The 287,053-nt window shown below is 47.3% G+C and overlaps 3 protein-coding genes, 4 long non-coding RNA genes, 29 other non-coding genes and 4 pseudogenes across 75 annotated transcripts; 1 reads left to right on the top strand and 39 right to left on the bottom strand.

The window, feature by feature from the left end:
- Positions 1 to 34,512: 34,512 nt before the first annotated feature.
- On the bottom strand, positions 34,513 to 41,089 carry LOC122419715. 3 transcript variants are annotated; one of them, XR_006262965.1, is made up of 3 exons: positions 39,891 to 41,089; positions 38,755 to 38,848; positions 34,513 to 34,885 (listed from the first exon to the last, which is right to left on the bottom strand). XR_006262965.1 is itself a non-coding variant. In XM_043434504.1 (3 exons), the coding sequence occupies exons 1-3, from the start codon at positions 39,901 to 39,903 to the stop codon at positions 34,618 to 34,620; spliced, it is 504 nt and encodes a 167-aa protein (XP_043290439.1). In that variant the 5' UTR covers positions 39,904 to 41,041; the 3' UTR covers positions 34,513 to 34,617. The 3 variants fall into 3 exon arrangements, 2 of the variants coding, with proteins under 2 accessions (XP_043290439.1, XP_043290438.1); XM_043434504.1 differs by having other exon boundaries at positions 39,762 to 41,041; XM_043434503.1 differs by lacking the exons at positions 38,755 to 38,848; positions 39,891 to 41,089 and adding an exon at positions 37,484 to 38,745.
- Positions 41,090 to 46,764: 5,675 nt separating this feature from the next.
- LOC122419740 lies at positions 46,765 to 51,778 on the bottom strand. Of its 3 annotated transcripts, none has more exons than XR_006262975.1 (6): positions 50,931 to 51,778; positions 50,670 to 50,717; positions 50,012 to 50,115; positions 47,367 to 47,416; positions 47,233 to 47,285; positions 46,765 to 46,829 (listed from the first exon to the last, which is right to left on the bottom strand). It is a non-coding gene; the product is annotated as an uncharacterized LOC122419740 (long non-coding RNA). The 3 variants fall into 3 exon arrangements; XR_006262974.1 differs by having other exon boundaries at positions 46,771 to 47,285; positions 50,931 to 51,082; positions 51,167 to 51,778; XR_006262976.1 differs by lacking the exons at positions 46,765 to 46,829; positions 47,233 to 47,285; positions 47,367 to 47,416; positions 50,012 to 50,115; positions 50,670 to 50,717 and adding an exon at positions 50,811 to 50,843.
- Positions 51,779 to 76,534: 24,756 nt separating this feature from the next.
- LOC122419677 lies at positions 76,535 to 78,824 on the bottom strand. Its single transcript, XR_006262958.1, has 3 exons — positions 77,819 to 78,824; positions 77,192 to 77,726; positions 76,535 to 76,748 (listed from the first exon to the last, which is right to left on the bottom strand). It is a non-coding gene; the product is annotated as an uncharacterized LOC122419677 (long non-coding RNA).
- An 8,699-nt stretch (positions 78,825 to 87,523) lies between these two features.
- On the bottom strand, positions 87,524 to 99,180 carry LOC122419818. The gene is made up of 2 exons (XR_006263041.1): positions 98,421 to 99,180; positions 87,524 to 95,758 (listed from the first exon to the last, which is right to left on the bottom strand). It is a non-coding gene; the product is annotated as an uncharacterized LOC122419818 (long non-coding RNA).
- Positions 99,181 to 102,732: 3,552 nt separating this feature from the next.
- Positions 102,733 to 198,344, bottom strand: LOC122419816. 32 transcript variants are annotated; one of them, XR_006263022.1, is made up of 40 exons: positions 198,152 to 198,344; positions 197,513 to 197,675; positions 194,407 to 194,520; positions 183,354 to 183,424; positions 180,539 to 180,636; positions 179,785 to 179,870; positions 173,891 to 173,976; positions 153,941 to 154,017; positions 146,455 to 146,514; positions 144,650 to 144,690; positions 141,665 to 141,723; positions 139,669 to 139,752; positions 138,786 to 138,845; positions 137,808 to 137,878; positions 137,352 to 137,410; positions 136,336 to 136,419; positions 135,371 to 135,446; positions 133,177 to 133,247; positions 132,276 to 132,340; positions 131,259 to 131,340; positions 130,437 to 130,512; positions 129,177 to 129,266; positions 126,575 to 128,511; positions 125,842 to 125,933; positions 125,240 to 125,317; positions 122,621 to 124,171; positions 121,737 to 121,820; positions 121,065 to 121,149; positions 120,459 to 120,521; positions 118,364 to 118,448; positions 116,948 to 117,021; positions 114,787 to 114,851; positions 113,344 to 113,428; positions 112,086 to 112,173; positions 111,130 to 111,216; positions 110,250 to 110,299; positions 109,110 to 109,177; positions 104,328 to 104,372; positions 103,609 to 103,694; positions 102,736 to 103,348 (listed from the first exon to the last, which is right to left on the bottom strand). It is a non-coding gene; the product is annotated as an uncharacterized LOC122419816 (long non-coding RNA). The 32 variants fall into 32 exon arrangements; XR_006263027.1 differs by lacking the exons at positions 153,941 to 154,017; positions 173,891 to 173,976; positions 179,785 to 179,870; ... (3 more) ...; positions 197,513 to 197,675; positions 198,152 to 198,344 and adding exons at positions 147,776 to 147,888; positions 148,637 to 149,669 and having other exon boundaries at positions 102,741 to 103,348; XR_006263014.1 differs by lacking the exons at positions 153,941 to 154,017; positions 173,891 to 173,976; positions 179,785 to 179,870; ... (3 more) ...; positions 197,513 to 197,675; positions 198,152 to 198,344 and adding an exon at positions 148,637 to 149,669 and having other exon boundaries at positions 102,735 to 103,348; positions 146,455 to 147,888.
- On the bottom strand, positions 103,162 to 103,235 carry LOC122419901. The gene has a single exon (XR_006263108.1). It is a non-coding gene; the product is annotated as a small nucleolar RNA SNORD113/SNORD114 family (small nucleolar RNA).
- On the bottom strand, positions 104,100 to 104,244 carry LOC122419913. Its single transcript, XR_006263119.1, has one exon. It is a non-coding gene; the product is annotated as a small nucleolar RNA SNORA79 (small nucleolar RNA).
- On the bottom strand, positions 106,189 to 106,263 carry LOC122419881. Its single transcript, XR_006263092.1, has one exon. It is a non-coding gene; the product is annotated as a small nucleolar RNA SNORD113/SNORD114 family (small nucleolar RNA).
- Positions 107,025 to 107,096, bottom strand: LOC122419874. The gene has a single exon (XR_006263086.1). It is a non-coding gene; the product is annotated as a small nucleolar RNA SNORD113/SNORD114 family (small nucleolar RNA).
- LOC122419894 lies at positions 108,384 to 108,455 on the bottom strand. Its single transcript, XR_006263103.1, has one exon. It is a non-coding gene; the product is annotated as a small nucleolar RNA SNORD113/SNORD114 family (small nucleolar RNA).
- On the bottom strand, positions 109,814 to 109,889 carry LOC122419884 (annotated as a pseudogene).
- LOC122419875 lies at positions 111,701 to 111,774 on the bottom strand. The gene has a single exon (XR_006263087.1). It is a non-coding gene; the product is annotated as a small nucleolar RNA SNORD113/SNORD114 family (small nucleolar RNA).
- LOC122419896 lies at positions 114,089 to 114,160 on the bottom strand. Its single transcript, XR_006263105.1, has one exon. It is a non-coding gene; the product is annotated as a small nucleolar RNA SNORD113/SNORD114 family (small nucleolar RNA).
- On the bottom strand, positions 114,361 to 114,432 carry LOC122419898. Its single transcript, XR_006263106.1, has one exon. It is a non-coding gene; the product is annotated as a small nucleolar RNA SNORD113/SNORD114 family (small nucleolar RNA).
- LOC122419895 lies at positions 118,003 to 118,074 on the bottom strand. The gene has a single exon (XR_006263104.1). It is a non-coding gene; the product is annotated as a small nucleolar RNA SNORD113/SNORD114 family (small nucleolar RNA).
- Positions 118,923 to 118,991, bottom strand: LOC122419899. Its single transcript, XR_006263107.1, has one exon. It is a non-coding gene; the product is annotated as a small nucleolar RNA SNORD113/SNORD114 family (small nucleolar RNA).
- Positions 120,664 to 120,738, bottom strand: LOC122419870. Its single transcript, XR_006263082.1, has one exon. It is a non-coding gene; the product is annotated as a small nucleolar RNA SNORD113/SNORD114 family (small nucleolar RNA).
- Positions 122,214 to 122,285, bottom strand: LOC122419887. The gene has a single exon (XR_006263096.1). It is a non-coding gene; the product is annotated as a small nucleolar RNA SNORD113/SNORD114 family (small nucleolar RNA).
- LOC122419868 lies at positions 123,202 to 123,273 on the bottom strand. The gene has a single exon (XR_006263080.1). It is a non-coding gene; the product is annotated as a small nucleolar RNA SNORD113/SNORD114 family (small nucleolar RNA).
- LOC122419878 lies at positions 125,463 to 125,537 on the bottom strand. Its single transcript, XR_006263089.1, has one exon. It is a non-coding gene; the product is annotated as a small nucleolar RNA SNORD113/SNORD114 family (small nucleolar RNA).
- Positions 126,405 to 126,476, bottom strand: LOC122419872. Its single transcript, XR_006263084.1, has one exon. It is a non-coding gene; the product is annotated as a small nucleolar RNA SNORD113/SNORD114 family (small nucleolar RNA).
- On the bottom strand, positions 128,993 to 129,065 carry LOC122419880. Its single transcript, XR_006263091.1, has one exon. It is a non-coding gene; the product is annotated as a small nucleolar RNA SNORD113/SNORD114 family (small nucleolar RNA).
- LOC122419892 lies at positions 129,734 to 129,807 on the bottom strand. The gene has a single exon (XR_006263101.1). It is a non-coding gene; the product is annotated as a small nucleolar RNA SNORD113/SNORD114 family (small nucleolar RNA).
- On the bottom strand, positions 130,790 to 130,863 carry LOC122419877. The gene has a single exon (XR_006263088.1). It is a non-coding gene; the product is annotated as a small nucleolar RNA SNORD113/SNORD114 family (small nucleolar RNA).
- LOC122419900 lies at positions 135,072 to 135,131 on the bottom strand (annotated as a pseudogene).
- Positions 135,921 to 135,998, bottom strand: LOC122419876 (annotated as a pseudogene).
- On the bottom strand, positions 137,103 to 137,177 carry LOC122419871. Its single transcript, XR_006263083.1, has one exon. It is a non-coding gene; the product is annotated as a small nucleolar RNA SNORD113/SNORD114 family (small nucleolar RNA).
- LOC122419873 lies at positions 137,628 to 137,702 on the bottom strand. The gene has a single exon (XR_006263085.1). It is a non-coding gene; the product is annotated as a small nucleolar RNA SNORD113/SNORD114 family (small nucleolar RNA).
- On the bottom strand, positions 139,307 to 139,379 carry LOC122419883. The gene has a single exon (XR_006263094.1). It is a non-coding gene; the product is annotated as a small nucleolar RNA SNORD113/SNORD114 family (small nucleolar RNA).
- LOC122419886 lies at positions 140,272 to 140,348 on the bottom strand (annotated as a pseudogene).
- Positions 141,241 to 141,315, bottom strand: LOC122419869. The gene has a single exon (XR_006263081.1). It is a non-coding gene; the product is annotated as a small nucleolar RNA SNORD113/SNORD114 family (small nucleolar RNA).
- On the bottom strand, positions 142,162 to 142,236 carry LOC122419882. The gene has a single exon (XR_006263093.1). It is a non-coding gene; the product is annotated as a small nucleolar RNA SNORD113/SNORD114 family (small nucleolar RNA).
- Positions 146,144 to 146,216, bottom strand: LOC122419889. The gene has a single exon (XR_006263098.1). It is a non-coding gene; the product is annotated as a small nucleolar RNA SNORD113/SNORD114 family (small nucleolar RNA).
- On the bottom strand, positions 147,940 to 148,013 carry LOC122419888. Its single transcript, XR_006263097.1, has one exon. It is a non-coding gene; the product is annotated as a small nucleolar RNA SNORD113/SNORD114 family (small nucleolar RNA).
- LOC122419885 lies at positions 150,766 to 150,840 on the bottom strand. Its single transcript, XR_006263095.1, has one exon. It is a non-coding gene; the product is annotated as a small nucleolar RNA SNORD113/SNORD114 family (small nucleolar RNA).
- Positions 157,063 to 157,137, bottom strand: LOC122419891. The gene has a single exon (XR_006263100.1). It is a non-coding gene; the product is annotated as a small nucleolar RNA SNORD113/SNORD114 family (small nucleolar RNA).
- On the bottom strand, positions 173,096 to 173,165 carry LOC122419893. The gene has a single exon (XR_006263102.1). It is a non-coding gene; the product is annotated as a small nucleolar RNA SNORD113/SNORD114 family (small nucleolar RNA).
- On the bottom strand, positions 195,556 to 195,632 carry LOC122419916. Its single transcript, XR_006263122.1, has one exon. It is a non-coding gene; the product is annotated as a small nucleolar RNA SNORD112 (small nucleolar RNA).
- Positions 198,345 to 208,187: 9,843 nt separating the features above from the next.
- RTL1 (retrotransposon Gag like 1) lies at positions 208,188 to 212,539 on the top strand. The gene has a single exon (XM_043434661.1). It carries the CDS (start codon positions 208,188 to 208,190, stop codon positions 212,208 to 212,210), a length of 4,023 nt encoding a protein of 1,340 aa, XP_043290596.1. The 3' UTR covers positions 212,211 to 212,539.
- A 15,797-nt stretch (positions 212,540 to 228,336) lies between these two features.
- On the bottom strand, positions 228,337 to 263,297 carry LOC122455316. 5 transcript variants are annotated; one of them, XM_043490350.1, is made up of 8 exons: positions 263,182 to 263,297; positions 260,344 to 260,422; positions 259,397 to 260,117; positions 257,628 to 257,743; positions 253,236 to 253,411; positions 252,978 to 253,111; positions 243,369 to 243,444; positions 228,337 to 243,047 (listed from the first exon to the last, which is right to left on the bottom strand). In XM_043490350.1, exon 8 carries the CDS (start codon positions 238,537 to 238,539, stop codon positions 237,589 to 237,591), a length of 951 nt encoding a protein of 316 aa, XP_043346285.1. In that variant the 5' UTR covers positions 238,540 to 243,047; positions 243,369 to 243,444; positions 252,978 to 253,111; positions 253,236 to 253,411; positions 257,628 to 257,743; positions 259,397 to 260,117; positions 260,344 to 260,422; positions 263,182 to 263,297; the 3' UTR covers positions 228,337 to 237,588. The 5 variants fall into 5 exon arrangements, with proteins under 5 accessions (XP_043346285.1, XP_043346288.1, XP_043346287.1 ...); XM_043490353.1 differs by having other exon boundaries at positions 253,236 to 257,743; positions 260,317 to 260,422; XM_043490352.1 differs by lacking the exon at positions 253,236 to 253,411.
- Positions 263,298 to 287,053: the final 23,756 nt, after the last annotated feature.

Genomic DNA, 287,053 nt, shown 5'->3' with positions numbered 1-287,053 from the left:
TGGGTGTGGAGTAAGCAGAGTGGGGATATCAGAACTTGGCATGGCCTGAGATCCTTCAAGGTCAGGCTAGGGACCCTATCCCACTTCCCAAACTCAAGGTAGGTGATGCTGGTCCCATCTCAGACTGGCTGCATGACCCCAGCAACTCCCTTCCTGTCTTTGAAACTCATTTTCTCCATCTGTAAAATGGGCCTCCAGGTCCACCTTCCTTCCCTGGCAGCTCAGATGGTAAAGAATCTACCTGCAAATGCTGGAGACCCCATGTTTGATCCCTGGGTCACGAAGATCCCCTGGAGAAGGGAATGGCACCCCACTCCAGTATTCTCGCCTGGCAAACCCCATGGACAGAGGAGTCTAGCGGGCAACAGTCCATGGGGTCGCAGAGAACACGACCGAGCAACCAACACTCACTTCACTTTCATCTACCTTCCTCCTCGTTTGCAAGGATGAGTGAAATGAGGTGCTTGAGCTGCTCGGTGCAAGCAGGCACCTGGCGTGTGGTCTTCCCTCATCCCCTTTCTGGGACCTTCACATCATTCATGAGGGTCTCGGCCACGTGGGAGGCCAGCGTGGGCAGGGCCAGCCCTTCTGAGCTCACACCTCAGCCCCAGGAACACGAGCCCACGTCTCCGGATCTCTGGTTTCCAGAGTCCCTTTCCTCCTGGAAGATGGTTGCCTTTGGGGCCCCTGGCCCTCATCCCCACTGGACAAACATGACCCTGCCCCTGGTGGGTCAGCCAGGCGGCCCCTGAGAGGGCGGTGCTCCTCCAGGCCGACCCTTCTGGGCTCCAGGAGAAGCGCTGGGTCACAGCAGCCCGGGGCCTGGGGGAGGGGGTGGTGAGCAGGGCAGCGAGAGGCCACTTGAGGGGCAGCAGATTCCCAGGTGCAAGGAAGAGCCCTGTCCTCTTTCTCAGCCCAGGGGGTGCCTGGACGGACATGCAGCCATGAGCAGGAAATCAGCCACGCCACAAACAAACTCAAAGAGAAGAAAACCCGGAAACTGTGTGAGAATCCTGGCCCAGAGGACAAGAATACTCCGGAGGCTTGGCCACCTGGGCCGGGTGGTGGGACCAGGCCTGGCCATACGGGGCCCAGTGCTCGGTGGACGCCCTGCCCTGCCCTGCCAGTGACCTTCAGGAGCCAGTCCAGCTGGAGCTCGTATTCAGCACTCATGGAATCCCAGTGTCAGCCCATTTTGCAGATGGGTAAACTAATGGGGCAGGTGGGAGTGGAGTTCCTTGTGGAGCAAAGAGTCCATTCCCAGAGTCTGGCCACCCCACCCACCGCTGGGCAGTTCCCGGAGGTCAGAACAGTCTCTGGATTCACTGACAGCGCCGTCCATGGACTGAGGCCAAAGGGCGGTCTTGAGGCAAGGCTCTGCCTCGTCCAGGGGCTTCTTACCACTTTCTTCCAGCCATGACCATGGCCATCATCCGGTCACGCAGCGGTGACTCACCCGTGGGTGGGTGGGTAGACTGAGGCCAGAAGCCTGCTCGAGCTGAGTCACCTGCCCTCCTGGACCGCGGGCTGGCAGCCCCGCCAGGATGTAACTCACATCAACTGGCAAGACTGGCCAAAGAGGACAAACATGCGACCAAACACTCCCAGAGGCTCGGTGGTAAAGCCTGTAAGGCCGGGGTCCTCTGCGTTCAGGCTCCCATCGTCTCAGGAGACCAGGCTAAGCCCCACCCCGGGGGCCCTGGTCCCTACGGTGCTGGGGTCCCCATTGCATCTGTGCAGCACTGCCTGTGTCCCCCACCGGCCCCCAGGCTCTGTCTGGCTCTGCGGGTGAGGGGACATTGGACCAGCTCATCTCTGGACGGTCCCCACACCCCCATCCCTGAAGGCACCCGTCTGCCTCATGGCCTGACTCCGAGCCGGGTCTCCCCACCTGGGGGGCGAGAGGCCGCACTGGTCTCTGAGGGTCTGTCCGGCTGTGGGCGGCTGAACGTCGTCCTCCACCCTCTGCTTCCCTCCTCCACAGCTCGGAAGCTTCTGGCCTGCAGAGCTTTGCACTCAGGGCCCCAGACCCCCAGGGCGGTGCCCCAGCCTCCTGGCTGGCTGGCTCTGAAGCGCTCAGTGAATCTCTCCATCCAAAGAGTGACCTTCCCCTACTCTGGGCTCTTGAGCTCCCCGATTAGAGCTCTCACACAGCCCTGCACCCCAAATTCCATTCTGAGGTCCTTGGCCGCCATAAGGCCCTGCCCCTTGGGGCTTTCACCCTCCAACCAGCCTGTGTCCTGCCATCAGACGGACCAGGGGGCCACCCGGGGCTGCGGTCCTGCCTCTGGGCCTGGCCCTCGGCCCTCAGAAGAGGATGAGACGGGGGCGGGGTCTCGGGCCGGGACATGAACCTCTAGCGAGCCCGTCCTTTCTCCCCGCAGGCCCCTGCAGGCACCCTCTAGCGCTGCCCTTGTGAGTCTGAGCCCCGTTCTCCCTGCTTACGGAGAAGCCCCGGGCCCAGAGGCCTGCCAGAGATGGCGTGGACTGCAAGGGGAGCAGGTCGGACCACAGCCAGGCCACTGGCCCTCCCCAGGCGGTCCGGCTCCCCCAGGGGAGATGGCAGGGGGTCCTGGGTGATGGGACTTCCAGGGGCCAAAGGCTCTTCTGGGTGTGGGGCCGGCAGCCTGGGCGGTCTCAAGCTGGAGACCGGGAGGTGGGTGATGATGCCAGAACCAGTGACCTCCAGGTGCCCACAGGCAGCCTGCACAGGGTCAGGGGCTGGGGGGCCACTCTGCCAGGCTGGGCAGGCTCTGCCAAGTGGGCAGAGCTGAGCGGGCTGCAGAGTTGGGGCGCCCCGGGTTATGGGGGGGACATGGCAGGGGTGAGGACGCCCAGGTGTGGGTGAGCCTGGGTGTCTGGGGGCTCCCCTGCCTGGCTCAGAAAGTGGCCGCATGTCCAAAGTCCTGTGCAATGGGCCCCCTCAGCCTTGATGACAGTGAGGGGACCACCGTGTTCCTCCCTGGCCCCGGGATCGCCAGGGGCTCTCAGAGCTCACAAGCCCTCCTTCCCCTCTCCTGCATTCCACATCCTTCTGTCCAGATGAAGTGGCCCCGAATGACCCCCCGTAGGTCCCCCTGGCAGCTGGAAGAGTCACCGGGCAGGACGGAGCCATCCGGGGGTGGTGGGCCGGAGGCCCGGGACACTGTGGGTGGGCAGCAGTGACTAGGACTCCAGGGAGCCGTGAGGGGCCCCACCCGAGGCCATTCACGGCACCTGGCCATGGCCCAAGGCGCCCACCACCCACCTTCCAATGTGTCTGTATCGCAGGGGAGACATGCCGCTTGCTCACTGCCCAAGGCCATCTGGCTGCCTCGAACCCCTCACCCAGCCGGCACTCGGTATTCCTTAGGCCGTGGCCGAAGCTGCCCGGCCAGCTTCCGGCCCTGCCCAGGGCCCTCTCACACCCTGCTCCCCTCTGGAGCCTCCCTGATCTCCCCCGGGGATCCTGAAACCCCCACCGTGTGGAAAGGGCCTGGGGCTCAGAGTCCGGAAGAAGCAGGGTGCAGGCCGCAGCTGTCTCCTCCTTCCAGGGCCTTGTCTGGTCTGTCTGTTTTTCCGTCCATGAGATGGGCTGCGTTGACTGCACTGATGTTGGCAGGTGATGGAGGGAGAGCAGGCAGCATCCGCCCGCCTCGTGGGAGGCACACGCCTGCGATCGGCCTTTCCTCGGGGCCGTCCGTCTCTACTTGTCTCCGGGTCCTGGGCAGCCAACAGGAGCCAATGCTCAAATGCCCTTAAAAAATCGTTCATACTCACTCCCTAACATCTATAAACCCATTTACATTTCAGGGAAAATTGAATCCTCGTGTTTCTGATTCACTTGCAGCTAATTGGTGAGCGAATGGTTGTTCATCAAGGGGCAGCTTGGTTCAAACCCTCTGAGGTCTCAAAAGCTCCAAGGCGTAGTCTCATCTTCCTGCAGGGATGCCCCCAGGTCGAGGGAAAACTCCCCTGCCCTGGGGTGGTGGTGGGGGGTTGTGGAGACGCTTCATGAACGCTATGGATCCCCAGGGGGTCAGACTCCTGGTCCACTCGGAGCCTCCTGTCCCAGGTCAGGGCTGCCGTCCCTCACAGCAGCCGTTCTCCATCCCTGGAGGAGGCTGTGGTCCCCTCACAGATAAAGAGGCTGGCATCCGAGGGGGGCACTCTCTGGGCAAAAGCTGGGACAGGAGGCGGCCCCGGGGTGTGTTGGCATGTGTCCCTGCAACCAGTGGCTCAGCCTGCCATAACAGTGGGGCTTGAACATCAGACAAGGATCGTTTCCCAGTTCTGGAGGCCGAGAGTTCAAGGTCAAGGAAGGTGTCAGCAGGGGTATTTCCTTCTGAGGCTGGGGGGGCAAGTGTGTTCCAGGCCTCTCCCCCAGTGTCTGCTGGTTTGCTGGCGATCTCTGGGCTGTGGACCAGTACCTCCTGTCAGATCAGCAGCTGCGTTAGATTAGAAATAAAGTGCGTAACGGGGCTTCCCAGGTGGGCTCAGGCCGGCCAACGCAGGGGACATGGGCTCGATCCCTGGGTCTGGAAGATCCCCTGGAGAAGGAAATGGCAACCCACCCCAGTATTCTTGCCTGGGAAGTCCCACAGACAGAGAAGCCTGGCAGGCTACAGTCCATGGGGTCGCAAAGTCAAACATGACTTAGTGACTAAACAACAACAAAAATGCACAATAAATCCAATGCACTTGAATCATCCCAAACCATGCCTCCTACCCCTTGTCCATGGAAAAATTGTCTTCTATGAAATCAGTTCCTGGTGCCAAAAAGATTGGGGACCACTGGCTTAGAGATGCCTCATCTTGATCTCTGTCTTCATCTTTGGGCAGGGTTCTCCCTCTGCCCATCTCCCTCTGTGTCCGAATTCCCTCTTCTTATAAGGATGTCAGACCTGTTAGATCAGGGCCTACCTTCCTGTCCTGAACTTGATGGTGGTGGTTTAGTCACTAAGTCACATCTGACTCTTTTGACCCCATGGACTATAGCCTGCCAGACTCCTCTGTCCATGGGATTCTCCAGGCCAGAATACTGGAGTGGGTTGCCATTTCCTCCTCCAGGGGATCTTCCTGACCCAAGGATTGATCGAACCTGGGTCCCCTGCATTGCAGGTGGTCTCCTGCATTTCAGGTGGATTCTTTATTGACTGAGCCACCAGGAACTTTATGACCTCAGTAAAAATGCTGTCTCCAAATAAAGTCTCATTCTGAGTTACTAGAGGTTTAGGATTCCAAAGTATCCTTTTTGAAAGTGTGAAAGTGTCAGTTGATCAATCGTGTCCGACTCTGCAACCCTATGGACTATAACCTGTCAGACTCCTCTATCCATGGAATTCTCCAGGCAAGAATCCTGGAGTGGATGGTCATTCCATTCTCCAAAGTATCTTTCCCACCTAGGGATCAAACCCAGGTCTCCCACATTGCAGGCAGACTTTTCACCATCTGAGCCACCAGAGAAACCTTTGTGGTGGTGCGGTGGGGGGCATACTCAGCCGATAAAGCTCCCCAATGGATGGGATGACCCAGAGCCTGAGTCTGGGTCTGGGTCTGGGTCTGGGTCTGGTATGGTGCAGCCCAGGTGGGTGCCCAGGTCAGACCTGCCCACAGGTGTCTGAAGAGGTGGGTACAGTGAGCTCCTGGTGGCTGGGACAGAAGGGGCAGAAGGCAGAGCGAATGAGCCAGAAATGGCCCTGAAATAAAGGTCCTTCAGAGGAGCCGGGTGGGGGGCCTGTGAACACGGTGAAGACCCGAGTGGGGTCACCATGCTGGGTGGTCAGCCCAGGTTGTGGATCAGAATCCTGGGATGGAACCCCAGCTCCACACTTGCCCCCTGAGATCTCAGGTTGCTTAATAGCTGGAGCCTCAGTTTGCCAATCAGAGAAGTAGAGTGGTAACCACTGTTAACGGTGCAGGCCCAGTACCTGGGGCCCCAGGAAAAAGCCTGGGCGGGAGGGCGCGTCTGGGGTTTTCTGTGCAGCCTCCGGCCCTGGGCAGCCCTTTAAGCTGCCCGGTCAGACACAAGGCTGCCAACAGGAAAGTCACCCTACGTGCACTGGAGATATTGCAGGAACGGGTGGAGGACAAGGGGCAGATTTCAAAACCATAAAATTCTTAAGTTTCTCCTATTTTCCTACGCGTGTTCCCTAATTTCCCCAAAAGACCACTTAGCACTTGGGCCTGTTTTAATGGTGGAGAATTACTGTCGGGACCTACTTGCCAGGAACTATCCACCCCACCGCCACCACCCCCGTCACAGTCACACCCTCAAAGTGCATGCCTGGACTCAGGGGTAGGAGAAATTGATTTAGATGAGCCGAGGTGGATAAGACCTCTCTCCTCCGAAAGCCCCTGGGGACACGGAAGGGGTGAGGTCCACCCCCTGCCAGCCCCTCCAAGCCCCTCCAAGTCCCTCCAAGCTCCTCCAAGCCCTCCAAGCCCCTCCAAGCCCCTCCAGGCCCCTCCAGGCCCCTCCAAGCCCCTCCAAGTCCCTCCAAGCCCCTCCAAGCCCTCCAAGCCCCTCCAAGCCCTCCAAGCCCCTCCAAGCCCCTCCAGGCCCCTCCAGGCCCCTCCAAGCCCCTCCAGGCCCCTCCAAGCCCCTCCAGGCCCCTCCAGGACCCTCCAGGCCCTCCAGCGGCGCCAGACCCAGGGCCGTCCCAGCCCTGCTGATGGAGCAGAGTCTGGAAACGGCTTCCAGCCGAAGGCCTTGGCCTGTTGGCCACAGAGGCCAGGGGGCTGCCAGGCCGAGCCGACTCGGGCTGTAAACACTTCCTACCAGCGGGAGTGAAAAGAGGCTCCTGTCCCCAGAGCCACTGTCTCCGTTTCCAAGTGGCTGTTGAGGAATCTGGCGGCGAGCTGGAGGATGCTCCCAGCTTGGCGGGACACGCCGTCCAAGCCCCGGCGCCTGGCTCCGCGGCTCCACACGTGGGCCCTGCTGCGCTATTGGGTAAGGCCGCCTCGGTTATTTCCAGTATTTTGCAAGAAACAATGTTTATGTGATGTTTTACCACTGGCAATTTGCTCGTGGTTTTCGATGGGTGCCAAACAAGTCTCGGAAGGCCGTTGTTCTGGAAACGCACACGGGGTGCCAGGCCTGGGCCTCCCGCCTTCAACGGCTGAGCCTGAGAGCGGGACTTGATGTCCACACGGCCTCTGGGGCATCGCTTGAGGGCTGGAGTCATGTGCTGCCGAGCCAGGCCCTATCTCTGTCCTCAGCCCAGGCCTCACAAGGGGCCTCTGATCCCAGGAGTGGGACTAGCTGTATAGAGGCCAACTCAGGAGTCTGGGGGCAGTCGGGGGGTAGTGGTGGTGGGGTGCCCTGCACTTGGGGCTCACTGACACCTCCCAGTTGGACGAGAATGACCTATGGGCCCCCCGGGCAAATTGTCACCTTTCTTCTACTAGCCTGTGCTTCGTCCAATGGTCCCTTCTCCTGGAGCCTCTTTTTTTTTTTTTTTTTTTAATTTATTTGGCTGCACAGGTCTCAGTTGTGGCACGCAGGATATTTGCTGCCACAGGCAGGACCTTCAGTTATGGCGTGTGAACTCCAGCTCCCAGACCAAGGCTCGAACCTCTGCTCCCCTGCATTGGAAGCATGCAGTCTTAACCACTGGACCACCAGGGAAGTCCCTGGCCCCCTCTTCTTACCAGCAGCTTCAGAGACCACTTAGGGCTTGAGTCAGGAGCCCCAAGGTTCCTCCCTTCACGCCCCCAGCCCCCACAGTCCTAACCATCGCAGCATCCCATGGACCCAGCAGCTTCTCTCCATCCCCCGGACCAGGTCACCTACATCTCCTCCTAAAGGGCAGGAGCCTCTGCTGACCCTCCCCTTTAGAGCCCCCAACAGCATCTAGGGTGGACTCCTGAGTGGGAAAACCAGAGCCTGTCATGGCCCACAAGGTGCCCATTGTGTCTCTGGACACTGCCTGCCTCTCTAGCCCCAGCTGCCATGAGCAAGATTCTTCTGTCCTGAAACACCCCGGGGTCATGGACCGAGGGGTCTTACTGATGCAGCCAACATGGCTTCTTAGCACAGTCCCCAGGGTGGGCAGGGCCCCTGAAATCCCCCTCAGCTCCTGCTATGAGTTCAGCAGGCCAGGGACTGACTGTGCCCACCTCCTGCTCACCCACTGGCCCGGCTGGTCTTCCCGAGAGCAGGACATCCCCAGCCTACACAGGGGACGGGGCTGCCTGAGACCCATAGCAAGTGTCTGTCCACTGTGGGCTGGCAGGTGAGACCCTGAGAAAGGGGGCCCTCACCCCTCATGCCCGCATCTGGGACAGAGAGGCTCCAGGGAGGGGCAGGCCTGGAGGAGTCTCCTGGACAGAACGAGGAGTCGGGTCCCCTTTTTGGGCCTCAGTCTGGCTCGTGGTAAAGAACCCGCCTGCCATTTCAGGAGACACAGGAGTCATGGGTTTGATCCCTGGGTCGGGAAGATCCCCTGGAGGAGAGCATGGCAACCCACTCCAGTATTCTTCCCTGGAGAATCCCACGGACACAGGAACCTGACGGGCTACAGTCCACGGGGCCACAAAGAGTCGGACAGGACTGAGCGGCTGACACATAGACACACTGCACCTAATGGGGTTTCCAGGTGAGTCCCGTGGTCTGTAGGCTCTGCACATCGTCCTCGCAAGCCTTGGGCCCAGCATCAACCCGCAAACGCCTGTGAGAAATGGCGCTGGACTTGGCTTCCAGCCTCAGGGCACTCGTTCCCCGAAACCTGAGTCCCTGTCCTTGGAGACACATCCAGGTTCCTCACCAGGCCCAGCACCTTCATAGCTCTGCCCCTTCACACGATTTCCTCCTTCTGTCTGGGACCTTCCGGCTCCTCTCTGGCAGGTGGGGAAGCTTCCAAGATTGGGGCTTCCCCTCCTCTGGCACCTCTCCCGGGGGCCCTTTCCCTCTTCCTGGAACCCCCACACTTGCCAAGATTATCTGTTCCTTCCCGCCCCAAACTTCCTGTGCCCAGGCTGGCTTCGAGCTGGACGCAGAGGGGCAGCGGCAGGTTCCTGGGGTCAGGCGGGGACAGTAACCCTTTACCGAACAAAGAGATGTCATCAGTTCAGTTGCTCAGTCGTGTCTGACTCTTTGCGACCCCATGGACTACAGCACGCCAGGCTTCCCTGTCCGTCACCAACTCCCAGAGCTTGCTCAAGCTCATGTCCATTGAGTCGGTAATGTCATCTAACCATCTCATCCTCTGTTGTCCCCTTCTCTTCCTGCCTTCAATCTTGACCAGCATCAGCATCTTTTATAGTGAGGAGTCTTTTATAGCATCAGCATCTTTTATAGCATCTTTTATCAATTCTTTGCATCAGGTGGCCAAAGTATTGGAGTTTCAGCTTCAGCATCAGTCCTTCCAATGAATATTCAGGACTGATTTCCTTTAAGATGGACTGGTTGGATCTCCTTGCAGTTCAAGGGACTCTCAAGAGTCTTCTCCAACACCACAGTTCAAAAACATCAATTCTTCAGCGCTCAGCTTTTTTTACGGTCCAACTCTCACATCCATATATGACTACTGGAAAAACCATAGCTTTGACTAGACAGACCTTTGTCGGCAAAGTAATGTCTCTCCTTTTTAATATGCTGTCTAGGTTAGTCATAGCTTTTCTTCCAAGGAGCAAGCATCTTTTAATTTCATGGCTGCAGTCACCATCTGCAGTGATTTTGGAGCCCAAGAAAATAAAGTCTCTCACTGTTTCCATTGTTTCCCCATCTATTTGCCACGAAGTGATGGGACTGGATGCCATGAAATTAGTTTTTTTAAATGTTGAGTTTTAAGACAGTTTTTCACTCTCCTCTTTCACCTTCATCAAGAGGCTCTTTAGTTCTTCTTCACTTTCTGCCGTAACAGTGGTATCTTCTGCGTATCTGAGGTTATTGATATTTTCCCCAGCAATCTTAATTCCAGCTTGTGCTTCATCCAGCCCAGCATTTGGCATGATGTACTTTCCATATAAGTTAAATAAACAGGGTGACAATATACAGCCCTGATGTACTCCTTTCCCAATTTGGAACCAGTCTGTTGTTTCATATCCAGTTCTAACTGTTGCTTTTTGGCCTGCATACAGATTTCTCAGGAGGCAGGTAAGGTGGTCTGGTATTCCCATATCTTGAAGAATTTTTCATAGTTTGTCATGATCCACACAGTCAAAGGCTTTGGCATAGTCAATAAAGCAGAAATAGATGTTTTTCTGGAACTCTCTTGCTTTTTCGATGATCCAACATATGTTGGCAATTTGATCTCTGGTTCCTCTGCCTTTTCTAAATCCAGCTTAAACATCAGGTAGATGTTTTTTAAATTATATTTGCTGTCAGGGTTTTGAAAAATGTTTAAATTAATTAATTATCTACTTATTTTTGGCTGTGCGGGTCTTTGTTGCTACCCGCGGCTTTCTCTAGTTGCAGCGACTGGAGAATGCTCTCCAGTTGCGGTGTGTGGGCTTCTTATTGCGGCGCCTTCTCTTGTTACAGAGCACGGGCTCTAGGGCGAGTGGGCTTCAGCAGTCATGGCGCATAGGTGGGCTTCATGGCTCCATGGCACGTGGAATCTTCCCAGACCAGGGATTGAACCCATGTCCCCTGCATTGGCAGGCAGAGTCTCAACCACTGGACCACCAGGGAATTCCCATCAGGCAGATATTGTACATGAGAGCCCTTCCCCACAAGCGCGAGCAAAACCTAGCTCGAGTGGGGAGCGGTCACTAGGAGCATAGGCTCAGACACATCTCACAACTCTGGGGCTGGGTCCAGCCTCCACTAGTTGCCAGCCGGGCCACCTTGGAAATGCCCAGAGAAGCTCTCTGCCCCCGCAGGGTGGGGATCATGTGAAGACAGGCCCTGGCATCTGTATGTGTCAGCTGCCATCAGCATCGCAGCTGTGCCTGTCACTGCGCCTCAGGGATGCAACGAAAGAATGTACGTGCAGCCCTGACCTGGAATCCTGGCAGCCCCGGCAGAGAAGGGGGCGGGAGGAGCTTCCAGTCCTGCCTTCTGTTCAGGAACAAGGAGGCCTGGGGGACTCCCAGCCCCAGGGACGTAAACCCAGGTATCTTATTTTCTTGTTGCTGCTGCAATAAATTACTGTGAACTTAGCATCTTAAATAATACAAAGTTATTATCTAATAATAATACTTTTGGAGGTCAGAGCCTCAAAATGGTTCTCACTGGATTAGAATCAAGGTGTTTGCAGGACTGCGTTCCTTCTGGAGGCTCCAGGATAGAATTTGGGTTTTTGCCTTTTCCAGCTTCCAGAGGCACTTGCACTCCTTGGCTGACAGCCCCTTTCTCCATCTTCAAAGCCAGGAGCACGGCATCTTCCAATCTCTCTCTCTTTGGCTTCTGCTTCCATCGTCTCCTCTCCCTCCCATTTTCCGTCTCTGACTCTCCTGCCTTGCTGTTGTAGGGACACTTATGCTTATATTGGGCCCATGCAGATAAGCCAGGCTCATCTCCCCATCTCAGGGTCCTTAACTCAGTCACACCTGCGAAAGTGACATATTCACAGGTGCATATATGACATATTCACAGATACAGATACGGGGACTTGAACATTTTGGGGGGAATTATTTGGCCAACCACAGCTTGGTTGTTGGGTCCCAGCTGTGTTCTGATCTTCACAGCCTCTGGCCCTCTACTCCACCAACCCTAGGGCTAGACTGGGTCAGGACCCTTGGTGCCCCTGTTACTCACCCAGCTTTTTCTCACTCTCTCAGTGGGCTGGAAAGCTATAGCCCCAGAGAGGAGCTCAGACTCTAGAGCCTAAGCACCTAAGTTCAAATTCCAGCTGGTCACTTAGCAGCTCTGGGACCTGGGCAAGTTGCTTAAGCTCTCTGGCCTCAGTTTGATTATCAGTAAAGAGGGGCTAACAGTAATATCCACCACCTGGAGGTAAGGTCAGGACTTAATGAGGCAGTAGTTATAAAATGCTTGAAATATCAGTGCCATGTTCTTAGCTCATCCATGTTGTCCAAATGGCAGTATTCTCTTCTCTTTGTTGTTAAGTTGCTCAGTCATGTGCGACTCTTTGCAAACTCATAGACTGTAGCCTGCCAGGCTCCTCTGTCCATGGGATTTCCCAGGCAAGAATACTGGAATGGGTTGCCATTAATTTCTCCAGGGGATCTTTCCCACCCAGGGGTTAAACCCATGTCTCCTGCTTGGCAGGTATTCTTTACCACTGAACCACCTGGGAAGCCAGAGATTAGAACATAACAAACCTCAAAAATTAGGGCCTTTATATTTGATTGAACAGATAAAGACTTATATATAAGTCAATAGTCCTCTGTCTACCATTTCCATAGATTTGGTTGATAACTGCAGTCTGAATATCTAGATGTATTCTCAATGAGCATTTGGGTTCTAAAGGTCAGGTACTAAGGATCCAGACAAAATATATTCCCCTGCTTTCAAGACAGTTTACTATTTTTTTTCTTACTTATGAAAGTGAAAGTGAAAGTCACTTGGTCATGTCTGACTCTTTGCAACCTCATGGACTGACCCCATGGACTATACAGTCCATGGAATTCTCCAGGCCAGAATACTGGAGTGGGTAGCACATTCCCTTCTCCAGGGCATCTTCCCAACTCAGGGACCAAACCCAGGTCTCCCACATCGCAGGCGGCTTCTTTACCATCTGAGACACCAGGCAAGCCCAAGAATACTGGAGTGGGTAGCCTATCTCTTCTCCAGCAGATCTTCCCGACCCAGGAATTAAACTGGGGTCTCCTGGTTTTGCAGGCAGATTCTTTACCAGCTGAGCTACCTACTCATTATACTTCTATAGAAATACAAAAGCAAAATTATATAATAAAAATTAGAATCTGTGCAGAATCTTTGTTAAGAACTTTGTCTTCACATACTTTCCCTGCAGTAGCTCATAGAAAGGTATCAGGTAGAGTCTCAGTGAAGCTCCATGGTTTAAGTGAGGGTTGCCCCCCGGGCTTGAATCCCAACTCTAACACATCACAGCTAACTGACTTGAAGGTACACTCTTTGTACCTTGGATTCGTTATCTGTAGAACAAGGTTACAGACAGTACCTACCCCACAGGTTGTTGAGGGAATATAAATGGGTTGACTCATGTAATGGGCTTAAGTGCTGGGCACCTAAGAAGGGTTCAGAGGGTATTAACTAACACTCCCTTCTTTTTATGGCTGAATGATATTCCAAGGTACATACATACCACAGTTCCTGACCCATTTCTCCATTGAGGTTGTTTCCATATCTTGGCTGTTGTGAATGAAATTGCGCTGAACATGGGATACAGACACATTTTCATTTATGCTTTTGACTTTCTTTGGATAAATAGCAACAACTAGAATTACTGGATCATAAGGTCATTCTGTTTTTAATTTTTGAGGAACACATACTGTTTCCATAGTGGTTGTATGAATTTATATTCCCACCAACAGTGCACATGGGTTCCCTTCCCCCCCCCCCCCATTCTCACCAACACGTGTTATTTCTTGTCTTTTTATTACTAGCCATTCTGACAGGTGAAACATGTGATCTCATAGTGGTTTCAATTTGCATTTCCCTGATGATTAGTGAGGTTGAATATCTTCCTTCTCGTGTACATGTTGGGCCATCTGTATGTCTTCTGTGGGAAAATATCTATTCATATCCTCTGCCCATTTTTTGATCAGGTTATTTGTATTTTGTCTATTGTTACATGTGTTCCTTATATATTTTGGATACTAACCCTTTATCAGATATGTGATTCGCAAAGGTTTTCTCCCATGCAGTTGATGGCTCCTATATTTTGTTGATGGCTTCCTTTGCTGTGCAGAGGCTTTTTAAATTGATATAGTCTTGCCTATTTATTTTTGTTTTTATTGCCCATGCTTTTGGGGTCATCTCCAAGAAGGAACTGTTAAGACCAATGTCAAGGAGCTTTCCCACTGTCTTTTCTCTAGGACTTTTGGTTTCAGGTTCTACATTTAAATCTTCAGTTCATTTTGAATTAACTTTGGTGAATGGTGTAAGAGTACAGTTTCAGTCTTTTCCATGTGGATATTCCATTTGTCCAACACGATTTATTGAAGACTCTATCCTCTCCCATTTGGATACTTTGGGTGTTCTTGTCAAAGATGAACTGACTGTATATGCATGGGTTTATGTCTGAGCTCTCTGTTCCAGGGGCCAATATATCTTATTTTATGCCAATGTCATACTGTTTTGATGACTACAGCTTTGTAATACAGCCTGGAATCAGGAAACATGATGCCTCCAGCTTTGTTTTTCTTTCTCAAGATTTCCTGGATTTGAGCTTTTTTGTGGTTTCATATGAATATTAGGTAGCTGAGAAAAGAAGAGAAGCTTTTTGTAGCTTTTTACTTTTGTAAAGGAGAAAAGGAAAGATATACTCATCTGAATTCAGAGTTCCAAAGAATAGCAAGGAGAGCTAAAAAAGACTTTCTAAGTGAGCAATGCAAAGAAAGAGGAAAACAATAAAATGGGAAAGACTAGAGATCACTTCAAGAAAATTAGAGACACCAAGGATACATTTCATGCGAAGATGGGTACGATAAAGGATAGAAACAGTATGGATCCAACAGAAGTATAAGATATTAAGAAGAGGTAGCAAGAATACACAGAAGAAATATACAAAAAAATCTTAATGATCCAGATAACCATGGATGGTCTGATCACTCACCTAGAGCCAGACATCTTGGAGTGCTAAGGCAAGTGGGCTTTAGGAAGCATCACTATGAACAAAGCTAGTGGAGGTGATGGAATGCCTGCTGAGCTATTTCAGATCCTAAAAGATGATGCTGTGAAAGTGCTACACTCAATATGCCAACAAATTTGGAAAACTCAGCAGTGGTCACAGGACTGGAAAACATCAGTTTTCATTCCAATCCCAAAGAAGAGCAATGCCAAAGAATGTTCAAACTATCATACAATTTCACTCATTTCACATGCCAGCAAAGTAATGCTCAAAATTATCCAAGCTAGGCTTCAACAGTACGTGAACTGAGAAATTTCAGATGTTCAAACTGGATTTAGAAAAGGCAGAGGAACCAGAAATCAAATTGTCAACACCCATTGAATCATAGAAAAAGCAAGAGAATTCCAGAAAAACATCAACTTCTACTTCATTGACTATGTGAAGCCTTTTACTGTGTGAATCACAAAAAACTAGGAAAATTCTTAAAGAGATGTGAATACCAGACCACCTTACCTGCCTCCTGAGAAACCTGTATGCAGGTTTAGAAGCAACAGCTAGAACTGAACATGGAACAACTGACTGATTCAAAATTGGGAAAGGATTACGTGAAGGCTATATATCATCACCCTGCTTATTTAACTTACATGCAGAGTACATCATGCAAAATGCCGGACTGGATGAAGCGTATGTTAAAATCAAGATTGCCAAGAGAAATATCAGCAACCTCAGATATGCGGATGATACCACCTTAATGACAGAAAGGGAAAAGGAACTAAAGAGCCTCTTAATGAAGGTGAAAGAGGAGAGTGAAAAAGCTGGCTTAAAGCTCAACATTGAAAAAAATTAAGATCATGGCATTCAGTCCCATCACTTAAAGGCAAATAAAAAGGGAAAAAGTGGAAGAAGTGACAGATTTTATTTTCTTGGGCTCCAAAATCACTGCAGACTGTGACTGCTGCCATGAAATTAAAAGACGGTTGCTCCTTGGAAGGAAAGCTATTTCAAACCTAGTCAGTGAATTAAAAGGCAGAGACATCGATTTGCGAACAAATATCCATAGTGTGGAAGCTATGGTTTTTCCAGTAGTCATGTATGGATGTGAAAGTTGGACCATAAAGAAGGCTGAGCAGCGAAGAACTGATGCTTTCAAACTGTGGTGCTGGAGAAGATTCTTGAGAGTCCCTTGGACTGCAAGGAGATCAAACCAGTCCTAAAGGAAATCAACCCTGAATATTCATTGGAATATTTGAATATTCCAATATATTATATATTGGATATATTCCAATATATTATATATATATATATATATATTCCAATATAATATATTGGAATATTCCATCAGAATATTCCAACTGATGCCGAAGCTGAAGCTCCAAAACTTTCAACACTTGATGCAAACAGCCGACACATTATAAAAGACCCTGATGCTGGGAAAGATTGAAGGCAGAAAAGTGGGCAACAATGGATGAGCTTATTCGATAGAATCACTGAATCAATTAACATGAATTTGAGCAAACTCCAGGAGATAGTGGAGGTCAGAGAAGCCTGGCATGCTACAGTCCATGGGGTCACAAAGAGTTGGATATGACTTAGTGACTGAACAGAAACAACAAATACAATATGAAAAGATGTCAATTGTGACATCAAAAAAGAAGGAAATGGCAACCCACTCCAGTGTTCTGGCCTGAAGAATTCCATGGACAGAGGAGCCTAGCAGGCTACAGTCCATGGGGTTGCAAAGAGTCAGACACAGCGGAGAGACTATCACTCACTCATGACATCAAAGACATAAAATACAGGGGATAAATCAAAGTCTAGGCTTTCTGTACACAATCAAAACTAAGCTGTTATCACCTTAAAATAGACTGTTATAACTATAATATGTATTGCGTAAGCTCACAGTTAAAAAGCAGAGACATTACTTTGCCAACAAAGGTCCATCTAGTCAAAGTTGTGGTTTTCCCAGTAGTCAGGTATGGATGTGAGAACTGGACCATAAAGAAGGCTGAGCACCGAGGAATTGATGCTTTTGAACTGTAGTGCTGGAGAAGACTCTTGAGAGCCCCTTGGACTGCGAGGAGATCAAACCAGTCCATCCTAAAGGAAATCAATCAGTCCTGAATATTCACTGAAAGGACTGATGCTGAAGCTGAAGCTCCAATACTTTGGCCACCTGATGTGAAGAGCCAACTCATTAGAAAAGACCCTGATGCTGGGAAAGATTGAGGGCAGGAGGAGAAGGGGATGACAGAGGGTGAGATGGTTGGATGGCATCACCGACTCAATGGACATGAGTTTGGGCAAGCTCTGGGAGATGGTGAAGGACAGGGAAGCCTGGTGTGCTGCAGTCCATGGGGTGGCAAAGAGCCGGATATGACTGAGCGGCTGAACAACAATCTCACAGTAATCACAAAGGAAAAATCTATAGATACACAAATGATAAAGTGAAAAGGAGTCAGAGAATACACTATGGAATGTCATCAAATCACAAAGGAAGAGAGGAAAAGGAAAAAAGGAGAGGAGTAAAGGAACTACAAAATAGTCATAAAACAACAACCTCCCAATACCTAGGTCTTCAGTTCAGTTCAGTCACTCAATCATGTCCGACTCTTTGCCACCCCATGGACTGTAGCACACCAGGCTTCCCTGTTCATTACCATCTCCTGGAGTTTGCTGAAACTCATGTCCATCGAGTCAGTGATGCCATCCAACCATTTCATCCTCCGTCATCCCCTTCTCCTCCCACCCTCAGTCTTTCCCAGCATTAGGGTTCTTTCTAATGACTCAGTTCGTCACATCAGGTGGCCAAAGGATTGGAGCTTCAGCTTCATCAGTCCTTCCAATGAATATTCAGGACTGATTTCCTAGGTCTTACTTATCAGTAATTAAAGGGTAAGTGGATTAAATTTTAAAATCAAAATTCACAGAGGGGCTGAATCAGCAAAAAATCAAGACCACTATGTGCTACCTACAGGATACTTACTTCGGCCTTAAAGACACACATAGGCTTAAAGTAAAGAACTAGGAGAGTTTACATGCAGATCGGAAAAAAAAGAGAGAGTAGGAGTAGCTATACTTACATCAGGCAAAACAGATCTTAAGTCAAAAACTGTAACAAGAGACAAAGAAGGTCACTATATAATGACAAAGGGATGGATTCATCAAAAGTATGTAACAGTTATAAACATATGTGTACCTAACACTACAGTACCTAAATATTAGGCAAATATTTGCAGACCTGATGGCAAAAATAGAGAGCAATGCAAAAGTAGTAGAAGACTTCAATATTACACTTTCAACAATGAATAAATCATCCAGATGGAAAATCAATAAGGATATACTGGACTTGAGATATACTTCAGAGAAAAGGATCTAACACATACAGGCAATTCCACACATGCTTCTCAAAGCACACAAAGTTCTTCTCCAGGATAGATCAATATGTCAGGTCACTAAACAAGTCTTAACAAAGGTAAAAAGACTGAAATTTTGTAAAGTATCTTTTCTGACCACAAATGGTATGAGACTAGAAATCAATAATAGGAAGAAAATTGTAAAATTCACAAATAATGTGGAAATGAAACAACACACTCCTGAACAAGCAATGAGTCAAAGAAAGTATAAAAAGGTAAATTTTTTAAATTTTAAGAAAATGAAAATGGAAATGCAGAATACCAAAACGTACACAATGCAGGAAAACCAGTTCTAAGAGGGGAAGTTTGTAGGAATAAAAGTCTACATTAAGAAAAAAGATGCATGTCAAATAAACAACCTACTTTTACACCTCAAGTAACTAGAAAAAGCAAAGAAACTAAGGCCAAAGGTAGTTAAAAGAAGGAAATAATACAGATCAGGGAAGAAATAAAAAGAAGAAAAGCAACAGAAAACACAAAATGAAGAGCTGATTTTTAAAGATAATAAAATCAACAAACTTTTAGCTAGACTCAGAGAAAAATAGAGACTCAAATAAGTAAAATCAGAAATTAAAGACAAGATGTCACAATTGATAACAGAAAAATACAAAGGATCGTAAGAGACTTACATGTCATCGATTCGCAGATGGCGTTATATCCTAAAGACTCCATTAAAAAACTTTTGAAACAAATAAATTAATTCAGTTGTTGTTCAGTCGCTAAGTCGTGTCCAACTCTGTGACCCCATGGACTGCAGCACACCAGGTTTCCCTATCCTTCACTATCTCCCAGAATTTGCTCAAACTCATGACCATCGAGTTGATGATGCCACCCAACCATCTCATCCTCTGTTGCCCCTTCTCCTCCTGCCCTCAATCTTTCCCAGAATCAGAGTCTTTTCCAGTGAGTCAGCTCATCACAACATGTGACCAAAGTACTGGAGCTTCAGCATCAGTCCTTCCAAGAAACAGTCAGGGTTGATTTTTTTTAGGACGGACTGGTTTGATCTCCCTGCAGTCCAAGCAACCCTCAAGAGTCTTTTCCAGCACCACAGTTTGAAAGTATCAGTTCTTCAGCACTCAGACTTCTTTAAGGTCCAACTCTCACATCCATACCTGACTACTGAAAAAAAACCCATAGCTTTGACTAGATGGACCTTTATCAGCAATGTGATGTCTCTGGTTTTGAAAATGCTGTCCAAGTTTGTCATAACTTTCCTTCCAAGCAGCAAGCAGCTTTTAATTTCATGGCTGCAGTGATCTTGGAGCCCAAGAAAATAAAGTCTGTCACTGCTTCCACTTTTCCCCCATCTATTTGCCATGAAGTGATGGGATCAGATGCCATGATCTTCATTTTTCTAATGTTGGGTTTTAAGCCAGCTTTTTCACTCTCCTCTTTCACATTCATCAAGAGGCTCTTTAGTTCCTCTTCACTTTCTGCCATTAGGGTGGTGTCCTCTGCATATCTGAGGTTGTTGGTATTTCTCCTGGCAATCCTGATTCCAGCTTGTGAATCATTTAGCCCAGCATTTCACATGATGTGCTCTGAATAAAAGTTGGATAACCAGAGTGACACCATACAGCCTTGACGTGCTGTTTTCTTAATTTCGAACCAGTCCGTTACTTCATATCAGCTTCTAACTGTTGCTACACAACCTGCATACAGGTTTCTCAGGAGGTAGGTAAAGTGGTCTGGTATTCCCATCTCTTTAAGAATTTTCCACAGTTTGTTGTGTTGTAACCTACACAGTCAAAGGCTTGAGTGTAGTCAATGAAGTGGGAAAGGTGTAGAATACAAAATCAATATATAAAAATATGTTGCATTTCTATACATTAATAACAAATTATCAGAAAGAGAAAGTAAGAAAGTAATTCCATTTACAATTGCATCGAAAAGAAAAAATACTCTGGAATGAATTTAACTGAGGAGATAAAAAGTTCTGTATAGTGAAAGCTGTGATATCAATTGAAAGAATCTGAAGAAGAGACAAATAAATGGAAAGATATCTGATGGTGTTGAACTGCAAGAATTAATATTGTCAAATATCCGTACTATCCAAAGCCATCTATAGAGTCAATGCAATCCCTATCTAGATACAAATGAAATTTTTTACAGAAATATAACAAACAATCCTAATATTCAAATGGAACCACACACACACACACACACACACACACACACACAAACTGAATAGCCAAAGCAATCTTGAGAAAGAAAGACAAATCTGGAGATATCATGTTTCTTGATTTCAAACTATTTTATAAAACTATAGTCATCGAATAGTATGGTACTGGCATAAAACTAGAGACATGGAAAAAGAGACTGTCTTTTCTCCTTTGTGTATTCTTGCTTCCTTTGTTGTGGATTAACTGATCATAAGTGCATGGGTTTACTTCTGGGCTCTGTAATCTATTCCATTGATTTACATGGCTGCTTTTGTGTCAGTATCAGACAGTTTTGATTACTGTAGATTTGTTATACAGTCTTAAGTCAGAGAGTGTGATTCCTCCAGCTCTTTTTTCTTCCTCAAGATTATTTGGCTAGTTGGAGTTTTTGTGTTTTCCATGCAAATGTTAAAATTATTTGTTCTAGTTCTACGAATAATGTGATTGGTGTTTTGAGAGGGATTGCACTGAGTCTGTAGATTGCCTTGGGGTAGTATGGTAATTTTAACAAAATGGGTTTTTCCAGTTCAGGAACATGGTACATCTTGCCATCTTTCTCTGTTGTCTTCAATTTCTTTCATCAGTGTCTTATAGTTTTTGGAGCACAGGTCTTTTGACTTCTTAGGCAGGTTTATTCCTTCTTATTCTTTTTGATGTGATGATAAATGGGATTATTTCCTTAATTTATCTTTTTGTTACTTTGTTCTTAGTGTATAGAAATGCAGCAGGTTTCTGTGTATTAATCCTGTATCCTGTGACTTTACCAAATTCATTGATGAGCTCTAGTAGTTTTCCAGTGGTGTCTGTAGGATTTTCTATATATTGTATCACATCATCTGCAAACAGTGACTTATTACATCTTCCAATTTATATTCCTTTTATTTCTTTTCTTTCTCTGCTGTGGCTTGAACTTCCAATATTGCGTTGAATAAAAGTGGTGAGAGTCATCACCCCTGTCTTATTCCTGACCTTGTTGTTCAGTCATTCAGTCATGTCCGAGTCTCAACTCTTTGCAACCCCATGGACTGTAGCACACCAGGCTTCCCTGTCCTTTACCGTCTCCCAGAGCTTTCTCAAACTCATTTCCATTGGGTGTTCTGACAGCCAACCATCTCATCTGCTGTCATCCCCTTCTCCTCTTGCCCTCAATTTTCCCCAGCATCAGGGTCTTTTCTAACGAGTCGGTTCTTCGCATCAGGTGGTCAAAATATTGGAGCTTCAGCTTCAGCATCAGTCCTTCCAATGAATATTCAGGACTGATCTTCTTTAGGATGCACTGGTTGGATCTCCTTGCTGTCCAAGGGACTCTCAAGAGTCTCCTCCAGCACCACAGTTCAAAAGCATCAATTTTTCAGTTCTCAGCCTTCTTTATGATCCAGTTCTCACATTCCTATCATTTTATTTCTGATCTTAGAGGAAATGTTTTCAGCTTTTCAACACTGAATATGATGTTAACTGTGGGATTGTCATATATGACCTTTATTATGTTGAGGTGTGTTCCCTCTATGCCTGCTTTCTGAAGAGTTTTTATCATTAATAAATGTTTAACTTTATAGAATGCTTTTTCTGCATCTATTGAGAGGATCATGTAATTTTTATCCTTTAATTTGTTAATGTGGCATGTAACATTGATTAATTTGTGGATATTGAAAAATCCTGGCATACCCTGGAATAAATCTCACTTGATCATGGCATATTATCCGTTTAATGTATTGTTGGAACCAGTTTGCTAAAATTTTGTTAAGAATTTTGTCTCTGTTTTCATCAGTGACACTGGTCTGTAGTTTTCTCTTTTGTGTGGTAACTTTGTGTAGTTTTGGTATCAGGGCAATGTTAGTCTCATAGAATGAGTTTGAAAGTGCTCCTTCCTTTGCAATTTTTGGGAATAGTTTAAAAGGATAGGTGTTAACTCTTCCCTAAATGTTTGGTATAATTCACCTGCGAAGCTGTCTGACTGTGAACTTCTGTTTGTTGAGAGGTTTCAAATTACTGATCCAATTTCATTACTGGTGTCAGTCCATATTTTATATCTCTTCCTGGTTCCCTTTCTTCTAGGTTGTCCATTTTATTGGTGTACAGTTGTTAATAATAGTATTTTATGATCCTTTGTATTTCTGTGGTGTTGATTGTAACTCACCTTTCTCATTTCTGATTTTATTGATTTGAATCCTTGCCTTTTTTCCTGATGAACCTGGCTAAAGGTTTATCAATTTTATTTATTTTTTCAAAGAACCAACTTTTAGTTTCATTGTTCTTTTCATTGTTTTCTTTGTCTCTATTTCATTTCTGCTCTTATCTTTAAGATTTGTTTCCTTCTACTAACTTTGAGTTTTATTTGTTTTCCTTTCTCTGGCTCCTTTAAGTGCTATGTTAGGTTGTTTAAGACTTTTCTCATTTCCTGAGACAAGTGTGTATTGCTTTAAACATCCCTACTAGAACTGCTTTTGCAATGTCCCATAGGTTTTGGGTCATAGTGTTTTGGTTTTCATTTATATATAGGCATTTTCCAATTTCCCTTTTATTTCTTCAGTGATCCATTGGTTATTGAGCAGTATATTGTTTAGCCTCCAAGTGTTTGTGTTCCTTTTGCAATTTTTTCTTATAGTAGATTTCTAGTCTCGTAATACTGTGGTCAGAAAAGATGATTAATATGATTGAAGTTTTCTTAAATTTACCAAGGCTTGTTTTGTGGCTTAGCATGTGATCTATCCTGAAGAACGTTCCATGTGTACTTGAAAATAATGTGTATTCTGCTGCTTTCAGATATACAAGAATATACAATGGGGAAAGACAGTCTATTCAATAAGTGCTGCTGGTAAAACTGGACTCCTACATGTAAAATAATGTAATTAGAATATTCTCCAACATCATATATAAAAATAAACTCAAAGTGGGTTAAATACCTAAATATAAGACTGGATTCTATAAAACTTCTAGAGGAAAATGTAGGTAGAGAACTCTTTGACATAAATTGTAGCAATTTTTTTTTGATCCATCTCCTAAAGGAAATCAAAACAAAAATAAATAAATTGGACCTAATTAGTCTAAAAAGGTTTTTCACAGCAAAGGAAACAATCAAAAAAATGAAAACACAACCTCCAGAGTGGGAGGAAATATTTGCAAATGATACCACCAGAAGGGGATTGATAGCCAACATATATAAACAACTCATACAACTCAACATCAAAAAGAAACAACCCAATTAAAAATGGGCAGAAGACCTGAATAGATAGTTTTTCAAAGAGGAAATGCAGATGGCCAACAGGCACATGAAAGGATGACCAACATTGCTATCATCAGGGAAACGCAAGTCAAAACCACGATGAGGTATCACCTCACCATGTCAGAATGGTTGCCATCAAAAAGAACACAAATAACCAATGTTGTCAAGAATGTGAAGAAGCATGAACCCTTGGACACTGTTGGTGGGAATGTAAATTGGTATGGCCATGGTGCAAAACAATACAGAGGTTTCTCAAAAACCTAAAAGTAAAACGACCATATGTCCCAGCAATTCCACTCCTGGTATATGTATAAAAACAACCCCCTAATTTGAAAACATACATGCACACCAATGTTCACAGCAGCATTATTTACAATAGCCAAGATATGGAAGCAACTTGTGTTTATAAACAGATGAGTAGATTAAAAAGACGTGATTTAAACACACACATCCACACACTGTAGAAAACAGCTCTGCGATCAGTTGCTTGGCCACTTCCAGCTTTGTGACCCCATGGACAGTAGTCCACCAGGCTCCTCTGCCCGTGGGATTCTCCAGGCAAGAATACTGGAAAGGGGTGCCGTGCCCTCCTCCAGGGCATCTTCCCAACCCAGGGATCGAACCCAGGTCTCCCCCATTGCAGACAGATTCTTTACCATCTGAGCCACTGGGGAAGCCCAAGAATACTGGAGTGGGTAGCCTATTCCTTCTCCAGGGCATCTTCCCGACCCAGGAATCAAACTGGGCTCTCCTGCATTGCAGGCAGATTCTATACCAGCTGAGCTACCAGGGAAGCCCTGTAGAAAACCACTCAGCCATAGGGAAAAAAAAATCAATATTTTGCCATTTGCAGCAACATGGATACAGGTTGAGGGCTTTGTGCTCAGTGAAATAAGTCGCAAAATGAAGGACAAATTACTGTATGATATATTCACTGGAAGGACTGATGCTGAAGCTGAAGCTCCAATCCTTTGGCCACCTGATGCGAAGAGCTGACTCATTGGAAAAGACCCTGATGCTGGGAAAGATTGAAGGCAGGAGGAGAAAGGGACGACAGAAGATGAGATGGTTGGATGGCATCACCGACTCAATGGACATGGGTTTGAGCAAATTCCAGGAGACGGTAAAGGACAGAGAAGCCTGGTACGCTGCTGTCCATGGGGTCAAAAAGAGTCAGACATGACTGAGCAACTAAACACCACCAACCATCACCAACAGGTATGTGAAAATACAGCTGTTCAATATCACTAACCATTACTGACATGCAAATCAAAACCACCATGAGGTAATATGCTTTACCTATTAGAATGGCTATTATCAAAAAGACAAGTATTATTTAGAACGTGGGGAAAGAGGGAACCTGTGTGCATTGTTGGTGGGAAAGTAAATCGGTGCAGTCAGTATGGAAGACACTAGGGGTGTTCCTGAAAAATTAAAAACAGAACGACCACACGATCCAGCAATTTCATTTGTGGATATTTATCCAAAGAAATAAAAACACTAACTTGAGAAGGTGTGTTGTATCCCATGTTCATTGCAGCATCATTCACAATAGAAAAGATACGGAAAAAACTTAGGAAGAATGGGTAAAGAAATTGTGGTTCATATGCAGAATGGAATATTACTCAACCATTAAAAGGAAGGGAATACTGCCAGATGAGACATGGATGATGCTAGCAGACATGTGAAATAAGTTGCACAAAGAAAGACAGTTACTCTCACTTGTTGTCACTTGTATGTAGGATATCTTAAAAGGTGGTGGAGGCGGGACTTCCCTGGTGGTCCAGTGGCTAAGACTTTATGCTCCCAGGGCAGGGAGCCTGGGTTCCATCCCTGGTCAGGGACGCCACAACTAAAGATCCCACATGCCACAACTAAGACCCGGCACAGCCAAATAAATACATTTTTTAAAGGTTACCTTTGGAACCAATTTTTGTTTTTCTTTTCCTTTCTCTTGCTTCAGATGTTCATCAAGTACATAAAGGTTAGCAACCTTCTTTCTCGCAATATTGAATAATAGGGCATGGCATATGACTGCACTGTGAAAAGCAAAACTAACATGCTTTAAGCAACTTTTCATATTTGTAAATTATATTGTATAATTAAAGAAGAGAAAGCAATGTACTGTGATGGAGAACATTGTAGTATTCTTATTTCTTTGCAGAAACCAAAGCAGTGATTTACATTTATATTTTTACCAGCACAACTAGAAAGTATAGTGTAACTGTAATGAAATAAATTAACCTTAAAAAAATGTTATGCCCATAGAAACTGAGAGTAGAAGAGCAGCTGCCAGGACCCTGCAAGTGAAGAGGTTGACTAAAGGTACAAATTTCCAGTTTTCACATAAGTTATGGGGATCTGATGTACAGTGTGGTGACTATAAGTAAGTGTGAGTTGCTCAGTCATGTCTGACTCTTTCCGACCCCATGGGCTGTAGCCTGCCAGGCTCCTCTGTCCATGGGATTCTCCAGGCAAGAATACTGAGTAGGTTGCCAGACCCTCTTCCAGAGGATCTTTCCGACCCGGAGATCGAACCTGGGTCTCCAGCATTACAGGCAGATTCTTTACCATCTGAGCAGTAACTATAGTTAACCATAATATTCTGTATGCTTGAAAGCTGCTAAGAGAGTAGGTCTTCTGCAGCCTCATCACACAGGAAAAAGGTAACTCTGTCAGATGATGGATGTATTAATTAACTTGATTATGGTAATTATTTCATAACGTACAGGTACACCAAAACCATCACACTGTACACTTAAAATGTATAGCCTTGTCAGTTACACCTCAATAGAGCTGGGGGGTGGGGGCAGGAAGAAGAAAAAAAATCGTAACCTAATAAAAATGCTCAGAATCATGCTGCAGGTAAGTGTGCTCTGACAGTTACCAATACCTGGTTGAGCTTGACTTTGCTCTTTACTGGGGAAGGAGGAGCCCTGCCCCCCAAGAAGCTGGCCTGGTGCTCCCAGCCAGGGGGTTGGGGTGGGGAGGTGTTCTCCTCCTGGACATAAACCATCTCACAGACACGAAGCTCGGGCAAGGCCCCTGGAGCAGCGGTGGGAGGAGGCAAAGCAAGGCCACTTCACAGCTCTGTCTCAGCACAGAGAGAAGCAAGGTCGCTGAGCCGCCCGCAGAATACCAAGCAGCCCCTCTCTTGGCTACCATGAGGGTCAGCTGCTCCTTTCCCGGGTGCAGCTTCGTCTTCACTCTCCTCTGCAGAAAAGGTTCACTGAGATGATGCATCATAGAAACTCACGCTCTGAGACAGAATCCAGTCCATCTACAGAGAGCCCTGCCTCCTTAGACACACTCCCTAGCCTCCCACCCAAGCCCTCATCAGGTCACACTGAGACGCCTCCAGGCTCCCTAAGGCACATGTGATACTCTTGACTTGTTAACTACGGGTTGGATCCCTCTGGCCGAGGGCACTGACAGGCCAGCGGTGTGGCTCTGGACTCGCCCGGAAGTTAGAGGACCAAAGAGGGGCACTCAGTGATGGGAGGGTGAGCATCCTGGGCAGAGGGCCCGCCCACCGGGGAGGTGGACGCGCAGGCATCTCAGCCGCGTCGTATTCTGCTATCCGGCAACACCTTCCCGGGGACCTCCGGAGTTTGGCGGTGCTGGGAGTCCCCCAGAGATATTTGGGACCTGAGGGCAAGTAGGTGGGCTCCGTGGCTCGTGGGGACAGCTGTCCATCCCAGGGCACTCTGTGCCAAGCTGCCCCTGTCCTTCCACAGTTCAGACCCCTGGAGCCGGAGGTCTGCATCATGAAACCACTCTTCTCCTTTCTACTGGTCTAGGCTCACAACTGACCCTGTCCACCTGCAGGCTTCCGAGGGTGGGGGGTGGGGGGTTTTGCTGGTGGCTTAGGAAGGAGGAAGGGTTTGCTGGAAGGAGGATCTGTGGGGTGACATGGGTGAGAAAGAGGGGGACTGGGGAGAGGAAGAGGAGGCCTCCCCTGCAAAAGCTTAGCTGGACAGGGTGGGGTCTCTCTGTGGGAAGCACCTGTCCCCTCCTGCTTCTGACTGTGTGTTCTAGAAAGTGTGAGAGGAATCCAGCAGCTCAGAGTTGGGGTCCAAACAGTTGGGGCCCTGTGGATTTCGGCAATCACGGGCCGGCGGGGCAGATTGGCACTAACATGCCTACAAAGTAGGGATTCCCACTGTTGGCAGTTTTTCATTTTACCGCCTGGAAACTGAAGGCTCAGAGAGGCCCGAGCCCGCCCAGGGTCACACCGCAGATTCTCAGAGGAGCCAGGGGTCCCTTCTTCCGCCTCCTTCCAGGGGCTTCCTACAGGTGTGGGAGCTCCTCACCCCCACCCCAACCTCCATCGCCCCCCCAGACCTGGGCTGATCCCTGGTGGGGACACACCAGAGGACCCCAGGCTGGGTTCTACTATTTCTACAGCTGAGCAAGGGCAGCCCCCAGCGCTGCTGTCTTCAGGATAAACCCAGCACCATGGCGGGGGTCCTAAGCCGGAGATGCCAAAGGCGCAGACAGATTGATCTCCCCCCTCCCGCAAGCAGTTCCTGTCTGCTTGCTGCCCACGTTTCCGTAAGTCCCCAGGCCTGGGGGAGACCCCTAATTGTGAGTGACAATTGTGAGTGACGGTTCCCCAGGGGCGGCCCCCTCTCTGGGGCAAGGTCAAGATCTCTTGCAAGCCCCTCACTGCCCACCGCCCTCTTCCCTCTCAGTCGCCTCTCTCCCGCGCCCCCATCCTGCCGGTGATCCCCGGTGCCAGACGAAGTCTGCTCTGCGTCCCGGCCCACCTCCCCTAACCCCTCCCCTCAGCTCCCCGCCCCACCCCGCACCCCCGCGCCGGCAGGATGGAGCTGTGCAGCCCCCCACCCCGTCACCGAGCCTCGCCATCCCCCCCAGCCCAGGCCCCCGGGCCCCCGCAGCGCCCCGCTCTCCGCCCCCGCTCCCGCCCCCGCCGGTCCTGACGCTAGGAGCGGGGCGGTGCGTCAGCCGGTGACTCAAACCTAGCGCACTTCATTTATTCAGTAGCTCTGGGCCTGAAAAACACCGGCTAAATTGCATCCCATTTTCCCCAGGCCCATTAGCAAGCAGCAGCCTCATTCTCAGTAATTCCGCTGAACCATCCTGGGCGGGCGGCGAGGGGGCTTTGTTCCGCTGCCGCCCCCGCCCCTGGAGAAAAGCACAAACTTTGCGAAGCCGGGTACAATGGGCTGCCTGAGTCACTGGTCAGAGGGTGGGACACCCGGGGCCCCAGACCCCCCCCCCCCGCCAGCGCCCCCACCCCTGCCCACTCAGTCCCGTTCTGGCCTTTTCTCTGCCTTTAATGGCATTACCTCTGGATTTTCCCACCGCATCCCCTCAAAACCCACCTCCCTGGGGCCCCAAGTTGGGTTTTTCCCCGGGGTCCCCACAGCCTCGTGGCCCTGACCACCGGCTGCCAGGGGTCCGGGTGTCTGTTGGAACAGTGACGGCCAGCACCGTCGTTTCTGGAGGGTTTGCCATCCCGTCAGGGGCTCTGCCTGGCTCCCCTGCACCAGCTCCACCACCGTTGCCTCCCCAGGGGACCCTGACTTGGAGTAGCACCCCCTCTTCCTCCTGCTGGTTCCAGGCCCTCAGGCAGATGGGTTCCCACCCCAAAGCTGACATCCTTCCAGCTGAAAATGGGAGACATGGTATTAGAAACTATCGGACAGGAGGCAGGAGCATTCCTGGAAATAAAAGATGGAAACGCACTTGTAATCAGGCAACTTCCTGGGCCCTGGTGGGGGCAATCTGGGGTCTCGGGCTCATCCCGCTGTGCTGAGGGGATTGGCCAGTGGCCACTTCTCCTGGACCCTGAGAGTGGATCCCCAGTCCCATTAACTGCCCCAGGCCTCTTGGGGTCTCACTCTTTTTGTCTCCAGGCCTTGTACTTGGCTAAGGAGAGACTGGGCACCGCTGGCTGTCCAAAGCCTGGGGTGTTTGGAAACCGCTGGTTCAGTGGAAACTGCATGAAAAATGAACATACACTGATTACTGTTGTCCTGTTACAGGTTACTAAGTGCCAGGTGGCTAGGAAAGGCCACCGAGGCCCCAGGGAGACTCCTTTTGCGGCAGACGCAGGCATGCGGAGTCCCAGGCGTGGAAGGTGTAGGAGGGAGCCATACAGCCAGCACATTTCGGCCTGGGAGAGCTCCCCAGGGACCCGCTCTGCTGTGCACACACCAGGCGGGAAAGCTGGACCCCCACGGCTGTTGGGGCCTGAGGGGGACCGTTGGAGTGAGCCGCCATGGCAGAGGGGTCTGCACCATCTCTGTACCCCAAGCCAGGGAAAAGGAAGCCTTAGTAAAGTCCAGACCCATGACCCCTTCTCCCTCCTTGCGTGTATGGAGCAGCCACCAGCCCCCTTCCTCCTGGACCGGTCTCAGGAAAATATCAGCAGCAGGAGGATGATGTCAAATGGAAGATGAACACAGACAAACAACAGCCCCACCGACCCAGCCAAGACTCAGCAGGAAGGGACCCTGGGCCCCCGCGCACTGGGAACCCCTGCGCCGGTAATCACCCGGCCTTTCTGGGGGCTCCGTCTGCATCTTCCTCTTCTGTGGGGGAGAGGCTATGCACAGTGGCCATGCCCCAAGCTCAAGGTGGTCTGTTCCATGCACCCAGCATCCCCCGTGTCTGCACCAGGCGTGGCGGGGGGTGGTCGGGAAGCGGAGGAGGCTGGCAGAGAGACCTTGGGGTGAGGGGGTGCCAGCTATCCACGTGACGCTGCGCCAGGCATGGCGTCAGGTCTCTCTCCAGAAGACCCAGGTCGTCCAGTAAGGAAATGGGAGCTCAGAGGGTTTGAGTGGCTTCCCTAAGGTCACACAGCACTTTCAGGCAGAGCTGGGCTGATGGCTTAGGTGCTGGAGGGTGTGATGCTTGCATCATGAATGACGCTTTCATTCCTCTCCATGTTTTCAGGAATGAAGGGTTAGAGCCCGGGTGGGGAGTGAAGCACCTTTAAGCCATCAGCCCCCTGCCTTCCCAACCCCCAGCCTCCTACCCCTGTCCTGGGGGCTGGAAATATAATTGTATTCTGGAAAACAAGCTTTCTTCCTGTAACAAAACTTGCTTGTCTTCTTGGGTAGCGAGTCACCCCAGCCGGGCTTCATCAGCTGTTCAGCCAAAGGAGGGGCGTGTCTGCTGAGCGGTCCTCGGAGGGTGAACTTGCCCCCTGGGACCCTGGGAAGCAAATGAGCGTGGCCATTAGGGGAACTGGGTGTGAGTGGAAGTGACCACCCGCCTCGGAGAAGAGAGGGCTTGTCACCAGGAGGCCAGAGTGGGGTCAGCTTCATTAGCGACCAACAGGGATGAGAGTCCTGGGACTCAGCGGCATCAGGGAGACCCACGGCAGCTGCACAGGGGGTCAGTTGCTTTAGGCTCAGAAAGAACTAGCAAGGAGCCATACTTCAGAGAGGATGGGGTCCACTCTGACCCCAGATCTTGCTTCTAGCCCACCTCCTCATCCAGTGTGCTCACTTGCCGCTAATGCCCGTCACTCATCCCTATCTCTGGCAGCAGACGTTTCTGCTTCCTGACTCCCTTGACCCCTTTGCCCCCGTCCAGATTTCCTGACCTTGGCAGACACACGGAAAGCCCCCTCTTCCTTAAGCGCACATCTGCGAGTGTGTGCACTGGCGGAATCCGCCATCACTCACTCACGTCCACACACATTCCTCAGCCCCCTGACCGTCCGCGGTGGGGGTGTGGGATGAAGGGACAGAGTGCCGTGTCACGGGGCGCCTTGCTGAGGTTTGGGGGCCGCCAGATCAGGGGTTCCCTCGGTAGCCAGGACCAGCCCAGCCTGAGTCACAGCACTGACCTCTGGGAAGCGTTGCCTGGACCTGTCTGTCTTGTCCTCTGACCCCGGGCTCTTTGACATGAGGTCCATGTGAGGGTTCCCAAGCCAGGGGCTCTCATCCTGTCCCTGATTCTCTGGCTTCTCACCAGGGCCAAGCCGTGTGCTGAGTTCTGGTCGTACCCCCAGCATCTGACTCTATGCCCCTGGCTTGAATTCCATCTCTGGTCCCTCCTGTCCAAGCCTCCAGCCACCCCTCCCCATCTCCAGGCTCCACGGTTCAGAAGCCAGGCCAGGAGGGTCCCTGGGGGGAGTCAGGTCTAGAGCCTGCTGAGAAGTTGACCTCCATGAGAATCAAATTATGACCTCTCACGTCTTGGGCCCAAGATGTCAGTGATCATGGCAAGGGGATAAATAGTGGAGGACACCTCCATCTGAACCACAAAAATAAAGGGAGGAGCCTTACCTCATGGGGTCTCAGAAACAGTGTGCAGTGAATCGTCTGACAGCTAATATTCACCCACTTGCTCGGATTAATTCATCTAATCCTCTCAACAGCTCCATTTGACAGATAGGAAGACTGAGCCCCGCAGAGATGAAGGAGCACCACGGTGTTAAACTGGGATGAGAACTCAGGCAGTTGGGGTGCAGAGCCTGGGCCCCAGGGCTCTTGCCACACTGCCTTGAGGAAATGGCTGTGCTCTGCATGCCAGGGAACCAGCAGAGCTGCTCTGAGGCCCCAGCATCCACGACAGGACCAGAGTCCCATGAAGGGCTACAGAAAGGGATCAGGGGAGGCCCAGCCCCAAGGCCACAGGGCCTGGACTCAGACCACAGGCCCTCTCCCCATCTTCTGCCAGGACCGAAGCTTCATGAACAGTGATGCTCAGCTTCCAGCTGTTCCCTCTAGGGAGCTGCAGTTCCCCTAGGTAACTTCTAGAAATTTCCATGGACAGTTCTGGCTTCATGGTGCATTGGGAAGAAAAGAACAAAGGGGCAGAGAGCAGAGGTGGGGGGCCTGGAGCAGAAGCAGGGAGGAGGTGAGGCATCCCAGGGAGGAGTGGGCGGTGAGCCCTGCCCTGTCCCACCTCCTGCCAGTGCTGAGGCTGGGCTTCCCTGGGTGACAGAAGGGTAGAGATCATGGCTGTGTAGTTTGGTGGTCAAGGGGATGGTGACCCCCAGAGCTTGCAGGGCTGGTCATGTGGGGTGATGGCACAGGAAGGGACTCTTGGGACTTTGATGTCACAGTCTGATTCAGTAACACCCATTTTATAGATGAGAAGACTGAGGCCAGTGCAGGCGAGTGACTTCCCATTGTTAACTTGGAACCAGGATCCTGACAAGATGTGCATCCAGATTTCTGCCATTTGTTTGCTTGGACCTTCTCCTGTGGGTTTGGATGTGGCATCAGCTCTTGCCTGGCATACAGTAGGTAAGGGTGGTTGTGGTATCACTCTTGGAATGGTGGGACAGCCCCATGGGAATCATGATGAGGAAGGCAGGGCAGGCTGGGGCCATAGGAGCCCGAATACCCACCCCAAGCTTTTCCCCAGGAAGCCAGTCCTTGGCACATCTGTCTGGGAGCCCTCAGCACCCTTGTGACCTGCTGTGGCAGACCTGGACGTGTCTCTGAACCTAATGGGCCCTGTTGCTCAAGGTTCTGTTTGCAGGTGCCCTCCAGAGCTGGGGAATGGATGGAGAGTGCCCAGAACCTGGGTGCTGTGGCTGGTACCCATGGGGTCCTGGACCATCAGGAGTGGGTGGTCTCCAGGTCTGGGTGAGTAAGGCTGCAGGCTTGCTGTGACTTCAGGATCCCTGGGGACCCTATCCAGTCAGAGGGAGCCCCCAACTCTAATGAGAACCGGATCTGGTCAGCACCTCATATATATTTGAAACCCGTTTCCCTCTCACCCCATCTGCAAGATGGGTGCCCATTTTGTAGATGAGGAAACTGAGGCTCAGTGACAGTAAGTGACAAAGGCTGGATTTGAACCTAAGTCCTCATCTGGGGCCCACACCCACCAGACCCCACTCGACCGGGCTTTCTGTTTGAAAGAACTGCACCTCTGCAGCATCCCCTGGGCTTTCCCTGGTGGCTCAGTTGGTGAAGAACCCACTTACAGTGCAGGAGATCGCCTCCAGCACAAGAGACACAGGTTCGATCCCTGGGTCAGGAAGATCCCCTGGAGAAGGAAATGGCAACCCACTCCAGCATTCTTGCCTGGAGGATTCCATGGACAGAGGAACCTGGTGGGCTACAGTCCATGGGGTCCCAAGAGTCGGAGACGACTTTAGCGACTAAACCACAACATCCCCTACCAGGTGTATACGCCCAGTTCACCTTGAGAAGGCAACCTTATGCCTGTTTCCCAAAGCCACAGTCACTTTCCAGAGTGGAAGTATTTTTCCAAAGGTAGAGTCTGCCCCCATCAAGGGGCTCTGGAGAAGCGGAAGATTCCCAGGGGAAGGGGCTGGCGGTTTGAGGGTCTACCCCATGGTTGTGCTCACCAAAGGTCTAAGCTGGGGGTGGGGGTGGGGTCCCTAACACTAGTAGAGCAACCTCTCTGGACCTCCGTTTCCCCTCTGTCAGATGGGGACTGTCCGTCTGGATGGCTGTGGGGGGGCTACAGAATGGGGGACTGGAGATGGTGCCCCCCCCAAAACCCTGGCAAGAGGGTGGCTGTCTGCCTCTCCTTTGCTGCAGAGCTGGGGAGAAAATCAAGCTGCCCCCCTCGCCCCCACAGTCCCCCCAGCCCAGACCCAGGTGGTGGGCAGAGCGCAGGCGAGAGGCTCTGGGGAAAACAGCGTGAGTCACCCGCCGGCCGGAGCGTGTCCTTCCCGGCTGAGAACCAGCGGTGGCAGGTTTCATAGGTAATTATGTAATTTATGAGGCTCCCGCTCGCGCCTGCTTCTGAGTCAGCCCGGCTGTGTCGTGACCAGGCGGAGGCTGGCAGAGCGAGACGTGGGCACCAGCTCTGCCCCTGGGCCCTGGCCTCTCTGCTCGCGGGGGCTGAGGAGGGGCGGGTGCTGTCTCAGACCTGCAGCATGTCCTCCTGTGGCCCCGGTTCACATCAGGACGTGAGCTCGCAGGTGTGGAGTGGACGGCAGGAAGATGCTCTGTGGTCAGGGTGTGGGTGGGGGACGGCTCTAGGGGAGAAAGCCCTCCCAGAGGCAGAGGGTCTTTGTTTTGAAACCCTCCACTTAAATGCTATCTCCGAACATACAGACACACACACGAGCATTTAGATTTTGATAACATGTATTTATTACTTAAATGGTCTGTATTTGAAGAGTGTTTGAAGAGGAAGAACAGGAATTCTTACATCCTTCTAGCCAGCACAAAGAAGCCCCGCTATTTGGTGGGACAGGGCATGGTCACTGGCCTCAAGTTTATCTCCCCTGGGCCCACATGGTCCTCCCCAGGGTCCATGTGAAGGCCAGTCCGTATGCGGCAGGACTGGCCCCCTGGAGAGCAGTCTGGGTCCTTCAAATGGTGGTGGGGCGGGGGGGTGCAGGGGCCTCCCCCAGCTTCCTGAGTGAGGCAGGCAGGGTGTGTGCGTCGGCCTGCTGGGGCCTGGGTGCCCTCTGCGTGGTTCATCAGCGGGGACTGTGGAGCAGCCCTGTGAAGCAGGAGACAGAGGAAAGGGTTGAGACTCCAAGATGGGGTCAGAGAAACTAGGTGGGAACCAGCGCCCCCACCACCAGCCCAGTGTCATCCTGGGGTCCTGGACAGGGCCCAGGGGTCTGCCGCCCACCCCGCTCCCGACTCGGTTTCCCTTCCTGGGCCCCTACCGCCCTGGACAGAAAGCAGAGGGAGACAGCAGGCCAGAGGGCCCTGGGGTGTCAGACCGACCTCCCCTTCCTTCTTTCCACCGCTTCTTCTCCCAACCAGGCCCCCTCCCCACTCAAGCCCTTCTTCGATTTTTCCTGGCTGAAACCTGCCACAGACACCACCACACCCGTAAAGAGATAAATAAATAAAAGAAAAACAACGTCAACTGTGAAAGGCAGTCCAAAGCTGAATGTTTTCCGGCCTGAGTTAATTACACTTTAAATTGGCATGTTTACTGATGGGGGATTTCAAGTTAGCAGAGACACCCCCTCCCCAACTGTCTGTACAGTAAAACTCCGCAGGCTGGCGGGCTCCCCCAGGCCTTGGCAGGCCCTGCCGCTCCCCTGCCAACGAGAGAGCATAACAGAAACATCTACTATTTTTGAGTGTTAGAGAAAATGAAGATATCACAGATGGTGGAAAGCAGTATCCTGGACGCTTTTCTGACACCCCGGACTCTGCTGCACCTTTTCGGTGGCATCCTGCCCCAGGGGGACCAGGGACCCCAGGCTGGGGGCTCAGGGCACCCAAGTCAAGGCTCAGCCTGATCAGGGCCCCTCACGCTCACTGCAGCGCTGCCCTGGGGGGCTTCCCTCCCTTCTCCACAGCCAGAGGCTGCGTGAACTGGGGCGGTGCGCTCTGGGGAGGACTTAGGAGGCTCCATTCCATTCAGTCACTTCAAACACTGTTTGAAGCCCAGAGGAGCTGCTCTGGGTAAGGTGGCCCTGACCCTCCTAACAGTGTGGGCTCCCTGGACCCTGTGTGTCCCGGGCAGACCCCACCTCTGCTCCAGGCCCAAATGGAAGTCCACTCGTGCTCCTTCTGATGGGCACTTAATCAGACCCAAAGAACGCCTCCAGGGTCAGGTCAGCTCCCCAGCTCACGGTCAGACTTCTGCTCAAGGCAGAAGCCCTCCTTGTGGCCACCTCTGGCTCCGCCCTTGGCTCTGGGATGGGGTCCACCCAATGCTCAGCCCATGGGATGTCTACACACCAGGCACCTGCCGGGTGCCAGGTCCAGAGTGCCTGCAAAGGGGAGATCTGGCCAACAGCATCACATGGTGCCTTCCCAGGGCTGAGTTCCCAACCAGGCACAGGGGCCCCAGAGCAACCACACCAGACACAGCCCCTGCTCCCATGGAGCTTGCAGGCTTTGCAAGGAGATACCTGTTGATCAAAGACTCAGAAGACTGATATCTGACTGCAAATTGAGGTTCTGTATGGATCAGGTGTGGTAGATCCAGGAGGGCTTCCTGTAGGAAGTGGTATTGGCGCAGAGCCCAGGGGACTCATAGGGTGTGAAAACAATACTGCAGCACTAAGGGTATGAGGTGGGCATTGAGATGTCTGCCTGCTCCCCCAGCCCGGCCTGAACTTCCTCGGGTCCTTCCCCACCCCCAGCCTGGCACTCTTTCTGTCAGGTGGGGGGCAGCGTGGCTGTGCACTGTGGGCTCCTTTCCATTGCCACCAGGATAATGTGAAAATGATGAACAAGCCTCCATCACACCCTTGCTTCTTGGCCCTCGAGCCCGTCCCCGCTGTGACAAATGGCCCCTCGGCCTCTGCAGGGTCTTTTCAGCGGCCTCGACTACAGAGCCTTGGCGGCACTCAAGGGAGATTTATGTTCGTCTTCCCTAGATTCTTCTCAGGTTCTCTGCTTCCTTATTCCCTCAAAGAGCACACTTTTATTTATTCATTCCACAAACGTCCTCCCCACGCGTGCTTCCTGCTGGTAATAAAGACCTGATTCAATACACTCCCTGGTTGAATACCTACTTTGCACTGGTGTCTGAGACCAGCTTCAGTCCAGCTATTCACTGAGGACCGCCTGTGAGCTGAGCTGACACTGCGGAGTGAGGGCCCTGGCTTCTAGAAGCTCTGTGCCAAGGCAGCAAAGTCACCCCCCCTCCCCCACCCCTTGAGAACCCAGGTACTGAGTCCCACCTGGGATTCCCTCCCACAGCCTTGGGGTGTTGGGTCACCCCCTGTCATTGCCAAGAGGGAAACTGCTTATTTGCCAGAGATGGGTCTTGATCCCAAAGTCTGAGAGCACCCTCAGGAAAAACAGCCAGGACAAAAGCACTTTGTCCCCGTGGACCTCAGTTTTCCTATCTGTGTGAGGCTGTGAGTGGAGGGACAGAAGAGAAGGGGAATAAACTTAGGGGTCCTACGCAGCCCTGGGATTTGGGGCTGGGGGGCTTTGCATCCTCAAAGGCCCATGAGGACTGAGACCTCTGTGGGTCCCCAGGGCTGCACCAGGCACCGACTCTGGTGACTCGGGGTGGTACAAGCGAGGGTGGGGGAGAGCACGGACGAGGGGAGCCAAGCCCACCCTGCAGAGCCCGCAGACCGGTCTGAGTGCTCATTCCGACGAGATCTGTACTCACCCGGGGGGCAAACAGCCATCAAATGCGCCCAAAGCAGCCCAACACGGGCCCTGGGTATTCAGATCCCCCACCGTGCCCTGGGCCTTCCGATGGGGCGAGCGGCCCACCCTCTGGGCCAGGGGACACCCCATTCCGGGAGGAACTAAATGCAGGTACCACGTGGGTGCAGAGGACAACCAGGAAAAGCCCGGCAAACTGAACGCTGGGAAAAGCGCGCCTACGTCATCAGGCAAAGAGCGTCTGCCGCCGCGGGGGCCCTTGCCCACGCAGGCACCAGAAAGCCGTGAGCGGGCCTGGGGTTGGGCCCACAGCGGGCTCACTGACACAGTGCCTGGGCGGCGGGCCCAAGTCACTGACCCTCTGGCTCCGAGGTCCACTGTGCCTTTCTTCCTGGCCTCTGTGCGGACAGACATTTTCACTGGGTTTGCCGGATGAAAACAGGCCCTTTGTTTATTTTCTCGTCTCCTCAAACAATAGATAAACCCGTAATTTGGCTTTTAATGAAATTCTGTAGCGAGTAGCGCAGGGTCACCCGTCTGTGGGTCTAAAGTGAGGTTGAAAGCTGCACGCTGCCCAGCGCCTGGTACCCTGGGCTGACATTTTGTCTCATGCATAATTCTCGAGTGGCGGCAATGTACCCAGTGCTTCTCCGCACAGCGGCCTGGGCGGTGAGGGGGCTCGGGCGGCCGTGCTCATTACTGCTGGGTTGCGGTGTGGGGATGGTTACATCGGAGCTATTAAATAAAGGCTAATGTTGCTTCCCATCCACCTACATACATTTAATGTATTCCAAAGATGTGTGGATGCATTAACAACAATTTTCATCTCCAAATGTCCCCATTCTCTCAGTTCCATGCATAAAATATTAGCCCCAACACTACGCTCCAGCCTGTTGCAGATGTAGTTCCTATAACCCCTGGCTCTGGGTGCTGGAGAGTTGGCTAGAAAGTGGGGAGGGGGCTCAACTGGGGTGTGTGGGGTTATACTGGGGCTTATCACTCCTTTTGGGGTGTTATACTGGGGGCACTAGGAAGTGGAAAGAAGGGCCCAGACCCAACAGCAAACCCCCGACTCTCAAATGACATCCTGCAAGGGGCAGAAAAAGACGGAAAATCAAACAGCTTTTAACAAATGTGAAGAAATTCTAAAAACCGATTACCATATTCATATGCTTATCACCACATCTTGAGTGCCTTGGCACTTTCCTAGAGATTTCACTTGATAAGGTCCCAGCCCTCAGGGAGTCCGTTAGTCAACCAACACTCACTCACCTTTCCTGTACTCTGGTCCTGGCCTGGAACCCAGGACTGTGGGCACAGCAGGGGACATGACAGAAAAAACTCCTGCCCTGAGAAATTTTACAATCTAAGGGGGAGAGAGAAAGAAAATATTAACATCCATTTAGTTTAATTTCATGTAATTTCAGATAAGCTAGTAAGACAGTGTTAACAGGATGATAAAAGAGGTGGCTAGGAAGAGGTAGGGGCTAGACTGGGTGATCAGAGACAGCTTTGCCAAGCAAGCGACATTTCATCACCTCCGGAGTCCCAAACCCCTGCTCTAGAAAGGGGGCAACAATTGGTGGGGGGAAGGGGAAGCAAGAGACTCTGCTGAGGGTCCCCAAAAAGGAGCATGAAGGGCATGCTTAGGACTCAACTCTGTCAGAAAGATGGATGGACCTAAAAGGGGGATAAACCATAAAGTGTGGCAGGCAGAGAAGGAGGTGGGCCAGTCTGGGGGCCCTGAGACACTAGTTACTGTTTTGGAGCCCAGCATGAGGGCGGGGCGGGGCGGGGGTTTGCACAGAGGCACTCTGGTTAGGACAGAGAGAGCGTGACTGCACTCTCGAAGGTTCTCCCTGGCAAAAGGCGAAGAAGGAAGCCTGGAAGGAGAGCCAGGTGGGGGGTCTGTGCAGTGGTCCAGGCCAGAAAGGGTGGTCCCTCCGGCAGGGCTGGGGCTCAGGGCCTGGAGAGGGAGTGTGAGGATCCCATGAGAAGGAGGAATGTCCGTAGAACTTAGAGGCCGGACGCTCCACTGGTGTGGTCACTGCTGGTCTTCCTGGAGCTGGGGCAACCCCTCTGTGCCCTGGGCACAGAGAGGCCATGGGCCGGAAGAGGAACCAATGGGGGGAAAAGCATGCCCGGAGAGGAGATGTCAGAGGTAAGGATGTTGCTTCATGGGGGTTGGAATGATGCCCGTGTCAGAAGGGGCTTCCAGTAGCCCAGGAGGCAAATAACAAATACCAAACAGCCCGAGGTCATCCTTTGGAGGCGCTCACCTTTCCAGGGGCCCTGGACCCTTCCCACGCCCTGGGTGATGCTGCCGTGCGGGGTCTGGGCAGGGTCGGGGTGGCGGATGGGGGTTGCCAACGTGAAGGAAGAATCAGCAGGTAAGCCTAGCCCAGCACCTCGGTAGTGCATCAGTTAGGGACCGCGGGAGCCGGGGTGGGCTCTGCTCCGTGCTGCTCCCAGGAACCCTCCAGAATGGATGCAGCTGGAAAATGAACAAGCCAGTGGCTTGTCCTACATCAAGTCCCCGGGTCAACCTGTATGGAGGCTTCAGAATCAGCACCAGAGCCGGAGGCGTCCAAGGTGGGATTGGATATCGGAAAGAGGTTGACTGTATAATATTCATCGTTTAGAAAAGTGAACACCTCACAGGCAACCTATTTCAGGTACCACTGAACAGGGTTGACAGCAGACTAGAGGCTGCTTCCCCAGACGTTCCCACCCCGACCTCACGGCCCCGCCCACAACCCCACCCCCACAACATAGCCCCGCCCCAGCCCCACCCACAACCCCGCCCCTCCGCCCTCGGATGAGTCAGCACGTGCTTGGCCCTCGAAGACACCGGACACTGGCGAGCGTGCAGGACGCATGCAAGGTGGGATTTGATGCCGAAGAGAGGCCGACCCGTGTATTGTGCGTCATAAAGAATGCGAACCGGCCACGGGCAGCCTCTCCTCGAGCACCAAGTGGAGCAGCACGCACGGCAGGCAGGCAGGCAGGCAGGCAGGCAGGCAGGCCGGCCGGCCCTGGGGCTCTTCTCCGAAGGGCGTCGTCCCTCTGGGTCTCAGGGCGCCGGGACACATGCTCAGGCCATGCACAGGGTCTGCCCTAGGCGGGAGGCCTTGGGGACTGACAGGTGCGGGCCAGTTGGGGGGCCCCTCCCGGGACCCCCTGTGATTCAGTGGCATTGGGCCGTGGACAAGAGACTGAATCCGAGCTGTTCATCTCACACACCCAGCAAATGCTTCATGATCAGCCTCCCAGAGTCAGCGTGCCCTCCAGGAAGCTCTTGCAGGACGGATGTGGAGCCCATGCATTCACATACCCTGGACGGGGCGGGCTTCAGGCCCACGAGGGGTGGGTGGTACTGAAAACAGGCCATCTGTGTTATATTCGTCATTAATAAAGCGAACTCATCACAGACAACCTCTCCTCAAGTACCCAGAGTGGCGCCTGCTCCACAGACGGCAGGCGTGCACCAAGGATGCTGGCCTCCCGGGAGCCGTCCTGAGGGTGGACCAGACGCCACAGGTGAGAGGAGGCAGCGCCCCCTTCCCCTTGAGAACCTGGCCTCCATGTGGGCACCCTGCCCGGGCAGTGACACAGGAAGCCCCCACCCCGTTCTCACCCCACCAAGGGCTTTGTCAACAAGCGTTCCTCCAAGGTGAGATTTGATACTGAGAAAAGATCAACCATGTATTATTCGAAGTCAATAAAGCGAATATAACACGGTCGATCTCCCTTCAGGTACCAGGAGAGGTGCTGAGCTGAGGAACGAGTGACTCGCCCGGGCCCGCGGGCCCTGCAGGCTGCAGTGGGTACGGACGGCTAGTGGACCAGGTGAAGTACATTAGAAACAATTACTTTCCAACTGGTCGACCATCTGTCCTGTACCCCAGAGTGGTTGCCGGTACTGACGTTCTTCCCCGAGGTGCCACGGCCTCCGAGACGGCCTCTCTGGTGGATTTTGATACCGGAAAGGGGTTCACCGAGCAACATTCGTCGTCCAGATGCAAAGTTGCTCGGGTAACCTCTCCCCGCGTACCATGGAGAGGCTCGGATGCTTGGACTAAGGCGGATGCTTCAAGGTGGCTGAGCTTCCAGAAGACCCTCCCCACTCCAGGGCAGCTTGAATGCTGGGGACATCACCCTCGGCGGGAACCCGCCCATGTCTAAGGCCAGCCCTCCCATCACCTCCCTGGAAGGTAAGCGAGAGACCCAGGTGGGATCTTGTCCTGCAGAGAGGTGCCCACGCTTGGGCACGGCGCTCTGGGGGCTGCCCACGAGCGTCCATGGACATCTGAGAATGCCCCTTTCCCCCAGTCATCCCATCCATGGGCGGTCTGCAGGTGGAGCGGACCCTGACAGAGTTAAAAGAGATGAAACCCTGTGGGGCCAACTCCGCAGCCCCAGAACCCAGAGAGGGTGACTCCGGGTACACCCCACCCCCAGCACAGGGGCTCCCCTGGAAGACGTTGCCTTTGGAGGGAGCTCAGTGAGGCGCTGTGCGTGTGCCTGACCTGACACCCACAGCTGCACTCTCCGAGCTCCCACCAACACTGCCTCTGGCCCACGTGGGGGGGGGGGGTGCCACCCGAGCATCCTGCAGTGGGTGACTTAACATGGAGAAACCGGTTGACCCTTTGATTAGCCTCATACACAAATCAAGCAAAACGCCAAACACAAAGGGGAGAGAGAGTACGGAAACAAGCAAATGAACCACAGACGACTGCTCTTCAAAACAAAGCAAGGCAACTCTGTCATCAGAACCCCAGCCTTTCCCAGAGTTGAATATGCTCGGAATCCACCCCCCAGTAATGGGCTGGCCCGTGAGGGTTGGGGAGCAGACGACGTATGCCACAAGCAGAGGCCGGATTCTGTGCCCACCACCCATTTTTCGAACTTTGGAGTGGGACCGACAGCAGAATCCTTTCCCTGACGTTGGCACGAGTTCAGAAAACCCCGTGGGTCTTGCTATGGTTGGAGCAAGAGGCCAGCCACCCAAGGTCTGTCCTAAAGAGAGAAAACAACATTACGGGCAAGTGCCCTTTCGGAATCATGCATACTGACCTGCGCTCCTGAAACTTTCCCAGGGCTGGCACCACCTCCCGGAAGGGCTCATGGGGACCATCTGGACACTGATGGCTAGCAGGCCAGATGACATACGTCATCAGTACCTCCGGGGCATGTCCTGGGGCCGCACCCCTGCACCTACCCGGGAGAGGTCTCCGGCTGCTGGCCACCTCCTGTGGGTAGCATAGCTTCTGCAAATACTCCGAGCTGGGGGTTGTTCTGGAAAGAGACCCACCATGCCATATTGGTCATCCGGGAGGCCGGCCCGCAAAAGACAATCATTTTTTCATGTCCCAGGCAATGGTTTTGCCCCAGAAGCATCAACTCCAGAACCTCCTCCCAAATAAGGCTCAGCCTTTGTGACCATGTGGCATTCATTCAGCACCAGTGCGAAGCATGTCTGTGGGCCAGCGTGGAGCCCCGAGAGGTGCCAACACTGGGCTCCTAGGAAGGACCACACCTAGGAATGCCGCAGCCTTCCTCTGTATTCAGTAGTACTGGCTACAGTGGTCCTGAAGGACCAGACCCCACTGACCAGGGAACTTCCTTCTAGAGTCAGCCTGTCACCCAGAACCCCACAAGGGGGTGGAAGGAGAGCACAGGGAGCAGACCCTTTACCAGCTTGTCACCCCCAAGTCAGCACGTCGATCTGGAAAGCTTTCTGGGCAGATGTGAGAAAGAAAGAAAGAAAAGGTGCATAAAGGATGCTGAGATTTGACCCCATCTTCCTACTGACCCCATTGATTCCCATCCAAATACATGTGAATTAAACCATCTTAATGAGAATTGTACCAACATTGATTTCCATAAAAACTTGTTTTTCAGACTGAATTCCATTAAACTAATCCAATTCCCAGTTTAGCTTTCCTGGCTTCGCTGTTGAACTGTTTTCATTTCTTTTATTTCCCTTGTTACGTTCTCCAAGTCATTTTCATTAGGATCAATTCTTTTCCATTTAAAAATTTGAATGAAGGTTTGATTTCCTCAACTTGCTTCTGTCTACATCAAATCTCACTGTCGAGAGCGGCTGCCACTGTCAATTTCATCGTGCGGCCGCCATATCTGCAATGTTCTATTTCCCCAGGTCAAATGTGGCAGCTGACACGCTGTCAAGAAAATTGGATTCTTCTGCCAATTTGTAGTCTGTTGAACACGCTCTGCTTTGCTGTGTGCCATTTCGGTGGTTTTTAATTTTATTTTGTGTTGATTATTTTTATTACTCTTGTTTAATGCAAATGGGATGAAACACTGATAGCCTCTATTCATTTCATAACCCAGGAGAAAATTGGGAACAGTGGTGGGGAGATGGAAAGAGACAGAGGGAGAAACAGAGACAGGATGAGAAGTGATGGCCTCTAAAGTGTCCAAGGGCAAACTCTGTGCCTATTCACAAGGTCAGAGTTCTTGCAGAGAGGCAGAACGTCCCTGGGATGTAAAGGTGATTACAGAGGGTCCGAGGTAAGAACTGAAACGGATTCGCCACTGACACCCTCCTTTGGGGGCCTGAGTGACCTACATTGCCAGTCAAGCTGGCGTTCCCCGATCAGTATCCATCCTCATCCACTTGACAGGTGTAGACACCCACAGCCACACTGTTCTTGATCAAGGGAGAGGTGTAGACCCTGAGCTCGCCACTGGGTCCCAGAAGCCATCCCAAGCAGGATTTGATACTCAAACAAAAGTTGCCTTTGTGTGATTCAACATAAATACAGCGAATTCACCAAGGGCAACCTCTGCTCAAGGATCAAACGTCAGCAGGGCCAGAGCACCGATATACCTCTTCAGGAGAGGCGGCACTGTCTCCGGGGTCTAGCTCTGCATGTCTGCCCAGGCGGGGGTCTAGTGGGGTGCTGATCCCAACTCCTCTATCTCTGGAGGCCGGCCCTACATCCAGGGGACCCCTTGCATGTGACTGAAAAATACTTGTTTTTGTTTTTTTCCCACAGGGGAGGGTACCATGCACCAGCTCTAATGGCACTGGGCGAGGGATGGTCCCCTGAGCTGACTTAGGCCAGGCCTGAGTGGTGGATGAGCTCGCAAGCTCACAGGTCATGAGTTTGGCCCAGGCTTGGGCAGCATGCAGTCCCTTACCCTGGAGAGGCGCAAACAGCAAGGTCCTCCCAAGGCCGGCATCTCCTCCGAGGGGTCCCTGAGCTGGGACTGAACAGAGAAGGGAGCAGCTGTTTAACATTCTCTGTAAGTCTTGTGACCATGGCAGGGTCCATCTAGCGCCAAGCTCGCAGGATCCCTGACCTGAAGACCAGTGACTTTCCTTCAAGGTGGGCAGGACTGCAAGGGCAAGGAGGCCTTGTCACCAGGAAGATACAGACTCACCACTGTCCTTCTGTCACTCTTCCGCCCAGGAGGCCTCCAGGAAGACATTTCATGGAGAAAATATGTCACCTGCCATTTATCCACTCACCCAACACCACCTTCACTGTGTGTAGCTGGGGACACAGCAGTAGGCTAAGCAAAGACTCTGCCTCCAGGAAGCTCGCAGTCTAGTGGGTAAGGGGACAAGAAAGGAAGATCTAAGGTGTAATAACAATATCATAATGTCAGTGATCGTCATAAGAACCAGTGCTTTTTCGGCTTGACTATGTGGCCAGACACTGTCTACACCCTTTGCACATGACTGAGTTTTTATACCTATCTTATGAGTGGACATGAACCCCATTTTACAGGTGAATAAATTGAGGCACAGAGCAGTGACACATCAAGTAACCTCAAGGTCACATCGCTAGCAAACATAAGGTATCAATACATGTGTTACTGAGTCTTATCTTGCACTAGGAATACATGAATCAAGCCATGGAAACTTATCTTCAGATTCCATTGATTCTCACTGTGGAGGAAACCCATCCAACCCCGACAAACACACCACCATCTCCCCATTGCTGGCTTTGATTCCCAGAGGTCACCCTGAGGATAAGGATATGTTATGGGTAGTAGCACATTGCATAAATAAAGTATGCGCTTTCTACTCATTCAGCCTCTTGGGATAATGCGGAAGGCCCTCTCCTTACAACATGTGTCATATCCAAGGTGACCTCATACCTAAAAAGAGGCTTACCAATTATGTTTTATTTACCAGGGAGTCTTCAAGGAAGGGAGGAAAACCAAGGTCTCACCTAGAAAGTCAGCATCATTCCTGGGAATTCTGGGCAGAGTGGCATGGGTCACACATGAAGCAATCATCATGGGTAAATGGTTGGCTTCCTTACCCTGGAGAAGCATCTGCTGAAACTTCCTCTTGTGATGTCTTCCCAAGAAGAATTTAGTACTGAAAGGAGATTGGCCATGTAATACTCATCATAAATAAAATGAACACACCATGGACAACCTCCATTCGAGTACCTGACTCGGATGCTGGCTTCCGGCGTGTCCCAGACATCAGGCCTAAGGACGGATGGGATACCAAGAGTGAAGATGCTGGCAACGCATTGTCAGTGAAACAGGCATGGACCCTACTGTCCCTTCTTTGGAATTAGCACCCCTTCTGGGAGCCATTCAGGAAGGACACGCTGCAACCAAGAGGAGCAAAGCATCATGTTATACACAGAGAGAGCGGCATGGGGATGACTTCCTGTCAGGCAGGAAGTGGATCTACAATGAAAGTACTGCTTCTTTGGGGAAGTCGGCATTGCGGACCAGCAGTACCCCTAGAGATGGATGACACACGGAAGGGAGCAAACACAGGACACATACGTGGGGTGACATGCACACATTCAGCTCAACCATCCATCCAGGTGTGCGGACACTGGTGCTAGTTCCTGGGTGCTTTAGGGCCAGATTTGATACCTAAAAAAAGGTCAACCATGTATGATTCGTCAAAAATATAAAGCGAATGCACCATGGAAGACCTCTCTTCAAGTACCACCAAGCAGCTCTGGTAAGGAACGCCCCACTTCTTGCTTCATGTTGGCACCACTTCCAGGCATCTTCCTGTGGATAGTCTCACACACACAGGATGAGGACCAGGACACGGAGCATCAGGAGACCGCATGCTCTGCCATCCAGCTGTGATCAACAGCCCCTGCACTTACCCTGGAGAGGAGCTGACTCCAAGGTCCTGCCCTGAAGGGGGGGCTCCGCCCCCAGGAAGCTCTCCAAGGCGGGATTTGGTACTAAAAAATAGGTGAACCGTGTATGATTCGTCACAAGTAAAGCGAAGGCTACACGGATAACCTATCTTCAAGTCCCGCAGATTAGCACTAACCAGGTGCCAGGGCCTCATCTTCAAAGCTGGCCTCCTCCAGAATGTCCTAAGGACAGAGGGAATACTGAGTGTTAACAAACTGGTAGAAAGGGTCGTGAGTGAAACATACCTCCAAGTTCATTCAACTGTCCCATCCTAGACCCCGAAGTAGCCCAGACATCAACACCTTTGCCTGTTTGGCAAGGTATCTAAGAAGCACTTTCAAGACTATTGCATTGTGGAGAGATCAAGGAATAAGAATTCATTATTTATCATAGCAGGGAACACAGCCTCATTTCATATTTGCATCCAAGCTGACAGCAGTGATCCCTTTCTCACATACACCTTGTGTCCAGAAAGCCCTCTGAAGCCGGAGTTCATTCCAAAGAAGCTGAGTTTGCGATACTGCTCATAAAGAAAATGATAGCATGCAACACAAACTTTATTACATACCAAGGTATGGCACTGACCTCAGAGTTGCGACCTCATCCCTAAAAGTGGGTATTACTTCCAAGAAGTCTCCCTATGGATAAAATGCATACTTAGGGTTAATAGACCAGCAGAAATATGATGAAAAAAATCTTCCATTGTTAAATTCACATACCTAGCAAATGGTACTGACTCCATGTACATCCCAGAAGGTGGTGGAGCATCCTGCCAAGGTGGAACAGGATACTGAGAAGGGGGAATCTCGGTGTGATTCATGTTAAACAGACAAGTGCAGAGCAAATGACAATAATGAGTCTTCCAAATAAAAGTGGCAGCCTGGGGCCAGATCATAGGTTTTTCCCTTCTCCAGCCACCAATGAAATAATAAATGACCATTTAACCTAAGACAAGACCAACACATAGAAAAGTACTTGTAGAAATACTACAAGACATCCTTGAAATGAAAAAGTAGCTAACTTGACTCATCAAGAAGGGATATGATTCAGAAAAACTGATGAAGAAAATAGTGACTGAGTCACATCCTCCGAAAGAGCTAATAGAGAACCCTCTCCTCCACACACAAAGAAATGATGGATAAAATGAAATCAAGGCCAAAATCAATTGATAAATACACAGCTGTAAAGAATAAAATGAACACACCAATGAAGAGAAAAATCTGGACCAAAGGATCTAAAGGATGCTGCACTAGAGGCTTAGAGGGTCTTTGTAGTCTTAATGTCCAAGCAAGAACAGGACATGTGACATAGGGACCAAAAGAAGTGGGGGACTGGGATGGGAAAAAGAGCCGGAAAACGCTATCCTGGCTTAGAGAGATGACAAGAGAGTTTATTTCCATGCAAGCTGTGGGTAGAATGAGTTCCCCTGTGAGAAAACAAGCTCCTGGACCAAGAAGTGGTGAGGATTTATACTAGACATAAGGTATGGGACTCCTTAGGCCAACAAATGAGTCCTGACTGTTGAAAGCCCGATGCCATACAAAGTCAAATGCAGAGCCATAGTGTTGTGAGGGGAACAAAAAAACACACAAACATTGATCTCCCTGATGATAACCTCACAGAGAAAAGTTACAAAACCGGTGAAAGTATTATTATGAGTCAACCAACTCACCAAAGAATAGCACTGATACCCTTACACGTGAGAGAAATGAACAGTAAGTATTGTCAAAATGTCTCAGTGTAAAAAGAACGGGAAATCATAGGGCCAAATAGAAGAGAAAGAGAAAAAACAAGCAGAAGAGTAAAAGTGCAACAGTCATGGTTAGACATTCTCAGAGATGAGAGAGCTCACGCAAGACAGTGACCCAAAGCCTCTCTAACAAAGTACATGAAGGTCCACAAGATATACATCCAGCTAAGCAAGAGGTATGTAGAGAATTCATATTTTAAAAGCTAGTATGATACTAAGTGCAGAAGACAATGGCACAGCATCTACAAGGTTCTGAGGGGAAGAAGGTAGGCTAAGAATTTTATGCCTGGATAAGTTGTCCCTTGTGTATATAAATAAGAGGCAGGTATCCCCAGATGCGCAAGGGCTGAGCAGTGTTAATGAGCCATTCTTGAAGAAACAATTATTCTGATATGAATTAAAATTGAAAGCAATTATTCTGAGATATGAATTAAAATTCAGGAAGAAAGAAGGTTTAGTTTAAGGGGAAAAAAAAACACTAATTATCAGCAATGAATCCATTTAAATATAGAACTATGATTTAACATCTATAAGAATTGTGATTATAGAACACAATGCAAATATTTATAATGAGAAAATTATATTGTACAGTATAGCTTTTAAAAAAGCAGGAGGTGGAGCTGATTTCCTTATCTTTCAGAACCTCGAGTGAAATTAAAACAGTTAAAAAATATATATAACGATCTCAACTATTTCATGTTTTACACAATGATTTTTCTTAATCTTATAGGGATCTTTTAGGAATTAGTACTTCTTTCAGAAGAGCAAGAAATATTTATTAATTCTTCTAATTTTCTTAAGCATATTCTTTATGTTAAAGTAAAATGATGGTTAACATTTTTAACAAAAAAGTTAGTAAAATTACAGTTAACATTTTAACAAAAACCACATATTCGTAAAATATTTGTGTCTCACTCTGTCTACCTTTCTATTTGGATACATGCTTGGGCAAGTGTTTAGAAATTTCTAAAGCCCTGATGGTTACTTCTGGGTTGCAGAGATTGGGTAATTGTCTCCCTTTTTTACTTACATTTTCCCACATTGCTTGAATTTTTATTGTTAAGTATGTGTCATTTTTATGTCCAATTTTTTGCAACCCTTTTTTTATATGTATGGTAACAATGTAAAATAATTAGTCATTTTTAAATGAAAAATGAGAAATTGGAACTAGCACTGCCCTCTGTACTCAAATTTGGTAGGACTTACAGGTCAACAGATACAATGTCTTAGCCCAGAAAATATACTAATACTGGTTCCCCGCCGTGACTTTGCCAACATGGCTCAGAGGTCCTCCTCTCCAGGACAAGACATAATACTAAAACAGAAGGGAACTATCCACTGGGTTTTTGGTTTGTTTTTCTTTTAGAAAACCCCGAATCCCCAGAAGCATCGTGGACATCCCTATTGCCCCAGTCACTTGGGTCTTAAACCTAAATCATATGCTTCTCCCCACACGGTCATCCATGAATCGCCTGAATGATAGGGACGCTAGCAACACCAACATGAGTGTGTCTTCACTGCAGTCCCCGTCAGCTCCGAGTAGACGCCCGGTGCAATGTGATACCGAAAAGAGATCGACCGTGTATTGGGCATCATTAAATAATGCTAACTCACCACGGACAACCTCCCTCCGAGTACCACGGGGCAGCACTGCTGGTGGCTTCCCACATCCACACGGCCTGGGCAGCTTGGGAGTGGCCACGAGGGCGGACAGGATGCTGAGGATAAGGATGCGTGGGCCAACGGGGTCAGTCCTCAAGTCAAATCCATGCCCCTGGTTTACCAACCCAGGATCCCAGTGGACAGCAATGCCATGCAAGCAACACTCAGCAACGCAAAAAAGTCAGCCCCATGTGAGGAGTCACCAGTGAAGCCAAGAGCTCTCCGAAGACCACGTGTTTGCAAGAACAGGGAAACCACTGCCTCCTTGGTGAACCTGGCCTCACCCTAGAGGAGGTCCCTGGAGGGTGTGAGGTTACAGAGCGTTAGTAAACCAGGGGTCACACAATCTCCTGTCCTCAACTCTGTCCTGAGAGCTGACTATTGAAAGATGCTTCTAGCTGCCCCTTCTAGGTTGGCTGTGTGTATTGTTATATATATATATATATATATATATATAATATTTTTAATTAGGGCATTCCCGCAGCCTGGCTTGCTTGTCCTAAAGTTAACAGCACCCCCAGAAAGTTGCCTCAGCGTCAGCAGGGGTTAGCGTCAGTGAAGCAGGCATCCTCAGGGAAGCAAACACGGGCTCAGCCATCCAGGCACCTACCTTGGAAGCAGCACTGGCCTGGGGAGCCCTCCGAGGCAGAATCTGACACTAAAAGAGAGGAGAGCCGTGTATGACTCGCTTTGATGAATCGAATTCATCACGGCCAGCCTCTCTTCAAGTACCATAAGTGAGCACTTGTGAGAAATCCACTGCCCGTCTTGCCAAGGTGGCTGCCTGTAAGGAAGGGGCGGAACAATCTTGGGCAGTGGGCCGAGTGACATGCGAGCACATTCATTGCATGCTCACCCGAGACACACTTACCCTAAGCAGGGGTGACTCCCGCTCGTCCTCCTGGACCAGGAGGGCTGCCATCTCACTGCCATCATCACGTCAGCACGTCATGGTAGCCCCTTGAATCCTGTGCTGGTTGAACCGTGGCTACTTCCCCGTGGGCATCACCTCTGTGGACCCTTCTGTGGAGAGATGGGAGGCCAGGAGTTAGAGGACCAGGTGTCAGATCTAATCAGTAAGCGTGTATTCAGGGAACAGTCACACACCCCCAATGTGGCTGGCCACTGGCTTCCGGTCCCTCAGTGGAAAGCAACGCGTTGTCCCAGGAGCACGTCAAGGAGGCTGTAGCAGTGACACGGATGCCACCACCATGACGCATCACTTTTTGAGTCCACACGCCCTCCCTGCCACGGTTGTCCGAATCCACAGAGCAGCCGCCAGCGCACATCCACTGCTGTCCCCAAAGTCGGCAGGACCTCCTCCACGTCTCCCAGGCAGCTGGGGTTGGTGCTGAGGGTTGGCGACTAGGTGGCCCAGAGGGTGAACAGAGTGCTTGCCCCTCTGGTCAACCAGTCACACACCCTGAACGGTGCTGACACCAGGTTCTCCTCGGGAAGGTGGCCTGGGGCCCAGGAAGCCTCTCTTCGACGTCTCATGAGGTGACACTGGTGACAAAACCACAGCTGTTTCCCCCGAGGTGGAGTGGCCCTTGGGAAGGCCTCCTGCAGGAGGAGGACGCCCAGGTGAGTGGCCCAGATGACTTACAGCTAGGACAAGCCCATGGCCCTGGCCGGCCGGCCAGCCAGTCTCATCTTCCACGAAGAACACGGAGTCTGCTCTTCCAGAGTGGCCGTCCCATCTGGGGCATCCTTAGAGGTAGTATTTGGTACTGAAAAAAGTGTTGTCCGTGAATGATTCGTCATAAGTAAAGCGAATCCACCACGAACAACTTCTCTTCAAGTACCACAGAAAGGCAGAGGCAAGACAGAGCAGGGTCCCCTTCCACTTCTCCAAGGGGCGCAACCTCCGACTGCGGACCTGCGGGCAGATGGGACAGCGGGTGTTAGTGAGACGGATGACGCATGTCCTGAAAACACTCCAGGGCCCAGGCAGCTGGCCACTTACCTCCCAGGAGCGGGGCTGATGCCCTGTCTGCCCCTTCCCTGGAGCGGTGATGGCATTTCCGAGTCTTCGGGGGCAGGGCTTAGAAACGAGAAGAGAGGGGCTTCACAGTGCCAGCTCGTTCCAGCTCAGGACACTCCGTGTGGGTGTGGACCCTGGGCTTTCAGAATAGGGACCTTGGACTTCTCAGCAGAGCACACTTGGTTCTCTATCAAGCACATCGAAGCACTGGCCAAGCTCCTTCATGGGACTTGTGGGGTCTACCAGATGAGGGGTGTTCCAGAAGAGCCACCATGGGGTTCTCCTGAAGAGTCTGCCCAGCCCTGGGCCCTGAGGTCCCCTCAGAAGATCCCGGGAAACCCCAACTCCCTTCCTGCCCCACCATCCCTCCGCATGTCTCATTCCAATGAACCACCCAGGAAAACAGTTCCCAGAAAGCCAGCATCACTGGGACCAGTAGGACCAGGTTCAGTTCCCCAGACTGACCACCCAGTCCTCACATCCCACATCCTTTCACATCTGGAACCGTGACTCATCACCATGTTCTCACTTCTCCGGAGAGATTCACTGTCCATAGTGAATAGAGGGCTATCTGCACCCCGCCACCCCGTACACTGAAGACTTGTGGGTAGACGGCCTCCCGGCTCAACCTCACCTCCAGATCATTCTTCTTCTCTTTTCCTTTTAAAATTTTGGCTCACAGCATTTTCATCAGACCTCACTGCCCACTACCTAGATCACGGCCCCTCAGGATCCTCCTGCTGGCTCACCATCTTCCTCCCAGAACACCTCCTGACCTCCTTCCTGGTAATGACCACCCAGTGATGCTGTTCCCAACTCTCTAGCATTGGCCTGGAGGCTGCCTCACCTCCAGTTGCCTCTGCCAACATCCCACCTGACCCTCAAGCCTCATGGTCACTGCCTCAGCTTGGATCTTGGCAATACTGGTAATGATACTTCTCCCAAAGCTCCTAGAAACCCACTGACTCACTCCAGAGCCCCAGTTCAGCAGTGGTCACACCTGTAGACCTTCTGGTTCATCCCCTGCCCCTCTTTGTCACTCCTGACCCTGGCTGGGCTCATCCAACCCATCCCTGGGCCTGCTGGCTCCACCTGTGGGACCTCCCAAGTTCTTCGTGTGGAGACTCCTGTCCTCTTCCTACCTTCCATCAGCAACTCATAGATCAATTCAACAGCCATCCCCGTGGGCTCTGCATCACCACCCTTGTGGTCAGAGGGACCATTTCAATACGGACCACACCTCCCTCCCCACTCAGCATCCACCCACAGTTTCCACCACACTCAGAAGAAAGTCCGGAGGTGCCCAAGCCTCAGAGGCTGCCTCTTTCACCCACAGTTCAGTCCAGCCCCACCTTCCTTCTTGCTGTTCCTCAAAGATGCCAGAGAGCTTTCACATGCCACAAGCTTCTCCTGAAAACCTGACTCCCAAATCTCTTTCTGACCCACCCCTACTTCATTTCCATTTCCCCTCCCCAGAGAGACTTTCCCAGACCTTGTATTTAACATAAATGTCTATTCTATCTGTGCCTCTTTCTCATAGCTTACCCTGCTTTCCTTTCCTTCGTAACTCTACAGTGGATAGAAATGATATCGTTTGGCCTTTATCTTCTATCTCTCCCACCAGATTGTCAAGTTCATGTGAATAAGGACTTTACCTTGTTCACTGTACTACCCAGTTGAGCGGACCCAACTAAGGTCTAGAATCATCTAGTAGATAGTATGTGCGATCATGATTTGTGGAATGACATTCCGCATTGATTGATCAACTGATGGAAAATTCATTAGCAAAGTAGTTACGCTCATTACAAGACAATCTGACAATGCAGAGAAAGAGCCCTGTTGAAAAAGTATCATGGTCCAAGCAGACATCCCTTCTGCAAAGCAATTATCCAATGGGCTGGGTCTTACGGGAGAGGAAACCACGTGTGACCCACCAGAGACAAAAATGAGACTCTGCTCAACTCACTCTCCACATGTCCTGGAAAGATGCCAGGCCAACACGTCTTCCTGAGGTTGGCACTGCTTCCAGAATGCCTTCCCGGGCAAGAGTGGACCATCAAAAAGTCCTTCCTGGAGCAAATACCATAAGGATGACCAGTAAGATTATCAGACAGTATCACCCCACATCGTCATAGAGCATGGCCTCCAGGATTGCATTCTCCAGATGGTCTCCAGGGATTCATTTTATGAAAGGTCTGGTTCTCTTGGGAGAAGGCAATGGCACCCCACTCCAGTACTCTTGCCTGGGAAATCCCATGGACGGAGGAGCCTGGTAGGCTACAGTCCATGGGGTTGTGAAGAGTCGGACACGACTGAGCAACTTCACCTTCACTTCTGACTTTCATGCACTGGAGAAGGAAATGGCAACCCACTCCAGTGTTCTTGCCTGGAGAATCCCAGGGACAGGGGAGCCTGGTGGGCTGCCCTCTATGGGGTCACACAGAGTCGGACACGTCTGAAGCGACTTAGCAGCAGCAGCTGGTTCTCTTGGGATAGGTGGCAGGTGTTCTGTGAGAATGAGATTCTTAGGGGTCAATCTCTCAGATGGGTTTGGTGTCAATGACAACATCCCTTCCAGAAGATCACAGCCCTACTAGGCAGCCACCTCTTGCCTAGGTTAGATTCCAGTCTCGGGGGCAACGAGTGACAAGCATCTTAAAGGATGCGCCTGCGCTGTGATCCACCAGCCACGTACATACCTCGGGTGGGCATGAAAACCAAGACCTCCTCCTGGAAGGTGGGATGCTGTCGGGGAAGCCCTCCAGAGCAGTATTTGATACTGAAAAACTGGATTTCCCTGTATGATTCGTCATAAATACAGCGAACACAGCAGGGATAACCACTCTTCAAGTACCAAAGGCTAACGCTGATGAACCGTGTCTTCACCAGAGTCTGCCTTGCCTGCAGCTAATCCTCCTAAGGACAAATTGGGGACTGGGGGTTAAGAGGATTTGGTGTGGCCCTTCGTAAATAAAGCCAACCATGCACTCCTGTCCCCCGGGAAGGGGTGGAGGCCAGCAGCTCTTCCCAGGAAGCATTCCAGGCAAGATCAATACTGAGAAACCAACCTTCCCTTACGTGACTCAGCATAAAGAGAGCCAAGCAGCAAGGAGAAGGTCTTTTCGAAGGACAGGTATTAGCATGGAGGAGGAAGCAGCGCCTCTTCTTCAGAGTCTGTCCTGAGAAGTGACTGGATAGCGAGGGACTGTGGATCAGTTGACATACATCACTGACAAAATGTATGTTCTCTGATCAACCATCCACTCCCCTATCACGGATCACGCCCTGCCCTCAGGTTGGAGTCCTGGCGCAGCACCTCTCCAGGTGGGAGCTTGTCCTGCAAAACAGCAGCTGGGATGTGATCAGCCACACAGGCTGTGATGACACGACCATGAACCCTGCAGATGCTCAGCCCTGGGGGCTAAGCATTTAAGACCTCAATGCTACAGCTGGGGGATGGAGGGCTTCATCCTAACAAAGGCCCAGGGTCTGAGACGGGCCATCCTTTCAAGAATCGCGGGAGGTACTTCCTTCCTGAAGGTGGAATCAGGTTCAGGCAGGGTGTAACCAGGCTCCACGTTTATGACCAAGCAAGCACTGAAGAGCAACCTGCCATGGACTGCACCTGATCAGGTGTGGCGGAGTAGACGCCCCTCCCCCACCCCGCCTCCTCCTGGACCCAGACTAAGATGCCAAGGGTCAGGGGTCGCATTAGCTCTCCCTAGACTCAGGATTGGTACCAAGAGCCATAACCTGTCTCTGGATCAGAGGTGGCCTCCAGGAACTCGTCCTGGACAGAGTACGGATAACCAGAGCTGAAGGAATGGTCAGCCGTAAAGACCACACTCCAAGACCGAACTCTCTCTTCGAGGGAGATGGGGTGGACCTGAGCCCCAAAAAGGCCTGGCCCCCCAAATCCCCTATGGACAATTATGTTCTGAGGGCCCAGGGGTCTTCACTGGGACCCAGTGAGGGGGCTGCCATATATCCCTGCCCTGAAGGTAGAACCCCACAACTCAGTCTTCCGTGGTACCAGAACCTCCACCACAGACAATGGATGCACGCCCAAAGGACCCCGCGCTGACGCTGACAGCGTCTGCATCCCATCTCCCAAGCTTGGGCCGCTCCTGGGTGTCACTGAGGCATTCTCGGGTTCATGGACGGGGGCCGTGTCCATCCTTTGGGCACACCCTGGGGGGCAGCTCTGCAGTCACATACCTGAGGGGTGGACAGCTCTCTTACTGGAAAGCTGGGGTCACCAGTGGGTGGTGGACTGAAGCCATGAAAGGACTCCACCAGGCTGGCCAGGAAAGTCACAGAGACTGGAGCATAGGGCTTCTCTGGAGCCCCCAGAGGTCCCAGTCAAGACTCTGGGGGTGGCGGGTCACGGGGGCCCCCATTCTCCAGCAAAGGGGGGTCCGGGTCAGCCTCCCGTCCCCATAAGCAGAGGGGATCCAGTCTCAGAGAGAGCACTGCATGCAGGCTGCAGAGACGGAGAGGTGTCGGCCGGGCGGTCCTCCTCCCGAGGGACGGGGCTGTGGCCCCACGGGTCTCTTCGTGTGCCAAGCGGGGGTCAGGAACTCTGCAGGCTCTGCCAGCAGCGCCTCGGGGAAATCTGCCTGGACAGGAAGTGGACCTGGGGGGTCAGTGAGGCGAGCAGAGTCAGGCCTGCCTTTCGCACACCTGGGGAGACAGATGGTGACCGTGTGTGTCCGGGGAGCCGGCCTGGGTGGGACCTGACCCTTGAAAACAGATGGCCCTCAGAGGAGTCTTCATGAAGGGAGTGACCTCTCCTGGAAGGTCCCGGGGGAGCAGAAAGCACATCCTCTCCACAGGGGCCGGGTAGCCTCCAGGAAGCTACCCTGCAAAGGGCAAGTCTGGGTCTGGACGGTCAGGGCTGTGGAGAGCTCTCTCTGTGGGCAAGGCTCAGCCATCAGGCCCCCACTGACCGGCCCCGCAGGAACACGGACTCAGGGGCCCTGTCTCAGCCCCTCACCCCCAGGCAGGCTGGACTGAAAGCAGGGGCAACCTTGTCCAAATCAGAAACACACCAAGTTCACTGCAAAACCACTGCAAAGCGCCCGGGCCCCGCCCCCAGCCGGCCTCCCTTCCTGGAAGCATGCCTTCCGCAGCGCAGCTAGCCCCGGGGTCACAGCTCACACCAGGCACACGCTCTCACGTCTCCTGTGCGGGCGGCCCTCGAGGCAGAGTTTGATATTCAAAGAGAGGTTAACCATGTATTATTCATGATGAGCCAAGCGAACATAACACGGATAACCTCTCCTCAAATATCCCTGAACAGTTCTGAAACGAAAACCATGGCCTTTTCCCCACTGTTGGTCGTCTCTGGCTCCGGAAGGTTCTTCTTAGGAAGACCCGAATCCAAGGCTCAGAGAGCTAGGCACTCAGATCCTGTAAAGAAAGCCCACATGTGGGCATCAATCATATATCCCCCATACCTGGGTCCCAGGGCTTGCACTTGGCCTTGACACCAGAGTCCAAAACCCCAGAGCTGGAACCGTGCTCAGAGACACTCCCAAAGCAGGTTCGATCCTAAAAACAGCAACAATGACAACAAAAACAACAATGACAATGAAAGCTCTTTTAGGGATTCCTCAGAGTTGGAATTTGATGGTAAGAAGAAACCCAAGGAATATTGTGTCACAGGTGATGCAAAGCCATCCTGATGATACCTTTTCTGATAAAACAAAGCATATCACAGATCCCCAAGATAGGGGTCCCCAAAAGATGGCCTTGGTCTCAAAGCAGGAATGCTGCTTCGGACTGACTGGAAATGGATGATTCCAGAATTTCATAGTCCCAGTCAATACCGCTGATGGTCCAGTACCTGATGAGCCTTGACCCTGGAGGCCTCTCCACGGCGAGGGTCTTCTATCCAGGAAGCCCTGGGAGGTGGAATTTGACTCTAACGGAGAGTCATCTCATGACATTTATGCATAAGAGAGCCTGGGGCTGATAACCATTGTGCACGAACAGAAGAGTGGTATATTGGCCTGGGAAGTGCTCTCACGATATGGAAGGTGGGGCGCATGGGGCACACATCACAAAGGAAGCACATCCTCTCCAGCCCCGAGCTTCTCCGAGTGTTGTCCACCGACCAGAAGCATTAGCATCACTTGGGAACTTGCTAAAAATGCAGAATCTTGGTCCCTGAATCAGAATCTGCCTTTTAACAAGATCCCTAGGTGATGAAAATCTGAGAAGCATACTAGAGTTTGAGAAACACCCCTCTAGCTGACAGTTCACACACACACACACGCATGCACACATACCCCAGAGGTGCCACTGACCACAATGTCTTATTCCCAGGGTCTGTGTTCCCTTGGACTGCAAAGAGATCAAATTGGTCAATCCTAAAGGAATCAACCCTGAATATTTGAAGGACTGATGCCGAAGCTCCAATACTTTAGCCACCTGATGCAAAGGGCTGACTCATTGGAAAAGCCCCTGATGCTGGGAAAGACTGAAGGCAAAAGGAGAAGGGGGTGACAGAGGATGAGATGGTTGGATGGCATTGAGCAAACACCAGGACATAGAGGAGGACAGAGGAAGCTGGTGTGCTGCAGTCCATGGGGTCACAAAGACTCAGACACGACTTAGCGACTGAACAATAACAACATGTCTCATGGGAGAGTCTCTGAGATGAAGTGGGTCCAGTAACAGGCACATAGCCATGCCATGTCCACCAAGAATAAGAGGGACATTCAATAGACAGCTCCTTAGTAGCAGTGGCAGGAAATGGACTGTGTTTTCCTTAATTTTGCATCTTCTCTAGCACATCTTCCATGCTCAAATTTATGTCAGAGATCAGAGGGCAGGGGAACCAAATGACCCAGTCCATCTTTCAGCTGCCTCGAGAGATGCTTGATAGCAGTGTCTCTTCCAGGAATTCCTCATGACTGAGATTGAGTAACAAAAAGAAAAAGACAGATGAATAATTACCAGCATCGTCCAAATGGCCCTGAGCACCGGAACTGTTTGTCCACCCCAAAACTGGTGTCAGTTCAAGGGGCATCACACTGCAGGCTTGCATTCCCAACTGAATTAGTGGTCAGAGATCATCAACAAAAACATGCTCCGTGGTTGAGTTAGGCCCCTGTGTCCTCTTGCTGAAGTCAGCACTGTCCTCAAGAAAAACTTGTGAAGCCCATCTGGACATTTGGATTTGAAAACAATGGCTGTCCGATATTAATCACCACAAATACAGAGACCATTCTGCGGACAGCCATTCTTTAAGCATCAAAGGACTGTGCCACCCGGAAGAGCTGGGCATCGTCTCCAAGGTCGGTGTCCTTTCCAGAAGGTTCTTCTCAGGTGGTCCAGACAATGAGGGTTAGTGGGTCAGTTTCACGCGCTGAGTCAGCCGCTTACTCGGCGGTTGCTTACATCCTCAGGCAGAGGACAGGGGAGCCGACAGCAATGATTTGATCCTCAAGTTGGCTTCGTGTCCAAGCAGTGCCTTCCAGAAGCAGGATCTGATGAGCCTTGAATGCTGGGTCACTCATAACACACACCCACGACCAATGCAGGTCGAGACAGCACCAGGGAGCCCGGTGGCCCCTGGCCAAGCTTGGCCCCGCCGCTAGGTTCCTGAAGGTTCAGAGCAGTGGTTCCCCAGCATGAGCCCCTGCAAGCTCTCGGCCCCCAGCCAGGCAGGAGTCCCCCAAGGAGTTGACACACGCATCTCTGTGGAACTCGTCATGGGGTTCAGGAAGTCCGCCGAGGCAGGATTTGATACTCAAAAAGAAATTGTCCTTGTATGATTCATCCCAAATAAAGCGAACACACCAAGGATAATTTCTCCTCAAGTATGAAATAGCGAAGTGGACAGGAGCACTGGCACCTCCAGGCCTTTGGTTCAAGAATGGACAGTGACTGCAACTCAGCAAACCCGAGCACACACCACACACACACACACACACACGCATGCATCACGGACCATGCGTCTCCAGGTACCAGGGAGGTGGAACTGAACTGCTCCTTGCTCTGCTTGGTGACCACGCCCTAGTGTCCTGCCGAGGGCAGCTCACGCAGGTAGCCAAGGACTGTCGGCCTTCCCTGGAGCCAACACTCTCAGTGGCCCACTGTCACAGCCTAGGGCCCCACTGTACCCTGCTTTTCTGAATGCCATCCGGAGAAGGGCTTAGTGGCTGCACTTCTAAAGCCTCAGCCACCCTCACTGAACACAGCATAAACTCTGGGCTCGAGCATCCACTCACATACCTGAGGGTTATCTGCTGTCCACATCTCAACACCACTCCAAAATGCCAAGGAGAAATTTCGATAATCGCATCACCATTACCAAGCGTTTCCTAGCACACAGTGTCCCGACTACAACTCTGCTCTAAGCCATGTACAAGTTTTAACTCACCCAGCCCCCCCACAGCCCTCCGGCCCCACTTCCACATGAGACAGCAGGCACGGCACGATGAAATATCCTTGCCCAAGGTTGCCCGGTTAGTAAGTGTCAGAGGCGGGATCCGAACACAGCAAATCGAACTCTACGGTCTGCGCTCTTGATACTGAAAAAGTGGATGACCCTGTACGATTCGACATGAGTAAAACGAACAGGACAGGGATAACCACTCTCCAAGTACCAAAGGTTAGCATGGAAAAGAAAGCCACTGCCTTGGGAGGACGTGGAGCGTCTTCAAGGCACAGTCCTGGGGACAAATTAGATGCTGAGGGTTAGTGGATCAGTTCACGGGCACCCAGCATACACGTGCAGTGACGATGCAGCCACCACCCACACCGGGGCCCACCTGGCTGTCTCAGGACCTGGGTCGTACACGCAGAGTGCATGCCTCCTGACTGCCCCTGGTCCCACCCCACACAGAACCGGGAGGGGTGTTACTCCCCAGGGCCCATCAACTTCTCTAAAGTCAGCTGTGTGCCTGAGATGTCACCTCTGCCCAGTGGTGACCCTGAAGCCGTTTGCCACACACCACTGGTCACACGGTCATGCACACACGTACCGAATCCCTTGCTGCATGTGGACTGGGTCCAAGGTTTGATACTCACAGAGAGCTTGCCCTTGTATATTCTATGTCAAAAAACCGAATATACAAAGGGCAACCTCGCTTTAAGTACCAAACAGTAGTAGCATTGGGCAGGTCCATCGCTACTGTTCACAGAGCTGGCCTTGTCTCCCGGGAAACGTCCTAGGGAGGGGGTGGGGGATGTAGCATCGGCAGACCAGGAGGCAGACACCGCCTGCCAGGTGTGTGCCTGCTGGACTGCTCTCCATCCCAGCCTGGGGATGGGCAGAAGCCAGTGCCCCTTCTCTGACATCAATATCATTTTCAGGAATCATGCCAAATCAGGGCTTATTCCTGAAAAGATCAACCCCACAGCCTTCCAGGGCATCCCCAGAGCTCAGCTAGCTTCTTGCTTTCTGCAGAATGATGCTGGAGGTGGAACTAGCATGGACACCTCCTCCAGGAAATCCTCCTGATTATGCACCAAGGGTGAGGGGATTGGGTGAATTTACATCATGGATGAAGTCAAGGCCCCATGGTCACCGTCATACCTCCCACCAGAGCCTCCTCCCCACACTCCCCACGCCCTACCGGAGGTTGGCATCACACCGGGAAGCCGTGCTAGAAGAGTCGACATTGAAACGGAGTCTAACTCCACGTACCACAGAGAAATGGATTCAGCAGACCATGACCAGCTCCCCACGGCAGCCTCAAACCCAAGGAGGCCCTATGGAAGGAGCAGAAACTGAAGGCCACGGGTGAGCAGGAAACCTACCTCATCCCCCCAGGGGAGGCACCCACCTCTCGCAGGTGACACTCGCTCTCCTCGATGGGGCCACGGCAATGCGTCTTCCCCGATGCTGGCCTCAGGGCCTGGAGACCCCCAAGGTGGTCAGGCTGTACCAAGTGGATGGTTACATAGCCCAAGACACGTCTCCACAAATGCAGAGCCAGAGCCCTCGTCTTCTGGCCATCATCCTAGAGATGAACGGGATACAGGAAGGTCAGAGGACCGGAGAACACACGTGGAGAGAGAAGCACTTCCCTCTGACCTTCAGCATCCACGTACCTGGTCCAGGGCGATGGCTCCCATGCTCCTCCCCGGAGCTGGGTGCTTCCTGTGGAGGACAGTGTCTCCAGGCAGGACTGGAACCACGAATCACAAACAGAAAGAGTTCTTACAGATTCATCTTGGGGACTGTGAGCAGGAGGGTGCTGTCCCAAACATTGAAGAGGAGCCTTGGCCAGAAAATCTCAGCCTCTTCCCCTGAGTGAGCGCCACCTCCAGGAAGCCCTCTGGGATGGACTTGCAGGTGTTGGTCCATCCTGCTTGGAACCATCATAAATAAAGCCAGAGCCCTGTGGTCCACCATCACTCATGCGTCTCCCTCAAAAGGGTCTGACATCAAGGTCTCTCTTCTGAGTTAGACATGGTACCGGGAAGCCTCCAGGTGGGACTTGACAGTGACAAAGGGCAGGTCCACGTGCCTTTAAAAGAGCAAATCATCATTAGACTCAGTGTAGACAGCAGAAGGCATGCACAAAAGGCCAGTGCTGTCCCCCACCAGCCTGACGTGGCCTCGGGGGAGCCCTCAGAGGAGGACCTGGGGCTGAGGTCATGGCCAGAGCCCATATCTGGGCCTGGGAAGCGAGGACATACCTGTGAGGGGCCGACAGCAGCGTCTCCATCCTGAAGGTGGAGCTGGGTCCGAATGCTTTCCCAGTCAGAGTTTGATACGCAAATAAGAGTCTCCCTCTGTATATTCGCCATTAATAAAGTGAACATACAAAGGGTATCCTCTCTTCAAGTACCAAAGAGCAGCTCCAATGAAGACCACGCCGCAGCCTCCCCAGAGGGTGCTCGCCTCCTGCAGGCCCCGACACCAAGGGGGAGGAGCCGATGAGGCCCCCACCCCTGCGCACTGTGACCCGGCCCTGGGATGGCTGTGCTTCCCAGCATCTCTCCAAGATAGGACTATCTCCAAGATAGTCAGCGCTGTCCTGTAGAACTTGACAGCGAGTGTCAGACGACTGACAATTGTTCAGAGCCTGCAAAACTGCCCTTCCACCCAAAGTCTTTCCCTTCAGGAAGTTCCCGTGGTGACAGGTGGGCTGACAGGGGTTAGAAGACACAATTGCATGCATAACTAAAAAGCAAAAGCAAAGAAGAAACCAACACAGTCCATGATCTGCTCCTCACTCACAAATTGTACGGCAGCATTAAGGCCAGCATCCTTCCACCTGCACCTGACATTGTGTCCAGAAAGTCACCTGAGCTGTCACTCAAAAGCACTCATCTAGGGCAAGATTCACCAAAGGACAAAGGAATCCCCAGTGGCCAACTCTCTCCAATGAAACAGATAATGACATCAGACATCCCAGGGTCCTCCCATCACAATTAGCTATAAGGCCAAGAGGAGGACTATGGACCAAGAGAACACTGGGCTTATGGTCCCAGGGTAAGTACCATAAACTACGGCACTCAGGACTACCTGGTTCCTTTCCTCTAGACAAGTGGCCACACCTACTCCCTTCCCTCAAAAGGACATTAAAGCCCAGAAGTCAGCTCAAGAATAGCCTGGGTGCCTGGGTGTGTAGAGTGGGTGGGGCTTCCCTGGTAGCTCAGACAGTAAAGAATCTGCCTGCAATGTGGGAGCTGCAGGAGGCATGGGTTCAATTGCTGGGTCAGGAAGATCCCCTGGAGAAGAGAATGCAACCCACTCCAGTCCTCTTGCCTGGAGAGTTCCATGGACAGAGGAGCCTGGCGGGCTACAGTCCATGGGGTAGGCCAGGTAAGTCAAGGATGAGCCAGGCCCTGACTTGCTGTTGAGCCTTCTTTCTCGTATCTGGGAGACACACCGACCTTGAGGTCTCCTTCCATTGTCTGGCATTGGGGCTGGGGAGACTGGCCAGAGTGACAGCTCATGGTGGCTGCAGCATCACACTAGGCAGGCTCACCAAGGAAGACACTGCATCCCAAACTGAACAGAAAACCACTGCATCCTCTCCAAAGCCGTCATCTCTTCCCACAAGTTCTTGGAAGGATGCAGGGGATGAAGAGGACGAGAGACCAGCTCACAGATGGGAACAGAGAGGCGCATACACCATGGTCAGCATGCATTTGCCTACCTTGTGGTGGTCCTGACCTCTGATTCTCCAAGAAGCCCTCCCAGGCAGGCACTTGCTTCTCAGAGAGATTGCCCTTTGCATGTTCATGACAATCAATGTAAACCCAAGAAGGATAATCTCTCTTCAAGCAGCAAACACCAGCACTGGTAGGAAAGCCGCTCGCACTGTGGCAGGGCTGGCCTCTGCTCCAGGAGTCAGTCGAAGATAAACAGGTTGGACAGACAGGGTTAGTGGGCAGGCAACACGGGGCTTTGGGCAGAGTTCCTGGCTGTGGGTGAATTCCGCATCCTGGAAGTGGTACCTCCACCAGGGCCCCCTCCTAATGCTGACTCCCAGGTAATCTCTAAGATTACTGCAGAAGAGGGGGCTCTGGAAAATGCTATATAAACATGGCGAACACACAGAGAACAAAATTCATTCAGACTCGATGAAGTAATCCTGAGAGCAGTCTTGGGACCGCACGACCAGACCGAGGGTAAGTCAGCTGAACGGCACACCTCACACAGAGCCCAGGATACCCCTGACCACCCTCTTCCTTCTTTGACGGCGATGTCGCATCCTCCGAGGTTTCCAAGCAGCATTTGATACTGAAAACGTGGATTTTCCTCTATGATTAATCGTAAATAATGTACTCATAGAAGGAGAATCTACCTTTTAAATACCAAAGAAGGATTCTGTCCAGGAGAACTCCAATCTGTGCTTCACTCATCAAACATGAAAGTCACGTCGAGTGGACAAGCCTCCACAGATGGGCGGACGAGAGACCCACAATGTACCTCTCACCGAGTGGGCTGCTCGGTCAGAGATGCCTCCCGAGTATGAATGAACCCCAGGCCTTAACTAAGTCCTTAACCCCCGTCCTTAACTAAGACACGGCATGCCATCCACCCCCCAACCTTCCCACCTGCCCAGGCCCGGGGTCCTGGGAGCAGGCCTGGCTCTCCAGTCTCTTCCAGAAACATTTCCAGAGCAGCTTTTGATACTGAAAACATGGATTTTCCTCTATGATTATCTATGAATCACGTAAACATAGAAGGAATATCCACCTTTTAAATACCAAAGAAAGATGGAGTTCTGGAAAGGACCTGCGTGCATAATTTACCGAAAATGGAAGCAAGACGACCAGGGAAGCTGTATCCGGTCCTGTGGCGGAGCTGCGGCCGCACACCACGGCCTCCTTGGCTGGCGGGCTCCTTAGTGAGAGAGGGCTTCTAAAGGTGATGGTCAGCAGACATATGACACGAAGGAAGCACATGTTCTGCAGCCCACCACCTTTCCACTAACCCAGGTGAGGGGCTCAGCCCAGCCTCCTGCCCCTGCCCACGCGTCAGTCCCACTCACGTCTCCAAAGCAGCATTTGATACCGAAAATGTGGATTTTCCTCTATGATTAATCACCAAACCCGCAATCATAGAAGGAAAATCTACCTTTTAAATACCAAAGAGGATGGATCCTGGGAAGCGTCACCCTAGGCACAATCCATCTGAAATGAGAGACACATAGCAAAAACTGCTGAGCTGCCCTGGAGAAACCGGGACCCCAGCCTCTCCCCCTGAGCTGGCCGCTCAGCGGGAGGGTCTCCCCAAGACAAGCGGGTGGTCCGCAGACATGTGCCAGGAATGGATCACATGTGCTGGGGTCCACCGACTTCCACTTACCCTGGAGGGGCTTAGCCCCACCTGGCTCCCCTGATGGAGATTTCAGTCCAGGAAAGTTTCCAAGCAGCATTTGATACTGAAAACGTGGAATTTCCTCTATGTTTAACCATAAATAACATAAACATAGAAGGAATATCCACCTTTTAAATACCAAAGAAGTATTTAGTCCCGGAAAGCATGAACCTGAGTACAACCCGTCAAAAATAGAGATAACACAGGACAGGTCCACTAGGCATGAGCCTCTGGATCTGGCGGCCGGAAAGGTCGCCTGTCCCATCACTAAGGGGGAAGGAGGTGGAGTACATTCACTCCCTCCGTGTGTGTATGTGTGTGTGCGTGTGTGGTGTGTGGTTGTGTTCAGGGTAGACAGTTAACCTTCCTCTCTCTTCAATGAGGGGGCGGATTTTGTTTGCAGAAATGTCTCAAATGCAACTTTAGATACTTAAAATGTGGATTTTCCTCTATGTTTAGCTGTCAATCCTGTAAACATAGAAGGAATATCCACCTTTTGAATATCAAACATTGAGCAGCCCTGGGAAGCACAAGCCAGAACGTGAGGCAGCTGGAAAAGATGCAACTGCAGGCCATCAAGTCCTTTCTAAACTCCATGAAGGAACTATGACATCAGACCCTGGCCCCCTGGGGTCTGCCTTGCTGTCAGCCCCCCTGCTGAGGGAAATCCTGATATCTCCACCCCAATCAGGTCTGGAAAAGCAGAGTCTCATTCCGGAAAAGTGAACAGGCTTCAAAAAATCACCATAAATAAAGCAAATACAGTAGGAATAACCATAATTTCAGTAAGTCCTGAAAATATCATAGAAAAAGAGTAAAATCCTATGACCTTCCTAAAGTCAAGGTCAATTCCATGAAGCCCTCCTGAGGTATCCTACAACACAGAGAGCGGCAAAGTGTGCAGGGTAGTCAGGCATCCTTTCTCATACCTTGGAGGGATGAGGACATCAAAGAACCTTCTAGAAACTGAGATTTTATTTGGAAGGTCTCAAGAGGCAGGACTGGGTAAATCGACAGGATAGGCTGTTGGGGTGCATTAGACAAACACATCACAAACAATATCACTTGAAACCCTACCAAGAGGCAGCAAAACAGGATCTTTACCAGCCACCCTCCCTCCCAACTAAAAAATTTTACAAAAAATCATTTTTCAGGTGGACCGGGGGAAACCGAGACTTACCAAAGTAGGTGCTGTGAATTCCTGGGAAAGCGTGCTTCCTAACATGAAAGTGCAACTGTTCCTCACTCAGTCGTGTCCACCTCTCTGTGACCCCATGGACTGTAGCCTGCCAGGCTCCTCTGTCCATGGGATGTCCCAGGCAAGGATACTGGAGTGGGGTGCCACTTCCTTCTCCAGGGGATCTTCCCGACCTAAAGCAAACAATACGTCAACAATAACCCCAGACTCAGTCTCTGTTCTGCAAAGTTGCCACCACCTGCAGGAAGTCCTCCTAAACACAGACTTAATACTGAAGACAAATGGGCCAAAAGGCACTCTTCAGAAACAAAGCACACAGTCTGTGGTTGACCCTCCACTCAAATTCCACAAAGAGCCACCAATACTAGTATCGCTTTTCTAAAGTTCGAATTGGTTCAAAAAAACCCTGACCTGGGAAACTAGGGCCTGTCACAAGGGTGGAGGCAGGCACTCCTCCTAGAGATGAATGGACCCCAAGGGGAGGGGCCCAGGTCACCCCCAACATCTACAGAGCCAGAGCTCCCCTACAGCCTTGGCTTGCTGAGAAAGCAACCCTGAACCCCCAACAACCCCCAAGCATCATTTGTCATAAATAAAGCAAACATACGTAGCCCAGTGCTTTTCACGGGCCAGCGGGAGCTATGGCAGGCCATCCAGGTTGGTGTTTGGTCCATGAAGCCTTGTCCAGAATAAGTGGGCCATGGATGTTTAGGGGATCAGAGGGTCTAAGTTTGTGACCAACATCACTCATGTACCCAGGAGTGGATCTTACCAGCATGGTCATGCATGAGGAGGACATGCTGTTTAAGGAATAATTCCCATGTGGGCTGTATTTTTTTTTTAATTGAAATGTAGTTAGCCAGTTGAGATTTGGAAGAGATGTAGTGCCTAGCCACAAAACTCCTCTGCAGGGGCCCTGGGGAATCAATGTCAACTTACCTGTTGTCTCTTCCAAGAAGCAGGCATCACACCCTGAGTCTCCTGCTGAAGATAACAAGCCAGTTGAGCTACCAGGGATCCATGAGCTGATAACCGTGTCTGCTCACTGTTGGGCTTAACCCCTCCCTCTCCTGTTACCCCCGCTTCCCACTAGAACGGTCTTCCTGGAGAACTCTCCTTGAATAAACCACCTGCCCACAAGTCTTGAGGAACTCTTCTCCAAGTTTAGGATGAAAGTACACATTAAAAACAGCACTCTGACCCCCAACAAAACTACAAAAAGATAAGTCAGAGGCAATTAGATGAGATAAAGCACAGGGGCCCTTGAGGAGTGTGTAAAGACTTTGTAGTCTCTTTCTGTTAAGAATTTTAAAATTGTAACTTTCCCAAGAAGACTGGTATTTTGTCTTAAAAAGTTATTATTAAAATAATACAATCTGAAAAAATAAGTTTTGTACTAAAACATCAGTATACCTGCCACACAGTCATAACAATCCCCATGATCATCTCATCTTTATCATTATAATTTGTTCAGCGTATGTCTGGTGGCTCATCTATTCTTTCAGAGGTTACGCTTTGGAAACCAAAACACTGGAGGTTGTGTATTTCAGGATTCTTTTAAAAATCCAAAAAAAAAAGTGCTAAACAACTTTTGTTCACATTTATTTGTCAACTGTTTAAAAGAAATTGGTGTTACACAGCCTAATTTTTCACATTGACAGATTTACTGTAAAAAACAGGATGATAGGGTATTCTTTAATACATTCTCAATTCACAAAAGAAGAAAAGAAAAAAAGAAAAACAAGGGAGAACACCAGCCATCTGGTCAACCATCTGTTCCCATGCCCTCAGAGGGGGGCTAACACCTCCCCACTCCCCATGCCGGAACCTGACCTCCACACGCAGCAAATCCTTCAAGAAGGCATTTGATGAAGAAAAGAGATCAACCGTGCAATATCTGCCACAAATAAAGCAAATACATCACGGACAACCTCCTTTCGAACATCTCAGACCAGCTTCTGTGACACGTTCCTCCTCCGTCCGCTGGACATCCTCCTGCAAAAGAAATGGATGGTGAGCGTTCACACACAGAGAACAGATGCCATCAAAGACCTCACGCTCCCTCCGAGCCTGCCTTTGACCTACCTGGGTACGCAGGTATGAGTGGCCCTCCCTGACATCAGCTGCAGGATGCGGACGGCCTCCCACGTAGAACGGAAGCTCGGTTCTGAAAGCTGTAGCTTTCCTGTTTCCTTGGGCATAGGACAAAGGCGCCATTGGGCGACTTCACATCCGATGGGTGGCTCAAAACCAGAATCCGTCCTCCAGGAGGTCCTCAGGGCTGCAGAGACTCTGGGGCTCCAGGGCCAGCTGCCCTCTACCTTGGTTCAGAACCCCTGGCAGGTGTTTCGGCATCTGAGCCTTCCCATCATCCGGGACGGTGGCGCTTGACCTGGTCAATCAGGTAAGCTCCATGAGCCACATCTTGGGACAGCCTTTCTTGATAGACCTCTGGTGATAGCTGCTTCTTCTCCAAAGTTGTTTGTGCCCCCATGACAGTCTCTTAAGGGAGGACAGGCCCCTGGGGATGGGTGGGGCAGGAGTCAACTGTTCCGCAGGCAGCCGCTGAGGCCAGCATCTCCCAAGTGCCACTAATGGGGCTCGTCATTAATGTCTCTTCCTGGAAGCTAGAGTTGGGCTTCCGTGATGGGGTATGATACTCAAATAGAAGTGCACCCATATTTTTCATCATAAACAAAGCTAAGAAACACAGGTAACCTCTTTTCTAGTACCAAACAGAGCACTGAGTGTAACCAACCCTGCGGCCTCTGGTCCACCTGAAAGAGCTCCAGAAACTCCTCCTGGGGAAGACAGACACTGAGGTTAAGCCCGGCTGTCCAGGACTGCCACTCGGACTCTCTAGGCAGCAACTGGCCACTGACCCTCCAGACCTGCCAACGCCAGCAGTCCCAGCTCCAACGGCCCTTCCTCCATGTCAGATTTGATACTGCCAAGAGGTTGGCCAAGACAAACTCATCATAAATAAAACAAATTCACCTGGGAATACCTCTCTTCAAGGACCACAGAATAGAAGGGTCCATGGAGACCCATGGTGCCTCCTGCGGGAGGATGGCGGCAGAATGCACGGAGCACAGAGGCTGAAAGATCAGACAGCATCAACTTGCTGTCCACTCGCTGGTCCCAACCAGGGGGCTGACACCAATGTCCCTGCTCTGCCAACAACAGCTGGGAACACATCCCTCCGGGGCAGGACTGGAACATAGAAAGAGCGGCTGAGCAGAATTAGTCCCAGTGAAATGGCTGTCCCAGGAAAACCTCTCTCCCAGAACCCCAGGGACCACCGCCCTCCCCCACAGCAGGAGTCCCTGATCAGCCCTCCCAGGGAGGTGTGGAGGACGGTCCCCCAGGTGATGACCACAGCTAACATCATGCACCTGGGCACCATCCAGCTGCCACCTCCAGAGAGGGCTGGTGGATTGTTTTCATCGGCTCTGAGTTCCTGTAGTTGTCACTACCACTGTTTAGTTGTATTATTTCGGGAAGGGGGCCTCTTCTCATCTGATTCTCTCCCTCAAATGTTGGGTGAAATTCTTCACTATGGAACCTGGACATGTTTACCCAGCCTCTCTTGCAGCAGGAAATGGGAACATGACTGAGGCCTCTCACAGTCGTGCCCATTCTTAGAGGCAGGCATGGCCTGTGATCAAGCCAAGGATGGTCAGACACTGGGTGTCCCTGAATCCACCAACACACGGTGGATGAGGGGTCAGCCTCCACATACATACCCAGAGAGGCAGGGACACCAGAGCCCCTTCCATGAAGTGCCATGGGGGCCAGGGGGCTCCTCAAGCTGAGATTTGATACCGAAAAAGAAGTGCACCATGTTTGTTTCGTCACATATCAAGCGAAAAGAACATGGGCAACTTCTTTTCAGGTACCAGTGGTCAGTCCTGATGGGCACGAACGTGCTCACGGCTCACCTGCGTGGAAGGGATACCAGGCGTCAGGGTGTGGTGGCCGGGCCTCAGCCAACACCATCCATTCAATGGGTGCTTGAAAGCAATGGGGCGTCTGCTCACCTGGGAGGAGGCAGACGGCGCTCCGTGTCTGCAGCATCCGGGCAGCCCTCACAGGTGAGGTGACACGGGGAGGAGGTGGATCACATGGCCAATATGGATAAAGCAAGTCAACCCCAACCTCTCTCTCACTCATGATTCCAGGGAGAGCTCACGGGCAGAATCCAATACTCAGTACAGACAGGTTCCTTAATGTTTGCGATCAAGTCCACAAATGGTCATGCAGAGCATCATTTCAGAGGAAATGGGGTGGTCTGGGACCCTGAAATAAAATCTCCTCCATGAGTCAGTGGTTCTGTAAAGCATGCTCTTGAGAAATGCGAAGCCAAGGACCTCAAGTTAGGTGGGACAAGTCACCGAAGCAGAATCTGCTGTCCGTGGACCATCCCTAGGGTGTCTCTGGCAAGCTCCTGACTCTAGCATTCCCTTCTTACAGACACTCCTGGTTCCTTCGAGAGATGGTCTAGTTCTACAAGACAGGCTGTTCAAGATGACTTGTTACAAATACAGCAAATCCATCACACAGGGCCACTGAACAGTGGGGATGAAGAAATGATGTCTTTTCCAAAGTCAGCATCACTTCCAGGAAGTCCTCCCAGGGAGTGGGGAGTCCGGGGGTGAAGGAGGCAGGGGAGATGCTCTGTGGTCCAACCGTCCTTCAGGTCTCTTGGAGAGGGCTCATGCCAATGGCGTTCCCTGGACACAAAACACATTAATTGGGGATTACTTGTCATTTAAATTAAACCAAGAGGACAACACTTTTGAAGTGCAAACACAGTAAATCCACAAGAAAAAGTCACTTTTCACCAAGAATTCACCTTGGGAAATTGAAGATAGCTGAACCAAGAGACATATATCCTTGAAAGATAAATGCAGGGTTTTTTTTTTTTTTTTTTTGGTCACTGCAGCAGCATGGTATCCCCATGCTTTAAACCCCAAGTAAGATAAAACCCAACTCAAACTGGCCAAAACAATAAAGGGAGAGAGAGGCTTCATATGACTGATTGGCTTATACAACTGAAAACCATCAAGGCAGGGCAAGCTTCAGACAAGGTTTGACTCAGGGGCTGAAACATGAAGGAAATCAGGCGACACTGGGGAAGGAAAAAAGATTCGGGGCGGGGGGCAAAAATCTTGACCAGAGTCCACTACAAGTGCCCACATGCCTTCTGTGAAGTTGGCAATGGAACCAAGAAGTCTTCGAGGCTGAATTGGATACTGAAAAAGAAGTGCACCGCGAATGTTTCGTCACATATAAAGCGAAAAAGACACGGGCAACTTCTCCTTAAGCACCACAGGTCAGGATCATCTGGCAGCCCAGCTTCTCCACGGTGACATCACTTCAGCAGACTTCTGAGAGCAAATGGGTCCTGCTGGTGCATCAGGTGACATGTCTTCATGAAACAGGTGCCAGAAGGGATGTTTTGGGATTGTCAGAACGCAGAAGATAGCTCAAGGGCAACACTGCCTCAAAGGAAAGGAGACAACCTTGGGCCTGACAGGGTCAACACTGCAGACGGCCTCAGCGTACAGAAGTGCCCCCGCGTAGACAGGACATGGGAGGTTAATGACTTACTGGATGAGCAGCGAATGAAACCTGAGTTTTTGGTGGCCCATGTGGATGACTGACACACCCTCACCTGTCTCTACATCCCACCTTCGTCGTAACCCCCTCGTGGTGCCGTGGACTGCCCATTGCTTGACTTTGGGCTTGGCTATGTGACTTGGTTTGACCAATGAGAAATGGACAGAGATGTGCCTGTTCCAAGTTTCAGTCTTAAGCAGCCTCTGAGTTTCCCCTTACTTTCTTGGGCCCCTGTCACGCTGGGCAGTCCCAGAGCAGAGTGACAGAATGTGAGTCCCACATTCACCCCCTGGAGCAAGCCTCACCTCCAGAACTTGTCCTAGATATAGAAAAAGTGAAAGTCGCTCAGTCCTGTCCGACTCTTTGCAACCCCACGGACTGTAGCCTGTCAGGCTCCTCTGTCCATGGAATTCTGCAGGCCAGAATACTGGAGTGGGTTGCCATTCCCTTCTCCAGGGGATCTTCCCAACCCAGGAATCGAACCAGGGTCTCTGGCATTGCAGGTGGATTCTTTACCAGCTGAGCTACCAGGGAAGGACTCCCAGAATTAGTGGACCAAGAAACACACGTGCTAAGCTGAGCATATGGTCTTGAATGAGATATCCACATCCATACCTTCATGGATGGCAAACTCCAAGGCCCCTTCTCTGCCATTGGTGTCACGTCCAGAATGCATCTGAAGCAGCATCTGACACTGACCAGTGTCCAGTCTGGATGAGTCCTCCTAGGTCAAAAAAATGCTGAACAACAGACACAGACATGAGTGATGACAACAAAGCCTCCTCCCCAAGTAATGAACGTGGACTTGAAATCCACTCAAGGAGAGGTTGGATTCTATAGGTGATAACGACCCAGAAGGGGCAGATTGAAACCTGCCTGTGAGCACCCCGAGGCCAGTCCCTCGCCTCCTCACTCACTGGTGGTGGTACAGATACCAGTGGTGCTGCCTGGAATCAGGAGTCACATCCAGGAAATCCTCCAGGGTGGTTTTACTACTGAAAAGAGATGGACCATGTGATACTCATCTCATCCATGACAGGCTCATCAGACAGCCTCTTTTCAGACCCCACAGAATAGAGTTGACATCACGAGAGTAGGTGCTCCCAACAGCAGCACTATTGGCCACAGACTCAAATACACACACACACACACACACACACACAGATGAGAGACTGGAGCCTGAAGCAGGTAACACACGCGTCCTGCCTTCAACCTGTGCGGTGGGCTGTGCCTCCTCCCTGACACTTTCAGGGCAGGTTAACCATCCTCCTGGGAAAGGTTTGACTGGGAAGAGACGATTCACTGACAATTGCTTCTACTCATTTTTCAAAGATGGGAGAGGGAGCCCCCAAAGGGCGACCCCTCTTCCCATACAGCAGACTCATTCCAGTCCCCGATCCTCCTACATCTTTTCCAAAGTCGCCATGTGCACCAAGATGTCATCCCACAGATGGAATGGGTGCTGGTGGATAGTCAAACGGGTGACCTACATCATAAATTAAGTGTACGTCACCGGTCTACCATCCCCTCAGCTACCCTGGAGAGCGGCTGGTGTGTCCAGTGAGCCGTCCGGGCCGGATCCCACCCCGAGGCGCCACCACCCACCGTGAGTCATCAGACAGACGAGAACCGCAAGGGGCAGCCTCCCTCCAACACCGCAAGCCCGGCCCTTCTCCAAACGTGGCTTCCCTTCCAAGGAGCTGTTGCTTGGAGGGCTGCATCCTGGAGGCCACCCTCCACCCCCGCCCTACGACACATGACATTCCGCCTTCCTCCTGGCTACTCAGAGTGCAGCTGGCCACGTCCCTTCCCTGAAGGCTGCATCGGGAACAGGACGTGCCTCCAGGGTGGGATTTGATACTAAAAAAGAGGTTTCCCGTGTATGTTTCATCATAAATAAAGAGAAGACAACACGGATAACCTCTCCTTCAAGTATCGAAGATTAGCCCTGGTCAAAAGCATACACCAAAAAAACAAAACATCGTGCAGTCTTCCGCTGATGCTGGAGCTTTCCCGAGTCTGTGTGGCCCCGGACGGACCAGCTGACATGTGTCGTGTACAACCGAAAAGTCTGAATCGAGTGTCTTGGGGTTGCTTCCGGAGGGCAGCCAAGGAACCCTTTAAGACTTAACGCTGGAAAGAGGTCACTTGTGAAATATTTCCCACCAGTACAGAGAACATTTAGTTACAACTGCTTTCCAGGAATTGGAGCTTTCCTTGAGGGGGAAACTGCAATCTCCTTCTGGAAGTATTGATATATCAGGCCTCAGGAAGTGTCCCAGCAACAGTTTGCATCCCAAGGTCAATGCATCAGGAGCAAATTCATAGATAAATCCTGCATTTCGTGGTCAAGAGGTCAGAGCTGTGGTCTGCCATGAACAGACACCCAGGCCCCTGCATGGAATCGGCTATGGGTCCGGGTAATATTCCAGGTAAGCTGTGGTTCTAAAAACAGATGGATAATATCAAGTTAGTCCTAAGTAAAGTGAGCGCCAAGGCTGAGGAGGGACAGCTGGGGATAGAGCCAGGCCTCCATCTTCCACATGAAACACTACTTAACTACCTTCCACTGCCTTCCATTTAAATCAGCAGAATTAAGGAAGAAAAACAACTTTCATTTCTGGAAGTCAGTTGGCCACATATTTTTGCCACATCTGGGCTGGCTTTTCTGTTTTACTGCAAAACCCCTTTGGCCATAATTCTTTGTTGGGGGAATACTGCTCTCTGCAAACTTTCATTTCACTAAGAAGGCAGGCCCACCCCAAAACAGGCCTGGAGAGCTAGGACTCAAAAGTCACGGAAAAAGAAGTCCAGGCTTTCTCTTGTCAAGTGGTATAATGGTGCCCTCCCCTCTTTCCGTAGCTGGCCTTTAGAACAGAGATCAAAGAGGGTTACCTACCACCCAGGCTGTCCCCCTCCATCCTCACAATCTGGCTCTGGTCCCTGGTGAGCCATCAGAGTATAAGAACACAGCAGCCACTGCCTGGACACAACAGAGGCGATCCCCCCACCACGACCCCGCTTTCTCACCTTTCTCTCTTTTTCCCCTCATGGCTCTTTTCTGGTGGAAGGAATGATGTTTGGGCATCAGCTACAGGATATTAAAGACTGGTAGGGTTTCCTGGTGGCTCAGATGGTAAAGAACCTGCTTGCAATGAGGGAGACTTAGGAGACCTGGGTTGGGAAGATTCCCCTGCATAAGGAAATGGCAACCCGCTCCAGGATTCTTGCCTGCAGAATCCCATGGACAGAGAAGCCTGGCGGGCTACAGTCTATGGGGTCACAAAGAGTCAGGCACAACTGAGTGACTAACACTTTCACTTTCTTCAGCGCTGTTCATGGCTACCACCACAACCGTTCTGACACTCATCAAACCAAGTACAGAAGAAGTGGAAAGATCTGGGCCTTCTCAAGAACCCATGCCCCTTTCCCAACTGCCAAGAAAAAGCCCAGAACCGAGACATGGCCTACTGCCATCGAAGCCAACACAGTGCAGACAACCTACCTCTGTGCCCCGGCTTTAGAGCCGACCAAGAACCACTTCCTTCCCCAAAGGTTGGCGTCACCTCCATGGAGTCCTACTGGAAAGAATGGAAAGGAACATCAACGCCAGATACACCATGCAGAGCAAGGGAAACAGATGTGTGGGCTCATTCACCCTGGACTTGTGCTGACCACAACTTCTGTCTCATTCAGGAACTCTTCCAAGCTGGTATTTGATACTGAAGAGAGGTTGGTGTGGATGCCCCCTGATGCATGCACGCTCAGTCATGTCCAACTCTTTGCGAGCCCATGGACTGCAGCCTGCCAGCCTCCTCTGTCCATGGAATTCTCCAGGTAAGACTACTGGAGCAGGTTGCCATTTCCATCTCCAGGGGATCTTCCTGACTCAGGGATTGAACCCGCATCTCTTGTATCTCCTGCATTGGCAGATGGGTACATTATCAGCTGAGCCACCGGGGAAGCCCTTTGGTGTGAATAATTTGTCACAAAAGATGGAGTATACTGAAGGAAACCTCTCCTTGAGAACCGCGGAAAAGAGCCACCTCCAGACACACAGCTTCTTCCTTGACAGCAGCATTGCCCCCTAAGGATGAAGTAGATACAATGGTAAGTGAACCAGGTGTGTCCCAGGTAAAGCACATGGCCTGCAGTCAGCTATCTGCTCATTTCTCCTGGACCACAGTTGATGATAAAGCCCCCTTCCCTAAATTGGTGTAACATCAAGCATTCCTAAAGAGGTAAATGCACTCCAGAATTCCTACTGAAAATAAACAGCTCCTATCCCAGACCAATTCTAGAGACCGCCCCCTCCCCCCACCCCACTGCCAAGGCCTTGTCTTGATCTCAGAACTGGTATTTCTTCCCAAAGATGTCATGTCTAGGACATCTTTTCGGAATAAACCAGAGAGTGAGGGGCAGTGGTCTAGGCTACCTACACTGTCCAGGGCATGCTGGCCATGCAACAGGCATTCACCAACATGGGTCTTTGGGCTAAGTCCAAGATAAATGCAACCACAGATGACCTACCTGCATGTTCCAGGCATGGAGCTATCTTGGGGACCATGGTCTTCCTCTAGGTGGGCATTCCCTTGGGAAGTACTCCTGAGAATGGATAAGATACAGATGGTTAGTGGAATAGGTAGCTAAAATCAGAAATATGGGACAGGCTTGTGGCCAAGTTATTCACGACCACACGACCCCATCCCACAGGCTGAGGTCTGGACCAGAAGGCCTCCAAGGTGGGATCTGATACTGGAAAAAAGGTTAACCAGGTGTGTTTCATCCTCATGAGAGAAACAGAGAACTAGAAAACCTCTCCTCAAGTCCCACCAATTACACTGACTTGAGCTGGTTCTTCTCAGACTTGACAGCCAATCCCAGAAGCCCTGTTAATATGGGTTGCACACGGATGGTTAGTAGAACAGGTGACATGAGTCATACATACAAGGCACAGGCTTTGTGGTCAACCACTTATTTCTGTCCACAGGGCAGGAGCTGACAGTTAAACGTCTTTCCCGGAAGCTGAGGTCTGGACCGGAGGCCTTCAAGATGGGATTTGATACTGGAAAAGAGGTTAACCAGGTGTGTTTCATCCTCATTAAAGAAACAGAAACCCAGAAAACCTCTCTTCAGGTACCATGGATGAACACTGACCAGAACACCACTGATTCTTCCCCAGACTTGACCTCCAATCCTGGACGTCCTGTGAGTACGGAGTTGGACTCTGTGACGGTCGCAATGCTGGTTTAAGCCACTGGTTGAGCGCATGCTGTCCATCCAAGTACCCCAGTGGAGCAGGCCTGGTGGCAACCTCAACATCCTGAAATTGGCATCGTGGCCAGAGGCTGGTGAGACCACAGAGACACTGCTCAGAAGAGCGGTCACGTTTTTGGTTCACTCCCAGGGAAAACTTATCTCAGTTACCACAGGGACACATACACCCCAAGCCAAGGTGGGTTCCCCTGCCCCAAGTTTCCCCCCCAAGGATTCCCTGGATACTGAGGTGTATGACCTGGGTCATCAATAAAGTCCACACGCCCCGGTCAGCAGGTCACTCCAGTACTTTGGGGTGGCACAGACAGCATGCCCCTTCCCCTGAGTTTGGATGGCCTCACATCTTGGAAGCCCTCCAAGACAAGATCCCCTACTGAAAACAAGTCCAAGTTTGCAGTATCTGGCACGCAGGTGGCCGACGCCTCGAAGGTGTTCTCTTCCGAGTCCAGCGGAGCCCGGCTGACCCCGAAAAGTCTCCTTCCCCCAGAGTGGGCACTTCTTCCGGAAGTTCTCCAAGAGGGAATTAGATACTGAGGGTTAGTGGACCAGGTCACAAACGGCACAAATAAAGCGTGTGCTCTCTGGTCAACCATCTCATGTACCCAGGCACGTGGTGAAGCCATTCTCCTCGTCCGCCAGTTAGCTCTGCCCTCGAAGTCGCCAGGCCAGCGGGGTCTGCTGAGAATAAGGCTGCCGCGCGTCAGTCATCATCACACACAAGACAAATGCATCACAAACAAACCCCACCGTGTGGCACCGAGCGCAGACCGAGTGTGCCCACCCGCCGTTGATGTTAGCTCCAGGAAAGCTTGCAAGGCGGGATTAGATACCGCAAAGAGGTCGACCGTGTAATGTGCGCCATAAATAAAGCGAACGCGCCACGGACCACCTCTCTCCAAGTACCAGGGCAGTGGCTCCTCCTCAAAGCTGAGATCACCTCCGGGAAGTCTTCCAAGGCGAAGATGTGATATTGAGAAGAAGTAGACCATGTGTCCTACGTCATAAATAAAGCGTACACACCATGGTCAACCGCGTCTTCAAATACCAGGAAGGGACGCCGACCTCGCCTCGCTTCCCTTCATCTGGGACCACCTCCCGGAAGCCCTGGCAATCTACATCATGAGTTACCAGCCACCAGCAAGGGTGGCCACGACCACACATACCCACGCCCAACACCACTACCACCTCCAGGGTGCCCGGAAAGGCTGGGATGGATTGCTGAGTGTTGGCCGGGGGGCATAAAGCCCATGATCTGTGCTGGATGGCGCCTACCACCCGCTTCCAAGCTGGCGTGGCCTCCAGGAAGTCCCCTCAGGCTGACTGATGCTGAGAATTAGTGGACCATGTGACATACGTCATAATGCACACGTACGTTTTATGGTCGACCATCTCTCCACACACAGCGAAACGGTGCTGAAGCCAGACCAGCGCGTCTCCCACGAAGTCGGCTTTGCCTCGGGGAAGCCCTCTGCGACTGAATTTGATATTGAGAAGACGTGGACCACATTACATACGACATAGAGACAGCGCATGTTCTATGGTCAACCATCTTTTCAGGTACCGTGGGAAGGGCTGATGTCAGAACCGGCGTCTCTTTCCTCTCCTTAGCATCCCCTTCCGGAAGCCCTCAGAGGCTAGATGCAGTATTGAGAAGAGGCCACTATGCAATGTCTGCTAGAGGCGCAGTGGACGCGGCACAGAGAAACCCTCAAGGACCCACAGTGGAGGTGACGCCGGGACGAGCGCTATGCCTGATGCTCAGCACTGCCTACAGGAAGCCCCCCCAAGGTGCAGTGGCTGTTACGGAAAGGTGGACTGAGTCACATGCTTTGTAAGTAAGACGTATGAAGCGTGGTCAACTTCTTCTAAGTATCTCAAAGCAGTCCTGGAGCCAGAACCGTCTCAGAGGTGAACATGACCTCCCTGGAGACTTTTGAGGCTGAATGAGATACTGGAAAGAAGCAGACCACATTACATACGCTGTTAATCAAACACATGCAGTGCGGTGGAACCCTTTCCAGGTACCGTAAGGTCGGCGCGGGCGCCAGAACCAGGGCTCCGACTTGACTCTCAGGCTGGCAGCATCTTCAGCAAGTTCCTCAAGGCTGGATGGGAGACGGGGGAAGAAATGGGCCTGTGGACCGCACATCGTCTGAAAGCACTTGAGGCCAATCAGATCTTCGTGGAGGCTCAATGTTGAGTCCAGAGCCGAGGCGTCTTCCCCGGGAAGACTAAGCTTGATATGGAAAAAAGATAGACTGTACACGCATCGTCAACGAAAAATATGACTCAGTGTCTCTTGAAGTACCTGGTGTGGCATCGTCTTGCAGGCACCGTATCCGCCTCTACATGGGCACGTGGTCCTGAAGTCAGCAGAGGATAGCCTTGAGGCTGACGGGACGCAGAAGGTGGCATAGCCCTCCGTGAACATTCTCGGTGCTGGCCACGGTTACTTCAAGGACCATGGGCGAGGGGTGTGCCACGGTGGAAACAGCTCCCGAGAGGTGATTATTGTCCTCGGGAAGCCCTTGAAGGCTGCATTTGACAGTGAGGAGAAGACGGCGTCGCAAGCATTAACAGATTAAGAACACATCTACCAGTCTACCATTCCGCCAAGTACCATGGAGCAGGGAGGGTGCGGAGAGCAGGGTAGCCTCTCTTAACTTCAGGCTTTCTCCAGGAGGGTTTGGATGGCTGGGCTGGATACCAAGAAGCGGTTTACCGTCCCACATACATATTCAGAATGTATGTGGGACGGTAAACCATTTCTTCAAGTACCGCACGGTGGCAGTGACGCTGGAAGAAGGCTGGCATCTGCAAAGTTGCCTCTGGGGACCTCCTCACGGCTGTATTTGATGCTGAGAAGAAGCAGGTCACGGTGTCATACTAAAGAAGAGTTGCGAAGTCAACCATTGTCATTGAATGCCAGAGAGCAGCACTGATCCCGAAAGAGAAGCAAGATCCACTCCCCAGAGACGGTGAGATTTCCCGAGGCAGAACTTGATATAAGAAGAGCGAGAGTATGCAATTTCGCACCATGCAGAAAAGAACATGCCATACAGTACACCATCTCTTCGCGTGTCACGGAGAGGCCTGATGCTGAGTCCGAGGGCGCCTCCATGAAGATGGCGTCACTTCCGGGGGCCTCGAGGATGGATTTGATACTGAGGGTTAGTGGACCGTGTTACATACGTCACAGATAAAGCGTACGCTATACGGTCTACTATCTCTCCAAGTACCACACAGGGACGCCGAGGACAGAGGCTGGGGGCACGTCCAGAAAGTCTTCCAGAGCTGAAGAGAATCAGAGGGCAGGTCGACTACAACACAAACATCATGCCACAAGCACACACAGGCTAGAAGTCTTGTCTCCGCTGTCCGGAGTTGGCGCGGATGCTGGAACTGGTGGCTTATCCCCAAAGCTGGCAACTCCTCCAGGAAGCCCTCGAAGGCTGCAAGTCCCACTGAGCAGAAGTGGACGACGTTCTGTTTCACCATTCCAAAAATATCGATCAAATGCCTACTAGGTGTCAGGCACTGTGTTGGATCTGAGAGAATGGGTAGGTGGGTATGACAGGCGGGTGGGCATGGCATGTGGCAAAGAGGAACAAGTGAGGGGCTGGTCGTGAGCAAATTGAGAAACAGAAGATGGCGTGTGTGCCATCACAAGGAACACCTGTCTAGTTCTGAGCAGGCCAAGCAAATAATCTCCAGGCACATGAAGCCCAGGTCTCCAGGCACATGAAGCCCAGGTCGTGAGCCCTAGTTTTGAGCATCAAAAAAAAAAAAAGAAAAAAAAATATATATGTATATGCCACAAAGAAAGATTGATGGCCAAGGGAATTTCCAAGAGATTGTTCCAGGCCAGATGGGATCTGAGCAGTAACCACCGTGCCATCTTCGGTGAACCAGGCAGATGTCATTTTGGTCAAACAGACTCCCTAAGGTCAGAACCTCCATCTCATCCCCAGTCTTGGCTTCGCCTCCAGAAAACCTTGGAGGAGGAATTTAACATTGATCAGAGGTGGACTTTCATACACACATAGGAACTTCAACATAGGGGACTATCTCTCCAATACCGTGATGGAAGCTGGGCTGCTGGGTCCCCCTGAAGGTGGTGTCGGTTCCATGAAGCCCTCCAGAGCTGGCTGGGCTACTGGGAAGTGGTGGCCCACGTCCCACCAGTCTCTCCTCGTGCACAGGCCACAAAGCAAGCCATCTCTTCAAGGACCACGACTGAGGCTGGAAGCAGTGTCTCTCCCCCAGGCAGCGTCACCTCCAGAAAAGCCCCCAGAGGATGCACTTAAAAGGCCTTGTTGTGAGATTCGGACATCAGACACGGGCCCCGGGGGTGACTGCAGAGGAGGGCCATGGCTAAACCCAGTGTCCTCTTCCCTCACGTTGGCAACACCTCCGGGGTGCCCTCCGAGGACGGATTGGATACTGAGAGTTAGTGGACCATGTTACATAGGTCAAAAATCACAAAGCCTACGTTCCATAGTCTACCATCTCTGCAGGAACCATGGAGTGGTGCTGACCCCAGAATCAGGGCTTGTCCCTGAAGTTGGTGTCGCTTCCAGGCTTAAGGTTTCTGAGGCCCTGTTTGGCATTAGGAAGCAGGCACACAGGGAACACAAACAGCTCCCCTCAAATGTGGGGAAGCAGTTCTGATAGGGAAGACGTGCCTCCCTCCTGAACCAGCTTCTCCCGTAGGAAGGCCACGCCAACTCGGAAAGACCGAGAAGAGGCAAACCACACAACGCTGACTGTGCTTTGGCCATTGCACGGTCAGCGGTGTCTGAATCACAGGGAGCGGCAGTGGTTTGCTCTGCGTGGCAGAACGGGAAGCTCCAAGAGCGGAGCTCATGTGTGAAAGGAGGCCCTCAACTTCTGCGTACCGACCTACGCACGCTCACCCAGCCTCTGACAGTCCTCGCCACATGCCACACCCCCCTTGTAGACTCGAGCCGCAGGGCTGGGTGTGAAATGGGCTCTTCGTTATCCTGCTCAACACCAACACCTCCACCTCCTCCCCGAGGTCTTCCCAGGGTCTCTCCGTCCCCTCTCATAGCCCAACTGCCGATACAACCACCCTGGACGAATGGGAGGCACAGCCGTGAGGTTGGGTGGTCACCACGGAAAGGGCAGGGCTGGCTCCAGGCAGCACGGGGGGGCACGGCTGTCCCCTGAATTCTCAATGCCCCCCACACGGCACCCCTGCTCCCAGTCCAGCCGTTGACGACCAAGCTGCCCGGAACCGCATTCTAGGCTTCAGCCTTCATCCCAATCCTCATCCCTGGGCTCCTTGAGCCCTGAGCCCACCCTCCAACTCCGACCTTTGCATCCCCTGCCCCTGCATGGGGCAGGCTCCACAGTCCCCCACTCACGTGGTCAAAGAAACACGCTCATGTTTGTCAAGCACCCATGAGCTGCTGGAACTGTGAATAAAACATGATCTCTGTCCTCCTGGAGCTTCTAGCCTATTAGGGGAGACTCATGTGGAAATAATTAACGCAGAGCATTGATTTCAAAATTAAAAGGGGCCAAAATGTTGTGAAAATGCAGGGATGTATAAGAAGAAGGTCTAATTGTTGTAGAGAAAGCTTCTCAGAAGAAGGATAAAGTAAAAGATGAAGGATGAGGAAGCTCAGCCAGGAAGAGAAACAAGAGAGGACCATGCAGGGCTGAAGTAGAGGAATGGACGCGGTGTGGACTAGAGAGATGTCTCAGGGACCAGATGGAGCACGAGCCAGATCAACGGCTCCTGGACCAGACAGGTGGAGCAAGGTCTGCATGGAGCACGGTAAGCAAAAGAGCATCTATAGGAATGGTACATGGAGAGGCAGAAATGTGCCAGAGGTCGAGCCAGGTGAGGTCTAGATCATTTAGAGCCTAACAGCAAAGTTTAAAGATTACGGATTTTATCCTCAAGCCAGGAAAAGCTGATAAAGAACTTGAGTTTGGCGTTTTGATACAGTGTCTCTTGCGAATGTGAAAAGAAAGTGCTGGGGGCAAAAGTGGAAGCAGGGAGAAAGAATACAGGAGTCTCAAAGAAGAGAGCAGTGCCCTGGACAGAGGAGGAACCACAGTCGTGGGGGGAAGTGGGCGTGCTGGGCAACAGTCAGGAAGAAGAATGGAAGAGACGTGGTAAGGTCCCAGGTAAGGGTGGGGAACGGGGAGCGTAAGACAATGGGAAGATTCTGGGTGAGTGTTGGTCACAAGAAGCCAGGAGAGGGCCTCTGGGCTGGCGAGCATGGGTCGGGGGCAGGCGTTCACTGCTGAACACTCCGAGTTCAAAGCGCTGGTAAGAAATCCTAGTCCAGATGCTGAGTCGGCAATCGGATGGAGGTCACCGACGATCCTAATGGAGGCACTTCTGGGGGAAAGGTGGGGTCAGAGAGCAAACAAAAATGAGACATGGAGAATCCACCAGGAAGATGGTGGCTCGATATTTTTTAGACTCAAAGGACAACAGTCTGGTGGGACCCTGTGGGAAGGCTGTAGGAAGTGGGGGCTGGAAAGGGCGGTGGGAGACCCCTGAGAAGCTGAAGAATGGAGTCAGGCTCGGGGGCAGGTGCTGCAGGGCCAGAAGCAGGTCACCTCCTCCCCTGGTCCTAGGGGAAGGGAAGCAAGGGGCCGGGGAGGATGGGGGGAAGCCACGGGGGTTTACTTGGATGGTCTTGATGTTCTCTGTGTCCGGGATGGGGGAGGAAGCCAGTCACATCGCTCCTTGGTACGGGGGCTCCTCTGACGCAGGGAGGGGTCACTGGCCCAGCATCAGATATATTCCACAGAGTAGTGGGCAAGGAAGAAAGGACAACTCTGAATAGCAGAGATGGACCCGGAAAGTATCCTTGTCCTCCTGGATAAAGTGACATGCCGCTCCACTGGCATCCTGGATTACTAGAGACGCAAGGAAGCCCACCTCTCCCTCCCACCCTCCAGGCCCCAGAGGGTGGCCCTTCTCACTTCCCCCAGACCCCAGGCATCACTCCACTCCCTTGCATGTCCACCGGCTCATCCAATCTTTCAAGGACACATCGATCCGCCCGTCCACTCATGTATTCTGTCTCACAAACTCACCCCCTCACACACATCTATTCCCCCACTGATTCACCTGTTCATTGACGTCCTTGCAGACACACAGCCACGAACACACATGTGCCAACACCAGTCCCGTGAGGAGCCCAAGGCGGCCCTGGGGTGACTTCTGCGTTCCTGCCTCCTGGGAGCTCAGAGGATGGGAGACAGACAGACACAATCCACACGGCAATGCACAATGACGGAGCCGCACTGAAGATGAGGATTTCTAGTCCAGAAACAGGACAGAGCTTCAGCTACTGCAGGGTGGGCTGGTGGACCACAGAAAGCACCGTGTTCCTCCCAAAGATTAGGGCAAGCAGGTGGGGGACATAAGCAGAGGAGATGGTGAAAAAACCCACTCATCTCTTAGCATTTGGGAGGGGATACACAAGAGGAAGGGGAAGAAACAGATACATCCTTGACTTAATAATTACACGGAGGGCAGAGGGAGTATGAAATCATTTCACTTTAAAAAAAACTGTTTCATTTTTACCACAGAGAAACTTAGATGAAAGCTGTTTAAAAAAAAAAAAACAAAAACTAAGGTGTAAGCACTAACAGACTTAGAAACTGATTGTGTACTTTTTGAATCATCAAAAAACAATTTTAAGAAAAACGTTGTAGCCGTTGACTCACTAAGTCATGTCCGACTCTTTTGTGACCCCATAGACTGTAGCCCTCCAGGCTCCTCTGTCCATGGGATTTTCCAGGAAAGATACTGGAGTGAGTTGCAGTGCCCTACTCCAGGGGGTCTTCCCGACCCAGGGATGAACCTGCTTCTCCTGCACTGCAGGTGCATTCTTTACAACTGAATGACCAGGGAAGCCCAAGAGAAACATAGTATATATAAGACAGCCGGAAAGAAAGTAAGGGTGAAAAAAGAAAACAAGCCTTAAGTGCAATTAACTGAAGTTAAAACAAGAAAATCCAGAAAACAAATGTGAGTTATACGCCCTTAAAAGGAGTTTCCAACTCAAGTCAAAAATCCTCAAAGCCAACTCTATGTTGTCTATTTGAAGCACACATTCAACAAATTAAAAATAATCAAACCCAAGGAATGGGCATCCATTTTCATGCATTTGACTCTCAGGCAGCCCACACAATCATACGACGTCTGAAAAAACCACGGAATTCATACAGCAGCTGACGGCCAGCAGTCAACTTCCTATCAACAGCATCCTCAGTTTTGCATATACAGCAATTTGCTCAAATTCCTTAAATGATTCATTGTGGAGGTTTTCAAATGGTATTTTAGGGGTGCTTGGGGCCCCCACCACTGTCAGGATGGTGCCCGCAGCTCAAGGTCTCCACCCAGCTCCAAACAGGGCAGCTTTGATCTGATCTATTTTACTCATTGGGCTTCTGGGTAATATTTGGTCTGAATAAAAGGCTTGGCTGCACTTGAAAAACCAATATTTAATTATATTTTGCTCTTATTGTTTTATAAAAATAAGTGGAAAATGGAAAAAGAAAATCACTGATACCAGTGGTAAGAGTACAGATCTTACATGTACTTAAGAAATTAAGACAAACATGGAAGTCCTTAGGCGAACCCAATATGGCCAGTCCTTAGCCTCCATAATTGAATCTAAGGCAGTCAACTATGTGTTTGGAAAAAATAAAATTAAAGAACATCCGTGGAATGCTAGAAATTGCCTGGAAAGGTACAGAATGTTGAGCTCTCGAGGAGCAGAATTCTTTGGAACGCACAAGTCTCTGGTTCAACTTTCAAACACCACTTTGCCTTGAATACAGACTTCCAGAAACAATTATCTGAGAGAGCAGGGTTACCTAACTCAGGAAAACAAATGAAAATGCAGGAGAAGTGCTTCTGAATTTCAAGTACCCAAGAGCAAAGTCATTTTACAGGTTGATGAAAAACACCTCTCAGAGACAGAATGTACCATCCACAGCAATGACACTCACGAACATTTACATTAGAAATAAAATAGCATCCAAAGATGGGGAAATAGAAGCACAGTTTCCATAAACCTCTCAGGCCAAAGTCATCAAGTGGGCAAAAAGACAATGAGAAAAATACCTCAAATCTAGAGACAAGCAGCATCATATTTAACAGAAAATGAGAAATAAAGAAAAATGTCTACTTCTTCAATATTAGTTTATACTGTTCAAAAAGCTCTAATCAATATAACAAAGGCAAAAAAATAGATAAATGTTATAAATGCTTGGAGTGAGGTTTAAATTATGATTGTTTTACAGGTTACTTAATTATTTACTAAGAAAATCCAAAAGAAGAAACTGAAAAGCTTGTAAAACGAAATGCCTTTACATCAAAATCTGTACCCTATAAACAAGATGTCACCTTACTTTTAAAGGTCCACGAGTCATTCAAAAAATTGATAAAAGAAGGCACAAAGAAGACATCCATAAATTCTCAAAGTAGAAATTTGTGTGTCCACATTCTCTAACCACAATAAAATAAGATCATAATTTAATAAGAAAGTATAAGCAACAATAAAGCCCAAATAAAGTAGAAAATAATTTAAAAAGTAAGCTCCATTTTTGCACATTTTATTCAGATAATCATTTCTTCTAAGAACAAGAAGAAATGAAAAGCATTAATTATAAGAAATTTAAAGCATAATTACAAATATTTTAAAATTTTGAAAAGGCTACATATTAACACTTATCACATGCAATCAAAATTGCAACTAGAGGCAAATTCATATTATGAAATGCTTTCATTATTAAAGAAGAATAACAGAAAGGACATATGAACAGGTCCACAGAATAAGGAAACCAGAAGGCAGGAGTCCATAAGGATAAAGGCAGATATTGGTGAATTTGAACACACACACAAAAAAGTTAAATTGACAAATTATTCCAAGAAATGATTCCTTGAAAAATCTCTAAAATAGACACTCCCATAAGCTCATCTAATGAAAAAAGAGATAAAGTACACATGTCCAAAATTAAGAATGATAAAGATGATATAGAAATAAATTTTATTATACAAATACTACTTATAATTCTACATTAAGAAGTATTTACATCTCAAAAAATAGATTATTTTCTAGGATTAATATTAGCTTTAAAAGAATCACAGCGCACTCACTATGTGCCATACTCAATGCGAGATACTTTATCTCTTTAATTCTTACAGTGGCCCTCTTGGCTTCAGGCTCTTATTATCCATTTAACAAGTGCACAAACTAAGAATTAGGGAGAAGACATAGTTTTCCTGAGGTCACATGAGAAATGAGAGAGCAAGAATTTGAACCCAAGTTGTCCGATTCCAGTGCCTGCACATGTAAACACTAAGCTATATTAGAAAAAGAAGCAAACAATCTAAAGATTTAGGAAATCTAAAGTATCCAATCAATACAGAAGAAATAGAAAAAGTTGCCAGAATTATCCCATGAGAGTTATATAGCTAAGTTTTTTCAAGTTTTCCATGAAATAGATCATTTAAATGATGTCTATATGGTACAGAATACAGAAAAAGATGGAATGTTCCCTAATTCACTTTACAAAGCTAGCATAACTTTGATGTCAAATGACCAAAACTTTAATTCCAAATACTAGCAGACCAAATCATGAAGTATATTAAAAGAACAATAAATGAAAACCAGGTAGAATTTGATCCAAAAATGTTTCAAGGTTATGAAACATTATTATAATTCATTTCATCAACAGATCAATGGAGAAAAACAATACAAGTATATCTACAGATATCAAAAAAGTATTTCAGAAAATTCTAATCCATTCCTGATTTACACATAGATGAAGTAGATAATTAATTAGCATTATAAAAAACATACAGCCTTAAAACGTACTTGTTATCATACTTTACATGAACCAGAAATGAGACAAAGATTTGTTATCAACAATTTAATGTTTTGGAAGATCTAGACAATACTATAAGACAAGAAAGAAAAATAAAACAGATAAAATATTTTCAATTTTTTTCTATAATTGTATAGATATGTATGACACTTTACCTAGAAATTCCAAAACATTCAACTGAAAACTTGTAGAACATATGAGAAAATTCAATGAGATAGACAATAACAATAGATACATAATCTCTTCCCTACATACCAGTATAACCAGTTAGAAAATACAAGAAAAATTCACAACAGAAGCAATACTTAGTTCCTTGAAATAAACTTAATAACAAATTATGAATTTGTCAAATTTGACAAATTGTGACTGTATATTGTAAACTATAAAAGATGCAAAGCCCAAGTGTCAAAACATACCAATTCTCTTTAATTTATAATTTTATAAAATGTCACATAAAATCTATAAGGAATGTTTTTAACTTCACAATATCACTAAAATTCGCCTGGAAAAATAACAGGTGAGACTAATCAAGAAAATCTTGAAAAATAAGAGTGAAGGAAGACTACTTCTATCAAATAATAATACATATTTTAACAATATGATCTAGTATAACAGAGCAATACTAGGATAAGAGTAGACGAATTAATGTCATATTAGAAAGCCACAATGAGAAACAAAAACTATAAAAGTATCTAGCATGTGGTAAATTCAATCTACCACATGCTATCTAACATCTAGCATGTGGAAATGGAGCAAAAGTTGTTTCTTACAATGATTCAGTTAAAGGATTAAAGAGTCAATATAAAGAAGAAATCACAAAAGAACTAGAAAAAAATAAAAATGACTAAATATACGAGCCTGGGGTAGGGAATTTCTTTCTAAGTAAGAAGTAACTATAAGAAAAAATTAGTGAAAGATTTTTCAGAAAATGAAATTTTAAAATAAAAAGTTAAATGCTCCATGAACAAAATGGAATGGTAAATGAAAAATGGGGGGGGGGGCAGAATATTGGTAATATAGGATGGAAAAAGTTACTATTCTTACTTTGAAAGGTATTAATAAAATAAAAATAAAAGATACAACAGTAGAGAAAGATGGGTAAATGAATTTACAGTTCAGCATAGTGAATAGCATATAGACATCCACCAGCCTTTGCTCTTGAAGCTGCGCTAAATGAAAGTGAAGAGATTTTGATCTTGAGCATGAGTACACAGGACAAAGACAAGACAGTAGGAGATTTGGAACTGATTCAGAGTGGAAACCCTGGACCGGCAGTGAGGAGACCTGAAATAAAGGCCAGTGTATTCAACAGAGCCCACAGAAGTCTTCAGGAACCTCCAGGAAAGTCTAGGCCTAAATAAGATCAATTGACTAAAAGTCTGTTAAAGAAGAGACAGAGCCCCCAATCTTCACCCATTAGGCAAAGCCTTCCCTACCCCTGAGAGAAGCCTGAAGAGGTATTACATGCAGAGAGCAACGCAGAGGTGACTAGAGCAGAGATGCACGCACTGCTGAGGGCAAGAGCCCTAAATTCAAAAGAGAAAGAAGGCAAAGCTTTGTAAGTCAGATGTTGAGACCACTCAGTCTTCCTTCAGAAACCTCACAGAGCGCCAGCAACTAGTAAAATTCTAGATCAGAAACTTTTGGATCATCTAATCAGTCTAAAAGAAAAAGACATAAAAATGCTGAAACCTGGGGTTCCGCAATACAAAGACCAATTACCTCTCTCTACAGTAAACGCCATAGTTTACAAGATCCAACCACATACTGAGAGCTTCCAAATAGCTCTTTAGTTTATCTGGATGTATGCATTGTATATATGTATCAATATCAGCTATACCTATATATCTATCTATACAAATAGAGAGTTGAGAAAGAATCTGAAATGAAAGTTAGACACTGACACACACAGAAGGAAAAAAAGAAAAAAAAAAAAGCTTGGAGACTCTTTAAGAGAAAGACAATTTCAAAAACTATTATTAATATTTTTAGAAATACCAAAGAAGCAATTGCATCCATGAAACAAAATTCAATAAAATAATACTTAGAGTGTAATAAAAACTCTTGAAAATCAGAGATTGCAGAAGTGAAAATAGACTGAAAGATGAAGACAGAGTAATTGCTCAGTGAGAACAAAGAGATGAAAGATATGAATATCAGAGGAAAAATACATGAAAAGCAGAGAACCTGTCAAAGAGATCCAACATACAAACAATATAAGTTCAAGAAAGGGAAAACAGATGGGAGGCCATTGTCTAAGGAATTGTCCAAGAAAAGGCCACAACTGAAAGACATAGGCTTTCAGATCAAAAGGGCCTGGCAAAACGGATGAATGTAGATCCACATCAAAATACACACACATGAAATTCAAAACACAATGAGAAAAGACTATAAGTTCCAGAAAGGGAGGGTAACAGAAGATCACATACAAGGGTTGGGAATCAGAAGTCTTCAGACTTCTGATCAATATCACTGGAAGTTAGAAGACAATTATGTATGCTTTTCAAATCTGAAGGGGAAAAAAGGTACCAACTAGAATTCTATACCAAGCCAAATCATCATCAGTGTGGACCAGTCATTATTCTTTTCTTATGCGAAAGATCTCCAAAAATTTACCTCCCATGGACCCTTTACAGGGAACTGCTAGAGGATGCTCTCTAGCTATACAAGGGAATAAACAAAAAATGAGAATAACACAGGATTTACAAAACCAGGGATCCGACCAAGGAGAATCCCCAGGAAGAAATGAGGAAGTGATTCCACAATAAGGGGAGAAAGCCCAAAGATGAACCAATCTGGAACAAAAGAGGGAAGGAGGCTCCAGGAAGAGATGTCTTCAAAAAGATAAACACATTAAGTAAAAACAAAAAACACTAATGTGTTTGGATGTCATGAAAGGCTGGAGATAAATTTGGGATAAGTTCATTAATAACCAACCAAAGAGAGAAGGAAAAAAGAAAGATAAAACCAAAACAATTGTCAACTCCAGAGAAAACAAAAGCTGTAAGGAAAAGTAAACAATCATAGTGCTGTTGTTGTACTCTCAAATATTTACACTGTTATAATGTATAAAGACTGAATACTGATCAAACCAAAACTGAGCTAAATATATTAAAAGAAGGGGACAGACAGGTATTCCTGTGTGTCTTGAGGCCAAAGGTGAAAGAGTTAAATCTTCATTTTCTGTGGCTGAAAAATCAAGATAATGCCTAAGTAAAAAAAAATTTTTTTGAGAACTAGAAAAATCAGAATGTTACTTAGAAAAATTGTTGTAAATGTCAAAAGAACCATTTAAAAGACTAAAAAGCTGTAGCTTAGGTGGAGTAGGATATGGATTTGGAGTGCAGAAAGATGCTTCTACAGAATCTTGTAAAGCTATTCAACTCTTAAAATGAAGCATATGCATGACTTTGACAAAAATAAAACTTAATGAAAGCTGAATAAAGTAAAGAAACTGAACTGGCAATTCAGCTACAGAGAACCAATAAAGATATGGGGAAATGTTCTTATCACAGTAATAAAAGAACTGAAAATGAGAAGAATGAAATTTGACAAATTGATGAATGCTAAAAACCTTGATAATTCCCAGAGAAAGTCACTTGTTAAATTAATTCTGAGAATGTAAATTGGTACAAAGTTCAAGGGGGGCAATTTGGCCATAAAATGCTCACACCTTTTGGCATGGCCACTCCACTCTTAAGAGTACAAATAAGAGACATGCGTGCAGATAAAAAAACAAAGCTATTCACTGCAACTTTTATCATCCAACTTTTAAAAATCATGTAAATATCTGACAAGAGTGTGTCAATTAAATCAATTATGATATAGTCATTTGCTAGGATACTAGGTAAAAAAAATTATAAGATAGGAAATTACTTAATGGCATAGGAAATGTTTAGGATGTATACTTAGGTGAAAAATTAGGATGGCTATGATGAACCCAATTAAAAATTTATGTACATATGTACACACACACACACACACACACACACACTCACTCACTCACTTTTGCAATTTATAGGTGAAACCAAAAGACCAGAAGCTGGTCTTCAAAATGCTGGCAGTGGTCATCTTTGAGTGATGAGACTAGGGTGAGTCCTGTTCTTCCTCTTGTTCTGTCCAGTGTTTTACAATAAAAGTGTTTCTTTTTCTAGAATTATTACATGTAATAAGTTTTACTTCTCAGCTTAGTGTCTTTTCTAGGAAAAGCTTACATGACTCCCCCTTCTTCATTCTCCACTACAGAAATGAAATTATCTGCATACTTTGTAAAAGAGATTCAGTGGGGGGCAAGGGTATGAAGGTAAGTCTGAGTCCTAAAAAGGACTCTGGTGTCCAGTCAGCTGCAAAGTGACCAATTGGGTGGGAACAGAGATGAAGGCCAGGTCTAGGGTCGGGCCCCTGCTGACCTCACCTCTTTGCCCTGGGTAACTTCTGAATGGCTTCACCCTCCACGCAGAGAAGCAGCTGCCAGAAATGGCCCCACCGTTACCTGCCACTGCTCCAGGTGGGCAGGGCGTGCCTTCGGGCCCCTCTGAGAACTGGATGTATGCCCCAGCTCTCCTAGGATCACCTCTAGTCTTTACCTTTTCTAGACCATGCCTGACCCTTAGTCACAGGCACACATGCCTCTTACAGTGTAACCCAGAAAAGCAGGACTCACCCAGTGAAGGAAGGGATCCACCCATCGGAATCACCCAGGGGAAGTCTTGTGCTTCGCCAACCGCACCTCCACGGGCTCCGGGCAGACAACCTTCCAAGACAAGAGGGCTGAGTCACAAAACCAAGTCCACCTGTGTGAGCGCATGTCTGACCACACCGCAGCGCCCATCCCCACAAGGGGTGCTGGGAAGGGCAAGGCCAGCCCTGGGGACACGGAGCTGGAGCTGAGCCACTCCCACCTTTGGGATGCTTCTAATCCAATGAGAAACGAGCAGCTACGGCATGAAACTCAGGGGTGTTGCACGGGTCTGGGTGTGAATGGGGGAAGGACGAGAAACTCAGGCTGGAAAATGGCAGAGGGGAGGGTGGAGAGTTTCAGCCAGCCTGGATGTTCCTCAAGGTAAACACAGGGGTCCATGTGACTGGCTGAGCCGATCAGCGCCCTCAGCCTTCCGCCCATCGAGGTAGCACTACTATTAGCATCACTGTCGTCATCCTTATATCCAGGGACACACAGAATTGGACTGATAACAGTCTTCAATCCCAATACCAGCCACCACTGGTCCACGAATGGCTCTTCCAGTTTATCCTCTTTATGTGACATTTTAAGAAGGTACTGCTCATTCATAAACGCCCCAGAGCGCCAACCCAGAGAAAGTGTCGTTTGCATCCCCCAGGGCTGGGTGGCCATTCTGTGCAGCCCCGGAGTCTCAGGGCTCCCCTGCAGCCCTGCTGCTGGAGGTGGATACCCCCCAGTCCTGGATTTGGGAGATGTGCTCCGGCTCTCTACCTCTCACCCTGATCAGTTCTCGCTTCACGGTTCCTGACCTGAGAGCCTCAGCCTGGCTCTCCCTGCTGGGAAGGAAACGGGCTGGTCTCAACAACAGACCAGACCCAACCGAGCTTCTCCCGGGGGTCCTGGCAGCCAGTGTTTGGGGGCAAGTGAGCACCAAGTGGGCTCTGGGGTGGGGGGCGAGCTCCGGCAGACCCAGGGTGGCCCTGCACCAGCTCCCCTGATGGGCGGGGCCCTGTGATCCTTGTATTTTGAAATGAGCTGTTTGGGGTGACTCTTAGGAGCAGGAGGAGCATTTTCTAGATGCTTCTCTGCAGGGTTTTTATAACCCTTCTCTGCAGGTAACCAAAGTTACCGCACTGGTGGACTTGGCCAGGAACACTGGTTCAGTTCTTTCATTCTGACATTCAAACCGCAAGCCATGCTCTCAGGACACAAACCCTGGCATGAATGGAGATCAACCGCCTCCGATCCCACAGGTGGGAACAGCACACCAGGCTTGGTGCCCAGAGCACCTCCCCACTTGACTCTCAGCAGAGGTCGGGGGACAGTCGAGGCCACAGCAGGGACACATCTAAGCGGGCCCACCTTCCTCCCCTCCAGGCAGCCGCCAGCAGCTCCTGCTGACACCAGGGACGTGTGCCGGGGATGCGGCTTAGCCCCCACCAAGCTAGCAGACGCTCATTGTATCATGGTGAAAAAACACACAAGCTGGGAGATACCTTAAATCCGACTCTCTGCCACCCCATGGACTGTAGTCTACCAGGCTCCTCCGTCCATGAGATTCTCCAGGCAAGAACACTGGAGTGGGTTGCCATTTCCTTCTCCAGGGAATCTTCCCGACCCAGGGATTGAACCTGGGAGATGCCTTAGATCTGCGGGAAAAGAAAATAAAACCTGGCCCCCAAATTACAAGTGAGGCTCAAGGGCCTGGAAGGATACATGTGATGGGGTCAGGACTGCAGGGAGAGGGGGAGACAGATTTTCTCTCGCCCCAGTGGGCAAAAAGCTTGGTATTGTCCTCCTTGCTTCAATTTGCAGATGGGGAAACTGAGGCCAGGCTAGGCGGCCTCTGGCTACAACTGCAAGACTTGGGTGGTGAGAAGAAGGAAGCAACACCCCTGGGAGGGTCTCTGGGGGAGACCAAGGTTCCCAGCGAGCCTGGGAGACCAGGGGAGGGAAGACGTGAGGAGGAGGAGGCCAGTGGGGAGATTCCTTGCTGGAGGGAAAACGGACAGCACCACTTATGCTCAAGGGCAGGGACGGGAGGAGAACATGTGACACGGGAGCGCACACACTGCATGGGGCGGGGAGCTGCATGCAGGGGCCATGTGCTCCAGCCCGGGCACAGCTCTTCACGCTTTCAACATGCTGGCAGAATCAATGAATGAAATGTGACTTCCCTTTTACAGGTGACGGGCATGGGACTCGGAGAGGTCCGGTGACGTCCCCACAGACACACCTTGCTGTCCATCCTGGTAGAAAGAAGACGAAGTCAGAAGAGAACGAGACACAACAGAATCGCCTGTCCACGGGGGCCAGTGTCCACTCAGCGAGGACTGTCAGCCCCCCCAGCGCTCATACACGTGTCCCACTGATTTCAGGACCAGCTCAAAGTCCCCTCCGGCTTCCGGAGGGTCTGAGGCCTCCACCGAAAGCTTGAAAGAAGAGCTGATGAGGCTGACCCAGCCTGCTCCAGTTTCATCAGAGAAGCAAAACCAAACCGCGGAATTCTGTCTTGCAAACCCTCAGCCTACTCAGTGACAGCTGAAGGTTTGTTTTCAATCTTCCCTTCCCTTCCTTGGGAGGAGGCCTCAGCGACCCCCACCAAACCAGACTCAGTTCTGGCCGGTGGCCACTGGGTTTCAAATTTTGAAATGGGCCTTTTGCAAAATATTCAGTTTCAAGCCCTTGGTCCGATTGCTTACATCCTGTCCAAACTTCCTGGGGGAGTGAGATTTATTTAAGAAAGGAATAAAATCCCCATGTTCAGGCCATTGAGTGAAAACACGTTCCATCCCAGGCAATTTCAAGGATTAAGGTTACACATCTCCTAATGAGTCGCAGGCAGAAGGCAAAGTGGACCTGGCTGGAAGAGCAGGGCTAGCCTCAGTCCTGAGGAGGTGCCAGTCCTTGGTGCGAAGGACCCCGATTCTCTGCCAGGGAGGTAATTTGCCCCCCAGCATGGCCTCACAATCATTCCTTTGTACATTCATTCATTCTTTCACTTCATCTGCATTCTTACTGTCGGATGAGCCAGACTGCACAGGCTCTGTACTGGACAGTGGGGGGATCCGAGGCACCCAACACTGAGCACGCCCAGTTGGGAAGCTCGAGGCTGGCTGGGAAGGCAGATGCCTAACCAGATCATGGCCAAGCAATAGGACAGGTTTCTGCACAGAAGTGATGTTCATGGCCATGCAGCAGCTCTGAGTGGGGCGGGGGGCGGGGGGGGGGGTGGAGACTCATCCCACCTGGGGACGTAGGACAAGCCCTCCAGCGACTGAGCACTGTGGGGAGAGTGCAAAAGGATGAGCTTGTGCAAAGGCATGGAGAACCAGACGCATGCAGGCTCGGTGGGGAGGGGACTGGTCTGCTGGGCGGTGCACGAGGCCAGGGAGCACGTGGTAGGAGCTGCGGCTGGAGGACAAGGCATGAGGATCCTCGAGCATGAAGCCAAGGAGCTTGGACATCACCCTGAGGCTCTGGGAACTCATGAAAGGGCTCTACGGAGTGGGGGGCTCTTCTCCAGGCATTCTAGAAAGATGCATAGGGAGGAGGAGCAGTAGCCTGGACCAACATGGAGTGATAGAGACGAGAGGGGTGGATTCCTGGGCTCCTTGTAGAGATGCTGAAGGTGAGAGGGACTGGAGTCAGAGGCAGAGTGAGGGATGGGTTGGGGATGGTGAGTAAAACAACACCGGTGGTGCTGTAGAACATTCTAGCAATGTTAGTTAGCAACAGCTGGTGTCCCAGACAGCCATTTTGAGAAACTCAGTGGAATACAGTAGAGGAAAGAGAGAAGGGTCAACACATTTCATCCTTGCCTTGTCATTTGGCAACATACCTAAGAGAAGTACTTGAAAGTTGATGGGGCACAACACAGCCTGACACGCAACAGAGCCTTCCTTAATAAGTACGATGCTTGCATGAAGGTAGTGGTGGCTGGCTGGTCACACCTGCCCAGGAAATGACCGAGCAGCAGCTGCACAAACTCCAAAGTACACTGGTCTCTCTTTCCTCCAAGGATGACCAAAGACCCCACTGACCTGATTGATCCCGGGGAGCCAAAGCCATCGACCAGCTCTCTCCAAGGCTATAGCCTTGTCCTCCTGTCTCTCCCTGAACACGGGAGAGAAGCATGGGGGGCTTCTCATGACGGGCGATCAGTCCAGACGGCAGGTTCACAAAGCCCCAGGCACCTGGGCTTCTGCTCACACGTGTAATTAGGTAATTTGGAAAACCTACCTCCCACTCAAGACTGGACCCTCCACCAAAGCAGAGATGAGATACACCTCATTTCTTGCCATCCAGCTTCTTGCACCAAAGAAAGGGCCCAATATTTTTTGAGTACATGAAAGAACGAATGATTCATTCACCAAGCACTTCCGGATGCCCAGACCTTCTTCTGGGTGAGTGTGACACAAAACAAAGACCCCAAACTCAAGAAGGTCAAAGCCATTTAGGAGAAATTGGTAGTCCATAGTCAATGAGGCAATATGGGCTCTGTCAGCAGTATGGACAAAGGATGAATGAGTGAAAAAGGGCAAGTTTGGACACAGGGATGTGGACAGTGGGAGGAGAGTGCAGGGCATGGCGGGAGTGTGAGAGGCAGGGGACGTCTGTGTTAGGCTTCGAGGTGAGCTCAACTCATTTACCTGGGAACTCTGGGGAAATGAGGGAACCCAGCCCCAGGACTTGCACACACTTGCCAGTCAGATCTTAGACTCTAGCCCAAGGCCATCAGTGCTTATTGTCCTGCTCACCCTCAGCATTAGGAGGGTCCACCAGCTACCAGTATGGTCTGAACTCCTCTACAGACGGACTGGAGTTTAACCAGGTGGGAGAGAGTTGACCCAGAAGATTCAAATTTAGAGGCCCGGATGCCCAGGGTTAGGAAAGAGGATTCAACTCTACCTGTTCAATCTGCAGGAGAAAGGTCAGCGGTTTGGTCCAACATCAAATCTTGTGAGGGAGATGGCTATAGTCCAAGCCAGATGACCAAGCAGCATCATCAAGTCCAAAGGAAAGATGTGGCATGAGGAGCGGGAGATGGAATCCAGGGTCAGGAGCCACTCAAGACAAGAGAGGAAGAGGAGTGGTCAGTGTTAGATAAACCACGGATACTGAACAAACAACTGCTGGAGGGAAGGAGAGGATGGGGGGGGCGGTGGGTAGAGGGAGGGAGGGTGGATTTGGGGCAAATGCCCCAAATGGTGCAAAAGTGCGGTCAACTCACGGTTCTTGTTGTCTGTCCCTGGAAAAGGGCACATTATGCTGCCTGAAAGGTGAGTAGTCTGGGCTCATCCTAACTGGCATTCCTTAAAAACTCAGTTGAACTCTTTGCTCCTCTGGGACAGGGGAATATGGGTACCACATCCATTTGGGAGCTTTTAAATGAATGCAGGTGACACCATCTATTACAGCTGCTTAGTAACTTCTAAGGCATCTCTTCCCTCCCTGGTACCACATTATGTATAGGACGGGTATTATGTTAGGTAAGAAGAGCCTCATAAGCTTTTGTTAGATAAGGTTGGGCTTTCGAGGTGTCTGCTAGTGGTAAAGAATCTGCCTACCAGTGCAGGAGATGCAAGAGACTTGGGTTTGATCCCTGGGTCAGAAGATCCCCTGGAGGGAGGCATGGCAACCCACTCCAGTATTCTTGCCTGGAGCATCCCATGGACAGAGGAGCCTGGCAGGATTCAGTCCATGGGGCCACAAAGAACCGGACACAACTGTGCAACTGACCCCCCCCCCACCAACACACACACACACACAGACAAGATTAATTCTCAGGAAAATCCAGCCAGGGAGGTATCATTATCCTTGTCTAACAGGTGATGGTGAGGCTGGAGGTGCAGGGTGTTCCCCGTCTAACCCACTGTCCCACAGATGGAAAGCAGGAGGAAGCAGAGGAGTGGCCCCCCTCGCTAGAGGATCAAAAACAAGACTGTGTTATTTTCGACCTCCTGTCTTGGCAGAGGCCGGGGCAGCTTTCGGGAAGACCCAGGGCCTCCATTCCACCAGTCCGAGCCAACGTTGCCCAAGGATGGGCCAAGGTCCAGGGCAGTTGGAACTGCCAGGATCCTGTCTCACTGTCTGGCACTGGATGCAGGAAGCTGGACTCGAGGGAGAATTTGCACACGGGTGGGAGAATGCCGCGGACCATCTGACACACCGCCACCTCCCCGCGGAGTGGCTCCTGGCCATTCTCAGAAGGGCCATCCCATTTCCACAAAAGCACATGTATTTTTAGCTCTTCATTCATTCATTCAGCAGTAATTTACTGGGCGCCTCCTAGGCTCAGGCTGGGAAGGCTCAGGGGAGACAGAGAAGAATCTGACCCATTTCTTGGCTGTCGGTGCAAGTCAGCTTGGTGGAGACATGGAAACAAATGCTTGTGAGCGGAGGAGGATGGGTAGCACTGGGTATTGAGCATGTGCCCTGAGGCTGGGGTGTGGCTGCGTGGTCGGGGAAGGAAGCCCAGTGGGACCTGCTCCACTCACTGCCTCACACACGGGTCACTGACTTGCTCACTCATTTACTGATCTGTTCACTTATTCACTCTTCCATTCACAGAGCGCTCCATTTAGTCTTGGATGACATACTCATTCATTGAGTCATTTACTCACTCAATAATTATCCTTTCCCTCGATAACTCTAATATATGCATTCCCCCATCCATTTGCCTATTCACTCCCTCATTAATTTGTGCCATGCGTTGACTTATGTACTCATTAGTTAAATTATTCAACTTTGTCCTCTTTTTACTGACTTTATTCCCTCACTCATTTTTGACTTATTCGTCAATTAATTCATTTGGTTCCTCATCAACTCACTGGCATCCCCTCATTACTAACTTCTACTAAACCACTCATTGATAAACTTGTTCTGGAATCTATTTAGTAATTCACTCATCTTTCACTTATTGGACCATTGACCTACTAGTCTTTTGTTCATTCCCTCCTTGACCTATTTGTCACTCACCATCCACCTCTTGACAATTTTACCTACACAGAGACTCATCCACTCAAGAATGTAACATACACATATTGATTTACTCAGTGCATTATTAATTTATTCCCTCATTCTTATACTCCACATTTTCACTCAATTTTCCATTCGTTTGTTTACCCAAAAACTCATTCATTCACTAACTCACTACTTCATTCATTCATCATTTATACCCTTTATTCAACAACTCATTCAACAAATATATTATGAGTACTCTACATGCAGTGCATACGAGGAGTGCAATTCCTAGTGTCCTGGATCTTACAAACCAGGGATTCGGTCATTGGCTCAGGCATCTTCTCTTTTATAAAGCATCTGATACCTAAGCTGAGGTCCTGCCTTCTGTGCTTTTGGAAAACCCATGTATTTGCCCTTACATTGAATTATTATATTTATCAGTAATCCCACCTAATCCCAAAGAGTTACCTGATGGCTGCAACTAGATCTGATGTAGAAATGAATGCCATGACTAATACAGAGCCTGACATGGATTTGGATCTATACTTGCTGAGCTGAAATTATTATCCTAGTATTGGTTATTTTTCTACTCTCTCAGATAAAAAGTGCCAGGAAAACTTTAAAATGTGGGGTATAGGGACCTCCTGCCATCACCTCCAATCAGATTCACTAATATTTGCCCTGAGATAGGGTAAAAAAATAATTCAAGTAATGAATTATGATCTCCGCATGCAAAATATCCAAATAATTGCAATCAACACGCAGAGCAGAACTGTATACTGTGTTGTGCTTCGTCGCTGAGACGTGTCCGACTCTTTGCGACCCCATGGACTGTAGCCCACCAGGCTCCTCTGTCCATGGGATTCTCCAGGCAAGGATACTGGAGTGGGTTGCCATGCCCTCCTCCAGGGAATCTTCCCAACCCAGGGATCGAAGCCAGGTCTCCCGCATTGCAGGCAGATTCTTTACCATCTGAGACACCAGGGAAGCCCAGGAATAGTGGAGTGAATAGCCTTTCCCTCCTGCATGCAGGTGGATTCTTTACCAGTTGAGTTACCCAGGAAGCCTGAACTACATACTATGTACTATTAAAACCAATGTCTTTTAAACTGTTTTATTTCATAAATTATAGTAGTGTAGAACTGTAATAATCATAATCTTTGTTTCAAAATACATCTTCACCACTGGTCCTCTTCTTACTTAGGTTTTCATAGATTTAACTCACTAAAATACAAGAACAAACGCAATGAATATTTTAACTTCTATGTCCTCACTATACACAGAATTAATATTGATAGATTAAATCTTCTTGGTTAAATGGATCTCAGAGAAGCAACGCTGGGTCAATAACAATTCTTGTTTCACAAAATTTTATCATTGGAATATTCTTGGTCATTTTAATTTTCTTCATGTATGAATTTTACTTATTGATTAATTTAGTCAGGTACTCATTTTCAAAAATAAAACCAATAGCAAAGAATCTGCTTCTAAACAAAAGGGAAGTCGGAATTGGCTGTATGAGGCAGGGAGCTCAAACTCGGTGCTCTGTGACAACCCAGAGGGGTGAGATGGAGGGGGAGATGGGAGGGAGGGCACATATGGCTGATTCAAGTTGACAGACGGCAGAAACCAACACAATATTGTAAATCAACTATCCTCCAATTAAAAATAAAATAATAAAAAGAATAAACAAGAGGTTAAGCTTTGCCTATTAAGTCTTTCTGTGTACCCCTTAAACAGAGTGGTAAAATAGTTGAGTTAAATAAATGTTTGTTTCGTGAATAATCACATCATTGGTCATGAGTGGCCACTGTGATTTTATTAGCCTGTTTATCTTTAATTATTTAAAATCCAAGGAAAACACAACCAACCCAAGAATAATATCTTTGACTAAGTCTAAAATTCATCTATGCCCCTTTTACTCTAAGAGGTAGCATTAAATCTATTTTCTAATGAAAATCTTTTTTTTTTCCTTTTGCAAAATGAATCAACCATGACATTTCTCAGACAAATTCTTATCCTTGGTGCCAGCATAATCTTTGATTTGTTTATAACTGCATGAAACCCTCTATTTTTAAAGAATATACTTATCATCCATAAACAAAATGACCAAACCAAGAATAAAAACTTAATCTCATACTTACGTTGATCTATATTCTCCTTGACCACAAAGGTAACCGTTAAGATCATCATTATTAAATAATAACTAAAACAACCAAGGTGCAGCCATTCTAGGGCACAAAACAGATGAAAAAAAAGAACATACACTGATCATCGGCTCATATTTTATACTCATTCATTTAGTTAACCATTTGTTTAATGAATCAAACCCACTTCAAACTAAGAGAAGGATATATATTTAGCTTAGCTGTATCTCACACAAACCAGTAACAACTTGATGTGTGTCTTCTTGATGGACCAACATACTTCAAATTGAGTGAGTGAAATAATTATATTTCAGAACTGAAATTTCACACTGAACTGAAACTAATTATATTTTCCCTGTTTTATAAATGTCTTCCAAGTTGGTCTGTGTTTTGACCTCTCTTTTCTTTTCAATATATTTATTGATCCATTCATTTATTTACAGATAGTATAAAGCCAGTATCTATGAACCCTCTCAACTAGATTCTCAAACATCCTGGGATGATTCTCCCAAGAATCATACACTAATTGTCTTTTCACCATGGACCTCAGGGGTTCCAAACATGATTGATCATAATTTTCATTCAGATGCATTCCATTCACATCATTGGTCCAGGTGTGGTCCTTCAGCATTTAATTTGAACAATTTTTAGATGTTACAATGAACAGCCATGAATCCTCTGTCCTACTCAACAAATGGAGTACTGACTTCCTAAATGAGTAACATCCTAGATCATCATCAAGAGAGGAATGGGACAAACATAAAAAGGGACATATCAGTTTTGAAATGAATGGGAAAGCTCAGGGGTTTTTTTTTTTCCCTTTTACCTCACTTGTGCTAAACTGCGTTAATCATAAACTTTGGCTCATAGCACATTCTCATCATAGGTCTATGCATGGCATTTAATTTTAATTACATTTATTCTTTATTAATGATACAGTGGAAACCCACAAACTAACCACCCAAACCAAGAGCTTCATTACTCACACGGCGTGGTGTGCTCCTTCCCCAGAGGGATTAGGCTAAGCTCTTCATGGTTGGGGAAAAACTGAATGAGCTACAGTCCATCCATCCTATGGAATGAAAAGATGTTGACAAATGAAAATGCCTGGATTTGGGTTTTAGTTTAGTGAACGCTAGGTAACCATGACAACAATTAATTGTAAACAATCATTTATACTACAATCTTATATCTGGCTCTACGAATGAATGGACCTCCATTTTATTAACCAATGAATTCAGTTTATTTTAATAGCATAATAAGCACCCTTAAATAAGCCACCCAACATAAGAACTATGAATCTTGCAGACAAGAGACTCTGCCCCTTTACCGACATTGATAAGAGGTTAGAACTTCATTTTGTAAAATGTGCCTGTTGTGTTGAATCAGATTCATCATGAACCTTGGTTGACAACACAGTCTTACCATTGGTCCTTATGTGACCTTCTTTGGTTATATCCTGTCCTTCCTTTTTTCCAACTGTCAGACTTGCAAAAACCAGGAGTCACTATCAGATAGGCAAGCTATCCGCATGGTGCTCTGGGTGAAAACAAATCTGCTTGCTCTATGATGGACTAAATCCCACTACCCACGGTTTAAAGTAGTGAGAGGAACAGCCATCAAATGTATCCCATACTTTCAAAGCATACACTGAATATCCTAAACAACTTCCCCCAACGAAGACAAGAATTTGGCTATTGCTTACCTTGAACCATGAAGGTCTTGATCATTACAGTAGTTCATGTCCATTCTGTGAAGGACAAAGCAAATAGCAAAAAAAAAAAGGGGGGGGGGGGGGGTGGGGTGGCATGGGGAAGGAAAAATGAATAGGCATTCTTTTATAAATTAAAACGTTAAACGAAATGACAGAATATCTCTTGTTCCCAAAAAGAGAAATATGCAAAGGAAATAAATTCCTTCTGCTAATTCATGTTTTCCCCTCAACTGATTTGCTATTTAGGTTTTGACTAATTTACTTCATTATTTATTTCCATTTCTCTTAACAAACTAGAACAAACTAGAACTCACCACTGATCGAGGGCAAGAACACTGACTATGCCTCTTCTCTGTTTAAATGACCTTACCCCAAAAAGGAAACTACTCTGGTTTCTTGATCCAGTGGTTAAGACCTCACCTTCCAGTGTGAGGGGTGTGGCTCTAGGATGATATTTTTTTAAAAATGTACAACTCAACAGTTGTATTGACTGGTTACAGCCTAATCCTTAATGTGTAATTCATTCTCATATCTGGTCTTTTAAAATTTTGTGTCCAGATATAGCCATTTATCCATTGTTCTGTCGTACAACAGGCTACCCGCCCAAGGGTGAAAATGCTGTTTGCTACTTATACAGACCTACAGGCTTCTTCTCCAGAGACTCCCTAGCCATGACATTTACCTATGAGGAGCCCCTCTGGGGAGCACAAAACAAATATTGAAAAGAATGAAACAGCCTAGATTTCGACTTTGCTCTAATACACTAATGGATGCAGAGTGAGAAAAGTTTAGATTAATCTGAAAACTTTGGGTATGCCACTTGCTTCAGTTGGCAGAAAGTTAATCCTTCTTTTAATCTAATCAGTTCAATGATCAATTTTTTAAATATTTTTTTAAAGATTCTTTCTGATGTGGACTATATTTTAAAGTCTTTACTGAATTTGTTACAACATTACTTCCGTTGTTTAGGTTCTGATTTTTTGACCATGAGGAAGGAAAAATGAATAGGCATTCTTTTATAAATTAAAACGTTAGCTCCTCAACCAGGGATCAAAACCACACCCCTTGCATTGGAAAGTGAAGTCTTAACCACTGGACCACCAGGGAAGTCCCTCAATATTCTTCTTACCCAAACTAGCAAGAGACAGAATTTCTGCTCTAAGAGGGACATCCTCTGAGTGGAACTGGTTAAATCATAATTATTTCAAGACACGCTCATTACTGGCTCAGCCTTTGTCCCTTTGAGCGACTGATTGTTATTAACTTATTCATGTATGCACTCTAATGATAAAGCCGCACAGGCTCAATGCCACAGCATGAATAATGCTGACACATGCGCAGTTCGCTGCTCATTACCAAACCGATCACAGACAGTGGAACTCTGTAATGGGATTCTGTGAGCACAACAGCGCGTGCTGCCTAACAAACTTTTATCAGTGTCCTTCTTTAATTTAAACAGTGCTTAATCTTTTATTTAATTTTATAAACGTGTTTCCTAATTAGTAATATAACAAATAACCAGCAGACCAAAGACATCCCAGAACGTGAAACTGACAATTCATGCATCTGGCTCTGTGTGTTGCATTCTGAAAGATAAGCAACGTGAATACCAGCTCCTCCAAAAGAGGTTAATAATACATGCTCCATGACATATGCAATCACTGCTCTAGGCCTGGCCACGTTTTTACTCACTTATTCCTACTGGCTAAACCTTCATGCATTAATTCGCTTATACTAATGTATAATCATTATCCGTGACCCAAAAAAGCCCCCAAACGGGATAATCAAATACTTGTAACAATTGTCGATAGGATCATTTTCAGCAGACCCATAGATTAGATTTACTCTCATGGTGGACCTCAGATATCCAAACAAGTATTATTCACCATCCTTGACTCAGACACCACCAGTCATTAGCAAAGATTCAAGCACAGAATCTTTTTCTTCATCATGCTAAGTCACTTCAATTGTGTCAACTCTTTGTGACCCCGTGGACTGTAGCCATCCAGGCCTGTCTGATGGTGGGATTCTCCAGGCAAGAAAACTGGAATAAGTTGCCCTGCCCTCCTTCAGGAGATCATCCAGGCGCAGGGATCAAACCCAAATCTCTTATGTCTCCTGCATTGGCAGGGGGATCTATACCACTAGCACCACCTGGGAAGTCTCTTTTCTTCATTCTATTCTGTCTATTGATTTATTAAGTTATGACTTATAACTAAAAAGAAATATACATGAATCAGAAAAAGAAAACAAAATAAGAACCTTGATACCCCTAAGATCTACCTATCAAATCATTTCCCAGAAACGAGATCTGTTTCTTGAATTGACCTCAGTACTTCATACATGGATGCCTTGACACAATTTGGCCTATCAATCCATGGTATTGGACTACAGTTGCCCTGCTTTGATTATATTTCCTACTTCTTAACAATGCACTGACCATGATAAGCCAACCAAATCAAGACATGAACTTTAACTATGACTCACACTGGTCTCCCTGCTCCTAAGACAACACTGAGTTTGGGGCCATGGCAGAATGCTAAAATCAGTGCAGGAGTGATCATTCTGAGCAGCACAAAAAAAAAAACAAAAAATAAAGCTTGAGACCTTCTATCTGTTGGCTGTTTGCATTCCACCTTTCCTAGACTCAGTCATTTAATATTCATTAGTTTAGAGTATTCTTTCCAGTTGAACCTCAGAGTTCAAGACACGTATTCATTGTACTTGACTCATACCCCACCAGCAGTCATCACTGATCCAGTATTCCTTTTTAGAGTCACAGATTACCAACAATTTATTCCTTTTGATTGCTGAATAGTATTACACTGCATAGATATACCACATTTTGTTTCTCTATTCACCAGTTGATAGACATTTAGATTACTTGTATGCGTACGTGCTCAATCATGTCTGACTCTTTGAAACCCCACAGACTTGTAGACCTCCAGGATTCTCTGTTCATGGAATTTTCCAGGCCAGAACACTGGAGTGGCTTGCCATTTTCTCCTCTAGGGGACATGGATTCAATATTGTCCCACTTTTGCTTCATTCATAACTGTGTATACTGATCAAATCTCATATGCCGCCGGTCATCATTAATGATCCATGTTAGACCCTCATTTTATTCATTTGTGTTACATTTGTATCAATTTAATCATTCATCATGGATATTAATAAAAATCATATTATTTAGGAAAATACACCAATGAGATCCTTAAATATTCCTGAACTCTGTCTAAAGCTTTTCCCATATACACTTTGTGTGTGTGTGTGTGTATGTATGTGTGCGTGTGTATGTATGTGTATGTATGTGTGCGTGTGTGTGTATGTGTGCGTGCATGTATGTATGTATGTGTGTGTGTGTGTGTGTGTGCATGTGTGTGTGTGTGTATGTGTGCTTACTTGCTCAGCCATGTTCAACTCTCTGCGACCCCGTGGACTATAGCCCACCAGGCTCGTCTTTACTCAAACAATAACTAAAACCAAAATAAGATCTTTGACTACTGTTACTCACCATGTTCTCCTTCCTAACATAGGCAACATAATCTTGACCAAGACAGAACCCAAGATCAGCTTGGTGCATCCACAAGCACACATAATTATAAACAAGCTGAGATATTCTCCTCTCCCCATTGATGCACAATTTCCAGTCTCCATGTATGGAGTCATTTAAGTGTTTATTAATTCATAGTAATTTTTATTTTTCTTTCAATACAACAAACATCAAACATGCAACTGACTCAGGGCAATTACTGGTTACTACTTATCACTGAAAATATGCTTAATTTAAGACATAATATATTTAGTCAATTTTATTATCTATTTCAATATATTAATATTCATTTTCCTGACTAAATATTAATGAACAATGTTTCACCCTCTTCATCTTTATTCATTTATACATTTGCTAATTTATTCTGCCATTGATTCATTTATAATTATATTTTTAAAATTCATGAGCACAAAGACCAGGAAAGAGATCACTGTATAATATTGAAATCTATCTGCAGTCATTTAAAGTATGTTGAATAGATGAGTTCTTTTGCATTGGACCTCAGACTTCTGGACACACAGAATTCATTGTATGTGATTCACATACCAGACATCATCATTAGACCGTGACTGGTCAACTTTCTCTTCATTTGCATCTATATTTGTTTATTAATTCATTAATAAGGAAAATGAAAGTAAAAGTCACTCGGTCAAGTCCAACTTTTTGTGACCCCATGGACTATATACAGCCCATGGAATTCTCCACGTCAGAATACTGGAGTGGGTAGTCATCCCCTCCTCCAGGGGATCTTCCCAATAATACTATTCCTCCTCATACATTCCTGACCTTAGTTGAAAGGGTCAGATGAAGCAGAGACAATAAACTAGAATTTTTCATGTTTGACCATCTTTCAGGCACACATGTATATGACTCATACATCAACACTGGTCATAACTGATCTAATATTGCCCCCCCTTTTTTCAATCATTTCTATAGCTTTACTGATCAAATAATTATTTCACTAATAATAATTTTTAATGTTATGATTCACAAAATTTCAAGAATACTTTTTGTGTCCCTAATCTATATATAGAATTATTCTCATGACAATATATCTCTTATTATTTATCCTCAGTTTTTCTTATATACATCAATATAATGTTAACTCTATCCCATATTTATCACTAAGGTAGAGTTGCATTCTCTAAATATATTTTGCACTGTTAAATGAATAACTTAAAAAAACCAGAAACCAAGAAAGCAACTTCACTATTACTCACATTAATCTCTGTATTCCTATTAAATACAGGCAACCCCAGAGCTCATGATGGTGGAAGATGCATCTGTCCTGAGAAGCACAGCATAGAACAGACAGTAAAATAAATGATGACACAATCACCGTTTCTGAATAGGCGTCAACGTTTTCAATTTCATTAACAATGCCTTTTGCTATACAACATACATTCCTAATTGGACAACATTTCATCTTATTGCTTTTTTAATGTATTTATTCATATATGTCTAGTGAAATGAAAGTTGCTCAGTCGTGTCCAACTCCTTGTGACCCCATGGACTCTACAGTCCATGGAATTCTCCAGGCCAGAATACTGGAGTGGGTGGCCTTTCCCTGCTCCAGGAGATATTCCCAACCCAGGGATCGAACCCAGGTCTCCCACATTGTGAGCGGATTCTTTACCGGCTGAGCCACCAGGGAAGCCCAAGAATACTGGAGTGGGTAGCCCATCCCTTGTCCAGGGGATTTCCCCAACCCAGGAATTGAACCGGGGTCTCCTATATTGCAGGAGTATTTTTTACCAACTGAGCTGTGAGGGAAGCTAATTTCATCATTAAAAACAAATCTAAGCCTATACAAGAATATGATCAATATTGATCACAATCAATACAATAATATGATCTTTGTAAATGTATCACATCTCTTTACAGAAACAATTTCAACAGAGGAACAGACTAATTTTGTTCCATGTTGGACCTCAGAGTTTCAGACACATATTTTCTCATCACCCATGACTACTTTATCATCAGTCATCATCATTGGCCCATGACTGGATCTATTCCTCTTCATTTGTATGTTTGTACTGATTAAATTATGAATGCATTGATACAAATAAAAATAATACATGGTTCATATAAGCTCTAGGACAAGATCAAGGATATGCCTAACATCAGTTTGCAGAATCATTTTCCACAAGACTAATCCCTTTTAATTAACAGACCTCAATCATGTTAATTATTGATTAATCAACATAGTACTTCATATTTATCATTAAACTTTTTCATATTTATCATTATTTATCATATTATCGTTAAACTTTTTAATGAATTTAATACTTTCTAATAATTCTATAAATACTCTTAAACAGATGACCCAGTCCAAGACAATAAAGTTGACCATTACTCACCTTGGTCTCACAATCTTGGTAACAACAGAGGCTAAAATCAGCTCCAGCATCTATTCTCAAAAGGATCAAGCAGACAAGATGATAAAAATATTGAGATTTTCTCTCCATTGATTCAGAGTTTTCACAGTTCATTTGCATAGTAATTTAGGCATTTATTAATTTACAGTAATATTTATTTTGCTCTTAATAAATCAAATATCAAAGTTGTAACTTTATCAGTAAATTATTCCCCCTCACTATTATTCCCACTCAAAGACATATACACTTGATTATTTTATTTTCCATTCCAATTTATTTCATTAGATTTCTTTATAATACTTATAATGAATAGTGTTTCCTTGTTTCATATTTATTCACTTACATATTTGTTTATCCTGCTATTGATTTCTTAACAATAATAATTTTAGATATTACTGTACACAAAGACTAAGAACATGCTCCCCATATATGCCTGGCATCTCCCTATAGTATTAGATTTTTTGTGTTGACCTGTGGTGTTCCTCATCAAAGATTCATACCACAAGTCATCATTGTCTATATTTGTCCTCATTACCTTCCTTCACGTCAACATTTTTTACTGATCATCCATTCACTATTAACAATTTGACAAAATTGCTTCATGGTCACAAAAACTTAAAACAAGGAAGGTCCTTGACTCTTTCATTTGTCTATAGAATGACTTCCCACAGAAACTGTCATCAACTGCTCTCAAAGTTTCCTATCCAGATGCATTAATATAATGCTTCATATTAACCCTACTTTTACTGTTTCACCATGGTTCACAATCACCAATTATTTTCTTATAGACTGTAAAGAAGGCAGTGAAAATCTTACAAAAACTAAAACCACAAAACCAAGAAGAGGCTTGACTATGACTCACTTTGCTCTCCTAAACCCTTAACACATCAAATGCAACCGCAGAATTCATGACCGCGAGGAAGGCGAACATCAGCCCATTGTGGCAAGTCTAAGGAATAGAAGATAATGTAGAGGATAAAAAAGACATTAAGATATTATTTTAATTAGTCTTTGAATTCCATGTTTCATTCAGTCATTTAAATAGGTAGTGAACTGGGATCATTTATACTTTAGTTTCTCCTAAGTAAATGAACAGTGTCAATCTTGACACTGATACAGATCACAGACACGTGAAATAGAGAACATAAAATTTTACTTATCAATAACTATATCATTCTTAGCCAAAGAAAAACATCCCTGAACCATAAACCTCCTAATTTACATTTGTTTTTAATGTATATTAATAGAATTTCTTGCCTAACCACATTTCTATGGTTGAACAAAATTTCACCAATTTCATCTTTATATTTTATTTCATTGATCCAATTATAAACATAAAAAGAAAATGTATGAACATAAAACAAGATGCTTGTACATTCCTGACAGGTGTCTATAGGGTCACCTGGAACAGAGGCAATGGGTCTCCGTTTGCATTGGACCTCAGAGTTCCAAACACGTATTCATCATACATGACTCATACACGCACCGAAAAGCCATCATTGATCCAATGTTGTAACTATTTTCTTCATTCATTTCTATATTGTTTATTGATGAATTCATTAATTCACCAATAATAATTTTAAAACTCAATTATTTGCAAAAAGCAAAGAAAAAAAACCCAAAGCCACTATTCTATGTATAGAATCATTTTCATACTAATGTATCTCTTTCTTTACACCCTTTGTTTTTCTGTTACATGTCAATTCAGTGTTTATCACTGGGCTACTGTTGGCCATTCTTATATGTTACTTTTCAACAATATATTAGATGCCCTGAAAGAAATCACAGAAAGGACATAAGATTTTGACTTTTACTCACACTGGCCTCTGTACTCCTAACACGGAGATGCAAACACAGGGGTCACTATCACGGTACCACTGCTTAAATCAGCTCGAGGGGGTAGGGTCTGCGAAGTACAAAACAGTCAATGACAAAAAAAAAAAATAGTTTAAGTACAATGCCCATCGATCCTTGATTTCCACATTTCATTTACTCACATACTGAAGTATTTATAAATTATTCATAATGGATCTATTTTTCTCTTAACAAAATGAACAACAGCAAACTTGAGACAAATCCATAATACTGTAAGTGACTCTTAATTATCAGTATTGATATAATATTTAGTCAAAGATATACTGGTGAGCCACTTTTTCCTGACTGAATCTCAGTATTTTCACTTTTATTAACAGTATTTCTTGCCTTGCCACCTGTTTATAGTTAGACAAGTTTCACCCTTTTTACTTATTATTTCTTTACCTTTTTCTTTACCTGTTATTTACATTTCTTTACTGGTTCTAAAATTAATCTCTTAATAATAATAAAGAAAGAAAGTGAAGTCGCTCAGTCAAGTCCAACTCTTTGCGACCCCGTGGACTGTAGCCCGCCAGGCTCCTCTGTTCATGGGATTCTCCAGGCAAGAATACTGGAGTGGGTTGCCATTTCCTTCTTCAGGTGATCTTCCCACCCCAGGGATCGAACCCAGGTCTCCCACATTGCAGGCAGATGCTTTATCCTCTGAGCCACCAGGGAAGCATATAAATTGATGAATACAATAGCTGTACTGGGTATATTTCAGCATCTATCTCTAGGATGAACTAAAAGAAATATACTAGGTTTTTGCTGGATCTCAGTATCAGGACATATATTATTCATTATATAGACTCATCTGTTACCAGTCATCATCACTAGCCCAAGAAAACCCTTTTATTTTTCATTCTCATAAACATTTGGGTTTATTTATAAATTTGCTACTAAATACACACAAATGAAAAGTAAACTAAAATATCCTCAATATCTATCTCAAAAATCTTTTCCAGAGAATAACTCTGTTTCCAAAACTGACCTCAAAGATACATTTATAGATTAATAAAGATAATATTTCATGTCAATCTGATACTTAACATGGCATTCTCCCCTCTTTGATTGTTTGAGCAAGCTCCGGGAGTTGGTGATGGACAGGGAAGCCTGGCAAGCTGCAGTGCATGGGGTCATGAAGAGTGGAAAACAACTGAGCGACTGAACTACAACTATCCGTAAACAAACCACTCAAACTAAAACGTTGGCTGTTACTTACATGGTCTTAACATACCCACAACACAAATGAAACCGGAGAGAGTGTAACCGTGGAAGATGCTTCCATCCACCTAAGTGCACCCATTCTGAGGAGTATAAGGCAAAGGAGATGATAATAAAACGAGGCACTCTTTCCATCATCTGTCTACAGAATATCGTCTCTGCTGTGAATGGACAAGCTTAATGCAACACTGGACCACAGAGTTCCAGACACTTTCATTGTATACGATTCATATTGATGAGGATCCAACATCGGTCCCCCCTTTTTCTGCACATATTTCTATATCTTTATTTTGGTTAAATAAAAATCCACTAATAAATTTAGCAAGAACAATTCAAAAAATAAAGCAAAAAGAGCCCAGGTGTACACTGAAGCATTTTTATTTTTTTTAATAATGTCAAAATTGTAACTGACTCAGCCAGTAACTAATACCTGTCATTGTCTATATCACCCTAAGCCAAAGAGGTAATACCCTCATAACATATCTTTCCTATTGATTATCAATGTCTTTTCAGTATATACATAATAGTAATTTTTGCCTAACCACATATTTTTATAATTGAAAAGGCTACATATTCATCATTTTTTATTTTATACATTTGCATATTGATTATTTCATTGATCCACTTATAAAAATAGAAAAAAAATGCATGGTGATAATAACCAAAACAAAGATCTTTGTATATTCCTAACCACTGCCTAAAAGGTCACTTCACACAGGTCACTGGACTTGATTTCATTTGCATCAAACCTCAGACTTTCAGACGCGTATTCATTGCACACAACTCATACGCCTCAGGGAGTCACCATCAAGCTAATACTGTCCATCTTATTCAAATACATTTTTGTTTAATTTATGAATCACAAATTCACTAATAATTTTATCAGCACAATTTTTAAAAAGATGATATATACAGAATTATTCTTACTTTAACACTTTAATACAAGAATATGATCTCTTTATATTCCTGAAGTCTCACAAAATAAACAGTTTCTCATCAGAGGGAAAATAGTATCGTGGACCTCAGAGATCTAGCCACGTTTTCATCGTTTAGGACTCTTCCCGAAACGACCATCATCATTGGTCCACAACTGAGACTCCACTCTTTGTTCAATTCTGTTTATTGATTAACTCAGTAATTTACTAGTAATAATTTTAAAATCCTATTATTTACAAAACTCTAGAAAAGTCATGATATTCCTAAGGTGTAAATAGATCATTCTTACAACAATGTATCTCTTTTAAATTAGATACTGTTTTTCACCTTTGCAGTAATCAATTAATGTGTCATAAATTTCGACAGTTATCACTGAGCTAGACTTGGCCTTCTGTTATTCCATATGGGACATTCGGCCAATACACTGAATACACACACACACACTCACACAAACCAACAAAAAGATATGAACAAAACCGAGACAAAAAAACTGATTATTACTCACACTGGTCTCTGTGGACCTAACACAGAGGTGCAGTCAGTCAGAAGGTGCACCGCCACGGAATAATACTTAATCAGCATAAATGTGTCCATTTTGAACAATGCAAAGCACAGTCCATGAGAAAGGGGAGAAAAACATATCACCATTCATCTTACATTCTACATTTCATTTATCCAATCATTGAGAAATGTATAGCTTTCCCATAATGTACAGATTGTTTTCTCTAGACAGAAAGAACATCCTCATAATTGAGATTGACTCAGATCAATAAAATTGACTCCCAGTATTTCAGATCTATCTGAATCAACCTAGACAGCATATTAAAAAGCAGAGACTTACATTGCTGATAAAGGTCCACCTAGTCCTTTGGTTCAAAGCTATGGTTTTTCCATTGGTCATGGATGGATGTGAGAGTTGGACTATAAAGAAAGCTGCGTGACAAACGATGCTTTTGAACTGTGGTATTAGAGAAGACTCTTGAGAGCCGTTTGGACTGCAAGGAGATGCAAACAGTCCATCCTAAAGGAACTTAGTCCTAGGTGTTCATTGGAAGGACTGATGCTGAAACTGAAGCTCCAATGATTTGGCCATCTGATGCGAAGAACTGACTCATTGGAAAAGACCCTGATGCTGGGAAATATTGAAGGCAGGAGGAGAAGGGGACAACAGAGGATGAGATGGCTGGATGGCATCACCAACTCAATGGACATGAGTTTGAGTCAACTCTGGGAGTTGGTAATGGACAGGGAGGCCTGGCGTGCCGCAGTCCATGGGGTCGCAAAGTTGGACACGACTGAGCGACTGAACTGAACTGAATCTTAGCCAAACTTCTTTCATTTTTTGTCGCCCATGTGATTAGTGCAGTCATTATTTTTAGAGAAATCATCCAACCCCAGACTAGGAATGAGATGATGTCTCCTGGCTCCTACAACAAAGATGCCATCCTAGGCTGATGCTCCAGAAGGAATCCTCCCTTCAGGTTCCATGCATCCTCTCTGAGGGGTATAAAGCAAAATGAACCATCAGTGTGGTAGAGACACTCTCCACTGCTTCTTGTTTCCACACTCACAGTGTTATCCAGGCTATCCTTAACTTAGGGTACATAGAAAACCTTTTGACAATGAACCATTTGGATATTACCACTGAACCAGAATATAAAGGTTGACTAGGAGCTTCACAGGCTTCCCTTGTAGCTAAGCTGGTAAAGAATCGCCTGCTGTGAGGGAGACCTGGGTTCAATCCCTGAGTTGGGAAGATGCCCTGGAGAAGGGAAAGGCTACTCACTCCAGTATCCTGGCCAGGAGAATTCCATGGACTGTATAGTCCATGGGTTCACAGAGTTGGACACAACTGGGACACACTTCCCAGGCGGCCAAGTGGTAAAGAATCCACTTGCTCGTGTGGGAGACGCAAGAGATGTGGGTTCAATCCCTGGGGTCAGGAAGATCCCTCGGAGTAGGAAATGGCAAATCATTCCAGTATTCTTGCCTGGAAAATTCCACAGGAAGAAGAGCCTGACAGGTTTTGGTCCATGAGGTCTGAGCATACACCTCTCTGATCATTTATTCTGTCCCCCTCAACCTTAAGCTAAGTGGTAACAGCTGTGTGCCATTCATTAGTAATTGAAATTCAGGGTGTCCTTGGTATATTAACAGTATTTCATGGCTCACCACGTATTTCAGTAATTGGAAATTGCTTCATTTCATCCATCTTTATTTTTAATTATGTATTTATGGATTCTCTCATTTTCCAATTATAATAATACAATGAAAATTCATGAACACAAAGACCACAGATAAGTCCCTCATTTATTCCTGACATCTCTCTATAGGCTGCCTTCTCAAGTTGAGAACGGACGAGATTACTTTAATACTGCATTTCAGAATTCCAGACAAGTATTCACCATATATCACTCATGGATCCAACATTGTTTCTATTTTCCTACATTTATTTCTACTTGTATTGATTAAATAAAAATTCAAAAAAAAGTCTTAATGGGTATAGAATAATTCTTACTTAAATATATATCTCTCTTTAATAGATTGTTTTTTTTATCACCGAACTATGAGTAACTTTTTGATTAACTGAATACTTTTTTAATAATACCATAAAGATCCTCAGACAAATCACCCAACCCAAGACAACAACCTTGACAATTATTCACTTTAAGTTCCTTCCTGACACACAGGTGGTGTGACCACCAAGCACAGCAGAAGCTGAGATAGCAGAAACATCCACCTGCAGAATAATAAGCAGACAAGGTGATAAAAACACTGAGCCATTCTCTCCATTGATCCAAATATCCTACTCTTTATTTTCACAGTAACTAAGGCATTGACTAACATATAATTAGTAATTGATGAACTTATTGTCAAAGTTGGAACAGACCCAGTCAGTACCTAATACCTGTCACTTTCTATATCATCCTTGACCAAAGAGATGACACCCTAATACTACATCTTTCTCGATGGGTATCAGTATTTTCAATATATATTAATGTATTACTACATCATACTAATTTTTGCCTAACCACATTTTTATAATTGAAAAAGACATCACATTCATCTTTTTTAATTTTACACATTTTTATACTGACTATTTCATGGATTCAATTATAAAAACAGAAAATACATGGAAGAAAAGTCATAACGAACAGAGAGCATATTAAAAAGCAGAAACATTACATTGTTGAAAAAGGTCCGTCTAGTCAAAGCTATTATTTTTCTGCAGTCATGTATGGATGTAAGAGCTGGACTATAAAGAAAGCTGAGTGCCAAAGAATTGATGTTTTTGAACTGTGGTGTTGGAGAAGACTCTTGAGAGTCCCTTGGACTGCAAGGAGATCCAACCAGTCCATCCTAAAGGAAATCAGTCCTGGGTGTTCATTGGAAGAACTGATGCTGAAGCTGAAGCTCCAACACTTTGGCCACCTGATGCAAAGAACTGACTCACTGGAAAAGACTCTGATGCTGGGAAAGGTTGAAGGCAGGAGGAAAAGGGGACGACAGAGGATGAGACGGCTGGATGGTATCACTGATGCTATGGACATGAGTTTGAGTGATGGACAGGGAGGCCTGGTGTGCTACAGTCCACGTGGTCGCAAAGAGTCAGAGACGACTGAGCGACTGAACTGAACTGAACTAACATGATTATAAAAACCAAAACAAAGATCTTTCTAAACTTCTAATCACTGCCGATAAAGTCATTTCAAATAGAACAACAAGCCTCAGGGTTTCAGACACATATTTACCGTACACAACTCACACGCCATGGGTAGTCATCATTGATCCAATATTACCCCTCTTTTTCCTATGTGCACTCTATTTCTTTATTGTATAAGCCACAAATGCACTATGCATAATGTTAGCAGTACAATTAAAAAAACAAAAATTGCCTGGATGTATCTAGAATTATTCTTATTTTAATATATATCTTGTTAAGACTCTCAACTTTCTCTATGGTTCATATATCCATACTCAACACTGAAATGCGGTGCCTTATTTTATTCCACATTTATTAATAACACATTGCATTATGTTAATAAAATAAAAAACTGAGAAAAATTTCAACTATCACTCACATTAACCTTCATCCTCCTCCTGTTCCAAAGCAATCATAGAGCTCATGTCCATGAAATACGCTAAATCATCTCCACTGCCTTCATTCTGAGGAGTATAGAACAAAGATGAGAAAAATATTCATACCTAATTGCCATTAATCCTTATTTTTCATATTACATTTAATCAGGTAGTTATATTTTCTCTTTCCCTCAGTATTTTTTATTTTGTTACAAGTGAAAGTTCAATCTTTACTTGGAGGCAGAACAACCAAACTACATATGCATTTCTAGTCAATCTGGGTCAAATAGGTAACTCTCACCCATTTTTTTGTGGGCATCAGATTTTCCAATGTTTATAAATGGTATCTTTTGTCTCACAAAATTCAAATATGGACAATGCTTCATCCTATTTTTCCTTATATATTTATTTTTGTTTGCTTAATGCTTCCACCATCACAAGATCCGTTAATAATAACAAATGTAAGTCTATGAACTCAATACACGAATATACATTTTTACATTCCTGACATTTATCTATTGAAATAATTTCACACAGGGAACTGACGACTTATGTTCTGTGCTGGACCTCAGAGTTTCAGATATGTTTTCACTGTTCAGGACTCTTCTTTTCATGATCATCACTGGCCCATGACCGAGCCCCCTTTTTGCTGTTTATTTCTATTTGTTCATTGACTAATCTATTTATTCACTAATCATTCTCCCAGCAGTGTACTCATTTTAAATTTTTATCATTCACTAATATTTTTATATTGAATATATGTTGATTTATTGGAGTATAATGGGTCTACAATATTGTGTTAATTTCAACTGTATGGCAAAGTGAATCAACTATATGTATACATACACTGCCTCTTTTTTTAATTTCCGTCCCATGTAGGTCATCAGAGAGCACTGAGTGGAGTTCGCTGTGCTATATGGTAAGTTCTCATTATTTATTTTATATGTAGCACCAGTAGAATATATACGTCAGTCCCAATAAATAGTATGCTGTTATTCATCTATGAGTTAATCAATTCATGTTTCATAAGATTCTATATTTATCACTGAGTTACACTGTCCTTCAGTTATTGTATACGGAAATTTCAAATAATACACTGTATACCCAGAGGAAAAAAATCACTGAAACTATGATGAGAAATTTGACCATTGCTGACATTGGACTCTGTGCTTCTGACACACATAAGGTGCCTTACAAGAGACTAAAAGTGTGGATGTGTCCATTTTGAACAATATAAAGCATGATCAGTGAGAAGAAAAGAAAAAAATTTATCACCACTGACTCTTCATGCACTTTTCATTTAACCAGTCATTTAGGAATTTATAACTTTTTTAGAATGCAGACATTGTTTTCTCTTAACAGAAAGAATAACTTTAAATGTGAGATTGACTCAGAACAATAATGTCAACTCTGAATAGTTCAGGTCTATATGATACTTAGCCAGAGAGGTGACACCATTGAACCATCCATTTCAAAATTGATATCAGTGTTGGCAGTTTGTATGAATGTCTCTTGCTTCATCATGTATGTTCATAATTAGATAATAATTCACTGTTTTCATTCATCTATTATCTATATATCTTTAATGGTGCGTTCATTGATTATAGTAATAATTTTTAAACTCAGTCTAGGAACTTGAACTTTGTACATTCTTAACACCTATGCACAGGAAGAAATAAAGAAAAAGAGTATGGGTTTTGCTGGAGCTCAGAGTACCGGACTCTTCCTTACATCATCCACGGTCAGGTTAACATCATCACTGGTTCATTTGGGCCCACTTTTACTTCATTTATACTTATATTCATAACAATTAAATCATGACTTCACTGATAACAACAAAATTAATATTTTAGTAACAAAAACCAAAGAGCAAGCCATTAAACATCCCTGACTCTTCTTTAATTAATACCAAAATAGATTGTACCTTTCACTAATAAATATCAATGTTATATATTATCAACTAATCAACATCTGGTCTCAAGTCATATTTATCACTGGGACATAGTTAACCTTTTGCTTATATTTACTACTTTCAAAGAATATTATGAAAACACTTAAACAACACAAACCAAGATGAAAATTTTGAGCAGTACTCACCTTGCTCTTTCCTAAAAATGATATTGATCACAGTAGAGGCTGAAATCAACTTGAGCTAATGTTCTGAAAAGTATCAAACAAAGAAGGTGATAACAGAGATTGAAACTTTCTCTCCATTGATCTACAGACTTGTTTATCGATGCTTTCATTGGCTCAATTATCATGACCAATGAAAATGTTTGAATAGAAAGACACTGCTTTTCTATTGGATCTCAGAGTTTCAGACACGTATTATTCATTATCAATGACTCATACGCCGGCATTAATCATCACTGATCCAGAAAAGAAGACTGGCTCCTCATTCTGTATTGTTAATTGATTAATTCATCGATTCACTAATTATAATTTATAACTCTATGATTCACAAAACCCAACAAAAGACTTGAAACTGCCAATACTCACGTTTCTAGAAAAATACATTATATCTTTCTCACCTATGATCAGTTTTCACATAGGCAATAATCAGTATAATGCTTCATACTAATCACTTTATTCTCAACAGGATTAAAAATGACCCTCTTTAATCATACTTCAAATATATTAATAATACAGCAAAAACATTAGACAAGCCATTCAGCCCAAGACCACGAATTTGATTATGCTCACATGGGTCTCTGGTTCCAACCACAAAGATGCCATCCTAAGCAGGCGCTCCATGAAGAATCCTTCTTTCAGATCTCATGCTCCCACTCTGAGGAATGTAAAGCAAAGCAGACCATCAAGATGGTTGAGACAATCTCCACTGCTCCCAGATTCCACATTCACAGTATTATTCAGGCCATCCTTAACCTAGGATACACACACTATCTGTCAAAAACTAACCACTGGGATCTCACCACCATGCCAGAATCTGAAGAATGTCTTTCACTTAGATCCTGTCACCCTCATCCTTTCCCTAAATGGTTATCGGTCACGTACCATTCATTATTAATTGAACTTCAGGGTTTCCATAGTACAGTAATAATATTTCTTGTCTCACTACATATTTTGATAATTAGACAGTGTTTTACTCCATTCATCTTTATTTTTAATTAAATGTTTATTTATAGATTCTCATATTATCCAATTATATGGATATATGCAGCCTGGCATGCTGCAGTCCATGGGGTCGCAAAGAGTCGGACATGGCTAAGCAACTGAACTGAACTAACTGAACTGATATTCATACTCAACACTGAGATAACAGCTGCCTTCTTAACTTACATCCCACATTCCTAATAATACTGTGAATCACCTTAAAGACAAAACAAACTGGAAAAAAGAAAAACTATTACTCACATTAATCTCCATCATCCTATTATACAGAGGCAACTACAGAGTTTGAGTCCATGCAAGATGTTAAATCATTCTACTGCATTCATTCTGGGAAGTACAGAAAATGCAATACAATAAAAAATATTGAGAACTAAATTTACTCAATATTTAGGTATTTATTATTTTCTCTTATTCTCTCAATTTTTTTGTCTTGTTAAAAGAAAAAACACAATAATTTAACTGCCTCTTATTTCTGCATTTCTATCTAATCTTGGTCAAATAAGTGACCCTCAGAAAATGTGTTCAATTGCAACCATGCTTCACCCTATTTTTTCCTTATACATTAATTTATGTTTACTTAATGGTTCCATCACAGATCCACTAATATATAACAACAAATCTAAGTCCAGAAAATCAATACAAGAATATGGTCTTTGAATAATCCAGACCTCTCTCTAAAAGAGCAGTTTTGGAAAGGGAGGAGACTCCAGGTATTCTGCGTTGGACCTCAGAGTTTCAGACATGTTTTCATCGTTCAGGACTCTACCCGAAACGATCATCATCATTGGTCCGTGACTTAGTCTCTTCTCTTCATTCATTTCTATGTTTCTATTGATTAAATCATCAGTTAACTGTTATTAACAAAAATAATATATGATTCAGTAAATCTCCTAGGAATAAGACCTTCATATTCATAATCTCAGTTTACAGAATATTTTCTCATTTAGAGGCTTTCTCTTGCTTTGTTCAACCTCAATCCTGCACATTATTTATTAATTAAAACAATGTTTCTTATCATATTTACCACTGAACTATGGGCAACATTTTTATTAATTTCATACTTTTTAATAATACCATGAGCACCCTCAAACAAAACACCCAAGTCAAGAGTCTGGCGCATTATTTACCTTGGGGTTTTCCTGACACGGAGACAGCCGATGACTGAACACAGTGAAAGCTGAAGCAGCAGGAACACCCCTTCTGAAGAATAACAACCAGACAAGGTGACAAAAATATTCAGATATTCTCCCCATTGATCCAATAATCTGCGATTCATTTGCACAGTTACTTAGTCATTTACTAAATGATGATAATATCGACTTCTTTTTCCCTTAATGAATCTAATGTCAAATCGATTACTGACTCAGTCAGTAACTATTACCTATCATTTTCCACATCACTCTTAACCAAAGAGATAACATCTTTCTAGGACTTTTTTACCTAATGGATATCAGTCTTTTCAATATATATTAATGTATTAGTCTATGTTGGTATTATTTCCCAAAACCACATATTTTTATTATTGAAAAGTCTTTAGAGTCATCATTATTTATTTTATAAATTTGCAACTAACTATTTCATTCATCAAATCATAAAAATAGAAAACAAAATGCATGGTCATAATAACCAAAACAAATATCTTTTTATATTCATAACCTTTGACTATAGGATCACTTCAAACAACACAATGGAATAGATTCCATTTGCATTGGATCTCAGAGTTCCAGAGATGTATTCATCATACATGACTCATACGCCACGGGTAGTCATCACTGATCCAATATTGACCCTCTTTTTCTAAATACATTTCTATTTCTTTATTGTATAAATCATAAATTCACTAACAATTTTAGCAGTGCAATTAAAAACACAGGAGCTTTGGTGTATACAGAATTACTGCTAGTTTAATATATCTCACATTAATAGTCATTTTCCATTTAGGATTAATCAGTACAATGGTTCATATATACATACTAAACAGAAATGTAGCTACCTTCTTCACTCTTATTCCACATTTCTTAATGATTGAGTGAATTTCTTTAATAAAAAATACTGAAAATGGAACTTCAATTATTACTCATATTAATCTCCATTCTCTTATTATTCAGAGGCAACCACAGATCTGGTGCCCACGACAGATTCTATATCATCTCTAGTGCATTCATTCTGAGGAGCGCAAAACACAGAAGGGGATGAAAATATTGAGACCAAATCGCCACTGATCCTTACTTGGGGCATTTCATTTATACCACATTTAATTATTCATTACTTATTCTATGTTTATTTCTTAAACTTCTTAAAAGAAGTTTAAGTTTATTCTGAAAAAGAATAAATAAATGGCTATTATATAAGCATGTCTATAGCATTCTGGCCAAAGAAGTGACCCTCTCCAGTTTAACGGGAGTCACAATTTTGAATTTTTATTCACAATACCTTTTCTAAAAAGAAGATACTCATATGAGAACACTTTCACAAGTTTTCCTTACATGTTTATTTATGTGTTTAATGATTTCATTATAGATTCATTGTTAATAACTACCATAACTATGAAAGTAACAAGAATATGATCTTTTTGATACCAGACAACAACAATTTCAACAAAGAACATAGACTACTTATATTCTGTGTCGGATCTCAGAAAGACACTTCAGAAATGTTTTCATCCTTCAGGACTCTTCCTGGAACGATAAGCATAATTGGTCCATGTGTGTGTCTCTGTGTTTTTTCATTTCTATTTGTTTATTGACTAAACAAGTAATCCATTCATAAACATTTTAAAACTCTATTATTCAAAAAATGTAACAAGCCCAGGACATCACTACTGTGTAAATAGTTCAATTTCACAGCAATGTGATTTCAGCATCTTTTTTTAAATTAGATGCTGTTTCTGAATCATATATTCATCAACTAATATTTCATCAAATTCTCTATTTTTTCACTGAGCTATAATTGACTTTTTGTTACTCAGTATGAAAATTTCAAAGTGTAACCTTAATACACAGATACACACAAATAACACAAACACAGAAACCAACAAATCCATGATAAACTTGACTAAATTTCTTTCAGGTAAAAATAAGCAAACAAACCCAGACAAGAAGTTGGCTATTACTGACAACTTAGCTTTCTATTTCTAACACAGAGATGCAATTGTAAGGCACAAAATCAGGGGGAAAGGCTAAATTAAAATTTTAACACTCTGTACTTCGAAAATACTCAACAAAGCCTTGTTATAGCTAATATATCTCTGCAGAAACTCTTATCTCATACTGTCTCATACTTATTGTAAGATTTCACAATGCATTAATCAATAGAAAGCTTCATATTCGTTACTTATTTATCAATGATTTGATTATCTGGTCTTATTTGACTATCTGGAGAAGGGAATGGCAACCCACTCCAGCATCTTGCCTGCAAAATCCCATGGATAGAGGAGCCTGGTGGGCTACAGTCCATGGGGTCACGAAGTGTTAGACACAACTGAGTGATTAACATTATTTGATTATATTTCAAACATCTTATTGGAAAAATAATTACCAATAGAAACCAGCAAAAAGAGTTAAAGAGCAGGGAATGCTCAAAATGGTCTCCTGGCTCCTAAAAAAATGCATTCCAACACAATACCTCAGACTCCATAAAATGTATTCATAACACACAACTCACATGAAACTAGTGGGCATCAATCATCCAATGTTACCTTCTTTCACCTCATTTATTTCTATATTATTTATTGAATAAATACTCACCTGGCTCTCTGTCTCGTAGCAACCTGAAGCACATGACCTTGATCATCATGGAGGCTGAAATCACCATGAGCTTCTATTCTGAAAAGTACCAAGCAGAAAAGGAGAGCACAAAGATAGAAATTTGCCCTTCATGGTTGTGTACTCATGCTTTTTGATACTTTCATTGGCTCAATTACTGAAACCAATGAAAATTCATGAAGAGAAAGACCATATTTCTTTTCTATTGGACCTCAGAGTTCCAGACATGTATTATTCGTCATCGATGACTCATTCACTGGCGTAGATCATCATGGATCCAGAAACCATGACTTTTCATTCGATATTGGTAACTGATTCATGCCTTAATTCACTAATGGCAATTTTAACACTATGGGGTTAAAAGGAGGCCAACGAGGTGTCATATGGCTCATAGGTCTCTAGAAATTTTTCACATCATTCCATCTCTGCCTTACCCCTTACGCGTTACCCCTGCATCACTTCCTTGTTCATCAAGAAACTGATAAAAGTGGCCTTCTTTCATTTTCTGTCACCTAAGGTAGCAGTGAAATCTTTACTTTTAGAGAAACCACCTTAGAACAGATGAGGAATGAGATGATTCTCACATGGGTCTAGGTTCTATGGTCCCAACAGCAAAGATGCCATCCTAGGCCAGTGCTCCATGAGGAATCCCTCCATCAGATCCCGTGCATTCACTCTGAGAAGTAAAAAACACAGCAGATCATCAGGATCGTGGAGACTCTCTCCACAGCTCCCTGCTTCCATTCAGGCTTTCCTTAACTTAGGGTATGTGGGAAGTCTCTTGAAAACAAACTACCTGGATCTTACTGTAGAGCCAGAAGACAAAGGCTGACTATTACTTATCCTGTCCCCGCCATCCTTTCCCTAAGTGCTAACATTTATGGCCCATGGCTTCCTCATTGAAATTTGAGGTGTCCTTGCTGTATTCTACCTTGTCTCAACCCATGCTTCCCGGATTGGCAGTTGTCTTCCACTTTTCACCTTTATATCTCGTCATGTGTTTAGGAAGACCTACTCTATTTGTCCATTCTACTCAACAGAAGGTCCCAGCATCCAAACAAGGACCACTAATGAGACCCTCATGCATTCTTGACCTCTGCTAAAGTCATTCCTGTCAGGATAATGGATGGACCTGATTCTATTTGCATTGGACCTCAGAGTTCCAATCACGCATTCATCATTCACAATTCATATGCCACCAGTAGTCACCATCGATCCAATGTTGTTGCTTCTTCTCTTCACTGATTTCTACATTCTTTAATCATTAATTCCACACATCTCTCCTAGTACACCCCCTTAAATGTGATCATTACTCACACGGGTTTCAACAACCATAAGGTCCATGACCACGGACTACTGACAGTTTATTCAGCTCAAAGGCGTCGATTCCCATGAATAGAGTCCAGTCCATGAAAATGAAAGAAAAAGAGAGAGAAAGAAAAATTTAGGGCCACTGATTCTTCCACTCCAAATTTCATGTTCTGAATCATGAGGAATTAATACCTATTTCATAATGCAAAGATATTGTTTTCTGGAAATAAAACTATACTCAAATCTGAGAGTATACAAACAATACAAGTGACTCTTCTGTAGTACATCTACATGTGTTTAGGAAGACCTACTCTATTTGCCAAGGAGTTGACCTCTTAGGTTCATGTGCTGCTAAATGTGTATCCACAGAGGCAATTTTTATCATTATTTCTTGCAGGACCGCAAGTGTCCAGAGGAGACACTGACTGACATTTTCTACTCAATCTAGTAGGTATATCCTTTCAAGGGACCTGTCTTTTGATAACAAGAAATCTAAATTCACTAACCCAACATAAGAATATAACTTATAGATTCCCAATATCTGTCCACAGGAAGAAAGAAAAGTAGACAAGAGGAGATATGCTATCATGGCCCTCAGGTTTCCAGATACCCTGGGTTACTTGCCCACCCCTCATCTTCTACCCAAGTTCATCTTTGGGTCCCTAAGGCGCAGTTGTAGGTCTTTCATTCATTCATTTTGATCATATAAATCATCATGAATCATCATTATATGAATTAATCATATAATGCTTCATATTAATCCCATATTTCACACTGGGCTATCTGGATTTCATTGATTGTATTTCACAGTTTGCAATAATAAAGTCAATACCTTTAAACAAAACATTGAAACTAAGACCAAAATTTCTCTATTACTCATATGGCCTCCACAGTCCTAAAACATGAATACAACAAGAGATCTCATGACTGTGGAAGAATGCTCCTAAGAGTTTAAGTGTACCCATTCTAAGGAGTACAGAGCAGAGAACATGATAAAATGGAGACCTTATCGCCACTGATCCATGTTTTCCACCTTTCATTTACTCATTTAGGCATTTATTAATTTTTCCTAGTGTAGCATTTTTTTCTCTTAACAAAAGAAACCCTTAAACGTGAAACTGACCCAGAACAACAATGCTGGCTCTTACATATCAGTGTCTTTATGACCTTTTCAGTAAGAAGGCAAAATGCCTAGCTTAATGGGCATGAATGCTGTCAATTTTATCAATAATATTTCCTGCCTCACCACATATGTTCCTAGTGGACAACCTTCCCTTTCTGCTTTTTACATGTCCTTTTACATTTTTAACAGTTTGCATATTGATTATCATTAATACATTTAAATCTGTATTACATTTAAATCATTTAAATCATTTAAATCAAATCATTTAAAATCAAAAATACATTTAAATCAAAATGGAATATGATGTTTGTGCTTTCCTGACATCCATCTCTGGGGTTATTTAAAATCAAAGATTGACTAGATTTTGCTTTGTGAGGTATCAGGGTTACACCATAGACTCCCATGCTTCCAGTCATATGGTCCAGGAGGGGCTCTTTCCCTACCAAAATCTACATTTGTTTATTAATTCATGATTATTTAAATGCACGTAAGTTATGCAAATAAATCATGGTTAAGACCCTTGAATATCTCTGACATCCATCTAAACAATCATTTCCGCTGACACTCAACTCTTTCATTAACTGATCTCAGTGCTTCATCTATGGATTAATTGTCATATTGCTTTGCATCGATGGTATTTGACATCAGATTTCTGGAATTTTTATGATATTTAATTTTTAATATCTTTTAAAAATATGGCTTAATCCAAGACAAGTACATTGACTAGTACTCACATTGATCTCCATTGTCCTAACATACAGATGCAACCACAGGGCTCCAGGCCATGGAAGATGCTTAAGTCAGTTCAAGGGCATCCATTCTGAGGAGTACATGGCAGAGCAAATGATAAAAAATTCAGAATCTAATCTTCATTGATCCTTGCTTTTGCATTTCATTTTTAGTGATTTAGACAATCATTAATTTAGAATACTCTAAATTAATTCATTTTCTCTTAAGAAAATGAAACTTAAAACTTGTCCCTAACAAGGAAATGAGCAGTGACTATGATTATTGTCTATATTATTCTTACCCCAAAATTTAACAGTCATGCACTGTTTCTCTTTGGACTTATTTTCAAATTTATTAACAGTATTTCTTGCATGACCACACAGTTTTTCAACTGGATAAGGATATATTCATCCAGCTTTATTTACATATTTATAGATTATTTCATTTCTCCAGTTATAACAATAAAGTGAAAATGCATGAATGAACACAGAAAAAAATGAGATTCCTGTATGTTCCTGATTTTGATCTATGGGATCTTTACAAGCAGAGATAACGCATTGAATTTCCTTCTCCTGGACCTCAGAGTTTCAGGCACACATTATTTATCATCTATGATTCAAACCATCAGTCATCATCATTAGTCCAGGACCGGCACAATTTCTCTTTGTTTATTAACTCATTAATTCACACTAATCATACAGTAAATACTCTTAAGTAAATACTCAAACCAACACAAGAACTTCTACTATTACTTACACTGGTCACCATACTTCTAATGAATATATAGAGGCAACCAAAGGGCTTGGGATCATGGAAGATGGTTAAATCACCTCAAGTGTGTCCAGTCTGTGGAGTACAGAGCATACTAGTTTATAAAAAAAGATTAGGATCTTATCTACATTGATCCTTCCTTTCCACATCACTTACTCCATTTTTTATGTATGTATTAATTTTTCATTACACATACACATTTTTTCTATTAACAATGAGAACAAACTCAACCTTGGAACTGATCCAGAATAGAACTGACTCTTAATTATCCATGTCTACATGATCCTTAGCCAAAGAAGTAACATATTTGATCCATTTATTTCTCAATGGGCTTCAGTATTTTCAAAACTAATAGTAATATATCTTGCCTCACCTCATGGTTGAATAATGCTTCATTTTTTCCTTCCTCCTTCTCTAATGATTCTATGATCCATTAACAATAAACCTAAATCTATAAACCTAAGAACATGACATTTGTGTATTTCTGACAGTTGTCTATAAGATCCTTTCCAAATTAAAGTTTGAACACATTATTTTGGGAGTTGGATTTCAGTGTTTCAGGTACTTCTTTTCATCATCTACAACTCATATGCCACCAGTCATCATGACTGTTATGTGGTTCATTTCTAATGTTTGGGTCTTGTTTTCTTCATGGGTATCTATATTTTTACTGATCAAATTATTAATAATTATTAAATTATTAATTTTTTCATAATAAGGAAAAAATAATTCATTATGAAAAAGCAAAGAGTAAGATTCTACAGTCTGTCTATATAATCATTTCCCACATGGACCATATCTCTTCTGTTATTCAGTATCAATGTTGCCAAGTCACTTCAGTCGTGCCTAACTCTGCGACCCCATAGACGGCAGCCCACCAGGCTCCCCCGTCCCTGGGATTCTCCAGGCAAGAACACTGGAGTGGGTTGCCTGCCATTTCCTTCTCCAATGCATGAAAGGAAAAGTGAACGTGAAGTCGCTCAGTCATGTCTGATTCTTAGCGACACCATGGACTGCAGCCTACCAGGCTCCTCCATCCATGGGATTTTCCAGGCGAGAGTACTGGAGTGGGTTGCCATTGCCTTCTCCGCAATATCAATGTTACATGCTATCAGTTAATCAACATGTTTCATAGGTATTTATCATTGATAATAGCTAACTTTTTAATTTAAGAATTTTTAATAATACCAAACACACGCTTAAATGAAGACTCAAACGAAGACAAGACTTTTGATCATGACCCACCTTGGCCTCTTTCCTGACAGAGACATTACGATGATCTTCATTGTGGCAGGAGCTGAGGTCCACTCCAGTGTCTGTTCTGAAGAGTAGCAAGCATAGAAAGTGATAAAAAAGACTGAGACATTCTAACCATTAATCCATACTTTCTATCATTCACATACATAGTAATTTAGGTATTTATTAATTTATAGTAATATTTATTATTTTTCTCTTAATCAATCAGATATTAACTTTACTCTCCTATTGATTCTATTACAAAAATATTTTTAAAATCTGTGACCACAAGTCGAAAAACAGATCCTTGCACATATGGGAGAAATGTCTAAAGCAACGTTTTCTACCAGATTCTTTCTGTGTTGGACCTCAGAGCTCCTGACACGTAGTATTCACTATACATGACTCATATGCGCCAGTCATCATCATTGGTCCAGATTTTACCCTTAGTCTTCATTTTTTGTTTAATACAGTCATTCACAAATAACAAAATTAATTTGTGTAAATCACGAAGACCTAAGTAGTTTCTGGAAAATTCCTAACATATGTCTCCTAACAGACTCAATGTTTAATATACCAATTAATCAACATCATGCTTCATACCAACACCACCTTCATTGTCAGGCTATGGTTGGCCTTCCATCATTATATTTCATAGATTTTTTTTTGGCTGCATAGCATGTGGGATCATAGTTCCCTCAAAAGGGATTGAACCCATATCCCTTGCAGCGGAACCATGGAATTTCAACCACTAGACTGCCAGGGAAGTTCCAAGTCTTTAAACAGTGAATACCATTAGCTACCTCAACAAGAAATTTAACTATTACTTACACTGGTTCCCACACATAGATGCAGCCATAAGTTTTCTGATCACAGGAATCATGGGAAACTTGAACAGCATTGAGAACCCACCCTGAGGAGTACAAAGCATAGCAGATGATAAAATAATTCAGGCCTTATGTCCAATGATCACTGCTTCCACATTTCATTTCCTTAGTCATTTAAATATATACTAATTGATCTTAATAATTCTGCCTCACGTCCTAAAGAAAGAACAACTCTGAACTCACTACTGGCACAGAGCATTAGCAGTGACTATATATTATCTCTGCCTATGCATGAGATAGCTAGCTAAAGAGGTAATACCCTTGATCCAATTACTTCTTAAAAAATACTCATACTTCCAAATTAAATTAATAGTATTTCTTGTCTCGTCTCCCATAATTGAACAAAACTTTACTCTCCTCATCTGTATTTACTCAAGTAATTGAATGGATTTGTTATTGATTTTTTTTGTAATAATAATGCCATCAAAATTCATGAACCACTAAGGTCCAAGAACTTTGTCCAGGACTAAGTTCTGGGACTAGCACTCCTAGCCTGCCTCGGGATCACATCCACCAGAGACAATAGACTAGATCTCTTTCTATGTAGTACAACTCAGTGCCAGATACAGGTCACCCATCACCCCTGATTCACACCCTACCAGCTGTCCTTTGTTGGTCCACGATTTGCCCTCTTTCTCCTCATTCATTTGCACACTTGTTGATTTTTAATTTTTAATTGAGTAATATTAATAAAAAAATTTACATGAAGCACAAAACCTTAAAAACAAGAGCCTCAAGTATTCTTAACATCTGTACATACAATAATTTCCCTCAGCAATTCTCTCTTCCATTAATCAGTCTAGGTTTGCACCTACTCATTAAGAACCATGTGTGACATATGAATTCCATGATGGGCCACAGCTAACTTCTTAGATTATACTTAATGCATGTTTTTAACAAAACAGTGAATATTCTTAAACAAGACAGCCCCACCAGGGTAAGAGCTTGGCCTATTACTCACATTTGTCTCTTTGCTAATACAGAATTCACTGCCATGGCAGAAGGCTTACGTCAGTTCAGTTCATTCTGAGTATAAGGAATGCAGATAAGAAAATCTTGAGACATTCATCCCATTAATACATGCTTTTCTCATGGCATTTTCTCAGCCATTTATGTATTTATTAGTTTATAGTGATTTATTTCTTTTTTTCTAAAGTAAACTACTTGAACTCAAACTCAGACTCAAAGCAAGAACAGAATAACATGTTTCCCTGCCTCTATCATTCTTCCCCCAACTGCAACCTCCTGACCCATTTATTACTTAATGAGAACCTCCTTAATGAGGGTAGAAGTTATATTAATAGTAATTCATGCCTCACCACATATTTTCATATTTGGATATGCTTCACCCTTTTCATTTTATACACTGACATATTTATTTATTCTTCCATTTAATTATTTAAGATAATAAAATCCAAATTCATTAAGCACCAAAGACTGAGAATACAATCCCTGAACATTACTGAAGTCTACCCCTTTCCACAGATGTAAACATAATTTTTTTGTCATGGACCTCAGTAGTTTGTAGATGTTTTGATCATAAAAAATATTTCAAAATGCATTCCATTCCCATCATTGGTCCATGGTGGGCCTCTTTTTCATAGTGTGAACACTTTGTGCATGTCTGACTCTTTGTGACCCTATGGACTATAGCCCGCTAGGCTCCTCTGCCCATGGGATTCTCCAGGCAAGAATACTGGAGTGGGCTGCCATGCCCTCTTCCAGGGGATCTTCCTTACCCAGGGATCGAACCCACATTTCCTGCGTCTCCTGCACAGCAGAGAGATTCTTTACCGCTGAGCCACCGAGGAAGCCCATGAACCCAATATCAGAACTAAACTATTGACTAGTATTATACTTACATCTCCAATGTGCTCTTCTCATGATGAAAATATCTTACATTGCTATCAACTAAGGAATATTTAGGGAAAACCTAAAACAAAAATTTAAAGAGCTATAAAAATGGATGACAGGGACTCAAACTGTTTTTAAAATCATCCCAAATGATCAAATTTATCATAATCAAATTAATCATAAATTTTCATTTCTCATCATTCATACAGATCTGTCCTTATTCGATTTTCTTCATCTATGTAGTCATATACTCATTTCTTAAACATACTGGCAGCCTAGAGATCTTGGTCTTTTCAGTCCAGGTGTACCCATTTAGTGGTCTGTAAAAATGATGTTAAAAGAATGAGACATTTTCACCATGCATGCATCCTCAGTCATATCTGACTCTTTGCAACCCCACTGACAGTAGCCCGCCAGGCACCCTTGTCCATGGGATTTTCCAGGCAAGAATACTGGAGTGGTTGCCCTTTCCTACTCCAGGGGATCTTCCCAAACCAGGGATCGAACCCACATCTCCTGTGTCTCCTGTAGGTGGACTCTTTCCCACCTGAGCCACACTAACATACAGCAAGACCACTACTCTAGAAACATTACTTCCTGATAGGCAGAATTAGCAGAACTTGGGAACATATTAGGAAGGCAGATTAGTGGAACCCACACTAATTGTATTGAGTCAGAAATGCTGACACTGGGACCAGCAATCTGTCATCTAACAAGCCCTTTGGGTGATTCTGATCAAGTGTGAGAACAGTGCTGTACATTAACTGAACAGAGAGGTAACACCCTTGATCTACTGGTTTCTTAATGTAATGCTGCACTTCAGGACTATTTGAACAAAAATTTCTATCTATCCATCTACCTATTGATTCTTTAATTTATTCTCATAGACTACTGTAACAAGTCCCCAGGATCTATCTAAACCCCAGAATTAGATTCTTGAAAATTACAGAAATCTAACTAAAGACTTATTCCCATGGATAATAATATCAAATCTCCTTTTGAAATGAACTTCAATGATGCAGAAATGAATTAATCACAAGACACATTCAGAAAGCATTCCATTCACATCATAGGTTCCTGCTTGACTCTTTCTCATTTAAATTCTACATTCTTTAAAGATGTAAAAAAGAACCACCATGGACCCACTATCCACTCCACATTCAAACACTGTAAATGTTTTACATTTTCCTGCAGGTTGCTTCACTAAATTAATAGCTTAGATTTTTTTCAACAAAGGAATGTTTATAAACTGTGGTGCAAACCTAATCTGGAATAATAAGTAGCTGTGAAATAGAATGTAAAAGCCTCAAACTTTTAGAAAATTATATTGAATTCGAAGACTTCATAAAACTTGCCACACTGCGTATCTTCAGCATATATCCACATTTGGTCTTCTCTGACTTTATTTGCTGGTAGCTATTTATTAGTAATTTTAATTTTCATCTGTCCATTCTTTAATTCATGAAGTAATTTGACAAACTATTCATGTTTTTAAATAAAATGAAAAATGTCAATAGTGTGGGTGCATACAAGGTCACTTCATTTGTGTCCAAGTCTTTGCAGCTCTTTGCCACCCTATGGATCATCCCCTGCCAGACTATTCTGTCCATAGGATTCTCCAGGGAAGAGTACTGTAGTGCATTGCCATGCCCTCCTGCAGGTGTGATCCTTCTGATCAAGGTATCGAAATGGTGTCTCTTACGCCTCCTGTATTGGCAGATGAGTTGGGCATTCCTCTTTATCTATTCACTTCTATTTTATTCTACCATCAGTCCATTAGTAATAGTAAATCTTAATCTAGGATATCAAAATAAGAATGTGATTCTTAATATATTTCTAATATTCATCTACCAGATCATTTCCAAAACAGAGATTCAACTAACTATCTTTTGTGTTGGGAGTAACAGACACATAGTACTCATTGTCTATAATTCATTTGCCACCAGTTGACATCATGGGTCTATGTTTGAGTCTCTTTTCCTTCATTCATTTCTACTTCTGTATCAACGAAATTAAACTATTTCATTGATAATGATAGTATTTCATTACAGTATTTCAACATAGTATTTCATTATCAGTTAATTGATACAATGTTTCAAATGATTTGGACATAGTCTATTTTCATTATATTTATTATTTTTTATTATTACTGTTAAATCCTTAAACAAATAAACAAAGACAAGAACTTTAACTTTTACTCACCTTTGTTGCCCTCCTAACAGAGGCAACATGATGATCCTATCAGAGCAGAAGCTGAGATCAGCTTGTAGGATCCATTCTGGAAAGTACCAAGCAGAGAAGATGATAAAAAATGGAGACATTCTCTCCACTTTTTCCAACAAAAGAGTCATTTAGGTATTTACTGATTAATGGTAATATTTCTTTATTTTTCACTTGAAACAAATGAAGCATCAAAGTTGTACCTGACTCAGAGTAGAAACTATTACTTATCATTGTCTGCATCATCCTTGGATAAAGATATAATACACTTGATCCATCTAATATCAACTTCAATTTTATTAGTATTCTTTTCATGACTATATATTCCAAGAATGAACAATATTATTTCAGCCTCTTCATCTTTACTTAATCATTTGTTTATTTATTCTGCCATTTATTATTTTAGAGTAAGATTTTGTAAAAACTCACAGACACAAAGACCAAGAAGAGTATCTTTGTATTGAAAATATTCCTGACATATGTCAATAGAATCAGTAGACTCAATACAGGGACTGAGCTAGATTTCTTCGTGTTGGACCTCAGAGTTTCAGACACATGAGTACTCATCGTATATGTGACTCATACTCCACTAGTCTTCATCATTGGTCCAACTATGGAACTCTTTCTTCATTCTCATATATATTTACTGATCAATTCATCAGTTCACTAATAATAGTAAAATAAATATCTGTGAATCACAAATACTCAAGGAAAAGATCCTCAGTATCTCTAATACCTATCTATACAGGCATTTGCCACATGGAATATACTTATTTCATTGATCATCTTCATTGATATCAACACCAATTAAGCAACATAATATCTCATGTCACCTCTGTATTCATCTATAAACCATGGCTACTCTTCTTTGAATACGTTTAATGCTATTTTTATTATCACAGTGAATAAACAAACACTCACACCGACAGAATTTGACCATTACTTACATGACCCACATGTATTTATACACAGGAAAACCAGCGGAGGTCCTGATCACAGTCAGATATTTAATCAATTCAGGTGCATCCATTCTGAGGAATACAAATCAGAGCAGATGATAACAAAATTGAAGGACACTATACTAATTTTAATTTTCACATAGTTGCTTAGGAATATAGTACATTGGGATCATATTTATTAATTCATTCTTAATAAACAAAACAAGGTCAAGCTTGACACAGACCAAGAATAAAAACAATTACTGTTATTTACTGTCTGTATCATTCTCAGCCACAGAGGTCAAGGGCATGAACTTAATGAACTTCAGTATTATCAATCAATATTAAGAGTTTTTATTGACTCACCACATATATTAAGAGTGAATATAATTCAACATCTTCATTGTAACTTATTTACACTTGTACATTGATTTTTTCTTTGGGCTATTTTTCATAGTAAGATAAAAAATTGATAAACACAAGCCAAGAAAATTATTCTTTTGTTTTACTAATATTTGTCTGTAATAGTATGCCAAATAGAAGCAACAGATTATATTTTGTTTTTATTGGCCCTCGGGCTTCCCTTGTGGCTCAGCTGGTAAAGAATCTGCCTGAAGTATGGGAGACCTGAGTTCAATCCCTGGGTTGGGAAGATCCCGAAGAGAAGGGAAAGGCTACCCACACCAGTATTCTGGCCTGGAGAATACCATGGACTGTACAGTTTATGGGGTCGCAAAGAGTTGGACACAACTGAGTGACTTTCATTTTCACTTTTTTTGGACCTCAGAGTTTCAGGCACATAGTATTCACCACCCACGACTCATACGCCACCAGTCATCATCATGGGTCCATGTATGGGCCTCTATTTCCTCATTCTTATCGGCATAAGCCCATTGATTGATTCATTAGTTGACCAATATTATTATTATTCACTGTATTATAAAAAGTTTCACACTTTTATAATACAGTGAATACATGAGAAAAAAGTTCTCAAAGACATAAATATTAATTATTGTATTACTCACATCAGTCTATAGAGCCCAAGACCATGGAAGATACTTCAACCCATTGGTGTGCGTCCATTCTAAGGAGTACAGAGCAGACAAGACGAAAACAAAATTGAGACTTTCTCTGAATTGGTCTTTGTTTTCTTCATTTTGTTTACACAGTTATGAGAGTATTATTTTTCATAATTTATACTTATATATAAGTTTACATATAAAGGTAATAATGTGATCCTTAGAAAAACGATTCTAACATCTTTTCATAAGACCCCTTCAGATAGAGGCAGCAGGTTTTGACTGGACCTCAGAGTTTCAGACACAAAGTGGTCACCGTCCCTGACTCATACTCCACCAACGGTCATCACTGGTCCAGATCTGAGCCCGCTTCGTCATTCTCATGGACATTTTCCATGATTGGTGCTTTGAATTATATTTTACAAAAGCTCATTAAATACAAGAACTTGAACCTTTACTCACATTCTTCTCTAGGCTCTCAATACACAAAGGAAACCATGGAAAATTCATATATCCGCTTGAGTGCATTGATTCTGGGAGGCACAAGGAAAAGTAAATAATGAAAAATCTAAATCTTTTCTCCCTCAGTCTTTGTTGTAATCATTCATTTTTTTCATTTACTCAGGTAACTATTAACTCTTCTAAACATATGTACATTTTATCTATATATAAATTTATAACATTACAAAGTTGACATTCTCTACTTGAGACAGACCCAGGCTTATCAAACTGGAAACTACTTATCAATGTCATTGTCTGCAAGATCCTTAGAAACGGGGGTAACATCACTGGTCCATTTATTTCTCAACATGCATCAGTTTTCTCAGTTTATATTATTTCTTGCCTCACCACGTACATTCATGGGTGGACATGGCATCAGTATCACCATTATTTATCTGCATTTCATTTATTAGTTCTGTCATTGATTCATTTATATTAATAATATAGAAATCTATGAATTCAAAATTACAAGAAGAATATAATTATATATTCCAAACGTTAATCTACAGGCTCATTGATGAGAAAGGAAACAGTTTAGATTTTTGTGTGTTGGACCCCAGACTTCCAGACATGTGGCATGTGACTCTTATGCCACATTGACCTGAAGTTAGGTTTCGTTCTCTCATTCTCCTCTACATTTCTGTATACATTAATTCATCAATACACTAATTAAAATTAAATAAATATACATGAATCACAGAAACAAAAAGACAAGAGCCTCAGCATCATTCTTCTTTAGAATCATTGCCTAATTGAATATAGCTCTTTCATTAGTCACTATTGTAAAAACAGGTTAAACAACATTCTGTTTCATACATTTCCATTTGAATTGCTGGACTGGAGTTGGTCTCTTTCCTTATACTTAATACAGTTTAAATTATTACAGGGAAACCCTCAACACATCACCCAAACCAAGCACAAGCTTTAATTACTACTCACAGAGGGCTTGACGCTCCTATAGTGATGCCACCATGAACTTCTGAGTTCTGCGTCCTCTTTCTGAGAAGGACAAAGCACAACATGTAACAAAATCGAGACATTAAATCCATTATTCTGTGCACTCTGCCTTACATTTAGCCTACCAATTACTAATATACTAATTTGGGACAATACTTACAAATTTCCTTTTTAAAAAATGAGTAATATTGAACTGGCTATGGACCCAGAATAAGAACATCTCTATTAACATGAGTCAAAGAAGTTAAGGCACTCAAACCACTTGTTTTTCTTAATGGAATTCAGTACCCTCAATACATTTTAGTAGTTTTTATTGCCTCACCATATATCTCATGCTGTTAACCTTTACTTTTTAATATTTATACATTGATTCTTAATTAATTATCCACTTATAAGAAGAATCAAAATACATGAAAATAATCTAAGAAAACAGTCCATTTAGATTCCTAAAATCAGCCTTTAGGATCATTTCAAAAAGAGGCAATAGACTGTATGTCTCTTTAGTAGACCTCAGATTCCAGAATGAAGTTGTCATCGTCCGTGACTCATACTCCACCAACGGTCATCATCGATCCACATTTCAGCCTCCTTTTGTTCACTCTTCTGTACGTTAATTCCTTATTCATAGATAATAGTTTTTAAAACCCTACAATTATACATACATACAAAACCAAAGAATAAGAAACTTGAATACTCTACATCTGTCCTTAGAATCATTTATCACATGATCTGTTTCATTAATTATTCTTACTCTACTCTAAATTTTAATTTAAAAAATGCTTGGGAATAATCTCATATTTATCACTGGCCAATAAATATACTTTTTAAAAAGCTATCAAATGAAGACATGAACTTAACTACTCACATGGGCCTCTATACACCAAAGACATGGAGGCAACTAGAGAGCATGTCCGTGAAAGAACTTTTCAGTCAGCTCAACTGGTCCATTCTGAGAAATACAAAGCAGAGTAGATGATTCAATAAAAATGAGACCTTGTCTGAACTGATTTTCCATTCCATATTTTATTTATTTAAAGCACCTTGGTAGTCACTAATTTTTCATACTTTAATTTTTTCTTAACAAAAGGAATAACCTCAAATTTAAGATTGACATAGAAAATAAAACTGACTCTAATTTTCAGAAAATAAAACTGACTCTTGGTGATCCTTGATCAATTGATACCTAAGAGGCATCAGTGTTTTCAATTTCTATTAATAATAACTCTTGCCTCACCACATATCTTCACAGTTAGACAATGCCTCACTCTCTTTTATCTATTCCTTTAGTACTTCTCTAATGGTCCTTCATCTATTTATTTATACTCCTTTAATAGTTACATTATTGATCCATTAACAATAATAAATTTAATCAAAGAACTCAGGGTAAGAATACGATCTCTGTATATTTCTAGTATCTGTCTCTACAAGATCATTTCCAACAAAGGGATCTGATTAATTATGTTTTGCGTTGGACCTCAGAGTTCCATACACACATATTGTTCACCATCTATAATTCACGTGGCATCAATTGTCTTCATTGCTTCATGCTGACTCTCTTTTTCTTCATTCATTTCTACATTTGTATAAAATCAATCATTAATTCATTAGTAATAATAAAATGAACACAAAAGTCACACCATCCAAGAATAAGATCCCTGAATATCTCCAATATCTAGCTATAGAATTATTTCACACATGAACTGATGATCTTTCATTAACCAATGTCAATAGGGCACGATAGTAATTTAAAAATATGTTTCATAGCATATTCATCATTGGCCATAACTTCTTTATTTAATACTTCAAATAATTCAAGGAATAGATTTAAACAAATGACCCAATCTAAGGTGACAAACTTGACCATCATTCGCCTTTTTCTCCTTCTAATCCAAAGGCAATAGGACAATCTTGATCACAGCAAAAGTTGAAATCAGCTGGACATCATTTCTGCATACTACCAAGCAGACTCCAGTCATAAAAATTTGAGACAGTCTATCCATTGAGCCCTACTTTCTACAATTCATGTACATAGTCATTTAGGTATTTATTAACTTATGGTAATATTTAATTGTGTTTCCCTTAACAAAACAAACTCAGATCAACAGACTCAGATCAATAATAGGCTACAACTTATCAATGTCTATATCGTCCTTACTCAAAAATGCGTAATACACTTGATCCACCAGTTATCCATTTGAATTCATATTAATGTCATTTCTCTTTACTACACACTTAAGTAAAGAACAATATTAACCCATCTTTAGTCATTCATTCATTTTTATTCATTTATATACTTTTTGATTCTGTCAGTAATATTGTTATAATAATTTTTTTAAAAACTTCATGAACCATGAATAATAAAACAAGGTCAATACATATTCATGACATCTGTCTATAGGGACACTCCCAACTAAGGAAATGAACTAGATTTCTTTCGCTGGACCTCAGAGTTTCAGACACACAGTATTCATTGTATATGACTCATATGCCATCAGTCATCATCACTGGTCCAACCATCAGACCCTTCTCCTTTATTCTGATCTACCTTTGTTTACTGATCACTTTATTACTTCATTAATAATAATAAAATAAGCATCTATGAATCAAAAAACCAAAGGACAAATCCTTCAATATGACTAACTTGTGCCTATACTATCTTTAGGCTCATGGAATATATTTATTTCAATAATCATCTTCAATGCAGCAAATATTGACTAATCAACTTTATTCTCATCTGTATAAGTTCATCAATTAACTCATTATTACTAATGCTAATTATATGGCAAACTTTTCATAATACAGTGAATACAGAAAGAGAAAAAAGCTTTCAAAGACACAAATTTGCTTACTGCATTACTCACCTTGGTCTATAGAGCACATGACCATGGGAGATGCTGAAATCTGCTAATAGGCATCCATTCTGAGGAGTAAAAAGCAGAGGAGGTGATAGAAAATAATTGAGACTTTCTGTATATTGGTTCTCATTTTCTTCACTTCATTTACTCAGTCACAAAGGTATATACATTTTCCATGGTTTACATATCTATAAGCATAAATAGAAATATAATGATATGATCCTTAGACAAAGAGCTAACACCTTTGGTCCATATGTTTCTTTATGTGCATCAGTTTCTCTAATTTAGATTAATAGTATTTCTGGCCCCATGAAATACACTACAGTTGATAAGGCTTCATTCTTGTTTTTAGTTATATTTTGTTTATTGGTTCTATCATTGATCAATTTATATTAATAATATAGAAACTCATGAATCCAAAATTAAAATTATAATATTGTTATTTACTCCTAACACTGATCCATAGAATAATTGGCAACAGAGGAGATAGATTTTGTTTTGTGTTGAAACTGTGACTTCCAGTCACAAAGTACTCACCATATATAATTCACACGCCATCAGACATCATCATTGATCCAGGTTTGGACCTCTTTTTCTTCCTCCCATCTACTTCTGTTTAGCGATTAGTTCATTACTTTACTAATCATAATTAAATAAATATCTGAGTCACAAAAGCTCAGGGACAAGAGCCTTCAGTAGCTTCCTCGTTTTTCTTTACAATCACTGCTTAATTGAGTATACTTCTTTCATTAATCACCCTCATTATTCTAAAGATAGATTAATCAACCCAGGGTTTCATACATTTCCAATTTAATCACTAGACCATGGTTAGTATTTTTTTACCCAGAATACATTTTTTAATATTTCAAAGAATAAACTAAACAAACCACCAAAAGTAAAATAAGAACACTATTATGTTGGTTTCCACGTACAGGCAAATTTAGAGACTGTTGACCAAGGCATATGCTTAAATCAGTTGGAATAGGTCCATTCCAAAACACAGAAAGCAGAGTAGATGATAACATGATTGAGATGCTTTCTCTATTAATCTTTGGATCTACATTTCACTATTCAGTGATTATGCTATATATTACCAGGGTTAATATATAACTCTTTCCTAAGAAAACAAACCACACTGAACACTCTACTAATGCAGAACAAATACTGGCCATTATTTATATTATCTATAACATCTAGCTAGAGGAAATGTCCTTGAACCATTTATTTTTTAATTAACTTACTGTTTATTTATTAATATTATCTTTAGCCTTACATGCTCAGTCGCTCACTTGTGTCTGATTCTTTGCGATCCCATGAACTTTAGCCCACCACACACACACACACACACACACGCACAACTGCACTCATCTCACACGCTAGTAAAGTAATGCTCAAAATTCTCCAAGCCAGGCTTCAGCAATATGTGAACCGTGAACTTCCAGATGTTCAAGCTGGTTTTAGAAAAGGCAGAGGAACCAGAGATCAAACTGTCAACATCTGCTGGATCATCAAAAAAGCAAGAGAGTTCCAGAACAACATCTATTTCTGCTTTATGACTATGCCAAAGCCTTTGACTGTGTCGATCACAATAAACTGGAAAATTTTGAAAGAGATGGGCATACCAGGCCACCTGACCTGCCTCTTGAGAAACCTGTATGCAGGTCAGGAAGCAACAGTGAGAACTGGACATGGACCAACAGACTGGTTCCAGATAGGAAAAGGAATACGTCAAGGCTGTATATTGTCACCCTGCTTATTTAACTTATATGCAGAGTACATCATGAGAAACGCTGGGCTGGAAGAAGCACAAGCTGGAATCAAGATTGCTAGAAGAAATACCAATAACCTCAGATATGCAGATGATACCACCCCATATGGCAGAAAGTGAAGAGGAACTAAAAAGCCTCTTGCTGAAAGTGAAAGAGGAGAGTGAAAAAGTTGGCTTAAGGCTCGATGTTCAGAAAACTAAGATCATGGCATCTGGTCCCGTCACTTCATGGGAAATAGATGGGGAGACAGTGGAAATAGTGTCAGACTTTATTTTGGGGGGCTACAAAATCACTGCAGATGGTGATTGCAGCCATGAAATTAAAAGATGCTTACTCCTTGAAAGGAAAGTTATGACCAACCTAGATAGCACATTAAAAAGCAGAGAAATTACTTTGCCAACAAAGGTCTGTCTAGTCAAGGCTATGGTTTTTCCAGTGGTCATGTACAGATGTGAGAGTTGGAATGTGAGGAAAGCCAAACGCCAAAGAATTGATGCTTTTGAATGGTGGTGTTGGAGAAGACTCTTGAGAGTCCCTTGGACTGCAAGGAGATGCAACCAGTCCATCCTAAAGGACATCAGTCCTGGGTGTTCATTGAAAGGACTGATGCTGAAGCTGAAACTACAATACTTTGGCCACCTCACAAGAAGAGTTGACTCAGTGGAAAAGACCCTGATGCTGGGAGGGATTGGGGGCAGGAGGAGAAGGGGACAACAGAGGATGAGATGGCTGGATGGCATCACCGACTTGATGGACATGAGTTTGAGTAAACTCTGGGAGCTGGTGATGGACAGGGAGGCCTGGCGTGCTGCGATTCATGGGGTCGCAAAGAGTCAGACACGCCTGAGCAGCTGAAATGAACTAAACAGACACTGTTTCAGATCCCTGTCCTTGAGTGATCGTTTAACAGCTCTTTTGATTTTCAAGCACAGATAGATTTATGTGACAAAACTACGTCTTTATAGAGGAAGGCTTAAATCAACTGTGACTCAAATTAAAATTGATAATACACTGTACATTAATTAATTGAGTAATTAGCTCTGAAAATAAATAAAATGGCCTTCCTTTTTTCTCCTTAATTGACCACAGATGTACTGAATTGGCTTACATAAGACCTCCATTCATTTAATTTGTACTTGTAGCCATTTATCCCTTCCAATAATAGAGTTAACACCCATGACAAACCACCAAACCAGAAGCAATTACTTTGACTGTTACTTACGTAAGTTTCTACAGTCCTTAATTGAATCATGAGCATCCATTCTGTAGAGTACAAAGCAAATATTAAAATAGACAGATAAGACAGACAGGTAGACAAATAAGGGAACCTAGATTCGGATTTTTTTAGTTGAATTCAAGTCAACAAGTGATGAGGAATAAGTGCTAGTACTTATTGTTTATTAAAGCTCTGAATGACATAATGATTGATTGATTGAACCAAGTATTAAAATTAATTAATATAATGAATATCTCTGAAACCAACATCAGACAAAAGAATAAGAACTGTGACTATTACACATGTCTGTTTGCACGTCCTCTATTCAGTCAGATAGGAGCTATAGTTGTTCTGTCGCTCAGCCGTGTCACAATCCCGTGGACTGTAGCCCACCAGGCTCCTCTGTCCATGGAATTCTCCAGACAAGACTACTGGAGTGGGTTGCCATTTCCTTTTCCAGGGGACCTTCCCGATGCAGGGATTGAACCCAGGTCTCCTGCATTGCAGGCAGATTCTTTACAGTCTAACCTATAACACCTTTCCAAATGAAACTTGGGTGGAAAGAATTCAGGTAATCTCAATCTTAGATTCAAGCACATTCTCAGAGATTCTCCATGCCTCTTCTACCTTCATGTATATATGAATATATATAACTACACATAGAGCCATTTTATCTTACATTTTTTAAAGAAACTACACCAACAACCAGGAAGAGAAATACTCTCTAAATATATTGACCATTCCAAAACTTAAGAACCTAGCTCTAGTTCCTTTATCTAGATAGCAATTTTTAGAAGTGGATTAATCACTCTCCTTGTTTCATAACAAATGGTCTTCATTGGACCATGCATTACTTTCAAGTAACTGATTAAAATATTAACTTATTACTTGATACATTTATAATAGTAACATTAATATTTGTGACAAAAAAGATTCAGGACAGTATTAATGCCTGTCCATAAGCTCATAAGGCACAGGAAAAAGATTAGATAATTTTTTTAAATTAAAAAGTATCAAAGATCATTGGATTGATCATAATTGGTCATGTGACATATTCTTAACATAGATCCATGTATAAAGCCTTCTTTAGGTAGGTAGTTAATCAATAATTACGTAAAAGCTTTGCCCTTCTCTTAATAAAACAAAAACCAACAAACCAGCCCAGAAAAATAGCATGAGCTCTTACATCCACTTATGCAAATGTTCTTTACCCAAAATGGTAAGCTTTAGTCAATTTATTTTACTGGAATCCAGTACTTCAGAAATGTATTAATAATGATTTTTATATTACATATATTATATTACACTCTGTCATATTTGAACCAGGAATAAACCATTTTGTCCTTATTCACTTATACTTTCTTGATTTATTCATACATTGATTTACTGAAAATACAATACTAAGAAGCCCAAACACAAGAACAAACTCTTGAATATTTTTAAATCCTTGAGCAAGCTCATTTCCTATAGAGATAACAAAGAGGAATGAATCTTTTTACACTGGACCTCAGAGTAACAGGGTTTAATCAAAGTCCTTGACTTCAGACACCCCAGGGTACTCATCACCGATCCAGGGTAAGTAATCTTTTACTTCATTTATACCTTTATTTATTGATCCATTCACTGATCCACCAACAGAAATAACATCAATGTCCATGAATAGAAAAAAATCCAAGAACCAGATCCTTAGATATGACCAAGGTCTGTATGCGGGCTCTTTAATTTGATAAACTCTGATGAAAAATTCACTCCAAAATCTTATGACAAGATCTTTTGACTATTACTATTATATTTGTCATTAGGATCCTTACCCACAAAGGTAAGAGCCAAGATCTTCCTCAGAGAAGACTGAAGCAGCCATAGTCTTCATTCTGTGGGGTCAAATGCCAATGTTCAGAAGAAGGAACTGTCCAGATGTAGACTGATATAAAGGATATTAGCTGTGTGATCCTAGGTTAATCATGAAGTCGACTCAAGTCTCACTTTCATCTTTGACCCAAGAAGAGCACTCGTTTTTATTACTTGGTTTAACTAATACTTTCAAATCCTACAATGAGCACAGTTGAGTTCATTACTCAAAAATAAAAACTATTACTACTGCTCATACCTGTCTACAGACCCCTACCCACCTAAGTAAAAGCCTAGATAATCCTTTTAATGGACTCAATTTGCAGTGAAATGGCTGAATTTAGAATTTATCATTCATGGCATATTCTCACCAAAGTCTATGCTTGACTCTACTCACACATTAATTCAATTGTTCATTGCTGTATTTATTCAGGTATGGAATTATTCATGGAATATGTGACCATATGTTCAAATATATAAACACACAAAGAAAATGATGGAAATCCAGAATAGAAACAACCCAAAATAGAAATGATCTTCATGTACCTGCCTACATGTTCATATCTAAACTAGGAACAGAGAATTAGGGGTATACATAAAGATGAGTCATTATTCTTTCTTACTGAGCCACATTTGCCTCCTTTTAAACTATTGACTGTGATTAGGACTTCATCTATTTATATGTAAGAACACATCAATATCTAGGAACTAACTAACATTAGATAAGAAACTTAAATAGTATTTATTATCTCCATATGTCTATTTCAATACCTACAGAAATTTAAAGACGAGGTGGTTTTGTTGTTTTTAATAAAACTCAGTGAAAAGAGTTGGATTAACAATAACCATTTTCATGAGGTACATTCTGAAGATGAGCTATGTTCATTCTTTTATCAATTAAATAATTACTCAATCAGCATTTATTTGTAATTTTTCTCTTCTCTAAACAGCCAACTAGCAAAACACCTACACCAAGCAATACTACTGAATCTTAAATTCATCTGCATACATACTCCTTTGAAAAAAGAGCAACAGCCTTTATGAATATATTTCACTAAAATTCAGTGCTGTGTGCTGCACTGTGCTTGGTGACTCAGTCGTGTCCGACTCTTTGTGACCCCATGGACGGCGGCCCACCAGGCTCCTCTGTCCCTGGGATTCTCCAGGCAAGAACAGTGGAGTGGGATCTCATGTCCTTCTCCATTCAGTGCTCTAGTAATGTATAATAATAATCCATGTTTGCTACATACTCACGTAACTGGTCCATGCTTTCTTTATATTTACCCATCTTTACATTTCTTCATTTACTCATACATTGATTTACTCGTAAAAATCAATCTATCTCCAGAAGATGTCTGTGATCCAGATATCTGAATATTCTGAACTTCTGCTGAATACTCGTTTCCATAAAGGGAAAAAAAAAAAGAAAAGAAGGCCACTTGTAAATGATGGACCTCAGAGTTAGATATCACTTTAATCAAAATGTTTGATCCAGACACCCTCCCATCTCATGACTGGTCCAGTCTTAGTACTCTTTGTCTTTGCTAATTTATACCTCCATTATCCCATGAGTCACAAACTCCCAGAACAGGATCCCAGAACAGTCACAAGATGTAACTCTAATCATTGCCTCTAGGCTGATTTCTGACAGTTTACAGGCTAGATACGAGTGTAACCTTGTTTCATATCAGGACCATCACAAAAAATTAGCCATAATTAGGCCATACAAATTTAATTCACTCAATTTTAAGCATGATGTAATGAGCCATCCAAAAACCACAATGGTACCCTACATCTAGAACACACACAATAAGTTGCCGCTTCTAAGAGCCTCCTCTAAACAGTTAACAGTCTGGGTCTCTAATAATATTGAAATACTAAACCAACTGTGGTGCAGAAATAATATGGAATAGACAACAGTTTTGAAAAATTTAATTCAATGCCTTCCATCTCTTTTTAAGATGAATCTCAGAGGTACTGAAATGTGTTCATTCTACTCCTTGGGCCATAACACATTCTCACTACGGCCACACTTGGTGTTCTTATATTTGGTTTTATGCATACAGCCTTTTATTCTTTTGAGCTACTTCAGTGACCACACTTGAATAAACCACACAAACCAAGAAAAGAAACTTCGTTACTTACATTGCTCTTTACTCACAGAAGTAATAGCCAAGATCCCCATCATTGGACAATAACTGAATTCAATGTGGAATGTTCAATCAGAAAGAAAAAGCAGATTGTTTTAAAGAACGAAAAGTGTAAATTTGGGTTTTTAAAATAGAAGTTAGTTCTACATTACTAGATTAATCAGAAACATTGGTATCTGCCACATTTTCACCTGTCAATCCAACAGAGGTATCCTTTTCATCTATTGACCTACTTTTTAGTGTGAAATAAACTGGTGAAGACTTTTAACATCTTTTTATGAAGACCTTTTAATCCAGCACCCCATATATGAACTATATTATTAAAATTTGCCTATATATCCTTATCAAAACAAAAAGGCCAGATAACATTTTAATGGGGGAAATTTTGATGAATTTAAATTCTTGTTCCAAAAAAATAATCTGACTATACCATACACTAATTATTATAAATTAAATATTTTAATTTATAAATAAATTATTAATTTATTTATTTATTAAATAGCTCTAATAAATGGATGGAAAATCCCATGCATAGCGGAGCCTGGTGTTGGACACAACAAAGAGTTGGACACAACTGAGTGATTAAACAACACCAAATAGCTCTAAACATAATTTAACTACCTAGACCTTTTTTAAAAAATAAAATACAAAAAATAAAAAAATTAAAAAAAAATACATACAGATAGAGTCATCTACTACTCAACACTAAATGTTATTCAAAGTGTTTCAAGTTTCCTCACTGATGACATTTTCTTCAACAATGGAAATATTCTCTATTAGCACTGCCCATATGCATACTACTATATATAAAAGAGATAACTAACAAACACATACTATATAGCATAGGGAATTCTACTCAGTATTATTTAATCACCTGTATAGGACAAGAATCTTACAAACCTGAAATATGTACATGTATAACTGATTTACTTTGCTATACACTTGAAACTAACACAGCATTGTAAATCAACTATAAGCGAAAGTCGCTCAGTCGTGTCCAACTCTTTGAGACCCCAAGGACTACACAGTCCATGAAATTCTCAGGCCAGAATTCTCGCAGGGGTCGCCTTTTCCTTCTCCAGGGGATCTTCCCAACCAAGGAGTCAAACCGGGGTCTCCTGCATTGCAGACAGATTCTTTATCAACTGAGCTATCAGGGAAGCCCTCATAAATCAACTATACTCCAATTTTTAAAAATGGCAGGCACTGGCCACATAGTGTTACTAAGAAACTAAATTTTTATCTTTGACTATTTGAATTTAAAAGTTAATAGCAAGATGTGTTTAGAGAATAGGGTGCATATTATCCTTCCCTGAAGAAGCAGGGGCTTGGATCTTTTTATTTAAGTGGACTTCCAGGAAGTAAAACAAGATTAATTGGGCTCCTTCCCATATTACATATGTTCCTCACTGGCCCATAGTTTTTACTCTTTTAAATAATACAGATATGAAATTATGCTTTGACTCACTGGTAATAATGGCACCAATATTGGTGAAGCCTAAAGACACTTAACAAACATACTGAGAGACACTAAATCTATCCATCTGCTTACCACAAAAATCATCAACATGCATTTACTTGAACAGTGAACACAAGAGGATTCATAATTTTGCATTCATAAATCTCATGCTGAAACATTCTCCATGTTTCAATAACTATCTAATCATTTGTATCTTATTTTTAACTATTGATTATATTAAACTACTATTTATCAAAATATTTCATGCTATATTTGCTATATTACTATTGATCATATTTATTACATTAAGTATTATTATTATAAATGATATGAATATTTTTAAAATAAGACATATGACCAGAAACTCACCACCAACAATAAACACTGATATTCACATATATCTATCTATACTTTCTCAAAGGAGGAGCACCCTTAGTCTGTCTTACTGAACTCAACTTTTCAGAAATGTGTTAACAATAATTCTTGGTTCATAAGCTCCTTTCATAGCTGGATAAGGGGTAGCTCCCCTCTTTATTTCTACTTTATTTATCCATGCATCAATTTACTTATAATAATACCATCCATATTCATGAACAACAAAAGGTCAAGAACACAATCCTTGAATATTTCTGACTTCCTTTGTAAGCACATTTCCCAAAGACACAATGGACCTCAGAGTTACAAACTGGGTTTAATCAAAATAGTATTCAGATGCCCCACGCATACTCATCATCGATCCAGACGTGGTATTCTGTGCCTTTGTTTGATATGTTGTTCTTGACATATTCATTGATTCACTGATGATAATATAATGTTCATGAATTAGGAAAATAAAACCAACATGCTTGAAGATACAAATATGTCTGTGAAAGTTCACTTCCCACAGAGCTAGAGAAATAGCTTCTTGTGCAATGCAGCCCAGCATTGAAAATATGAATTAATCCATTTCTTGTATTGTATCAGTTCCATATTAGCCATTGGTCCATGCTTAGACTTGCATCCGTATTTGAAAGATAGGACAATGAACTTTCATTTTCTACCAGGATTAAGAAAAAGGCAAAATTTTCCATTTTTGTATATTCCCCTCCTTGATGGGTTCATAGTCTTTAACAATATCAAAACAGTGTTTCTATCCCCTGTGGTATGAAAATTAAAATTGAAAAAAATTTTAAATTTAAATTTGAGTTAGAAAAATTAAGTGGAACACTAAGACTTGAAAGCCCCTTGGACAGCAAGATCATACCAGTCAATCCTAAAGGATATCAGTCCAGAATATTCATTGGAAGGACTGATGCTGAAGCTGAAACTCCAATACTTTCGCCACCTGATGCGCAGAGCTGATTCATTGGAAAAGACCCTTATTCTGGTAAAGATTGAAGGCAGGAGGAGAAGGGGACAACAGAGGATGAGATGGTTGGGTGGCATCACCAACTCAATGAACATGAGTTTGAGCAAGCTGGGGAGATGGTGATGGACAGGGAAGCCTGGCATTATGCAGTCCATGGGATCGCAAAGAGTTAGACACAACTGAAGGACTGAACTGAACTGAAATTTTTCAGAAAATGAGTGAAATGCTTTTCATCCTTTTGTCCTAATAAATTCAGTCATGCTGAAATGGATTAATCATAACTCAAATTCCTAACATATTTTAATCATTCACCAATGCATGTCCACCTTAGAATTGTTCATGTATGTAGCCATTTATTCCTTCAAAATGTCTCAGTGGATACCCATGACCAAGGCCCCAAACAGAACATGAATTTTATTACTTATATTGATCTCTTCTTTCTTTATCTAAGAGGTAAAAGTCAAGATCTTCGCCATGAGTGAATAATCAAATCTGGCAGAATGTTTGCTCTGGGCAGTTAAGAGCAAATTTTAAAAAGAATCAATCCATAATTATCAATATGTAGTTATTGTACATATTGTACAATATGTAATTATCAATTATCAATCTACAACATCAAAATGATCAATAATTAGGTAACCACAATCCTTGATTTGCATCCTATTTTCAACATTTGGAAAGAGCTCTACTTTATATATATTAACTTGTGCAATCTTATATTTTATAAAATATGATGGATACTACTGAATCTAGCAGTAAACACCAGAAAAATAACTATAACTATTAAGAATGTGTCTCTCTACATATTACCCATGAAGGGCCAAGATCATCTTTTTCACTGAACTTTATTTAACTGTGTGGAACTGGATCCATGGTAGAGGCAACTCATGGCACAATCTCACCAATGGTCCAAGCTTGACCCTACTTAATAAATTTATTAATTCACTCACTAATTCCTATATTTAATTACTCATGGAATAATAAGACCATCCCTTTATTTTTCCAAAAAGTTTAAATAACCATCAAAACAGAACTGAAACACTATTATTTACAAAAGTCTATGTGCACCATTGGAAAAGCCTAGAATGTTTTATTCTCCCATGGACAACAGCTGTGTAAAACATGATGAATTAGGATCTTTCCATCAAATTGCATGCCTTCCACTGATGCACTATTGGCTGACTTTTTGAAAAAGTGACAGAGATACAGATGTATACATTTGATTACTTATAGTTATACTTCAATATCTGTGACCCCCACACACTGGATAAGGAACTTAAATAATATTTACATTTGTCTTCAAGTCATTAGCCAAAACAATAGCAAACTGGTTCTTTTAATGCTTGTTTGTATGCAACATAAAACTGCATAAAAAGACTGAATTAAACACAAATGTGGTCGAATAAAACAGTCTCATCATTGTTCCATGCTCTCCCTCCCAATTACCCAGTTTATTCAATCAACTATTTATGCAAATGTATTTCTCTTTCCTTAGTAAAATGATTGATTGGCAACATGCCTCCACACAAAACAAAAACATTCAGTTTTGTGTGCAAATGACCATCTGCTCCTTACAAAAATGACAAGAGCCTTGACTATTAAGGATCTAAAAAAACTGTTTTCAGAATTACCAATGTTTCATTACATACCTTACAAAGTTGGGCGCATATATCTCTTATTCTGCAATCACTGACATATTTTTAATTCATAGGCTAAATTTATTTTGATAAAGCTAGTCACACCCTCAACCAAAAAGCCTGAGAAGAAGGTGTTGTAGGTTCATTTCCCGCAAAGAGAATAATGAGATGACTCTCTGTCATGAACCTCAGAGTTGCAGATGGGCTTAATCACAGTTCTTGTTTGAGAAACCCCATGAGATGCATCACTGATCCCTGCTAGGAAATTTCTTTTCATTTATTGATTAATTTTCTGAGACACACACACACACACGAAACACAATCACAAAATTCCAAAAATCAGATTCTTAAACTTTAGGCTCTTGCCCTATAGAGCTAATAAAACAACATTTCTTCTGTAATGGAAGTCAAAGCTACACATGTGGATGGATCAAAAATCCCTGCTTTCTATCAAACCCACATGCAGCACTCCTTCCTATGTGGCCCTCTCTGATTTAATTCATTCATACGTCAAAGATGGTTCCATGAAAACATCATGAAACTACCATCAGCAATCATCTCTAGACTGTCCGCAAAGTTGTCAGCCCCTCTACCCACATGCAAATGGTGAAAGCAACCGTGGTAGAAAAGAGAAGATAATACTAAATTAAATCACTGCTATCTTCTAAAGTGACCTCAGTAGTGCTGATTTAGCTCAAACACAACTTGGGGATTGTGGCACATCCCCATCACTGGTCCACACTGGAGGTGTTTTATATATTTCATGTGTGTAGTACATAATTATTACTTTGGAATTCTTCAGCTAACACTCATGAATAGACTATTCAAACAAAGAATGTGAACCAAGGGACTTACTTATATTAGACTTTATGCTGCTTGCTCACGATAAAAATTCTTTATTAAGTGATTAAATCAGCTGTCCTGTGTTCACTCTGGGGAGGAAAAAACCTGATTTAGAATAGATTTGGGGTTTTTTTCCTAATGATTGTTAGTCAGGCAGAACTAGATAACAATAAACTTTGGCTCAAATGCAATTTTTTACTAATCCAGTATTGAATTTTTAGTTATGAATAATATAATAAACATTATTAAGTCCACCACCAAGCCCCAGATTAAGATCTGTAGGTGATGGACAGGGAAGCCTGGTGTGCTGCAGTCCATGGGGTCGCAAAGTGACGGACACGACTGAGCGACTTAACTGAATGATTACAAATATCCATCTCTTAAGTATGTGGTTAGTAAAGTCAAGTCTCTCAGTCTCGTCGGACTCTTTGCAATCTATCCACTGTAGCCCGCCAGGCTCCTCTGTCCATGGGATTCTCCATGCAAGAATACTGGAGTATGTAGCCATTCCCTTCTCTAGGGGATCTTCCTGACCCAGGGATTGAACCAAGGTCTCCTGCATTGCAGGCGGATTCTTCACCATCTGAGACACCAAGGAAGCCTCTAAGTTATGGTTACTTTATAGACTATTGACTGAGGCAAACACCTTTTCTTTTCTTACTTAAAAAAAGAAAAGAAAAAACATTGTACCAGAACTCAAAACATTGTCTCTTGACCACAGATACTAATACATTCCATGTGAAAGAGGACTACAAATTAAACCTGTTCATTTTACTTCAAGATTGTATTAATATTAATACTTATTTTATTCCATTCTACTAATTGTTCCAGGAGCAGGTCTCTTCCTATTTCAGATGTACAATTCTTTCTTTATTCATCCACTGATTCACTTGAAATAATACAATCCAAAAAAAAAAATACAATCCATATCCATGAACCACAAAAGCCCAGGAAAAACCACACTGTCTTTTCCTAACTTCTCCTACTACTTAATTTCTACAAAGCATATTGATTGATTCTCTACACAGAACTGACCACAGAGTTACATAGAATGCTTACTTAATGTTATTGATTCATTCACTTTCACCAATAGCCATCACTGATCCAGGCATAACTTTCTATTTCTTAATCCACTTATCCCTTCCTGAACTGATTCATTCGTTCACAGATTCACGAATAATAATTATACAATCAATAACCTGCAGTGATGCAAAACTAAGAACAAAGGCTTAAACACAACCAAGATCTGTTCATGGCCCTGTTACTGTAGCGTGAATAGACTCAACCACTTTTCACAATAAGGCTCTGTTTTTACACATAGGGGTCCCTCAGCACACTTATTTCGTATCAGTCCCTTCCTTGAGATCAGTGCCCACCTGCTCCTTTTTCACTTGATTTGTTATTATATTAAAGCTAGTGATCAACAGCCACAGCCCTATGATCTTAGCCCACAACTGACAAAAACTACATCTGCCATCTTTCAAACTACTCCAGCCTCAAAGAGTTAACAAGTGAATCTTAATCAATGAAGAAATGGATTTAGCAAATGTGGCCAGAATATTAAGTAGGAAGTTAATAGAATACTGCTCTGAAAATATGTGAAATTCCTTGCATCCCTTTAGTAATGAATGATCCCTAGTGGGGCTGAGTTGAATTAATCATAAATGTTAATTTATGACACATTCCAATCATGGGCTCATAATTGGCATTCCTTAATTTCACGTGCTATTTGACTATTTATTTTATTGAAATAATTCAGTGGGATCCCATTAATAATCCCCATCGGAGCTTAGAACACCAACACTGATATTTCCTTATTTCAGTCTTTAAGCTCCTTAGTCCCAGAAGTAATAGCCAGGGTCTTCACCATTAAAGCTGATTAAGTCAGCTGTGTGGTGTTCATTTTATAAAGGGAAACAAAAAGTCTATTATTAAAAACTCTAAAAATAGAGTTAGCTTTTTTAAAATTGGTATTTGTAGGGAGGACTAGATTAATCATAAACTCTACTTTATATCATATTCTCATCATTTTCCTAAGAAAGGTACTCTTTCATTTACTTAAGTTTGGCTGTTAAATAATATGAATTATACTGAATTCGACTGCTCAACAAACTGCAATTAGAGACATCTTACTTTACCTCCTACTTACACAGGAAGAGCCAAGATCACCTTACTTGACTTACTTCTATGGAACTGGACATATTTTTTTCATGAGATAATCTCACGTATCCACCACTATATTGATTTAGGGATTCATTCACTTACTGATTTACTGTGTTATTCAGATATTATCATACCTTTATTTTTCTAAAGAGAACTCAAAATGGTTAGACACCAACCCGGAATCAATTCACTGGACCATGGAAAGGCTCAAACATGCACTTCAAAAAGCAGACGAGCTTAGAATTTTTCTAGAATATCTAACTCAGAAAATAAGATGCATCAGTATCCTGATACCACAACATGGGTTCTGAATTGGTATGTGGTTTGCTGACCTTTTCAAAAGAAGGTTGAGATATAAAATTAAAACTTCGTCCGCTTACACAGATATATCAGTATCTGTGATCGTATCCACTAGACAAGAGCACTGAACAAAATTTTTGTCTATCTATATAGCCATTGCCATTGAGGAGAACAGACTTGTTCATTTTTATTGTTTTAATAAAAATCAATGAAAAAAAGGATTGGGTTAATTAGAAGTGTTGTCTTACAAAACATTCTCACCACTGGTCTCTGTCTCTTAATTAAATGTGGTTATTTAAACAAGAATTTATATAAGTTAATGCATTTTCATTTCCTTAATACCACAACCAGCCAACAATGCAGTACCAACACAAAGCAAAAACTGTTATAGGCAGATGACCATATATATACACACTCCTTTCCAGAATAGTAAGATCCTTTACTGTTAATGTACAGTAAACAGTCCCAGCTAGATTTTAATAATAATCCATGTTTTATTATATCCCTTAATAATAGGTACATGATATATTTAATTTACTGATACACTTTTTATTTATGGGTCAACATTATAATAAAAATACTATCCATCCCCAAGAACCACAAACGTACAAACACAAGGTGCCAAGTACTCTTGTGCCACAGAGGGGATAATTTAGCCACGTGTCTTTATGATGGACCTCAGAATCACTTACGGGTTTAATCAAAACTCCTGTTTCAGATACCCCATGGAACTCATCATTGATCCAGACACGATTTTCTTTCTGTATTTACTTATTAAATGATCCATGAATAACAACACAATCATAAAATTCCAGGAACAAAATCTCCTTTTATAATGGACCTCAGAGAACATGCGTGATCAGTGAACATCCATAATTCATGCAAAATTCATATTCAACACTGATCATTTTGGGTGCTTCTTTTATTTAATTGCCCATGTTCTAAAGAGGGTTCAACAACTGTGGTGGTTGTGTGGTGGTGAAGTCACCACCGTTAATCACTTCTCAAACACAGAGTCTTCCGTGGGCCTGCGGAGTGCCCCGCAGTTATTAGCCAGTGCTACACCAGCACGGTTTGTGGAGGAACATACAATGTAATATTGCACGTGCATGTGCTCGGTCACTAAGCAGGTTGCCATTTCATCCTCCAGGGGATCTTCCAGACCCACAGATCAAACCCACCTCTCATTCACCTCCTAAGCAACCTGGGAAGCCCCAAAATGTAATATAAAATAGTTCTAAAAATGAATGAAATGACTACTTCTTTTCATTGCCTCAGTTGTGCCGAATTAGACTAAACATAACTTTTGATTCATACCATATTCCCATCACTGGTCCATATTTGAGATTTCTATTTCCTGCAGACACACGTTGACGCTTTTGAAATGCCACTAAATATTTGTGTACAAACCACCCTATCCAAGGATAGGAAATTCAAGTCTTACTTACTTATTTTTCTCTACGTTCTTAACCCACAAAGCTAACTGCCAAGATTTTGCTTGTTAGAAAATGAATGTGTGCTGTCCTATGTTCATTCTATGGAGGAAACAGGAGAATTAAACTAGAATTTAAATGCATTATAGTTATGTGGAAGTAGGTAGTTATAAACTTCAAATCTTTCTAATTAATCCAATATTAGACTTTCAGATAATGTTATAACCACTGTTAAGACAACCACATAAGAATAAGAAAGACATTTATCAAAACTATCTTTGTATTTTAACCGCTTAACAGAATAAAAGATAATTTTAATGGATGCTATTTTTGCAGAACTGTGTACATTTAAATCTTTATTTGGGTACATTTAAATACATCCAATAAGGGGTATATATCCAACACATACTCATATAGCTCATATAGCTCATTGAGCTCATATAGCTCAATATAAAAAAAATTTTTTAATGGGCAGTAAAACTTAATTTTTTTCCAAAGAGGAAATGGCACGTACCCAACAGGCACAAGAAAAAAATGCTCAGCCTCACAAATGCAAAACAAAACTACATGAGATATCACCTCACACTTGTCAGATAACCATCATAAAAAAGAACACAAATAACAAGTATTGGCAAGGATGTGGAGAAAAGGGAACCCTCATATACTATTGGGAGGAATGTAAAATGTGGAAAAGAGTGTGGACGTTTCTCAAACAAAAATATAATGATCATATGATCCAACAATTCCATTCCTGGGTTTATATTAGGGGGAAAAAAACACTAATTCAAAAAGATACACATTAAACATTCAAAAAACTAAGATCATGGCATCTGGTCCCACCACTTCATGGCAAATACATGGGTAAACAATGAAAACAGTGACAGACTTTATTTTCTTGGGCTCCAAAATCACTGTGGACAGTGGCTGCAGCCATGAAATTGAAAGACACTTGCTCCTTGAAAGAAGAGCTATGACAAACCTAGACAGTGTATTAAAAACCAGAGACATTACTGTGCCAACAAAGGTCTGACTAGTCCAAGCTATGGTTTTTCCAGTAGTCATGTATGAGAGTTGGGCTATAAGGAAGGCTGAGCTCCAAAGAATTGATGCTTTTGAACTGTGGTATTGGAGAAGCCTCTTGAGAGTCCCTTGGACTGCAAGGAGATCAAATCAGTCAATCCTAAAGGAAATCAGTCCTGAATATTCATTGGAAGGACTGATGCTGAAGCTGAAGCTCCAATACTTTGGCCACCTAATGCAAAGAACTAACTGATTAGAAAAGACCCTGATTCTGGGAAAGATGGAAGACAGGAGAAGAAGGGGACGACAGAGGACAAGATGGTTGGATGGCATCACCGACTCAATGGACATGAATCTGAGTAAGCTCTGGGAGATGGTGATGGACAGCGAGGCCTGGCGTGCTGCAGTCCATGGGGTCGCAAAGAATCCGATACGACTGAGGGACCAAACAACGACAATCTTCCCAATCAGAAAGCACCACACCTAGGTGGGTTCTCTGGTGAATTCTATCAGAATATTTAAGGAAAAACAATTATACCAATTCTCTCAAAATCTCTTTTAGAAGATAAAAGTTGAGAAAAATCTCCTATCCCATTCTATGAAGCCAGCATTACTGCAATCTAATAGAAAAAAAAACAAAACAAAACATTATGGAACAGTATCTCTAATGAACATAGGTGCAAAATTCCTCAAAAAATTATGAGCAAATGAATCCAATAATGTATAAAAAGAAATAAAGTATGATCCACTAGATATTATCCTATCATGCACATCACGTCAAAAGGGTGTTGATCAAAAGGAGAATACCCACATGATTATATCAATAGAAGCAGAAAAAGTATCTGATAAAATACAATATTCATGAGGAAGAAAAAAACTCTCAACAAACTAGAAACAGAAAGGAATATCCTCAATTTGACAATGAATATCTATGAAAAAAATACCTAAAGCCAGGCCTTAATCACCCTCTGCAATGGCCCATACTGTCTGTGGAGTCTGCTTCTCTCTGAATCTGAATAAATCCACTTTTTACCTGTCAAAAAAAATACCTATAGCTAATATCATAACTAATGAAAAATTTGAAACTTTCCCACTAATATCAGTATCAAAGCAAGGATGTTCTCTCTCAACACTTCTTTTCAATATTGTATGAGAAGTTATAGCAAACATAACAAGAGAAGAAGAAACAAAAAGTATACCATTAGTGAAAGATGAAATAAAACTGTCTTTGTTAACAGATGACATGGTTATCTGTGTAGAAAATACAAAAGGACTAACAAGAACTCACAAGCAATTATAGCATGGCTGTAGGATACAAGGTAAATAAAAGTCACTTTCCTATATAATAGCAATGAACAAGTGGAATTTAAAATTAAATTGACAACCAAAAAATGAAATACATATAAATCTGACAAAATATGTACAAAAATTATATAAAGAAATCTACAAAACTCAGATGAAAATAATCAAAGAACTAAATAAATGTAAAGATATTCCATGCTCATGGGTAGGCAGAGTTAATACTGTCTATATGTCAGCTCTTTCCAGCTTGATCCATAGATTCAAGGCAGTTCCGATTAAAGTTCTAGCAGGTGTTTTGTGATTGTAAACAGAGTGATCCTAAAGTTTATATGAACAGGCAAAAAAACCAGGATAGTGAACACAATATTGAAGAACAAAGTTGGAGGACTGACATCACCTGACTTCAAGATGTACTATAAAGCTACAATAATCAAGACTGTGTGACTGGTCAAAGAACTCATAAAGTGATCCATGGAACAGAAGAGAGCCCAGAAGGAAGGCCCACAAAAATACGGGCAACTGATCCTTGGCAAAGGATCGAAGGAAATACAATGGAACAAAGATAATCTTTTCAACAAGTGGTGCTGGAACAACTAGATGTTCACATTTAAAAAAAGAAGAAGAAAGAAATCTAGACATAGATCTTACACCCATCCCGAAAATTATCTCAAAATGGATTACAGACCTAAATAAAAATAAAAAAACAATAAAACCGCTAGAATAAAACATAAAAGAAAATCTAGCTGGTCTTTTGTTTGACAATGACTTTTTAAATACAATACCAAAGACACACTATGTGAAATAATTGATAAGCTGCAATTCATTATGTTTCTGTTCTGCAAAGAAACTTTCAAAAGAACAAAACACAAGCCATAGACTGGGGGAAAGTATTTGCAAAAGACATGTCTAATAAATGACTGTTTCCAAAATATACAAAGAATCCTTAGAATCAACAGTAAGAAAATAAACAACTTGATTAAAAAATGAATCAAAGACCTGAACAGACATCTCACCAAAGATGATAAACAGATGGAAAATAAGCATCTGAAAAGACACTCCACATTATATGTCATGAGGGAAATGCAAATTAAAACAGCGAAGTACCACTACTCACCTAGTACAGCAGATATTTGGCAGTTTATTATGAAACTAAATTTATTCTTACCACACAATCTAGAAATCACACTCCTTGGTATTTACCCCAAGGAGCTGAAATTTTATGTCCATACAGGAACCTCCACATGGATATTTATACCAGCTTTATTCACAATCGGCAAAACCTGGAAGCAGCCAACACATCCTTCAGTGGGTAGATGGATAAATAAACTGTTTTACATCAAAATAACAGAAGATTATTCAGCACTAAAAAGAAATGAGCTATCAAAGTCATAAAAAGGCACGAAGGAACCTCAAATTTAGTATGACTAAATTTAAAGACAATATGAAATGGCTATGTACAGTATAATTCCAACACTATTACATGCTGAAATCGCCGGGGGTTAAAGGGAGAGAAAAATGAAGCGACACAGAGGATTTTTAGGGCAGCGAAATATTCTGTATGATACCATAATGGCAGATACATGTCATTATATTGGGTTGGCCAAAAAGTTCCTTTGGGTGTTTCCATAAAATGGTACAGAGAAACATAAACTTTTTCACCAACCCAATATATTTGTCCAAAACCACTGAATCTACAACCAACAGTGAACCCTGAAGTTGACGATGGACTTTGGGTGAAAATGATGTGTCAGTGAAGGTTCATCAGTTGTAATAAATGTACCCTTCTGGTGTGGGCTGTTGATAATAGGAGAGGTGATATACATGTAGAGCCAGGGCAACTGTGGGAAATCCCTGTACATTTTCCTTAATTATGCCATGAACCTAAGACTGCTCTTAAAAAATAAAGCCTTTTGGAAAAGGGAGCGACATGTAAAAAATAACAGAAACAAAAAAATCTGCTCTTCAAACGCAACATTGACTCTTACATGAAATTGTCTTTTCTGCTTCTTACTCAAAAGGACAAGAGCTTTGATCTATTTAATTTTATTGGAACTCAGCACTTCCAAATGGTATTAGTCTTGTTCCTTATTTAATTATGTACTCTCATAATTGGTCTTTTCAGCGCCTTCCTTGTCTTCATTCATTTACATATTTTATTCACATACTGATTTACTTAAAATATAATCTATACTCAAGAACTTCAACAGACCAAGAATAAGAACTGACACTTCTTCACTTGTGCTATATGATCATGTCCCACAGAGTTAATGGGGTAATTTTCTTTTTCTGATAGATCTTGGAGCTATAAAGCTTAGTTAAGTAAAATTCTGGATTCAGATACCGCATGATACTCATCGTTCGTCTTGGCTTGGCATTCCACTCCTTCATTCATTTGCATCTTTATTGACTGAATCATTCACTGATTCACTAACAATAAGAAAGTCAACAAAGGAAAATCTCCAAATTAAGATTTCTGAAACTGCTAAAATCAACATACAAATCTCAGTGTCACACACATGGATTTATTAGCTTCCTCATTTCTTGGAAATTCTGTAGTCATGGCTGATCCATGCTTACTCCTTTTCATTTAATTTGTCCCACATTAAATATAGTAAACTGAATGATCATCAATAACCCCACAACTGGAACCCTGACAATCTCAACCACCTTCCTATGTGCTATCACTGAAGACTTGGTTACCAAGGTCACCTGAGGAAATTTAAATTAGCTATGGTACAAAAGTAAAGTGAAATGGTTATCTACTCTGAAGCAGATGAAAATGTCCTCCCTCTTATTTTCTTTCACAGCCTCACTTAGGTTGAATTGGAGTAACCTAATTTATTTTTGTTCATAATACATCCCTATCACTGGCTGAGGCATGGAACTTTTTATTTTTCTAAAATAAGCATGAACCAAATCTAGAACTTCTACTATTACTTAGATCTGTTTTAGCACTCTGACTCACAGAAATGATGCCAAGATTTCCACCAGTGGAGAATAATTAAGTCAAGTGTGGTGGATCCTTTGTGTGGAGTTAATAGTGGATTTTAGAAAGAATCTGAGTCTACAATTTATATTTTTCAAGGAATATTAGTAAGCCTGTAATAGATCAATCATAAACTTTGATTCATGACACATTTTAATCAAAGGGCCCAGAACAGCTACCATATTATTTATTGACTTGTCTAGAACTCAACACAAGAATATGAAATGGTGATTAAAAGAAACCCACAGTGTACTCTCTCCCAACATGGTAAGAATCTATCAATGTATAAACTATAATGGAAAAGAATATATATGTGTATTTTTGTATATAGATAGATATGTAACTGAATCACTGTGATGGACAGCAGAAATTAACACAATATTGTAAATCATCTATAACTCAATAAAATATGTTTTTAAAAAAAGAATCTAGAGCATTTTTCCTAATAGTAGATGTCACTTGTGCAGGATGGGATTCATTTAAATACTTCCTCATGGCACATTTTCACCAATAGTATATGCTAGACCCTCCATTATATATTTGTTTATCTAGTCACTGTTTATTTATTCATTTACTCTTGTACTCATGAATAAGTTAAACTTCAACTTACTTTTCCAGAGAAAACAGTATGATCTATCCATGAACAACTCAAATTGCAATACAATTAGATGCAACTATACACGTGAATCTGAGATAAAGTGGGAAGAGCCTAGTTGCTTTTTTTCTTCATCTGAATATCAATAAGGAACAATAGGACAAGTGAGTCACATTGTTTTTTAACACATGTTCCTCAGTGGCCCATGTTTGACCTTACTGGTCCTCAACAGGGGCCAAACTGTCCCCAGAAGGTGTTGGCCAATGTTGAAATAGTTTTGGTTGTCACACTGGGAGAGGGGGTTCCACCTAGTGGCATCTAGTTAGTAGAAGTCAGTGCAGTTACCAAATACTCTACAGTGTACAAGAGTCTCCCACATCTATGAAACATCCAACCCAAAATTTCAATAATTCAAGGCTGAGAAATCCCACTTTACCTTCTTCAAAATACTTGGTTGAAAGATAAATGGACTTCTATGTTCACTCATAATATCATCAATACCCTTGAACATAGAGGCTGGATCAGAAATCTGAATGGTATTAACAGCCACTCATGTATTCATTACTCCCAGACATAACCAATTAGATATCTTCTTATTTTCAATAAGCAGTCAGCACTTCTCAAATAATGCAGAACATTGATTTCCAAGTATTTATCTATGTATGCTATTTATCCAAATAGATTTATATTGGAATTGAGCACTTTAGAAATGTATTAATAGCAAAAATACATTAAACAGTCATAATTGGACCACATATGGCTTTCCTTGTCTTCTATACAGATATACTTTCTCATTTATTAATTCACTTATAGTAATCCCATCCATATCTATGATTATTAATAGCTTGAGAACAAAATCCTGATCATTAACTTCTGTTGTACAGGCATTAACTAGGTCTCTGACCTCAGAATTTGGTTAAACAGGGTTTAACCAAATCATTTATTCACATACACCTCAGATATTCATTGGTTCAAACTTTGCACCTTTCTATTCATGCATACTTTTGTTTACTGATTCCCTAATTAAGTCACTAATAATAATAAAGTCAATGTGTAAAATTCAAAAAACCCTAAAAACAATATCCTAGAATATTACTAAGGTCTATCTATAGGCTTATTTTTCACAAAACTAAGATTCTACATCTTTTTTGCAGCAGATCACGACATTATACCCTGAGATTATCAGCTTACTTGCTTCATGTCAATCCCATATTTATACTTTATCTACTATGCCTGTCCTCCTTTCACTTAATTTTTCCATGTTTTAAAGATGGTACATATGGTAGCCAGCCTCCAAGATGGCACCCAAGGATTCCTGGTTCCTAGTACTTGTAGCCTTGCAGTCTCCTCCCATACTAAATCATGCCCGGCCTCTATACCCAACAGAATACTTGACAGGCAGACAGTGTTTGATCTGAATCTTAATTATACATACATTGAGCTTTCTGCCTCCCTTTCTCTTCTACTGATTGCTCGTGGGGAACTCGGCTGTCATGTTGCAAGGACACTCAAGCAGTCCTAAGGAGAGGTCCACGTATGAAGGGACTGTGGTCCCCCTGCCAACGACCAGGACAAACTTTCTAGCCTTCTGAGTGATTCATGGAGGCAAATCCTCCAGCCCAAGCTTTCACGTATCTGCAATCCTACCTGACATCTTGACTGCAAGCTCACAAAAGACTCTAAACCAAAACTGCCCACTATCCTCTCTAGATTCCTGCCCCATGGAAGATGTGATGCATAACAAATATTTACTGTTGCTTTCAGTTGCTCAGTTGTAGGGTAACTTGTTACATAATAAAAAAAAATAAACTTATACATACAGTGATCAACCACCAAGTGTCTTATCTCACAATGAGGACATTGATACTATATTCTCTCATCCTATCTACTCCCCTTTCAAGGAGTTATGACCTAGCTCTTTATCACTGATGAAAGGTTTAAATTAACCATGATATAAAATAAAATATAATAATAAAAACACTGAAGATGAATAAAAGATCCCCATCATTTTTAATGGACCTCAGATTACTCGTAAAACTTGGTTAACTACCACTTTTGACCCTGCATGGCATCCTTTGGTCTTCCCCAGTGGCTCTGCAGTAAAGAATCTACCTATGATGCAGGAGACACGGGTTCAATCCCTGGTTCAGGAAGAGCCCCTGGAGGAGGAAATGGCAAGCCACTCCAGCACTCCTGCTGGGAAAATCCCATGACAGAGGAGCTGTCATCGATAGGGTCGCAGAGTCGGACACGACTGAGTGGGAGAACACAGCCCGTGGCATTCTTTGATTTTACGTATTTGGTTCTTTTCCTTTGACATAACGTCAGGATGAACAAATCTCCTTACCCAAGGACATGCATTTTGACCACTGTCGTCTACCAAAGTCTCTCGATAACTTATGTCACTCAGTCGTGTCTGACTCTTTGCGACCCCATGAGCTGTATGTATGTAGCCTGCCAGGCTCCTCTGCCCATGGGAATTCCCAAGCAAGAATACTGGAGTAGGTTGCCATTCCCTTCTCCAGCCGATCTTCCCGACCTGGGGATCAAACCCAGGTATCCCACATTGCAAGCAGACTCTTTTCCATATGAGCTACAGGGAAGTTCCACAATACCCTACCCAGAGGTAAAAATTAAACTCTTAAGACTATTGAACAATTAAATCAGCTATAGTGCTTTCATTCTGTGATATAAGATGCATATTTTTATAGAGAATGTAATAGGATAAATTTAACTTACAAACTGGAGTCATGAGCTACTAGATTAATCATAAACCTTGGATCCTATCACATTCTTGTTACAGACTTTTTATATATTGACTTGTTTACTGCTTAATTTTTAATTAATATAGCAAATGCTGTTAAATCCAGCACCTAACACAAGAATAATTAATGTAACTGGTATTCTATTGATCTATATACTCCCTAACCACACAGTTCACAGCCTCATTCATCTTTTTCAAAGGACTACATTCATGCATTGCTAAGAGTAGCTGTGAAAAAATGGTGTAATATTTACCTTAATTTTTCATTGACTCTTATTTTTCTCTTATTTAAATACTCCAAGAATAATTTGATAAGACAAGAATCCCTTTTTCATTGAAAATAGTTTATCATTACCTTTGTTTCATGACACCTGCTCCTCACCAACTCATGTACTACCTTCTTCTAAATAATTGACCAAAATATGAACTCATTCATTTATTCACTTTTAACAACACATTCAAAATGAATTCAAGCCAGGACCCTGAAAGAGAATATTGACTAACACTAGTTTCTGGTCAGACACTTATTCTCCACAGACAACTTGTTAGATCCTTTCTTGTTTTGTTTTAAATAATAGACAGTAAACAGAGTGATTTGATCATATATACTAACATATTCTCAATACTTATCTATGTTTGGCCTTCTTTCAATTAGGCACTTATTTAAACAATTATTTTTAATGTGAATGGTTTGTTCCTTTTCTAAATAACCTAACAACCAACTACCCAACACCAATCCAAAAGCAACAAGGATTCTTGTAATAGACTATATCCTATATGGAAAACAGTTAAGTAAGACCTGATCTATTCAGGTTATGATTAGTGCTTCAGGAAATAATATATTAATAATCCTTACTCACTGCTGGCTTGGATCATTGGTCATCATTCATTTACACTTCCTTCATTTATTCTTGCATTGCTTTACTTAGGGTACATTTCACAGACACTAAGAAATAAAGCTCAAGAACTGCATCTTTGATTACTCCTGACTTTTGCTATAAGTCCCTTTTCCACTAAGGAAATAAGATTTCTTTTTTCTAATGAATCTTAAAGTTACAAAGCTTCATCAAAATCCTTGACTCACACATCTCAGAATATTCATCATTAGTCTATACTGAATATCTTTTTCTTCCTTTCTTATATATTGTTTATTCAATTATATAATGACTCACTAATAATAATATAATCCATCCTCATGAATCAAAAACCCCAAGAACATTCTTGACTATCACTAAGAACTGTCTATATATGACCACTTCCCATTGTGCTAACAGACAACATTTTATGCAATACACTTACATATTTGCTTTCTGCACATATAAATTAACTAGCACCCTTGCATCATATCAGTCCCATTAGTCCATTAGCTTGGCCCTTTCCATTTAAAGACAAGGCAATGAAAAACTAAGGGATCCATAATCTCACTCCACAACTAGAACAATTTTGTCCATCTTCCAGTGTGCTCCTCTGTCAAAAAATTAACAGCCTAAATCTTTACCAGTCGAGCAGTGCTTGAAATGCACTGCAAAACTAAAACACAAGGTTTCATCCCCAGAAATGAAGGAAACACCTGCATCTTTTTTATTGAATTTTGAGAGAATTAAAAAATTATCTGTCATAAATCCCAATTCCGGCCCACGCTGGTGGTTTTATTGATTAATATACCCATTTATTACTTTGAAAAATTTAAGTGACACCCATAAACTAACCTCCCAACCCAAGAACATAAACTCTATCACTTACATCACTCTGTTCTGTCCTTACCCACCAAGCGTGTAAAAGCCAAGATCTTCAGCACTAGATAATGATTAAATCATCTGTAGTATGTTCACTTGGTGAAAATGTAGACTTTCAAAAAATTTTCTTTAACAGAAGCCAGTTTTTCTGTGTTAATTATTAATATAAACTTCGGTCATTTAATAATCTCTTCATTGCCCAAGAATGTCACTCTTTATTGACTCACTTAATTTTTATTTTTAAATAATACAGTGAAGAGCAGTGTGAGACTACAAACCTCTATCTATCATAAATATGTGTCTACATACTCCCTATCCATAAACCTAACAACTTGCTGATTGCTTATAATGTACCTCTCTTGTGCAGCATTGGATAAATGTAGATCTTTATTTTATGGCATATTCTCACCAATTCACATGATTTTTTCTGAGTTATAATGTCTAGTAGTTCATTTATTGATTTCCGTATATAATTAGTCATGAAATAGATTGTTTGTCTAAAGAATTTCTCCATGTAAATTTTGTATGTGTACTTAGCCAAAGTGGGAAAGAACCCAGAGTCCTCCTTCTTTATCTTGACAATATTTGGACATATCAGGAGTACATATTACTTCTGGTTCCAAACACATGTTCCTCCCTGGCCCCTCTTTGGCCTTCTTTTGAATAACTAGTCTATATATAAAATGCATTCCTTTATTCTCTTGTAACAATATATCAAGATCAATGAAAAAAACCAAAGTACTACATAAGAGCACTGGATATCCTTCTTAATGCTCATAGCCTATTGACGTAACTAACTAAATCCTCTTTTGATGTTTTTTAAATAAAACTCAGTGACTAGAGATAGATTAATCTTAACTCTGATCATATGACAAAGTCTAATTTTGCTTTGTGTTTGGCCCTCTCTCAATAAAACAACTATGTAAGCAACTCTTTATATAAACTTTTTTTGTTGTTCTTTTATAATTAAAACAGCAAAACCAGCAATGAAAGCGGCCACCTGGACTCTCAGTTATCTCTGAATTGTTCCCGTAGAGGGTACAGAGCTTTAATCTGTTCATCTACAGAACCCCATGTTTCAAACATGCACTAATAATCTTTGCTTTATTGCATAATTCCATAATTGGTTTCTGTGAGGCCCTCCTTATCTTTATTCATTTACATACTTATTTATCCATTTCTGAGTTCATTTCCCAAAGAGTTTACCTTCTGCCTTTTTCTCGATACGCCACCAATTTCAAGATAGGAGTTAATTACAATTTTGGATTCAGACCTAACCCCCACTCTAGGAGTCATCATTGGTCCAAGCTCAGCACTTGTTTTCCTCAATCTTTTACCCCTTCATGTATTGATTCATTCACTAGTTCAGTAATAACACAATCACTACATACACAACATAAAATCTTCAAAATATGATTCTTGAATGCTACTAAGATCTATCGATATGCTCATTTCCTATAGAACTAATAACACTAGATCTCCTTTTCCAATGACCCTCAGTGTGGACATATGTGCTCCCTCCCACTAAGATCTTTTGAAAGGAAAATCTTGATATCAACTGTCATGTAAATATAAAAGAATAGCAAACATCTCTGAAAATATGTGAAACACTTTCCAAATTTTTAGAGGAGTCATCAGTTGTGCAAAATTGAATTAAACATCATCACCTACGGTTCATTAGCTAGTCTAGTCATTGGTACTGTACAGCATTCTTTAATTTTATACTTTTATGTAGCTATCTAATTTTTTTGAAATATTTCAGTGAACAATGAACAAATACTCCTAACCAAGAACATAAACTTTCAATGTTACCCAACTTGGTATATATGCTTCTTAAACACAGTGATATCACCCAAATGCTTCTTCATTAGATACGATTAAGTCAGTTACAGTGTATTCATTCTGAGGTCAAAAGGAGGCTTTAAAAATAATGAAAACTCATGAATTTACGCATGTTTAGAGGATACTAATTGCAGAGTTCTAGATGGGACCTAAAACTTGTTTCATATCTTTGACCCAGGAACATCACTGTTTTTTATTTACTTAATTATTTAATTTTCATTTTAAGCTATATACTGAATACCACTAAATCCACAATCTAACCCACAAGTCAGAACCTTAAAGTCAGATTTTCTTCTTAATGATTCTTTCTTGTGCAAATCAGATAAATTTTAATCTTTGTTTTTCATGGCCCAAGCTTGACTCGTCTTTATGTATTCATTCACTCACTCATTCATTCATTCATTTAATTACTCATGGAATAAGTTCACCAGCTGCTCATTATATAAAGAAAACAGAAAATGCTAAAATGGGCAGCAGCCCAGAAACAAAATACTATTATGTGCATCTGTCTATGTGCACATTATGCAAAAGAGGAAAAGCCTAGATTTTTTTTAAAGTATGAAAGTCAACTGTTTAAAACAGGATAATCACTATGTTTATTCCATAATAGAGTGCCTCATTGGTGTGCGATTTGCATCTTTCAAGTAAAATATGAATCTATTCATTCATTCACTAGCAGCAATATATAATTATAACATGTCACTATTATAATTATAACTCCCTGGACAAAAACTTTCCAATAATATTAGCATGTGATCATATGCTCACAGTCAACCATCTTAAATTAGCCATAACTCTTGTTATAGGACTTATTCGCATCACTGGTCCATGATTTTCTTCCTATTAGATATTTAATTATTTGTGCAAACATTTCGCCCTTTTCTTAACAAAATAAACAATCGGCAACCAACTATCAATCCATCAATCCATCATAACAGTATTCAATGTTGAGCATATGTGTCTATTTGCTCCCTGCCAGAAGAGGTAAAATCTTGATTTATTTATTTTCCTAGACTTCAGTGCTTCAGAAATATTTGAAAACATATTCTCATAAATGAACAATGTATGGTTTTCCTGTCTTCATTCCTTCCTTCCTGTCTTTCTTTACTCATGCATCATTTCAGTTATTATAAAGAAAATCCATACTCAAGGAACACAGAGCTTAAGAACAAAATCCTGAATACTCCTTTCTTAAGCCACAAGCACCTTTACCTAGAGGGAATAACTAAATCTCCTCTTACAACGACCTCAGGGCTACAGAGTTTAGTCAGAACTCTTAATTCAGACAGTCCAAGACACTCATCATGGATCCAGACTTGGCATTTTTATCGTCTTCATTCACATCCTTCCAGATCATTTTTACATGAATAAATTAAAATACAATAAATATCCATGAATTATAAATGCCAAGAACAAGATGAATGATAGTTACTAAGTTAAGTCTATTTACATTTGTCCCACAGAACTAATACATTTAATGTCTTTTTTCAATGCACCTCTCTGTTGCACAAACAGATAATCAAGAGGTGTGTTTCAAAGCAAAACCATACTGATAATAGGTTTTTGCTTATTTCTTGACCCAATTTGTTCATATTTTAAAGGTGGTAGAATAAAAAACTATGAACTGCCATCTTCCCTTACAACTAAAACAATGTAATTTTCTTCCTATGTTCTCCATCCTCAGCAAGTAAACGATCTTGATCTTCAATCATGGACTTCCACGGAAGATCCATGGATGGATCTTCGTCCATCAAGGACTGGATGTCTAAATATACTTTGGGGTCATCCTAAAATGGGACATTATGTGGCTCTAAAAATTATTAATCATGAACCTTGGTACATAACATCCCCTCTTGATCAATGTTTGGTGTTCTTTAATTTTATTTATATATGTAAAACCAGATTTTAAAAAAAAATATTCCTTGAAAATCCATGAACAAACTTCCCAAATTGAGAACATGAGCTTCAGCAGTTATTTATATTGATCTCTGTGCTTTTTACTGACATTGGCAACTGCTAAGAGATTGGTCATTAGAGAATGATTGAGTTGGCTGTGGTATGTCCATGCAGCAAGGAAAAGCCAGTTCTACAGTCTACAGTGTGAGCTTTGCACTGCCAGATTAATCATAAACTTGGATCATATCACATTCTCATAATTGGTAGAAAAGCTGCAATTCTTTTTATTTATCAACTTATTTGACTTTTCATTTTAAGCTATGTAGTAATAAGCATCACTGAATCCAATACCCAACTCAAGAATAGAGTTTTTAAATATCACAGGTGCATAGTTGCATATTCTCTGCTCTTAAGTTAATGGCCTACTAACTATTTTCATGAACTTTGTGCAGAATTGTATAGCTTTTTAAAACTAATGTCATGGCACGTTCTCACAAATAATCCTAGCTTTATCTTACTTTATGACTTTACAAAGCCTTTCATTTATTTATTTAATTTGCAATGGAATAATCTGACCATCAATTTATTTTCCATAATAAAATTATATATATATATGAAGTATTAAACTCTCCAACTGAAACACTATTTTCACATGTGTAAGTCTCTACGTGACTTAGAAGGAAGAAACCAGGTCCTACTTTCTTCATATGAACATCAGTAGGATAGATCAGGATTCGCTACAAACCTTACTTCAGAACACAGGCTCCATATTTGTTCATAGTTTGCCTTTTTAAGATAATCATTCCAGATAAATCATATTATCTCAATTACCTGAGAATCTACACACTATATACTTGAACACCAAAAATGCTAACAATTGCCACCAGGCTTAAAACCCACATAAATATATGACTATATTATCCTCCCACCAACTTGGAATGCCAACATGGATACCCAGGTGTGACCCTTTTTGTCTTTACTCACTTACACATTTATCTATTCATTCATGCATTCACTGATTCATTTACATCAATAAAAGCCATAATGAGGAACCGCTAAGGCCCAAGAACAGATCCCCAATTTGCCCTAAACTCTATCCCCTAAAAGGGAAAAAACCAACTTTTTTTCTAATGGACCTCAGAGTTAGGGTTTAATCAAAATTCTTGATTCATATACCCCAGAACGCTTATCACTGATCCAAGCTCAATACTCTTTTTTGATTTGCTTTAATACTCTTCATCTATTTACTTATACATTGTTCATGGATTGTTTATACATTCATTATTTATCATTTCATTCATGATTTAACTGATTTTTTAAAAAATTGATTTCTGTGAATCACAAAAACCCAAGAGCAAGATCTCTGAATATTGCAGAGAGCTGTTTACAACTACTTATTTCCCACCGAGTTAACAAATGAGGTCTATTTTTAATTGAATCTCAGTGTTTCAATGTAGATTAATCAACAACCTTGTTTCATGCCCTTCCCATGTGTTTTACTACTCCCTACTTGCTCAGCTTTCATGTAATTTCTTCATGTTTTAGAAGTATTACAATGAACTTACTATCTTACCCAATAACTAGAGGACTGACAATACTTTCCATCTTGCTAGGCACTCCCTCCTCCAGGATTTAACAACCTAGACTGTCATCAACTGAGAAATACTCCTACAATGTGGTACAAAAATAAAATGGAATATTAAGCAACTGCAAAAATGAATGCAAAATCTTCGAACTTTGTTTTTAATGGATCTCTGTTGCACTAATAGGGATCGCTCTTAATACATGGTTCATGACACATTCTCATCAGTGGACCATATGTGGCTTCCTCTGACTTTGTCTGCAGTAGCCACTCATTCCTTTGAAATAGTTCCATGGACCACACGAATTACCTTCAAACCAAGAATACAAACATTGTTACTTACATGAGTCCCTTTGCTTTCTATCCACAGAAGTGACAGACAAGATCGTCATCACTGGTAATGAATAAATCAGATTAGGTATGTTGAATCTGTGGAGTAAAACACGGATTTCAGAAAACTGATGATGCAATGTAGATTTTTTTTATGAGACCTTAGTCTTGCTGAAACAAATCTGTCATAAAATCTCCTTCTAAACACATTCAATTAGCCCAAGAACAGCTCTCTTTTTATTTTTTAAATTATTAATGTACTAAATGATGACAACTGCTACATCTATATTCTAGTATAATAATTCAGAACTATGTCTGTTCCTAATTCTTTCTATCAAACCCTACCCACATAGTTAAGAGCCTACATGACCTTCTTTATAGGTCTTCCTTGATTTGAGTGAAGGAAACTTACATCATTCTTTCTCACCACGCTTGACCTTACTTTACGACTTCCCTTATATATTTATTTTTTATTTGTTTACTCATGGAATAACTTGTCCATTTTTTCCCCAAAACAAATGCAAAGTGGTCTAAAACACTATTGTAGTGTTTTAGATATATATCTATATAGATATATATATAACTGTCTCTACAGTTCTTTACCTAAAGTGGGCATAGCCCAATCCCCTTTATGGACATCAGAAGAGTTCCGTTAGATTAATAAATGATTTTTAATGATACAATATCCTCATTGGTCTATGTCTGCCCTCTTTTAAATAACCTCTTCCTTCTTTGGGGCTTTCCTGATAGCTCAGTTGGTAAAGAATCTGCTTGCACTGCAGGAGATCCCAGTTTGATTCCTGGGTCAGAAAGATCTGCTGGAGAAGGGACAGGCTACCCACTCCGAAATTCTTGGGCTTCCCTTGTGGCTCAGCTGGTAAAGAATCCACGCGCAATGAGGGAGACCTGGGTTTGATCCCTGGGTTGGGAAGATCCCCTGGAGAAGGGAAAGGCCACCCACTCCAGTATTCTGGCCTGGAGAATTCCATGGACTGTATAGTCCACAGGGTTGCAAAGAGTCAGACACGACTGAGCGACTATCACTCACTCATTCCTTCATTAGCTAACAATAATGTCACCTACATACCCCAGGTAAGAGTCCAAAATAACACTAACATCTGCCCATAAACTCAACACCCAAAGAATAACAACTGAACGTATTTTTCAAAAATGATATTGGTTGAGACAACCTGATTAAATCGTAACTTTTCTCATATCATGAATTCTTAATAATGGCCCATGCTTGATTTTCTTTAATTAGGTAGTTCTATAATCGATTATTGTATTTCTATTTTTCAACTTTCTTAATAAAATTAACAACCACCAACCCATAACAACATTGACTCTTACATAGAGCTTACATACATACACAGGTTCTTGATCAACATGTTAAACACCCTGGACCCTTTATTTATTGGAATTCGACTTCAAAGAAATGTTTCAAGAATAATCTATATCTCATTATGAACTGTCATTGTTGGTAGTTATCTCACTCTATCTTTTTGTCTTCATTAAATAATATGTTTATTTATTTACTTATTATTGATTCACTAATAAAAGGATCTACACCTGAGATCTATCAAATCCTGTATTCCTAACTTCAGTGACAACCTCGTATCCCACCAAAGCTGTAAATTAGGCTTGTTTCTAAAAACCTCAGTGTTATAGGGGTTAGTCAAAATCCTTGGTTTGAACACCTCGGAGTATTCATCAATGATCTAGGCCCGGGACATTTTTCTTTATTCATTTATACATTCATTCATTCATCAATAATTAATCAATATCCTTCAATAACCATAAAGCAAGACTTTAAGGACATTACTAACTTCTGGTTTTTGCTCATTTCTCTCAGAACTAAAACACTGTTTCTATAAGGGACCTCACTGTGGGATTTCACACAAATCCACACTCATAATGGCAATTCTTGGTTCTTTAATCTTTCTTGAATTTGTTAAAATTTTAAATGTGCAACAAAACAATCCAAGAACACCTCATTTTACTTCACTAACAATTTTCCAACTCAATAGTCTCAACAGATTAAAAGTCTAAATCTTTTATTTCTGGCAGAATGTGTAAATCAACCATGGTAAAATAAATAAATAAAGTGAAATAGAAACAACTGCAAAATGAATGAAACGTTTTCTTTTATCTTTTCTTTTCATGGGCCTTAATCATTCAAAGTTGGGTTAATCTAGAACTTCCCTGGTGGTCCAGTGATTAAGACTCTGAACTTCCACCAAAGGGGCCATGGGTACAATTGCTGGTCAGAGAACTAAGACCCCACAAGCCTCGAGGCACAGCCAATAAATAAATAAACAAAATTGAAAGAAAAACAAAGTCAAGTGTATCTAAAAGTTTGCTCACTGCACATTTCACCAGTGTTCATCCTCGATCCTTTTTATGTATTTATCTGTCTATTATTTAATTCGATTAGTCATGGATTAATTTAATCCTATATCTATTGTTCGAAAGATAATTAACAAGAGTAAATCAAAGCTCACACAACTCAATATCATAAAAACACACAACACCCAAAAAATAGACAAAAGATTTGAATTTCCAAGTTCATTCCAAGTTTCAAGTTTTCAAAGAAAACATACATATGGCTACCAGGTATATGAAAAGATGTTCATATCACTATCAGAGAAATGCAAATTAAAACGAGAATGAGGTATCATTTGTCAGAATGCCTATTATCAAAAAGTCTACCAAAAAATAAATGTTAGGATATGAAAGGAATGCAAGCTGGTATAGCCACTATGGAAAACAGTATGGAGATTCCTTAAAAAACGAAAAATAAAACTATGATATCATCCAACAATTCCAGTCCTAGGATATATCTGGTAAAAAATGAAAATACTAATTTTGGGGTCTTCTGCATTGCAGGCAGATTCTTTACCAACTGAGCTATCAGGGAAGCCCTGCTACTCAGAATGAATTTCTGCCATTTCAAGCCATGCAGATGAACCTAAAGAATAGTATGCTTAGTGAAATATGTCAGGCAGACAAAGACAAAACCTGTATGATATAACTTATGTGTGGAAATAAAGAATGACATAAGTAAATGTATATGCAAAACAGAAACAGATAATAGAGAACAAACTTTTGGATATATTTATAGCATTGTATTCCTAGGTGGCAAAGTAGTAAAGAATCGGCCTACGAATGTAGAAGACAAAAGAGACACATGTTCAAGCCGTTGGTCAGGAAGATCCTCTGGAGAAGGAAATAGCAACCCACTCTGTATTCTTGCCTGGAAAATTTCATGGACAGAGAAGCCTGGCGGCTACAGTCAACAAGATTGCAGAGTCAGACACAACCAAGCACATGCACAAACAATGTCCAAGCAGAGACCTTAAAATGCACACAGGTGGTTTTACTTGGCCTCTGGAGTTTCAGGTTTTCACTATGAGACAAGCATGACCCAGACACTACAACTCCTTTATCTAAGGACTTTGAATAAGAAGGCAAGAAGTGAAGTCAAGCCACAGCCTAGGGCACAAATGCTGCAAGACACCTATGTTAGAAACAAACACTACTATTGTTGTAATGAGTGTTATTCTGTAAGCCAATGAAATTGTGGGTTACTTATGCAGCAGTATCACAATGACTAACTCATACATTTCCTCCCTTTTATTTTTAAGAATTTTTTCATTTATTGGTTTTTTATAATATAGTCAATGAAATCACCATGAAGGTACCATCAAACCTAACAAGAACTATAATTTCTATCCATCTCAGTAATTTGTTGTTGTTGCTTACTCAGTCGTGATTGACTCTTTTGTAACCCCATGGACTCTAGCCTGCCAGGTTCCTCTGTCCATGGGATTTCTCAGTAATGTACGTATATATACTAGGCATGGATATAAAAGGTAGCTAAATCTTTGCAATTCTTACCCATAAACTCTTACTTTATGAAATTAGTTTCAACTGTACAGAAAGGTATTAACACAAATGTTTGCTTCATGATATACTTTCTTCTTTGGCCCTTGTTTAGTTCTGTATGCATACTGACAATTAGTAACACCTGTCTGTACATGCCTCACCAACAAATGTAAATATCTTTTATTTATGGACAACAGTTACTATTGATATGTTAACTACAAATGTTGGTACATGGCATATTCTCTTCCTTGCATCATACACGGAGTCTCTATTATTTATTACTCATTTCTTTTGAAATAAACAATATTCTTACAATGAGTATCTGCAAAATGACTATTCAACCTACCAACTACAACCTTAAAAATAACTGCTTGATACTCTCTCACCAAAATACACAAACCTTCAACATTAGAGAAATGTTCACATAAACTTTGGGGCATGCATTCAAAGTAATACTTAATAGTTGATCCAATAAATGAATAAGCCTATATCTATTTTTCATGAACCAAAGACTTTTTTGCCAGTGAATCTCAGCCATGCAGAACTGGATTAATTATCATCTTTTTCACATGGTACATTTTCATCTCTGGCCCATAATTAACCCTCTTTTATTAATTTATGTATTTAATTATTCATACCTAATATTCAAGGAATTCTCATTAACCAACCACCCAATGCAACTAATAGAGTTGCCATTATAGTCATATATGACTATTTAAATTTAAATTAATAAAAATAAAGTAAAATTAAAAATTCAGCTCCCCATCCTCATTAGCCACATTTCAAGTGCTCACTACTCACATGTGGCTCGTGGCTACCGTATTGAACAGAACAAATTACAGGTCATGTCCAGCAGCACAGAAATTTCTGTTGGACATAAAATACATTCTTTACCTTTAGCTAATAGGCTAGAACTGTTTCTAATGAAGCTAAATGGGACCGATCATAATTCTTTATCATTGGTCTATGCTGATTCTCCTTGGTCTGATTTGATCATTTCCAAAGGACTTTTAATTAACATCCATAAATCCAGTCTCTGACTCCACAGGTAGAACACCTACGCTGTCTCTCATCTCCCTTTGTGTTCCTTGCTCAATGAGTTAATAGCCTAGATCTTTATCCATGGAGGGCTGTTTAAATAAGCTAATCACATATACACCATGAAATACAAAAGAGCTGGTAAAAGGAATGAAACATGCTAGGTTATGGTAGTCAAAAGCACAGAACTAAATTAACTGTAATCCTTTCATCTGTGGGTCAGTCTCATCACCAGTCTACATTTTGGATACTCTGTATCTTATATGTCTATTACGGGTTTCCCTTGTGGCTCAGATGGTAAAGAATCTGCCTGAAATTCTGGTAAATAAATAAATACATTTATTAATTTTTTTAGCACTGAAATTAACATCCAACACACGATCATGCAAGAACAGGAATATTGAATATCTGCTCCTTAACCGACACATACTTTAAATGGACCTGGGGTGTACGAAATTCTCGTTTTAGTTGCTAAGTCTTGTCTGACTCTTTTGCAAATCCATGCACTATAGCCAGTTAGGTTTCTCTGCTCATGGGACTTCCCAGACAAGAATATTTGAGTGGATTGCCATTTCCTTTTCCAGTGAATCTTCCCATCCCAGGGATGGAACCCGTGTATATTGGCAAGGGGCGTCTTTACCACATGGGCCACCAGGGAAGCCCCATGTACAGAATCAGAAAAATTTTAATTCTGGAATAATTAAATATTATTAGCGGCTCATGTTTGCCCTCTCATTTTATTTATTAATTTGTTCATTCATTCATTCACTTACTTATGAACACCCTTGAACTACTGTCCACCTGAAGATTTAAGAACATCAACTATTACTTACATTTTCTTTGCCTTATCCTTATCATCCAAATAAGAGTCAAAATTTTCATAAAAACTGCATGATTAAATAAACTATGCTGTGTCCATTTCATGCAACAGAAAGCAACTTTTTAAAAGAAGGAACAGCCTGGATCATTTTTAATGAGTCTCACTTGTGTAGAATTGAATTAATCAGCCTTAGTTTATGAAACATTATCCTCACTGGTCTGTGGTTTGTCCTTTTAAATTTTATGTATCCCTTTAAAAAAAAAACAATAAAAGGACATTCATGAATCTTACACAAAATATAGTAAGCTACCACTTCTTTTCATTTCTATGTTCATCTCTCACTGAGTTAACAGTCTAAACTTCACCAATAGGATAATGTTGCTAAAACCATAGTGCATAACAGTAGAATGCTACTAAAATAAACAGCATATTTGTGTTTCAATGTCCCTCAAAATTGCAGAACTGTGTAGTCCTAAATCTTGGCTCATACTATATCATCTTCTTTAGTCCACGCTTTTACTAATTTTGATTTTACTAATATAAACACCCATTTCTTTACAATAAATCAATAAACACATAAGGACACACTATTCATCCGAAGGCTAAGGGAAAGTAACAATCATATTTATATAAATATATATATTATTAATGTATAATATAATCACACATAAAATTAACATAATGAGCCACATATATAATTACTTTTTTATTTGCTTATTTCTTACAGAGAGAACAGCTCAGTTATATTCTTTTTTAATTCACTGACAGGCCAAATGAGACTCCTCATCCTGCATTCAGGACAGTGTCTCATCACTGGTCTATGCTTGGCCATCTTTGATTTTATTTGTGCCCATTCATGTTCAACAGCACATATGCACCCATCAACCAACCACCCAACCGTAAAACAACAACACTAACCATCACTCACGTTGGTTGGTCCATGGCTCATTTCCCACAGAGGTCACAGCCAAGATCTTCATCAACAGTGTCATTAGACCCACTCTGGGGCCTCCACGCTGCGGAACACAAGGCAGATATTCAAAACGGTGAAACAACCGAGATCTTCTCTAACGGTCGTCGGGTGGGCAGCACAGAATTAATCACAATCTTTAGTTCCTGACACATTCTCATCACTGGCCCAAGTATAGCTCTCATTGTACATATTTTTCCATCTAATAATTGTATTTATTACAATAAACGTGCATTAATTCACCACCCTAATCAAAAACAAGCATAGTGACTTACAAACATCTGTCTCTACGCTTCTTCCTTACAGAAAAACCAGCCCTGATCTTCCTAATGGGACTCAGCTAGGCTGAATTGTGATAATAATGATCTTTGATTCCAGACATATTCTCATCCTTATTTCCTGGTTATCCTTTCTCTTGTTTTTACTTAGTTTTTTGAAATACAATAAGCACACATGAACTCAGCACTAATCCACAACAAAAATATCGATTAGTCCTTACAGACCAAAGCTTCTGATCCACAGAAGTAAGAGTTTCTGTATTGCTGTTTTAAATAGTCCACAATTGTATATAAATGGATTAATCTTGAGCCAAAATCCATAAAACGTGATCTTTGGTGGCCCACACTTGGCTCTCCTCCTGGCATGTATTTTATTTACTCATCTAATTCACTCCTAATAATATATCAAAAACACCAGAAGCCACCATTCAGCCCAAGACCTGTTAATACACCTCCTACCCACAGTCCCAACAGCCTAGAACTTACTAGGAATTTGTTTTGTTATTTTTAATAACCACTGTTGGGTAGAACTAAATTAGTCATAACGCTTGTTTGAAAACACAGTCATCAGTGGTACTTGCTTGGCTCTCTTTAATTCAATTTGTGCATTCATTCATTTGTACAAAAACTATGCAGCGAACACTCACTAATGCCTGCTTTTATCTGTCTACACTTCTCTTCCCACAGCCAAGATCTCTTCTGGCACACAAACCCCAGTGTGCCCATTCTATGGAACACAAATCCCCATGAAAAAGAAGAAAATAGCCCAGACCTTTTTGCGTGTTAATGTCAGGTTAGCAGACCTGGATTAATCATCACCTTTTCTGCAGACCCATTTTCACAACTGCGCTACTCAAGGCCATTATTTCTTTATTCTTTGATTTTTTTTAATATAAAATGAAGGACCACAAACCACTCTGATCTCTTTTTCATGTCCCTCGGTTGTGAAGAATTAACCGCAATCCTTGGTTCACGACCCCTCCTCCTCCCAATGCCTCTCATATTTTACTGATTACACAAAGCAATAACCCTGCAGGGCCCCCACCTTCAGCGCCTCCCCACTTAGTTCCCTGCTGCCCTGTACCTTAAACAAGGACCCCCATATCCCCTGTGTCCTCTTCCCTTCCCCTTTAATACATGTAAAATTTTATCACATATGTATTCTTAGAAAGTATTTTCCACAGTTCAGTGGCTGGCTGGGCCTCTGCAGGGCCGGTGTCAAGGGGGAGAATTAGATACATATGATGGACTTATAAGCACACTCATCAAGGGGTGGTAAAAGGACCGGAAGCTCTTTGTCTGGCCCAGCGGTTAAAGCACATGTGCTGGCATCACACTGCTGCCTCCACACCCAGCCTCCAGTCCTGGCTAGCTGGGCCACATCGGGCAAGTGAACTAACCTCTCTGCGCCCGTTTTCCCCACCCACAGTCACGGCAGCAGTCCCTAAGCAGCATCAGCTACTCTCTGACTGCCAAAGTCAGCCAAGGAACCCACCCCCGCTTCGCTCCCCAGCTCTGAGCCCCTCCCCCACATCTTCCTTCCGTCTGCAGCAGCTGTGGTGCTAGACAGACAGACAGACCAGGTTCCACCCCAGCAGGCACTCGTGAGCGGTGTAACTGCAGAGACGTGACCTGGCTTCTCTGCCTTGTGCCCCAGACTCGTGCGACCAGTCGACTGCGGACAGCGACACCCGTGAAGGTCCAACGTGGGGGTGCGTGGGACCACAGACCTTTCCGCAAGCGGCTCCCACCCTGCGCTCACCCTGCCCCTCCCCCGCCCCCGCGTCGCCCACCCCGCGGGTCCAACACCCCCGATCTGATTAGAGAAACGAGTGATCTCCATGCTCAGGCCAAGCCGAGGGTTTCCGAAAGGATGGGCCTCGGGCCGGAAATTGTTGGGATCTGTTCTTTTTTGGACCCAGCATCATAGCTTAAACAAGTGCCCTGGAAAACAGAAATCCAACTAAGGGATGCGCTTTGTAAAACTAAAATTCATTTCATGAAATGGGCCTGCCTTCGGGGGAGTCCATGCCCTGAAATTCTTGATGTTCACATTGTTTCCCAGAAACCGAAAAACCATGACCCTTAGTGACAAGACACAGCCAGCTTCCTTCCTGCCCTCCCAGACTGGCCTGGTGGGAGCCCAACATGCTGGCCCCAGAGCAACTCTGAGGCGTGAAAAATAAAAAATAAATGACAAGTTAAAACATATTCTCTTATGCAGTTGTGCATATGATGTAATACATACACACAAACGTACCCACGTGGGGACCTACGTAAGGAAGTCATGGGAAGAGCCCTAGGCTGAGGATCCCGATCCAGGCTCCCGCCTCTGCCTCGACCCCACCTCAGGGCATGGGGCGCTCCCCCTGCTGCACCTAGGCGTCAGTGATCTCCCAGGCTTCCCTCCCCTCCCAGAGGGTGTGAAAATGAAAAGCATAAACTTCAAGTTTCCTCGAAGCGGCAGAGGACCGTTAACCTGTACCTCCAGCGCTGGCGCGTAGTGTCCGCAGCATGTCTTCGCATACAATGTCCCATCTGAGCGTCACAACAGTCCTGTGAATAAGACATGATCATCACAATGAGCCAACATTTACTGCATGGACCCTCTCCTCCAGGCACCACGCTGCCTACTTTGCAGTCATTGGCAATGCTCTGGGATGAGAACAATTCAACAGCATCTTTCTTTTTTTCCCCCCAAAAAGTTTTGAGCATGCGCTTGGTGCCAGAAACAGGCCAGGGAAGACAGCAATGAATGAAACAGACAAAATCTGAGGGCTAACATCCTTGCAGGTGGAGACAGGAATAGATAATATTCAAAATAAGTTAAGTACAATATGCAGTTTATAAGATGTTGATAAGAACTGTGGGGGTGGGGGGTGGACAGAAAGCAGGGAAAAGAATAATAGAAGACAAGAGGGAATTCCCTGGAGGTCCAGTAGCTAGGACTCCACGCTTCCACTGCTGGGGATCCATGTTCGATCCCTGGTGAGGGAACTAAGATCCCACAAGCCACATAGCACGGCCAAAAAAAAGAAGAAAACACGAAGGAGGAGAACGTCTCACTGAGAAGGTGACATCTGAGCAAAGACGTGATTAGTCCCATTTAACACACGGGGAAACTGAGCCTCAGAGAAGTTATGTGACTTACAAGTGGTCACACAGCCAGGAAGATGCGGGGCAGCCAGGGTGGAGAGCCTGGCCTCAGTGTTTCTTAGTCACTTAACCCCAGGACCTCATTTTTGCAGCAGCTCTTGTTCTCTGCTACCAAACTGTCAGCCCATAAAGTGAGAGTGTGGATGCACGTGTGGTTCATCTCCCCTCCCACACAGGCATTCCCAGGATGTACCAAGAGTTTTGGTCAAATAAGTGAACCTTCTTGGAGGAGATGGCAGTGGTTGACAGTTCCCACAGGACTTGCATGGATTCTGGGATCAGGTCACGCTGGGAAAACCTGCCCAGCACGACCCAGCAAGTCAGCAGAGACGCTAAACCCATCTCCTACCACATGGTTGTTAGGGCACCCAAATGCATTCGCTCCCCTGGTGCCAGCCCCATGCGCAGCCACACGCCGCCTAGGCTTAAGCTGCAAATGCTCTGCCCAGGAATGGAAGGAAGTCACCCGACCCTCGCGTCTCTCATGGTGTGAGACTCAACTGGAACCATTCTTTGTGCCAACCGGCCAATCTCAAAAGACCAAACAAGAAACATGTCTAATGTGGCTATTTTCTAGGCTCCCCTGCACCCACCCACCCCCCCCCAAAAAAACACATAGTGAAAGAAGTTTGGTGAGAGTATGCATGGGAAATGTGCCCACTGCTTCTAGAAGCCATGAAACTGAACCAAGACAATTTTATTTCTTCATCTTGCCCTTCACCTACTCAGCTTCTTCTCAGCTCCCATCCAGTCTCTCTAAAACTCTCAAGACCCCCAAGAAAATTCTTTCAGGGCAGTTTCACCTGTTCTAAGGCTTAAGCTTTCATCAGATGGATCATGTCCATTGGGTACATAGAACTCCTGTGTACATAACCAGAAATGAAATCGTCGACGCATATTTGTTTTTCTATTTCACTGATTGCCCTCTCCAAAGGCAAAGGCTCACACACCTCTACAGGTACCTATTCAGCTGCCTGTAAAGTATGGGTAAAGATTCTTACCAGTCAGACATACTAAGTGCCATCTCATGGAAAACAGCCATAACAACTGCAATTTTAATTATAATGAAATTTTTACTGCATCCTCACCATGAACACTATTGGTATTCCTATACTACAAGTGTGGAAACTGAGGCACAGAGGTTAAACACTTTGTCCAAACTCACAAAACTAATCAATGGCAGAGCTGGGATTGAAATTTGAGCATCTGGGGGGTGTGTAACAGGACTTAGCCCCTAAGCAGATTATCAAAACACAACTGCTGAATTTTAGCCAGGTCTCCAGGGACACCACTGATTTCCCCTCGACCCCCCGTCTGCTTCCCTCTCTCCTAGCCTTGCACCCTTTCTGCTTCTGGAGTCTAGCTCTGCTTCCCTGAGCATTCAGTCAGAATCGGAGCTCCCAGAAATCTAACTTATAACTTGGATAACTGCCCTGCAGGATGTCAATGATAAGGCTGACCCCTAAATGTGTGATCATTAAAAGTGAGATGAACCAGAGAAGAAGTTGCCTGAGAAATAAATTTAAGATCTGGGGGACAGAAGTTTGGCTCCCTGACAGTCCAGGAAGCTGAGTCTGACATGGCTGAACCCCAAGGGATACAGATTTTTTTTCAGGCATGGTCAGAGAGAAAAGAAAACAGGAAGAGGGTACGTGTTTGGTGGAAGAGCAGACAAGGGATCAAATCCTAGTTCTGCAATTGCCCCCTACATGATGTGGGGCAAGACACGGGCCACTTCTAAACTTCAGCTTCCTTTTATCTTGATTGAGGATAGTGACTGTTGCAGTGGAGGGTGGCTCTGATGACCGAAGACAATGTCGAGGAGCTAGAAGAAGACGGAGCATGGGGTTGGGTTCAGGGCTCAGTCATCCAGGAGAGGCAGGGGCAAGGGGACTGTCCTTTGGTTCTCAGTGCAGCGTGAAAGCAGCTGGGACCGAAGGCTGCAACTGAGTGGCTCGAGCACCACAGCTGGGGCTTGGTCCCCACGGGCTGGCAGCCCCCCTGTTGCCCGGAGCCCCCGGAGACAGTGAGTGTGCTCAGAAGCAGCACAGAAGGCAGGAGCTTTCCCAGCAAGCTCCACTCAGAGGAGACCTCTCTTCACAAATCAAGTGAGCCCTTGGTGTTGATGAGAAACTGACTATTCCCCCTCATTTATCCATCCATCCGCCCCCTGCACTTTAATTCACTCACTCAACTCACCAGCCTCCATCAGCCAGCCAGCCACCCCTCTACTCCCGCATCTTGATACATCCATCCTTCCAACAGACCTGGGTTGGGATCCTGGGTCCTGCTTCCTAGCCAGTCTCAGACAAGTCACTAACCTCTCCAAGTCCTCTCATCTGTGGCATAAAGGGACATCAGACATAGCTGGGGCAACGATTTAAAGACCTCACGGACATACCAGCAACTGGCCTGAGCAAAGGCTCCTAAAACCTTCATTCCCACTGTGTCTACGATGGGGCTAGGATTTACGTGGGAAGAACACCACAGTATCTTGCATGATGTTTTCTAGGAATTATCTGCCATGTTTTTGTCGCGTGCAACCCCCTGTGGCCCCTGGGACTGGGCAGTGGTCAGGGCAGCTGAGGGTGGGGGTCCCTCCTGGACACAGAGCGGAGACTGCCACCTAGTGGACTGGCAACCGGTGGGGTCCTGACTGGGTCCCAGGTTGCAGCAGCTGCGGTCTGCTGTAGGACAGCTGAGTTGCAAGCCAGCTGGGAGGTCCCAGCCTCCCTGACTGCAGGCTGCTCTGTTGGGATTTAGTGCACGTACTTTCCTCATCACTCAGAGGGTCTGGACTGCCAGGAGCCTTTTGTTTTGTGGATGATTGCCAACTCTGATTTGCCTACCCCAGCCTCTCTTTAGAAGTTTCCGAAAAAAAAAAAGAAGTTTCCGGGGGGGCTGGGTGGAGGACAACTCTGGCAGCCACTGTTTGCTAGTATGTCTGCTATGTATTAAATACAGGGCTGGGGGCTTCATGTGCATTATCTCAAATCCTCTAAATGACCCCAGAGGAGACCCAGAATTTGCTCCACTTTCAGTGAGAAAACTGAAGCTTCCTGAGGTCGGGTTACTCACTTAAGGAGAAGGTAGCTATGCAAACCCCTGGATTTGCAGCTGCACTTACTTCCTATAATCCTGGTGCCCCCCTTGAAAGTGCAGGAAAGAATTCGGACACCGATTTTAACAAGCGGAGTGTAAAAGAAATTTATGAGTCAGTTGGGGCTATTTGAATGCCGAATAGCTATTGGATGACATTAAGAAAATGCTGTTAATTTTTTAACTGTGATAATGGCATTGTGGTTATGTTTGCAAAACAGAAAAAAGAGTCCTTCTTTGTTAGAGATGCACACTGACAAAGGCTGGAAGAAAAGGTATGGGGTGTCTGAATTTGCTCCAGAGGAGTCTGGGGCAGGTGGGAGTCGTGGAAGGACAGTAGGGGGTCTGGATGTAAGGAGAGGGGCTGGGAGTTGTTGGCCGGCAGCAGTAGGAAAACGGTAAACTGCGATGAAAAGACGTTACCATTTTCTCCACTTTTATGTTGTTGGAAATTAATCACAATCAAAGGTTTTTAAAATCAACATGTAAAAAATACAGCGCAGTAGTCATGAAATGAAGATAATAATAATAAACAATATCTTAAAATAAGTACAGGAGCCAAGGACGTAGGAGAGGTGAAGCCACATAAAAGAGCAAAGGGGTCCAGGGTCTGAGCTGACTCCTGGAGGGCCAGAGGGGGCTGATTCACAGGCGAAAAAAAAAAAAAAAAAAGCCTCAAAGTGGAAAGGGGACAAGAGAGGGGCCTGGATGGGTGAAAGCAAGCCATTCTAAGGTGGGGAGGTTAAGGAGAAAAAGCGCAAGGGTGCAGAGCAAGACACCTACCTGCTACCCCAGCGCCCTACCTCCCTCCCAGCCTCTCCTACGCACCCCTCCCAGCCCCTGCTATATCCCTCAGACATCCCCATTCTCCCCCGGACCCTCAGAGCCATCTGATCCCTTTCCTAGGCACCCCTGCCCCTCCCCAGCCCCTCTGCCCACCCCCTAGGTCCTCCTAGTACCGTGCACCCTCTTCTGACCCCTGAAGGGCCCACAGGAGCCTCCCTTCTCCACAGCAGACCTGGCCACCTGATGACTCCTTCCCTGGGACCAGCTCAGATAGGATTCGGCTATCTAGCTTGTCAGATTTTTTTTCTTTTTTCTTTTCTTGTTGGCTCTTTGGGGAGGACAAGAGGAGGTGGCTTTGGTCCTCCAGCTGTGTGCCAAGCTGGCCCCACCATCACCAGCCCCCCTGTTCCCCACCCCAGCCCTCCTCTTTCCGGTCAGTGACATCACTGGAAACTCACTGACGCCCAAGCCCAGGTCCAAATCAAGCTTCCCAGACCCCTGGGCCCCTCACCGCTGCCCCCCTCCCTGCCTCTCCCCCCTCTGGCCCTCCTGCAGCTGCCAGACTGCAGTCTGCTTCCTGGGCGCCTCAGCATCCTCTGCCCCGCCCGCAAACGCTCCCTCCCTCAGCCTTCCTTCCCCACTTTGGAAAGCCGGCCACCGGACCAGCTCCCGGGACCCTCCCCGCAGCCTGCTGCATTGCAGCGCGGTCCTCTCTTGGTGAGGGTGGGGCAGAGCCTGCAGTCACCCCCAAGGTAGGGTGGGCCGCCCCTCCCCAGCTGCCCCCAGCCCCCTGGCGTGCACGGCGCATGCAGGTATCTGGGGCTGGCAAGGAAAATCAAAATCGCCGCCTCCGCAGAAGCCAAACAAAAAAAACAAACAGGGCCCCGGTCCCCATGGGTCTGCCTCCCCCTCCTCACTTTCCGGACTCAAAAATCTGGCCCAGGCAGCCCCCTTGTGGCACTTGGGGGCGCCACAGACGCTTGCCTGGTGTCTGAAGAACTCAGACTGTCTTGCTTCCACTGCACCGTGAGTTGGCACAAATCTCAAGTGGCCCAAACTCCTACCCAGCTGCAGAGCCGCCTCTCTGAATGGGGGGCGCAGTTCCCCTCTCCTTCCTCCCATCCACAGCGCTCCCCGTGGCTCCCTCCCTCCTGGACGTGGAAGTCTCCTGTTGAATACTGCTCCAGAGGAGCAGACAGGTGTCCGGGGATGTGCACTGTGGCCGGGGTTGGGGCTGGAGGGACGGCACGGGAACAAGGGCTCTCCGACAGAGATGAGGGGGACTCTGAGGGGCAGGGTGGGCCCCCCGACCTAGTCTGTGTCAGAGAAAGGGGCTGGGGTCCCTGCCCTTGAGAGTGGGCTCTAGGTTGGGCATTTGCCTGGGGGAGGGGACTCCCTCTCTCGGCCCTGAGCCATCAAGCCCTCATCCACGGCCACAGCTAGTCCTGCCCAGGAAGCTGCCCCTAGTGGGCCCCCCGGATGCTCTCCCGCCCCTCCCTCTAACTCCCCGTCCACGCAAACAAGGCCCAGCCCCCTCGATCTGCAATTTGCCTGGACGTGGGCAGGGCCCCCTCTACGTCAGGTTAATAATGCCACTTTTATAAGCCTCTGCCAATAGGTGCTACCACCTAATTCGGAATCTGCCCTTCAAGCGGATTCGGCCACAGAGGAGCTGAGATCTCAAGCACCCACTGCTGGGAGGTGCTTATAACTACTCACTCCGTCCCTTGCCCACCCACAGCCCCCAGCACTCAGCACAGCCTCGCTGAGCTCTCTCCAGCAGCAGGGTGTGGTGGGGAGTCTCGGACAGACTGGGGTTCCAGCCTAGCTGGCCCTCACACCAGCTGAGAGTCGGTGAGTATCGGGCTTCATCTTTTCCTGCCTCAGTTTCTCCATCAGGCCAATGGGGATTTTTGAGGCTGGTGCTCAAGAGTTCTTGCTGGGGCTGAGTTCTAGGCAGACAGCCCGGCTCGGGCTTGTCTCCTAGAAGACAGGGCTCCATGATGTCAGTTGCATCACTTGATTTACAGTGACTGACTCCCTTCTCTTTCCCCCACCAGATTGAGCTTGGAGGACAAGAAGCCAGCCGATTGGCACTGCTGTGTCCAGCCTTTCCAGCCAAGTCTGGGCCCGGGAAGGTAGGTGCCCTGCAGTGGTTTGGAGAATTGAGTGCCCGGAAGGATGGCTGCACCCCACAGTTTGTGGGGTGCTTGGACTCCACTGGGTTTCTCTTCCCAGACATCCTGCCTTGTCTAAGCTGGTCCTGCTAGGGAGCAGCCAAGAAAAATGCTCCCTCTGCCTTACCCCAGGGGTCCCCTCGTGCTGTTTGTAAACAGCGCCAATGCTTGCCATGTTAAAGGCAGATGTGGGCTTGCCCATCTTTTTTGCGGCCTACTCTAGGCATCTACTGTGAGCTCACAGGCCTACAGGCCTCCTCTGGCTGAGTTAATTTGTGCTGGTGGAGGCCACAGAGGGGTCTCTGCCCCGTGAGGTCCCTGTCTGTATTCGGAGCGGGGCCTCCGAAGGTCAGGCGGTATTCTTTGCTGCGACACTTCTTACATGCATGCGTGCGTCGCTCCCTGAGTCCCATGGTCTACCCTACCAGCCCTGATGAGCTGTCTAGTGAGTGCTGGGCTGCACTTATCTCATTTAGCCTCCCTCTGAGCCGGTGCGGAAGCGCCCTCTCATCTCCGTTTCACAGAGGAAAACCCGAGGCTCTGAAAAGTAAGAGGAATCGCGTGGTCTCCCAGTTAGAGAGCCGGGAAGTGCTGCCAGGGAGCCCCCAGCCCCGCTGCGGGCGCCTGCCGCCGCTCTCGCCGCCGCTGAGGGCTGACCAGGGCCGGCCCGGCTGCCAGCGGCTCCTGCGGAAAAGGCAGGGGGTTTGCATAGAGAGCGTTCTCCCTAGCAACTAGCAGAGGGGCCATAAAAAACCGAGAGGGCTCGGAAGCCGCTTAACAGATAGCTCCCGAGCAGCTGGACCCGGGAGGGGAGACCCGCGCCCTCCCCTGGGCTGTTTGCAGAACAGCAGGGCAAAGGGCTCCGTCCCGGATGCGGGCGGGCGGGCCGGGGCAGACGCGCCCCGGGACAGGTGTCGACGGCCGAGATCGGACGGGGCTGGGGAACCCCTAGCCTGATCACACCGTAGACGGGGGGCTCGCTCTGGAGAGCTCCAGGAAGGAGCTTGCCGCCCGCAAAGAGCCGAGGGCAGAGGGGGCGAGGGGGCTGCGTCGGAGCCGCGGAGGCAGATGCAGAAAGCGGGGAGGGCTCGGCGAAGCAGCTCGGTGTGCGAGCCCCGAGCGGGCTGCTCGGGGAGAGAGGGAGCTCCCTGTTACGGGAGGCATCCGAGCAGAGAGAGGCAGGCCGGTACTTGGCTGGGAGGCTGCCGCACGGCTCCCTGCCCAGGCTGGCAACCCGCGCACGTCTAGGCCTTCGAGAAGCTCCTGCAGCGCTAAGTCCCGAGCGGGACTGGCCGCGGTGGAGGCGGGCTGGGGTCACAGCAAGGATGCTGACGCGTTCCCAGGTCCCTAGCCCTGAGCTCAATGGCAGAGGCGCAGAGTTGGCCGGTGGAGCGCTTCTGTCTCGGTGAGGCAGTGAGGGAGAAGAGCGGAGAATGGGGGTGAGTGCGGGGCCGGCGCGGGGGAGGGGGGAAGGGTGGGGGGCCGTCCTGCAGCCAAACCCCCATCTCAAGGGCCGGGCCACCTGGAGTGGTCAAGGTCTCGCCCGGCTCCCAGGCCCAGAGACGCTGGCCTGGGTCCTCTCTGGGGCAACAGCCTGGCGCAGAGGGTGGGGGGAGCCCTTCTGGGGTCGGGGGGTGACAGACGCGGTGCGGGAAGTAGAGGGGGGTGTTGTCTGCTGAGTTGAGGGGCTGGCCCGGTCATGGGAAAAGCAGAACCCTTTTCTGATGACTGGGCCGCAGCCCCGGATTCGGCCGGCTGCTGGACCGTGACTTGGATGCACTGGGGACCCGTGAAAGCCCCCTCGCCTGGCGACGGGGGCGAGGGGCCTGCATGTTGATGAGTGTGGTCCGGGCTGTGTGTTGGGCACTGGCCCTTTAGGCCCATTCATGGGGGCTCGGTTCCCAGGAACTCTGGGTGGACGGGGCCTTTATCAGGGGACCCCGCTAGACGAGGCTCTGTTCTGCAGTTTCTAAAGGAGTTTTCTTGTCTTTGTTCCCGGTGCAGGCACTGAGTGTGTGTGAGTGTGCGTGTGTGTGTCTGTGTGTGTATGGGTCAGGGTGGCTGAGGGGCCAGCCTGGGGTCCTTGTCTGAGATGACCAGGCTGCCCTGACTCTGTCCTGGGGGTGGGGATGCACCACTCACGGGCAGGCAGAAAGATCGGGGAGGGCCAAGGCACCCAGGGACCCCAGGACGAGCGCCTTGTCAGTAATGCCTCTCTGTCCCCCTCCTGACAGCCCAATCTGTCGGGCAGGCACTGTCTGTCGGCCTCGGGGTCCCGACAGCTGCTAGGACCCGCCGTGGGGGGGCAGCAGCGTGTTGCAGGTGGAGTGCGGGCTGGCTCCGCAGACAGACAGACAGACATACTGCCCCGCCACACCGCTCAGGCGCTGGGAGCAGCCTTGGGAGGAACTGTTTGCTTTCTCAGAGCCTCAGGGGAAGTTGGGGGGGGGGGGGCTTTGTGGTTGTTTTCTGTCGTTGCTGTTGTTTTAATCAATTAAAAGATGGCTCTGAAACAGTCACTGTGAAAATGTTTAGTTAAGTATTTACAAGTGCGTCACAGCCTCTGCGGCATCGCAAGGATGTGCGGAGGGGCGGGGGAAGCGGGGGTGTGGCAAAAGAAATCACGCACTTAGAAAATTTTGCAAAGAAAGGTTTCTGATCAGGGAGAGCCCCAAAGAATTCTTTGAATAGCTTTGGTATGGATGTGAAAAGTCACCTCCCCAAATCTCTAATGGGGCAGAGGCCGCAGGGCAGCCCACCTCTGGGCCCCCGGTGGGTCAGCTTGACTGCGGAGGGGAGGGGGCCTCCCACTAACAGTTCATCTTGCCCCACACACAGTCACAGCCCGGCACCCTCACCCGGACACAAGGATGTTAGGGATGCAAGGGGCTGCACGCTAGAGGCACGGACAGCTCCACTAACAGCTCAGAAAAACGGCGCGAGACAGGGGTCAACCCAAGCCCAGGCTCCGGAGTGAATACACCAAAAATTTAGGAGAGAGGGGTCCTTGTGCTCAGTGGCCAAGGAAGTTCACTTTTGTGTCAAAGGCCAGCCCTGCTTCCAACTAGGTGAGGCTGCACTGACGCACAGAAACCTCATTTAGGCTGGGCCCAGCCCAGGGAGCCGTTTCTGTGAAATTTAGGAGAAGTCAGGTTTAGCCAGAAGTTTTTCCAGGAATTATTACCCTCTGGAGACTGTAACCACTGCTCCTTGCGAACCGCTCTTGCCAAAGTCTATAAAATACAAGTCTAAAAAATCTGCCTGAAGAGCAGGCCGACGTTTTATATATATTTATAAAAAAAAGAATAAACGGTGTCCAAACTTTTTAAGAGAAGCCAATTAAGGCCCGTGGGGGCAGCCCCTTTCCGCCCCACGCAGGGTTTGAGGAAAGGCCCCGAATCTCCCTCGCGGGTGTCTGCGCTGCGGCGAGGGGAGCGGGGCTGCTCCCCGCCCGGCATGTGCCCTCTCTGACCCCCTGGGTCTCCCTGCCCTGAAGAGGAGCCGCCTGTGCCTCGGGAGGGAGGTTAAGCGCTTGGGACAGGATGAGATGGAAAGGCCGCTGGTTTCTGCTGCAAACAGCGTGGCGGCTACTGCACGGGGCGATTTAGTGGTGTGACTGTCCCACTCGACCCCTCGGCACGCCGGGGGTGGATTAGCATTCCTCCTGTGACTTCAGGAAACTGAGGCCCAGGAACCCTTGGGGATTTGCCAAAGACACACAGCTCTGAGTGTGGCCCCGGAGCCGCATGTGTGCTCAAGATGGCTGCCCTGTTGGGGGGCCCCCTCCTACCCCCACCCCAGGGAAAGAGAGGGGACCAAAGCACCCGGAACACCCTGGTGCTTCTGCTCCTCCCGACAAGCAGGTGAAGGCCTCTGCCCCCACCGCAGGGTGAAGCAGGCATGGCATCATGGCCCCTCTACACCTGGAAGCCGGTAGTCTTTCTAGAACGTGATGTATGCCAAGACCACTCTCAGCCCGGTCCTCTCCCCAGCACGTCTCCATCAGCCCAGCTGTCACCCTCTCCCCAGCTGTGATTCCTCCGTCTCATGTTCCAGAACCCCTGTTTCTCTCTGGCAAGGAGCGGGTCACAAAAGGCGCAAGGAAGCGTTTCCAGGGTATAATTATGCCCCCAAAACTCATCACCGCCACTCCGACCCTCAGATGTACAGCACCCGACCCCTGCACCCCAGGACTCAGGGTTCCAAGGGCCTCGGGGAGCCTGGCATGTGCACCCAGAAGGGTGGGACGGAGCAGTTTGAGGGATGCCAGCCCACCCCCCGGGTGTGTGTCTGCAGTAGGACGGCATTCTGAGGACTCACCCAGCGCCGTGGAGCACTCAGGCAGTCCTCTGAAGCTGCCCCTCGGCCCAGGGGAACACGAGGCGGTTTTCAGCTGGGGGAGGCTGGATCTAGGCAACACGGGAGCCGAGGTCACTGAAAAGGGACAAGGGAAAAAAGGGTAATTAACATGTGGCCAGTTTCACAAATTCTAGAAAAATGCAAACCGTTCTTCTGGACGAGGCAAACACGTCAATGACGCATCAGAATTCCACAGACTACACTTTGCTGAAATTTTAAATGAGGTGTTGGGGTGGGGGGGGGAAGATGTGCCTCTAAATTTGGGCTCACCCAGGAAATATTTCAAGCCTGGTCTTAAGGGCCAAGGCAAAGCTGGCTGGAGCCCCAAAGGGTAAAAGGAAGGGCACACACAGGGAACAAGGTAGCTGGTGGAGGCTGTCGTGTGCTTAGCACACGTGTGTGCATGCATACGTGTGTGTGTGTATGTGTTCATGCGCATACATGGGGAGGCGGCACAGGCTGGGGAGCTTCCAGCCAGACCCTGAAGGGTCTTAACGTGCCAGGCTAAGGTTCTTGGACCACATCCCAGAAGCTCCGGGAAGTCAGATGGAGGATTTAAAGCAAGACAGTGACAAGGTCAAAATGGCATTTTAGAAAGATCACTCAGTGAAAATAAACTTCGCTGCAAACCATTTCATCTAGCTATCCCACCTCTAAGAAGCCGGGGTAAAAGCACAGTTGGGGATGTGTTTACATATTCAGCTACAAGAATGCTCATTGCAGGGTCGTTAGCAATAACACACACTAAAAAACAAAAGCGGGACAGCTTAGATCTTTTTTAGCTGGCGTCAGTTCAGCAGAATCCTATTAATTAAAACCTCGGTTCATGACATGCTCTCCTCATTTATCTATGCCAGGACCACTTTTATTTTATGTATCTTTCTTATTTATTTTCTTAAATAATATAACAAGCACAACATGAACCAGTGACCCGCCCGACGGCTAGGACTTTGACCAAAGCGTCTATATGCACACACTCGCCTTCCCCGGCAGACTTACAGCTGGGGTTTTCAACAATAGAGGAGGCTCTAATAAACAATGGTGCAAACACACTCCGGAATATTAAACAGCTCTTAAAAAGAATGAAACAGCCGAGACCTATTGTCTTTTAATGGACCTCAGTATTTTGTGCAGAACTGGATTAATCACGATCCTTTGTTCATAAACATTTTCTCATCATAGATCCAAGCATGTCCTGCTTTTCTTTTTCTAATACATGCATTCATATATTCATTTGTAATAATGACATAAACACTCGTGAGCCCACTCCTCAAATCCAGACCTTAGCAATTACTTAACACCTGCTTCCACAAGCCAGCAGCACCACCACCACCCCCATCGTGGGTAAGAACCCCGGGGGCTTTCGTGACAGCAACGAGACGGTTAACCCAACTCCAGTATGTAGAGATTACAGGCTACTAAGGTGTTGTAATAAGGAATGGTGTTTCTTTATGATCTCCAAGCAGGATCTTGAGAGACGAGAAACAAGCTGTGCATTGTAGAATGTACATTGTGATATAGCTTACATAGAAAATAAACAAAATCATATATGGGAGGGGCTCTATTTAGATATATATGCAAATGCACAGAAAAAAAATCTGGCACCAGACACCTGACTCTGATAGCAGCACTTAAAATGGTGTGGTTGGCAGGGAGGTGGGAAGTTGGGGAGGAGAGAAGCGTTGACGATGGTTGTAGCTTTTATCCGCAGTGTTTGATTTTCAGTAATAGGTATATTAATTATCAATGCATTTCTTGCATAATTAAAACAAACATTTTGTGTGTGGGTTTTTTTCTTTTGACTTGTTTGTGGGGGTTTTGTTAGCTTTTAGCCTCTTTTTTTTTTTTTTAATACAAAAGAAAGCACGTTTTGGCTGATGGATGGGGAGTGGGTAGATTCCCCCCACACACACATCAGTTCCGCAGACACGAAGGATTTATTCTGCCCCCCAGATCACTCTTTTCTTGAAATTTTCTATGTTCTAAAGCAGGAGTGCCCCAGGTCTCTGAGTGGTGGGCACATGATATGAGGCCGGCAGGTGTGTGCCCACCGGCTGGGACTGCACCCCCCATGGCCCCAAATCCCTTCAGACCCGCAGGGCATGTGTTTGCAAGGCACCTATTGGGGAAGACGTCGTTTTTCAGTTTTAACAAGCCCGAGAGCTAATGCCCTGGCCCGTGTTTTCGAAGATTAGCAAAGTGGAAATGAGGACTCAGGAGAATGTGAGACGAGACAGTCCCGGGCGAAGGGGACCCAGGAGACCCTAGAGAGAAGCCCACATGCTCCGGCAGCCCTGCGGCTTGCTGGCGGAGACCCGGGGGCTCGCTGCGCCCTCTGACAGCTCGATTCCCAGGCAGAACCCACAGCTGTTACGTTGCCCCTCCCCAATTCTAACCAACAGGGAGTGTGGCTAACACGTCAGCTCCCTGAAAATGGGGTGCAGGTCCTTGCCTGCCGCTCCCCACGTGTCCAAGGTGGCGCACCCTGACTCCTCATCAGAACTCCCCCTCTCCCCCAGACACTCCAACCTCTGCCTGCATTCGAAGCTTCAGACCCAGCCCCAAAGACCCCCTCCAGCTGTCGCAGGCATGGGGCTAACTGTGCAGCTAAGAAGACCCTTTATCTTTATGCAGATAAAAATATCAAGGCTCAGAGACCCCAAGAACACAAAACCAGGCCAACTTGAAACCCAGATCAATCTAAAGTTGGGTTTTGTCTTGGCCTCCATCTGCACAGATGAGCTGATCATTTAGCTGCTTAAGGTCTTCCCCTCCCTAAGCTGACACAAGCAGGACCTTCTAGAATTCTCTCCCCTCTGCCAGACAGATGCTTATTTTCAACCATGACTCTGCACAAAAGAAATGTGAGCCCAGGTTAGCCAGCTCTCCACCAACACAACCAGCTCTTCATCACCTTTTCTGCACACGAGCCCCTGCTATTTATTACATGGCACTTTATTTTGGATGGCCTTTGATCCTGGCAAATACTTTTGAGATGTCTGTCATAGTTTTGCAGATACAAAAGATGCTTATGATAAATAAAAGTAAAATACAGTTCCCAAGTTACCTGCGCCTGCCTCCGGGCCAGGGTAATTCCACATGAAGATGCTCATTCCTCCAGAAGGCTACATAAGTCCCGCCAGGCCAATAAAAGTTACAGGGTTGACTCAAGGAAAGAGCCTCTGGACCCAAGGCGGACCTGTTTATCTCTCCAGGTGTACCTCTGGATTCTACAAAAATGAGAAGGGCTTTGAAAGCAACAGTTAGGGGACAGATCCACTGAAATGAGAACCAATTTTACATCAATTGAGCACCTACTATGCACCAGGAATTCTCTTATTGTCCTTCATTAAAAGCATCAAGGTGATACTTAAAGATGGCTGTCCCCATCCTACCGGAGCCAGCGAAGGGAATTATAATCACTTGACCAAGGCCACCAGCCTCCACCCACGGGAGCCTGCCCCTGCTGCTCCCAGAGCAGACCCCCATCAAAGATGCCCCCTCATCCCCCGTCGTAATCATAATGAGAGAGTTTAACACCTCCCTGGGGGGGTATGTCAAGAGGGACAGTCAAGAGGAACAGCACTGTGTTGGATTTTTAAAATAAACTACCATCTTAAGGTTGTGTGACCTCGACTGCCCCCCCCCAGCCTTTGAGGGCCTTCCCCCCTGAAAGAGGCTGTATGACAGAGCAGGACGCACGTACCTGGGGGGAGGGAGGTCTTTGAGGTCAGCCTAGAAGGGCCTCACACTCCCCTGGGTGGGCCTGCCATCCTGGGGGGGCCAGGGCTGGGCCTCTCCTTGGCCTTGGGAACCCACTGACTCACTGCCCGCTGGGGGCAGCGAGCCACGGCTGCAAAACAAAGAGCTCAGGTTAGATCTGCCCTGAGGACCCTACGAGTTTACCCATTGTTCACATGTACCAATCAGGGGATAAAAAGCAATCATTTTTCAGACCTTTTGATTCAATCCTGGGCCAGGCATCTACTCCCTTCCTGGAGAAAGCCGCCATCCCGTCTGCCTGCCTCCTGGAAAGGGAGAAGAGACAATACACACCAGGTCCCCAAGCCGAGGGGCAGCCCACCTTTCAGATCCCCCGCCCCCGGGTCTCCCCCCACCCCTGCTGCTGACAGCCCTACTGTGTGCCTAGGGGGAGGGAGGGCAGAAAGAGCAGCGAGTGCAGACTGCTCTCAGGGGCAGGAATAAAACCCTGCAGGGGCTTCTGAGCTCAGGAGTCCAGAGCAAGGGCGGGGCCACAGGGCCTCCGGTGCGGGCAAGGCCGATGGGATGTGTCAGACCCCGAGAGAGAAGGGAGGACGGCCCACGGGGTCTGAGGTTTGTCCCGGGCCTCAGGCTCCTCTTCTGCAAAACGGGGATGAGAAAAAAGTCACACCTTCAAAGGGTGTTACGAGGGTTAAGAGAGTGAAAACAGCGCCTGGCACATAGTAAGGACTCAAATGATGGAGGAAGCCAGACGCAGCACTGGGGAGACTGTATCACGTGATGTGACGTGGACCCCTGAGAAAGGCAGGACAAAGCCGGAAGCAGACTGAGGTCGCTACTGTGCAAAGTGCATGCACCACCCCAACCTGGCCTCTCATACTTAAAGAAACCCATTTATCCAATAACCTTCTAGAAAGAAGCGGAGCTCCAGCTGACGGGACAGAAGCAGAGCTACTGATCACCTGCGTCAAAGGTAAGACTCAGGGTGAGGGGGTCCCACGCTGACCTCCCGCCCCCCGGGGGGTGGTGCTGGTGGGTGAGGGGGTGGGGCTGGGCCAGCGCTCAGAAGCTCAGAAACAAAGGTTAAAGGATTCATTTGTCTGCAAGAAAAAAGCCATGACATGGAGGACTCAATGGCTCTGTACAAACACTCAAGTGGCTATAATTAGCAGGCCCTGGGCCAGCTGTCCTGTCCCTCTGCCCACACCCAAATTAGCCAAATTGATTGGAAATAACCACGTGAGGTCTTCTGGAAGACTGAGGGCAGACCCTGAGGTCCTCATTCCTTCAGTCACGCCTCCCGTCGAAACATGAAATGAAAGTGGCTCCTCCGGTCCTCAGGGACTCTGAATGGCCACTGCCCACTGCCCCTGGGGCGTCAGCTCCCGCCATCCCCCTGTCCACCAGTGGAGGGAAGAAAGCCTAAGCCTGGCTGCCTCTGCCTCTTCCTTCCTAAACCGGGCTCTCTGAATCCCAGTTAAAGCTGTGAGGCAGGGAACACACCCCACCCCGTAAGGAACAAAGTCAGTGTTAGGGGCCTAGTGCCCTGGGCCGGGCCTGCCACAGAGCAGACACTTGGGAAACATCCATTTTAATAAATGAATGCTAATTACCCCGGTCTGGAGGACACGTGCCTTCTGCATTTAGACACCCCATCCCTCACTAGCTCCAGACCTGCTCAGTGCTGGGGCTGTTCAATGGTCCTGATCCCAGGGGCCCTCGCCACTGCTAATTACAGCTCCCGGGCAGGTCGTGTGACCCTCTGGACTCTGGCTCCCTCACTTACAAGGGAGGGCGTCGTCATCTCATGGGGTTAATGGGAAAATTAAAGTTGATGCCATGCGTGAAAACACTGTCTGAATCCATCTGACCATTACAATTATAGTGGGTGTGATAAAAGTGATAATCATAAGAGTCTTAATGACAATAACAAGCCCAGACTTGTTTGGAGCATTTCACAGTTCACAAAGGGCTGGCTGCACCCCACTCCTGGGAAGGCGGGGCCCTCCGTTAAGTAAATGGAGAGACTGAGGCCAGCCTGGGCCGAGTTGCCCGGTACCAAGGCCCCATTCTCCTGCTCCAAGAACCCCAGGCTCCTGGGCCTGCAGCCACAGCACCCCAAGAATAGAGGGAACCCACCAGAGGCTCAAAAAAGCCCACTGAAGCCCCTCTCAGCCCGACTCTGACACCTGGACCAGCACTAGAAGAAGCCCCCCAGTCTGTGCTCCCAAGAACCCCCAATTTCTAAGAGCAATTGGTGGAACTGAGCTCCACCTACTCTGACAAGGGGCTTCCCAGGTGGCACTAGTGGTCAAGAAGCTGCCTGCTGATGCAGGAGACATAAGGGATATGAGTTCGATCCCTGGGTTGGGAAGATCCCCTGGAGGAGGGCATGGCAACCCACTCTACTATTCTTGCCTAGAGAATCCCCATGAACAGAGGAGCCTGGTGGGCTACGGTCCATAGGGTCACAAAGAGTTGGATACGACTGAAGCGACTTAGCATGCACACACATACTCAGACAACCCCTCCTCACACCCCTGCTCCCCAGGGTCACCCCTCAGACCCCTCTCAGGACCCTTGAACTATAGGAGCCACATGAGAAGACCCCTCCCCAAGCATCCCTGCAGCTCTGGGGAAACTGAGGGTCAGGAGAAGGGCACGCTGAAAGTCAGCGAGGGCCCAGGGCTGGCAGCTGGTCCCGGCGCCCTCCCCTGCCCGCTTGCCTTGAAAGGCAAGAGCAGTCCTGGGGAGCAGCTGGTTGGCCCTGCCGATCAGGGCAGCCCAAAGAAGGAGGCCGCTGGCCGCCTGACCCCTCTCCCAGCCCCGCCCGCAGGCGGCACTCTCCCCGTCCCCCCTGGTTATTCTGGGCAGAGTGAGCCAGCTGCCCCCTGGAGCCGCCCGTCAAGTGGAGGGTGCGCAGGCACTCAGCGGAGGGAACACGGCTGGGTCAGGGGCACTGCCCGCTCCCTGGATAGCTGGAGGGGGAAGCGAAGGGCTGTGCAGACCCTCTCCAGGAGGACCCCTGCCCCGCCCCGGCTGGAGGTGGAGGAGGAGCCCAGGGAACAGTACTCACTGTCTTCTTGAATCACAGCATCCGCTTTCCAGACAGTAGTGTCCTCAGTGATGTCCAAGGCCCAGTGGGGCCTGACAGCCTAGCCCCTCTATCCCTAGTGCCCCCTGCCCCAGGGGAAGGAAAAGGAGGATGGAGACTCGCTGTTTGGGATCAGTGAGAGAGGTCTCCCATCTGGGAAAGACCAAGGGGGTCTTTGGCACACATCAGGGGGTTGAGTGCCCAGGAGGGGGGGACCCCTGACTTGAACTCTGCTCAGCCAGCAGTTCCTGAAGGTCCCAGGGACCCAGCACCCAAGCCCAGCTCTTCATAGGACCCTCGGGAATCCCCCTCAGAACTCCCAGCACCCTCCTCCTCTGCTCCTGACCAGCCAGCTGAATGCAGAGGGGGACCATGCCCCTGGTCCATACCAGGGGAACCAAGAAGGGCCCCCAGCCTCGTCTGCGCACGCTGACCTTGGCACTAATCTAACAGAATAACAAACAACAGCCTGTGGCCCTCCTAGCGCCCCTGTATGCCCACCCACATCTGGATGCTCCCCTCCGTCCATGCCAGCAGCCAGGACCAGGGCAGCGGAAGGGGCACGTGAGGGCACTCAGACCACCGAGGCCCCCCGACCCCACAGTTGTGTCCATTGAGTCCACATGGTTCTGAGCACGGCCTAGAGGCCGGGCGGGGCAGGCCGGGGTCTTCACCTGACTTCAGGTGCCCTGAGAGCTGGGCGGGGGGGAGGGGTCATTGCTCCAGTTGTGGCAGCCAGCACCTGGGAGGCCGGCAACATGTCCTCACCTCCCTTAACTCCTCCACGCCCACCCCCTGCCCCAGGCTCAAACCCTGCCCCTAAACATCCTCTCATCTCCTCTTCCAAGCTCTATTTTTAAAATCAGATTTCCTTTACTGCACAAGTGAGCTGACGGGGTGGGGGGGGCGCGGGGAGAGAAGTATTCGCTGAGGGATTGGCCCCCCGCCTCTCCTCCACACCCAACCCTTCATAGACACACGTTGGCAGCCCTGACCCAATGGGCCACTTGCTCAGAGGCGAGCAAGGAGCTGACCTGACCGAGAAGGCTCCGGGCACCGAAGGTGGTGAGGCTGGATTGTCTGTCTATGAGTGTCGGGAGGGGAAAGAGAATCCAAAGCCAAGAACCCAAACCAGCTGCACTAAACCAGCTGCACATCCTGGATTTTGGAGGGTTTTTTTTTTGGTAAGGTTAAGAATTTCCAAGTCAGTAGATATTGCTCAAAGAAATTTTCGTGAGCCTTGAGACTTCAACATGATCCCAGCTGCGTTTACAGGACTGGGAATAATACTTCTTTAGAGCCCAGAGCAGAGGCAGGGGCAGACTCTTGGGCTGCATAGAGCTGCGACAGGTGGGCCCATGGAGGACAGGGGTAAGAAGGAAGCCCGCACTGGTTTCTAAAGCAATATGCAGCAGGACCCAGGCCCTGATGATGCCCAAAGTCCTGGCAGAGGGACAGACAGCTGAGCCCAGTGGAGCCTCAAGAGAGCTCTCACCAGGGATTCAGGGAGACCCCTGGCCCTGCCCTGAGACCCCAAGCTCACCTCTGGCACAGTACTGAACACGAGGGTGCGTGGTCCTCATCTCTTGGCTGGTAATGTTCTGCAAGGCAAGGCTGCCTCCATTTCTTCATGCTAGAGTGGGGGTCTAGCATAATGTCTGGCCCAAAAGAAAAAGTCAGGACATTCTATATGAATTAATGAATCATAGGTACAGAGACAAGTTCAAAAAAAAATGATCTGTGACAATGAAATCAAGATGCATTTGGGGGCACAAGAAGTAACGAACCTTAGTCTTTCAGGAGGGAAGTGTGAAAGGAATAAGGAACTGAAGCGAGACAATAAAAAAATTTTGATTTCATGCAAGTTTAGGCTTTCTACTCTAACTAATAAAGAGCCATGTAAATATTTTTCAATATAACAAACACTTGGTCCAATTTTCATTTCATGCTCAGGCAATTGGATTTTATGTTATGGACATGAAATGTTAAGGATTTTAAACTGAGGATATCGTGATTAAATGGGGGTGCCATGCTAAGATGTGGAGACATTTTGTTAGTGATGGTTAAAAAGATTTTAAGCGGGGGCTGGGGGCGGCCTCATGAATAGATACAGAGTTTGGAGGGAAGTAATCTGGACTTTATTACTGAGAAGTGATACATCAAACTTTTATAATTACGCTAAGGAGTTTGGATTCTTGCGCATGGGTTTGAAGAAATATGATGGGGAGATTTTTTGCTTGTGGGAGGTAAGTAAGCAGAAAAACATAAAACATATTTTAAGGCTTTGGATTTTATGAGTGGACAATGAGGAAACATTGGAAAGTTGTTGACAGAAAAGTAAAAGTCACTCATTTAAGTATCACGCTAAAACATCCTTTATGAGTTGAGGGGGTGCTAAAGTCTGACTTTCAGAGCATACCAAGGAAATTTGACTGATGTTGACAACAAAGTTGAAACAGAGAAATTCCATGAGCAATACTGGGAATACGCAAAGAAATGTGGAATTTACTTTGAGGCTCTGACACAATGAAATTTTTGCAAGTGCCTAGGAAATTGATTTCAGCCAATAAAAAGTTCTAAGAGGGATGTGCTGAGCTTCGTTGTATTTGATAAAGAGTTTACAGTGAAATTACCAAACAAAATTCACATTTTATGCTAAGATTTTGAATTTTTATTCCATAATTCCACAATCAAGAGACATTGTAAGATTCTTAAGGTGAGGTGACAAGATCAAAGTTTACTGACTGTGTTAGAAAGTGTGAATTTTATTTTAAGGAATGACAAGATCGGATTTTTATTTCATGCTAATAAGTATGGATTTATGCCAATAAAGTGTTTCAAAGAGTGACAGGGTAAGCTGTGTGGGGTTTTCTAATAGACCAACCCAATGATAAATTATATGGTAAAATGTTGCATTTTATGAGTAGCTGGGATTTTATGTTATAGGCTATGAAAACACCTTGAGTTTAAAATTGGGGAGTTACATGATCAAATGTACACACTTCAGGAGAGCTACAAGAGCAGATTTTTATGACAAAAATAGTATGTTCAGATTTTCATAACATGCCAAGTAGATGTGATTTTATGTGTGAATTGGATGAATTGAAGGCATCCAATGAGAGCATCTCATTCAGAGGAGGGATATGATCTCATTTTTGAACCTCGTGTAGAGGCGTCTGGATTTTAGCCAATAAAGGATCTTAAAGAATGACTGAGTAGAGTTTCATCTCCAGGGGAATTAGCTGGTAAAACATAGTTTAGGCTAAGGTGTCTGGATTTGATGAAGCAGATAATGAGGGCACATCGACAGTTCAGGCGAGGCACCCCTTGGCAAAACTGCACCCAGTCTGTGCTGTATGGTGGCGGATTGAGCGTTTATGGCAAGTAGTACAGAGGCGGGGCAGGAGATACAGAGGCTATAGGATTGAATTTACATAGCATGCTAAGAAGTTTGGGAACAGGATCTGAGGAACAGGATCGGTTTTTTGTGTCGGGCTAAGGAATTTGGATGTTAGCCATTAAGAGATTCTCAGAGAGTGATACGGCAAAATGTCTGTGTTTGATAAACAAAGGCTGCAGAGAAATTGTACAGTAAAATGTGTCTTTTATGCTAAGGAGTTTAGGTCCTATATGCTAAGGACTTTAGAGATATTATAAGACTTTAAGCAGAAGTTACAAGACCAAATTCATGTTTCTTGCAAGTGTGGCCTTTAATGAAATGGTCAGACTTTGATATCATGTCTAATTACTGGTTTGGAATTAAGCCAATAACACAAAGTTTAAGAAGTGACTTAGTGAGATTTGGGGTTTTTAATATCCATCAGTTTGCAGATAAATTCATAATAAAGTTTTTTATTTTATCCTAAGTGATTGGAACTTCATGTTATAGTCAATGAAAAGAAACTTTTGTAAGCTTTAAATAGAGAAGTTATGGATAACTTTTATGCATCTTGCTAAAAGTTTAAATTCTATGTTAAGGAATATTAGTAATATCAGGTAATATCCAGAATATAGTAATATCAGGTTTTAACAACATGCCAAGGATATCAGATTTTAGGTTGAAATTGGGAGAGTTGAAGGATTTCATCAGGTGCCTCAAATTTATAAACATATTAAGAGTAGACTTTATATTAAGAAGGGGATAATCTAGTTTTTAAATCATTGTGCTAAGGTGCTCAGTTTTTAGCTAATTAACGGTTTTAAGAGACACACTGAGATTCTGTATTTTAAATTGTAACCAATTTAACATTTTTTATTTTAAAATTCAAATTTAAACAATTTATTTTAGTCAATAAAAGACCTTAAGGGTTTTAAAAGATATACTGAGATTTTATATTAAAATTTTAGTCAATTTAAAATTTTAGCCAATAAATGGTTTTAAGGGTTGTAGGTGACATTTAGGGATTTTACATTCAAAATTTTTAATTTAGCCCATTTAAATTTTTATATTTTAAATATTAGCCAATACAGTGTTTTAATAGCTTTTAGAGACATACTGAGATTCTGTACTCTAAATTTTAGCCAATTTAACATTTTTAATTTTAAAATATAAAGCCAATTTAATGTTTTGATTTTTAAATTCAAATTTTAGCCAGTTTGAATTCTTAAATATTAAGTGTTAGCCAATAAAATACTTAAGAGACAACTGAGACTTTATAGTTTCAATTTTAGCCAATCTAAAATTTTTAATTTTAAAATTCAAATTTTAGCCAATTTAAATTCTTAAATTTTAGCGAATAAAGCATTTCAAGGGTTGTAAGATACATAATGAGATCTTATATTGTAAATTTTAGCTAATTTAATTTTTTAAATTTTAGCCAATAAAGGGTTTCAAGGGTTGTAAGAGACATACTGAGAAATTCTATTTTAAGTTTTAACCAATTTAAAATTACCAATTTAAAAATTTTAAGTTTTAAATTCAAATCTTAAGCAATTTAAATTTTTTATTTTAAATTTTAGACAATAAAGCATTTTAATGGTTGTAAGATACATAATGAGATTTTATGTCTAATTTTAGCCAATTTAAATTTTTAAATTTTAACCAACAAAAGGTTTTAAGAGCTGTAAGAGACAGCTGAGATTTTTATTTCTAACACATGAGTTGGCAGATGAATTAATTTGTCAACTTTTGTATTTTAATTAGTGACTTGGAATTTTACAATAATAATATATAGTTTACAGGACTTTTATGAAGAGGAAATGAGCTAATCTATGAGATGTGCTATATATATAATCTTGTTATAATGGATATGAGGATGGTGATGACGATTTTACCTAAAGAAATGTAGTCTCTACTTTGAAAGAAAAACATGATCAGAATTTTCTATTATTTTAAGACCTTAAATTTTAGCCAAAAAATTATTTTGATGAGTTTATGTGTCAGGAATTTTTATGCTAACAGGTTTGCATTTAATATCGTAGATGGCGAATAAACAGTGAAGGCTTAATCAGAGGGACTGCAGAATTAAATTTAACTGTCATGCTAACAAGAATGCATTTAATTTTGAGAAGCAGCATATCATGTTGGAAAGGTTGGATTTTAGCCAATGAGGAGTTTTTCGCTAGGGAATGCATTTTTTTTTTTAATAGATTGGCCCGGGGGCTAAAAACAAAACTGAGAAGCAACAAAAAGTGTTAAATGCCTAAAGAACGATAACTGTAGAGCTAATTAATTGGACAGCCAGAACTCAATTTGCCCTGCACCAGCAGAGGAGCATGTTAACAATCCCAACCAAGACATCTCTGTCAATTCAGCCTTGACCCACTAAAGATTTTCCAAAATCAGTTCTTCAGTCACTCAGATGTCAAGATTATCTCATGCCCTCCCCACACCTTACTGAATATCCCAGCTCTATGAGCTACACCCCAGTGTTGGGGGGAAACCAGCCCAGGACAGAGAAGTGTGTCCACTGGGGCAAAGAGATTGGAGGGTCTGTAAAGATGTTTGCACGAGTGGAATTGAGGCCAGATGTTTGAAGTTCCCGAACCCCGCAGACAAGAAGGGCTAGTCTTGGGAGAGTGGAGATTTTAGGAGAGGTGGAGACATGATTGGTAGGTCTCCCCTGACAGCTCAGAGCTGGGGAGAACTCAGCACTGCAAGTCGGTGAAAGAGAAAAAAAATCAGCAAAAATGCCGAGTCAGAATTAAGTCACAAATGACATGTCTCTAGCAGACAGTAGGTATTTCGGTGGGGGTGGGGTGGGGGATAGAAAAGCCAGAATTCAGATCATGGCTTCCACCTGTCCCCAGTGTCTCCTTTGAATCTAGGAGAAGAAATAAGAGCTATTTCAGGCAGCTGACCCAGCTGACGGGATCGCAGCCAAGTGCCCATTTTCTGCTCGTGCCCTGAACTTGCTAACCAGTAGGCATCTCTACTGGAGATTCCCACCTCAGCCCCAAGGGGGCCCAGCCTGCCAGGGGAAGCTTTGGATGGCACTGAGATGTGACCTCTGTGACCTTCTGGTGACCAAAGAAGGGCAGGGAAGTTGACCAGGCCTATGTGCCAGGCTTGAAATGAAGTAGCCAGTGCATCCTGCCAGGTGCCTGCCTGCCACTGGGCCGCTCTGGGCCCATCACACCACAGAATTTATGAACTGTGAATTTCTCACAGCCGTGGGGGGAAGCAGGCAGGCCAGACAGGCAGAATAAGCCTCAGGTGCAAAGGTGCAAAGGTCAGGGGGGTTGAGGATCTTTTCTCTCTACAGAATGCCCTAAGTTAGACCCAGGGAGATTTCCTCTGCTGATTCAGACTAGGTGGGCATCTAATTTGTCCTAGAGACCCTGACCTCATGAGACCCTAAACCACTGCCTTTCCTCCAATCCCCGCCTCCCCAGCCCCAGGTTCTGATCTCTGCCGTCACAGTCACTGACTGGACGCGTCACGACCTTACCAGTCTTCAGAGAACACTCCTTTCCATCCGACGAAATGATAGAACCCTCTGAAGACTCATTTGAGACGATGATGGAGCGTAAGAATCCATCATCAAAACAAATGGAGTCCTCCGAGGGCTCATCCAACACCACTGTGGAGACACCACCAGGCTACGGAGCGGAGGCGGCGGGGCTGGCCGGTGGCCTGGCCCAGGAAATGGAAGAGCAGTCCATTGATCTCCGCCAAGACATGGAGGAGCCATCCAGTGGCCCACATAGGGAAATAAAGGATCCACCCAATGACCTACTCCAAGACTTGGAGGAGTCATGCGAGGGTTCTCATCTGGAAGAGGGGGGTCCATTCGGTGGGGCACCTGGTGGAATGGAAGAGGCAGAGGACAACCCATGGGAGTCCGAGGAAGACCAAGACTACTACACTGACCTGGCTGAGTCGGAAGAAGACGAGAGTCCCGAAGAGCCAGATAGCGCAACAGTGGAGGTCATGGGCATGGTGAGGTCCATCATCTCTCTGTATTTCCGGACGCAAGACCTCAGAGAGCAGCAGCGAGTGGCGGAAGAGATCCTGATGAATGCGATCAGCGATGGCCAACTGCCGAACCCGAGCCGGTTCTCAGGCGATCGCAGAGAATACCATGAGTTCATTGTGCTCTGCCAGCTGATCTTACAGAGCTACCCAAGAGTGTTCTGCAATGACCGCCTTCGAGTGGGGTACGTCATCAGTCACCTCTCGGGCATGGCTATGGAATGGGCCAGTGACCTGGTGGAGAGAGACAGCTCCGTGATTGACAACTTCCCGGCCTTCCTGGAAGCCATGAACGACACGTTTGAGTACCGCCAGGCCCTGCGGGTAGCAGAAGATGCCATGTTACACCTCAGGCAGGGGGATCGCCCCGCCATCGAATACATCAATGAGTTCCAGAGCCTGATACCCACCTTGGGCTGGCCGGACGAAGTCCTCCAGGCCCACCTGTGCCAGGGGCTCAAGGAAGAAATCAGGCACTATCTGTTCCGCATCCCGCAGCCGAATTCACTGAAAAACCTGATCGCACTGGTCCTGCAGATAGAGGACAAGCTGGCCGAGAGAAGGGCGGTGTTCAGGCTGTCCCCGGAGGTCCGCCCGCGGCACCTGACCTGGCTCGACTCACCTGGTCCCGAGAGGTGGACCGTGAACACCTGGCTGCCCAACCAGTTCCACCCTGACATCAGACACAACCACCTCTTCCTGCTATTCCTGGTGAGGGTGAACCCCTACCACAGCGTGGCGGTCCAGGCCCTGGTTGATTCGGAAGCGAGAAGCAACTACATGGATGAAGAATTCGCCCAAGAGCACCACGTGGAGCTTTACCAGAAGCCCTACGCAGAGTCGGCCCAGTTCGCGGACAGCTCACTGATCAGCAACGAACCGGTCTGGCTCTACACCGAACCCCTGGTGTGTTTGCACCAGAACCATCAAGAGTCTCTGGAATTCGACATTGTTGCTTCATCCACCTTCTCCATAATCCTAGGCATCAAGTGGCTCCAGCTCCACATCCCCGAAATCGACTGGATGAAAGGCCGCTGTACCTTCCACTCTCCCTACTGCCTGAAGAACTGCTTCCGCCCGCCCCCACCATGCATCGCTCTGGAAGACCATGCCATAAGCCTGCTGCCCGGATTGCCACACCAGTACTCCGACCTGGCCGACGTGTTTAACCCGAAGGAAGCAGATGAGGAGACTTCCGACCAGCCAAGCTCAGACGGATCCGATGATCTTTCTGAATCAGAGCCCTCTGAGCTTCAGCAGGCTGGAGACAGTGATCAAAGCGAGGAGACCTTTTACGACTGCACCTCCAACGCGCCGTGGGAACCTGTGAGTGCCGGGATGCAAGAAAAAGCCAAGCAGCAGGAATTCTGGGATCTGCAGGACATGCTGACCGGCAGGCATGACTACGTACAGATGATTCCAGAAATGTTCGACCAGTTACACGGGGCTACATGGTTCACCAAGCTGGAGCTGCGTGGGACCATCGTGGAGGAAAGCATGAACATACACAAGACAGAAGACGTATGGAAAGTGGCGTTCGGTTTGGAGCTCCAAAACATGACGAGCTACCAGACCTTCCCGATCTGCGCAGACCCTATCATCTCCCAGGGTGTGATCCACTTTATCCTAAAGGACATGATCGGTATCTTTGTCGTCTCCTACGGGCAGGACGTCCTGGTCTACTCCATGAGCCAGGAGGAGCACTACCAACACGTGCGCCAAGTCCTGGTCCGCTTCCGCTATCACCACGTCTACTGCTCCCTACAGAGGAGCCAGTTCCACCAGCACACTGCCGAGTTCCTGGGGTTCGTCGTGACCCCCAAGGGGGTGAAACTCAACAAGAGCATCGTCAGCACCATCACAGGGTACCCCACCCCTGGGTCGAGGAAGTCCCTGCGAAACCTCATGGAATTCGCCTTCCCCTACCGGCACTTCGTGGAGCGGTTCGCCACCATCACGGAGCCCCTGATACGGCGGCTCCGGGCTGACCTGCCTTTCTCCTGGGGGGACGAGGAGCAGGAGGCCTTCAGGGGCCTGAAGCGGGCGTTCCACCACGCGCCCCTCCTCTACCACCCCAAGCCCCAGAACCAGTTCTACTTGCGGACGGGCGTCACCAAGACGACCCTGTACGCCAGCCTGATCCAAGAGGACAAGCGAACCGGCAAGAAAGTGTCCTGCGCTTTCTACTCTCGCAACATCTCCCCGACGGAGGTGGAGGCCTCGCCGGTAGAGATGAAGATCCTTCCAATCCGGGCTGCCTTCATGGTGTGGTGTCGCTACCTGGAGAACACCGAGGAGCCCATCATGATCCTTCTCAACAAGGAGGATCTAGCCTCTCTGAACAATGACAGGCTCACCGTACTTCTCCCCGGCCACTGGGTCTTCTTCTTCGCCCACTTCTACTTCGACGTCAAGGAGATGCCGAGCTTCGAGGACGTCCGGCCCCTGCCCCGCCGGCAGAGACTCCGCCGCCAGGGGGCCTTGCAGCGCCGTGCCACCCCCACCACCAGGCGAGCGATGTTTGCCACCGAGCAGGCCCCCACCAGGGATCAGTCCCCAGAATCAGAGGACAAAGAGGAGAGTAAAGATGCCCTTCACCCAGACGAGCCCCATCGGCAGAACCTCCAGCAGAGGTTCCTGGCGCTGGTACCAGTGGACCAGATATTCAACAGCGTCCTAGCCCACTTCAGCATGGCCCAGGTCAGGGCAGTCATACTGCACTTCTACCGAGGCCTCCTGTTCTGGAAGAACCACCTAGCCATGGCCGCACTCCTCGTGATGCTTCAGTTCAGGAGGCGCCTGGCTTTGATGCCTGCACCCACCGCGGGCCCAGCCCGGCCACCCCGACAGCGCTCTCTAAGCCTCTTCCTGGACACGTCCCTCCTCGCCAGCAGTGGCATCGCCACCGCCGTCACCCAGCTGTTCACCCAGATGCCGCCTCCCGTAGGCGCCAACGCCCTCCCGGCCGAGGAGCTGGCCGAGCTGTTCCTGGGCCCCAGCCCCTGGCAGATCCACGCCCTGCGGGGCTTGCGGATCACACCCAGGTTCTGGCAGAGGCTGTGCCAGTTCTTCGGCATCAGGGGCCCTGCCCTCGCGGGCACCCGGACCCACCAGGGTTTACATCACTTCCTGGCACCGCACGTCGAGGGTGATGAGTATGTCGTCTCGCGAGAAGCCCTGCAAGACGACCTGCAACGTTTACATCAGTCTGGCCTGCATGACGGCCTGCAAGACACCTCGCAGGACGCGCAGGACGACGTGTGGGAGACCCTGAGCCCCGCTGCGGGCGCTCGCAGGCCCCTCCAGCACCTTCCCACCGAGGCCGAGGTCCTGGCCCGCCTGTCCTACATCCGCAGCACCCGAGGGGGCTCCACCGTGATCCACTGGGAGCTGACGGCCAGGGCCCTGATCAACTTCCTGATGACTGTCTACACCCAGGCTCTGCCCCCGCAGGTCGAGGCAAGCCCGCCCACAGAAGGAGCCACGCTGGAGGAACTGCCCAGCGACTCCGATGAGGACGCTGACCTCGACTAGGCGCGCCTCCTCCCTGCCACCCCGCAGCCCCACAGAACCTTCCTCCAGCACCTCCCCGTGCCTCGGCCCGCTTCGCTCAGACCCTGCACCACTTCCTGCCCCTGGTGACCCAAGGGGAACCGCCTGAGAAGGGCATGCAACCAACTCATCAACCAGCAACAGTCTCTGTCCGTACCAATGGACCAACCACCAGACTATTCCACCATCAGAGACCCAGAGCCAGCTCAGGGCTACACAGCTCCGTCTTAATTCACCAGGTGCCAGGTCTGCAACTGGGCGTGAGATCAATGAGAAGAAGGCAGTGATGAGCAGGAGATGACCCCATGACCCAAGGCCAGGTGAAAATTCAGCACAGCAGAGGCAGCCAAGCAAGCAAATGCCAGGGACCCACCACCCCCTGGAGTGACAAGGGGCCACCTCGGGCCACCCTGGGACACTGACCTTGGGTGCTCCACTGACTTCTTCTACCTCCGCAGCGGTGCTCCAGCTCCCCTGGGCCCTGACTCCCCCCTCCCACGTCTCGTGGTGTGTGCTGTGGTGTCTCCTCCACCCCCGCCACCCTGCAAAGCAGCACCCGCCCCCTGCCCCTGCACAGTGCCCCCCCAGTCTGGTCCAGCTCCCTCAACACTGACTGTCTGACCCTGACCTCCGGCTCTCACCTGGATGGTGCTGCTCCACAGAGGGTCCCGACGTACCAGTACTTACCGGACTCGCATCCCCAGGAGTCCCCCACGACTCCCAGGACACTGATGGGGTGACCTCGCCCGGTGCGGCTCCCTCCGCCGCCCCCCAACACTGACAGCACAGGGGCCCGGAGGCCCACAACAAGCGGAGGGGCTCCGAGGGACACCGAGAGACTGAGACAGCCAGCGGACTGTGCCGAGTAGCTAAGAGGGCTCCCTCCAGACCACCGCTTTCTGCCACGGGGAGGAGACCCCGCCCCCAGCCCTTCCCCCTTTGCCCCTTCCCAACCCCCGAAATAAAGCAGAATAAAAGATTATCTGACTCCGTGGTCTGTTCCCAAGCTGCAGGATGGGGCGCAGGCAGGGCAGGGGGGTGGAGGGGAAGCACGTGGAGCGGGGCAGGGGTGGGGAAGACAGGCCCATCCAGTGCCTGGCGCTCCGTCTGGGGGAGGCGGGTGCGGGGAGGGACCCTGGGAGCTGCCTCTTTCTGAGGGTCCGGATTAGGGACCCCAGAAACTCAAGTTCCAAATTTTCCCACAAGAGAAATGAGGGTGGGGGGGTGGGCTGGGCTGTCCCCTGACCCAACTCAAAGGATGTGCAAACCAAGGAGCCTCGGCTTCAAGCAACTCTCCCACTATCACCCCTAGTGAGAAGGTCAAGGTCATACTGCCCTAAAGATGGCAGAAAGGCTGTTCTGAGGGTGCACTGCCCTGGGAAATGGGGAGGGGGTCCCAGGTGAATGGGGAGAGCAGGAAGGGAGCACTCAGGCCCTCAAGGCCCACTTACCCCCAGCCCAGCCTTGGGCCTCCCAGAGCACAACTGCCCCCGCCCCCCGCGCTACACTGAGACCACTCCTTGGGGGGGACACGGAACCTCCACTTGGGGAGGGGTCCAACACGGAGCACATCATGCGCCCCAAGGCTGCCCTCTCACCTCAGCTCTACCCCTGACAGCAGCACCATGAGACCACCAAGCAGATCTCAGGTTCAAAGGTCAGGGGCTCAGCAGGGGCCTGACCCCCCCCCCTCACAGGCCTGCCCTCACTGCTGAGGAGAGCCCTGTCCTTCACAGATCCCCCCAGAGTTCTGTGCCCCCTCGGGCCCCACTGGCCCTCACGACCTGTGCCTCACTGGTCCCCTGGGGGTACAGGTCATTGCTCACCTACCCTGGTGGGCAGCTGACTGTGTGTCTGAAGCATCTACCCCCGTGGCCGCACTGAGAGATCATGACCGGGATCTCCAGGTTCAAAGCCAGGGGCTCCGCTCTACCTCTGGGCTTCTCCCCGCCCCTGGGCCCCTGCTGACTGGCCGCACCCCTCTCCCACCCTCGGTCTGCTCGTCTGCCGTTCAGACCCAGTGGAGCTGCTGTCACCACGGAAGTCACACTCTAGTCCCTGACCTCCACCGCAGCCCGGGCACTTATTCAGAATAAGCTCAGGAAACCAAGCCCCGAAGAGGGCAGGTGACCTGATGGTGGCTGAGAAGAGGTCAAGAACAGAGCCAGGACTGGTGGCCTCTGCCCTCTCCCCTGGGGCCTCCACCCCCACCACGCCCTGCACACCTACTGTCATGGGAGCCAGGAACAACTCCCATAAACAGCCACCGTCTCCGCGGCCCCAGGAGCCCAGGCCACCCCACTCCCGTCCACTCCCTGACAGCAGCCCCAAGAAGCCAGCCCAGGGCTCTCCCCAGGGGACAAGTCCCAGGGCTCAAGGTCAGGGGCTCATCTCCAGGAACCCCAAGTCCCCCTAAGTGGCCCTGCCCCTAACGTGCTGGCCGGCCCTGGCTAGTAGCTGTATAGTCTTCAGGCCTGTTCTCCCATCACCAGATGAGGGGGGGAGTGGGGTAGGAAGAGGGGAGGGGGGCCTCAGGGGCATCAAGACACAACTTTCAAAGGTCTCTGGTTCCTAAAATCCCCCATTCCCGGGTGACATGCTTCTGGGGTCTCCCGAATCCCTTGGCGAGGACTCCCCTGGGGCAGGGCCTGGGGGTACAGGGGGAAAGCCATGCCCAGTCCCCGCCCCACCCCCAGCTCACCCGTGCAGGGGGAGGGGCAACAGGACAACCTCATGGCCAAGGTCAAATTCGTCATCGAACAATCCAGCCATGCCCTACCCTAGGGGCCCAGACGCCCACCAAGGCGCACCCACTTACCCAGGTGCCAGCCCCAGTGGGATCGCCAGCACCATCATGCCGGCACAGCGGGCATAACCTGGACACAGCGGACAATGGTGTCTTGGCCTCACTGGGTCCCCCTCCCCAACCCAGCCAGAAGGGGCTTTAAACCCATTTCCAGAAAAGACAGCCCACTCTCAGGCCAAGAAGACCAACTACTGACAAGGCAAAAAATACCTGGGTGATAATTCCCCACCTCCCTAGAAAAAAGAGTTTAAAGAACATAATACAAACCTGTTTGTCTCCTGAAAGAAAAAAAAAGAAAGTTGATATTGACTGACATACTGGGTGATGACCGCATGGCACCGCTACAAACGTGGAAAGTCAAGACAAGAGACGGCTTACACAGCCACCTGTGCCCAGGTTCCCCCCTCTCCCACCGAGGCCACTGGCATCCAGCGAGCTCAGACAGCGTCCCGGGACCCAGAGGAAGTCCCGAGTCCTACCCAAGTAAGGTGGCCAGCCTCTCCGCCACCTCCCTGCCCCTTCCAGGCCACCCCACCCCACCCATGCCCAAGAGCTACCAGGCCACACACAGGCACCTGGTTCTGGAACAAGCAACAACACACGACAAGAGGCGGATGGCTACTCACCACTCAGGTCCAGATTCACCATTCCTCCTGCTGGCAGTCTAGCACGTAGGGTTAGGGACCCCCAACACAGGCTCGCATATTAGGGGATGTAATAGGAGCTTCAGGACCCCTCCCTGCCCACTGGGGTGGCACCCGAAGTGAGCAAGAGGCTGGCAACACACAGCGCCCCATCCCCAGCGCACCCCCGTCAAGGAGCAAGGGGGAAGGCCTCTCCTTGGGCAACCTCACGGCCTCTCGTGGTGAGATCTTTCACGTGGCACATCGTGTTCCAACAACCATGCCTGACAAACACACTCACAACACACTCCCACCACCCTGGCAGGCCCCGCCGTCGCTCAAGTGGTCCCCTGGCCAGGTCCCCCTGGGGGCCCCCGCTCCGTGGGCGGATGACCGGTCACAAAGGGGCTCGGCGCGCCACCTCCCACCGCGCACAGGGCCTGGGCTAGCAGGGGACCCCCACGTCAGCAGCCAGGGCCCAGGGGACACCAGTCCAGTGTCCTCAGGCGCCCAGCTCGGACGAGAAGGACAGGCACCCACCAATAGCTTCCGGCCAAGGCCCCCGGTGGACCCAGAGCTTAGGAATCCCGGGGGAGCTGGGGCGTCTCCAGATGGGGTTTGAGGGAGAGTAAGCAGCCGCCTGTGAGGGGCCTCGGCCTACTGGTCATGAAAGAATCCTGGGCAGAGGCCAAGGCCCCTCAAGGAGACCCTCCTCCAGGGGCAGCCCTGCCCTGGCCAGGCCCCGCGCCCCCAGTCCTGGAAGCAAAGGGCACTACGGTCTCTCTGAGGTCCACCTGTCTGTCCCGGGGCTGGTCCCCATAGAGCGCGCCTTCCAGGGAACACAGCCATGGCCCCATCTGCGGGAGAAGCCCCAGGGCCCGCCCCGTCCCCACCTCTTGGCCTGTCTGCTCCTGGCCACCAAGTCCGACAGTGGCCCCCAGAACCCACCCCTCGGGAGTGTCCCACCGCGGACCTAACCCTCCCCCTCCGAGGAGCGGGCCCTCAGAGACGGCCCAGCCTGGGCCGGGAAGAGGCTGGCAGATGTCGACAAGTTTGAAGACATGGCCCTGTGTGGCCAGGACCCCAGAGGAGCGCCCAGGGTCTGCATGTGGGTGAAGGGACCAAGGACGGCATCGTGGAGAAGCTGGTGACTGTGCATCAACGCCTGTATGAAGTCATTCTCACCTGGTGAGCGTTACACACGAGTGGTGGGCCTCATGTGACATGACGGGGAAGGGGCTCCAGGTGACACGTATTGGGGGGGGCTCCACAGGTTACATGAGAGGGGGCTTAAGAGGACTCAGGAGAGAGGAGAGGCTTCTCAGTGTAACACAGGATGGGGGACTCAATGTGACACATAGGTGGGGGGGTGGTGTATGTGAACAGAGTGGGCACGGGGCTTAGTGTCACACCCAGGAGGAGGAGGGGCTCAGAGGGACCCAGGAGTAGAGCGGGGACTGTATGTGGCACGGGGGGCTCAGTGTGACATGAGTGGGGATGGGTGTCACAGGACACATAAGTGGGGGGACTCAGTGTGACCCAGGACCCAGGGAGAGATGCTCAGTATAACGCGAGGGGCTCAGTAGGGACTCAGTCACACACAGGGGTGGGGGGACCCAGGTGTGACCTTGTGGGGCAAGGGTGAGTGGAGATGAGACCAGGTGAGTGGAGATGAGACCAGGTGAGTCACAGGTGGCAAGAAAGCTCCATGTGACACCTGAGGAAGGGACCTGGTGTCACACACGAGTGAGAAAGGGTGAGCGTGTCTCAGTCGTGAAGGAAGGACTCAGAGTGACAGTGAGTGGATGGGTCACAGGGCTCAGGGTGACCCGTGAAACAGAGGTGCAGTGTGACCCAAACACTATTAAGATACTTAATGAGATACAGACGTGGGGAAGGAGCTCCGAGAGACATGAGCGGCGGGAGGGAATCCATACAACACATATGGAGAGGTGCTGGTGTGACCAGGGTGGAGGAGAGGCTCAATGTGACCCATGAGCAGGGGGTCTTGGGTGACATATGGGTAAAGAGGGGCTCCATGTGATTCATGAGCCAGGAAGGGACTGGCGTGACAACATGCAGAGGAGGCGCTTGGCGTGACACAAAAGTCTGTGGCGGGGGGTGGGGGGCTCAGTGTTACACGCTGCAGAGAGACTCGGTGCGACACCCTGGAGGGGGGCATGTGTGACCGTGGTGGGGAGGGATTCGAGGGATGCATAAACAGGAGAGAGGTTCAGTGTGACAGAGAAGCGGGGAGGGCTCGGTCTGACACAAGGGTATAGAGTAACTCCGGGTGACACCCGGAGGAGCACGTAGGCCAAGTAAGTGCAGGCGGAGCTCAGTGTGACGCTTACACAGGGGAAGGGAAGGTGTGACACGTGAGTAGGCAGTCCCCAGTGACACATGGGTGGGGAAGGGGCTCACAACAACACACGGATGGAGGAGCTCTGTGTGAAACATGAACGGGGCTTGGGGTCAGTGTGACACCGCAGTGAGAAGGCTCTGTGAAACACATGGGTGGAAGAGGGACGGGAAGTGACCAATAGGTCAGGGATGGGCTCTGTGTTATAATGAAGAGAAGAATGGACTCAAGTGCGACATGTGAGCAGGAGGTAACACAAGAGAGAAGGAGGACTCCATGCGACACATGAGCAGAGAAGAGGCTCAGGGTGACTCCTGGGTTCAGGAGGGACTCTGTGTGCCACCTGAGTGGAAAGGGGAGCTGTGTGACACAAGATGGGAAGAAGGGGCCTCTGTGACACCTGAGTGGAGGAGGGTCTCTGTGTGACACCTGAGTGGAAGAGAGGATCGGTGTGACACTTGAGTAGAGGAGGGTCTAAATGTGACACCTGAAGGAAGGAGGGGTTCTGCGGGACACCCGCGTGGAGGAAGGGTTCTATGTGACACCCACGTGGAGGAAGGACTCTATATGACATCCAAGTGGAGCAGGGTCTCTGTGACTCTGAGCAGAGGAGGGGGTTCTTTATGACACCTGAGCGGAGGAGGGCATCTATTGTACACCTAAATGGAGGAAGGACTCTATGTGACACCTGAGTGGAGGAAGGTTCTGTGTGACACCTGAGTGGAGGAGGGACTCTATATAGACATCCAAATGGAGCGCGGTCTCTGTGACTCTGAGCAGAGTAGGGGTTCTTTGTGACACCTGAGTGGAGGAGGGTTCTATGTGAGACCTGAGGAGGAGGGGTTCTATGTGAGACCTGAGAGGAGGAGGGATTCTATGTGAGACCTGAGGAGGAGGGGTTCTATGTGAGACCTGAGTGGAGGAGGGGTTCTGTTTGAGACCTGAGAGGAGGAGGGGTTCTGTGTGAGACCTGAGAGGAGGAGGGGTTCTGTGTGAGACCTGAGGAGGAGGGGTTTTATGTGAGACCTGAGAGGAGGAGGGGTTCTATGTGAGACCTGAGGAGGAGGGTTCTATGGAAGATCTGAGTGATGAGGGTTTTCTGTTGAGACCTGAGAGGAGGAGGAGTTTATGTGAGACTGAGAGAGGAGGGGTTCTGTGTGAGACCTGAGGAGGAGGGGTTCTATGTGAGACCTGAGAGGAGGAAGGGTTCTATGTGAGACCTGAGAGGAGGAGGGGTTCTATGTGAGACCTGAGAGGAGGAGGGGTTCTGTGTGAGACCTGAGTGGAGGAGGGGTTCTGTGTGAGACCTGAGTGGAGGAGGGGTTCTGTGTGAGACCTGAGTGGAGGAGGGGTTCTGTGTGAGACCTGAGAGGAGGAGGGGTTCTGTGTGAGACCTGAGAGGAGGAGGCGTTCTGTGTGAGACCTGAGAGGAGGAGGCATTCTGTGTGAGACCTGAGAGGAGGAGGGGCTCTGTGTGAGACCTGAGTGGAGGAGGGGTTCTGTGTGAGACCTGAGAGGAGGAGGGGTTCTGTGAGAGACCTGAGTGGAGGAAGGACTCTATGTGAGACCTGAGTGGAGGGAGGAACTCTATGTGAGACCTGAGTAGAGGAGGGTTTCTCTGTGACACCTGAGTAGATAAAGGGTTCATTGTGACACCTTAGTGGAGGATGGGTTCTTTGTGACATCTGAGTGGAGGACAGGTTCTACGTGATACCTAAGTGGGTGAGGGACTCTATGTGACATCCAAGTGGTGGAGGTGATCTGTGTGACACCTTTGTGGAGCAGGTGATCTGTGTGACCCCTAAGTAGAGAAAAAGGTCTTTACTCTCAGTGGGGAGGAGTATAGCTGTGGTATGAACCTCAGAATGCTTTTCAGCCTCCAACATCCCATGAAGAGCAGTCCCACCCAGGGAGATGATGGACATCCTCATGGGGACCCCCTTCCTTGTGCCTCCTCATCCCTATAGACTCTCAGTCAAGACTACACATCCCACACTAATTCTGATTTAGTTTCAAACTCTAATAGGTAATTTAACAATCCTGAAAGTTAAAGAAGTCCCTTACCAAAAGGAGAATTTCAAACCTAAACCATGTGATGACCCTCAAGGTCCCCTAAAGCTGAGTCCACTCCAATCCTTAGAGAGGGCCTTGAAGACCTCCACCACTGCACCCCACAAACTGGCCTCCCATTACCAGAAAATCTATAAGGTCTTCATGGACACTAAAGGGTTCCTGTTTCTGACTCTCCAAGACCTGGAAATTTACCAGATGGATATTTGACCATCACCACTTGACCAAGCAAAGACATTCAAGTCAATAGATCAAACCATCCTTGCCACCATGATTCAAAACAAATACAGTGTAATGGCCTAAACTACAAGGACACTGCTCAGAATTTTACAATGGAATAAATTTTACTCTATGAGAAATTCATTTCCCTTTCCACCATTCAACAAGGAAGTGTAACCCTCCTTCACAGACTGGGTGGCCCTGTGACTCTCCCTCCTCCAAGGTGGTCTGTCTGCCTTGAAACCACTCCAAGGCTGAGAAGTCCATGTACTCCTCCCCACCCACTTCTCTTCTCTCATGTCATTCGTTCATTCATTCCCTTCAACTTTGGTGGAAAGAGCACAAAATTCAGTCCTTAATCCTCCCTCTGAGTCCTTGATGACACTCAGGGAACCATTTGAGCATCAGTTTTATCATCTGAAAAGGGAAAAATGTGAACCAACGTCAAAGGATCTGGGCAGGAATGGGAGATCCCCAACAAAGTGGACAATGAAGAGGCTGACCCAGGGAATGGGGTGCACAGTACAAGGAGCTGAGGCTACCAGAGGGGCCAGACCTGTGCCAGGGCCCTGGGAGCAATGACCCCCACGAGCACGCTGGGAGGGTCTGGGGTCCTGATGCCATTTTGAGATGCCAGCCACCAGTGGGGAAGAAAGTGGGCACAGGTGGGCTCTCCTTGCAGAGCCCACTCAACAGGACTTGGGCTGAGCCTCCTCGTACCCACACAGTCAGACCCACACACCCAAGCCGCTTTGCACACCCAAGCCGCCCTGGCCCAGGCTCTCTGCCATCCACCGGCTCTCTTGCGTCTCCCCGAGGCGTGCACTCCCATGGTCCATGTCCATTTACTTGCTGCCTGGCACAGGGCCTGGCACACAGTAGACCTTCACCGAATGTGCAAACGAATGAATGAAAGCCTACCATGTACAAGGCCCTGGGGGCCAGAGGGAGCCCCGAAGCGAGGATGATGGAGTGAGGCAGATGATGGATGGGTGATGGCCAGGTCCAGTGAGATGAGATGCTGTGCTCAGGATGACAGAGGCCAGGTGGAGGTAATGAGAGCCCGAGACGCCCGGCCCACGGGGAAGGATGGGCCGGGACCCAGGACTTGTGGCGTACAGTAAAGCAGTGCTGGGTGAGGGGAGCCAGGGTGAGGGAGCCCGTGGTGACAGACATGCATGAGATGCACCCCAAATACTAGAGGTGGCTGGAGGAGGAATCCAGGACCCACAAACTGGGCCTAGAAATCTCTGAGTCTCAAGATGGGACCTGGAGTGCCAGCTAACACCCCTGCCCACTTGGCATTAACAGAATACCCATCTTGTACAAAGCTCAGAGAATAACTACCAAGCTGAGAAACTTGCCAGTGAGGAACAGTAGATGCACTAGAGTGGGGGCATATTCCCCATGAAAGAATTTGGAAAAGCCACCTAATCCCACCCTCCCCCAGCCCACTTTTAAATTGGCAACAAAGCTTTCATGTCAAGCTTATAGAATTGCAACGATGTAACTTCCTGGGTATCACATCATATTTACATGAGTGATATATATATATAATATGTAATATGTAGATATTTATCTGTCAAAAGCACAGAGCTCATTGGATTCATCCACTCTCAACCTCACTGGCAAATCAATCAGACAAAACAGACTTTCATCAGCAAAAGTCTGGCATTTTTAACACCTTCAATCCAGACCAATGCAACTCTAAGCATTGCAAAGACAAACATTGCCCTTCTGGATTCTGAACCTCAGGTAGACGCATCCCCCAGATGAGAAGGGGATGGGGCACCTGGGACAACCAGATGGGAACTGACCTGGATGGAGCAGCCTCTGGGCTGAGTGCCGCGGGGTTGCAGGCATCGTCCAGGTCCAAGGCTCTGTCGAGGCTGCAGTGCAGTGGCCAACATCTGGGTCCAGAGGTCCTGGCCAGCGCCCGTGGGTGGCAGACACCCCAGGCAGTGGCCAGGGAGGCTGTGCAGGCTGCAGAGACTGGGCGGGACCCAACATGTCCAGCTCAACACCCTATCCCTCCATCCAGGAGGTGGCTGGACAAATACTGTGAGCTGCTGGGGAAGCTGGGGTCTGGGGGGCTGGCCTGGGGGAGCTGGTCAGAGTCCCAGGTGGGGTGGGAGGAACTGGGGGGCTGCAGGCAGGGGAGGCCCCACTCAGGAGCACTGGGCACAGCTGGTGAGAGGGGGCGTCAACAGCTCTTGGGGGCAAGACTGCCAAGGAGAGGCATTGCAGTGGGCGGGGGGGTGGGGGGGACAGGGAAGGGGAAGGGGTGAGGACCGAGGATGCCACTCTCCTGTTCATGGTGGCAGAACTGGACGGGCTGCTGGGAAGCTACAGGGGGCTCGTGGCAGGGGGTACTGCAGAGGGTGGGTCTGTGGGGGAATGGATGCGGAGTTCAGATTCAGGGCATCTGAGGTTAGGGAGAGACCCACTGTCTCTCATTTCCAGTCACTCTCCACCGTCTCTCTCGCTCTCTCACACACACAGGCACACACACATCTGCACACGTGCACACGCCCATGCACACACAGGCAGGCTCAAACACATCCATCTCCCAACCGAGGCTAGGGCCCCCCTGCACCTTGAGCACCATCCCCCAGGGTCAGCACTTGAGCCTAACCTGGGGCAGCCACCCAAGCACCTATCTGGTGCTGGGGACAGTGCAGGAGCTGGGGTGAAGGGGTGCAGACTGATCCCGGAGTCAGGGGTCCCAGTTGGCAGAAATCTCCAGAAACAGCTCCCTTGCAGGGGCATGAGTCCAGGCTGCATGGGGAGTGTTGGCTAAGACCCTTCGAGGTCACATGCAAGTTCCAGCTTGGGTCATTAACCCCAAATGACCGGGCAGGGGTGCCCTGGGGGCTTTCTCCTAGCAGCGTGGCCTGATTCCTGGGCACCGAGGCCCTGGCCAGAGTATCTCAGAAAAGACCACTCCTGGGCCCAGCGCCTTATGGACATATGAGTATCCCGTCTCTGAGTCCTAAGGTCTCCCCGGTGATGGGGGGGGCCCAAGGGGTACCCAGCCTCCCACAGGCACACATCCATCCACTCCTGCCACCATCAACCAACACCAAGCAAACAGATAAAGTGCTTTGTGAAGTGCAGGTATATAGGTAACGTTCCACAACACCCTGCCAGCCCCCTCCCGGCCCCCACCCACCCCCACTCCCAGGGCCACCTGGAGCCTAGAGAAGCTCCGGCCTTGGAGGCCCCAGAGCCACGGGGAGGCAGTGGACTAAGGGCTTCTGGGAAGCCTGATATATGTCTCCCTGGGGTGGGGCTCCCCCTCCTCTGCCGATCACTTGAGTAACACTTGGCTGGAATTTGGTCTGACTCTGGACCAGTTGGCTGCCGTCTTGCCCCTCACTGCCCTGCCCATCTGTCCTCCCAACCCGCCTCCGCCCACCCACAAGTGGGCCCGGCCTCTGCAGAGTCTTTGCCGCTTCCGGGACTGACTTCCCTGAAGGCTCAACTTGAGTGCAGGGTGCAGGGCTGAGGGTAATAGGCCAAACTTTCTCCTAAGAAGTGCTGGGGAGTCGAGGGTGTCCTGCCTCCCACCAGCCTGTGTGGGGGACACCCCTCCACATGAAGGGGGCTTGAAAGAAAGCTTTCCACAGGCTGCCAGCCCCTGTCTCACTCCAGCCCCCCAACTCCTTGGCTTCCCAGGCTGCCGGGGCTTCCCAGGTGGCACTAGTGGTAAAGAACCGCCCCCCCCACCAATGCAGGAGACTTAAGAGATGCGAGTTCAGTCCCTGGGTCAGGAAGATCCCCCGGTGGAGTCCATGGCAGCCCTCTTCAGTATTCTTGCCTGGAGAATCCCATGGACAGTGGAGCCTGGTGGGCTAGGGTCCACAGGGTCACAGAGAGTTGGACATGACTAAAGTGACTTAGCACACACACATACGGTTGCCACATAACATAGAGGGTGCCTAGGTCAACTTGAATTTAGGTAACAAGATGGTGGCCACCAGTGTGGATAAGAAGGGAAGATTACAGTCATCTGGGGGAAAATGGCAGCCCAGGGCATCTTCTGGATTACTGCTTCCTCTAAGAGTGGAGCTGGCAGTAGCCAAGAAATCTGGGGCATGAGTCGACCCCTCCTGGGAAGGAAGAAGGCCGTGATTTTCATCTCCCTCAGGGATTGCCTGCCTCCTCGCTATGAATCCATTTCACCAAGTGGTCACCACTCACTAAGCAGAAGTGGGGGCCCCCATCAGAGAACATTGCTCCAAGAAGGAGGAGGGAGGAGACTGACTGACGGGGGAAACTAAAGCCCCACGGGACAGGTGGAGGCAAACTAATTGAGCCTGGCTCCCTAGACCCCCAGGAGGGGCTCTTCCTGTCCCGTCACTCCATCCCGCCGAGCAGCCTCACTCCCTCTGGCCTGGTCTTCCAGCGTGGCGTCGGGGCTGGGATCCTGGAGCACGGGTACCATCACAGTCAATCTGCCCGAGGAGACAGGAGTTCTGGCGCCAAGTCCTCCTACTTCTGCTCTCTTGATGGGCATCTGTGGGCAATCCATTCAGCCTTCTGGACTCTTCCTGAATCTCAGTACAGTCAGAGGCAGCCTGTTGTCTGGAACATTTGACCTCCAGAGAGAGACGTCTGGTCTAAATGGACATCAAGTAACCAATCTTTCTCTCAGCCCCAGTGTTTCCATCTGTAAAATGGGAGCTGACTGGGAGACCACCATGGACCATCCGGGCCTGACCAAAGGGGAGCCCTCTACACTGAGACCACGGCAGCAACAGCACCTGGAATTTAGTCTTTTGCACTTGGGCAGGTGGGGACTGAATCAAATCCATCTCTTCTCCCAGAGTCTCAGCACAACGCCTAGCATACTCCAGAAAATCTTGAACAACTCGACAGTCTTCCTGGGAGGGGCTATATCATCATCTCTGACCTGCATTAAGTCTGGAGGCTCTGCCCCATGATCCAGAAGCTCCTGCCATTCGACTTTGAGCCTTGCTCCCTGCAGCTGATGATGTCACAGGGCAATTTCACATTTTTTTCACAAACATTATGAGCCCGCTGGCACACCCGTTTCACATTTGGCTTAAGAGATTGTTGTGGAAACTTCTAGGAAATCAGCAAGGAGTGATTCTAATAATTGCCTGTTCTTGGAAATCTCCTAAAATAACTTGGCCCAATGACAATGGGGGGTGGGGCAGTCCTCTAAGACAACATTTCTCCTCCATTCCAACCCAGGTCTCGAGTTCCAATTACTCATAAAAGAAGTTCTTGTGTGCACAGTTCCAGATTCGAATGAATTTCCAGGGAACATCACCAAAACGATGTTGGCATCATTAGGATGTGTTTTTCAAGAATGCTTGCTAGCTGCTCCCTTTTCCTGCAGACTCCAACTGCAGAAAATAAGTCAGTTTCTAGGATATATCATTGTAGCTATGTCTGAATGGCATAAATGATGATATCAGATTCTCAGAACCTCCCAGTCTACAGATTTCAAAGTCAGCACATGCAGAATAACACTCAGCATTCTCTCCCCGCAATGTTGACACTTTTCATCACTTCAACTGTGTCAACCCACAACGTTCTTAGGGTTTCTGAGCAAGGCAGTGTTTTTGGCCTAATTTCATTCATTGCCACCTCTCTCCACTTCAGTGGACAGACTTGGGTCAAGCCAGCGTCCTAGGGATCGCAGCAACCATCTGGGTGCCGGGGGCAGGGTCCCAGCTCAAAACATAGCGGCACATGCTGCCATCATCTCCCCGTGTTGTCTGGGGGCCTCCTCTGCTGTCCACGCCATCTTCACCACCCACGGCAATGGCCTGGTCCCCTCTCAGCCCCAACCTCAATAATAAGCTTCTGTTGCTGGAAATAGGCAATCAGATCTGACCAGCCCCAAGGTCCCGGCTTCACGCTGGACTGGCTAGGGGGCGTTTAGCAACTTCCCCCGGGAGAGGAGCTAAGTCAGGGAAACAAGCTTGGGTTACATTCCAGGGTCTGGCCAACTTGGCAGCCCCGTGGGTCAAGTCTGATGTGCAGCCAGCCGTGAGTCCAGCACGACTGAACAGCACTTTGCTGCACACTCAGGGGCGGGTTTCAGCAGCAGGGCCCACCCACGATCCATGACTTCTGCTGCCGGGCTCGTCCTCTCCTCTTCCTCCGGCCAGCAGGCCCTGCCGCACCTCTCTCCTTATGCATCTGGAACCCAGCTTCCTACGGGATGCAAAGGCTACCTCCGGCGCTGCGAGTGAGGAGTCTGCAGGCCACACACGGAGAGCAGAGTCCCTTCTGCCGCCTCCAGTCCAGTCAAACCTTGGCCACACCAAGTCCTGCCCAGGCAAGCCCACGGCCTCGAGATTTTCTCAGTTCCGCCCGTCTGAGCTTCATCGGAAGCTGGAGCTAGGGTCTCGATTCTGAAATATCAAGGTGGCCCCCATTCTGGATGCCCAAGGTTCACTGGAGGCCAGAGCTGGAGTCTCAGTGCTGGAACATAGAGGGGGGCCATTTGTCACGGACATCTGGAGTTCGTCAGAGGCTGGAGCTGGGGTCTCAGCTCTAGACATCACAGGGGCCCTCACTCTGGATGACCAAGGTTCATAGGAGGTCAGAGATGAGGTCTCAGCTCTGGAACATCAAAGAGGTCCCTCATCACGGACAGCTGAGCTTCATCGGAGGGTGGAGCTGGGAGTCTCAGCTCTGGAACATCAAGGGGACCCTTCCTTCTGGATGTGTGAGCTTCATCAGAGGGTGGAGCTGGGCTCTCAGCTCTGGAACATCAAGGGGACCTTTCCTTCTGGATGTGTGAGCTTCATCAGAGGGTGGAGCTGGGCTCTCAGCTCTGGAACATCAAGGGGACCTTCCTTCTGGATGTGTGAGCTTCATCAGGGGCTGGGACTCTGCCCACCGCAAGCAAGACTCTCCTGGACTCTCAGCTTTCCCTTGCCCGGGCATGGACTCATCTGGTGGGCACATTTAGAGGTGGTCTTCTACTCATCTCAGTGTTGCCTGGACTGTCCACATCCCCTTCAAGGACTGGGGTCAAGCCTTCTTGGCTGAGATACGGCCATGGTCCAGAGGTGGTCCTTTCTCTCTGCAAAGGGGCCACTCTCAGCCCCGTGCAATCATGGTTGGACTTGCCTGTAGGTCTCTTGAGGCACTTCCCTATGAGGAGGTGGTGGGGGAGGAGAAGAGGGAGAAACAGGGAAGGAGGAGGTGGCGGAGCTGGCGCTGACGGTGGCAGTGCTGGTGGTTTGGCGTTGACAGAGGCAGTGGCAGCGGTCAGCCGCTCTCTCCCACTGGGTGAGTATGCGGATCATCTGCTCCAGCGAAGCCAAGCGTGCTGCCCCCAGGATTCCTTGTGGACTCAGGTCCGAAGTTCCCTAGCACTTGTCCCCCTCTGTCCCCATTCGGCTCCAGCCATATACTGCTGGTCAACAGTCTGACCTTCCTGAGCTGAGCCACGGGGGTGCAGGGGGTGCTACCCTGCCAGAGGGCAGGGACTGCAACTCAGGAGCTACTTTTTCGGGCCCTTGAGACCTGCTCAGAAGCCAACTGGTGGGATGAATGTTGGCCCTGGGTCACAGCCCGGCTGGACCGCGTGGCAGTCCACTCACCACTGGTTTAAGCATGACGACCGTTCTAACCAGGTCCCCTGCCAGGGCCCTGGGGATGTGTGAGAAGTGGGAGGAAGACTCACAGCCCTGGAGCGGCACCTCGGGGGCTCCAGGGACCCGCACAGACTTCCTCCACCTCCTATCTGCATGCCTCTCTGGAAAGAAACCTAGCATCCTAAAACCATCAGAAGAAGGGGACCAGCCCAGGTTAGTTTATCCCAACATGCATCTGCCTCAGGAGCCCAGCAGGCCAGCTTTGTTTCCGGGCCTCTCATCGCCCCTGAGTGCCTGACGGGCAGGGGACAGGTGGCTTCCTGGGACCCGAGCTGGCTCCCCCACACCCCCCCATCACACGGCCCCAAGGTGATGGGAAGCCCCCAGCCAGACAGCATCCCGACATTCACCCCTCCTCAGATTAGTAGCACATCCATCGCTGTTTTTGTTAAGACAAGAAACACATTTATTGAGAGCACAATGGGCTGTGCCAAGCCCCGCCCCTGCCACCGGGGCAGGGTGCTTTCCGACCACGGCAGGAGCTCCTCACAACAGCCCTGTGAGGTAGGTGTCTGAGCCCATTTCTCAGATGTGCACCGCGAGGCCCGGCGCTCCCCCAAGTCTCAGGGTTCGTGAGGGGCGGGGAGGGGGTCCGGCCCGCATGTCTGACACTCAGATCAGTGAAGTCCATCAGTCAGAGGGCGGGGAGGCAGGGAGGACACACCCCTCCGCGCAGGGTGGGGGGCAACCCAGGTCCAGAGTCTTTTGGTCCAGCCTGTCCCGTGGGACCATGTGCAGGTGTCCCCTGTGGCTGTGGAGGTTGGGAGAGACACAGGCGCAGATGAAGGCCATCCGCTCCCGGGCTCACAGGCTGACAAGAGTTCTTATGCACACAGGCAGGCGGGAGGCGAGGGGCAGACACAGTTAGGAGGAGGGATGCTCGGGGCCTGGACCACACAGGGAGGGGAGCACCCAGCCACCAGCTCCTGCCCTCTACCTGGCACCCTTCACATCACCCCCTCCCTGGTCTCCTCCTCTAATTTCCAGAAGCATCACATGCTCCTGCACCAGTAACCCGATGGTTGTCACCTAACCAACTGAAACCTAGAACTCCTGGCCTTGGGAGAAACCACCCCAGCTCTCCCGTCCAAGCCATTGCCAATTAGACCGGGGCATTTTCTAAACTACCGACTTCCTCCCCCTCTGAAAGAGAGAGTGTCAGTCACTCAGTCATGTCCGACTCTTTGCAAACTCATGGGCTGTAGCCTGCCAGCTTCCTCTGTCCATGGGATTCTCCAGGCAAGAATACTGGAGTGGGTTGCCATGCCCTTCTCCAGGGGATCTTCCTGACCCAAGGATCAAGCCCGGGTCTCCTGCATTGCAGGCAGATTCTTTACCATCTGATCTGAGCCCCCCTGGGAACCTACTCCTCCTCTGGGGGTTTCTGAAAATTCTCCCTGATTCTGCCCACCTGGACCTTAATCCCCTCCTCTCTGAACCTTACATCTCTGTACAGAAGAGCAAAGCTTCCCGTCCCTCACTGCCTCCCCTGGGCTGGCTGGGTGCTCCCGTGACACCCTACACTCCGCCCAGCAGTTTCTGGGGCCACCATCGTTCCAGAAAGCACAGGGCTTCCATGATCAGGACCCTCAGGCTGCAGGGCGCTGTGGTCTACCCCAAACAGGAGGCCAAGTAACAAAGCACTGATTTTCATATAAACAACCTCCTCGAACCCGACGATAACCACGCCACGCAGACGTGACTATTTTCGGATTACAGGTGAACCCTCCAGGCCACACACATGTAGGCGCTTAGATAGCTACACATGTAGATAAGCACACATGTGGGTGCTTAGATAGCTTTGAACGTCAGACCTTGATTCTCAGGACCAGTGTACGGGGGCCCATCGAGACAGGTTCACCAGCACCCCCTGCGCAGACACTGTCATTATGTACCCATTCTGCAGAGAGGGGAGCCAGGCTCGGGGTGGTTCAGGTACCCCTCAAGGCCACTGCACTGGCAAATGCTGTTGCCACAACCAGAGCTCCAGTGAGTAAGATCCCCACCCCACCCCCCAAGACCCAGCTTGGGGAGACGGGAGAGAGTGAAAGAAAGGAATCAAGGTCTGGGGTCCAATCCCCCCTTGTTTGCTGAGGACCAGGCAGCATCTCAGACCAGGCATGTACCTTACAGGCGAAGGCGGATGGTCACCAATGGCGAGGATAAAGACTTCTCAGGTCAAAGACCTCCCCTCCCCAAGAGCGAGGGCTCCTGAGACCCAGAGCGGGCAAGGGCGTGGCCAGAACACCTCTGCCACTGGGGAACTGCCAAACACCACATTAGCAACATCGCCTGGACCACCTACTGCGAAACCCAAGGAACCAAATTCAATACCCGGTGATAAAATATAGTGGGAAAGAATATGAAAACAGAATATATATGTAACACCAAGTCACGTCGCTGTACAGAAGAAAATAACATAATATTGTGTGTCAACCACATGTCAACAGAACTTTTAAAAAGTCACTTGGACCACAACACAGAGGAGTACATTTTTTAGCCCGAATAAAGTTTTATTCTAGATATAAACATTTCCAGAAACAGTCAGAAGACAGCTATTTGCATCCAGAAGGTTCCCCAGGGCGAGCCCCCACTGCAGACAGAGACCTTCAGGGTCTGCCCTGAAGAGTCTTTGCCAAGAAAACACCCTCTTTCCTCTTACAGACATGCATGCAGAGTCAATGTGTCCATCAGCCAACAGTCAGTTCAGTTTTTCACATCCACTAAAACCCCGCTTGCCCATCAGTGAGCATCTATTAGGCGCCTACTACACAGGCAGCAGGGCCATCAGGGTCAGAGAAGCCTAAGTCTCGGAGTCAGGGACGGGGTCTGAGAACTCTGACCCTAATTTGAAACCCTAATCCTCACTGAGAACCCTGACCCTGACCCGAAACCCTAACCCTCACTGAGCCTCAGCTTCCTCCCCACCCTCTGGAGATGGGGACCCAGGCCTGCCCTGCTCAGGAGGATGAGGCCCTGAAAACACTCCTCACCCCGGGCACACAGGCCCGAGGACCATCTTGGAGCAGACACCTACACACAGACTCACAGTCCCCTGGGAGGAGGGCCCTATCCACCTGTCTCTACCTGCAGATCCCCTTGGGAGCTTCAGAAAAGTTCTCAAGGACACAGGGTGGTGGCCACGTGTGGACACAGCCCACTGAGGCTCTGACAGCCAGAGGCCAAATGAGGGGGCCTGGGAGGCTTCTACAGTGGGGGGAGGGACCAGAGGAGACCCCCGACTCCAGCCCACCTGGAATGGAATCTGGGGGTGTTCAGCAGAATGCTGCTGTCCACACACGTAAGACAAGGCCCAGGAAAGGAATTCTGCACACTCGTGGAGACCCCTGGATCCACGATGACCCCAAGGGGATGTCTCCTGAGAAGGAAGTTTCCAGGTCCTGCTGAAGGTCCAGGGGGGCAGTGCTAGGCATGTGGTGGGGACAGGGACACACTGGGGTACATCTGGGCTGGCAGAGACCACCATGGAACCAGGAGGGTTTGCTTTGACTGAGTTGAGAGAGCACCCTCTGGCTTTCATGGAAGACTGTTCAATCCTGGGCTCCGACACAACTCGCTCATCTGTAAAATGGGCCCACATGCCAATCAAGCAGAAGCCTTTCCCCTAAAGGGCAGAAGAGGGCGTTTTAGTCCCTAAGATGTTACCTAGAAACCCCTCCTTGGGCTCTCTCTAAACTCTCCTTGCTCCTCCCCACTAACAAATACCCTCGGGGGACTCACAGAAGTCCCTCCACAGACCTGGCAGGAACAGTCACCTGTGACAAACAGCCACCCAGGGTGGGGTGGGGGGGGGAGAGGGAAGGAGCCTCCAAGGAAGGAGAGAAGCCATCACTCATTAACTGAACCAATATTTACTCTGAACCTGCATCACTAAACACTCTCAGGCCACTTGACCTCTGTCTCACACGTCCCAGTGACTGTCGGAAATAAAATCTTATTATAAGGTCAAGGCCAACTTTTTATTCATTTAGAACCAGCAAAAGCTTCCCTGTTCCCTTCCAGATATCCCCCAACACATGATCACTTTCAGTGACGGCCAGCATTTAATGAATTTAAATTTAAAGTTCACCCAACCCTGAGCTCTCACAACAACCCAGGAGGTAAGCTTTCTGGTGACCCACGGCTTAGAAAAAAGGAGACCGACGGTCAGAGAGGAGAAGTGCCTTGACCGACACCGCACAGTTAAAGTTACACGTTAGCCAGATTCTCATTTCTAACACAAACATCAACTCATTCATCGGACAGCGAAAGTTCCACCAAGTGACATCTGAAACCAGAGTCTGGTTTTCGAACAACAAATATCATACAGAGGTCCGTAAGATACAGTAACCGGTAAAAGGTTCATCAGGGGCGGAGGACAATCTCTGAGTCAAGGCTATAAACAATCGCTGCTTACACTGGGTTACAGTTGTGTTATTTGACCATCTACTCATCCATCCTTCCGACAGAACTGGAAGGCGACCCCTACCACTGGCCTGGTACTGTGTTAGGCACCCAGGCTGCTGACATTTGAGCCCAAATGTTGAGAACGGGCAGAGGGGACATTGGGCGCTGGGGGATGGGGGGGGGTGGGGGTAGTGTCTTTGACAATGGTGCCTAATATTTCTGGGGGGAGGATACGTCTGGGAGGGGTCTCTTGTGGAAGGTAAGTGCCGCCCACAGGCCAGACACAGTGGTAGGCAAGACACAACCTATTCCAGAGGTGGGTGTGAACGCGTACCCCAGGGGTCCAGGGCATTGCCCAGAGTGATCCCCATTCCCCAGCCTAACCCTAACCCCAAAATTACTCCTACCTACCTTTCAAATGCCATACAAATGCAGCATTCGATCTCATGATACCCACTGTGAGCTTGCTAGAAAGATTCCCCACGGAGCTGCCCGAATCAGGCTGTGCCTCCTGGCCTGTCACCCCCCCACCCGCCACCTACTCCCGGGGGCACGCGCACCACCCTACAGGATCACAGTTCAAAACCCTGGTTACAGCAGATCCTCACAACAGCCCTGCGAGGTGGGTGCCACGCTCTGCCCAGAGGACAGACTCGGCCGTGCCCGTGAGTTTAAACCACACGCTTGTCCAGCTCCAGGGTCCTGGCTTTGTCCACTATACCCGCTGTCCAAGGCAGTAAGTCAAATGCAGAATCCCCAGGAGAGCCCCAAGATCTAAGGTAGGAAGCCCCGCCTGGCTGGGAACCTGGATGGATGCTCACGGATGCATCCCGGGTTTGCCAAGCGCCGGGCGGCCCGGATGCCCTGTTGTGCCAATAGATTGTTCTGTGCGGGCCTCACGGGGGGGCATGACCCTCACCATCCAAACCAGCAATTTTCTCTAAATAGAGCCCAGAATGAACCAATCTCCAAGGGACAGGAAGGACTCTGAAACTCGCCCTTTGTGCAAGATGAGGGTGTCCTAATGACTCGAAATCCCGCTCACGGCCAGAATCAGCTGTTTGTTTCAGACCACCCCCCCCCGGCCCCGCACCCACTCCAGCTATCATTCTGGCCTCTTGAGACTCTGGGCTATGATTTCTGAGCACCCAGGGAACACAGCTTGCTGATTACTAATCAACCCAGTTTGCGGAGGAACGAACTTGGAGAGGGCAATCAAAATTTCGACAGAACTCTGGCCGAGGGGTGGGCATGCCGAATCAAGGATCCCGCCTTGTGACTGGCCCCCAGCAAACACGCTCATCTTCTCTTTCAAGAGGGGGTGTTGGAATGCAACCTTGTGACCCAGCTCTAGTATAGCACCAGCTGACCTTTTCGACTGTTTGCGGGCTGGGAGTGGAGTGAATGAAGGGATGAAAGTATGAGTTATAACCGCTGTCATCTGGTAGAGGAAGGGGAGAGGCTGAGGGGAAAGCTCACGGCAGGGTCCATGCACCAGGCAAGGTGGCCTGGGGGGGGACATCTCCACTCACGGGTGGGGAGCGGGGGCCACCCTGGGCCCCCGGGCCCTGGATCCCTCACAGGGTGTGATGCATGGGAACGCGCCATGGAGAAGGAAGCCGTGTGGGTGACGGTGGCGGATGACATCCAGCTGGGACATGCTCACAGCAGTGACCCCGGAGGAAGAAGCCACAAGTAAGGGCGTTCACTTCATAACCACAGCCCATGGCGCTACACAGCCTGCCCACAAGGAAAAGGTTTGCTTTCAGGAAAGGGAAAGGCCAAAGCACCAGGTCAAGAGGCCAAATGCAATGGATGGACAGATGGGTGGATGGATGGATGGATGGATGGATGGATGGATGGATCCAAGTAATGTTGGGAATCGTCACTGGCCTCCCAAACATGTGGGTGAGAAATTCTGACACAGGCAAACAGTGCTCAGTGCTATAGTAGATGGTCTGTGGGAAGACACGGCCCTTGGCTGCAAGCCAAGGGTGTTCTGTAAGCAGGGGCGAGGCCTTCTTGGGTTATGTGCCCTTCCCGAATGGCCGTGACGACCTCTGAGACCTGGCTACCCCTGGGGTGGACCATGAGGGAAGCCCAAGGAGACACTGGGGGCCATTCTACTCCTTGGCTCGTGGAATTGAGTTGCCCCATTTCTGAAGGCAGATTCACTATCTGACCTGATCTGACGATACTTAATTAAATCCCAAAGACCACCATGGAGGCCAATGGGACATTGGCTCACACATCAGGGGGCACTAGGAACATGAAGGGCAGCAGATTGCCTCAGCTGATTGCCCTGAGAGGTGGCAAGTAGTGATCCAAGGGACTGTCTTCCTCAAAGTGAAATGGGGGCGGAGGCGGGGGGCAGGAAGGCCACCACTTAACTATTCAAGATGGCGGCACAGTTGTCTAGACCTTGGAGGGTCAAAAAGATTCCTGCATCACAAGAGTTACAGAGGGTGAGTTGAGAGTTTATAAATCATAAATGCACAAACCCACCCAGGAGAAGCAGCCTTAAACGTCACTGGCCTGCCAAAGGGAGGATATCATCCCAATGCCCATCTCCCAGGAAGAGTCAAAGAGACCTGAAGGGTCATCTAGGCCAACCCCACTCCTACTGACTGAATCTCCTTAAAGCTACCCTCATCAAATATCTGCCTGTCCTGTCCCTTGAATGACTCCAGTGATGAAGGGCTCACTACACCCCAAGGACCCTCATTCCATCCTTGGCCAGTCTCATCACAAAGCCATGACCCAACGGACTTGGACAAACAGTTCACAGAAGATGCAATTTTTTTTAACAAACACATTAAAATGTTCAACCATCATTAGTCATCAAAGCAGTGCAAGTTAAAATGACAGAAAAAACACTTTTTAACAGAGATAAATTAGCAACATCTTAACAAAATGCTAATACATCGCTGGACATCATAAAATGCTACAAGCCTTCTGAAATTAGTAGTCATACAAAAACTCCTGGCCTTTCCTCAAGAAACTCAACACCAGAAAATTCATCTGTTCATTCACCACTCCATTTATTCATCCAGTCTCCCATCCTCTCCTCCAACAGCCAACCAGGCACTCACTCACATCTTCATCCACCCTTCTATCCACTCATCTAACATTTAGTATCTACAACATTTCAGGCATTAGAGATACAAAGATCAATGCAACAAGCTCCTTGCCCTCAAGGGTTCACAGCCTAGCAGGAGAAATTGATATACCACAAAGCAAAGATCATTTCTCGGTGTGGGAAAATAATTCATAAGAATGAAAAAAAAGTGGGTGTGCTAAGTTATTAGCTGTGGCATAATTTGTAACATTAAAAAAGATGAATTATGCATAGCAAGAGTAATAATAGCAGGTTGATGTGGTGAATGACTGACATAGCCGCTCAATGAGACACAAGGCAGCCAGTGAGGTGATGAAGTATATGGAAGAAAGAAAAATGTTGACAGCAGAATATTAAATGGAAAAGGTGGGATGCAAAAAAAAAAAAAAATGTGTACATGGTGAAGAATAGCAATTGGGTTTAAAAAATGGATGCTCATTTTACAAAATTAGATGTCCATTAAAAAAATAGTGTGCTTATAAACAGAATCTGAAGGAGAGAAATAAAGATGAGTGATATGTCAAGTGATGGGTGATCTGTTCCACGTCATGTGCTATCCACACCATTTACAGTAAGATCACAACAGGGCCTTTGGCCCATCAACCCCAGAGACCCAGCCTCCGCCCTCCACCCTCTGGCAGGCCAGCCCCAAGGCCAACCTCCCTGAGTTGGGAGTCATACAGAAATCCTAGGAGACTTGTAGCTCCTGGTGCCATCAAGGGAAGGATTTGTGCAAGGGGTGCATGCAAAGGTCAAAGTCAACAGACAAAACTTGTCTTTCTTTGAAAAAGAAGAAGGAAAGAGAAGAAGCACGCACTTGAGCCAGGCCATGATCAGAGAGGAGCGCTGAGACCCAACCTTGGACCTCGTGGGTCGGGCACGGACAGAACCAGACGGGGGCCCAAGTGGAACTTCCACCCCCGGCTTCTGCAGCCCTCGGAGCCCTGAGCTGAAACCCAGCGTCCCAGAACTGGAGACCTTCAGAAAGCCTGACCCAGTGACCCTCAGACCCCCAGCATTCCTAAAAGGACAGAACTCATCCAATCCCAACGCACCCTCCCCCTGGGACATTCCCCCACCTGCCTATTTCCACCCACGTGACCTCTGAACAGCCCCTTGGTCCTGGGAGAAGGCCCCCCTCCCTAGGGGTCTGCTTCTGTCCCTCCCCATCTCCTCTGTGAACTGGGCTGTGACCCCCTCCCATTCTACACCTAACACCTTCTCCATCTTCTCGACCCTCAGCTGCCTTTTAAAACCACCACACAGGGGTTCTTCAAAAAGACCCTCCCAGGCTCTTCCTGCCCCAAGCCCCTCCGACCCCCACTCCGGCCACACAATGACACCTGGGCTGGTTGGGGGGCTCTTCGGGGACCCTTCTCTGAGTAGCTGTCTTTGGGGTTAATAAGTATGCCCCCCCACCCCAGGCTTCAGGCAGAACCCAGGGCCCCCTAGATTCCAAAAGAGAAGAGAGCACGGTCCTGAAGCCCCAGTGCCATCTCAGGCCCAGGAAGCCCTGCTCACGTGGCCCGGACACGCGGCACTGGAGGCAGGGAAGGGTAGCTCCTGACACGTGAGTCCGCGTCCACTCAGGGCCCGTGCTAAGAGTGCAGAGGTTGGTCCTGGGCCCCTGGCTCCCTCCCTGGACCCTGTCTGTAGCTGTGACTCCTGCTTCTCTGCCTCCCTGCCACCCGACATCCGAGCACGCCTGGGGCATTGCTGGCCTGGACCAGCGACCACCCCCTGTCCCCACCCAGGACCCAAAGTCACTCCTAGGTGGGTAACCTGCCCCTCAGCCCCGCCTCCACCAGACTCCTCCCCGCCCCCCGCCCGGAGGCTCCTCTGTGCTCCCAGCCACGAATCCTGGGTCCAGCCAAGTGGGCTCCTCACGGTCAGGGCACTGGTTAGGAATCCAATTTTATTTTATTTTTTTGTAATGTCCCAGACTGGAATCGATCAGTCAAGAGGGACTTTGATCCTTGGATTGATAGACAGACACGGGCACACCACACACAGGTGCACAAATCCTACCAATACAGAGAAAAAGAGACTATACAGAACCAGGGAGTCCCTGGGGATAGAAATTATCAGTACAAACAGCCCCAACGAGGGTCAGGGTGGGGGCGGGAGGAGAGAAGACACGTTCAACAACACACCATGCAAAGGCCATTTTTTTTTTTGCCGAAATACAGAGAGTACATCGCAAAACAATTGAGAAGGTAGCAAGGCCTTGAAACGGGCTCCAGGGATGCCAAGGGGAAGGGGGCAGGGTCCTGGGACCACTTCTGCCAACCCCGGGCTGAGATGCACCTGCCCCAGGACACCCCGAGTTGGGAAGGGACAGCAGCCCACCCACGGAAGACCCAGCTGGAGGGCTCCCGGACATGTTTCAGAAAGCTGCGGGAACAAGGTTTCTGTGATGAGGCCCTGCCGGCCCCCTTCCCGCCCGCCTCTCCACTGCACAGGTCCTGGAGGTGAGGGGGCCCCCACACCCCGTCCCAGGACAGCGCAGCGGGCCCTGGAGGCTAGGGGCACCCCTCCCAGGACAAGGCACCACCCAGGGCCCCTTGCTCCCCGACCCTCTGCTGCCCCCTGGCGGGAAAAGCCTCCCTCGCAGGTGACCCTCGCCCAGGGAGGGGCCAGGACACCCACCTGGCCCAACACCCCTTGTTCCCGCAAGCTTCTGCAGGCTCCCGGGCCCGAGCCCTTCTGCCTCTCCCGGGCTCTAGATGGGGCACTGCCAACAGGCAGGGCAGCATTTGCCCCCACGATCCACCCAAGCGGGGAGCCGGTGCCATTCCACGTCACACATGGGGAAAACGGAATGAGAGCGATGAGGTGAGATGGCCCCCACAGCCAGGATGTGACGGTGGTGCTCCAGGCAAGGGTCCCCCTGAGCCAGCCCCTCCCGCCAGGGAAGTGCACGTCACAAGCACACCGCATGCCAAGGGCCACCCACTCCACCCAGCTGGCGGGACCCGGGGCCCCAGTCAGGAAGCCCTCCCTCCCTCGCTTCCATCTCCCATCTTCCTTTGCCTTCTCTCCTCTCTTCCTTCCATGCATCCATTTCTTCCATTCATTCACTCATCCACTTAGATTTGATGCCTTTACCTACTGACTTCAACAGCATGACTTTAATCACAGCCCTTGGTTCATGAAGGTCTCCCTTCTCCTATTTATTTGTTTATACATTATTTCCATTCCTGCTTTCTTACTTCTCTCACGCTTCCTTTCATTCCTTCATTCTTACAAACTCAGGTGAAGAAGGATGAGTCAGGATCCCACATGCAACACCCCTGGTCCAAGCAACACCATCTCATTCATTCATTCATGCAGTCTCACATTTGCCCTTCCTTTCATTCTTATCCTGGCTTATCCCGGGAAATCATTATAGCGGTCAAAACTCCACGTGCAAAATAACCATCATCGGCCTATGTGCTTACTTGCCTTTGCAATCTTTCTTCCTCGCCATTAGTCACCTTTTACATTTTGCTATTTATTCTTTTATTTATGGACCTCCATTGCCTATATTTTATGATATAAAGATAATAAAAGGCTGGAGGTGCAGCCTTGTCTTGGGGCTGGGTATTTGCTCTATTTTTCATTTATTCTCGGAAAGGTGTAATGCGTTTACCTATTGAAGGAGTAGTATGTAAACTAATTATCATTCCTGTTCAGACAACCTCTCTTAACGAACCATGTATCACTTTGGTGGTTGGTTTACCATCTTTCCTTTCTCCTTTTTTCTTTTTTTTTGCTTCTTTTTAAATCTCTCCATCCTCCTTTGCCCCAGAAAAGGGGACTGGATGACCTTATCCATCATTAGGATTGATGACCATCTACCCCTAATTCTAACAGACCCTTCTCTCGGACACACCCACATCTTCACTAACTTTCTATTGGGTCCCCCACCTTTCTCTTTCACTTAAGTTTCATTTCTCCTCGTTTCTTTCTCTGCTTCTCTTTTACTCTTAGGAACCTCAGGTGTCCGGAATGAGATGAGTGACAATCCCATGGGCCGCCTCAGGCATCTCCATTACTAATTCAGTCATTCATGGGTCCATTCATTCTTTCTGTCACTCTTCTATTTCAATATTTATTCTTTTATTTATGGACCTCAGGTGCACAGAATTGGATTAACCATCATCTGTAGTTCCTGGTGCCTTCTCGGCATCAGTCCATGTAGGGCCCCTTTGGTTCATTAATTCCTTGTACTGGTGATTTGCGGGAGGACTTATTTAACTCTCTCAGGAGCCCAGTTTTGAATCACTCATAATTCCTGCTGCATGGCGCCTTCTCTTTTTTTTTTTGTTCTAGCATGGCCCTCTCTCTTGTAATTTATGTACATATTTATTTATTCATTCAATATGTTTTTATTGCTAATATCCATCTTGTCATAATTGTCTATTCCTCTCCTCCTTCCTCACTGGCTCTTTGGGCATTCTTTTATTCTCAAGAGCCTCAAGTGCAGAGGCAAATTCATCAAAGTCCCCTTCCTCATTCATTCATTCACACAGCCATCCCCTTATTTATTCTTTCTTTCTGATGAACTTCAGCTTTTACTAGTTTTTTTATTTAATGAATAATATGTTTATTAAGTACTTATCCAGGAAGTGCCTTTTTTCCTCCATCCATCTATTTTCATTTCTTCTCCCATCTTTCTTTCTCCCAGTCTCTCCTTCAATTTTTCAAACTCCTTTCCTTGCCTTCTCATGGAATGCGTGCATTTATTCCTTCAGGCTTTTATTTATGCTATTGTTCTTTTTACTATTTATCAACTTTGGGGCCAGAGATCTGAATGAATGTGGATGATCTGTGCTAAACCAGTCCCCTCTCACAGACTTCACTGACATACTTATTATCTTTTTTTACCTCTTTATAAAAACTTTTTATTTTTTTTTCTCCCATCTTAATTAATTGTTCTCTTCTACCAGTCTTTCAGGCTTTTTTCTTACTGCCTTTCTTTCTTTTGGAGATTGGGCACCAGGAAGTGGATGAATCCTAACACCCCTCGCAACATCAGCCTCACTGGTCACTGCAAATTTTTGTTCTCATTCATTCATGCCTTCATGCACCCATTCAGGCTTCCTTTCTCTTTGGTAATTGTTTTTACACTTCTAGATGGCAGGGTACCTAATTGGATACATGATAATCTACAAGCAATGGGTCCTCCCCTCCCTGGCCTCTTGGAGGTCCTCCCTTAGGTATTTCAGCTTTGACCTGCCTGCCGGTTGGGTGGGTGGTGGCCCATCTCAGAAGCCCAGATGTGAATTCATCCATGTGCATGGTTCACACCCCCTCCCATTCTTATTCCTAGAGCAACTTTCTCTTATATAAGCATTTATCTACCTATTAATATATTCCTTTTTCTTTTTGCATTTCTAATCGGACTTCTGACTTATCATTTCTTTCCCATTTTCAGTTTCACTGTTTCTCTCTTTAACTCTCTCTTTCTTGCATTCTCTGAAGCTCAGGTGCCACGACCTGATGGAGCCTAGTGTCACCTGCAAACAGCATGCCCAGGCCCTTCAGCTCTGCCTCTCTGTCATTCATTCCTTCTTGCTTTCCTTCCTTCACTCATTCACACCATTCTTCCTGTTTTTTTTTTTTTTTATTAGGTATTTACTCCTCTATTAACGGAGTGCGTGTTCAGCTTTTGACCCATTTTGATCCACAGTTTGGATTCCTAGCCTCACCTTCTTCCAAGGATCTACCCATTTATCACCTTTTTTATTCTTTCTTTCATTGTGACTTTCTACATCTCCTCCTTTCTCACTTTTTCTCACTTGCCTTCTTTAATTTTCCTGGAGCTTTGGTGTGACCACAGCCTCTCCCCCACCTCACTCCATGCCATCTTTGTCTCTTTAGATGCTCGCTCACTTGTTTATTGAGATACTTATTATTTTTTGATAGTCCTGTGGCTTTCAGGGTCAGACTAACCACAACCCTCGATTCGTGACCGTCTATTACTCAACTCCTACACTAGCCTTCTTTCCTATGTTTATCTATTCACCCACTGATGTCTTTCTGGACTTCACACCCGTTACTTTTTCTTCCACATTACTAGATTTTTATTTAGATATTTCATTCTCTTTTTTAATCCTTTCATGGAACAGACCTCAGTTTGCAGGACTGGATGACCCAAAACCCTTTCTGCCCTGCTCCCTTCTGGATCCAGGTATGTCCACTACTCATCCTTCCCTTCATTTTTTTTCTTTTTTTTTTTACTTTCTTTCACTTCAGTATTTACTTATGTGTGCCCAGAATTAGAAAACTTTGAGTTAAAGTTAAATCTCATCTCTGGTCCCCTGGGTCATTTTTCATTTTTAACTATCCTTTGAGCTCTTCCTCTTGTGTTTTCTCTTTTTTTCCTACTGCCAAGAGCATGTATTTGGATTAATCCTAATGCTTGGCTTATAATAACCTGACAGAGCCCTCCTTATGGTGAGTATTTTAAAAGTTACCTTCCCTATTTTTTAGGTATTAATTTGCGTCTTTCCATTGTCCTTGCCGCTGTCGATCCCTGGTGCTCTGTCTCATCTTTTCCCTTTGATGGGCCTCACCATCCCAGCCTCACCCCTGGTTTACATATCCAGACTCCTTATTCTTTCTTTCTGTCATGTCGGTTTTTCTTCCTTTATGGACAAACTATAGGTGCTATGTATTTGAATTGTTCGTGTGCCTTAGTCCAGGGTAACCTGATACTGGTTTCTTCATGGCCCTATTTACGTACTTTACATGGCCCTATTTACATACTAAGAAGACTCCATGCTTCATCGACTTATTTATTGATCTCCTATGTATCCAACTGGATCTCATTCAGGGTACACTTCTTTACACTATTTATTTGTTTATTCATTCTTTCATGCCTGCATTCATTTTTTCATCCACTCGCTTCTTTGGATCAGGTAACAGAGCCCAGCAAAATGATTTCCCAACCAGAACAATGGGACATTCACAGTATCTCTGACCTCCCACCCCCCTCTCACCCAACTGACCACCAAAGTGCACACAACCCACAGTCCTTGACACATAAGCATGGCAGATGCAGGCACAGGCAGAATACGTTAGTGCAGCCAGACCCCCACCCCGGGGCTCACACCCTGCACGGACAGGGGTCGGACTCCCCAGGCCCGTAGGTGGAGCAGGCGCTTCCCTTGGAATGGTCATCCCTATGAGAAACCTGTTTCAAGACCCAAGAATACACAGAGACATACATGGTATATACAATCTCCCTGGTGGGAGCCGACGGACACAGAGTTCATCTGAAAGCAGACGGCTTAGTCTATGTTCACACACACAAAAATGTATTTTGGCCTTTCAAGGCAAATAAAAAAGGAACTACCCATCACTATTGCTAAGCGTCCCAGTCCCAAACAATAAAAAGCTTGAAGAGGTTTGGCCGGAAGCTTTGAAGACAGAAAATCTGTCCATTCGAACATTTCAAGGTGGGAGGCGAGCGAAGATTATTGGAGCTCGGAGACGGTTTCAGAGGCTGGTGCCACTGCCCGCGTTTTCTCCTTGGCCCGTCGAAGGGCCCCCCAGCTAGGCCACTTCCATCCTAGTTTGCCCTGCCACACAAGAGCCAGAGTGAGGCTCGGTCGTGAAAGGGCCACCCACTTCCTTTGTGAAAGAGGAGGAATTCTGTGGGGGTCCGGCACTTGAGGCCACCTGTAGAACCCCTTTGCCACAGAGATGCCGTGAGGGTGGGGGTGCGCCTCTGAACGCGAGCCCCCGAAGTCCACACTCAGCTTGGCTCCCTGGGCACCCCTTCCCTGGGTGGGGACCCCTGACCAGTGCTCACCCATCCCTCCCCATGAGGCTGTCGGGGCAGCAGCCTGCCTCCCTTGGTGACCAGCCTCAGATGTGGCCCCCACACCCCAGCAACTTACGATTATGGAGCTAGAGGGTGCTGGGGTGGCGGGTTCGAGGTCCTGGACCGCGGAGGATTCCAGATGATGGCTTCGGCTGGAACGAGAAAGCACTGGGTCACTCAAAGAGAATCTCACCCAACAGAAGCAGAGATGCCCCAACTTCAAGGGTGGACCTGATGAAAGCAAGCCTTTCTCTTTTCTTTACACTCACTCACGAGCGCGCTCAGCTGCCAAGCTCCCCCTTTCCCAGCCCCAGGTGTCTTTGGAGCTGACGGGGGTTGGTGTGGCCACATGGACACACTCAAGGGCTGCATAGAAGCCTTTCTGGAAGTGCATTCCACCAGGAAGAAGGGCGCTGCGGGGCACAGCCGAGCCAGGGTTAGCGTGTGCGTGGTAGCGTGTGCGTGATGGGGGGCGAGGTCAGTGGGCCCTGGCTGAGACTAGGGAAGTGTGCTGTGGACCACGCCAGGGTTGTGGGGTCCTGAATGAGCAGCATGTCCTAAAACCTTGAGATCGAAGATGAAGGACAGGGCTGCCTGGACAGACGGCTTCACCTGAACAATTCCCTACAAGTTTTCACCAGTCCCATATAAAAAGCCCTGACCAGGCATGTCAAATCTTTGACATCAAGTATTTGCCTTCAAGTTTAAAAAGAATGAGCTGAACAGTGATAGACACATGTCATTATACATCTGTCAAAACCCACAGACTATAGGATACAAAGAACAATGGAAACCATGAATTTCACTTAACAGCTACATCATCAAGGTCAGCTCATCAATGGCAACTAGTGCACCACGCTGGTGCCAGATGTTAACCTCGGGGGAAATGGGGTGGGGGGGGGGCAGGTGACACTTATGCACTCTATTTCCCACTTACTTTTTCCATAAATCTAAAACTGCTCAGAAAAAAAAGGTTAGTCATTTTTAAAAAATATTTTAAGGGAGTTGATGTTGAACATACACCCAGGGGGCTCTGGTAGGTAAGTGTGGCCAACAGGCGGTCTGTGATGAGTGAGGGAGGTGTGGTGTGTTTCTTTTAATTTTTTATTTTATACTGAAGCATAGTTGATGTTTACCATGTTGTATTACTTTCAAGTGTACACCAAAGTGACTCAGTGATGCAAATACATGTATCTATTCTTTTCCAGATTCTTTTCCATGATAGGTTATCACAGGGTATTGAATAGAGTTCTCTCGTGCTATATAGGAGGTCCCTGTTAATTCTTTGATCTGATGACTGAGGTTTGATTGGCACTGTAAGGGGAGGGGGGAGCCAAGCTGAGGCAAGAATGAGAAATAAAAACTTGAGAAAAGGAAGAAAGAACAAGGAGAGTCCAGTAGCCCTCCAAGGAAGCCTGAGGAAGGAAGAGGTCCTCTCCAAGCCCCCTGCCCTGACTTAAGCCATTTGGGTACTTCAACCCCCATGCCCATGCTTCACCCACTGGGGTGCCCAAGACTTGGCCAGGGCCCCAGGGGGCTCACCTCTTGCTTCCAAGCCTCCTAAGAATTCCTGCCCTGACCCTGAGCTTCCCAAACACTCTATTCCCCTAACTGGTTGATTTTATAAGCAAGAAACAGGAAGTCTTTTTTAAAAACCAGAGTTAATCAAGCAGTCATCAGCCCATGGGTGACCAGGGTAGACTGGTAACCTAAGGGCACTCTGGGTGCCATACTGTGGCTCCCCCAACGCCGGAAGAGTTTCCAGCCCTTCCTCAGAGACCCATGAGAACCCAGCGGTGACCCTGTCATCATCACCACAGTCCTAAGGGCACGACTGGGCTCCAGACCCAGAACACATGGCAAGACCACAGCCAGCGCCCCTTCCCACAGGACAAAGAGGCAGGAAAGGGCTTTGCTATGTCTTTCCAGCATGGTTCTCTTTGGTGTCTTTTAACAGGACCAGGGAAATCAGAAGCAGCTCAGGGCATCTGGGTTTTTTTCCTGCTTCTGTCCCCAGGGACCCCGGGAGCCCTCAGAGTTTCCTGGTTGTTCATAATTAACTTTCGAGCAGACCCCCAGGCTGCAACTGAAGACACTGCCCCAGCAAAGTCATGCCTTGGATTCTGAGCTCCGCGTGTCTCAGCCCTGCGACCGCGGTGATGGATTAGCACTGTGGTGCTGGGTTGCAGTCGTAACAGACGAAGACACTGCAGAGATGAGTCAGCGTCTGGAACCAAAGGAAAACACAAGCCTCCTTCTAGGGTCCAGAGGAACAACTGTCGCAAGCAAATGATTGGAGACCTCATAAACGCATGCGCTGCGCTCACGATCCACGCAGGAAGGAAGCCCTGCTGACTACACCAAAATCATCCTCCGGGACTTAGGAGAGTTAGAAAACCCTAGCTCTGTTTCTCAGGAAATGTCTTCTTTCTTTTTCTTTTTACTGAAGTATGGTTGATTTGCAACATTGCTACTTCCTGTGGTACAGCAAAGTGATACATAGATTTACGTTCTTTTCTTAATATTCCTTTCCACTATGGTTTATCATAGGATATATATTTTTTAATCAGAGGATACATGCTTTACAATGTTGTGATAGCTTCTGCTGTTCATCATCATGAATCACCTACACATATACTGCCTCTCAAGATTTTTAAAGTTCCTCTATTCTAGGGGCAAATGAGACCTCTTTTATCTGGCATGTCTGGTACAAATCATTTGTGGATCAGTCATAATTATATATCTATGTGTATGTGTGTATATATATGACTATGACTGACTTGTGTTGTAAGGTAGAAACCAACATAACACTGTAAAGCAGTTTTCCTCCGATTAAAAAATAAATTTAAAGAAATAAAATTTTTAAAGAATTTTTCCTACTGTAATATATTTTTCCCCCAAAATCTTTTATATTATACTAATTAGTCTACTTTTCTTCTATACAATAAATACTGTATTGAAATTGAAAAAAAAATATATATCGTTTGTGGGTGTTGAGTGCAGGGGAAAGACGGAAAAGGACGATTTTTCATAAAATGGTGATTCTCGGAAATAAAAGCTCGCAGTCTATCCAAACAGTCATCAGCCTCGCCCTCCTACCTGTTGAGGAGAGACCACCCCCTCACAACTTTCCCCAACAGATGCAAGCTCTTGGCGGACCTCATTTCCTGTACCTTTGTGAAGGCCAGGGCGCGGAACATTACGGGCTCATTTATGAAAACAGGAGAGGTAATTGGGACAGCTTTTGAAATCACGTCCCCCCCCACCACCACCACCAACCTCTTGCCGGCCCCCATCAGCCCTCTGATTCCGGTTGGCCGGGGGCTGGGGATGTTTACATACGCCTCTTCCTGGAATTTCACTCTTTGCTTCAGGAGTGGGCAATTAGAGAGAATTAAGGCCTATTTGGCGTATGTTTACCGTTAATGGATAGAGTGGCAGAGGCACTTGGGAAGGCAGGCTGCCGGTCTAATTGAAGCTGGCAATTTCTCGATCCCTCATTTCAGCTCGCAGGTATTGTAGCAACCAAGGTCAGCAAACAAAGGCTGCGGCTCACCGTGGTAATCACTGGGTGCAGACCTGACCGTGGGTTTTGTGCGCTCTTTATTACCACGCACCGAAGCACAAAGAGACAGCGAGGGATGTTTGCAAAACTGAGTCTGGGATGGGCAGCCAGGGCAGGTCCGGCGGCTGATCACTTTTCCAGAACTTTGCCTCTCTGCCTGATGGCTTTTTTCAGGAAGTTCTCCACGGAGCGGGCCAGGGTGCCCACGGAGGTGCCGTGGAGGGTCTCGTGACTAAAAGGCCCCGGGGTGAGCCGCAGGGGAGGGTGCAGCCTGGCACACCCTCCTGGGATGGCAGCCACGGGCCAGGCTCATTACATGGCCCAGAAAGGTGTTCCAGGCCTGGCCGGCGGCCCACCTGCGTGGAAGAATAGGCCACCAAGCTGCTCTGGGCCACGAGCCTTATTAGAATCCGTGTTCACAAAGAGTTGATCGAGAGGACTGGCTGACGACTGCCAATCCTGCTGCCTGGCCACAGGCGGTGGGCCTCCCACCCGGGGCTCCCTCGGGTCTCTGCTTTCCTTGTCTTGGAAGTAAAAGAGGGTGGGGAGACAGAAGACCAGTGATCTCCAGCCCTCTGACTCTCAAGACTCAGCAAACCAACCCCTGAGCAGCTGGAAGGAACCCAGGGCCCCACGGACCCTGAGGTGACCATGATCCTGCACTGCCCCCATTTCACAGATGGGAAAACTGAGGCCCACCGGGGACCAAGGTCATAGTCACAGTGGGAGCTGGGCATAGGCTGGAACCAGGTCCCCAGAGGACCAACGCTGAGCTGCTGCCTGACCCTGGGGCACCCAAAGTGTCCTATCTGGACTCTCTCCTCTGACCGGGCCTGAGTAGCAGGGGGTCCCTGCCCCCAGCCAGGAGGCCAGGGGGGCCCAGTTTGAACACCTGGGGACCCCCATCCCCTCCTCTGGTGAAAGAGCCCCTGTCTTTCTAGCACTGACATCCCTGGCTTCTTCCGCCTCACAGAATACAGAGAACTGAATGGCCACTGCCTCGTTTTACAGACGGGGAAACCAAGGCCCAGAAGCCAGCAGCAACAGACACACCCGCTGAGACTCAGAACCAGGACGCCTTCATCTCATGGCAGGGACTCTGCCCAGGGTTCCTCCAGAGGGGCCCACGTCCTCAGGACAGTTGGGGTCAGCGAGGGTGCCAACTTGATTCCCTCCAGCTCACAGGGGCCCCTTGCTCGGGGTGGCCCCAACCCTGAGCCTCCTGCTGCCTGCCCCCGTCTGTTACCTTTCCTAAGTGCAAGCATCAGCCCCGTGGACCACTGAGCCCCGGAAGCCCCAGTTCCCTAACCCGAAGGAATGACTCCACTCCCCCCGCCACAGAACAGCCCAGAGAAAGGGCCAGAAGGACCAGCACGGCTGTGAGTCTGGACGGCCAGCACAGACGTGTGGTCAGCCTCTGGCCCCCCCGACCGGCCTCCTCCCCAACTTTCCACCCTGGACTTCTGTCTCCTTTGGCTGTTTCTCGGGCATCGGGCCCGGTTTGATCAGATTCTTGTTTACAGGCAGGGCGACTCTGCTTCCCCCTCCTGAGAAACTTGCAAAGAGAAAGCCCCAGGTCGGGGGAGTCCGGGCTGGCCTGGGGTCGCGCCGACGGGGCGGCTGTTTAGACGTGCTTTGTGCGGCTTGGAGCCCCCGCCACGCACACAAGGGCGAGGGGCCCGCCGCAGCCCCCGGAGGGAACACACACACACACACACACACACACACACACACACTCACTCTCTGTTTCAGGGGGAGGTAATTGAGGTTTCCTCTTTTCATGTGAAGAAAGGGCACCTTCTATTGAGAGAATGTATTCACAGAACCTGGGAAAACTCATCTGCGCTGGGCCTCCCAATTATCCCCAGGTGGCTGTTCTCCGTGGGGGGCTCCCCACATTCCTTCTGCGGGGCCTTTGTCTCCATCTGCACCGCCCTGGGAGCTCCCAGGCTAAGTCCCCTCCTTAAACCCCTGCCAAAGACCCTATTCACTCTGCAAAGAGACGCCCGGCAGAAGGTGGTGGGCAGCCTGCCTCCCCCGCCACCCCGGCCCCCCAACTCCCAGGAAGGAGGACTTAAGAACCCTCCATCTGGATTTTTGTTGAAGCCCAAAGAAATTGGAGAGCAATTAGGAGAGTCATGACTACACCCTCCACCACTCTCCTCTCCCTTAATTAATTCCTCTCTCTCTCTCTCTCTCTCTCTCACACACACACACACACACACACACACCCTTCCCAAGTTGGGGCCTGCCCCGGCCGCGGCCGCCCCGCACCTGCTCTGCCTGCAGGCCCCTCATGACCGCCGAGGCCCTTGGCGAGTTCCCCAAAGACGGGGATAAGGGGCCAAGTATCTAAAATCTGGAAGGCACTAGGAATTCGAGGATGTGTGAGCATTCAGAAATGAGCCTCTTGGGCACTGCTAGCAGGTCATCTGGGCACCGAGAAGGGGACCTTCGACCTCTGTTGGATCCAAGTGAACTTGAGACCCCTCCCACTGCTGCTGCAGCATGCGGGGGGGCGGGTGCCTAGGAATGGACACTCTAGGGGGCTGACCTCCTCCCGGTGGATTTCCAAGGATCCCTCATTCTCTTCCCTCCTGGCCCCAAAATACTGACTCATGTCACGCTGATGACTGGCAGCTACCTCAGCATAACCCCTCCTTTAGACACCCCCCCCAAAAAATGGCCCAGCTTCCTGAAGCCATAGGCAGGCAGCTGGGACTTGGGGCTGCCCACAGAAACTGGGGGCACCCCAGAGTGAAAGCCTCCACTCCTTCCCCTACCAGACCACTCTCTTCCTTTCAACATGGGGACCCCATGCTTCAGATGGCCTCATTTGGAAAGCTGTAACTAACTCTTTTCCAGAATTTTCCATCTGTTCAAACCGGGGATAGGAGACCAGGCTAGTCAGACTCCTTTAAGTCCTTCTTTAGGACAGGGGGCAGAGCTCAAAGCCACAGATGGAAAAAGGAACCAGTTCTTGGGGCTCATTTGCAACTTGTTAAATGTCAGTCTTCTAAAAAGAAAATGCTCCCAGCACCCCAGACCTTCTGATTCAGCTCACAATGGCGGTTTCTACATTGTCCACTGCCCTTTAACCCTTTGGGGCCTTAACTTGTTTCCCTCCACACCCCCTTCTGTGTAAAGCTGCCTTCCTCTTTTCAAGGAAAAATTCATTAGCAAGCTCATTAAAGAGGGGTGATTTTTTTTTTCTTTCTGGAAGTCAGATTGGTCATAAAAAAAAAAAAAACACACATTTAAGTTCCTTCATGTAAATGAAGGAATAAGAAACACATGCCTCCCGTTGCCCTTAAGTCTTGCCAGTTTTTGACATTATTTGGAGAAATGTGCTTGGAAATACGTTTGGGGTTTGAGTCACGAGTCAGGAGACACTAGGTCAGGAGCCCTGAAAGCCGCCATCAGTCCCACAGGCAACCTGCAGTGGGAAACTGAAGGGGGAGAAAAGGGGCATTTTCTTCCTTTTGAGACGCACAGAGGCTGTTATGCCCTCAGCCCCTTCCCCATCCCCGCTCCACCGTGGGGGGAGCAGGTGGGGCCCGAGGACCAGCTTTCCAGCAAGACCACCATCTCTTCCCAATACCTGTGCGACCCGGAAGCGTTCAGCTAGAGGCGGCCCTGGGGGCCGGCCCAGTACAATGACAAACGACCAGAGAACCCCTCCCACCCGTCTGGCTGGCGGGCTAGGGCCTCATTTCCACCCCTCACTGCTCAGGCATGGGCCAAGCCACCAAAAGAGAATTTTCCTGAAAATGATCCTTTCTTTCAACACTGGACAATGGCAGATGGATGATGCTACGTTTCAATGTCTTTAAACGAAGAACTTGACCGATTATACCTATCACTCTCTATTTTCTGCTTGAAAAGTGAAAGTCGCTCAGTCCTATCCGACTCTTTGCGACCCCGGACTCTACAGTCCCCAGAATTCTCCAGGCCAGAATACTCGAGTGGGTAGCCTTTTCTTTCTTGAGGGGATCTTCCCAACCCAGGGATCGAACCCAGGTCTCCCGCATTGCAGGTGGATTCTTTACCAGCTGAGCCCCCAGGGAAGCCCAAGAATACTGGAGTGGGTAGCCTATCCCTTCTCCAGCAGATCTTCCTGACCCAGGAATCGAACCAGGATCTCCTGCATTGCAGGTGGATTCTTTACCAACTGAGCCATCAGGGAAGCCCCTATTTTCTGCATAATGACACACAAAATCCAAAATATGTGTTTGCCTGAGGCTGAGCATTCACCAAAGCCTCTAAAACTCAACACAGCCCAAAGACAGGCCATCCTGAACGCCAAGGAGAAGGGGTGGGGGACTGGCAAAGTCCGGGACTGGCTGGGGATCGGCCTCCATCCTGACTCTGCCCATCGGCCCAGCCCACCGGGAGGGGCTCCTGAGACGTCCCTGAAGAGGGAGGCATCCAGGAACCGTGGGCATTTGGCTCCGACGAGTCACACAGATCTTTCTGATAAGCTCCGGATACAACATCCCGGAGCCCGCATCCTGCCCTTTGTAAAGATCCCCTCCTGGGCTCTGCTCCACATCATCATGTTTGCAGGTGGCAAATGCCAGCCTCGGAGTAAATGTCATGGGGCGGAGCCCGCCTGGTGCCCCCTCCCTGGAATTAGGCCTGGGCACACATTCCCTACCTCTCTGCAACCTCTCTGGGGAGTAGAAATAAGCGGACAAAAGGGTCAGCCCCCTGTATGGATACTTCTACCCTTCTCGCCTGCTCAAAATAACATCCCCAGCCCATTCCCCATTCAGGGCAGGAGGGCAGGACTGTGGAAGAGCTGTCCCCCAAATCTGGTTGATGCAAGAGCCTTACAGAAGCTGCGATGGAAACTGGAGACCCTTGAGGAGTATGGGGGTCCAGCCCCTCTGCTCACTGGGCTGCAGGGCTCATATAGGCGGGTACACCCCAAGACAGGGCCCCCAGCTCTGATGTGGTCCCCATCTCCTCTCACAGAGACCCTGTGTGGAGCAACAAGGCACTGGGCCTGGGACAGAGCCGAGCCCACTTGAGCCTCCATAAACATCTGGGGAGTTAAGTCAACTTTGACCCCATCATCCAAGCCCTTCCCATCATCCCCTCCCCAGACCATCCCGGCCATTTAAGTGCCTTCATTCATTCACCCCAGGGACTACCCTGAATGTCTCAGACATGCACACAGAGCCAGCCACCTTCCCCTGAGCTGCTGGCTCTGAAAACACCCTAAGGCCCCTTCAGGAGCCCTGCCATGGGCTGCACTGCCGTGACCGCAGAAAGCAGGGTGCCCTCGGGGGAGCACCCCCGCCCCTGTCCACCTGGGCTAGATACCACACAGGCTACATCACCATAGGGGACCCACCCGGGCATCCGACTAGACCCTCTGGTCCTTAAGGCAAAGCTGGCCTCGGGCCCCCAGAGAAAAGCCCCACCCCCGGGCCTCCAAGTCTCCATTAACGCTTCTTGAATAAACGAAGGTCCCATAAACAAATGTTGAACCCAGAGAGCCTCATGGAGCTGTAACCCCAGTTTTCTTGTGCTCCACCATTACTGATTTTATTTAAACGCACAAAAACATTCCCATCCCGCTGCAATTTCAGGGGTGAGGAGATGAGGCCAAGGGAAGAACTCCCTCAAAAACCACTGTTTGATTAAAGGACATTATCAAAGCCTCGTGCGTGAGAACCCAGCATTCTCACAGCCACCGACGTTTCCATGGCGTGTGGGCAGAAACGCTTTTCCAGCTCCAGGGCGGACAAGCACTGCTGTTTTTGCGTCTCCAAAGGGGCCCGCTAGCCGGGCTTTAGGCGGAGGGCAAATGTCCCGCTATTCACTTCATTACTGCGCTAAGCAAAGCTCCGTAAGGACCTACTATGTGTGTGCCTGGGCCGCACTGGTTCTCAGGAGCCCAGACCCGAGGCAATGCTCTCCACTTACCGTACAGGCGCACGAGGGTCTCAGCTCCCGGCAGCTTCCAGAATGCCCGGTCCCATGGTCGGGGTGGCAGAGAACTTGCCCTTGGAAGTGACCCCCTCCCAGGTTTGCATGTGTACCTCCTCGAACTGAGACATGTTTGAGTAAGCCTGATGAAATCGTGGTGTCTCAAAAAAGCATGCAACTCACCCCAATCCAGGCAGCAGTGTCGCAGCTCGGGGTAGGCGCGAGACGTCGGGTGACCCTCCGGAAGGCGTGCTGCTCCAGGGGAGCTCCTCCACCTCCTCTGTCCAGGCGTTCACGATCCGGGGCCGCCTGGGCTCCTTGGTGGTGGGGGAACAGGTAGAACATTAGCAGGACGGCAAGGCGAGCCCCCCAGAAAAGCCACACACACACACACACACACACACACACACGACCCAGAAAAGGCACAGAGCCTGGTCTCACCTGCCGTCTGGTTTTTGGTGGAGGGAGGTGGCTCTTGGGAGCGGCAAGGACAGGAAGAGGTGTGAAGAGTGACAGGCCCGGGAGCAGCCCCCAGACGGGCCACAAGGTCCGGGGGGGGCGGGGACGGGGGAGCCGAGCCTGGGACTCGCGGGGACACGGCGCTTGGACGGGCAGGCCTGGCAGGACGTAACAATAAGGGGTCTGGGGGGATTGAGGTGGGGAGAAGGGGACAGTGCAAAAGCCTGGCTATAGCCCAGGGTCACTCAGAGCCTGGGCAGCCAGGCCCACAGGAAGAGGTACCCAAGGATGCTGGGGGGGGGGTGGCCTGCCGGGGTAGGGGGGGCTTGCGCCCCGGGCACTGGAGACCCCCTAGAAACTTGAGTCACCCTGAGGGGGAAGGCCTCCTTGCACTGGGGGAGACAGGGAAAAGGCACACAGGTGGGAGGTGGGCGGGGCAGCACGCAGGTAACCACAGGTGTGGGCTCAGCGAGGAAAACCAACGTGTTAGGCAGACAGTCGGATGGCTGAGACGCAGAGGGTCCTGAACCCAGAGAAGGGGGCACAGGGAAGGGCACACAGGTCGGATCTGGCAAGCAGAGCCGGGGGTTGGAGGCGGGGGGCAGTCAACCTAGCAGGGGAGCGGAGGGGAAGCCAGAGGAGGAGCCGCCAGACACAGGAGTAAGGTGGGCAGCCAGGCAGAGGTGAGGCCTGCAGGTCCCCTGGAGGTTCCCAGCCAGGGGCCCTTGGCGGTGGGCAGGCCCCCGTCCGCAAAGGGGGGCGGGCGAGCTGGATGTAGTCCCAGGGGTAGGAGGGCATCCTGGAGGGAGGGGTCCAGCCCGCGGACCCCCAACTCAAGAGGGAGACCTGGTGCGGCCAGAGCCCAAGGGGACACAGGCCACGGCTGCCCCGGGCCACTTCCACAGTCCTGAACGTCAGGGCTGGGAGCCCAGGACGGCCATGAGCACTCAGCTACAGGACAGGCGGGGAGGGTTAGGGGCAGGAGGGGCTGGCTGGCTGGGACCTGCAGCTGAGCCCTGGAGAAGGGCAGGTTCGGGGGCCCCCTCCCCAGGCTTCGGATTCAAAGGGGGCCAGCCGACCACAGCAAGGCAAAGCAGGCCTGCCCCTCGCACCCCACCCCGGCCTGCCTTCTCTATAGAGCAAAAACGTGCTGCTCCAGCGCCCGGGGGCCAACAGGGCACCCTGGGCAGAAGCAACCCCCCGGCCCCCCACCCCAGGGAGGCAGAGGCCATCAAGGGACGCACTAGGGTGGCAGGTGCCCAGCCCGGGGCCGAGCTATGGGCTTGCTCAGTAAGGATCAACTGTTGGATGACGGGATGGATGCGTGAGTCCAGGAAGGGGTGAGACTGGTGGGGCCCCCACTCAAAAGGGGCTGGGGCAACACCCACCCCTCAGTTAAAGGACGTCCACCCTCCACCCTTTAGACCTAAGGCTTCCTGCACTCCCAGTGTCTCCCACCTAGCAGCTCAGCTTTGACAGTCAAGTTCCTTCCTTGACTCACCTGTCCAAACAGCCATACATCCCACATACTCTTACTGAGCCCCATTTTGTGCCAGGCTGGTGCTGGGACACCCAAAGGAGGAGTGGGCTGGCCTAGGACGCCCCCCTGAGGACCAGATAAGGAAACAGGAGTCGGGGAGAGAAGACGGATGGACTACAGAAGGGGGCAGTGAAAGCAGAAAAAAAAACGGGAGGATCAGAAGAACTGGGGGGAGCCTCCGGGATTGACTTAATGGTGGCTGAGCCCTCCCAGGCCCCACACAGGAAGCCGGGCAGGACCCCCGGGCTGGGGGAGTGGGGGGCAGGTGTCCCATGCGCATGGGGAGCGGGGAGCTGTGTCAGTTCAGGTGCAGAAGGGGGGCCACAGAAACAAGGATACAGGTTAAAGCAGTCCCCCGTCCACTCAGGAGTCACGAGCACAGACACCCCACTGCCAGTGGCCTCAGAAGATGAGTTCAGTTGCCTTCCACCTCCTCCCTGGGTTCTCAAATGCTAAAATATTAATGACTCCGGGGCAGGTATTTTAATTATTGGTATGTATTTGAAGGTATGAAGGGTTCTATGGATTTTCTTTTCCTACTTCTAGAAATAATCCTTCTAGAACACCAGGAGCTGCCCCAGAAGTTTACTCTCCACAAACTGCACGGAAGAAGCAAGTTTTGGTGGGACCCCCGATTCTCAGAAGTGCTCACCCCATCCAGCCCCCAAGTCTGGGCAACATCTGGGGTCCCCACCACCAAAAGTGATGGAGTGGCCCCAGCTGGCCATCTGGGCTGCCATCCACACTTGTCATCTAGTGGGCCGGATGGGAGGTGGTTTCGCTGACTCGGGAAATGTCTAAATCTCATCCACCAACACCAGGGGACCTTGAGCCGAGAGGTAAGTTGAGGGAGAGAGGACCATAAGTTTTCAAGTAATCAAGTTTTCTTGCTCCAAACACTCCACTTCTCCTCCCCTCCCTTTTTTTCCCCCATTTGGCGGAAGGTCTGGCTGGAGTCTAAGGTTTAACTGGAGTGATCTAATTGTGATTGATCTGCCTTTAGGTGAGGAACATCTAGAACTCAGGATTCATAAGGGCAAGTTTCTGACTCAGGCACACCTGCCCTGAAGACATGAAAAGGCCCCAGGGATTTCAAGAAGGAACACAGAAGAGGCCTGAGGGGCAGAGCGGGCGCAGGACACATGGGAGGGACAGTTAGGGGGTAAAGTGGGTGACCCAGGTTTGGATACTGGATCTGAGTGGTCCTGACAGACCACTGGCACTCTCATCATGAGGGGCTGAGTGTGAGCCCCCATCTCTGTCCTTCTAAGCGGATGGGGCTGTGCTGGGGTACCAATATCCATCCACTTCCTGACCTGGAAGGGGCATTCCACAGACGCTAGCTCGGCTACAATTGCACGGGGTCTACACCTAGGACTTCCTTTTCTACTTTTCTTACTTTTCATTTGGAAGTCTCACAGGTTTAACACTGGGGAGCCCTAAGTTTAACTGCGGGGTGAGCCCGACCCGCATCTCTGTCTCTCTGCTCCTGGAAAACTGATCCCAGAGGCCTGAGTTGCCCTGGCCCAGGGCTGGTCTGCACGCAGGGTCAAACAAAGGAACTCTTCTGCAGAGCAGCCCTCATCTGTGGCCCAAAGCGGCCTGCAACTTTCAACCTCGCTCCATGCACCGCGAGCTGGGACAGAGGCAGAGACTTGAATGGGGAGCAGAATGAGTCCCTGGGCTCCAGCACCAAAATTAGAAGTGTGGCTTCAGACCCGCTTCGCCCCTGCCCTGCAGCCGCGGTTCACCTCATTATGATAATCAGTGTCTTTCCTTCTCAGACAAAGAAGGCTCCTTATGAGATGAATATTGGAATCCAGCAGCTACCTCATTAAGGTCTACAGCCTCTTCCTTGACAAGGCCCAAGATTAGCCCTGTGTTCATTAAGGGAAAAGGGCAGAAAGTGGAATAAAACTGAAAAACACAGCTGGGGGGAGGGGGAGGGCTCTTTCTGCTGGCCATTCATTCACTGAAAGGCTCCATGTACCTTCGGGATTTAATCACCAGCCAAGGGGGCCAGGAGGAGGGTTTAACCAGGATGCGGGAGGTAAAGAGGTTAAACCCGATAGAAGGAGTTAAAAACCTAAAATGGGGCAATTTGATTTGAAAGCTTCCTGGGACTTGTCACTGGGATAATCAATTGAAAACCTTTTTCCTGTTTACTTTATTTTCGCCTGACCCAAGAAGGAACCTTTCTCTGGATGTGTTTTTTTGGGGGTGGGTTTTCGTATTTTCTAAGTCTCCCTTTGCTCCTTTTTTTTGTCTTGGGGGCCTTTTTCTGGTCTTTGCTTCTTTCTCGCCCCCACCCCCCACTTCTTTCTTCTCCCTTGCGCTCCTTCCTGTGGGAACTTAACCTACAAGAAAATCAGATGGCGACCTTCGCTGTATTTTCTCATGAATACCTGACTGAATTTATTTCAAGTTCCTCGAATAGTGGGGACTTGAGGTTTTACCTGCAGGATAGCCCACCTGACCTGCCAGGTAAAGATAACTATTCTGCAACTGAGAGTAAGGTGGAAAGGCTTGGAAACACTGAGCTACCTCGAGGCTCAGCTCTAGGTGGTTTGGACGCCAACCCGGAGAAGATGCCAAGAGGCAGGTTCTGGAAGGTTCTGGAAGGGCTGGATACTCTTCTAGGAGAGGTTAAGAAGGAGGAGGGCCAGGAGCAGGTGACTCTGTACCGTCTACAGGTCAGGGGGTGGAGGGGAGAGGGCTGTCTGTCAACACCAGGGACCAGGAGCTGGGAAGACCGTGAGAGAAACACTGAATACGTGTCCGTGCGTCCGGGAGCCGGAAACGTGTCCGGAGTTAAGCTCCAGAAAAGTCATTACCTTAGAGCTGGTGGAGTTCAACGGCCCAGAGGAGACCACGAAGCGGTGGGTTGGAGGGGAAACAGAAGGTGAGGAAGGAAGACAGCGTATGTAGATAGGCTTTACAGGAGGCGGGGCTGCGGAAGGAAAGAGACAGAGGCTAGAAAGGAGGCCAGGAGAGGCCCGGAGGCTCAGAAGCTGCTGAGAAAAGCAAAGTTAGGAATTTGGAGGGACTCGCTTGTGGCCAAAGGGCCAGGTCTGAGAGACTAGAGGGGCCGGGGTGGGGGCCTCCTCTCCGTTTACCGTGTCAGACGCCTCAGATGCCCTCATATGAAGGCCGCTTGACAGCCTCTGTTCCCCTAGGAGGTGCAGGCCAGCCCGGGGTCCGGACAGGGAGTTGTGAGGTTTAAATGAATTGATGGTTGCAAAAAGGCCTTTGCCAACTGCAAAGGGAGACATAAATGTCCCCTATAATTACTCACTGGTAGCAGGACGCTCAATTTTACAGCCCACTCAAATCTCACTGGGGCCTGGGTTTTCACTGACCATAAATTATGCGTCCTTACATTAAGGATGTAAAACCCAGTGGTGAAAGCTCCTGCCAGCCTTTGGAAGACAAAAGGTCCCTCCTAATAGCCTGGATTAACTCACAGCAGATCTCCGCCCACTTCATTTGCCACCTCCCAAGTCATCTTTCCACCTTCATTTGCCACATAATCCAATCAGCCCCTTTCAGAAGCCCGGGAGCTATTGTCTACACCAAGCCGGGTTTCTCTAAAGCGGCCCAAGTTGTTTTTGTCTCGTCCGGACAAAACTGGTTGGCTTAAAAGGGGAGGAAAGAAAGTGCTGGTCAAACGAGGACCCCAATTAGCTTCCAAGAGACTTGTTGTCATCATCTTTGTATCACATTCCAGGCCTGGTGTGCGGGGCATATTGTAGGCAGTCCAGAAAATGTTTGTTGAATTAATTCTGTTTTATTTCTTCTGGAATTTATTTATTGAGTGCAAACACACAGCACCTAGTGGGTGCTAGCTGTTATTACTGCGGGGGGGTGTGGGGGGGGGACAAGGCTGGGCATGTGATAATGAGGGACAGCCTCCTGGTGTTAAGTATCTCGCAATTTCCACAGCAATTTACAAAGCACTTTCATAGTGGTTACATCATTTGGCCTTCAAAAGCACCATGTGGGGTAGATAAACGCGGGTGCTTTTTGTGTTGCTTTTTTTTTCCCCCCCTAATCCCCATTTAGGCCATGAAAAGAACTGAGACTCAGAGAAGTTAAGCAACGTATTTAAGGTCACACCGTTATTGAGAGGTGGGACCAGCACATCGTACCAGCATTGGGGCCACCCAAGACCCCCAAGACCACCCCGGGCAGCTGGGATCTCAAACAGGCTGTCCCATTGTCAAACGTTGGAGTGGAAATCAAAAAGGTTCTGAGTGGAACTCGGGGGCCGGGGGGCGGGGGGGAAGGGGCAGCCCCTGATGGCACCCAGGGTCCAACTCTGACCCCTTCTCTTGCCAGGAATGTGACAAAACACTCACACTCCTCCAGCCTCAGCGACCTCACTCTAAGTGTCGCTCAGTTCTGTCTTCTTGTCCTCCACCTTTTAAAATGACTCAAACCGAGGCCACATTCACTCTCATTTGTAAATGAGGTGGCCTCGCTCACGTGGACATCCGACATAGCAATAACAGGCATAGAACATACGGAGTGCTCTGGAAATGACCACATGCACCATGCATATCCTGACTAGGTCAGCTCGACCCCTGGCTCAGTACAGCCCTACCTGGTGCACCAAGAGCCCTGCGGACTGGGCTTGTCCGGAGCGCTGTGGAAGAATAAACGAGAAGCGTGAGACAGGTGATGAGAGGGGCGAGGGGGACGTGGTCGACCAACCTGTTTGGAAAAACGTTAACTGACCGCCTCTTCTATGCCTGGCCTTACCGGCTTCCCTGTGTCGGACCAACACTCACAACACCCTGGGAGGTTGCTTTGCTCGATCCCGTTCCCCAGAAAGGACGAGGAGATCTCAGAGGAGGTGGGGATGCCCCTGGCAGTTCGGTAGCATGGCCTCGGGGCACATGCTCCTTCCAGAAGCCCATCCAGGGCCTTGGAATTGCCAGGGGGATGCTGGTCAAGCCCTTGGCCCAGGTCTCCCTCCTGAGAAGTTCCCAAAGGGACCCTTCCTTTCAGACCATCCTGGGGTGGTGACGGGGTGGATTGAGAAAGACTGACACCTCCCTGGGGATGGTGAAACCTCCAGGTTGATGGAAGGTTAACAAAGCAGACGCACATAGAAAAGCAAAGCATCAAGGCAGAAGCACATCGAAAGTCCGACGTTAACCAGCGCCCCCTCACTAGGGCACGGTTTCAACACTTAGCCAAGAGGGACAGCTGGCTGGTCAGTTCGGGTCCTCTTCATCCTTCGGCGTCCTGCGGAGGCGGTCACTGCCTAGGGGTCGCTTTGTTTGCTGGTGGGATCCAGGAACCCCTGCTCCTGGCGTCCTCTGCAACAGATCAAAGGTTAGAAAGCCAAGTCTAGGTATTAGTTAAAATTGAAATAAATTAATTACAACTAATTAGTTTAAAATTTAAATTGTCTTTTAATTGCTAATGGGCCTGGGGGTGGTGCAAGCAGGGTGGTAGGGGTGGGGGGTTCTGCCCACGGTGTTGGGTTTCAGTTGCCACCAGGATGGGTTGAGGTACCATAAGACGGAGGTGAGCGGCAAGCACCTGGGCATCAGCTCGTCATCCACAGGTGGTCCTTGGAGGCAGGGAATCAGACGGAAGGTGTCCTCCTTGAAGACAGACCCTGGGGCAGGGAAAGGGGGGCACAATTAGAAACCGTCTTGATGACCTCTAACGGCCGGTAGGGGAACAGCAGAGGGAGGGAGGGGGCAGTCCGAGGGAGAGGGAGGAGGCAGTGAGCAAAGAGGAGGAGGGAGGAGGGGGAGGAGGGGGAGGAGGGAGGAGGGGGGAGGAGGGGGAGGAGGGGACTGCGGGTGGAGAGGGGAGGAGGGAGGAGGGGAGTGGAGGAGGGGGTGGAGGGGGAGGTGGGAGGGGAGGGAGGGGGAGGTGGGGGAGGTGGGAGGAGGGGGAGGTGGGAAGCGGGAGGAGGGAGGAGGGGATGAGAGAGGAAGGGGAGGGGAAAGAAGGGTGAGGCAAATGGGAAGGAAGTAGGAAGGGGAGGGGGAAGAGGGGGAGGGGAGGAGGAGGAGGGGGAGGGGAGGGGAGGGGAGGGGGAGGAGGGAGAGGAGCGGAAAAGGGAGGAGGGAGAGGAGCGGAAAGGGGCGGAGGGAGAGAAGTGGGAGGGGGTAAGGAAAACTTGATTGACAGGGCACAAGTGGTCGCGGTGTGCGCATGCGCAACCTGAAGCCTGGGTTAGCAGGCCTACAGCCATTTGCAGACACAGACCACTAGGGGGCGCGCGGCCAGCACCCAGAAGCCAAGAGCAGACACCTGCGCACACCCCCGCCCCCCCCTCCCCCCCGCCCGCGTCCGGCCCGCAGCTGCCCAGGGCACAGCTGGCGTCAGGCGGAGGGGGCGCCCAACAGGTCTCAGGCCTACGGAAGTTGGGCGGGGGGGGGCAGAGCCCACCCTCGCCAATCACGCAGGGCCGCTGGGTCCCCTAAACGCCACGCTGGCCGACGCCAGCCAGAATCCACCTGTGGATTCTATGGGGGGGCCGCTCGCCCCCCCAAACAGGTCCTGAGGTCCTTCTGCGCCCCCCAACTGCAGGGGTCGATCTGGCACCCGACAGAGCTGAGCATTTCAAGGGACAGTCGCCATAGGGGTCTTTCCAGAACAAGATTCCACTTTTGATGGGGAAAAACACCGAAATCTTGGCGCCAACCCCCAGAAAATGCAATTAAATTAAATTAAAATGATAAAGGCCCAGTTTTCAATACACTATTTTCACACACTTATGTGTCTCTGGACAAATGATACAAAATACGGTACCACTAGGAAATAAAATAAAGGTAGCCAAAACCGTCTAAAATTACCCAGACCACCACCGAATCCCCCACCCCACCCCAAATCTCGTCTCCTTTTCTCCGCCACGGTAAGAATCTCAAGACTCCAGCACGATGGCGCCTAAATAACCGTTTCACAGCTTCTCCATCCTACCCAGATGAGCCACACCTTCTCAGACCCTCAAAACCCAAACCGGCCGAAATAAACTCATCTGTGTCCACGCTCTTCCACGACGCCCTAGGTCACGCAATCAGCGCCGACCACGGCATCGCGACCCAGAGCGAAATCCTGTAACGGCTCCCCCAGGGAACCCGGGGGTCTTAAAACATTTCTCCCCTAAGTAGATGCACCCAGAACTCTCCAGGAAATCCCGCGCCCGACCCCCTCCAGCAGGAGAACAAAGGCCACCTCCCCTCCCCACCCCGCCCCCCAAAATTCCGCAGTGCCGCGGGCGCCCTCTGGCGGCCAGCGAGAAAACCTTCCAGAAACCTGCCACGTAGCAACTCGCTCGCGCTCCCCCTCCCCAAGCCCGCCGGCCCACCGTGGGGAGGGGGCGGCGTGGGGGGGTGCTTGACAGGGACAAAGGAAACGGCAAGAGGCGGCTCGATCAAAAATCAAAAGCCCACAACACGTCAGAACCTTCCAGGGACCATCGCGCAACACCGAGAAGACCCCCGATCCCCCAGTTCTCCACTCCCAGAGCCCAGAACTCCCCCAACACGCCCCCTTTTTCTGTATTTCTCTCTTCCCTTTTGACCAGCCCCTTCCAGACCCAAGGACACAGCCTTCCCTCCACCTCAACCCACCCCCTGCCTCTATTCTGCATGCGCCCCTAATCACTTGACCCGCTCCCCCCACCCCCAGCCGCCCTTCTGCACGGAACCCGTCCTCGGGGCGGTGGGGGGGGGCTTCTGGAAGGCTTGCACTTGGGCGCCATATCTCTCCACTATTTTAATAAACCAGAAAATATCAGGTAGCAATGCTACTGTTTGAATTTTGACTGGAGTAGGCTTTGCACTAACCTGTGTTCTTGGATTCGGAACCCCTAGCGGATAAGTACCTCCACTCCTGACACCTACGGCCACCAAGAACCTGGCCAAAACTAGCGGGAAAATATGCCCGGGAGACTCTGGCATTCGGGGGGCTTCCCCCCCACTTCTTAGGGAATGCAGAATGCATCCACCGCCACGTCTCTCGCCACTCGTGATTCTCAAGGTGGCTTCAAACCCAGAAAATCTCGGTTTTAGACCGCGGTGACCACGGCACACTGGCCTCTGACAGGGGGTTGATCAGATTCCTCCCACTCTTCGTAACTGAAGCCACGACCACCCAGCCTACCCTCAGTGACCAGACTGGAGAGGGGCCCTGTGATTCTTTTTTTTTTTTCCCCCGTCCTCCAGGAAAATGTGCCTCGAGACTTTCCTTCCCGACACGATTCCGTCGCCGATGCTCGGGGACCAGGCGAAGTGGTCGCCTTCAGGAGTCGGTCTCGGGTATCTGTCTCGCGGCAGGTCCAGGAGGACGGAGACCAGCCCAGAAGGGGGTGTCGTCTTCCTTTTGCACATCCTTTCGGGCAAAGGATGGCCAACCACTCACCGGGTAGGGAGGTTCTCGCGTGGGCGCCCGGGCTCTCCGGAGGAGCAGCCAGCCCAGGCCAGCGGGCCAAGGCGCGCTCCATCCCAGCTCTCCGCCGTCTGCGCTAGGGGCTGGCTGGGTGGGGTTTATATGGAGGCGCAGAAGGGGTGGTCTCTGACGTCAGTGCATTCTGCTGCAATGCGCTCATTTCTCCAAAAGTGATTGGCCGGAAAAATGAGCCCCCCAGATTCTATGACAAATTGCTCTAGCCGCACCCAGATTGCAGCAAAGAAGGGAGGAAAAAATTCTGCCGCAGTGCCCCTCGCCGCCATGACCAACACCCTGAGCTCGCTGGCGCTTTTTCCCTCCACGAGCCCCGCGCGCCACGCGGGGGAGATTTCTGTGCACGATTTGCTGGGAGCCCTGGACAAGGGGTGGTTGTCCTCAGGCGGGCGGAGGGCAAAGCTGGGGTGCTGGGGGCGGCAGATCGCACACCTGGCTATTTCGGAACCTCTATCAGAGGATGCAGCTTAGGGAAAGAAAATGATGCTTTCTGCTTATTGTCCTGGGAAATAAATTCCCTAGGCAAGACAAGCGGCACCCAAACGTAAGTCGGCGGCTGTCACTCCCTTTTAGCCTACCCGTCCTTTTCTGATCAGGAGACTCCATAGTGCACCTCCGAGTCAGAAAAACCGAGTTGTGAGTTCCCGGCTCTGCCGCTTACGGTCTGGGTACCCAGAACCCGGCAATGCCCCCCTCCTCTGCCAGGAGGTCCGTTTCCTCCACTTTAAAGAAAAGCGGGGGCACCCCTAAGAAACGGAGTTGTAGTAATCTAGACTCGAGATGTGTCCCTATAGGGAAAGTACTTTTCAAGGAGGTCCGTGTCCCACCAGGAGATACATAGGGTACCCCCCTCCAAATCTGAGATCACTTCCCCACACATACAACTTTGAAAAGCGCCCCCCCCCACCCCCGGGGAAACAGGCAGCGACACATGTTGCCGTAGACCAGAGCTTCACGGCCCCGGACTCCGGGACTTGGCACATGAGATTTAATCCTTAACAGGTGCCGCCTTCAGCAGTTCTGCCGGGCACCGAGTGGCAGAGTGGGCAGAACCGTCAATCAAATGTCCTCTCGCAAAGGTCAAAATGCTGTTGAAAGGGACTAAGGATCTATCTTAGGGCGACAGGTGGGTGGCAGCCGAGAGGACAAGGATGAAGCGCCTGGTGACAGAAGAGGGGTAAGAATGAGTGATGGGTCCCTAAGGGGAAAGACAGAGGGGCCCCGCAGGAGGTATCAAGTTAGAAGGAGCTCCCATGCACTTCTGGGGAGCTTCAGAGCCAACAACACCCCTGCCCCCCCGCCCTCGCCCCGCGCCGTGGCCAGCGATCCTGTAGGTGACTAGAAAACTGTCGGGAGATTCTTGGGCAGAAAAGAAGGGACTGAGCCATTTGTGAGCCCACCACTAGAGACAGGGAAGTGAAAACGGACCACCCGGTGGCACGAGACACCAAGCCTTGGGCAGGGGGCTCATTTACAGGCGGGCTGTTGGGCAGATTAAGATAAAGTGGCCTTTGGGGTCCATGGCGAGGAGCTACCTTAAAGTGTCAGATAACGTAAGAGGGGGACAAGAACCCCATTTATAGCCTGGTTGAGAGCGTGCAAGGTACCCCAGAGACTAGAGCCCCGGTCGCGGGACTTGCAAAACTGAAACGCCCGCACCAACCACGGGTGTCAAGAAAGCTTCGAAAAATCATGGCTCCGAGCATCCTCGTCAACAGGAGAGCATTTATTAGCCACGGTATTAATAGCTAGGAAACAGCCGGAGCCAGCGGGGACCAATCAGCGGCCAGGAGCCCCTGTCGTCAAGCCAGCGCGGCCAATCAGACACCCGCAGGCCCGGTTGCTAGCCTCTGGGGGGCAGAGGCGAGGGGTGCGCATTGTCATGGGGGCGCCAGCTCGCCCTCCGCGCGTGGGAAGTCTGCGTGGGAGCGGAGGCGGCCACCAGAGAGCGTCAGTAGTTACGCACTCGGGGTCCCTGGAGGCTGTTCCAGAGACGGCCTCTTGGCGTCATTCTTGCCGCCCAGATAGGACATGAGCGATGCTCTGGGAGGAGCCCCCGCCTCTGGTTGGGGTGCCTCCGAGAGGCCCTGGAAAGAGAAACTCCAGATGGCCAATGCGCATCTCCGTCCTCCAGGCCTGGCCCCCAGGAGGAGAGGTGGGCCTCCCGGCGCAGAGTCCGCCTCTCTGCTTTTTTTCTGGGCTTCTTGGCTCCTCGGCCTGCTGCTCAGAGTTTCGAAGTAAATCCCACTCCTCTTTTTCAAGGTTTCAGTGACAGGCCAAGGTAAAAGACCCTGGAAAGCCTGTGTTTCCGACAAAAGCGCCGCGGGTTTGAATCCTATCTCTGCTCCCTCTTTAACTGGGAGGCTGCTGTCCAGGCCTTTCACTCTGGGCCCCTATTTCCTCATCTGGAAAAAGGAAAGAGTTGGACAAGATGGTCCCCAAGGAGCCTTCCAGTCCTGCTCTGCTTGATTTGAATGTATACATCAGGCGAGTCAAATGTCTTCCAGAACATTCTGCATGACAGTAATTAGTATCAGGTGTATCCTGCCGTCCATGTGGTTACTTCATCATGCTGCTTTTCTTTCCATTGTATTTTATTTTAAACAGAACTCCATGGCAACATGTTTATCCTTCTGGCTTCCTAAAAGAAAGAAAGAAAAAGATAGAGGAGGGAAAAAGGCAGAGAGAAAGACAGACTGCTGTAAACTAATCTCTACTGAGCTTGGTTTAACCACACACACACACACACACACACACACACAGACAACACACACACAGACACACACACAGAGTCCATATGTTTAAATGTTTTTGCTGGCTTTTCTGGAGTTCAGAACCTAACTTTTAAAATATTTGTTGGTCCAAAGCAAAAAAAAAAAAAAGAACTTGAAAGAGCTAACTCTATGATAATATTTGGATCCAAACTGCTTCTCAATCTGAACAATGTCATGCAAGCTTTACTTGCTGGAAGAAAGACATATGAGGGCTCAGATTCGTATCGATAGGGCAAAACAGACAAGGAAATCCAAGTTTGAGAAATGGCTCACTTTCTTTCTGTACATGCTAAAAGCCAACTCTCCTAAAGATCCCTGGAGGAGAGCCAGTGGCCCAGACGCACAGCTTAGCCTGCTGCCTCTTTTTCTTTCTCTTTTTTCACGTAGATCTAATTCAAAGCATACATTTTTCTTCTTTTTTAAATTCATTCTTGGGAGCCCTCAAAAGCCATGTGAGCAGTCTCCTATCCACATGTACATACTTGTGGGCAAGTAGACAAACGTCCTAAGATTCAGCCAGGAAATGAAGACAAGCTCCTCCCATAGCCATCTTCCAGGCATGGGTAAATGTGTTTCCTTATTCAAAACCAGGCTCAGGCTTTTACTGCTCAGCGACCCCTGAGTGCCTGCCCCTCTAAGCGGACCTTCTCAGTCTTCCAAGTAAAATGCTCGTGCTCCCCAGAGATCTCTCCTCCGGGCCGTCTTCCTTCCACACGTCCCGAGGCTGGCCACAGTGATGGCTGATGCTTCTGCCTTCGTGATGCCTAGCTCCAGTGCCAGCCTCTGGCAGTTCAAACCCCCTCAAATCACACATCCCTGAACCACCCTCACTCCCCCTAGACCTCATCCCAAGCCAGAGAAGCAGAAGGGCACACAGAGGGTGTTCCTGTGAACCTGCTTTGTGGTTGGGGAGACTGGAACTATGAGGTACCACCTCTGTGCCTCCTGTAAAGTACAAAACTGGGCACCAAGGATTCAGGGAGAATGATCGGACACAGTCCTGTCTTCTGGGATGCTGGAATTGACAGCAACTCTTCTAGAACAATGGCAATCCACTCCAGTATTCTTGCCTGGAGAAATCCATGGACAAAGGAGCCTGGCAGGCTATAGTCCATGGGGTCGCAAAGAGTCCAACAAGACTGAGCGACTGTCACTCACTTCTAGAACACACACGCGTCTGTGACTGCTACACTAACCACCTTTCAAGAACTTGATTTTGCCCTCAACACAGAGCCTAAGCACTTGAGCTTGGCTTTTAAGGACTTACAGGAGGGATTCCGTTTTTTCTTTCTGCTCTCACTTATCCAAACACAGTTCCTACGCACTCGCCCTGCACGTCGGAAGCTCGGTGGTCCCTGCGGTGTGTCGTGATCCTGGGGTTGGTGAGCAGGGAGCCTCACAGCTTCTTGATCACATGTGGATTTTCTACCCACGACCCCAATGGCAGGAGCATACTGCTCCCTGGAAACCTGAGCTCCGGATGCAGCCCCAACCTTTGCATAGAAGAGTTTGCCAAACTGTAGATATTAAAAGACAAATAAAATGCAGAGCCTTTCATGAAAGGCCACGGATCAAGCTGACTTCCCAGTAGACTGCTGGCCTTCCAGGCAGCGTGTTATGTGTTTGACTCTGGGGTGTGTAGCGTGGGGGAGAGAGGGTAGGCACTGCTCTTTAGAGATCCTTTTCATGATTAGAGCCAATGAAAAAGGAGCTGGAAGGTAATACCTCCAAATTACCCCCAAACCATTAGCTGTTCTGGGCGAATAAATTCTGAGTGGTTTGTCTTCTTTCCACTTTTATGGATTTCTCTACTGACATGTATTGCTTTTATTTTTCTTTGAAAATGCAGCAATCCAAGAAGACTGACCATTTGAGCCTTTTTCTGACGGGCCTCAAATAGGAATATTCTTCTAGTAAGTAAATAAAAATCGTGAGACTCAGGACTCCCCTCCTGAGAAGTTCAACGCACTGTCTCGGATCGTAGCGTTTGAGCATGGGGTGGGTGTGAGGGGGTGCAGGGGCAGCCCCCCAGTCACACTTGCTATCTGGAAAGTCTCTCTTGATTCCGTCACGGAGGTGAACAAATTCCAAGCTGATAACAGCAAAAGAAATGGAACGTCAGTGGGTGCCCATGCACAGAGGGACCTAAGGAAATCCATTTACTAGGGGACGAGGCAGGCCAAGAATGGGGTCTCGGTGAGAAAGCCCACCACTACAGGGTGGATTTTAGAAGTCACATCCTGATACCAGGAGAAGGTGGCCACGTTGCCCAGCCACGTCCCCACCCAGCCCCCCTGGCTCTGGGTGTGGGCCAGCCCGGATTCAAGCAAGGGGTTTTTTTGGCCCAACTCCATGGAAATATTTCCTTCGGTGGAGCAAAGAACTGCTTCATTCAACTGCCTGCGGCTAGGGAGGGGGCTGGCTTTGCTATGTTGACAGAACTGCAGAGGCCTGGGGAGGGGCCCCCAAGGAGAAAATGTATTCCAGGTAGAACAGGACTGGAAAGTTTGCTTTTTTTTTTTTTTTTTTTAAACTAAAAGGTTGCTGACAGTTGAAAAACTGCCACCCCACCCAAGAGGCCCCAGGAGAAGACATCTGTGCTAGATTTCAGCAAGGTCCGTCGCAAAGACCTGTCTCCTTAACAACCAAGGAAAGGGGACCATTTGCAGTCTCGCTTTTGGTTTAAACATTCACTGTCTGGATCTTTCCAAAGCTCACGGTTAGCTTCCCTGGGCCAAGTCTGCTGATACCTGAGTTTCTGAGCTCATCCAGAAGCCACTAGCTCAGTAATAGAGTCAAGGGCACCCAGGGGACCCTGTAGCTGGAGCCCGTGTGCCCTCAGAGGTTGACTTCCAGGGCACACACCATCCTCCTTGGCCGACCCTAGGTGTGCTGACATCTGTGGCCCCAGAGAGATCACCCGGAAACAGAGGGACTCCTCACCCCTTCACCAAAAAGACAGAAGGAACCACACTTATGTGACTCTTGCCTGAGAGCAAGGCTCAGAAGCTCGTCTACAACCGTCTTCAGGGGAGCGATGTACCTGCCTCCCGTGGTGCTCCTAGGGACGAAAGGAGATCAGAAACCAGCGGAGCGCAGAGAGTGGTGTGCAGGTGGGGGCCGCTCTGTGCAGGGGCCGCCCTACGTTGAGTTGGGAACACCGGCCACCTGAAGTGAGGGGCTGTGCTGGGCCATGCCCAGTCGCTTCAGTCCTGCCCGACTCTTTGCAACCCCATGAACTGTAGCCCGCCAGGCTCCTCTGTCCATGGGATTTTCCTGCAACAATAGTGGAGCAGGTTGCCCATGCCGTCCTCCAAGGGATCTTCCTGACACAGGGATCAAACCCATCTCTCCTGCGTCTCCTGCATTGCAGGCAGATTCTTTACCACCGAGCCCCCGGGGAAGCCCAAGTGAAAGGACTGAGTCCCCGTAATCACAGTGCCGATTGCTAGTGTTTGGTCCCAGCTCTCGGGTAGACCAGTAGTTTTGTTGGTGGGTGAGTGTTTGAGCTCTAAGCTTAGATTTCAGAGGCAAGTCTACTCACTTGCTAGCCATGTACCTTGAGTTAGTTGTTTCACCTCGTTTTCAGAATCTGTTGAATGGAGGGTAAATGTCTCCTTCAGGAGGGAAGATTAAGTGGACAGAAAAAACAAAAGAAAAAAAAAGGCATACGCTATAGCCACAATGTTTCTCCAATCTGTATGACACCAGGGGTGAAGATGGCAAGAAGAAATCTTGTTTTCTATGTTATTTACATTTACTGTGTAAGAAGCATGCATTTATTTTGTACTTAACAAAAATTAAATCCAACGTACATGCTAGAAGTGAGCCAAGGTCTGTGCTGTGTGCCCCATTGCCCTGCCACGGACATAGAGATGCCCTTCCTACGTGGGTGGACAATCTTGACTGCTGTTGTCTTAAAAATGCCTGAGAGCTTGGCTGCTACACCCCAAAGCGTGAGGAATGGGTTCTGCTAGTCCCCACAATCAGCCAGAGAGGAAAACGAAACATGCCTCCCCGCTCTCGGCCTCTTTGCTGAGCCCCGTGGGTTCCCTGTGGACCAGGCTGGCCACCCTAGTGCAGCCACCCGGCCCGGCACCCTCTGTCCCCACCACCAAGAGCCCCATCTCCTCCTCGACAGGACCCCCATCCCAAAGATGAGAATGTGAGATACAGTCCACAAGCTCGGTGGGAAAGAGATGGTCCAGATAAAAATATCCCCACAGCACTTGGCCTGCTTCCTCCCCCTCTTCCTGTTCTCCTGTCCCTGGTAGGACTCAGGCCCTCTGGGGTCAACATGAAACATTTGTCAAGGAGGCAGCCTTGACAGCCAAGGAAGAGCTGGGTGAGAACGCAGGCTTTGACGTCAAGCCTGGTTCAAATCTGATACCATCTGTTGCTCGCAACTTGACCTCGAGGGAGGCTCTCATGCTTCTCTGTGTCTCAGTTCCCTTATCTGTAAAATGGGGATAACCATCGTGCCAGCCGCCCCCCACCCAGGGTTGTTGAGAAGAAGGGAGGCGTATGTGTGAAGCCTTCAGAGCAGTGCCTGAGTACCCAGTGGAGCCTTGGTAACTGAGGTGGCATCCTCCCCACCCCCATACAGACAGCCATGCTGTGCCAGAGAGAGTTGATCTCACAAGGCCATCCTTCCCACGGGGACGCAGAGCATGAAACCTTGGCCACAGCCTCCTGGCTCAGGAGGAATAGCTCTGGGCCTGGCAGATGAGAGCTGTAAACTTCTCCGTCCTGGGAATCGTGGGGTAGGGACAGAGGCACAGATTCTAAGGGTGACCAGTTACCCTTTATGCCAGCCCCTGCTGCGTGCCCTTCCTCGAGCTGGAGTGCAGAAACATCTTGAGGCCTCAGTTTCCCCAAAAGCTCCCCCCCCACCACCCCACGAAGGGAACGTCACCACCAGAGCCGCTGGGGGTGACCACAGGTCACAGAGGGTCATCTCTGAGCACCACAGGCCCCATGTACCTTGCCCTGGTCTACGCAGTTGCTCAGGCTTACTGCTCTGCAAACGCTTGGCCCTCGGAGACACGGGCTCAAATGTTCAACATACCCTTTAGGTGTTTGCGGAAAGGATGAGCTTAAAGGCGCCTGCCTTTAGGTAAACAGAGCTGCCCTTGCACATTTGATGATAAAGGAAAGCAAACAAAGGCCACCTTTCAAAGCCTGCTCCAACCTGAAGACAGCGACGCCTTTGTGAGCCGGTGGGGCCAGAGGGCTTCGGGGAGGCTCTGGGAAGCCCAGGCCCTTTGAGGAGGGTGCTGCCCACTCACCCCACTGACCTCCGGTTTTCTCTGCAAAAATATGGAAATCAGGACTCACACCCCAGGTCGGCCCTGAACCCAGAATGAGACTGACAGGCTGCTAAGAACAAAAAAGCCTCCCGCGTTATTAGGAGGGTCAGTGTCCACGAGGGTCAGTGTCCATGGCCTGAGGTGGACCATCCGAGCCAGTCACCCAGTAGGTGGGCCACATACAGCGGAGCCAGGACACCCAGCACCGCCTGCCCCCAAGATATACCGCCGAGGGCCCGCATCTTTAGCCTGTACGTTGTTAACTTTGAAAGATGAAATTCCAGACAGTTTTGTTGATGCATTCATTCATTCATTCATTCATCCCATTCAAGAAACACCTATTGGATGCCTAAGGCTGGCACTGTTTCAAGTGCTGGGGGGTAGGACAGCCAGTGACGGGCAAGATCCCCGCCTCTGGGACTCATGGAGCTGAGCCCTGAACCAACTGTGCGCCAGGCTCAGCTCTGGCCGCCTCTGCTCCCATCTCGGATGGACGGTGAGCTCAGCCCAGGCCCTGAAAGCAAGTGAGCGCCTCCACCCTCCCTGGAAGGAGGAATCAGCAAGGGGCAGCTTTATCATTTAACTAAAAGAGAGAGAGCCCCTTAGGGGCCAGGACGCTCGGGGAAAGCTGCCATCTCTCTGCCAGGTCTGACTATCAGGAATTCTGAGCCCACGTCCTTTCCCGACAGTCTGGCGTCATGTACATTTCCCAGAAATTCTCCTTGTTTACTCTGAGGGGCCTCCCTACGACAGAAGTCGTTCAAATCCTGCTCTCAGCCTTAAGTCCCTTTCCGGCTGGCTTGGGGCACCCACGTCTCAGACCGGCAGACGTATGGCCATGTGGCAGCTCCAGAGATCCAAGCAAAACTGTCTGGCTGCCTGGCCTGAGCTGACCCTGGAAGGCCTCCGTGAACCCCCCAGCCCCCAGCTTCGGGGGTTCCCACAGGGTCCTCACACACGTCCTGAGCAGACAGTGCAGACCCAGGCCCGGATTTGGGTTGGTTTTCACACCCCAACTCAAAGCCCTGATTGGGAGAAACCCCAGAGCAATTAGACAGGGGGGGTGGCGGTGTGTAAACTGCCATCTCCCACCAAGCTGGAGGGGGGAGCCTGAAATGTGGGGGGAGGGTGGGGGCAGAATGTGAAGGAGAGAGGAAGATGGGGTGGGGTGGGCAGGGGGCCCAGGTGGCTGGGTGCTCGCTGGCAAGGCCCCTCAAAGTCCCCTCTCTGGGTGAGGCTTCCACAGGGGAAGAGCATGTCCACAATAAACCAGAAGGCTCCACCCTGCCCTGTCCCAGGACCTTATCTTTATAAAGGATGTGCTGGCCAGTCCCGCCCAGGAACAACTGTGGCAGAAGAAATATAGACAGCGAGGGGCCAGCAGGAAGGCCCTGACTCCCGAGGGAAGCCCCTCTGTTTCCCGCATCCTATTCCTGCAGTCTCAGAATAAAACATCCGCGTTGAGTTCCCGCAGTCCAGCTCACGGAGAGCAGAGGCTCAAAAACAAACAGCCCGGTGGTGACTGAGGCAGAAGGTGGGGCAGGGGCCCAGAGCCTGCTGGAGGCACTGCCCCTCTCCGCCTAGCGAGCAACAAGGGCTGGGAGGAATGGGGGGAGTCCCAAGTCTGGAGTTGTACACCCCAACAAGAGGCTGCCCTGGCACCCAGAAAGGGGAGCCCCCCAACCCACTCAGCTGGAGGCACCTGGGAGGCAGCCCCTGGTCACTCCGCCCTGCCCCAGGGTCCTTGCACATTCTGTGAGTGAAGAGAAGGATTAGGGTCCAGGGAGGCAGCCCAAAAGGCAGGGCGTCTTGTGCCCCGCCTGCTCAGAAGGGCAATGCCCAGGACCACGGGAAGCAACTCACCCTGCTGCCTTTCAGGAGCACTTCTGCCCCCACCCCCCCACAAACTTGTGGCAGGTCCCAGGAGGGGGCTGGACCCTTGGCGAAAGTCGTTGCCACTTCCCATGTGGTGAAGGCAGCACTGTGCCTGCATTTTGAACCAAATGGAGAGACAGGCGATGTGAGGGACTTGAACGTCTGCTCCCGGAGTCAGGGGTCCTGACCCCGAAGGCTGGGATGGGGGTCTCTGAAACAGGGACTAGGGCTCAGGCTACCATGCAGTCCGCCCGGGGGGGGCATCTGTGCTGAGCAGAGCACGGGTGCCAAGCTGCGTCCCCTTAGATCAGGACTCACACTTGAACCCGTGTTCCCCCTAAAAAAAGTGCAAAACCCTGTCTCATCCTTTCGTGCCAAGAGGCACTCGCTCAGCAAAACCGTGTGCCGAAGCCATGTCGGCTTTTTTCCTTCTCCAGCTCCCCTCGCCCCCACCTGCAGCCAGGAGAGATGGCCAGGGGGACTCTGGGTCCCAGACCAGCATCACCCCGAGGTGGGCTGCAAAGCGAAAAGGGCAGTGACTGATTTCGGCCAGGCAGACTGTCTCCACAGGACTTCTGTTTGTTTAAGATCTACATTCTTTTACTAAACTATTTGGAATATTCATCATAAAATGCCACCCACCCCGTACACACACACACACACACACACACACACACACACACACACACGCATGCACACACACAGGCGCACACACGCAGTTTCCCTCATCAACTTGTTACCACACCTGCCGTCTAAACGGGCACCACTTTTCTGAAAGCCCTCTGGCAGGAGAGAGCCGACATTTAACTGCACAGGAGTCTGAGCCCTGCCATTTCCTCTAGAATCGATTCCCGCGGAAATGATTGTGCAAGGGTGCGGAGACGCAGAGGCCCGGGGCTGTCCGGCTTGGGGCTGTCTGCAGGCAAACGGAAAACAATGCCGACTGTGCACTCTGCCCGGCGGGTCCTCTGAGCGCCTGCTTACCATTTAATAGCTCGTTTAACCTTCACCCCTGCTCTTCATCACGCCTGTCTGTGGATATGGAAACTGAGGCACCGAGAAACAGCTAGCGAGGAGCCGACCTGGGACTCCTGCCGCAGGGCGCTTCTCCCTGTTGCGGTGCAACCACGTTTCCCCACCTCCCCCCCTTGCCAACTGGGAAGGCACAGAAGACGGCAAGGTTCAAGATGTGGAACTCGGGTCTTGGCCACGCCAGTGACAAGGAATCCCTGGGGGAGATCCTCTGGGCAGGACGTTCCCGTGTGGGGGTTATGCCTTCTCCTCCAGCTATGCTAAGAGCCACGTGCACCCCCATATTCATCCTGGGGAGTGGGGCGTCGCTGCATCTGGCAGGCACGCTGGTGTGGGGATGCCACACAGAAACCCGTTTGAGCTAACCCTCCACAGAGAACCTGGGGTCTTTGGGCCTCCCGGTTTCCCTAACTGGGGAGAAAGCCCTGTTGCACTTCCCACCCTGATTCCAGCAAATACCACGAGGGCCACGAAGTGGCCCCGAGGTCACTGCCCGAGCCACCATGCCACATGCTGCAGAGAGGGCGGTGAAGGAGAACCCCAGCCCCGCCATCCAGGCGGTCCCTGCACTGCCCTCCGAGTGAGCCGTGGTGCTGCACACGGCCGCCCCCTGGCCAGGGGAACAGGTGTCCGCGCGTCGCCCACCAGGGGCCTTGGAGGCCACGGGTGCGGGGGAAGCTCACTGAGCCAAACCACGGCAGCACAGGGTAACCGGCCAGGCGCACGTACCAGCCAAGGATCCCGGCCTCTTGTGGGAACACAAACAGGTCAGAACCACTGGTGTGGAGCCTATAGCATTTAAACTATCGTATTTTCCAGGCCACCAAGCAGCCCAGGCTCACACCTGTGCTTCCCAAAGTCTCATTTGCATTTACTCCACAGGTAAATATTACTAGTAATTGCCTAAGGGGCTTCGGAAGTCTCGGGTGAAACCTGCAGGTGTCACGCCTCCTCTGAGACTCCTTGACCCTAAAGCCCTTTCCTTGGTCCCCAAGACTGAGCAGGAGGAGGGGGGAAGGGCAGCTTCACTCCTCCCCCCTACCCCAGACACAGTCATTTGCAAACTAGCCCGACCAGGCTGGGGCCTGAAACTTCCAGCACTGGAGAGTTCTTCCCTGTCTTAAAGAAACAGAGCATCCCCAGCTGGGAGCAGCCCCTGGACCAAAGACCACCTCCCCTGGGAAAATTCGTTTTCTTTCCCTTCCCGCGCTCAGCAACACTATCTGCACCCCAAGCCCTGGGAGGAAACCCAGAGATCCCGAAGGTGGGCAGTTTTTGTGCCAGAGCCTGGGATAGGGGTGGGGGGCTCTTTCTGGGCCCCTGCAGAGCCGGTTAGGCATCTCCTTACAACGGATCGTGATTTGGGGGATCACGCTATGACCTGTGTCATGTGATTTGTACCTCCAAATCCTGCCCACTCTTCCCTTTCATAAAAGCCTGCTGAGGTTCCTGAAGCCCAGAGATTCATCCAAGCTCCCCAGCTCCAATTTGGCAACTCTAAGATGAGCGCCAGACTGCCGACAGCCAGGGCTGTCTCTTCACTGTCGTGGGAGAGGCTTCTGGAAAAGCGGGACCCGGGGCTCTGCTCGGTGATAGGGAGCAAGACTGCTGCTTCTCAGAGTAATGGGGCTGGAGTCCCCCCATCTTCGGAACTAGGAAGCAGTCTAAGTCCACCTCCTGTGGATGGAGCTGGCCCAGGCATACGTTTGCATGTGGCGAGGGTGGGCGTGAGGCAGGTTGTAGCACCTGAGGCTGCTCAGACTTACGCCTGGAGGAGTGCGATACCCAGTTTGGCATCATCTCTAAGCACTTACGGGGACCCCCAGGAATCGACCACCTCTAGACCACCTCTGGACTCAATTCCAACAGCCTAGAAGCCTGAAGTCTTCCGGGAGCAGGAGATGACCATCCCCCACCATGGGCGAATAATTCCCAGGGAACCAAGAGCCTTGGGGGAGGGAGGGTTGCCTAAGAGTCAAGTATCAGTTCTTCCAGAAACGCGGAGTTTCAGATGGGGGAGGTGCGGGACGAGGCCCCGGAGCAATTTGGCTGCCGCCTTTCCCCTCCCTACAGACTTGAGACTGTGCGCTAAGCGGCCCGAAGACCGCGGATAAACCTGCGGCACGGAGAATCACCGAGACCCATGAAATCACCAACCGTGGCGAATGGTGGTGAATCATGGGACGCTGTGCTGCAGGGAGATGCATCTGGGCAAAGAAGAGCCTGGAAGCCCGGGGGTCAGGGCAGACCAGTGTGCCGGTTAGAGCATGCCGGGCTCCAGCCGGCAACTGGCAGACCTCAGGCCGGCAAGTGCTGTCTGCTCTCAGACCCCTGACTTCTTAGCAATCCCCGATTGAGTCTGAGGCTTGCATACTGCCCTGGCCCCCGAGTCACCCAGCAGCCTCCTCTAGCCGCGGCAGAGTTGTGGAGCTCCTCTCTTCGCTTGAGGAGTGGAGCTAGAGGGACCAAATCTCCTGCAAAACTCAACAGTTTAGATCCCTGGCCTGAAAGAGAAGGATGCTACCGATCTCCTTCTTGGAGCATCAGGCTGCCCCCGCCCCAATAGTTCAGCCCCTGCAGGGGAGAGACATTTGCAAAACAGCAGGCTAGGTTGGGGGCCACCCCACCTCTGGAGTCAGGAGGAAAGTAAGTCTTTACCCCTCTTTCTCCTCTTAAAGTAGCAGGGTGTCCCCAGTTGGGCGGCAAGGAACAGCTTCTAAGGATGAAAATATAAGGAGTTCACCTCGGCAGGAGGTCAGCTGCTGCCGCAGCCCAGGCAAAGCCTTTCTGGCAACACTGTTTTTCCCCAGACGTGGAGAGAAGCCAGTGTGGTCACCCACACGTTGTGGTTCTTGAGGGCGTTGATTCTGGCATGCTCACACAATTCACAGTATTTTCAGGAACCACACTACAACACTTATTTCATTTATTTACCACAACAATGAGAGGAAATGGGTCTTTTGTCCTCCAGTTTGGGAGAATCCCAAACTGGCTTCTCTCATTCACCGGGTGGGGGGCCAGAACCACAAAAACTGTCGGGGAAAGACTGGGTTATAGACAGGCTCTCAGCAGGAGAATTGGATCTTTGGAGCCCCACCTTAACAACTTCCCTAAGCAGGAAGAAGGGTCAATTTCCACGGTAGAATTTCAGCACATCCTCAAGAGGATGCACAGAGTTCCCTGAGAACCACCGCGGTTGGTGCTAGGTCGTGTGTACCTTGAAATGAGACCCTGAGGATCACAGAGGTGTGGGAAGTCCCAAACAAGGGTGAATGGTGGTTAAACCACAGAGAAGCCAAGAAAGGCTGGGACCCCTAGGGCATCAGGGCAGATCGTTGAGGCAATTACAAAGCTATGGGAAGACAGTTCAGTGGACCTCGGGCCGCTGGCGGTTCTCGGGCAACTGACAGACTGGGGGCAACCGGCGGACCGCGGGCAGCTGGCAGACCGCGGGCAGCTGGTGGACCGCGGGCAACTGGGAGACCGCGGGCAACTGGGAGACCACGGACAACTGGCAGACTGCAGGCAACTGGCGGGTCTCAGGCCTCTGGCAGACCGCGGGCGACTGGTGGGCTGGGGGCAACTGATGGACTGTGGGCAACTAGCGGGTCTCGGGCATCTGGCGGGTCTGAGGCCTCGGAGGACCACGGGCAACTGGCGGTCATGGAGTACTGGTGGACCGCGGGCAACTAGTGAACCGCGGGCAGCTGGCAGGTCTCAGGGAACTGGCAGACCGTAGGGAGCTGGTGGATCATGCGCAACTGGTGGGTCTTGGGCATCTGGCTGGTCACGGGCATCTGGCCAGTCATGGGCATCTGGTGGGTCTTGGGCCTCTGGAGGACTGTGGGCAACTGGTGAACCGTGGGCAACTGGCAGGTCTCGGGCAACTGGCGGGACAAGAGCAACTGGCAGGTCACAGGTATCTGGCGGGTTCTGAGCAACTGGCAGACCGCGAACTACTGGCAGACATTAAGAAACTGGCAAGCCGCGGGTATCTGGCAACCCATGGAGTATTGGCAGAATTGGGGAATTAGTGGGCCAGGGGCAACTGATGGACTGCGGGCAACTGTGGGCCATGGGCAACTGGCAGAGCCTGGTTCAACTGTGCTCCTTTTGCCCAAAGGAGTGGCTAATGATTTTGGAGCGCCACTGCAGGTACCAAACCTCCCCGAAGACCCCGGACTCATCTTCTTAGACTCGGGGACTCAAAGAGAAAGAAGTCGCCAGTCTCACCGGTGGCCCCACTGCGGGCTAAGTGATCCATTTGCAAAACAGTAAGGGGTGTGTGAGCCTCCCTCAGAATTCTGTGGGCTTTTGAGTTTCCTCTTAAAGAAACAGGACACTTGTAACAGGCTTTCCTGCCCAAAGGGTGACATTTAAGTTGTCCTAGAGAGGTTTGTAGCCACTACATTGAGATCCCTTTTCCCAGGTGGGAGAGCCAGAGTGTACCCCCAGACCATTTGGTCCCCCAGACCCAGGGAGTAATCACACGCCACTTAAAGCATCAAAGAGCTGAGCAAATGTTATGAAACCTGGCAAATCATGGTGAACTGTGGGCACAGTTCATGGTCTGGCAGGGGTGGAGCAGGGAGGCCAGAGGAACCGTGGTGAGCCTCAGCATCTGTGCAGGATTACGGGGCCGGATGCAGCCTGACCACGGGCCACTGGCGAACCACGGCCCAGAGGAAGTTGCCTCTCACAGCCCGGCAAGTTTTGCAACCCCTATTTAGGGTCTGTGGCATGGAAATCCTCTTCACTTCCTAGCCACCGGCAGTGCCTGGGCTGGGCACTCTAGAAGATCTCGGGGGAACCCAGCAGGTGCCAAACCACACCTGGAATCCCAGAGCTCAGTTCTACAGCCCCCAGGGCTGAAAAAAGAGAGTTGTGCTCTCTTTGACCTAGGGCTGGGTTTGTTCCCATTCTTTGGGGGGGGTTTGTCCTTCCCCGGGCGCAGGCCTCTGGTAGACAGAGCCATTACAAAGCAGCAGGAGGGCAGTCCAGAAAAAGAGAATATGGTAATTCCATTGGCTCTTTCCTCTTTTCCTACACTGTGGGTCTTCTCTTAAAGGGGAAGATGATCTCCAGGCAGGCTTAAAGGGGCAGTTCAAGTTGGAAAACTAACCTAGTTCAGCTGGGAGCAGAGGACAGCAGCAGGGTGTGAGCACATGTGTGTGTGTGTGTGTGTGTGCAAGCACGTACATATTCATTCTACTATCTCCCTGATGGGGACCCACGGAGTTGTAGCCAAAGATGTTGGGAGTGCCAGTCATTCTGAAACCTCACAGGGCCCTCCTGGGTACAAAAGCCTTTCCTTGTCCTCTGTTTCTGGTTTGTGTAGCAAAAGGGTTTAGTTTCCTGGACTTTCCCTGAGTTTCAAAGTGCAGATTCAAGCAATTACTGATTAGGGAAGTAAGAGAATGCAGAAACAAAGGAAAAGCAGTCAAGAAACAAGTATAGCAATAAGGCAGAGTCCTAGCTGTTCCTCAAGGGACATCCGTAACAACATGACACATATCTTTGAGTTGTTTTGCAGGAACTAAGGCCCCCACCCAGGTCACTACCTGCTGAGGCCTCAGACTGGTCCAAACCAGAAGGTTGATGGTTAGCATTCCTGGAACACCATGTTACCTCAGGAGACAACCACGCACCTATAGTCATCACCCCAAATTTTGCCTTTAAAAATTCTTCCCTGAAGATCACTGGAGAGTTCAGGTTTTTCAGTCATGAGCTATTTGTTCTATTTGCTCGGCCTTGCAATAAACCTTTGTTTGCTTCAAACTCCAAAGTTTCTATTTGTTCAGCCTCACTGTGCAATGGGCACATGTACTTGCATTTGACAACAATTCTGGCTACGTCATCCTTTCCTTATGTCTGGGGAGAAGCTAGTGTTGTTTTTCTCCCTACACTCCATTCTGTGTATCAGATTTGGGGGAATCTAAAGGGTGAGGGTCCCGTTCCTGCACACTCTTACAGTGAATAGTGCTTTATTGGACCTTAGCATTTATTTAACACAACAAACCTAGGAAATGGGTCTTCTAGCTTCCAGTTTTGTATTGGGTTAGCCAGAAAGTGTGTTCAAGTTTTTCTGGCACATCTTATAGAAAACCCAAATGAACTTTTTGGCCAACCCAATAAAACCACAAACTGGTCTGTCTCGGGCTTGTGGAGGGCCAGACCACACAAACATAGGAGGAGCCGTGAGGAGTCACAGCTAGGCTCTGCTGGGAATGGATTCAGGGCAAAATTTTAATTAGCAAGTACCAAACACACTTTACATTGATAACTGTAACACTGAAACTGTGGCATTTTAAAGAGTTTCCTCAAAAAAGGAAATTTTCTTTTTTTCCTGGGAAACATGGAAATCCAATAATGAGCATTGATGTGGCCAGTCTAAGTCACTATGCTTTAGTTAAAGCTAACATCTAAGCAAATATTCACGTTTCATGTTTACAATAAGGTGGTAAAGAATCTGCCTTCGGTGCAGGAGACACGGGTTTGATCTCTGGGTGGGGAAGATCCCCTGAAGAAAGAAATGGCAACCCACTCCAGTATTCTTGCCTGGGAAATCGCATGGACAGAGGAGCCTGGCGGTCTACAGTCCTTGGGGTCACAAAAGAGTAGAAGACGGCTTAGTGACTAAAACAACAAAAACAGACTGAGAACCACTGGCATCGCTGAATTTTGGCCAAAATTCCACGAGATGATTTAGAGGAATGTCAAATTGTTGAAGTTCAAACTCATAAAACTTTACATTGGGATCACTTTTTTTTTTTTTTTTTGCTTCAGTTGCATCTTATTTGAGCATACAGGCAATTTTTCTTTTCTAATTCCTTGGGAAAATATTTCTCCATAAGTCTTATGTCTTCTTTACTATGGGTTGTTTTTAAGAAAGATTACCAGCTCTCTGGTTAGTTTCCCACAGTTGATAAAAATCTATCAAAAACACCATAATATATAATTAGCAAGGAAAAAAAAGTTGTTTTTCTACAGCTGCAGGAACAGGAAAGAAATAGCACTTCTTATTTGTAGAAGCACAAACACTTTTTAAACCTAGTCCTACTGCAAGTAAATCCTAGTATTCAAAAGTTCTATAAAAATGAACAAAAGGTGCATATTTACACCCATTGCTCCAAGAGTTCAACGTTATATCTATATGAAAGTTTGCTGGTCTGATTTAAGAGTTCAAAGTTCTTTTTGTTATTTGGCCCAACCATGTCCATATCCTTCTCTGGTGGCTCACTGGTTAAAAAATCTGCCTGCCAAGCAAGAGACCCGGGTTCGATCCCTGGGTCGTGAAGATTCCCTGGAGAAGGAAACGGCTACCTATTCCAGTATTCTCGCCTGGAAAACCTTATGGACAGAGCAACCTGGTGGGTTACAGTCATGGGGTCGCAAAGAGTTGGACACGACTTAACAACTAAACAACAAAATGTCCATATCCTAAGTAAATTCAGTTCAAAAAAAGGAAATTAGGGCCAAGACTCCATATAACAAACCCTCCCCCATCCTATCCCCAGCCTTCACGAGGCCTAGAAGGAGCTTCTGCTAGGAGTTCAAGGTCACAGTGGACCACAAGCCCGTGTGGAGAGCCAGTGATTGAGTGCCAGGCAACCGTAGCACCGTGAACGATGGCAGGACCGCCCTTGAGCTGAGCAGCGTGGCCTGTGACCATGGCCCAGGAGCCCAGCATGCCCCAGCACAGAGACCACGGCAAGCCTGGCACTTCCCGGGGCTGTCCCCCCTCACAGGCTCCCTAACAACTGAAGTCATAGACTGGCAACCAGGGACCTTCAGTGCATTTTACCACCCCCTTACCCCCCAACCCTTCCCTAGTGGCTCAGCTGGTAAAGAATCCACCCGCAATGCAGGAGATCTGGGTTCGATCCCCTGGAGAAGGGAAAGGCTACCCACTCCAGGATTCTGGCCTGGAGAATTCCATGGACTGTATAGTCCATGGGGTCGCCAAGAGTCGGACATGACTGAGTGACTTTCATTTACCACCCCCCCCCCCAACCATCAGGACGCCCCACCACACATTTGGGCATTAGGACCCCCTCTATTTGCTCCAGAAGGTAAGCATGTGGCCAAGAAGCACCCAAGTGGCCTGGGGTGATGCTGGGGTGGCCCCTGCAGATACCTAAGGCCCAATTCCCCTTGCTTGGGGCTTCGCTGGTCTCCAGTCCTCCTCCCTCCCCCCCGCCCCCTCAACTTCTCCATCCCCTAATCCTCTGGCATTTTCGAGCTAGCACGACTGGACTGCATTGGGTGGGGGCAGAAAATGTGGATTTTGCTTATAGGGAGCACAGGGGTGGGAAGAAGGGATATTCTTTCCCTTCTTCAATGAGCAGCTGGAGAACCTCTAAAGACCCCCCCACGTGGGGGTCTTTTCTCCCTCCTCTCCCCTTGCCTCGTGCTGGGAGAGGGGGCTGCCGGACTCCAGGCTCAGATCTGAGCAGGTTCCCTGCTGCCTTCTGGGGCCCAGGGCCCACACTCCCTCCCTGCTGTGACTCTGCTGGGACCCCAGGCGTCTGGTTGCTACCTACTCTTCAATTTACTGAGATCTCCTGTCTTTACTCCGCATTTATTTGATCGAATCCTCACGACTGTCCCTGGAGGTGTGTTTTCTGTTCTTCTACATAACAGATGCCTAAACTCCAGAAGTGAAGGCATTTGACTCTCTGCATTCAATGCACTAAAACGGCTGGATTCCAGTCTTCTGACTCAAGGCCTGTGTCCTGCCCGGAAGGCGAAGTTGGGGCACAGGACCCCCCCACCCCCACCGCCGCCCCAAAGCACAGGATCTTGGAGCAGACACTAGGGCGGGGAATGGCCAGGAGCCGTGTCCAGGTGGTTGGCTTTGGAATCCACGCCCTGGCTGGAAAGGCGAGCCTGGATGGGAGCGTGGCAGGTCTGAAGGGGTTGAGTATTCTAATAATTGTGCCCAGAAAGTTCTTTATGACTGAAAATGCCACTCAAAGACTCAAGTGCGCCAGTAAGATGCAAGGCCTCCCTGGAGAACCTGTAGGAGGATCTGTCACGTGCAAGATGCCAGTAGCCAGGGTTTGATGAGTGACAAGCTTCGGGTACCAAACAGCTCCCCACAGACAGCAGAGGCAAAGGAGCCTGGTGGCAGAAGGGCCGTTCTTTTTCCTGCACAGTTGGAAAGCTCCAGAAAGCCACTCTGACGTTCCCTGGAGCCTTATCTCATTTAATTCTTCCAACAGCCCAATCAGGGAACTGTCATAATATTTTAACCTTTAAGACAATTATGGGAATGATTCTTATTTCTCAGTTGCTTTTTTTTTTTTTTTAATAAGAACAAACAACAGAAAACAAAAACCCAAGCAGGCAGTGGTGTGTGACTCTGGTTCCCGTCGTAAACTCCCACCCCAGCCGCCCAGGTTTAGGGGGGTCCCCGATCCAGGTGGGCTTCTGAGATTCCAGGTATGCTGGGGATGGGAGGGTGGGTGTGGACAGAAAAGCTTATTCTCCATAGAGTCCCTGTCATCACTGGAGGGTCAGAGAACGCACTGGGTTTTAGAAGGAGCCAAGAGGAGGGAAAGGGGAGATGCTGGCCGATCAGGGGGCCCCTCTGTGTCTTGTAAAGGCAGCCAGCCCTCTCAGATCAGCTCTGCTGAGAAGGTCGATCTTGGGGAGTTTGGGGTGGAGGGTGAACCCCAAAACATTGGGGAGGGGTGGGACATCGCTGATTTAGGGAGATGCAAGTTAGGAATCCCTTCCTTCCTGCAACCTTCTCCCTCTAGAAATGCAAACAGAGGGACGAATTCCTGATGGGCCCTCCTGGGCTGGGAACTGTAGGGGATGGTTTCCAGGAGGAGGTGGGGGGTGGGGAGGGCGGTTGTAGCTTCACAAGGTCCAGGGAGTGGGCTTGCAGGTTCTCTTTTAACCAAGGAGGAAATGAGAGGCAACTGGGGTCAGTTGAAATCACTCAGCTGAACAAAGATCCAGAGCCTGGGGGAGTCTGCTCTTCCCTTCCCCTCCGCCAGGTGTTCGCGGCTGGACTGTATGTCTTCTTCCTCCCGGGGCTCACTTTTCAGCTCTCCCTCACTCTTCTCCGCCCCGACCCCAGACCCAGCACCTCCCTTGTCCCCTCCCTCCCAGGGAAAGCGGGGCCCCAGACAGTCCCAGACCCTCATTGCCAGGGCTCTGTTACAGGGGTGAGCGGGGAGTCGGATGAAGCTAATGAGATGGCCGCCCTCCATCCGCTCTGCTTACTGACCCAGGGCAGGAAGCTCGGTGCCCCCGGAACCCTTGGGAGGCGGGGCCCCCCTCGGCCCCAGTGCGGTCCCTGGATCTCTAGGGAAAGCTTGGCGGCCGCTGGCTGACCGCCGTAATTCATCTGCCCCCATCCGTCAGGGCCCGTCGCTGAGGGCCCTGGTGACGTCGGTGTGGCGGCCTGGACCTGGGCCTCCTGGGGCTCGATTGGGAGGAGTGGGCTGCTGGCGGCCAAGGCCGGGCTCCGACGATGCCCTTCTGGACAGCGAACCCTGGTGGTTCAGGGAATTTAGCAGCAGCCCAGAGAAGGCTGTCCCGGGGCCAGGACCACAGAGCACCAGCGCTTCCCTTGCAGGTGTCTGCAGCTGGACCAGGCTAGAAAAACAGGAGCCGCTTCTCTGCTTCCCGCCTGGGCTCACGTCTCCTCTCTTCCTACCTTCCTCAAAGGCAGAGATCTAGACGCATCTGCTTTTCAAACAGAACACCAAGGTCAGGGCCTGTGTCCAGGGTCAGCGTTGGCCTGGGCGGCGTGGCCGACACCAGAACACCACCTCTGACCTCCTACATCACTGGCCGACATCCTCTAAGAGTAGAAGAAAGAGGCAGTAGAGGGAACACTTGTTCGGGGCTTCTCAGGACAGGAGTAGGCCGTGGGGAAGCTATCAAAGGGAAGACCCCCCCACCCCAGCAGTGAGGTGACAGCGGAGGGGACACCCCAGGGCGGCCCGGGCACCCCTGTGACCTCTTCAACCTGGGCCCTGTGCAGAGAGACTGGCTTGAGTCTGGCAGGGGGTGGGGCGCCTCCACCTGGGGCTCACGGAGGTCGCATCCCCACACTATTCATTTCTTGCCTGGGTCAGGAGCATCCCCGATGTCCTTCCCACTGCCAACCCAGCCAGAAAGAAGAGGGGCCCCTCCATGCTGACAGTGACCCATCCCTGGGAAGGAATCATCTCCCACTTAGGCCTCTGTCTGTCGCGGGGTCCAGTGATGATGCCAGAAAGAATCACAGGGTTGGAGGTGTCCAAAAATATGATCAGTGTTCAATTCATGAGTCACGAGGCTTACTGCCTCCCACCTGCACACAGCGCAGGTTAGTCAACGTAGGGAAAGGAGAAAAGGGGCCATGAGTCACCGCAGAGAGAAACGCAGGGAGGAGGCGTCTCAGCAGGAGTGGTGGTCGCCAGTCCAGCAAGCGGTCCCCAGACAAGCCTGAGTGGGAAGTCTCCCTCTGCTTTGACAGAGCCTCGGGAGCGTCCATCTGGAACGGCTCTGGGCCGCGTGGCGCTATCAGTTACTCCTTCTGTTCCAGTGAAGTCTTTCCGCGGACGCTGCCAAATGAATTCCTTATCTAAAGTAACACTCTTATCACCCTAAGACACCCGCAGTCCTATACCGGACGTTTCAGAACAAGGAGCACGAAGTTCGCATTGGCCACGGTGACTCCATTTTCAGCTCCGTCACGTCGCTTAAATCCTATACGTTTCACACAAGATGGGTTGGGATCATAACACAAAGGGAATCACATCATAACAGCCGCATGGTAGCTATGCAATGTTAATTTACAGTTTACAAACATCATTCTTCCTGTGTCCGTGAGAAACTGCGACGGTGGAGAAGTTGGTGAGTAAAAAGTGAAAATAGCTACAAAGCGGAATGTTCCAGGCATAATGGCCGCTGGTGACGGATGTTTATTGTCCTGTGCCTGGGAAGAAAGGGAGGGCGTTCTGGGGCCAGCAAATACCTACAGTTTTTCATCTGTTCGAGGGTCTTGGGACAAGCTTAGAGAGCCAGGCACAGGGTTCTCTAGAAGTTTCCCTTTCTCAACTGGGATGGCCTCTATCTGCAGGGCTGTCTGGGGGCCCATGCCCTATAAGCCTTTCAGAGCATTTTCAGGCAAAATTGAATTTATAAGTGACATGGATAGAAGACATGCGGTGCTTCTGGGACCTTCTGTGTCACAGACGCACGCTACCTCATCCTGACCCTCCATCACTCAACCCACTGAGGCGTTTCCCCAGAATGGGGCCCATCCCCTGGTGAACCCACACTTAGCCAGCTCTATGCACTCTCGGCAAGGGCGGGCACAGGGTGTGGTCCAGAGTTCCCAGTCCTGCCGTAGAATTACTGCAGGCAAGCAAAGCTCTTCCAAGTCTAAGTTGCCAGAAGACCCCTTCCCACCCTGAAATCTTGGAGACCCCTTCACTTCCACCCCAGTTAATCTCACCAAAGAGGACAAGATTTTGCTGCTTTTGTTGTTCAGTTGCTCAGTTGTGTCCAACTCTTTGAGACCCCGTGGACTGCAGCACACCAGGCTTCCCTGTCCTTCACCATCTCCCGGAGTTTGCTCAAGCTCATGTCCATTGAGTCAGTGATGCTAACCAACCTTCTCATCCTCTGCTGCCCCCTTCTCCTCTTGCCCTCAAGATATTTTTACCTCTGTAAAAATATGTCTTCATGTGACCAGGTGGCTCAGTGGTAAAGAATCCACCTGCCAATGCCAGGAGACACAGCTTTGATCTTGGATTGGGAAGATCCCCTGGAGAAGGAAATGGCTACTCACTCCAGAATTATTGCCTGGGAAGTCCCATGGACAGAGGAGCC

Source organism: Cervus canadensis, chromosome 17 (assembly GCF_019320065.1).
Source record: "Cervus canadensis isolate Bull #8, Minnesota chromosome 17, ASM1932006v1, whole genome shotgun sequence".
Classification (NCBI taxonomy): domain Eukaryota; kingdom Metazoa; phylum Chordata; class Mammalia; order Artiodactyla; family Cervidae; genus Cervus; species Cervus canadensis.
The sequence above is the reverse complement of the archived record's forward strand: the minus strand, read 5'-3'. Positions and strand labels throughout refer to the sequence as shown.

Bases quoted from the DNA above. Each gene is read 5' to 3' on its own strand.
- LOC122419715 (XM_043434503.1), bottom strand. From the start codon at position 37,896: ATGTCTGTCCGCACAGAGGCCAGGAAGAAAGGCACAGTGGACCTCGGA. The intron at 34,886-37,483 runs GTGAGTACAGAT...CCTGCTTCACAG, and splicing joins GATGGCTGTTTGCCCCCCGG to GGCTGCTCCACAGTCCCCGC.
- LOC122455316 (XM_043490353.1), bottom strand. From the start codon at position 238,539: ATGCATGGAAGGAAGAGAGGAGAGAAGGCAAAGGAAGATGGGAGATGG.
- RTL1 (XM_043434661.1), top strand. From the start codon at position 208,188: ATGATAGAACCCTCTGAAGACTCATTTGAGACGATGATGGAGCGTAAG.